Source organism: Danio rerio, chromosome 3 (assembly GCF_052040795.2).
Source record: "Danio rerio strain M-AB ecotype USA chromosome 3, GRCz13ab, whole genome shotgun sequence".
Lineage (NCBI taxonomy): Eukaryota > Metazoa > Chordata > Actinopteri > Cypriniformes > Danionidae > Danio > Danio rerio.
Window position 1 is genome coordinate 25588023 of NC_141023.1, and position 276886 is coordinate 25864908.

The window sequence follows — 276886 nt, forward strand, 5'->3', positions numbered from 1 at the left end:
TGTTTTTATTATTTCTATTTGAAAATTTACAAATATTACAGTCAATTGTGAAATATAAAATTTGACTTCTGAGGAAAATAAAAATCTGAATTGAGAGGAAAAAGTCTGAGCAATTCTGAGCATTTTTAAGTTTAGAAGTTTTACAAATATTATAATTAATTATAATTTTTACATAATTTTATTCATGCACTTATTTTTTTTGCCAATTTTGCACACTAAAACTGTTACAGCAATATAAAATGTAATTTTATATTATAAAGTGAATATTACAATATATTTAATGTTATAATATAGTAATATGTAAATATTATATTTTCCAAGGAAACATTTCTACTTTTTTATTTATATAGTTGAAGTCAGAATTATTAACCCCCTTTTTATTTTATTTTTTATTTTTCATATATTTTCCAAATTATGTTTTTCAGAGCAAGAAAATGTTCAAAGTATGTCTGATAATATTTTTTGTTCTGCAGAATTTCTGCTAGAATTAAAGCAGTTTTTAATTTTTCTTAAAACCATTTAAGGTCAAAATTATTAGCCCCTTTATGCTATGTTTGTATTCTAACCTGCCTAGTTAACTTAATTAACCTAGTTATGCCTTTAAATGTCACTTTAAGCTGTATAGAAGTGTCTTGAAAAACATCTAGTCCAATATTATTTACTGTCATCATAGCCAAGATCAAATAAAGATTATTAGAAATGAGTTATTAAAACTATTATGTTTAGAAATGGGTCAGTTAAAAAAAACTGGGGGAAAATTGGGGGAAAAAATAAACAGGGAGGCTAAAAATTCTGATTTCAACTGTATATGAAAACTTATAACTATTACAGTTTTATATTTAGTTTAAGATAGCCCTTAACTGCATCCTGTAAACAAGCAAACATAACAAAATTAATAAATAAATAAATCTATACTTTCACTTTTCCTTAATCCCTTCCTGCTCTAGATTGTACTATTTGAAACAATCTCTGAATTTTGTATTACTTGCACAACTCATGATTATTTCCCTCTCTATAAAGTATATTTAATGACTCGCTGCATTTCACAGTTGTATGTTGCCTTAAAATAGAAGCATCTGCCATACAAACAACTAAAAATGTCAATTACTTATTGGTTGCCAAATTAGACAAAAACCATGAACGGTGAAAGTAAATGCGGATGGATGAAAACATTATCAGAAAATGTGATCCAGGAATTAAATGTTCCTGCTGTTGGAAACTACAAGCCCAAACGATCCAAAAGGTCAAAGGGCAAAGCAGCAGCTGAAGCCCTTCGTGTAGGCATGAACAGCAGCTTACCCATCTGATGGACTTATAATGTGTTTATATGTGCGCCAAAACCCACGATACACCATTTATTACTAGAATTATTAAAAGCGATCATGTTATGTTAGTCTGAAGGAAGAAGTCATGAAGTCTGAAGTTTATTTGACATAATAATGACATAATCCTCCCTCTAAAGCAAGTTATCAGTCCTCCTCTCACACAATAAGCAACTGAAGATTTGTATTACACACTAAAGAGGAGAAAAACATACATATATCGAATATATACATCCTGTTTTCCTACTTTATCAATTGTTTAATGTTCCTTAACTCAATTTTTTTTCAGCTCAAAGAACTTAATTTGAAATGAACATTGCTAAAAAGTGAACAGGAATTTAATAGACAAAAATCACATGCAGGTTTTTTCCTGTCTCTGATTTGCTTTAGCGAAAAATCTCTGACCAGTCATTCATCTCTGTCGAGTCATCCAAACAATCTGTCAACACTATAAAAGATCTATAAACTTGGGGACATTCAGACTCTAATAATCTCTCCATTTCGATCTTAACAGCCCTTTCTTTGCCTCTTTCTTTCCGCACTCTTGCAATGAATCCCTCCTCAGTCTGTTTTACAGCACATTTGCCATGTCTGAAATACTGTTTTACCCTCACACACTGAGTTTTTTTCCACTGCAGTTCATCCCAGGTGCTAATCCTCTCTAAGGATGGTGACCTGACAGTCTTCGTATACGTTTAAACATGCCTCCACATTAGACATTTTAATCCTGCACCACATAATTATGACAGAGTCCTGTACATGTTTAATCCCCACAAAAAGCCAAGCCCTCGGTCATCCTTTACTGCATATTAACATCCCAAAACCATTTGAGCTGTCACTCATGCTAACACCACAATTCCCCATTCACCGTCTCCATCCTACTGTTGCTGCGTGTTCCAAAAACAGACCCCAATTTCAACCCCACTTTCAAGGCTGCTCACCCCCACTCCAGTTGTCGCCCAATTGCTCCAATCACATCCCTTCATCCCTCTTCCAAAGGCCTTGCCCCTTCCCTACCATATTTGTCTGGTCTCGGCCAATAGGGGGCCTCCGCTGGGTGTGCCCTGGCCGATGGTGAGCCTGGTGTCTTTATAAAACTCTACGGAGATGGGTGGAAGTTCGCACTTTCTGTCAGCCCTGCGCTCCAGAGGGAGGAGAGGAGAAAGAGAAAGAGAGAGGGGAGAGAGTATTAAGGGGCCATCTGTTTTGTCCCTATCCTTCACTTTTAAAAAAGTGTTGGTGCGTACCCTCAAACTTCTCATTTAAAGCAAAATATAACGACTGGATATGTTAGCTTAGTACTTGGATTTGTCTGCATTTCTCTGAGAGGGAAAGTAACTCATCCTTTTTTTGTGTTGTTTTATTGAAGTCTCCCCTTTGAGCAGACAGGATGGAGAACGCACACACCAAGGAGACACCAGAATGCCTGGCCTACTTCGGCGTGAGCGAGTCCACAGGCCTCACACCAGAACAGGTCAAGAAGAACCAAGCCAAGTACGGATTCAACGGTGAGGAAAGCATGGGCAAACTGACGGAGCCATCTGAAAGAATATGAATGGATGGATGGTTGATCACTGTAAAACAATGTTGGGATGAATTTGACAGAACAAGCTATTTTAGAGGTGTCAAGAACTTTAGTATTTTAAATGTTTTTGTAAAACATGTAGATGTTAGTTGTAATTAATTAATTAAACTATAATATTAATAATATCTACTTAAAATTGAGACTGAATAAATCCCCAAAGTGCTTTTTTGGTAGATTTTTAGGTAGCTCTAAAGGTGTGGTTCACCATCAAAATAAAAATGTACTCACTATTTACTTGCCTTCAAGTGCTTCCAAACCTTTAAGAGTTTCTGTTAAACACAAAAGAAGATATTCAATTTTAAAAAGTTGTAAAAAACCCTCTAATCATTGACTTACATACTAGAAAAAACAGTTAGTGGTTAGAGGTTTTCAGCTTTCTTTTTATGTTAAACAGAAGAAACTGAAACTGTTTTTGGAACAAGTGAAGGGTGAGTAAATGATGACAGAATGTTTATTTTTGGGTGAACTATCCCTTTAAAGACAAAATAGGCCAGAAAAGATGCGCTGCCCATGTTGAATAATAACGTTAGGTTGCAAAAGCAAGATTGAAAGGTGTAAGAGGTAAGAGAGATCACTTCTGAAAAAGAAGCAAGAAAGTGACAGCTAAACACAGGGGCCATTTTGAGCCTTGAACAGAAGGTCAAACAGGACGAATGACTAGATTATTAGCAAAGCAGTCTTATGTGTGAGCTCAGCTCATGTCAGAAAGAACAGTATGAATGCCTAATTTAATACACTAGGTTATGTTGGTTGTTGATGTGAAAGGTACCGACTGCGAACTCTAATGGTTCTGTTTCTAATCTCCTCCCCTCCATTCATCTTCTCAATTGGACCAAACCGACCAATCACAGAGCTGCCAGCTGAAGAAGGTAAAACTTTATAGACTTTGAACTATCAGCATGTTGTATTTTATGCATACTGAAAGTGAATTCCTTTTAAAAACATGCCTTTTTATGTATGTTTTAAGTCAACCTGTGTCAAGATTGACTATATAAATAATTCAACCACTACATTCTTCCTTAGGTAAGAGCATCTGGGAGCTGGTGGTGGAGCAGTTTGAAGATCTGTTGGTCAGGATTCTGCTTTTGGCCGCCTGCATCTCTTTTGTAAGTAAACAGAAACCACATAACCACACAATGTAGTCCAAACCATTCAGAAACCTTAGTGGGCTTTTGTGGTTGACTAATTTGATTACTTGGGTTTTGGTTAGCAGCCTCGGAATTGTAAAATTTACTAAATGAACAGGGTTTTATTTAGGAGTGCAGACAATGATTGATAATGCCAATGCGAGGGACAGGGACACATTTTCCACATTCCCATCCGTTCCTGTCAGTCAACTTTAATGGTAACCCTACAGCCCCGAGTATATAATGGGTACGCCATAATCCAGTTGTTTATCTCTGTCGGGTAGTATGGAACCTTTATGGTTACGGGAAACAACACTGTTAATATGAGGGGCTAGGCATCTTTTCTTAGTCCCAGAAATGCATATGCCCTTGCTCCTGAAATCTGAGTACATGCCGCTCTGATAATGAACGAGTGTCGGCATATAAAACTGCAGATCTTTCTTTTTTTTCCAAATCTGTTTTGGAACAAATGAAGCAGTCGGCATTAGTTCTGCTGTTTTGTTCAGGCCCATGACATCACAGCTGTCATTATGGCCTTAGAAGGCCAGGAAAGAAGCTTTGAAGGGAAGCAAGGACAGAGAAAGGAGAGAAAACAAGAAAAGAGAGAGCCTGGGTGATTAAGACAGAGAGAGAGTAAAAAGGGAGTTATTTTAAGGTGGTCTTAAGCCAGTCTAAGAAACTGAATCCACCCACAAAGGTCAAAGATGGTAGGAATGAAAGACAGATCGGCGTAAAGGTGAAAGAGGAAAAGACAGACAGCAGGTGCTAACGTGCCATAAATCGAGTGCCACACGTGAGAATTGCTGAAAGAGGATCAGCTGTACTTTTGAAATGAGCAACATGTACATATGAAAGGAAGAGCGAGTGTACTTTCTTGAGCAACTTTCAGAGGACATGAACACACACATTCACAAGTACGCAAACACCTGCTGGCTCTTTATATAGACTCTAATGTTCTTCATTGTAGATCTTCACACTGTTTCTTTTGTACCTCCCATGTGGATCTTGCATGTCTCAATTATACTCCATCTCTCTCTGTTCATCAGGTACTGGCCTGGTTTGAGGAAGGTGAGGAAACAGTCACTGCCTTCGTCGAGCCCTTCGTTATTCTCCTCATCCTTATCGCCAATGCAGTGGTTGGAGTATGGCAGGTGAATATGCACATCCATTTTACATTCCCATTTTTTTTCCATACTTGTGAAAGTTTAGTCATGACTGGAAATAAGAAATGAGGGAAAATGATCAGGAATAGTCCCCAAGCTGCATTGCCTACAAAGGCTATCAGTTTAAAAAAAAGGGATGAAAAGTTCTTGAATGCTTTGTTAAATGATGATACTTGGGACTTAATATTTCTAAAGTATTGCAGTTCCTTAATTTCAAGAGTAACTTAGGAGTACTGAACTAGTTTGGTGCAACTGTAAAAATACACAATGAATGGCATTATTAGAGCTCAGAATGGTGTAAATAACATCACAGGTTAAAGGTTAGGCACAGACAAATTCACTCTCAGGAACGCATGATGACAAAGGCCCGATGTCAAAAATACTAAAGGCTGATCAGGTTTCATCAAGGGTCCATGGGACGGGGACAACAGTCATTTGGAAAGTATGCACAACCTTGGAAGGAGAGGGCTGTGAAGGTGTAAAATACTAAAGGAGACCAGGATCTGATGTGATCTTTGTTTTTGTAGGAACGCAATGCGGAGAGTGCCATTGAGGCTCTGAAGGAATATGAGCCAGAGATGGGCAAAGTCTACCGCTCTGACAGAAAGAGTGTGCAGAGGATCAAGGCCAGAGAGATTGTCCCTGGAGACATTGTGGAAGTTTCAGGTATACCACTTGAATCATATATCAGAAACACAAAAACCCAACAATAATGTAGCACGTCAGAATAGTGCAATGCACTGAAAATGCAGAGTAAGCAACAACTTTGAGCCAGCTGTTACACCATGTAGTCACAACGATGTCAAGTAATGGGACACGCGTGTGTAGAGGGGACAGGATTATATGGGACTTGTGCCCTTGAGAAATTGTGAGCGTCCTTTTAAGGCAATTACAGGGTGTCTGTGTGTGACAGCGGGAGGAAGAATATAGAGTAGCAGGATCAGAAAAGGCTGAAAGAACCCGCGAGAGCACAGGCAAAGAAAAGGCCTATATATAAATACATCCCAGCACCTGTTCCTCTACTTGCTCTCTCGATCCCTAGCCCCTCTCATCTCTTTCCCTCTTCCACCTGTTCCTTCCTCATCACTCATTTTTCTGCCTAGCCACTTGTTTACACCACACAGAAGGTCAGCTTGTCCTTGCAACTCTTCGGTTTCATGTATTTGCTCTTTCATCCCTTTTGAATTTCCAGGCTTTCACCAAAAGATCAACAAATATTACTGACAGTGGCATCTATAAGCTAGATCTGGGAGCGATCCAGCTCCTGGTGGGCAATTAATCCTGCAAAGAACTTCCAACATGTTTTTAAGACCATGGTTAGAAGTTCAAAGATGTGTTAAGGTAGAGTTGGGAGATTTGTAAGTTGGATTTCCAGGAGCTAGATTGGATAACTCCAGACTAGAATAATGATTAATAACTCTCAAACCATTTACCCGACAGAGATATTAGAGACCCATTCTAAACACATAACTTTAAAATACAACAATAATATATATTATTAGTGGGCTTTAAAGAAAACCATCAAATCAAAGATAGGACTGAGACACCCTTAACGCCAAGCATCACTCAAGACTCGTTCTGTACTTTGTTATTCTGAGTTTAAGTATGTATTCTTCATATATGAATGTTTTCAATCTACCTTTTCCTGTGTAGTTGGTGACAAAGTCCCTGCTGATATCAGAATCACCGCCATCCGCTCCACAACCCTGCGCGTCGACCAGTCCATTCTTACTGGTATGTTTGTGAATTACAAAATCCGTGATTACCTCCTAATACTCCCAAAAAAAGTGCTGAGATGTTTGACCTTCTCTAACTACCTTCATCACTTTATTTTTAGGTGAGTCTGTTAGTGTGATTAAACACACAGAGTCTGTTCCTGACCCCAGGGCTGTCAACCAGGACAAGAAGAACATGCTTTTCTCTGTGAGTGTCCCATGCTTCAGATATTTGTTGCTAATTTTCTCTGTCTCTAGAACTACCACTAAAACTCCCTCTTATTTTACTAGGGCACTAACATCGCTGCTGGCAAGGCTATTGGAGTTGTGGTTGCCACTGGTGTGTCCACTGAAATCGGTAAAATTCGTGACCAGATGGCTGCCACTGAGCAGGAGAAGACCCCTCTGCAGCAGAAGCTGGATGAGTTTGGTGAGCAACTCTCCAAAGTCATCTCTCTCATCTGTGTGGCTGTCTGGCTCATCAACATCGGTCACTTCAACGACCCCGTCCATGGTGGCTCCTGGATCCGTGGTGCCGTCTACTACTTCAAGATCGCTGTGGCTCTTGCCGTAGCTGCCATCCCCGAAGGTGTGAATACAGGACTTATCCTAAATATCAAGCATCAATGGTGAAACTTGATCAAGAGTAAAGTGCTGTTTCAATGCAGACTTTGTAAGTTGTGCAAATCAAACAGAGCATATTTGACACTTTGCTTTTGTGAGCAGGTTTGCCTGCCGTCATCACAACCTGCTTGGCTCTGGGAACCCGCCGCATGGCCAAGAAGAACGCCATTGTCCGCTCTCTTCCCTCTGTAGAGACTCTGGGCTGCACATCTGTCATTTGCTCAGACAAGACTGGCACCCTTACCACCAACCAGATGTGTGTCACAAAGGTATGAACCAATGAAGATATCAACCAATACACTGCCCAATGCTATCACTACAACCACAAATTGTTGATCTCTTTGTATTTAGATGTTTGTCATTGAGAAAGTGGAGGGTGAATCTGTGACTCTTGACCAGTACGACATTTCTGGATCCAAGTACACACCAGAGGGAGAAGTGTAAGTCATTTTAAATTTAATAGGCAGCTCATGAACAAACATGCGCAGACGGACTTATCATTCTTACTTTGTACCTTGCAGTACTAAGAACGGACTTCCTGTCAAGTGCGGCCAATTTGACGGCCTTGTTGAGCTGGCAACCATCTGCGCTCTGTGCAATGACTCCTCTCTGGACTACAATGAGGTAAACAAACCTTTATCCTGCCTCAATCTCATCTAAGCCATTCCATTTGTTGAGCAATAACCAACTTTAACTCTCCGTTACAGTCTAAGGGAATCTATGAGAAAGTTGGCGAGGCTACAGAGACTGCCCTTTGCTGCCTGGTTGAAAAGATGAATGTGTTCAACACTGATGTTCGTGGTCTGTCCAAGGTGGAGAGAGCCAACACATGTTGCGCTGTAAGTACCTCACTTCCTTTTCTCAGCTTTTGACATTCCTTAGGTTTATACTGGTCATCTGATATTTCCATAAACTTAATGTCAGAGTTTTAACCAACATTAGTATTGTGATACATTTTCAATCGAATTAGACTATTGAGTAGAGGGTTTTAATTTAACACTCCTCCTCACCATCTATCACACATAGAAAATGGCTAGAGAGGAGTGGTTAAGCATAATCTGCCCAATCAATATGGTGTCATCAGACAATGTCGCTAAGAAGCAGATGCAAATTTTCAGATTCTGTTAAAGATGGCCAGGATGAACAAACATTTTCTGTGGATTCATTTGTACAGATTATTTGTTCACCTAAAGATGAGCAATGTGCACAAAGTAAATAGTGTAAATTGTGATTTCATGAAGAGTTTAACGCCCTATTCACACGGGGCATCAACGCTGCCCATTCACTTTGAATGGATGACGTCAGGCGTTGCCGAACTGCATTGTGGATTCATCCGCTTCAGAGGCATTGCTCGCTGCAGAATTTGGGACCAGCTCAACTTTTCAAGTGCCGACGGAAGCCAATCAGAACGCTGCATGCTAATACACCAGCTAGACAGTGGCCTATTGCTGACTGAATTTTATTGGCTGACGCTGCTATAAAGATCGCGTCAGCCAACTTCAGACACGCCTTCAGTCAAGCGTTGATGCTGAAGCCCCGTGTGAATGGGGCGTAAGGCTGGATTTGAAATAGTAAAATTGCTTAGAATACCTTAACTCTCTTGGGTCAAGGCCAAAAGGGTATTTTTAGCAACTTCCATTTCGGGAATTCTATTAATGCAGTTTGCTTTTGGTTTCCTAGGTGATCAAGCAGCTTATGAAGAAAGACTTTACTCTGGAGTTCTCCCGTGACAGGAAGTCCATGTCTGTCTACTGCTCCCCTGCAAAGGCCTCCAAGGCTCCTGTTGGAAACAAGATGTTTGTCAAGGTAAGACCAATCATTTAGTTACCTAGTTAAAATTAATATCTTAACACGAACCTGAAACACGAATCCGTTACTGTTCTAGGGTGCTCCTGAGGGCGTTATTGACAGATGTGCCTATGTGCGTGTTGGCACCACTCGTGTGCCCCTGACTGGTCCAGTTAAAGATAAGATCATGGCTGTGATCAAGGAATGGGGAACTGGCCGTGATACTCTGCGTTGCCTGGCCCTGGCAACCCGTGACAACCCTCTGAGACCAGAGGAAATGAACTTGGAAGACTCCACCAAGTTTGCTGAATATGAGGTATTTACATGAAAAGATGGAGAGAACAAGGAAATATTTAGTATTTAAATGTAACTCAACTTGAGAGTTATGCTTAACTGAATTTTGTCAAAGCTAATCCAGTTTCTTGTTGTTCTTAGACCGATCTCACCTTCGTGGGTTGTGTTGGTATGCTGGATCCTCCCCGTAAAGAGGTTGTTGGATCCATTGAGCTGTGCAGGGCTGCTGGCATTCGTGTGATCATGATCACAGGTAAATCACTAAACCTGAACCTTAATCTTCAAAAAGCACTGAAACATCATCACTGTTTGTATCTCTTCATTGGTTTTGTGTTTGCAGCATCACTATTTGTTGTCCTGTGACAAAGTAATTTATCCTAAATGTTTTTTTTTCCAGGTGATAACAAGGGCACTGCTGTGGCTATCTGCCGCCGTATTGGCATCTTCAGTGATGATGAGGATGTAACAGGCCGTGCTTTCACTGGCCGTGAGTTTGATGACCTGCCACTGCCCCAGCAGAGAGAAGCGGTGCGTAAGGCCTGCTGTTACGCTCGTGTTGAGCCCTCCCACAAGAGCAAGATCGTTGAGTTCCTTCAGGGCTTTGATGAGATTACTGCCATGGTAAGGGAACCAAGTGGAGCTAAATGAATATAACAAAAACCAAAGATCTTACACTTAATCTTAAGTCAGTAAATGTCACTCCCTGACTTAAACCTAAAGTAAGAAATTTAAGTGTACTACAAAGTAGTTCAGGATTACCTTTTAATTTGAGTTAATATTAAATTCTAATATACCCTAACCCTTCTACACATCCCACAGACTGGTGATGGTGTGAACGATGCTCCTGCCCTGAAGAAGGCAGAGATTGGCATTGCCATGGGCTCTGGCACTGCTGTTGCCAAGTCAGCCTCTGAGATGGTCCTGGCCGACGACAACTTCTCTAGCATTGTGGCCGCTGTTGAGGAGGGCAGAGCCATTTACAACAACATGAAGCAGTTCATCCGTTACCTCATCTCCTCTAATGTTGGAGAGGTTGTCTGGTGAGTGGTAGTTTCAGTCTCTCTTTTACATAAACAGGCATATCCATTAACCCTATGGAATTGGGGTAAGGTTGGCTTTAAAGCTGATTTATTTCCTCAATCATTTATCTCCTTTACAGTATTTTCCTGACTGCAGCTCTTGGTCTTCCTGAGGCTCTGATCCCAGTTCAGCTGCTGTGGGTGAACCTGGTCACTGATGGTCTCCCTGCCACTGCTCTGGGCTTCAACCCCCCTGATTTGGACATCATGGGCAAGGCTCCCCGCTCCCCCAAAGAGCCTCTTATCTCCGGCTGGCTCTTCTTCAGATACCTGGCCATTGGAGGTATGATACTTTTCATTTTTCTGATTTATTTCTGATCTTTTGAGGTTTAGAAACCTTTTCTGGTAACCTCAGAACATCTTACAGATTCTGTTGAATCCCTTTCTCTCAGGTTATGTTGGTGCTGCAACTGTTGCTGCTGCTGGATGGTGGTTCCTCTACTGTGATGAAGGCCCCATGGTCTCCTTCTACCAGCTGGTGAGAATCTGGCATGATCTCATCTAACACTGTTGGTGATACAGTATGTGCTTACTGATGTCTCTGAATGTGGTACATTTCACAATAAAATAATAATGCTGCTGCACCTATCCTCCTGTCCTTAGTCCCACTTCATGCAGTGCACTGCTGACAATGAGGACTTTGCCGGTATTGAATGTGAGGTGTTCGAGGCCGCTCCACCAATGACAATGGCTCTGTCTGTGTTGGTCACCATTGAGATGTGCAATGCTCTGAACAGGTCAGTACTGACCTTCTCCAAATACAATCGCAAAAGTCATAAAAGTTTATTAGTTTCAGTTGACTATAACATACATCGATGCATGTTTTTGCAGCTTGTCAGAGAATCAGTCTCTTTTGCGTATGCCTCCATGGAGCAACTTGTGGTTGGCGGGAGCCATGACTCTCTCCATGTCTCTGCACTTCATGATCATCTATGTGGACCCTCTGCCTGTAAGTCCTGTGTGCACTGAGCATGCTCAATTCAGTTCAGTTTGTGCATTTAGTACACTCTAAAAATGATTTTCATAATCTAACATTGAGTCAAATTTGGACAAACCTAATCGTTGAATTAAAAAAGTATCATTTATTTTTAATAAAACCCAACGTTGAGTGTCCATATTTGAGAAAATGAGGGTTACAATAAGTGTAATATTGCCATCTAGGTTAGTGTCTGCCACCAGAGGGCAACCAAAGTATGCATTTAGATAATCCCAGTCAATAGACACTTACCTTTGACACTGTCCCAAACATTGCCACATATAATAAACAGATTTTCAAAATAGTAAGCTTATCATATCACAATTTCAATAAGCCATCTGCTAATCTCTGCCTTTTCTCCAACAGATGATCTTCAAACTAACCCATCTCAACTTTGACCAGTGGATCGTTGTACTGAAGCTTTCCTTCCCAGTCATCCTCATTGACGAAGCTCTGAAATTTGTTGCCCGCAACTACCTGGAGGGTGAGTAACCATTTACCACAAGATCACACATTTAAAATATTTCTGTTTTAAGATGTACAACATGACTACTTTATTTATTTTTATAAGTAAATAACAGTTCCTGGCTGTTGATAATTAAAATGAACCATAAACACTTATTCAATGTAACATCTTCAACAGTTTCCTGTATCTAATGGAGATATTAATTACTAACTAAATAATGAACAAATATAATTTACAATGATGACCTATTCATTTCCCTGTACTTTCTTGTAATCTACTTATATATTGACCTTTTTTTTAACTCAATTACTTTGTGGCCGATTTCTTCCAGTGGTGTAAATATTCCTCGCTTTTACCCTCTCCCCTTAATCAAACCCCTTTTATCTTATTCCAGCCTAATCCTGTTCCCCTCCATATTCCTGTAACAAAGCCAGGTATCCCACAATCCTCTCTGTCTGTGCCTGCCTATATCCCTGTGTCTGTTTGTGTGGACCAACTGTGCCATGTTTTTTTGCTTGTTATTTGACATGCATATATATTCAACCATCAGTCATGGAGCTCCTCGGATCACATGACTAATACATTTGTTTTTACACAGTAATGCACTTTATACAGTAGTGATAGATGTTATAGTGGCTGCTGGATATCATCATCAGCAGTAAATGCTTAAAGAATTAGTTACCCACAAAATGAAAATGCTATCATCTTTTACTCAACCTTTACTTTTTCCAGACTTTTATGAGTTTATTTCTCCAGTGGAACACCAAAGAAGAAATTTTGAAGAAACCTGTAACCACTGACTTCCAACATATTTGTTTTTTCCACAAATTTCAAGGGGGAAGGTACATTTTTAATTTGAGAAAATGCTTTTTTTTTTTAAATAACCACCAAGTGCTCTCTCTCAAACACACACACACACATATATATATATCCCTGTGTTTACAGTATCATTAGGATGATGACTAAATATACATTTACAGTGTTTTATATAAATATAAAACACTTTGTTTACCTTATGTGGCCCAACTTCATGAGTTCTTTTCTATAAACTGAAATATATCAGGAAGAATATCTTACAATCAGATTAAATCAACAAATCCCTCTTGACACCACAAAGATGGCAAGTTAGCAAGTAGATAAATTTAGTGTTTATTTAATAACTGACTGTTTAACAAGGCTTAAGAGGTGGCATGAATGCACTATAATTACTAATAAAAATGTCATGAGATTTAAACCTAAAACCGCCAGAAGGTGGAGACAAGTCACCGTCTTTGCCACTGAATGATTGACTTAATGGAGTTGTTCAAACAGCTGATTCATTCACAAATGTCTTTCTGTATGGACAACTCAATCAATTAATCATAGATTTATTTATAAACAAAACATGGTATGGAGATGTATAGCGGCTGAGCTGTTTGGAAGCATTTTGAGAAAATGAAATCACATTATTTGCATTCAGATTTTAGAGATAAGAATGACGGTTCATTTTAGAAACAGGAAACCTAGAATCTGCTGCAACTTAGATATTAACGGCGAAACTTGAGTTGCTAAAGAAAATGTTAGCAAGCCCTGTTAACTGTGTTTTGCAGTGGATACAGAACAACTTAAGTAACACTTGCATCAAGCTGTCTAAACTGATCTGAAATGCAGTTATGCATGGCAGGTACAGCACATATATAATAATAAACAACTAAATATCATTCCTTCTGTTCTCTTCTTTTTTAAAAATACAAAAAGTCGCGTCTGAACTGCTCGGTTAGACATTTTGGAAATCGCGTGAAATAACGCAATGAACTGTATCGCGCTTATGTGTGGCAGCTTGTTGTTTATTAGTCATAAATTACCAAAAATAGAAAATGTTAATATTTAATTTGCATGATAATTTTTACATTACACACACTGTGTTAATCTAAAGGGGTTTGTAAGGGTGGAAGGGGATGATTTTTGTCATTTTTTCTATAAGGAAGGGGGGGGGGGGTGCCATCCCTCCTGCACCCCCCTTCAATTCCAGCATTGGTTACAGGTTTCTTTAAAATATCTACTTTGGTGTCCACAGATGACAGAAACTCAAAGGTTATAAACCACTCTAGGATGAGTACATTTTCATTTTTGGGTGAACTATCCCTTTCATTCTAAATTCTTCCTCAAATATGTGGTCTTGACAAAGATTCTGATGAATTAATATGATACGACTGTACATTTAAAGTTGTGCACTTCATAGCTATGTATGCCTAGAATATTTTGGCTTTACAAGAGTGCTGTTGTGGACTAATCTATAAGGCTTCCTGTCTCACATGACTTATTTTCTTAAACAGAGAAAGATCAGAATCTAGTGTCCAAAAAGTGGGACTGAAAAGGAAGAACTAAAACAGCACTCCACGCAGAAAAATGACATTCACCAGGAGTGATACAGAATCCAACCGGGAACCAGTGAAAAATCACCCATAAAATGTAAAACCTTACAGAACAAAATGAAAAAAAAATATTTAAGTAAAAAAAAAAAGTGTTATGTATATGTATTAAGACTTAATTTAATATATATAATGTTATGAACAGTATATTCTAATGAAAATGCTATTCTTAAAATAAAGATGTGTATAAAACAAGCCTTGTCTGTTACAGTCTTTTAGTTTATTTGTTTTATACATACACAATTCATTCAGAATTGTTTCTAACATGGTGCTGCATTCATAGCACTTCATTAACATGTATTAGCCCCAAATAGATTTAGTGTTTCATCACCAAATTGATCTTCCACTGCTCATTGGCTCAGGCACCAGATACATCAAAATGAAACTAGACCTCTTTCTGATAAAGTGACTTTGGCCATAAACTCGATGCAAATCTCATTACAGTGTTCAGTAGGTAGTATTACACTAAGAGTAAAATTTACACAAAAAATATTCAGTCTAGAGTGATGAAAGCAGTTCAGTTTAGCCTGAGAACAATACGAATATTTCACTTTGAGTGACAGATTCAATAAACTCAAATATTTGTAGATGTGAAATGCACTTATGCTGTGCAAAGTCATAATGAATTTACTCTAAAGCAGTGTTTCTCAACCAAGTTCCTGGAGGACCACCAGCTCTGCACATTTTCCATGTCTCTCTAACCAAACACACCTGATTCAGATCATCAGCTTATTAAAGACTGAAAGAGCTGTATTGGGTGTGACAGACAAAGGAGACATCTAAAACATGCAGTGTTGGTGGTCCTCCAGGAACGTGGTTGAGAAACACTGATCTAACGCATATATTTAATTTCTTGGTTATTGCTCGCTGGTGGCTAGCATTAATAACTAGCTATCATTACAGTTATCCTGACTCAGAAGCTAGGAGCAATTGTAACACTAGTTATGAATAAAAATGGTATGAATTAAAAGATGCACTCTTTAAAACAAATAAATAGGGCACTAGAATAGTCAACAAACGGTCCTTAAAATATTTTTAGAAAAAGTTTGCATCTCATGTAACATGTTAAGATTTTAACTAAAAGAATTAATGCCATATTTTAATAGTAACATAAAAATTTGATTGCTCATCACTGAACAATCTTATTTTGGCACATGTATTTTTTCCTATAACAAAAGATGGCAGATATATCTGCAGTAGTTTGTATATACAGTTAGCACTGCCTTATTCTCAGTTCCTAGTGTGTGTTTTTTGGTTACTTTGCTGGTGACAGGTGCTGATGATTGGCATTTCATCCGTCAGTCTTTCTTTTATGACCAGCAAGACAAATCTAACTTTGCAGTAGCACGAAATCTAGTACAGACAGTGGTCAGTGTATTAGCTTTACACACAATTCAAGTATTAGCAAATCCCAAATTGCCCAGATTGATAAAGAGTCGTGTTTAGCCTGTAATGCTCGAGATGACTGAGAGTGAGTGCAGAAGAGATGAGTGCAGAAGTGGCCGTTTAGTGCTTCAGTTCATTCTGTATGCGTTATTTTGTTGACAATCCACCTTAGTTTGGCCCTTTAGTCTCCTTAGTCTCTTCCCTTTGGTTTGACAAAGTCACCTGTTTGTTTATGGTTTCATGTGGCATCTGAGGGTAAATCTTCTTCAATTTCCTCCCCTAAAATGTGCTTGACTTGGTTCAATGATACTGCTTGGCGGATCTGCTCCAGCTTCACCTGAAAATGCAGAAGAAATGAAAACGTTTTGAAATCGTTCTCTTTTTTTTACTTAACAGATAACAAGTGGAAACAAAACAAACAAACAAAAAATAATAGTAATAATTAACACATATAATACATCAATTCCACACATTTATACATACATACATACATACATACATAAATACATACGTACATACATACATACACAAATATGTTAAATTAACCTCAACAATATAATAAATAAATAAATAAATAGAATAAATATAAAATAAGACAAAAGGTTGCAAACATACTCTCCCAATGGCGCATAACCTCTAGGACAGGGGTCACCAACCTCGGTCCTGGAGGGCCAGTGTCCCTGCAGGATTTAACTCCAACTTGCCTCAACACACCTCCCTGGGTGTTTCAACTATCCCTAGTAAGACCTTGATTAGCTTGTTCAGGTGTGTTTGATTAGGGTTGTAGCTAAAATCTCCAGGACACCGGCCCTCCAGGAAAGTTTGTACACCGTTAGAAATGATTAATAAACTCATTTACCTTATTTAAATAATCCACAGTTTTTATTCTTGTAAATATTATATTTGTTGAGATATTGTCTGTTTTTATTCCTTTATGTCATTTATGTCTGATTTGCTGTATATTTTTACATTTTGATGTTGATATATTACATTTTAAACATATTTTAATCATATCTAACATGCAATACTGTACAAAATGTCAGCGGCAGATTTTCCTGAATAGATTAAAAGAAAAACAGTAGATTTCTTTTTTATTTCAAAAGTCTTTTTTTCAACCAATTGAAAAGAAACAGTGATTAACACTGCCATAATAAATAAACATATTGTGAAAAATCACTTCTTTTGTTGACCGCTTTCATCTAGTTGACCATGTGTCATGGTAAAAGGTGTGTTTTAATCCGTCGACCACAAATATATTTTAAACCTGTGGGAATAACTGGTTATTTTGATCTATTTCATATAGATTTTTATGTTTACCTATAGATTTTATTTAGTTTAGTTTTTGTTTAATTGAAGTTTAAGTTTAAACTGTTTTTATATTGTATTTAAATTCATCTGTTTGCTTTCCTTCAAATAATTACCCTTTTATTTGTTTTAGTTACAATTACCATTAATATCCCCTTATGTTTTACTTCAAAGATGTGCCCAATGTCAACATCAGAAAAGAAATCATATATCCGGTGCAGTGTTTTATTTGTACCATCAACAACTAATGGATTATGCCAACAGAGACTGCAATGTTTACGCAGGACAGATAAAGAGCATGTTCTCCATACTGATCCTAAATCAGTGCAGTACCTGCAGTGACTGAGACAGCTGCACGAAATCCTTCTGCACAGCCTGACTGGTGTCTAGTTGAGAGCGCAGGCTGATGACCTGACTGCGTAACTCTAAACACTGCTGCTGTAACACCGCCTGAAAGACACAGAGAGACGTACACCGCGGTTCAGCCGCATTCACTAATATTCATCTGTGCACACAAAAGACGCAGGTTTACCTTTTCCTGAAGGTGAGCTTTGTTGTCTTTCTGAAGGTGAGAAAGCGCAACACGCAGACCCTGCACCTCCACTCGACACTCCTGCAGTTCAGCCTCCAACTGCAGAGACACATAGGCAAATGGCTACTTTTTTACAGCTAGCACACTGCATTTCATTTGATGAACAGCATGTAAAACAGACATGCATTATCACCAAATCAAATAGACTTGTAACATAAATGTTAAATTTAATGAGTGCATCTAAATCTAAAAAGGCATTAAAGGGATAATTCACCCAAATGTTTAATTTACTCACTATTTAATCAACCTTAAGTAGATTTAAACCTTTATGAGTTTCTTTGTTCAGTTGAACAAAAAGATTCTATTTTGAAGAAAGCTGGAAGCCTTTAACTATGGACTGTAATATTTGTTTCTCCTACTATGATAGTCAATGGTTACAGGTGTCCAGCTTTCTTCAAAATATCTTCTTTAGTGTTTACCAGAAAATAGAAAAGTCAAAGAATAAGTATAGGGTAAGTATAGGGCGAGTGAATTATGACAATATATAGTGGACTGTCCCTTTAAAGAGATTCTTTTGGCATTTTATTATAGTAAGAGGAGTCAGAGACGTTATAAAAATAACTTCAATGCCATTGCTTTCAATAAAGCATGCAAATGAAATTTGATATTCAAAAACATCTTGAGGAGCTAATTTGGTTAGGGCTTCTTCAACATGACACAGTGAGCTTATGTGGACAAATAAAGTTGGCGATATAATTTCTGAACGCAAGAGAGATTTCAATACACATCATGCACAAAACATAGTATAATCCATTTGATAGCCTGCTGAGAGCAGACACAGGCTTAAAAAAACACATGCAAACTATTGTTGGTGTCTTTGTCCAGGGTTCTGTTCTTCGTACGTGGAATTCTCGGTTAACTGGATTTGGTATTGATGATTTGACATGATCCAGGACCTTTTCATTCTTCAAAACTCATCCGAGAGTTGTCATAGCTCAGATTAGGTCTGGTAGCATTATTTAAAAAAATATAAATAAAACTTATGCAATCTTAAATAAAAATACAAAGACTGTCCCGAGGTGGTTCTCCCCAAAGGGTTCAAAGAGAACACTTATTAATATGGACTTTTTAGACACAAACATGTACTATTTTGAGGTACCAGCTTTAGTACAATTTGTATATGATAATAGACGTGCACATGTTTTGACAGCTAATATGCCGGTGATTTGTTGCTTGGCAAAAGTTGCAGACACCTTTACCAATATCAAAATGCTTTTTTGATGCAAAAATAATTTAAACAGCCAGTTATTCCTTATGAAGAATAAAAAAAAAAAACTTAAATAGGTCCAGCCTACTATTCACCTTATTCTCCACCGACGAGCGGGCGCTGCCATTTGAATCTGTTTAGCTCGAGACTTCTGGTCTCATTCATTTACATTCATTTTTAGACATTAACAACTGCTCATTACGCTGTTTGATGTTGCAAACTGATATTTTCTAATTATATTATTCTACTTGGTCTATATACTCATGCAAACATTTGTTTGTAGAGCAAGTAGTTTGACCGTTTTCTGCCGTTTATTATTTCTAGTCATTTCTCCCATAGGCGACTGAATCGGAAGTTCTAAAACAATCGCGAAAACAGGCGCACTTCCGCATTTTAGAATAAGGTCAATAATAAAGAAAATCCGCTCTAGATGTAAAACTAAACAAATTGCTAAATACTCTAGACACAGAAAAGTGGAAAGCCTGTAGCCCACAACAAACGTGAAAAGTGATTGTGCATCATATTTTAATTGAATATTAATGAGATGATGTCATTATGCTGCTGTGCTGTCAGCCAATCATTGCATTGTTGATCATGATTTCGAGGATCAACAGATCTGTCCCTCACAACACACACAGCGATCTCAGATCAGTTCATCCAGACATTTTAATCTGATTCACAAACTTGTTTGAAGAACCAAATTAGCCAGAGATCAGTTATCAAGATAAACAGATCCAAGATCAAGATCCAAATCATGTTATATCATTTAAGCGAGGTGCGAAGAACGGACCGCTGGTGTTTGTGTACTTAATTCCTTTATTACGAATGAAAAAAGTGTTTAATATTTAATATACAACTGCATCTATCTTTAAAACAGCCATTGAGCCAGTAGTTTGCTGCTCTGTCACCGGTTTCTTTTGCTGACTGTGTAACAATGACCCAGTTTGATCATTTTCCTATTAAAGCTTGGCACTTCTGTAGGACTGGGATCAATGGAAAAAGAAAAAGGTTGATAATTTCTAGGGCATAATGAAAGCTCCACTGTTTTCATGTCACACTCGTCTCTCTTCAGCAGTTGCTTCAGTGGTCTCATTTTACGTTGATGGCTTTCAGCCTTATTCTGTTTCATACCACCATGCTAATAGGTTTTGAATACTTTAGCTCATCCATTAACATGACTTCTGCAGACGTGCCATAAAAGTGCCAAATAAGACCACAACTCCCACGATTCCACTCTGTCACTGCATAATCAAAATATGCCTTTTTGTTGTGAATATGCACCTCAACTGGCGAAAATTGCATATTCTGTTTAAAATTACAAACAAAAATCCCTCACATTCTGTGACAAATAAATGGAAAACTCCCTGATTTTCTGGAATAGACAATGAATAAAATAAATTAATACTGAAACTCCATAAGCCAGGGGTCTCAAATTCAGTTCCTGGAGGGCTGCAGCCTTGCAGAGTTCAGTTTCAACCCTCCTTCAACAGATTTATGCTGCGGTCACACTAGAATTTGAGCATATAAAACTCTGTCATATAGTGCTGCGAAATGGGTGGGATAAAACTAGATGATTGGTCCATATTTAAAATTTCGGTACAGAGAGGTCATGTTTTGATCTTCGATTGGTCTCACACAGTCACTTGACGCGATTTCACAGGTCAGAGTACACCAATCTTGAATTTTGCAACGCAGCGACATGCAAAATTTGTCACATGAACTTCCGTTTTCAGTCTGTCAAATTTGTATGCGTATGAATGGAAGTCTATGGGGCCGAAAAGTGCAGTATGACCGCGGCTTTATCAGCAGATTTCAATCAAGCCTGAAGGACTCATTTTATTGAAGGACAAATAGGGTTAAAGCTAAACTGTGCAGAGGTGTGGCCCTCTAGCAACTGAGTTTGAAACCCATAACCCATGGAATCTAATCTACACTGCTGTTGTAGGGTAAACCTATCTGTACTTTAACAGGGAGACAAGTCCACCTACATTCTTCCCACTGACCTAGATCTGATATTATAGAAAATGCTGTATGCTAGCTTCATGTGAACTGTAAACATCTGTGAGCATACAATTTATACAAATTGTGCAAATATTGAAATTATGGTCAAATGCACTATATTTAAGTATACTCAAGACTTAAAAATATAAGGCGTGCATACCTTTTCCTTCCGGATCTGTATGCGGTCTGTCTCTACTTTCAGACTGGCAAGCTTGACTGAGCAGGAAAGAATTCACAAACTCACAAATCATAAACTGACACAGGACACACAGTTTCAATGTGTTACATCTAGTCTTAAATATCAGTTAAGATTTCGACACTAGAGACAGAAAACAAAGTAACTTTGACTTACCTTCTAGAATTTCTGGAGGATCAGATGTGACAAAACAAAAAAGAAAAGAAAAGAAGATCACATTTTTAAAGTACACTAAACCATCAAAATCTTAAACAAACAGAAACAACTTTAAAGAGATACAGCAGTTTATCCAAACACAAAAAACAACAACTTTACTCTCCCACAAAAGAAAATATTTTGAAGAAGGTTGAAAACCAGCAGCTATTGATTCTATATTACCATTTGTCCTACTAAAGGAAGTCAGTGGCTTCCAGTTTCCAACATTCTTTAAAATATCTTCTTTTGTGTTCAGCAGAAAAAAGGAACCTGAAAGGTTTGGAACCACTTGAGGATGAATTAATACTGTGCTTGAGCAATGATGAAAAGCAAAATAAAATAAAAAAGTTTTCTGTGGCTCAAGCACCAGTGGGATTAATTATGTTCCCATGTGTATAGTTTATACGCACTGTAAAACATTTAGTATAAAAATATATGTAAATAAATATGTAACAATATAGACAGACCGCTCTCCTCTGTGCGCGTCTCCAGCTGTTCCTGTAGGTTGACTATTTCAATACGAAGCCTCTCTTCACAGTGAGCTGCCTATAGAGATACACATTAATAGAAAAACACACACCATTCAGTTCCTCCACACCTTTCAACAAATCCACGTACACTCACACACTCGTTTACCTCTAGTGTTGGACTGGGGGGTGGCAGGCTGTTCTCGGTTTTTTCATCCACGTCACCGTCTTCTCCCTTCAGCTTGGAGAGTTCATTACAGACTCTCTTCTGCGAGTAAGACAGCTCTGCCTGAGTGGAGAAAATGCACAAAGAAAAAGTTTCATAAAGAGCGTGTGATCTCATCAGGGTAGTAGCTCGGAAATCCTGCTAATGCTAGCTTCTGATTGGTTCAGTCACATGCTACTCACCAATCTGCACTGAACAGCATTTTGTGACATGCTAAAAGATTTCTGTAGATCTTGAAGGAGGGCTTCAGAAGTTTGCACCTGAGACTGAAGCACTGACAACTGCCATAGACAAGAACACGCAGATATATTAATATACAAGTGTTTATTTAGAAAGAAATCCTCTGCAGACATGCTATGTCAAGGTTCTAGTAAAACTATTATATTTATTTATTAACTTTTATTATCTATTTTTTTTCATAGTTATGCCTTTTGTGTATCATTTTATGTTTTGGGAGAAGCCTGTGTAGTCATTTCCAGTCAAAAAAAAAAACCTTGCTGGTTGAATAAAAGTAAATTTAAGTCTGAATCTGCCAGGGGTATGAATAATTTCGGGCTTGACTGTATATTTAAAAACATTTTAAATTAGTCTTTTGTGTTTCAAAGGGTACCTATGATGAAAATTGACTTTTGTAAGCTGTTTGGACAGAAATGTGTGTACGTATAGTGCATGCACTGTCATATTAGAGTGATGGCAACACAATAAGTCTCATTTTTAAATTTCCTGACGTTAAAATAGGATTTTAAAATAAACTTGCTTGGTATTTTTGACTAATGAGCAGTATTTCAGCTTTATTTAATTCTCTATCACTGACTGCTGTTTATCTGGTGTAAAGCAGGAAAAGCAGACACGCATGTGGTGGAGCAGAGGAGCAGCTCATTTGCATTTAAAGCCACAGGCTACAAAAACAGCAACAATATATTCAGACAGCTTAAACTTTACAGACTCATTGTGGAGACACCAAAGGCTTATCAAACATGTTGTAAAAGGGTAAAATAGGTGTCCTTTAAACCATTTTATTAATGTAAAGCAGTTGTTTCAATTTATTCATTCAAAGTTTGTCAAATTCGGTTGTTTTCCACATTATACAACTAATTCCATTTGTATAAACGGATTCCACAATTTCATGAAATTATTCATAGTTCTTGTATTTAAATTTAAGATTTTTAAATTAAGAATTTCTTAGTATTTTCATTTAATTTTTGAAAGCAGCATGGTACAATTGTTGAAATAACACAATAAACTTTCATTTCAAGCACTTTCAACGACCTATGTTTTTTCTTAAGTACTTTTCAGGCCTTGAATTCATGTATCTGAAATACAAGTGCTTTTAGGAAGTGTGGGAACACTGCAGAAGACATTTTATTCTGTTAAAAACTACCAATGAACTGTTTAGAATGAATAAGTAGACAGAAATTAGAATTAGTTTAGCAAAGAAATAATAAATTATTCAATGACTTTAAAAACAATCGCACCAATACCAATAAATTAATAAATGTTCTTTGGAAAATTCATCTTGTGAAAGACAAGTAGTAAGAGTTTCAGTACCTGTTTTTGTGTCTCTGTGCTTTGCACTTCCAGTTCTCTCTCTAGTTCAGCTTTCTGTTTTTGAAGCTCCGTCACCTCGTCTTGAAGCTCTGCAAGCTACAAATGTGCAGGACGAGATTCAACAAGAGACAGTGACTACGTTTACATGGACATCAGTAATCTCAATATTTGCCTAAATCTGAATAAGGCAATAATATGATTAAGGCGTTACTATGAGTTGCTTTTTGAATGTTCCTTTCATGATCCCGTTTTTCATGTTATAACACATAATTCGATTAACTTCATTGTGTCACCACACTACCCACATTTCCTCTGGAGTTTTATGTAATTTCAGATGTTTCGTTTTTAATTTGTCGACTTTAACTGCAGTTTGGCACTTTCACTTTCATTCAGAAACATTTAATGCATGTCCCTGTGACAAACGAGATATTGGATGCTCGTATGAACTGCTGGAAGAGTTTAGTTGTAATGGAATGTTATATACCGCACGCCGTACGGGAAAAAACATCTGCATTTCTACCATGTAAATTGCTGTTTACATGGTCAACTCTTAATCAGAGTATTGTCTTAATCGTATTAAAATTGGATTACTGGTGTCCATGTAAACGTACTCTTTGACGTCATGCGTTAGTCATTATGTCAATGATTTCTAATGCAATGTTTAGCAAATAAGCTAAAAATCTACCACACCAATTACTTGAGAAAGGCAGCACTTATGAAGAGTTATTTCTATCTGATCAATGATTTTAGATCCAATCCTAATTAGAAAATTAATACATTACTTTTTAGCATTTTGGTAATTTCCATGACTTTGTTGGATTCAACTCCTGGACACCACAATTTTACAGTTCCTGATACAGTTTTCATGGCAGTGGGAAACCTAAACGAAAGACTACTGGTATACTGACTTGTGCTTGCAGTTTGTCCCAGTCAGCATGTGTGACCAGCCTGTGTCCCGGTGGCGGCAGGTAGATCGCTTCTGGCACCAGTGTTCCAGTGGACAGCAGGGAGGCAGTGTCATCCTGAGGGGGTGGATGTCGGGGCAGAGAGGGCGTATCAAGAGAGAAAGATGACAGAGAGGCAGAGTCGCAGTGCTGGGGAAAGTAGTCCATCATGAGGCCAGTGGTCTCTGTGTCTGAAGTCTCTGCCAGCAGCTCCAGAGGATCGGAGTCTGACCCTGAGCCCTCGTGATCCACACCCCGCAGGGGAGAGGAATCTCCCAGTGCTCCATCATTGGGGGGAGATGTTCCTTCCACCTTGCCTTTTTTAAAAATTCCCTAGATGCACAATGAGAAGTAAACAAAGATTAATAAAAACACTAATAGGCAGATTTACTAAATATGGGCAAATTAGCAATTAGACCAAAATCCAATAGATCGTAATCAACAGGTATGGTGTTAAATTATTTCAGTTATTTTAGGAAAAATGCTATTTTAAAAATTAAAAATTAAATTAAATGTATTACAGCAAAACCTGAAATTGCATGATTCATTTAAATACTTTACTACAATAAGTTTAGAGTCTGAAAGGTAAACTCCAATAAATGCATCTGCAATACAACCGGCCTCAAAAAATTCCAGGCCTTTTCAGTGCTAAATTTGTACCATGTGCCTTCTAAAATCTGTAATTCAGACAGAGGGTTTGTGCTTTTATTCTGGGTTCACACCAAACACAGAATTAGGTATTCACTAAAGTAAGTTAAATAGTTAGGATCTGCCTCAAATGAGGGTGGCGCAGTGGCGTAGTGGGTAGGGCTGTTGCCTTGCAGCTGGTTCGAGCATTAGCTGGGTCAGTTGGCATTTCTGTGTGGAACATGCATTTTCTTTCTGTGTTTGTGTGGGTTTCCTACGGCTGCTTTGGTTTCCCCCACAGTCCAAAGACATGCAGTATAGGTGAATTGAATAAAGTAAATTGGCGATAGTGTATGTGTGTGAATGAGTGTTTATGGATGTTTCCCAGCACTAGGTTGCAGCTGGAAGGGCATTTGCTGTGTAAAACACATGCTGGATAAGTTGGTGGATCATTCCGCTGTGGTGACCCCTGACGAATAAAAGGACTGAGCTGAAGGAAAATGAAATGAAAAGACACAAACCTTAGTGTCATGGGGCAGAGCAGCTCTCCTCCACTGCGCTCTCTCTGACTGCAGAGCAGATATTCTGGCTTCATACTGAGCAGCTGTTTCTGAAATGGGCAAAAACAGAGAAACTAAATATAAAGGAATTGAAACTCATATCCTGCTGCATCCAGTTCTTTGGGTAATGTTTAACTTCATGACACTGAAGCTGACTAATGGAAACTGCAACAGATTCAAAACCGCCTTACACTTCTAAATGTAACAGCTTATTAAACAATGCAGAGTCAGATTTTAATTTGCAGGATGCATTCGGCAGATGCTTTCATTAAAAGTGATTTAACTAACATTCAGGGCATACATTTTATCAGTTCATGCACTACCTCTGAATTGAACTCGTGACCTTGGTATTGCTGGCGCCATGCTTCACTGTTTCAGTTACATGACTCCGGTTGTTAAATGGATTGTGAAAAGCAAGTGCTGCGTGCAGAAATGGAGACTTTCAGAATCTGAATGCAGGGAGTTTAAATGAACAGCCTTGAATCTCATACAGAAATGAGTCTTATCACAAGTACTTTCTGATGCCACGTCAAAAAGCTCTGTACTTAAATTAATAATGATGATGACGAAAAAAGCCTTCATTTGCCACATACACTTTTACATGCAGCGAAATAGGACCCCTCCGACCATACACAAACATCACACATTTCTGGGGAAGACAGGTCAGACGAGAGGTGGCATAGGAAATAGTAAATAAGACACATTGGAAAAAAAAAAAAAAACTTCCAGACTGTCCTTAAAGTAGGACAGCGTGAGATCAGGAAAGCCAACAAGTACATAAACACATAGACATGTGGAGATATTCCAATATAGATGACAGCCATCTGGCCCTGCAGCTGAAATGTATGTATTATTTTAAGTGAAAAACATGTGAAACAACTTTCAATGTAGGGCTGCATAATATTGGTAAAAATCTGATATTGTGATATGCGACAATGAACTACAAAAGCAGCCTTATGTCACACAGGAATATCAAGGTAATGGCCAAAAATACATTGTGGGGGTCATAATTACTGTTTTTTTAATGCCAAAAGTCATTAGAATATTAAACAAAGGCTGCGTTAAATTAAGACTTTTTGTAAATTTCCAGCGCTTCACATTAGAAATGATTATCCATGAACATTATCATCATTCCTCCTCTTAAAATGCTGTCTAAAGTGTTTCTGTACTCTCAGATCAACATTTCATAATGACAAGAAATGTGTAAAAAGTTATTAAAAGTTTATCTTCTTACATTACATAGATTATATAACAGAATAATGATTTAGAATCACATGAACCTGTTTTATGTTAGCTTAATTGTTGCTTTAAAATAAGACTGAAATTTCTGACCACTTAACCATGCAACAATCTTCAGATCTTGAATCATTGATATTCCTCTTGATCCCAGCTTGTGTGTGCTGCATATTTGTCATCTGAACTTTAACACTGTGGTTAGTTTTATGTTTGCTGGAAGCTAAATATGTCATTACGTGTTTTTGGAAAAAAGAAGGACAGTCTTGGTGTATCTCAGTGGACAAAGGAGATGACCTCTTGCCTTACCTTAGAAAAGATTACCTTTTTTTTTGAAAATCAAAACTCATATATTTTGGTCTATTTGAAAAGTATTCTAAGACGTCTATGAGTCTAGATGGTGACTGTAAGCTGTGCCTCCCAAATCAGGACAGGGCGTACTGATGTCATCTGCTTCTATGACGTTTCAAGGAGATCAACACCTTTAATTTGCAATGAGCCAAAGTCTTTAAAGGGATCTATTTTCTTGGTCATGGGGGGATTTTGTGTTTGATGGCAGGTACTGCCGAGTCTCTTGCCAAGGCTACCTTGCCGGGACGTGGGCATGATGTTGTTGTGCGTGAGCGAATGACTGGGAGGAATAATTAGTGGTGCTGGGGCTTCCCCGGACCAAAGTTTTGGTGGCCGCTGTTGACTTTCCCAATGCTGTATCGCACGTCTGGAAGCAAGCAAGCGTGCCAGCAGCAGTGTTATATTGTTGCATGGTCTATTCCGTAACAGTATGTATTTTGTTCGCCAGGGGTTTGAGTGTGTTTGGTTTCTCCTGGCACTTGTATTGTGTTTGTGACTGGGGTTTGAGAGCAGAACTATTATCCTGTTTGTACATGAAATATCGAATGACGATGACTTGATATTTAGCTGGGGTGGTATTGACAGTAGCTTATGTTTGGAGTGCTGTGTGGTGTTTATTTATTGGTGTTACTGATGCTTTGATGGGTTTGTTATGTAAAATGTTGTATTGCACAATTATGGTTGATACCCTCTTGTTAAATGCCTTGTGGTTCTCATTTTAGCTACCTTAACCAATTATGCTAATTTAGTGTGCTAATATTCTTCATTTACAATGAATATTGTGAACATTGTATACCCTACCTGTTGCACCCCTTCTGTAGAATTGATATATATATATATATATATATATATATATATATATATATATATATATATATATATATATATATATATATATATATAAAACAACCCTCAGATGTGTGCTTTAGCAGCACATTAGGCAACTCATTACCTCGCAGAGCCTCCTGTAAGGACTGAATCTCCTGGTCACACTGTTTTTGCAGGTCCTGCAGCTCCTCCTGTTTGCTTAGTTCGCAGATCCTCGCCACGCCCTGCCAATGCTCCAGCTGAGCTCTGCACTCGATTAGCTCAGCCTGCAGGTCTGATCCAGCTTCTGTTTGAAGACACATTCCCACAGAGAGAGGACTTTACAAACTCTGCTAAACACCCTCTCCCCTCTTCTGTTTTATTTTTAAAGATTCAAACAAAACAGCTGCATTATGTGTGAATACAGGTGCGTGACAGATAAGAGACACTCATGATGGAGCTCTATTAACGAGATGAATTTGCCAAAAGCAGATAAACCATAAAAGAGCAGGGTTTAATATGTCTAATGCTATTTAAGGTTTAAATTCTACACACACCATGTCAAGTGTCTTATTCTGATTATAGTCGAAAACACCTGTTGACCTCTGCAGAACTGTTTTTCCTCCATTTTTTCATCAATTTATTTAGCTGTTGCTGCTCTTTAATAAAATACAAGAGTGACCCAAAATCAACCCGCGTTCACAACTGTTATTAATGCATATGTGCTATGATGCAGCTCGTGCGCTTTAAGAGCCAGCGTTACGTGGTCAGACATTTGCCCTCAGAGCTCAACTGACCATTCCTAGCTAATATAATCGCAACACATCTCGGAATGATCGCCAAAATGTGTTTACATCGACACTTCACACACAGACAGACTGTAATAATGTAGCGGTTGTTCATACCGTCACGCTCGTCACTGCGCGACGCGGCTGCTGTTGTCGTGTCCGACACTTCCATGGCTTCACGTCATTTGTCTCGATATTTCCCTTTGGTTTCGTTATTCTTCCCTTCGCCCGCATCCGTCTTCCTTTTCCTGTGTGCAGTGCAGCAGGGCCGGCCTTCAGCAAACTGCGCCAAGAGTTCAGGAAACAACTTTCCCCGGTTCAGTCCTGCGGATGTTACCTAACCATCCTCCCTAGAGTCTCTCTCTCACACACAGGCACTCAACGTGTCTCAAACACTAGCGAGGGCACTAGAGTAGAGTGAGCGCGCAGCTCTGAGCTGTTCGTGTAGGCGCTCGTGATGCTGCCTAGAGAGGCAGCTGACATGATTTTGCTACAGTCCCAGAGAGGATGTGGGCGATACATGCGATCCCAAACATTTGTATTTGACAACTAGGCTATATGGTTTTGATGCAGTTGTTCTTCAAAACACTGCGACTAAAATTGTTGGGAATGTTGTTTGGTAATACATGCTTGAGTGAATCAAATGTATTAATGTATTTAAATTACATCTAGTTTATTAATAAAATGGATATGTTTTGGAGGGATATTTATTTAGTGACTACTTTAGAGGTTACTTTGGGTGAAACTATACAAATTATTAATGTTTCTTTTTTTTTAAGCTACATGCAGATATAAACACCTATTTTATTGTGTTTTGTGAACACTTTAAATGTCTATCGGTGCTGTCGAACTGTCAGACTGCTGAATGATTTTTTCTTAATAATGATTGGTGCGATTATGCATTCACAATAGTTTGCACCATTATATTTGTGATCAAATGTATATGTATATTATACTTTTTAAATATTAATATTTAAGAAATAGATAAGAGAAAGCCATTTCATACTATTAAATACACCCCATATTGAAAATGAATATTTGTATCCATTTCTCAGTGAATATACTGTAGGCCTTATATTTTGGTGCATTTGAACAAAACAAATTTATTAAACAAATATATTTAATAAAATAATGTCACAGAACACATTTAGATATGGAAAGATAATACAAAGCAAAATAAAGAAAATTTTTGTTTTACATACTATAAAATGTCAACAATATAAAATTTTTTGTTTCTCTTGATTTTTGCTCTGTTATTTGTTTAAATATTTTTTTCTATAACATGAATTTGGGCTACTAATTGTTGGACTGTTATTGTTAACTATTTTGTTAGATAAACTCCAGATTTGGCTTCAGTACTGACTAATCTAATGTAAATGCACAAATATAATATTGTATAGCTTCATAAAAATATGAATTTAAATAAGAGATTTGTGAGGGGTGTACTCATATACTGAGCACTGCACATACTGTATACTCTTATGCAGAACCATTTTTTGTCTGATTAAGTAAAAATGGCTACCTCTGTATTTGACTATTACATTTACATTTTAACTACATTAGTGATCACTTCTTTATAAATGAAGGAGGACTTGTTCGATTATACAAGATGCAATTCAGTCCAAACATTTCACGTCATACAAGGTGAACCGGTTTGGTCAGTTCATTACAAAAGAACCGACTCTCAAGAATAGTTCCATTTCACAACGCAGTGTGGCTTGCCAGTTCCACACTCTATTTATGCTTAATATAAAAGCATTATGTGATTCAATATTTTTAGAGGAAAAAGATAAACGTTCAGATTTAATCAAATCAATAGTTTACCATATTCTCTTTTTCATGAAAAATGTCATTTTAATATTGGATTTAACCCGAAACACAAACATGTTTACAGAATGAATATGAACACACACACACGCACACACGCACACACGGTACAATTCCCAAATTAATAAGCTATATTATATATAGCTTTCTAAAATGTAAAACTATAGGGAAAACATTATTTGGAACTCTTCAGTTTTAAAAATCAAATTTTAAGCTATCTCCATTTTTCATTTGTTAAGCAAATAGCTTTTAGTTTGAGTAATTCTGCTTCCAAACTGTACTTAAGTGATATATTTCTTCAGTATTTGTCTTGTGCAAAAATGTCTAAAGATTTCAGATGATTTGACATTGTTTTGTTTTCTGTGTAGTTGTTTAAAATAGACTGGTTATTTAAAGAAAAAATTGTTCCAATTGGCCAAGAAAAGTATGGTATATAAAAATGGCATCTATCTGCATTTAAAGGGGTGGTCAACTACAATATCATATTTCAAACTTTATTTAATGTGTAATGTAGATGTGTGAACCTAAACAACATCTCTGAACGTAAGACGCTCTAAGTTCAGTGCAAAGGGAGACATTGGCTTTTACAGAGTTAGTTTAGCAAAGCCTACAGAGAACAAACTTTGAGAACTACAAAAAATGACATTCTGGTGAGTGAGATCACAAATGTTACACGAATTCACCACGCACATACACCCGGCACAGCGAAGGGGCATGGCCAGAGACACTGTAATGTTATAGCAGAGAAAGCTAAAAGGCCGTCCTAAAGCTGCTATTTTCACATAGATTGTTCCGTTTCTGTATTTGGGCTTCCAAAGGACACGACACAAAGAGAGAAGTGCTTACAGTGTAATTTTAATTATGTTCCAGAGAATTATAAAAAAAATAATAATGATTACAGCTAGCATTTGACAAAGGAGAGCTTCCAGAATCTCTATCAGTTGGATTTGGCTAAAAACTCCTACAACCAACAAAGCTGTGAATTGCGAGACACAACCTGTAAGTACTTACATGTGTTAAATTTTTGATCTATTACATGCAGTTTCTAGTGTTAACTGTATGTAGTGGCAAGGAAGTAAACCAGGATGTAAACAACAGGAAATGCTTTTCCGCACCGCTAACAATTTAGCTAAAAATTCATATTTATCCATCAAACAGCTGTAAACATCAACAATCTTCAGCAGCTCTGCAGTGTCTCCCTATGTAGCTTCTTTCTCTACGCTCTACATCTCAAATAATGAAACATATGTGAACGTTTCATATTACTTACACATGCTTATAACCCCAATATATGTAAAAGACACTTCTCAGGTTTTATTTTAGAGAGCAAGCGTGAGCTTAAGCAGTGTCCTCAGTGTCATTTTTAGTCCGATTTAGGCTCAAACTGATATGGCTAACAGCTACTCTGGCTGGCAGTGTTTACACAGCGTAAAATCAAGTGCTTGAAGGTGTGTAACGCTTTTCCTGGTGATGTGGAGCCGATCCGCGAATCACAGCACATTATATTAGCTGACCAATCAGAGCCTCTTAAGGGCAGGCCTTCGGAGGAACTAGGAAATATGACAGTCGTTTTCAAGTTAGCTGAGTAGCTGTATACAAGCAAAATTATATGAAAAAAAAATAACTTGATGTTCTACAAATCAAGCATGAGCGCACATCGCTTTGCATCTTATAAACACAACCTTAAAAATACACTCTGGACCACCTCTTCTAGATATTTCTTGTTATTTTAAATCTTTTAAAAAAACAACTTCATTTGTAAAGCCAAACTGAAATACCAAGGAACTTACTTTAAATTGAAGACCTTTTTATGGCCATAAAAAAAAAAATAGCATCTGGAAAAGTCTGATAGGAATAAAACAAACTAGTATGCTCATACACACGCAACAGATCTCATCTGAAATTCCTCAGAGGATTAGGATGTTAACCTTGACCTAGTCAAGCATCTCATTTTGACAATCTCTAAAAGTCACATGAAACCAAACACATATTTATTAAGTTTTATTATCATATCAGCTACAAGTTGACATAAAAATGTAGGAAACCATGGAATACAAAAGTCAGCTTCAATATTTCTATTAAAATTGACAATAATGTGATTAAACACCAGGAGTCACTACAATCTCATGCCACATACTGTATGAAGAGCTGCTCATTCCTCAGTCATTGTGGTAATTTACCATACAAAACAGGAGCATTATAAAGCAAAGAAAGAGGATTACATTAAAAAACTGTTCATGCTAAACATGATATTTCAGAGCTATTCTCATCATGTGGCTCTTCCATTATAAACCTTTACAGTACTAGCGTAACATTGTGATGAGACTAAAATGAATAAAACACAGTATTGGTCCACAGCTCCATCATTAATTAGTGCTGGAAGACAGAGCTCACACAAGTAACCAAGTGCCCTTAAAGTAGCTTATCTGTGTCCGTTGTGTAACAGGAATGATTAGATGCAGTTTAGTCGTACTTCTGTGTGTTTTATTCTACCTCTTCAAATGCTGGACGCCTATATTCTCCTTCAGTTCATGTCCTGATCTCCCACACTCTGACGCAGGTACTCTTCGTAGAGTTTTTTCTGCAGTAACATGCAGGAGAATCATTAGTCATGAGGCAGTCAACACTCTAGCAGTTTTGTATGTCAATTTAAATGCAAACTATACCTTTTTGGTCTTGACCACCTCTTGGACATACTCCAGTTTTTCCTGAAGTTGTCTCTTTTGTTTCCCAGAGAGAGTCGGTTTAGTTCTAAATATGGTAAGAGGAGAGAAAGAGCTCATGAGTACTGTTTAGCACAATGCTGAAGCTGTTCTTTCCCATAAAATGGCACTATATCATGTTTGCTGCATGACTGATCGATTACTATATACCAATAATTCATAGTAGCTAGGAGTAGAGATGAGCAATTTGGCCTAAAATATCTCTATTAATTGAACATTTTAACTCTATTATGATTATTGAATAATTATTTATTTATTTTTATTTTTTTCCCCCTCTCTACGCCACCTACACTCATCAATGGTACCAAGCTGACCAATCACAGATCTTGCGATATGTGTTGTCGTATCAGCATCAGTAACAGCGATAGGTATGCGAACACATTAATACGCTGCGCTCAACGTAGAAATGTAAACAGAGCGGGGTTACGTGACTCCACGGTAGGAAAAGTAATGGAAAAAAAATTGACCTGGAAAAATTTGATCGATTACAGGTTCTAAATGTTGATTTCAATTAATCGCCCAGCCCAAGCTAGGAGGATGTTTGACTGTTCCAATTCCACTAAAGCCAATAAATGGCTACAGGATTTCAATTCTTCTCAGCAAATATATGAAATACTTAACTAAAAACAACACAAAGGAAATTTAAATATATACACAATACAAAAAACAATAACAAATGAAGAGTATTCCATAGACATGCTAAAATAAAAAAGAAATAGGATGTTTAACGTCTTTGTGAATACTTTGGAAATCTCAACTTGTGCTACACGCATGAACACTTTGAATTGGGTGTGCAAATGTCAAATTTTCCTTTTTGGTGGAATTGACTCTTTAACCTACTGACCCTTTAACCTAATTTTCAGCTGCAGAAAAAAATAATACATAGATAAATAAATAAAATATTTTTGTCTAAATAAGAAATTGCTGAAAATGAGGTGAAAAAAAAAGACTAATAATAACACACACACCCCAGCAGTGTCGAGCTCCCTCCAGCTCTAGTCACTGAACGGTGTAAAGCAGCTTTAACACAAACCAAACCTTGGACATTTGTGTGTGTGCCATGGTCAAAGTTCAGAATTCTGATCTGTTGATATATACAGCTTATGTATTTTCTCCCCTCTGATTTTATGTTAAGGTCAACAAAATGTGGTTATGTTGTTGGCTAGTAGAGCTGTGCAATTAAACAAAATTCATCTGTTTACATCTGTTTGGACATATGGCTCATTGATAATAGTGATAACATTTATGACCAAAATAATCATACGACCAATTTAAATCATAATTATGATTTTTCCCATAACCCAGCAGTCCTATTGGCTACTGTAAAGGAAAAAGAAAACGATACAAAAGCAGTAAAAAAATTTTGATCATGTGCATCCAGAGTTTTTAGTTTCAGCCATAAATTTTAATTTCACATCCATAAATGTCTGCATAATCTCTTGTTCCTCACCTGAAAGAGAAGCGAGCAAGCAGCAGAAGGATGAAGGACAACAGCACCAGTCCAGCACAACTGTACAGCTGCACTTCCACAGACAGCGACTCAAATGCCTTCACTGCCGGAGCCTGATCACATGAACCCACACCAACGTCAGTGTCTACTGAGAATCCCCCACACACGTAAATAAATGCATACTGTATATGTTCACTAACCACATATAGTGAGAGCGCCTCTGTGCCACTGTCACCCAGCATCAGCACCAGTATGTCTTTGGAGAGGCTGCCAAGTACCAGGACAACAAGCAGCAGCAGGGGCACAATAAAACCCATCATGCCCAGCAAACAGCCTTTAAAACGTGCTCGACGGTTCTCTATGCTGCACTGCCTATTGGGAGCAAAACATGGGATGACAATTGTAAAAGAAGACAGAAAATATGTGGTGAAAAAAAAAAATCAAGACCGATCCTTGAATAAATTCAGAGCATTTTTTTTTTACAGCACATGGAGCTTTATGCTTTACAAACAGCCACACGATGCAGGCATCCAATTCCTTATGAATACCACTTAAACCTAAAATAATCAAGAATAAATTTAGGATAGTATTAAATGAACCAACTATAGCCAGACACACAAGCACTCTTTCTTGTAAGCAATAAAGTGCACAGTTAAAAACAAGGCAAATAATCATCTGCTTTTAAAAAACGAAGCTCACAATCGTTTCAAGACAGAAGAGAGATGGACTTTGACAATTTTAGAATCGATTTCTCAAATGATTTTGCACGCCAGCTCTAGTACAGCATTTAACATGTTCCTAAAGGCACACCAACAGTTCACATTTCAACCTCTTCCTAATCAAACACACCTGAATCAACTTATTAGAACATTAGAAGAAACTTGAAAACCCTGAAATGAATGGTTCAGATAGAGGATCCATCCAAAACATATACTGTTGGTGTGCATCCAGGAACATGGTTGGGAAACACTGCTCTAGTAGATGGTGTCAATCAAATAAACATTAGCATCTGAACATTTATATGGATGCAATCTTATAATACAGTACCTGTCATTCTGAAGTGTCTCAGTGACGGCCTCTGTGATGAGGTTACAGTCCTTCTCCAGAGAGTTAAGCGTGTTCTGCACAGTCTGATTAATGGTTTTCTCTATGGTCCGACACACATCATCAATCTGATTAACACACCGGCTGGGCTGATGGTGGAGATGGTGAGGAGAAATATTTGGTTTTTATTTCATTAGAGACAACAGTTAAAGTTCACATTGAATGAAATAGTGTGGAGGAGAAAGGTTTATGATACCTTATTAGGGTTGGGAACGTAGATAGTGGGCATGTCGAAGCCACACTTATTGAGTCCCGGACGTTTACAAAGCTCCTGCACAATCTGCATCATAACTCTCTGAAAGAGCCAATAATAGAGTAATCATAACACTGTTTTAGCACAGAGAAAGATTTTTTATTTTTTAAAAAGGAAAAAAGAATGAGAAACTGGATGGAGGATAATGAGAAACAGCAGGAAAAGCAGCAACAGGAGAAGCAGGTGAAGAAAGAGGAGAAGGCCAAAAACAAGAAGTAGTAAGAAAAGGATGAGCAGAATGAGAAGCAAGAGAAGGAACAGGAGTAGAAGCAACAGGAAAAGAGGCAGTAGAACCCAGACTAGCAGGAAGACAAGAATGAGAAGGAGCTGCAGAAGAAATAGAAGAATCAGAAGAATGTAAAAGAAAAACAATAAGAGGAAAAAGGAGGACAGGGCATCAAAATATCAGATCATATCAGAATGATTTCTGATAAATTGACACTGAAGAATAACAATGCTGAAAATGAACATCCATCACAGGGATAAAATTGTTTGCTTTTGAACCAGTGGTGGGCAAACTCGGTCCTGGAGGGCTGGTGTCCTGCATAGTTTAGCTCCAACACTAATCAAACACACCTAAACATGCTAATCAATGTCTTCAAGATTAAGCTGCGTTCACACTGGGCTTTTCCTCCCATAGACTTCCATTCATACACACGCAAATTCATCAGAATGTGTCAAGTTTTCGTCAGAATGGGTCATGCGTCAAGTTTCGCAGGTTGCTGCAGTGCAAAGTTCAAGCTTGGTGAACTCTGACCTGCGAAATCGCATCACTTGACTGCGTGAGACCAACCGAGGATCAAAACATGACCTCTCTGGACAGAAATTTAAAACGTGGAGCAATCGCTTGCTTCTTTAAATGTCTAATAAGCTTGTTTAATCCCGCCCCTTTTCAAAGCGCCGTACGCCAAAATATCGCATGCTCAAACTCTAATGAGACCGCAGCTTCACTAGAAATCTAGAAGCAGGTTTGTTTGATTAAGTTGGAGCTAAACTGTGCAGGACAACGGCCCTCCAGGACCGAGTTTGCCCACCTGTTTTAAACTATTATAATATTATTTGTACATTGTTACTTGTATTATAATATTGAATTGCAGTCATGGTGAGCACATAGAATTATTAGAACAGCAATGTACATGCAAAACAATAGGAGTGTGTATAGGCGTATTTTACCTGTCGATCAGACTCTCCTCCAGCCTCATCAGCTTTACTGAGATAAAAACGGAGCCGGTCGCCTTGTTTGTCATTCAGCTTCTCAACAATGTTGAGCGTGCGCTTGCATAAAGCCTGTCCCATTGGGTCAAAGAAGACCAGGATCAGGTCACACAGCTCACCTAATGCAGAAAGGCAGAATAGTTCAAATAGAACCACAAAATTACTATTAATATTATAAGCAGCATTGTCAGATGCAACCTTAATCAGTGCGTGTTAAACTACAGTAAACATGTAAAACATGCATGACTACACAAAAAAAACACCAAGTATTGAACACGCATTACAAGACAAACACACACCGAGCCACAGAACAGCCTGGTCAACGTCAAAGGGATACTTCATATCTCCATCCACAAGACCAGGAGTGTCAACAAAAGTCACCAAGCTGAAACGTTTCTGCCGTGAAGTACAAATCTCAGTGCCGAGGTATTCTGACACTCCTAAAATTGAGAAAATAGCATTTTATGCACAGATTCATGGCAACTTGCTAAGCAAAATGGCTTTACATTTATTGCACTTTACAAAACTCAAACCTTTAAATTCTTGCAGGGGTTTGAAGTGCGGATACAGATGGAGTGTTGCATTTCCCTAAAACCCAAGACAAGTGGTTGTAGATAAGGGGTTATAGTCAAAGATGTTTACATTAGAATACAGTAGTCAACATTCAAAGTGGATCGAAAAAGTTTTTCCAAATTGTCCCAAGACAATAATGGGTGTTGTAAAATTGTTTTAGGACAACTTGAATGGTTTTGATCCACTTCAATTGTTGACTACTGTACATTTTCATTTCATATATCTTCATGTCCACATAGCATGAAATAGTGTGGAGTAGTTTGTTTTTTTATTAATATAAAAAAATGGAAATTGCATGAAAGATGCATGAAATCTTAAAATATGCATTTTAAATTGGTAAAAATATTATAGAGAAAAAAATACCAAAGAAACTCAAGTGACTCTGATTAAACAGCTCATTGACCACCATCAAAACATGTCATGTTATCATTATGTTTGGAAGGCTAGCCATGTCCACTTTTTATAAGCAGAAGTTAGCTTAAGCTAATTTTATTCAAGTTAAGCAACTCAAGTTAACATGTTTGTGGCTTATTTAAAAGTATTTAGAAGATTAAGTAAAATCTGGTCAAGCTAATGATTTAGGTAGAGCCCTTTTTGGAAGTTAGTTTGATTGTAAAATGTGGTTCTTTCTTTAGTAAATTAGATTAAGCACCAAAATGTGAACAGAATGTTTCATAGATACTCTATTTACAACTTTTATGGAAAATCAAATAGACAAATTTATGCCTCCAATAAAAATACAATGTATAAATCATATTTACAGTGAGTGACTCCCTCTTTCGCCCACTGGTAACAAAGCTGAAGCCCTGGGTCTCAATAGCAACTCCTGTCCTTTGGATATGCTCCTCCACATACCTGCAAACAATAAATCAACAGTTTAAAATCTAACTGTTCTGCTCTCTCAGTCTCACACAAACACCAATTTGCATATTCTGATTTAATGCACTAATTCCACTGATGCACGTCAGCGTACCAATTGATAAAGCTGCTCTTTCCAGCTGAGTGGTTCCCCATCAACATCACAGTTATCTTCTTCCGGGGAGGCAGCAACGTCACCCCAACAGTTTGAGCGATTTTTATTAGTCCTACAAGAATAAGGAATAAGTGGTTAAGCAAACTGGACTTGAAAGAAAGATTTTTTAAAACAAATAGAATACCTACCCTATAATGCACTCACTTACAAAACATAAACAACAGGCTGGACTCTAGAGCACAATGTTTGTCACTTAATGATGCATGTGTGGAGTTTGTTTACAACACAGAGGAAGGACATGCATGTTCGTATTGTTCATTAAAATAGTACCCACTTATACTGTATGTTGTGACCTATATAAGAAGTACAAATACATTTGTGTGAACAATCTTAATTGGGAAGACTGACTTCTCTCAGACTCCCAACATCGAAAACACCTCATTATATACACATGACTCTGGCCTGGGCCACAATACCATGTCTTAATTGCACAGGTATATTATTGGCAAGATATAAAAATATATTGCACGGGTTAGAATGACATTTTGTTTCAATTTTTTATTATAAAAAGATCAAAACACAATATTTAAATTTCTCTTTTGATTTCTGATTTCACATTTTTTCAAATTGCTGTATCTAGGCCAAATAACATCTACAACAAATATATATCATGACAATCTATACAACTATACACTATTATTCTTTTATAACTTTTATTCAGCTTTCAGATGTAATATAACCAATCCAATAATAATTATAATAATAATAATAATAATAATAATAAATAAAATAAATGTACTCTTATGACTTTTTCGGTAACTTAAGTGACATGAATAAACATACTGTACATAGAGCAGCTTTGCACAGGTTGTGCATTAAAAATTTTATATTTTTGTAGATTATTATTATAAATTTTATTTTACCAGGAAAAGCACCTTGCGATTAAAAAAATCTTTTTTAAAAGAGTGGCCTGGCACACATTCACATGGGTTTAACAGACAAACAAACAAACAAAAAAAAAACAAATAACCGGTAACCTCAATCATTCATTCATTAAAACACACATACAATGACAGTTAAACTAAACTATTCAGAACATCTACAGGCCAACATTTCAAACTCCAAATCATTTAAAATCTTTTTAAAGCATGTAGTGAAACCAATTATTTAAACTGCAACCCATTATTCCATGCAAAATGTGCTGCATATTCAAAAGCCCTTTTTTCCATACAATCTCCAGTGTTTTTCTAGATAATTTCCAGTTCATTTATTTAGAGCAATTAGTTTACATCATAAAACCTCTAAATATAATAAGGAGCAAATGGAATTAATCATGCAGTGCCAATAGTTTTTTGGGCTCAAACTTCCTTTGACTAGCATTTTGTTAATCTCTGATGACTATGGTTTCAGCCAAAACCTTCTTTAAAAGGATAGCTATCCCAACAATCTAAATTTGATTACCATTTACTCTCTCTCCCAAAAAAAACTGAAAATCTGTAAACACTGACTTTCATAGTATTAGTTTCTCGTACTATGAAAAAGTCAATTGCTACAGGTTGCCATCATTTTTCTAAATATCTTATTTTGTGTTGAACAAAAAAAAGAAAATAATGAGGCTTGAAACAAGTGAATAATGAATAAATGATGTCAGAATTAAATGTTTTGGGTGCACTATACATTTAATTTTCGACTAAAGAGGGTCTATATGTCGGATTGAGATCTGAGGGAGAGTAAATTAGAAATCATAAATTAATACAAAAACTTATTTTACTTAGTCAAAAATAAAACAAAAATATTGCATCTATTGAATTACGCAATTATGACTGCAATAAACTCAAACAGCTGAAGTGCCTCTGGCAGTCTGAAGTAAATAGCTGACATACCAAACCGGCATTTTAGCTCATCGGCTACCGTTAGCAACTCTCACCCAGCCCTAAGGAGACTTGCCTTAACTTATCACTGAACAAACCAAATAACTGAATCTGAAAGAAGCAGTTTATAAAAAGAACGGTTTCTTACCGCTATCCGGGTCGATGTACATCTGATGGCAGTCCCTTAAGATGCGCTCGTCACAGGACACACTGCCAGAGATTGAGTCTGCATTGGCAGCACTCCTGCTTTTGATTTTCCCGGACATAGTGATGTAAAATTGCGGGCTCTAAAAAAGCAGCGTAGATTTAATCATATAAATAATAAACCAGGCTGGTAAAATACTACGAAAATAAAGAAATAGGATTAAATACTACTCACAACCGAATGAAGTTCAAATCACCCCGGTCTGCTGGGTAACGCTGGCCACGTCACCGGTGTTCGCAATGTCTAGTGGGAGTTGTAGTCTTTATGATTGCTTTTTTTTTACCTCTCGGTCTGGTTTTGAGATAATTAGAGCAGAAAAGCTGTTTCTTGTTTCCCGTCTTGTTTATTTATAAACCATGTCGTCTACAGACCATTATATAACGAGTAATCATTTGGCAGTTGTGCCCTTTGTACTTTAGAAGCTTGTGAAGTGCGCCATTAATAAAAAAAACTGGGGTATGAAGATAACGTTAATTTTTTATAAATCCAGCCAAGAGAAACTGACGATATGACACAATTTAATCTTGACCCTTATACAATACAATTTCATGTATTTATTGTAACATAAATGAGCATATTTCATGTCTGAATTATTATTTTAAACATATTTTTACAGCCTTATTTATTATTTACTATTATACAGTTACAGCCTTATTCCAACATGGATTAAATTAATTTATTTCCTCAATATTCTACACACAAAACCCCATAATGACAATGTGAAAAGATTTTTTTACATTTGTTGCAAATTTATTACAAATAAAAAAGCTGAAAGATCACATGTACAGAAGTATTTACAGCCTTTGGCATGAAGCTCTAAATTGAGCTCAGGTACATTCTGTTTCCACTGATCATTCTTGAGATGTTTCAGCAGCTGAATTAGAGTTCAAATTTGGGAAATTAATTTGACTGTACATGATTTGTAAAGGCATACACCTGTCTATATAAGGTCCCAGGGTTGACAATGCATGTCAAAGTACAAACCAAGCATGAAGACAAAGGAATTGTCTGTAAACCTCCGAGACAGGATTGTCTCGGGGCACAAGGCTGGGGATGCTTACAGAAAAATTTCTGCTACTCTGAAATTTCCAATGAGCACAGTGGTCTTCATCATCCATCAGTGGAAGATGTTGAAACCACCAGGACTCTTCCTAGAGCTCGCCAGCCATCTAAGCTAAGTCATGCAGGTGATCAATAACCTGATGGTCACTCTGTCTGAGCTCAGCGTTCTGTGGAGAGCGGAGAACCAAAGGACAACCATCTGTGCAGCAATCCACCAATCAGGCCTGTATGGTAGAGTGGCCAGACAGAGGTCACTCTCTGCCTGGAATTTACCAGAAGGCATCTGAAGGACTCTCAGACCATAAGAAACTAAACTCTTTGGTCTGATGAGACTAAAATGTAACTCTCTTTAGAAAACGGCATGCATTACATTTGGAGAAAAAAAGGCACCGCTCATCACCAGGCTAATACCATCCCTACAGTGAAGCATGGTGTCAGCAGCATCATGCCGTGGGGATGTTTTTCAGCAGCAGGAACTGGAAGACTAGTCAGGATAGAGAGGAAGATGAATGCTGTAATGAACGGAGACATCATAAATGAAAACCTGCTTCAGAGTGCTCTTGACCTCAGACTGGGGCGACGGTTCATCTTCCACCAGGACAATGACCCAAAGCACACCACCAAAATATCAATGGAGTGACTCCACAACAACTCAGTGAATGTCCTTGAGTGGCCGCGCCAGAGCCCAGACCTATATCCCATTGAACGGATCTGAAAATGGTTGTAAACCATCGCTTATCATTCAACCTGATAGGGCTTGAGAGATACTGCAAAGAGGAATGGGCAAAAATTCCCAAAGACAGGTGTGCCAAGCTTGTGGCATCATATTTAAAAAGACTCGAGGCTGTAATTGCTGCCAAAGATGCATTAACAAAGTATTGAGCAAAGGCGGTGAAACAAATGTGGAAAAAGTGAAGCATATGTATGTATGTGTGTGTGTGTGTATACATACATACATACACACATACATATATATATATATATATATATATATATATATATATATAGAGAGAGAGAGAAAGAGATACTGATTGTTTTTTATTACTTTTTTATCCTAAAATGTTGATTGTTAAATGTAGTTTTATTCTGATTAATTTTTTATTGTTATAAATGAACGATATATTGAATAATAACGTGATATATTGCATAATAATGATATATTAAATATGATATATTATTTACATTTAATTATGTATATTTATCTTTTTTTACGACTACAACTACTACTGTTTACTATGTCTTTTTTTATGATATATGTATGTTCTAAAACTTTAGAACTGCTTTGGCATTACATTTGTAACATTTGTCATGTCAATAAAGCAATTATTGAATTGAGAGAGAGAGAGAGACACGCACTCACAACTTCCTAACAATTTAAAAGCATATGTAAAATGTAATGTTAAATATGCTGTGCAAACAATATTTATTGAATGTCTGTGCATTGAAAATGTCAAGTAAATGTTCTTATTTATTCATAGAATTGTGTTTAAAGTGTACATTGTCTACAATCAATACTTTAGAAAAGAACCCATTTTAAAAGTTAACATTTTCCCAACCTAACTTCAGTGAAAAAAAAAAGCATGACAAGAGTTTTCCATTTACCCCATACTTTAATGTAAAGAATTCAGGTTAATGTAATACACTTTAATGGTTTAGCATTCAAAGAAATACTCAGCTACACAATCATAACACATCTGCATGGCATGTCTGCTCTAACATGATCAGATCAATGTCTCTGTACATGCTGCTCAACGTTAGATTACAACATTTTTCATACACAAAATGCAGGAAATAAGAAACATAAAAATGAATATCCCAATGACATCATATCAGCTGTAACTAAAGTGTCTTTAAGAACATCAGTCGACTGTGGACAATCTCTTCTATAGCCAATAAGCCTGTTCGCTTACACAAACTTATGAGCAGATGTTCATTAGTCGGGATCCCTCAGCGACTTGGTAAATTAAAAGATGAATTCAACCGAAAGAACTGAATTTGGAGGCATGAATCATCCTTTAAATAAACTCTCACTCACACATATTGCACATAATCCTCTCTAAGCCACATACGCACGCACACACACGCGCACACACATACACAGAAAAATTAAACTTGCACTACCTCGTTCAAAAAAACTCGTTCTCTAAAGTAAAAACGATTCGAATAAAAAAAGGATCTTCAAATTTGATCATATATCGTCCAAACCTCATCAATTGCACTTAATCTGGAGAATTTGAGGGCTAACGTCAAAATCCCAACAAAAATCAAGAAATCTTCAAAACTGGATTTAAGTGGATCATAAGATATTAGCACAGCTTCTCTAAAGCATGCCTCGCACACAAACACACATGTAAAAAAATATACAAACAAAACAACCCAAGACCCCCTCTCTGAAAAACTGGTGCATTGGGATATCAGTGTGGAAAAAGGTGCTCACAATAGTAATGTACATCATAAATGGATATATATATACAAATAAAAAAAAGCATATTTCATGTCGATCTTGAAGAAGCTGCAAGCGGTGACAGCAAGTTAAATACAAAGCTTCAGTCCCAGCCATTATCCTTAATCATGTGAGATAATTCAATTATAAACTTGCCCTCCTTATACTTCTGGCTCAACTCAAAGGCCTGCTCCTGTAGAGAGAAGAAGAAAAAAAAACACCACAAAGTGTGATCAGACTGTATGAGGCAACAAATAAAGCCTTTTGGCATCGGTTCTGTTAAAACAAATCATACTCACGTATTTCCAGCCCAGTGTGGTGTGGCAATTCTCACAATAAATATCAGCCACAGCATGAAGACCAGTAAGCAGCAGCCTTTCTTCAGCTGGACCACAACCTACGTTCACCCTAAAAACACAAAATCACAAGCAAGTTAAAATGTAGCCTAGTCGTGACTTAAAAGAACACTAAGTTACAACTCACGCACAACTAAATAATTTAGTGTTGCACCACTAAATTTAGTTTAAACGTAACGCTACGTCCCAACCATTTACAACAGCCTTCCTCCATGTATAACGGCAGAAAAGAGATGACAGCGAGATTAGTTTACATTGAGGAGCTCACGATATTAATGAAGAATGATTTCCCTCTACTCACAGCCTTATTTTCCTCCTAAATCTTGCATTTCTTTTAGTTTGGAAAAGAGTTTCATTCAATAAGTGTTTTGTATCAAGTATCCAATAATTAAAATGAGAATTTCTTCATGACGGAGTTCTTCTCCCTGTTCTTCTCTCTTCCGTGTGTGTGTGTGTGTGTGTGTGTGTGTGTGTGTGTTTTTAATGTAAATTTACTGGGCAATCGTGGTTTGCGATACAGGAATGCGCATTTGTTATAGTGACTGGCTGTAATGTTCTATAAAAACATAATTTGTCAATTCATTTTCAAAGGGTTATTAGTAGATGCATTAGTTGAATCTTAAAGCAGTTTAACGATTTAAATGATTTTTATTGGATATTACGTTATTCATTGTGGCTACACATGACTTTAGATAGGGCTGGGTGATTTGACCAAAAATCAAAATATCGATTAATTGAAGATTTGAACTCAATTACGGTTAAAGAACAGTTTTTTATTTATTTATTTATTTGATGTCTTGTCTTCATAGTTCACTGACCATTTTTCTACAGTTAATATGCTCACACATTACAAGTGAGAGATTTCTGAATGAAGGGTGCATAAAATAATTGAAGGAAACACACACTGTCTACTATCTATGATTATTTATTGAACATCAACGTTGAACAACTGAAATTAAAACACACATTGCCTAAAACACGACTCTCCGCACCACCCATCCTTGTCACCGCTACCAAAGCGACCGATCACAAAGCTTGTGCCACATGTCTTTGTGATGTAAAATTACATTTTAAAAAGGTGTGTGGGTATGCGAAAGGCTGCACGTGTCCTTGGCAGAGGTATAATATCAGGATAATATTATATTATGATTTATACTTATTATGAATATGAATTAGTCCCGACGAAGCAGGTACATGTGACTCCACAAACAGTAGGGAAAGTAACTGAAAAAAATGTACCAGGAAAAAAATGATCGATTTTAGGTTTTGAATGTAGATTTTTTATTACTTTTCAATGAATCGCCCAGACCTAACTTTACGGATAGCTTATGACCTACTACCTACGGTTTGCCTTAACATGTGGTAAAATCGAAGTAAGAACAAATTTAGTAATAAACTAGCTAATAGTTACTAAGCCACTAGTGTGGACTTTACATTCCAGTTCAATTAAAGGACTATCTGGTAAAGCTGGTGGAACCCTACCCAGTAAACCAACTATTTCATAAATTACAATGGGATCTCATTTTTATAAATGCACCAAGCTAAATATTTGCTTCAAAATGAATCAGGCCACATTTACAACTGGTATTAAGATTAGGCGTGATATTTTTTGTTGTATGATATATTGTACTAAAATATTTTGCAATAACCAGTATTACTGTCATTTTAAGCCACTCATTATATAATGCCTGAATGACAATATAATATCATCACAATGCAAGTACACTCAAAGAACACGTAACATTTTATTTTTAAGAATGTTAAAATTAATTATAGTCAATTTAGTCTTTGGAATCAAAGTGTGAAAACGCAAATCCTACATAAATAATAAATGTTAACATTAAAGTGCAAGGTAAATAGTAATCGAGCCTGCAACATCTGCTACCAGATCTATTTGCAGAATCAGGCACCCACATGAAAACATTAAAAACAGAAATATGACACCTCCATTAGAGATAAAGAGATTGCGCAATCAGCTAAAATGTTGCTAGAATCAGTGATGTATGAGCAATATATATTGCTTCACCAAAAATGACTGAGGTCATGTCCATGTGTTTTGCGACAGGTTGATATATTGATTATTGTGACGAGCCTAAATAGGATATTTTTATTTTGTTATTTCGATTACAAGTGGACAAACTTAAACGGGTAAAAAATGAAACATTTTTAGCTTGTCCACTTTAAATCACTCACACAGACTTACAAAAACACATTCAATAGGATTTCATTCATTATATAATCCTACAATCTCCCTGCCAACATAACATGTTGTTATTATGAGATGTAGTCAAAGCACACCACAACAAGGTATTCATACTATGCGGTGTTTCACAAAAACACACCAATAAAACTAACTAAATTGATGTTGCCATTATAATCCTTTTAAACCGCTTGCCAATTTTCTGACAAAAAAAAAAGTGCATAGGTTTCACTTTGCTTTGTGGAGTTACTAAATTACTCAAATAGAAAAAAGGTTATGCAACAGACATTATACAACTCTGTGCCTTTGTGGAGTTAAGCAAGTACTCGATTAAGTTTGTTATGCCCTTTTGCATGCTATAGACTATGCTTATGATTTAATAATGGTGAAAAATTGGACGATAAATATGAACAGCTTATATATAAGTAATATAAGTAAATATAATAATAAAAAAGACCTTGTGCTTAGTTCCAGTTAGTAATAAAGGAACCCATCAAAAGGCAAAAAGAGAAGTTCATCTTAAAATTTGAAAGAAGTCATACTCACACAGAATTGAACAGGTAGGCTCGTCCTTGACTGCCTTGAAAGGACTGCAAAAAGACAGATACGTGAGCCTTTAATGCATAACACATCTTGCTGTAAACGTGCCACAAGTCACATGAAGAAACTCACCTTAGAAATGAGGTCATCGTGATTGGCCAGGTGTGCCCGGCAGTGGACGCAGCTGTAGCGACGATGACAGGAGTCCAGATAGGCCTGGAAAGTTTTGGCCTTGGTCTGCTTCACCATGTCTTTGAAAAACACACAAGAAAACAGTGTCAGTTTATATCTGCAAACTTTATTCTCATATCCACATTTCACCACGAAGGCAAAGGCAACAAAGCAGCTTTGACTGCCAAAATAGATCATAACTGGATTGCCTAATAGCTGTTCTTAGTTAGAAAGCATGGCATCAAATTCAGCAACGTGTAATGTTGTTAACTTCAAAGTAAACAAAATGCTTTGACACTAATATTATTCGTGTTGGGCAGGACACATAGCAGTCATTTTGTTTTTGCATATGAAAATGACTTTAACATCATCATCAAAAAAACACAAACAAAATCTCGTATCCTGATTCAGAGATAAACCAGGAAAAAGGAAACATCCTCATGACCTACTTTGCTTGGCTGCCCACACTGTAGTTCCCCCATATATGGCCCGCCAGGCACGAGGGTAAACAGGGGTGAGAGGTAATGGATAACTATGGTTTGCTGTAATAAATACAGCTTTAGACAAAATATTATGTTATAAAGTATTCGAAACGTTTCTTAAAAATATGGGCAAGACATGCTAACGAGTTTAGTTTCAGTTCATATGGAATACACAACGTTACAGCACGGCCCTTAATGCAGCTGGAATCTCGACATAAACGAATCGTTCATGCGAGTCAATTGATATCAACGACTCACTAGAACAAAACGAAGACACAAACATTGATATTCAAATAATTTGCAGTAAAAAAAAATCCATATATAGCATTTACAAGCTACTGCACTCAATTTATCATCAAAACAAGATATAGTTTTGCAAAAATGTATATACATGTAAATTAATGCCAGTATTATTTAAAATATGCATTCAAATCATACGTTGGTTTAGACTATCACAGATATGAACAACATATTATGAAAGCCAAATAAAAATACAAATAACGAAAATATGGGATGTCAGGGAACGTGTAATGACGTAACATCACAGAATAAAATAATCGCTGAATCTTTTTAACGAACTGTCCAAAAGAACCGACTCACTGAACTGAGTCGGGCTTTTCAAATCTCGTGGAACAGCAACAACCCACCCGACTAGTTGCATGGTAAATTCATGTATCATAATCCAACTAACGTTAATATGTTATACACGAGCAAGTAAATATAGCCTCTACGCAAAATCAGCATGATATACGGTCATAAATCCATGCGTGGAGCCTTTTCAGGTTAGGACCGTTTTTTCTCCCTCCGTTTGAAATGATTCACAGCAATGACAATGGACTCACCTGGATGTTTGCGATTTCTTCAAGACAAACGCTGCTCGCCGTAGCTAACGTTATTGTCGCCAGAAGAGAAGCGCGCTCAACTCAACGGCATGAAGCCTGCGCGGTCTCTAATCGAGCGCACTCAACCAAACAAACGGCACGCTGCGCTTTTTCTAATGCTCCCTCCTTTGTGTCCCTCCTGTCGACCTGTTCTAGTGTCCTCGCCACGTTTCGTCAACAACAAACTTAGCTATTTCCGAAATTCGAGCAAGTTACTGCGCAGAAGACGCCTCAGCCAAATGTAATCCGTAGGTTTGTTTACTGTATTTTATGAGGAAGTTTCTTATACGTCGTGTGGCGCAAAACAAACCGCCGTCGACCAATCAGAATCCAGAGAGCGACGTCAAGAATATAGGTCAACCAATCAGACGCGCTCTTTCGTGCGTTTGAAGTCACCTAACCTTTACATCTGCGTTAAAAGCGTTTCGACGTGTAAAAACAAACAAAGCCCTCGTGTTTTTGGTCACTTTTATCTTATCGCTTCTTTCAAAAGTGACGAGTTTTAAATCTGTGTTGTTTGCATGTCAATTAAGTCACGTAGGCGGTTTAAAATTAACTTTTTGTTTTATAAAACCCATTCAGGTTTTCTGCAGGGTTATGAAGGTAAATATAAGTCATTTAATGTGCCATTTAAGACCTATTATATAACATTTAATGAGTATTTTAAAGGGAAAAAAACACGAAAATATGTTATGTAAATTTATGGCAAGCACGAATTGTAGTGGATTAGCAAAACTTAAAGGATTAAAAAATACTTGAAATGTACCAAGCACCAATTATTTTTATAGTTAATTTAATGTTCGAATATCTATTTGTAATATAATTAAAATAGCTTAGTTAAATTTATCAAAAAGCAAGACCTAATTCTTCCTCAATTTGCATCTCAAGAAGGTACAATTTGATTTAAAACGATTACATGGAGGGTGCAAAACACAGGGGGGGTTGGGGGAGATCGACCCCCCTAATTAATGCTTGATCCCCCCTGAAGGACGTCAAAACGTATGTGGGTCAGTTCTTTAATACTGAGAAATATTTCGCTCTGGTATGTATTTTAAATAATAATATTAATAATTAAAATAATAGATCATTTAAATATACATTTGACAAACCCTATAATGGTTCAAACTATTGTAAATGCATAATCCCACCAATCATTCTATTCTAAGAAAAAGTCTGAAATTGGAGGCTCTAGAGCTCTGATAGACATTGTGTTCACAACACCGTTTGTTTTCTCATTAAAAAGTTTTTTGTGTCTACATTTATCCTGAAAGTAAAGTCAAATTAGATGCATATTTACGTTTGTAGTCTGACCTACAGTAACATCTGAAATAGCTAATCAGAGAATACTGTAGGACAGAAGAATACACTAAATATCCCTCAAAATGCTGAAAACCTAAATATGTTGTATTAATAAACTAGATGAAAGTAAAAATAAATACATAAATGACTGAAGTATGTATTACACAAACTAGCCAAAAAATGTTGAGCACCCCGCCACTGATCATCAATGTATAATTCACACTGATTACATATATGTTTAAACAGAAACGGTGAAAAAGTTTCCTTTTATTGACGTCTGTACAACATCATGCAATGCCATATTTCTTTATGTTCTGATTTAAGACCTTTTGAAGGCCATAAAAATGTTAAATGATCATTTAAAACTTTTTTTGGTCCCAGATACCTGCTCACTGTCATTCTATATGACTTTAAAAAGCTTTATTAAAGGGTATTTTTTTTATTATTATAAATAAGCAATGCAGAATTCTATGTTTACTAATCCCCTATTGGGTCCAGCTGATGGACTTTGCACGGCCTCTCACAGAAGTTGGATAATGTTTGTTTATAAGCATGGGCAGGGAGGCACTAAAAAGACACTGACTGGCTGAAAACCACAATAAACATGCAGATAATGGTGGGATAATATAGTAAAAAGACACCATTTAAACAGTCCACTTGTGGAATATAGTATACTTTTATTATGTTTGTGTTACTAGTCACATAACTTGTCCCATGAAGAATCCCTTAAACCAAATTTCATCTGACCGCAGTGCTATGATTTATTGCCAGCGTTAATAAAGTGGCATAAAAATAAACTTGGCTGCATGTTTAAAGACAAACAGCGCTAGTACAGAGCATGTATTTAACTGTACAAGGGTTTGTTTGTGTTTGATCACGTGGCTTGTTTGCGCCTTCTAATATAGTTTGATAAGAGGGTGGGATAGTCAGTCATGACTCCTGTTGCTCCAGCGGCAAATGCAGCATCAATGTCTTGTTCCTCATTACAAACAAACAGATGAATCTATAAAAAAAAAAATGAAATCATGTGAGGCAAGGGTTTTCTGAGAAATCTAGTGGCTCAGAGCACTGTTATGAACAGAAGGTGATTTGAAACCTGAATTCCTCGCTCTCTGAGGTGCTTGAACAGCGCTTTTCTCATTGTCAGTCTGCCACAAAACATGTAAAACACAGAAAACTGTCAATTTGAATAATGTTTACATCAACTGGCCACTTTATTAGGTATACATTACTAGTACCAGATTAGACACCCTTTTTCCTTTAGATCTGCCTTAAAGGGAGAATTGAATTCTGTCATCATCATTTACTCACACTTTAATCATTCAAAACCTTTTTGAGATTCTTTTTTTTTATTTTTGGACATAAAGAAAAAAATTTTGGAAAGAATCTGTTAGCACAGAAGATTCTGTGGCCACAGCCATATTACCCTGCAGCCCAAGACCAGTTATTCACTGAAGCGAAGCAAGGCTGAGCCTGGTTAGTATTGGATGGGAGATCACATGGGAAACTTAGGTTGCTGTTGGAAGTGGTGTTAGTGCAGCTAGCAGTAGGCACTCAACCTGTAGTCTGTGTGATTCCTAATGCCCCAGTAAAGTGAAGAGGACATTTTTGAATTGACGTTAAACTGAGGTCCTGACTCTCTGTGGTCATTAAAAATCCCATACAAATTCTTGAAAAGAGTAGGGGTGTAAACCCAGTGTCCTGGCCAAATTCCCTCTATCGGCCCTTGCCCATCATGGCCTCCCAATAATCTACATCCACATCTATCACTGTCTCTCCACTCCACCTATAGCTGGTGTGTGGTGAGCGCACTGGCGCCGCTGTCCTGTGACTGCCGTCGCATCATCCAAGGGGATGGAATATAGAAACTACATGTCTACTCATGTCTTAAACATCTTTTTCAGAGAGTAGATCACAGATATGGCAGAAAGCACACTCGAATAAGAACATACTTTCACAGTATAAAATTATGTGTTGTCTGTATGACCAAAAATGGAGTATTTTAATTTTTTTTCTGCTGTGATGATCAGGATATGCGAGTGAACACATCGGTAATCAACTCCACCAAATATGTCATCTAAATTTACAACTGCTTTAATCTAGAAAGCTCTATTTGTGTTAATCATCAATGAAATTTGGGTATTACCCGTTGATATCCTCAGACTCATTTACTAGGTTATATGGTCAGTAGTTCAGGTTTAGCCTGTAGGCTAGAACCTAGGCTAGAGTTTATTTATTTGGAGTCATTTTAAATCACTTTTATGTACAGAACTAATCAATTTATTCCATCAGGCCTGTCACCATATCTATTTTTTGTTGTAGAATACACGACACCGAAAAAAACTGTGATAAATGATATTATTGTCATTTTAAGACGTTTTTATGCCACTCATTACATAATGCCAGATTGACAATATAATATCATCACAACTTAGGCACACTCTTCCCAAGAACATGTAATATTTTAATCTAAAGAATATTTCATTTAATTATAGTCATATTAACGATTTAGTCATTGGAATCAGAGTGTGAAAACGCATATCCTACATAAAGAATAATAAATGTTAACATTAAAGTGCAAGGTAAAAGTAACCGAGGCTGCAATATCTGCTACCATATTTATTCTCAGTTTTCAGGCACACACATGAAACTATTCCAGAGTAAAGTATAGTGATAATTACTATAGTGTTTTTAACCATACTGACACTGACACCACCATTAGAGATAGAGAGGCTGTGCAATAAGCTGAAGTGTTGCTAGAATTGGTTTTTATGTACAGTATGGGTGATATATAGTGCATGGCCAAAAATTATTGAGGTCATGCCCATGTGTTGTGCGACAAGTCGATATATTGATTTTTGTGACGGGCCTACACTCCATATTGCAGATTCTGACCCTACCATCAGAATTTTGTGGTAAAAATTCTAACGTTCATGAGACTAATGAGATTCATGAGACCAGGGGGTATTCCAGAAAGCAGGATATGTGACGTATCAATATAAAACTAAGGATGTGTAAGCAGAAAACCTCAGTTTTCGTTCCCAAACAGAGGTAACATTTAAAGTATGTGAGAAACCATAGCAACTATCGCTTTGAACATAACTACTTTGTTCACCAACAGTATGTGTTCTTCCTCAAAACAGGTGCGCGTTTACTACAGGCAATGTGATGCTTGCCTGTTGGGCTGCTGACCCTAATCGTTCTGTATGATTAGAGTCTACTGAAGTCACGTGGAAAGTTTTGGAAATGTTTTTGCTTCCTTTTCTGGACTTTATACATCTCAGAACTTTTGCTCTCTGTGTAGGATGAGAGAGAGACCTCTAGGATATTCTAATATACCATAATTTGTGTTCTGGAGATGAATAAGGGTCTCTGAGGATTGAAACACCATGGGGATGAGTAATTATTTATTATTTTTTCTTTAGCTTAGTCCCTTATATGTCAAGGGTCACCACAGGTGAATGAACCACCAACTAGTTTGGCTTATGTCTACCCGTTATGGGAAACACCGATACATTCTCACATCCACAAACCCATTCATAAACTTCGGCCAGTTTTGTTTACCAAGTTCACCTTTAGCTCATGTCTTTGGACTGTGGGGAAACTGGACCACCGTGAGGAAACCCACATGAACACGAGGAGAACATGCAAACTACAAACGGAAATGCTAACTGACCCAGCCTGGACTCGAACCAGCAACCTTCTTGATGTGAGGTGACAGTGCTAACCACTGAGCCACTGTGCCATCCAGGTTGAGTAATTAATAACAGAATTTTCCTAATTGGGTGAAGTAACTCTTTATATCACCTTTCTTTTCCATCAGATTGTCTTGAAAACATCTACATGCCTAACTAGACTGACTTGCTGCTCTCTGGTTAACTGATTAGACAATTGTAGTCATGTGCAGTTAAAGAGGTGTACCTAATTAAGTGGCCAGCGAATGTATTTAGATACAACTACTAAGATACGTTACCTTTCGATTAAAAAGATGACCAGTCTGCTTTTCAGAATCTCTGTGTCAGGTATGTATGCTCTGTAGGAAGGAGTTCATGAATATAGAGCTGCGCGATTGGCATAAACATGTTATAAATGGAAATATTTGATGTATACAGACTTGTTGAAGATTGGTGGGAAATAGAACTGCAGGAAACTCTCTCCAAGAGGAACAAAAGGCAGGAGGCCGGTGTAGTAGAGCAGGAGCAGCTGTAAACCTCGCTTTTGAGAGAACATATAGGGCATGGAGGAGTTCTGCCATAGACACAAAAGGAAACCAAGCTAAACATGTAGGAAACAACAAGTACGTAGGCTATTTATTACTGAAACAAAGCTTGCAGAGAGGGATACAAGTGCACACGCACTATTTTGCGACAGTTTTCCATGATGGTAGAGTCAACAGAGGCCCAAACTGAGATTCCTTCTCTGTTGTATTGCTTCACAAGCTCAGATATCTGAAAGAGACAGAGCATAATAATGTACTAATCTGAACTTTAACTCTGAAATCTGCACTTTTCTAGAACTTCTATGTTAAGCTGCTTTGACACAATCTACATTGTAAAAGTGCTATAGAAAAAAAACATGAACTGAATTAAATTGAACAGAGAGAAAAAAATAGAAGCTTAGTAAATAGTAAAATATGCTTGACAGATTTAGGAAGGTATTGAAGTACATTTCAGGTATTGAAGTACATGTCAAGTCCTTGCCTTTTCAATCAGCACGATGTTATTCTCTTTCACCTCAATGTTTACAGCCGTGTGAGGAAATTTGCGGAAAACATCCTCTAATAGTGCCAATTTCCTATCAGATCCTGTGCTGAAGTGGCCTGTGCAAAGAGAATTATTAAGCGTGTACTCATTGTACAGTTAGAGATAAATAAAGATCGTTATGATGAAAACACACACCTGTTTTAAAGGTGACCTCGAGTGTCTCCTTATAAGGAGGCAAGTCCTGAAAAATGTAAATAATTATTCAGAGCCATTCGCTACAAATCCTGTGGTGGTGTTATAAAAGACTTTGTTTTTTTAATTCAGTAATATTTATTTATTCATTATTTGTATTTGATGTGCTAAACTGTATTTACAGATGAAGTCAGAATTATTAGCCCTCCTTAAATATTAGCCCCTCTGTAGTTTTCCTCAATTTCTGTTTAACAGAAAGAAGAATGCTTTCGACACATTTCTAACAGGCTTGAACCCAAGAGTGGTTTACGTGGTTCGAAAGACCCACGCCTCAATGACAAAAGTTCAGAATATGTCCAATACATGAGCTCATTTGTCCTATTTTACTGCTACATCATAATCAATTGTGAAAATAACCCATTGAAAAAGGCTGAAAGAGCCAACTAATCTGTTAACCGCCACATCGGTGTGCCTTCAGCTTATTAGTTTTGTCCTATGCAAACTATTATTTCCCATGAGTCCAAAATCCAGTGGGGCAAGAAAACATACAATTAGATGTTAGATGTTTTTTTAGTCACCACTAAATGTAATGAGGGATTATCTGTAATAATAGCACATGGAAAGCAGTGCAGAATATCAGAAGAAAGTGTGAACCTTGACCTCTGACCTCCAGGTTTAGGGAGGAAATGGAGACGTCTTGTCCAGTCTGTCGCAGGAGGTTTTCATCATGAGAAACCATCACAAAACCATCTTTAGTCAAGTGACAGTCCAGCTCCAGCATCTCTGTGCCCACTTCAACAGCACTGACACAGAAACAGTCAAAACAGACAGACAGTTGAGGTAGGTAATAAATAGAAATCCATGCTTTTCCTAATGAATAACTTATTTTAGTACAAATAAGTGCTACAAACAATTTTTGTTAAACTTTTCATATCATCATTTTAGCCCATTCTAGTCACAGTAAATGAAAAGAAAGCCCATAAAAAAAGAAATGAAAAGATTTGTGTTTAAAAGATTCAGGACAATCGTGTACCAGATTGGGTTCAGATAAAATTATCAGCCTGCTTTCCTTCTTCATCAGTGTTGCCAGATTGGGCGGTTTTGAATTTATTTTTGCAGGTAAAAAATGACATAGGTTGGTAGTGTAAAATTGGGTGGTTTTGTAATAGCGTGCCCGCCAGCCTACTTATTGATCATTTTGATCCCCCAAAGAGGTGCCATAGCCCCCGATGTCCATATACAAACGCTTACGCAACAGTTGTGATCTCCCAACAAGAACCCCCCCACAATAAATTGTAAATATTTCAGTTGGCAAAGATCTTCAGTTTGTGCCCCAGTAGCCAATAACCACAGATTTTCTCAACCTTTGAATAATCAGGCAGAAATGGCATCTTAACATGTAAACATATCTTTGTTGATGGCTGCTTCTCGTCTTCTACCCAATTAGAATCACAGTTAAAAATTCCCCAAGCCCACTTTTTGCTGATATCTACAGGTGTGTGCCTTCACATACAAGAATTGTCTCTCTTTTCCTGCCCTTCCTGCAAAAAATCCCATTGATCAACTTCTTCCTGATGACCAAGAACAAAGTGGACCCATTACTGGTTTATGTACTAAGCTTTCGTCATTATTATCCACTTAATCTGGGTCACCACAGAGGAATGAACCGCCAACTTATCCAGCTTATGTTTTACACAGCAGATGCCCTTTCAGCTTCAACCCATCACTGTTAAACATTTATACACTCTCATTCACACACACACTAGGGACAATTTAGCCTTCCCAATTTGCCTATAGCGCACGTCTTTGGACTGTGGGGGAAACCAGAGCACACGAACACAGGGAGAACATGTAAACTCCACACAGAAATGCCAACTGAACCAGCCAAGGCTCAAACCAGCAACCTTTTTGCGTGATACCCACTGCGCCACCATGACACCATGAGATAATTCAATAAAATATTTCATTCTTTTTCAGGCAGATTCTTTGCCTATAGAAGTTTTGGTTATAGACAGGTACCAGACAAGACACTTCTTGACAGGATCTGGTGTGTAGACTATGATCTACCAGCACTGACACATGACCCCAGTATAACTGATCACTTACTGTGTGAAGGCCTCTATAGTGTTCTCGATCCTTTCACCAGAACCTGAGGACAGAGAGCAGGAGGTTAGACAAACAAACACATCCATTCCTCAAATCACTCCCTCAGTCACACATTAACCAGGTAGCAAAACATTGAAACATGCTGTCACAGTCACATTAATCAACACTGTTCATTCAGGTTTATGGAATAAACCTTTAGACGTCAAATTCAGACTTGCCTGGATTTCTGAATATATGACTGAATTATGCATTTATAGTAAATCGGAAAGTTAATAGCTTTCAATGTCACATGATTAAAGGGCTAGTTCAGCTGAAAATTAAAATTCTGTCACCATTTTACTCTCCAGTGATAATACAACATAAAATAATAAAGAAAATCAAACAGTTTTGGAGCAAGTAATGGGTCCTTGCTTTTTACTTGCTCCAAAATGGTTTGATTTTCTTTATTATTTAAACACAAAAAGGAAACCTGTAATAACTGACTTTTTAAAAAGGTTTTTTTTATCTTCAAATGATCTTCTTTTGTGTTCAACAGAGAAAAAAATAAACTCATAAAGGTTTAAAATAGTGATTTAATTTTCAATTTGAGTGAACTAGGCCTATCCCTTTAATATTGTCATCCATTGAGCAACAGAAGCAAGGAGGATGATTTATTTTGATGACAAATCAGCTGCAGCGTTTTTATATTTAGTTAAACGTAATATGGGTCATATTTTCAAAGATGTACCTCCTCTGTGAGAGATGTGTGTGCAGCGGAAAGCGGTCTGCTTCATCTTGTGGAGAATCTGCGGGTTCCTCAGGAAGTAGAGTGAAGTGAGCGCGTAGCCCCCTACCGCCGGCAGCAGGTAGTACAGGCAGCTCGCCATATTTCCCAAAACAATTGAGGACGATGAAGACTCTACGCAGAAACTCAACTCTGACCTTTTAAAAAAGATTGCAATTGTGACATTTTAAACATTTTTATTATTAAAAAGTATAATAATAATAATAAAGATATGAAAGATTACTAGAAAACAGCCAAAGGGAAAGAAAAAAATATATATACAGTTACATTTTAAATACAACTGTAAATATGAACATATTAAAGCATAATTATAAATATATTTTGATACTTTCATAACACCCAAAAGTTTACTTCTATAATCATGTTTTCAAGTTAATTTCAGCATATTTAAAACAACATGCATTTATTGAAAGACAGAAAAAAACATGGAAAATGAAAGGGATACATCTAGAATTTACATCACCCAACTCATTAAAGCATCCAAACTGCAATCAGACGGGTAAAGAAGTTTTAGTATTCAAACTCTGAGACAGACACACCAGATACTTTATAAATACAAAAACATAGCATGCACATTTCAGAGAATGAGTGTTATAACATTGCTTAGATCTTTGGTTATTTGTCACAAAACGTTTAAGAACATTCAACATTTTACGGGAGTCTGTTAGTTTTCTGTTTATACTGTAGGTTATTTTTTTTTAATGCAACAAAATGTGGAAGATCTAGAAATTAACCAGTTGAATGCTCAATCATCATAATAACCTGATAATGACAAACCTAAAGGACAGAATTGATTTTAAGATGATTCAGGAAATTAGTGTTGACTTTTTTTGTCAGAATGTTCTAATTATCTTATGCTTCCAGATAAAATGTTCTTAAATAGGTTTTTACAATATATCTGAGGTGTTTTGGAATAAACAGTTTTTTTCCCAGGGAATCATTTTTCTAAATGAGCTGTTGACATGGAATTAAACCAGATTTTGGTAAAAATCCAAATAATGCAAACAAAAAGCAAACAAAACAAACAAAAATCAGAAAAATGAGGTGTGTTATGTAACAAATGACACAAAAAGAAAATACTGAACTCCTGAAACATTTTTAACACTTTGTATACATTTTTTTGGTGATGGCAGCTTAAAGACGCCTCTCATATGGAGAATAAAGTCACATGAATGGCTTAACAGTGTGAGTTTTTCCCAGACTTCAACAGAGTGTAAAAACCTTGATGGTTCTGTAAGTCTCGTCTGACAAATCTGATCTTTAATTTGTATTTTATATTGGATTCAAGTCAGTTGATTTTCTGGGCCATTCTATAGCTTGATTTTCGTTCTCTTAAAGCATTTGAGAGTTTCCTTGGCTGTGTTTTGGTCCATTGTCTTGCTGAAATGTCCACTCTGGTTTCCCGATTATGTAGATGTTGTATGATAGAATCTAATATTCATTTACAACGAGGAAGGGAAGAGGGCGGCTGAATAACTACTGAGAGATTTTAGATGCTGTCTGGGCTTTCACTGCTTTTCTACATCTCCCTGTCTTTATGTGTTATTTTATTTTCCATAACTGAATTTGTAAACTAATGTTTTTTTCTTTGCATATTTGGATTTCTTTAATTTTTACCAATATCTGGTGAAAATTCCAAGTCAACTTTAGAAATCGCACCTTTAAAAATATGTTTTGTAATGGTGGCGTGTTCAATACTTCATACACTGTATATTGACTCAGATATGTTGACTTATTAATGTTTTATGTAAATGTATTAAAAAGCAATAAAACATGAATATGGATCATAAGATACAAATAGGCCGAGGCAGTGGCGCAGTGCTGTCGCCTCACAGCAAGGAGGTCGCTGGTTCTAACCTTGGCTCAGTTGGCGTTTCTGTGTGGAGTTTGCATGTTCTCCCTGCCTTCGCGTGGGTTTCCTCCGGGTGTTCCGGTTTCCCCCACAGTCCAAAGACATGTGGTACAGGTGAATTATGTTGGCTAAATTGTCTAGTGTATGAGTGTGCGTGTGAAGGTGTGTGTGGATGTTTCCCAGAGATGGGTTGCTGCTGGAAGGGCATTCGCTGCGTAAAAACTTGCTGGATAAGTTGGCGGTTCATTCCGCTGTGGCAACCCCGAATAAATAAAGGGACTAAGCCGACAAGAAAATGAATGAAAGATACAAATAAAATTGTAAAGCAGTTTTTAAAAATTCTGAACCTAAATAATGACTATTAAACAATTTTACTATGATTTACAGAAAACACCAAAATATCAGTAAAACAGTTTACCACTTTTATTGTGCATTTTAAAGGCCACAGATCACTTATTCCTTCAATTATAGTTAAATCAAGAACAGGATTCACTAATTTCTTTATGTTTTAAAAAATATTTGTGTGCACTGTCAACAAAATTCTAGCTGCATTAATCTTTGAAAAATATTAACTTTTTTGTCATCTAAAATTACCTCAATTGAACTGACTAAAAATATTAGGTTAAACTTTGTGTAAAATACTAAAAATAGTTGAAACCTGATTAACTAAAGTAACATAAAAAACATTTGAGAAGTTCAGATGCAAAAAAAGAAGTGCCATCTGTAATTCTTCTACAATGAGCATTTTTATTTGTTCTTACATTTATAGGTTATTTTAATACATTAAAATAACTTGATTTTGCCATAAAACTGAAATTGCTGAATCAAGTTGTAGGAGCCTGAGAAAATGGCTAATTTTAGAAGAAAATGTCAGATGGCACTTGCATCTGAACTCTTTATTTGTTCTCATGTTTTTGTGTCATGACATAAAAAAGTCATACCATTTTTTCCATTTTAAAAATTGAATGGTAAGAAAGGCCCAACAGAGCCTGTTTTTTTTCCTCTTCACTTTCGTCAATTGGTGAAGTTTTTTTCCTCGCCATTGCCTTCCTCAGATCGGGACTTGTCGAGCTGAGCTTCGGTGGATCTGCTCTTCAGTGTTTGAACTTTCAGCAAAGAAGTTTAAATCACACTGAACTAAACTAAACTGAACTTCGACTCAGAAAACTGGACTTTACTAGAACTATATATAACTTCTATATTGTGAAAAGCACTATTTAAATAAACATGAATTTAAGATAAAAGTATATACACAACAAATTAGTTATAATGCAAATAATTATCTTATTTTTACTTTATTTTAATTATTAGAATATAAATTTAATGTAAAAATATTGTAATTTAAGATCAGTCTGATGGTTTAAACAGCTTAAAATGTCATGTCCTCTATAAAACCACTGTAAAAAAATATCTGTAATTTAGCAGTTATTTGTAATTTAAGATTCATGTTTTATTTTCTCTGTTTCTTTATGCTTTTGAATTTCATTATTGGAACTTGATCTTTCTCCAACAACTTAAACCTTGAAAAGGTGGTTTTTATTAATATTTTTAATGAATGTCATATTGGTTGGTGTTGTATAATATGCTATAAACCTTGTAATAAGCTGCCAGTACTACTGTTATTTTACAGACTTATTTCTTAAGATGTTATTTCTTATACATTATATCATTTAAAACTACTAAAATGTCAATAAAAGTCACTTTGTAGAACTGTAGAGTTGAATTTTCAGCATAAAAAGTTGACAGAGCAGAGAACATCCCATGTAATTCACAACCGTAAATAAATGGAAAGCACTTGTGAATCACAAAATACAAAAACTGTTAATTAACGGATATTTTTTGACAGTGTACTTATCAGACATAAAGCATCAAGTGCAAACAGGAGCATACAGTTTCATTTTAGTAATAAACTGAATGATTTTTTGCATCATGAACTTACCAAGACTCCCTGCGGTTTGGTTATTCCAGAATATTTGCACCTGTCTTCAGTGCTGATGCCAGTATGTCTTTCCTTATCTTCTCCTTCTCTCTCTCGTGTTTCTCCTGTACAGTTGCTCAGCCACTCCCTTGTCAACCTTCACCTGGCCAATTCCGATCACATTACTAAGAAAGCAATGTTGCCCAATAAGTGCCAACTCAAAACTAGACTGCAATGCAAAGACTCGTCTGTTCCCCTCATTAAAATATCAAAAACACTTGCACTAGAGACTCAGACCTCAACAATGGAATCTTTCTCACTAGTTGTGCGTTTCAGTAACGAGTCAGTCATTGATAGCTGCACTCTTTGTAATTTCACGTTCCCCCCTCCTTTGTGGAGACAGAGGCTGTTTTGGAATGCAGTTTGTTTGACTTTTGAAGTGTGTGTGTGTGTGTTTATGTGCAGGTATGCCTCAGTTTTCACAGGCCTCGCTGGACAAAATGTGCAATACCGGTTGAATAATTTCTGCACTATAATTATTTGTTCTCTTGTTGTCGCTAATCTAGAGGGAAAAATAAAAATGGCAAATAAAGTTGGAGCACATTCTTATAGAGATAGTTCAGCCAAGTGAGAAAATTCTGGCATCATTTACTCACTCTTACTTGTTGCAAACCAGTTTGAGGTTTTTCATTATTTATTCTTCTGCTAAACACAAAATGAGATACATTGAAAAATGTAACCATTGACTTTCATAGACTTTCTTACTATGGGGAGAGTGGTTACAGGTTTCCAACATTATTTAAACTATCTTCAGAAATAAATTAAAGGATAAGTAAATTGTGGTTAAAAGGAATGAGCGATATAGAAAAAAATATTTTGGTAAATCAAAGTAAGCTTTAGTGAGCATTTCTTTGAAAAACAACAACAACAACAACACAGTTTTTCACTTTTGTTATCTGAATAGTTCTAAAGGTTCAGCATAGAACCATCAATACAGAACATTTAGCATACTCTTAAGAATAAAGGTGCCAAGAAAAACCAAAATCCAGTTTAATGGGATAGTTCACCAAAAAATGAACACTTCCTCATCATTTAGTCACATTCAGGTGGTTCTAAACTTTTTAATTTTTTTATGAAGACTTTGAAAGAATTTCAGAAAAAAGAAGTCATTGACATCCATAGTGCATGAATGCATTCAATTTCAGAAATAAAGATACAAAATCTGTCACTGGGGTGGTACCTTTTCAAAAAGGTACATTTTTGTTCCCAACAGGTCTCTTACAGTCAAGCGCTACATTGGGCTTTCCTCCTGGATTTTGCATACCCAAATTCAAAAACTGCTCAAATCCATACACAGATAAAACACTGTTGAAAGTGATTAATATAATTGTACATGTTGTCTGTGTTATAATAAATCCGCCAAAAAAAAGGCTTTTTTGTAAACTCAAATTTGAAAGTGTACCTTTCAGGTTTTGTGTGGTCAAGGTTGCTGTAATTAATTTTGTTGGTTCCGGCACATGTCAGTAATCATGGCAAAAAATGTTTCCATTATAATCTATGCAAAAGTTATTCTATTCCAACTGTTGAGAGAATGGAAGCACTTATGTGGGTAGTTGGGCCAAATTAACCTTTAAAATTTAAATTATGTAGAAAAAAAATGATGTCACGGACCTGGTACGCAGAGTTTAGGAGGTTAAAAAGAACATATTATTACCTAAAAAGAACAAATGTGTGCCTCACAGTAACTTAAAGGTACAAAAGTCAAACTTAAAGATACAAAAGTGTACCCTAATTGTTCTAATGTCCACCAGTATGGTACCGCCCCAGTGACAGATGGGGTACCCTTATTTCTGAGAATGCAGTAATTATAAATTGGTGTTTACCTTTAATAAAATAGTGTTAATTAACTCGTTAGCTCTGTTCCATTTAATATTTATAAATACAATTTATGTTAAGTAACGTAACCTGAGGTGTTGCTAACAAAATTAAACATTTGATGAGAATGTGATTTGTTTTTTAACTCGTAAAAGCCTTCAAAGTAATATATAGAGAATCTTTAGAATATAATCTTAAGAATAGATGCCAGGAGAAAACAAAAATCAGTTTAAAGAGGTATATAAAAATGTTCACTTCACATTCAAGTGGTTCTAAGACTTTCAGATTTCTTTATAAAGAATTTAAAGTATTTTGGTAAAAAGCAGGCATTGACGAGCATCCATACAAATTTCAGAAAGGTACAAAATCTGTCACTGGGGTGGTACTTCTTCAAAAGCTAGATTTTTTGTTCCTAACAGGTCTTTAAAAAGTGATTATTAATTCCTAAAAAGTGCAAATATGTACCTCACTTAAAGGTACTAAAGTCAACCTTAAAGGTACAAAAGTGTACCCTAAAGGTACTAATGTCCACCGGTATGGTACAAAAGTGTATCTTTTAAACAGCCACCACTCTAGTGACAATTTTGTACCTTTATTTCTGAGAGTGCAATATTTATAAATGTGTTAACCTTCATAAACATTGTGTTTATCATCTCATGTTAGCTCTGTTTCATTTAACATTTATAAAGGCAAATTAAATTAATTCTGTTAAGTAACGTAACCTGAAGCGTTGCTAACAAAATTAAACATTTAAGGAGAATGTGACTTGTTTTTTAAAACTCATTTGAAAGCCTTCAAAATAATATAGTGAACCTTTAGAATATAACATTAAGAATATAGATGCCAGGAAGAACCAGAAATCGGTTTAAAGGGATTGTTTACCCAAAATCAACATTTCCTTATCTTTTACACACTCCAAGTGGTTCTAAACTCTGAATTTCTTTCTGAAGAATTGTGGAAAAAACTGCCATTGACATCCACAGTATAGGAACAAAAATCTACCATGGAAGTCAATGGCTGTTTTTTCCAAACACTCTTCAGTACTTTTTGTTTGGGCTCAACAGAAGAAAGAAACAGGTTTGGAGCAAGAGGAAAGTGAGTAAATAATGACACAATCCTGATATATGTGCAAATCAACACATCAGTTTCGCAGCAATTACATAGCAGAACTGGATTGCTCAAAGAACTATTTAGGGAAAAGTTCCTCAAAGAGCTAACATCGTCTATAATGTAAAGACTATTTTCTTAAAGTACCTGTTGTGGAACAAAAATGTTCCTCATGAAACCATCAACGCCAGTAAAGAACCTTTATTTTCAGTGAAAATGAAGGGAAATGACAGCAGGACAGCACATGGGGCTGCTGTTGTCGTTTCTGTATCACTGCAACAGTTGGTCATAAGAGCATGAGGATGCTCAGTATTCATGTTCTCACACATTTCAGTGCTTAGCAAAAGCTTAATGTGGGATAAACGTGAACTCGCAGCAATGCACACACAACAAATGTAAACACGCTGTCGGTGCTGCCCGTCAGCAGAACACTTTGGGTTTCTATTGTTCTGGTTTTGTATAGATTCGCTGAGAGACTGTTACCCAACAAACAAAGGGAAGCAGAGACAGATGGAACGTGGGGCTGAGAGAGATAATAATTTGCATGTTTTTTTGTTGTTGTACAGGAAAAACTGCTTCCATTAAAACCATCGATTCACCTCAGTTTAGTTTCAACAAACTTGCTGTGAATCAGTGTATTAGGTCACAGCTTTTCTCCTGTGTTTGAATCAGGCGTGTTAAAGTGCAAACACACCCAAAAGAGTTTGATATGTCTTCAAGAGTTTTCGAAATGCCTCGCAGCTAAATTCTCAAGCCGTGCTGAAACATGTTGATGAAGCAAAGGAGTGGTACAACTGGACAGACTACTTGGTGGAGAGAAAAGTAAACGTCTTAAAACAAGGAGTGGAACCTGAAGGAAATTATTAAGTGGATTCATTAGCCATAAAATAACTAAACATTAACCTAGAAGAAAGTTTACTTTGGCTCAGGTTAAAACTTGACGTGGACATCCATGGTTATTTTTCCATCGAAAGTTGATTAACTTTTGATTATTAGAGTGCCACTCCTCCTTCACGGGACAGGAAAGCAGAAACAACTTCCATCTTGAAAAACTAATAAAGGCGAATGAGTGTGACGCTCTTAATTCACAATAGGCTACACAGAACATGGAACAAACCCTCAAGCTACTGAAGATCCTAATCTGGTCATGATTGACTACACAAGATTATGATTACATATACAACATATTGTTAATACTATTAAGAAGAGAAAAAATAATTGTGATCTACTGCTAATGCTAAAAATATGGAATAATTGAGCACAAAAATCCTTCTAATTTATCGCATATACACATTTAAATTGAATCCTTTGGTAGATGCTTTAATTCAAAAATGACTTACAAATGAGCAAATCATTAGTATGGAGGTAGTAATCAAAGTTACAAAAGGAAAAAAATATGATAATATGACAAATCCTCCTTAATTTGATGCAAAAAATATAGATTTAATAGACAATAGATGAAAGAATGTTGGTATTCATATAAAAAGACAATAGAAAATGGATTGCGATGATGGCCACAACAAATCAGATAATATAATCAAATCAACAAAAAAGCAAAAAAAAAAAGTATGTGATGTATATGACTGACTTTTTATATGTCTGTTTAGTGTGTTCAAGGAACAGTTGACCTAAAAATGAAAAAATTAAGTCAGAATTATTAGCCGCCTGAATTATTAGCCCCTTCTGTTTATTTTTAATAACTCTTTATTTATAATAATTGATTTATTTTATCTTTGCCATGATAACAGTAAATAATATTTTAGTGTAATGAAGTGTCTATACAGCTTAAAGTTACATTTAAAGGCTTAACTAGGTTAACTAGGCAGGTTAGGGCAATAAGGCACGTTATTGTACAACAATGTTTTTTCTGTAGACTATCTGGAAAAAAATTTGCTAATAATTTTGACCTTCATTTTTTTTTTTTTATTAAACTGCTTTTAGCCGAAATAAAACAAATAAGGCTTTCTCCAGAAGAACAAATGTTATCAGAAATACTGTGAAAATTTCCTTGCTCTGTTAAACATCATTTGGGAAATATAAAAAAAATATATAAAATATAAGCGACCTTCTGCATGGGAGTCAATTGTTCTACCAAGGAGGCTAAAGATCATGGCCTCTAGCATCTGTTGCTAGAGCACCTATAAGAGGAGTGAGGTTTACCTGCACAGCACTTCACTAGCTGGCCTCTGCTACATATAAACATATATATATTAATACAAATTGAGTTTTGAATTTTAGTACCATCAGTCAATGCTATTTAAAAAGGTATTTCTTAATAAAACAAAATAGGTGGGAAAAAAACAACAACAAAACACCTGACCATGGCCTCTAGCATCTGTAGCTAGAGCACATTTAGAGGCCAGAGGAGTGGTTTACCTGCACTTTACTAGCTGTCTTCTGCTACACTAACCCCCCTAAACCTCACTCCCATCCGTGTCACAGCACCAATATAACCCCGTTGGTCCTAAACCACCCAACTTGCTCTAGGCTGGGATCAAACCGACAACTTTCCACATGGAAAATACTGTAGATGCTCCAGCAAGGAGGCTAAAGACCTTGAACTCTGAGGTTTACCTGCACAGCACTTCATTAGCTGGCCTCTGCTACATATATATTAATACAAATTGAGTTTTGAATTTTAGTGCCAGCAGTCAATGCTGATTAAAAACTTATTTCTTGATAACCCCCCCCCCCCCCCCCCCCCCAAAAAAAATAGGTGGAGAATAAAAAAAACACCCAACACAGAGAATTACAGTATCATGAATTTTATTTTATATATGTATATAATTCTGTTTTTGTTAATCGTTTAATTTATTATACCCATAAGCATATACATAGACTATACCCATCCATAGCTCGTTTCTCTCCACAAACTACTCAAATCATTTAATCATCTTTTAAAATAATTCCTCATAAGATTCAGGGAAAAAAATAGACTTCAGAAAGAGTGAACAGCCAATTATTATTATTTTTTCAACACCCAAAGCGAACAAATGAAAGAAATGCAAAACAGACTTTTTTTAAAAGGACAAAAAGTTCTTAAATCCCTTTTCAGATTTTAAAACAATAAAAAAAAGACCTCACCAATAGAACACCAGCAATAATTATAATAACAGCCATTAAAAAGACATGATATCTGCCTCCTTTGCAGGCTTTAGGAAATCATACTGTATGCGTGCAGGTTAACATGTGCGAAATACATCCCAAAATGTGTGTCTGTGTGTGTGTGCGCGTAAGACTGCCGACAGTCCCCATGGTCCCATTAACAATAAGCATATCATTGCCATTGACAATACAGTAATATAAATAAACCTTTTCTTGGTAATGAATTGTTTCCCTCAGATCAGAGAGCGGGGATGATCTCCACTCCTCATGAGGAAGCAGAGAAGAGCAGCTTCTGGTAGGAAAGAACAGACGTACAGACAGACACGGGACGTGAAAGACCGACTGCCATTGCCTGTTACCCTAACATTTGAAGGATTAAGCAAAAAAAAAAAAATTATATATATATGACAACAGCGTAGAAAGCAGAAACGCTTTTTGTGACAGGAATTGCACTAAAAACCGAAACAAAAGCAAAACATTTGGTCATGAGAGACACAAAGTGCAGGTGCACCGATTGAAAAATGTCACGCGGGGTTAATTTCCTCAATTTTGTAAGGGGGTGGTGTTAATTTATGCAAATCACACCCTGTGTTTATGCAAAACAGCTACACGCTGTGCCATTTAAACTGTTCCGACTTAAACATGCTTTTCCTCATCCACGATTGGCCAAAAGCAATGACGGTTTCCTTACAAAAACGGACGTATAATAAAGGCAGGTTGTTACATGTCTAAGATGCAATGCATGCAGGTTAAGTCTGATAAAACACAAGGTGAGCCAATCACAGGCAGGAGAGAGGCATGAGGTCAGCAAGCCCTGTGGAAAAGCCCTTTGAGAAGTTCTGACATCACAGGGAGGGAATGAGAGAAAATGTGCTATGGCTCTGAAAGTGTTAAGCTTGGCTATGATTCCTCAATCACTCCGAGACAAAAGGACGATGAGGAGAAAGGAAAAGAAACGCAGCGAGGGACCGATATCTGCAAGAATATGAGGGACGACGTGTGACTTATCAGAAAGGAATCATGGCAACAGTAGCCATGGACATGGTAACCAATGACAACTATTGTTATTCACAAAGAAATCAGCACATCAACCCCCTTCGGAGAAAAAAAAACAAAACAAAAACACTTGAAAACGCAAGGTCTGCACGCAGAAATGAGCCAGAAGAAAAGCCAGCGCGTTAAAGCAAGAAAACATGATACTGATGGCTTAAATTTCCCAAGAACGTTGGCAAGAACGAGTCTCGACAGTCGAACGAGATCTTTTACAGCAGATGATACAACTCCATCTCGTGCTCCGTTTCCTCCGTTCATCCTGCTCTTACCGTTTACAACATTCCTCCTCACAAATAGAAGAGTCCAAGCTCAATAAATGAATTGTAAAAGGAAAAGAAAACACAAGCAATGACTTTATATTTTCAAAAGATATTCAAATAGAAATTCCCAACATTACAAAACACGATTTGTAACTGATCGAAACGTTCAAATTACAGTATACAAACAGATCGCCGACTTACAATACTCCAATGAAACTCAAAACCACTTATATATACACACACACACACCGGTCAGTGCCCATCCTAGAACTTCTCTCTGTTTCCATCTCTATTGGAATGAAAAAAACAAACAAACTAACACCCGGAACACCACAGAGCAGAAAAGAGAGACAGACCCTCGACAGAAAGAGAGAGATGGATCCGAACAGAGAGAGAGAAACAGGGTATCGACAGAAAAGGTGAAAGATGTGATTGTTGGAGAGAAAGAGAAAAAGAGAGAGAAAGAGAGAAAGAGAAAGAGAGAGAGAGAGCAGGAGCTGTGTGCGGGATGTGATGAGAATAGTGAGTCTGACGGCCCCCATTAATGGCGTTATGATAAGATGTTAGAAGCCCAAACTAGCGCACAGCTTCCCAGCGAGAAAAGAGAGATGGACAGATAAAACAAAGCTGAAGATTTTAAATGTACATTTTTGCTTTTTTTTTATCTTGTTTTTATCTTTTTTTAAATGGATATATGCATGTATGTATATGTTTTTCGCAGGTCGTCTGGAGTTTTCTTTAGATGGGACTCCGCACTGCTCGCTTATTCCCCGTGATGACTGCAAAAATAAATACATTTAAAAAACACGGGATTACGGACCATCAGTGGCAAACAGCTTTAAACATGGGTAATTCAACAAACTAAAGTAAGTTTTGCTCAATTTAAGGATATATTTAAGTGAAGACGATATTAAAGTGGAAGGGATTTTATATTAAATATTGCTTGATGCAATGTGCAAACAAAGTATTAAGAGGAAACTGCGTTGAAACATGATTTGCACATTTACATGCATTTCAAAATTATATAACCTTAAAAAATATGTTCCTGTTTGTACAGCGGTCCCTCGCTATAACGTGGTTCACTTTTCGCAGCTAAGAAGATATTTTTTATGTAATTTGACATGCTTTTTTTCTACAGCGCATTGTATTCTGTATTCGAACTGGCTGTAGACCATTGTCAATAAATCTCCTTCGTGCAGCGTCTCCTGTGCAGTAGGGTTGCACGGTTTACTGGTACTTCGGTAGCACCGTGAAACTATAACTCTAAAATACTGGTGGTGCCACTGCAGTTTGTAAACAGTAGTATCGTCATTAATGGTTCTACTATTTGATGCATGTGGAAAAGGCACTAAAATGCTCAAACATTTGTGACGGCAAATAATCAAAAGGCCACTTTATTATACTTTCATTTTACTGTCTGCATATGGGTCGTAGTTTGCTGCAGTCATGACAGATCATATGGAATAATCAATGATTTATTTATTCATTTATTTTATTATTATTGTTGTAATAACATCAAAAGAGTAACAGTATATACAAAAAAGCAGAGAAAAAAAAAAAGTACAAATAGTATAGTTTTCAATAATAAGGCAATTCTGAATTGAATTTAGGTATTATGACATAAAATATAGTATTTCTGACAATTTACTTCATTTAGTAGATTTGAGTAATGAGTTAATACAGTACTGCGATACTACTTGGTATCATGATACTTTAGCTGGTATAGTATCGTGGCCTGAATTGAGGTATCGTGACAACCCTACTGTACAGTACAGAATGTGTTCAGCTTGCCAGATTTACAGAAATCTTCAATCACCAGCAGTGTGACTCTGAAGTGCTGTACTGTATGTTTGCAAGTTTCCTCCCCACAATGTCGACGAAACGTTCTGTACCGTCAAAGGCACCTGTGGTAGCAACCAAAAGGCAGGGGAAGATGCTAACCATCGCACAAAAAGTTAACCTTCAGGACATTCTAAAAAAAGGTAGAAGTTAAGCGGCTGTAGGGCAACATTACCGAATACATAAATGAAGATTAAATGGTTTTGATCTTTGGGTTCATTTTATGATACTGGACCTATTTTTCAAGGAAGGTTTGAACTTTGAGAGTGTTTAAACAAGAGAGAAAAGTAAAAAAGCTAATGACTGTCTGAGAAAAGTGTATAAAGTGTGTAGTGAGGGGTTTTACACCATTAAAACATCTATATTAATTGTAAAAAAAGCTACTACTTCGCAGATTTCGCCCATAGCGGGTTATTATTTAGAACGTAACTCTGGCAAATAACAAGGGACCACATTATGCGGAACAGATATATAAAAATATGAATATTAAAAAAATAATAATTTTAAAAGAGGGGAAAAAGTCTTTAATTTTAGATTAAGGAATTTCTGAATTTATGTTCAGTCCACTTAAATTTATAAAGTTATACAGTTAACTTAATCATATGGTGTTGAGGCTACATGGATAGTTATTGTTAAAAAAGGGGCTTTATTAAGAACAATGAACATTGCATCAATCAATAACCAAAAATGTGCTAATGCCAGCTCTTTCAGTCTTTTTCCTAGGTTACATATAATAAGTCGTTAAAGTTGTTAGTTTACAATACTGTAGTTGTCTAAATTAGATGAATAAAATTGATCAGCTCAACAAGAGAGTGCTCATGTCAAATTCACAAGATAATTAAAATAAAACACATTTGATCACTTGATAAATTAAGCTGAAATAACATCTTTTAAATGTGCACAACAATTATATGAAGTTGCACCAATAATCATTATTATTTTGAGTGTATTAACATTAGTGAACCCTCAAATAGAATTTGTTTGCACATTTTTGTACCTGTCCCTCTCAGGAGCCCTGGTAATTGGCCTGGAAGCGTGCCGTCTCCTCAAAGATGAGCTCTTTCAGCTTCTCTTTAGGAAGGTCGTCCAGCTCCATGTTGAAAGTGAAGGGTTCCTCAGCTACCGGCTAATTGAGCAAACAATGTGAAATGTAATTAGATTTTCCTAATATGTATGAGAATGTAGAGATTTCAAATTGAAGGCCCTTAACAGTACTAGCTGAAGAGGGAAAAGAGGGATACCTCATCAGATGGGTCATAGTACTGCTCCAGGTAGGGGTGGGCCAGTGCTTGCTCCACATTTATACGTTTAAGAGGGTTAAAGGTTAACATGCGATCCAATAAATCCAAAGCTGAAATGCAATAGTAGAAGTACATAAGAAAAAGGTTCCACACTTCTATATTAATGGGATAGTTCCCCCAAAAACATCTTCTGACCATTTACTTACCCTCCAAAAGTTTCTTTTACTGTTGAACACAAAAGGACATATTTTGAAGAACGTTGGAAACTGGTAGCCATTGAAATCCATAGTAGAAAAACCAAGAAAATACTATGGAAGTCAATGGTTACAGGTTTCCACCATTCTTCGAAATATCTTTTGTGTTCAAAAGTAGAAAGAAATAGCTTGGAAACATATGGAGGGTGTGTAAATGACCATTTTTATTATGGGGTAAACTACACCTTTAAACACGTAATATCTATCATATAGCCTATAAACCATGCACAACAAACAAAACGAACATCGACAGTGCAGAGAATAAGGGATACAAGGATGTAAACATTTTTGCTTGGTAGCGTTTCAGTAAACATGCTTGCACAATGCAGCCAGAGCACAAAAAGACCATTTGTTGACACTCACATTTGTTCAGTACTCCCACACTCTTATGTGCGCACGCACGCATGGACACTCAAGACAACTACTGCCAGACCTTTCTTACATGCTTTATTTGTTGTTTCATCACACACACCTGAACATCCTAATGTGTGAGCCTACCTTTGTTGTCTGCTTTGGGAAACAGCTTGTTCCATGGGATCTTGGGTTTCTGTGGTAAAGACTGGAGGTAGTTCCTGGCCTTCATGTTGATGATGCAGTTCAGATCATCTTGAGAGGGGGAGCCCAAAACACCTGTTTGACAAGGCAAAGAAATTAAGTACTCACGCAGTGGTACAATACTGAAACCAGAAAACATTGTTTGAACAATCAACTTGGGATTTTGGAATAAAAGAAATTGGGCCATGAAAAAAAAAAAAAAAAAGTAACACATACTTAACATTTGTGCAGAATTACAAAACATAAAATAAATAGTTATTAAAACTTTTAAATTTGTTCAAAAAGCAAAAAATTGGGATTATGGGGATTTCATTTACAGGTCAGCTTCAAAAACTCTCCTTCACAAACTGGATGTTTTTTACCATGCATCAATGCATTTTTGTTACTGGTGCGCCATTTAATACTCATCACAGTCAACTGTGTTCTTTATTGAATTGGCCTTCTCTTCAATCATGTCGACAAACTCATCGGTTTCTGTTAATTTACAAAACTTTTATTGGGAAAACTCCACTATATTTACAGTCACTACTAAACATTTAGAAAACATGTCGAAATCTGTGCTCTAGCAGTTTTATTAACCTTTATATTATCACTTCATTTGGTCGCTACTCTTTTCAGTTTTCTGCTGCTGATGCTTAGAATCATCTGCAGCAGATGATTCTAAGATTAAAACTCAACATTTTTACTCCACTATGATCCTTTAACAAAAATTCAATCCAGTTAACAGTACAAGATCACTGTGCTTGTTTTTAGCTTTTACTTGGTTTATATGTTATTATCTGCATTTGTGAAATTGTTATTGTATTGTGCTTTTTATGTTGCCTCTTGGCCAGGTCATCCTTGTAAATGAGAACCGGTTCTCAATTGATTTACCTGGTTAAATAATGGTTATAATTATAAAAAACCTGCCTCCAATCAAACTCTACTAGTGAAATTCTATGTGGATTTTTGTATTTGAATATATTATCAAATGTGATTTATTTCTTTAAATTGGAGACCGACTTTAGTCCAGTCTTCAGTGTCACATGACCCTTTATAATTCTTCTTAAATTAGAATAAGATTTGACAATCAAGAGACATTCCCTGTTATAATCTAAGATAATAACATTTGTGCTGCTTAACTCTTTTTGTGGAAACAGTGGCATATTTTTTCAGGATTCTTAAATAAATTGAAATGAAAGGCCAACAGTCCATACAGTTTGTGTTTTCTCCTCAATACCAGAGCAATACAAATAATATAGAACTATATTGTGGCATGAATTCTCAATTTGTTCAATTATATTCAGGTTGGGAAAGCTTGAGAATGAGCAAATGACAAAACTCCAATGAGCATCATGTTTTTACCCAATATATGGTTGAGCTGGTCCAGATAGTGCTTCCCAGGGAAGATGGGTCTGTTGGACAACATCTCAGCCAGGATGCATCCCACAGACCAAATATCAATGGACTTGGTGTAGCCCTGGAGGATAAAGAGAGAGAGAACACAAATGCATCAGTGATGGGGGCCTTGAAAACATAAAAGACAATATTTTAAAAATGGTTGGAAAATATTAACTTCCATTGCATTTGCTTTTTTTTCTACTATGGATATCAATGATTATTAGTTTCCAACATTCCTTAGTGTAACCTCTTTTGTATTTAACAGAATGAAAAAAAACAACAACTCAGAAACAGGGCGACGTAGTGGCGCAGTAGGTAGTGCTGTCGCCTCACAGCAAGAAGATCGCTGGTTCGAACCTCGACTCAGATGGCGTTTCTGTGAGGAGTTTGCATGTTATCCCTGCGTTCGCGTGGGTTTCCTCTGGGTGCTCCGGTTTCCCCCACAGTCCAAAGACATGCGGTACAGGTGAATTGGGTAGGCTAAATTGTCCATAGTGTATGAGTGTATGTGGATGTTTCCCAGAGATGGGTTGCGGCTGGAAGGGCATCCGCTGCGTAAAAACGTGCTGGATAAGTTGGCGGTTCATTCCGCTGTGGCGACCCCAGATTAATAAAGGGACTAAGCCGGCAAGAAATGAATGAACCTCAGAAACAAGTCAGGGGTAAGACAGCATTTTAAATTTGGGTGAACTATCACACTATGAAACAGGGCTGCATGATATTGGAAAACTGTATATAAATATATTATATTTCTGCAATATATATATATATATATATATATATATATATATATATATATATAATTTTTTTTTTGTGATAGTAAATATAATTTCCCCAGATAAATTGAAAAGCTCTATTTTAAACATATTATTTATTTAAATAGATTTGAATGAAGAACTACCTGTTCAGTGAATTAAAGCTTAACATATTTAGTTATGGGCTGGGCGATAAAATTAATATTGGTATTTTATTGACTGAACACATTTGTCCGTAACGATTAACAAAAATAATAAAAATTTCTGTATGAAATGCTTTAGTTTTATTAAAATGTGGTTGCTGAGTGTGCGCCTAGGAAGCAACGCCAATAAGCTTAGGATGTAAGTTTGTCATTTCCAATGGAGGTGCAGGACTTGCACATGGTGTGCATCTAGATGAAAACATCTGAACTTTTCCGAAAGCCGCAAGGGCACCACGATTCATGCAAGCACAACTAACCAATCTGCTTCACACTTTGTATGGAAAATACACATTTCAGTCATAACGGCAGACTTAATACCTTAGACAAACACAGCGCATCCAAACACTGCGGTGCTTTTTACTTTCCTCCATAAACTTTGCATCAGAGCTACAGCAATGGTATGTCCATTTGTCATACACTGAGAAAAAGCTTGATGTCATCTTAATTACAGAAAGACGCCAGGGGAGCGTGAGCGCAAAGCCTATTGTAAATGGTGAAGGAATCCACGCACTTGCGCTTGTCACTTCAGGTCAGAATAACAACACAAGTGAAAATGGGTGCAGTATAGCAGCAGTGAAGAGTAATTAAAAATAAGGATGTAAGAATTTGTAATTAAAAAAGGATGCAAGAATGTCGTCAGACCGGCTTTTTGGTTTCTTTTATTGTTCATCCCAGCCACTAGCACCCGTTCTGAAAGTTTTTAGCATAGGGATAATTTTGTCATTCAACTTCACCATTTTTAATGTTGCACTATGTATTAAAATAATGATGGTTAGTTCCTTTACTCGAAAGCTCAGATTTCATTATCATAATTTGTTTTGTTGTTGATTTACCTTTACCATTGCACACACTTTGTAACACTTTATCAAGTTTATGAGTCTCCTTACCATTTATGTTTACTTTATTATTAAGAGATCAGATATTTTGCTTAAATATTTTTGACTATAAAAACTATTTGCCTTAGTAATGTTGGTAAATTTAAAATAATTAAGTAGTTAAATTACCCTAAAAAAATGTAATATTGCTAAATGGATTGTTAAAAAATATTTAATAATTATCGATAGCAAATTATATGAAACACGATATCACTATATTTTTTCCAATATTACCCAGCGCTATATTCAATCATGCATTAATTGTTCACATATAGAATAAAAATGTGCGCTAGCAAAATAAAAATGGTCAATTTTGATTTCACACAAATGTTAACATAAAAATGGTTAAAAAATCATTTTGCCAAGCAGCTGGTTTAACTAGGTTGTTAAACCTGTTTGTTTCTACCATCAAAAACGAACCATGCATCTATCTATAAGTGGCCATACCTTGGAGTTAAGCATGATCTCAGGGGCACGGTACCAGCGAGTAGCCACATACTCTGTGAGGAATCCAGTGTGGTCATGTTCAGGGTCAGCTATCCTCGCCAACCCAAAATCACAGATCTGAGGGTGAGAAAATATAATTACGATCCACACAACCTTGCACTTTTGCTTTAAAAAGCCTTTAGTGTCTAAATAAAGCTTATTCAGCATCTCTGTCTTGCGATAAAAGAAAGTACAAGAACCACATTACTAAATTTGGTCCTGTGTTCTTCAAAACAGACACAGAAATAGACCTGCTATGAAATGATTTCCAGATTCACTTTTCAAAGTCTGGTTATTTGCTATGTTATCACTATTCTTTTGCAAATGTCCTCTCAAACTGTCATTCTTGAAAGAAATGCAGCGGTTCTGACCTTGAGGTCACAGGTGGTGTTGATGAGAAGGTTTGAGGGCTTCAGGTCTCTGTGCAGCACATTGGCAGAGTGAATGTACTTCAGCCCTCGCAGGATCTGATACAGAAAGTAGCAGATATGGTCGTTGCTGAGTTGCTGTGTCTTCAGCAGTTTATAAAGGTCGGTCTCCATCAGGTCCTGTACGATATAGCTGAAACGCGGTTAAAGAACTACAACAACACAACATTGTGAAGACAACATGGAAAATACTGTGATCTCTAGCGCACTGTGAGTGTTTAAGGATACACATCCCTCATATAATCAATGTGGCGAGCTCTCAGGATGTCATTGATCCCGATGATGTTCTCATGATGGAACCGCAGGAGGATTTTGATCTCTCTCAGGGTGCGCTGGCAGTAGGTCTGGTGTTCAAATGGACTTATCTTCTTAATGGCCACTCGGATCTTATTCACATTATCAAAAGCTGAGCTGCAGGCAGCAGGGAAAGAAATAGTTGGTTAAGTGGAGGAAGTAGATAAAAAAATACAAGCTTGTGCCCATAATTAATTATAGACCTTGCAGTCATGCATGTGAAAAAAAACAAAAAAAAAACAGCAAGACTTATTAGCAGCAATTAATAAAATGTTGAACTGCAGGTCATGCTAAATTACACACAATTTATTTGTATTTACATGAGACATTTTGTTTATTGTGTAAACACTTTGTGTTTAAACAATAAATAAAAACATTTATAATGATTTTAAATAAGCATACATGTATTGATTATTAGTTTGTTCAATAGCTTTTTATGAAATAGCGAATTTAAATCTAAAATGCAAGTGAGTCTAAAGATTACGGGAGCAAATGTTGTTGTTTCTGATAAAATTAAACTTAAAATTGTTTCCAAAAATTACAATTGTTGTCAAAATGCTGAATTGTGTGACTGACATTTGGCGTCTACATCAACTAAACAACCAAAGACTATTCAGTGGCCAAATATTTTAGGACAATATTTGTAGCAAAAAATGTAAACAATTTGTTCTTTTTAACATGAAAATAAACTAACCAAAAAGAAACATTAATTCAACAAGCACATTAAAAATTCAATTTTAATTAAATTATCTTGGCTTAAAACCTCGTTGTTGGTAAAAATATCAATGTTGTCTAAATAAGGATCTATATTCTTCACACATTTATCCTTTTAATGCAGCTCTAAGATAACCCCAACCAAAGATATCCATAGAAGGCCTTGGTGTTTATCAAAGAGGGTTTGTTTACATCCTACAGCAAAACTTGACAATCATTTTAAGCACAGAGGACAGATTAACGCGATCAGCAATTCATTTCAGCATAAAACCTGTAGTGTTGACTGTTATTTGACGGCATCTACTTTTTGCAAGATGTCTCAAAAATGTTGCGTATGTATCAATACAAACAACGCAAATGTTTGCTGGCCCCTTCATCCACATTTGGCCGCAGCGTAACCACGCCTGTTTCACGAGCTCGGAGTGAGATGTCAGATTGTTAGCCATGGTGCTAACGGTTGTAGCATGCAGTTTCACACTACAAACACGCTCCTAAAATCACGAGTGACACTCAACAAACTGAACGACTGACATCAAGCAAATGACTGATGTCTCAATAACAAGGATTCACGAGCAGTGAGGCAAGTAGCTGTGCAATGAAACATAGTGAAATGCCTTCCCCAAAACAGCGTTTTTCAGCGCTCGAGCGTTTCAAACGCGCATAAGATGCCAAGGAAGATGCTGTTTATGTAGGCAACCTGCTATGTTTTGAAACACAGCCAGTGCTGTAAGAAATGGGATTTAATCCAATGCATTACTCGCAATCTATTGTTAGCCCCGAGATTCTGGGAAGGATATGAACAAACTTGTTGAGCTTACTACATCACTCTGTTGCTTAACGTTACATGAGCTTCTCTGCGTAGAAAATGAAAATACGGAATGGCACAAGCTTTCAGAAGGTCAATACCCTGTTTTCTTTACTACGATTAGGTCAGTACCAGCCCACTAATTCTCGCCCCGACCCAACAATATTTGCACTGAAGTGGGCGACTGCAAAAACGAGCCGTTTCCGCTTACCAGACCATCCCGTAGGCCCCCTCCCCGATGTACTGGAGATCAGTGTATCGGGGGCCAACATCAAAATTTTGTCCCTTCACCGACTCCAGGCCAGGCTTGGATCCTGCCGCTCCGCTTGGTCCCCCAGGTGCGACGGCTCCTCCAGGCCCGGCGGCGCTGCTATTCGAGCCCGCGGCTCCGGCCGCCGCCGCGCTACTGCCCGATTCCGCCATCGTTTCTGTCCGCAAATCGTCGCCTTCGCAAAGTCTTTTGGGGAAGGGGGCCTCGTATTTGCTTTCAGATCAAAGACAGGTTTGTCAGATAGCAAATGCCGTCGTTATACGGTGCGTTTTCTTGACAGTCGAAGAGGAGTCGGTCAAGGCCCCCCTGTGGATGCGAGTGCGGAGCGGAGCGCGTGCATCTAAACGGATAGGCAGCGCGAACGCGCATTTCTCCTGTACAACAATCGGGGGCGCGCGCTGCACAAGACGCATTTCCAGAGCGCTCGAGTGGGTGTGCAGATTCAAGCCTCCCACGGTCGCCGTTAGTAGGCCTTTTGCGTTATTTACAGTTTGTGGCTGGAAAAAAACAAACGAAAGGGAGAAGAGGGCATGTGAAAGTTCAAACAAACTTGTAATATTTTCCCTTAATTTAATACGAAACAATACTTTCATCATCATAATAGTCTCAACTCTGAAGCAAACCAAAAGTGTAAAATATTATGATCCACATCTACCATTCTTAAACAACACATGCATTTCAGATTTTTGAAGACACACTGTGCATTCTAACACACACACACACACACACACACACACACTGAGAAAAGAGATTAGAGATACATTTAAAGTGACAAAATGATTGAACCATACAACATTTTTAAGTAAATATAATTAAAAATAAAAAAAGTAAATGAAACTAAAAAAGTAAATCTAATCTATTTATTGTGGCCTCGTTCATTTTTCAGAAATCATTCAGAATCTCATTATATTATCTCATTATATGATGTCTCACATAGTTAACTCATTATGAGATGTCTCACATAGTTAACTGGTCCACTTCCTTTTACAACAAATGTACAAAATGAACAAATGTAATAGTACAGAGAAGCACAGATGAAAAAGCTTAAGCTATTGATCAACAACCTAATGTTAGAATGTTCTCAATTGACTTGAATTTGCTCTGGTATATTTGTGTATATGTATGTATGTTTAAACTATTAATTTCTCTGATTTCTTTTTCTGGATAATAAAAAGGGCTGAAGTTTTCTCTCTTTTATCTTTCCATGTGATATTGTTGTCTGTTAAATGTTTAAAGATAATTATATGAATGTGTCTGACCTGAAATGAAAATAGATGTGTCAATATACAAGAGATGCATCCAGCAGAGCTCCCTCTAGTGCTCGTGCCCGTGATCATAATAACAGCCAGTCGCATGAATGACGTCACCGCATAGGCAGGGCTGATTTCTCGCTCACTTCCTGGTTACTGCAGTTGTGGGCTTTGTGTCTATTGATTGGGAATGAAATCAGTTTCCCGTAAATGGGTTGCATCGGTACATGTAGCGCTTAGTCTTATTGGGCTCCCCTTCTCTGCTGGCACAAGTGGAAGCTGGTATGTAAATAAATGAATTTAATAATTGCTTAAATCACTGCTATATTTAATAGCAGGTGCTGTGTAGCCATGTTATAAGTTTGACAGGTATATAAGCAATACCATTTTCTGTTTATAATGTGTAAATTAATCGGGTTTTGGCATCATCAAAGTTTAAATTCTTAACATTAGTCAGTTACAAAGTTTACAATACACCTTAAGTGCGTTCATTAATCTTGTTTTATGTTAATTTCGGCTTTATTGAACTCAGATATAGGATAATTTAAACAAAGCAATTGTATTAACTAACATTTAAATGCTTAATAAATAGGGTATTAAAGGCATTTGCTTGATTTACATGACATGATTAACAGACATAATTTCTTTAATAGTTTATTTAACTCATTTCCAGCAGGAGGAACGGCATTAGCTTCATTCCCAGTGTCTTTGCATCATCATCATCATCATCATCAACTCTCCGCATGGCTTCGCCCGCACACATTAAAGCTCGCTGTGCTGTGTATCCTGGCTCAGACACGCACAGATTTCCTGTCCCAGATGACAAAGTTGACTGGGAGACAGACTGGCCCCAGTACAGCCCTGTTAACTATACGGCTCCCGCTGTGCTGAAAAAGCCTGTTTGGGCTGATCTAGAGATTGGGTGAGTAAAACAAATAACAAGCAAAGAGCACCATCTTTAATGCCAATACACAATTAAATAAATATTGTAGCTTATTAGTTTTTGTTTTGTTATTCCAGAATAAATTGCAGTTCATATATCTACTTATTTTTGTCTTAATTATTTAAAATGTAATTATCTAGTAAAAGAAAGTAAAAGTGGCATATATAATGATGATTAAAAATTTATGAGTACACCATTTATTTTTCACCAGTAATGTTAAATGGTAAATTAAAACTATTCAGAAAGTCACAATTTTGTAATACACACTTTAGGGAATCAAATGTATGTATTTGTTTAAGTTACAGCTAATTTATTGATAAAATGCTTTAAAGTTTTCAGTGTTTTGAGGGATATTTTGTGACTTCTGACCTACAGTATCGCATTAGCTACTTCTGGGGTTACTGTTAGTCAAACTATGCATTTAATTAGATTTTTAATTAGATTTTTAATTAGACATATGTAGAAACAAAACAGAAAACAGTCTTGTGAATAGGTTAGTTGTCTATCGGTGCTTTAGATCTGCTGGTTTATATGCAGTTATTCGCCTCATTTTCTATTTAATCACTGAATTTAGGTTACATTTGAAGCATTATTTTTAGCTGAATTAGCTTGTTGGATGGTCATTATAACCACACTTTTTGTTGTACCAAAAATATTTCCTAAATATTTAGAATAAAGAAATATGACAAATATTTGTTTTTAAAATAGTTTTTTTTATTTACATCTTATATCATTAGAAAAAAGTTTTCAATTATAAACTGTAGCCTAGTGTAATTTATTAAGCAAATAACAAACTGGCCAACACAGTCAACTTTCCTCAGTCAGAATTTGGCCATTTAAATTATAAAAAACTGAAACAATAATAATAATAACAATTTAGAACTTCACAATTTTTCTAGCCTTTCTTGTAAAAGTGCTTCACACTTTTTTATTGCTAATAAGGTACAACATTTAGAGAATAAATGTTAATTGTCAAATGTTTTCTTTATTTAAAAACAATACAGTAACGAAAGATGACTTCTCTTATGTCATACGTTTTCTAGAAAAATAAGAGTCTTGAAAAAGGTAAGAGTCTTGAAAAATAATTGTTTGCATTGACCAAAACTGATTACTTGAAGTCACACCAGGATTCTGTTTGGTCTTAAAGTGTTTTTCAATGGGTTATTGTTACTATTTAGGATGGCATAGCAGTCAAAATAGGACAAATGAGCTCGTGTTTGGGACAAATTCTGGACCTTTGTCAGTAATGGGGTCTTCCTATCCAACCAAATCCCCTCGGATACGGGCCTATATGGTCTAAATTTTCATGCAGTAGCCAACATGTAGATGCATTTAAATAATTTCTCAAAATTATTTGATAAATATAAGTGATCAACAACAACACATTGATGAATACCTGCATGAAGTATCTGTATAAATGTTTAATTCTATATACTCTTCCTTCAGTGCATTTTGCCCACAGTTCAATTTATTGGATGGATCTGTAGACAGAAGAAGCCATGAGGGCCAATATCGCATACAGAACGGCAAACCACTGTGAGTAAAACATTACAATACCAACTTACCCAAAATATCAAATATTCCTGCTTATAAATGTTTTTTACTTTCTATAAATCATCCCCAGTAATCCACATGGAAGAACTGGACTGGAGGGTCGAGGATTACTAGGAAGGTGGGGTCCAAACCACGCTGCGGACCCAATAGTTACCAGGTATTACAGTTGTCATAATAAATGGTATACAAACACTTCCAACTGCAATCTTTCTCCCATCTGACCGGTTTAACAATGCATACCAGGTGTGTATTGTGCAGTGTGGTATAGTTCACTGGCTGAAAACAATCAGCTATTCATGTGTCAATTGGCCTCATACAGGTGGAAAATAGACTCGTCAGGGCAACGTTTCCTTCACGCTGATTCTAAATTACCAGTATTGCAGTTTGTGTCCATCAAGAGGCTAGACTGTGGTGAATGGGCCATCCCAGGGGTGAGTATATTCTGCACCTATTATTCATCTATTTTAAGCATATATGATACTCTTGCCCACAAAAACAATATTAATATATCAGTTCAGTTTCCTTTATTTTGTCATTCAGAACAGCAACGCAGAATGAAATTACGTTACATCCAACCCAGCAAGAACATAAAATACATCAGAAGACATTATAAAAACATAACATAATAAATCAGCTTTTGTAATTTCAAAAATATCTAAAGATATAGTTATATATAAAATTTAAACCAATGTAAAAATCACAAAAGCTAATATATAAATACTGATTGCACAGTTTGTTATAATAGTAATAATATTGACAGATAGTGCTAATTTAAAGGTGCAATATGTAAGTTTGACACCCAGTGGTTGAACTAGGTGTTGCACTCCTGGATCAAAACAAACTCAAGCCCAGGTTGCCAGATTGAGAACAGGAGCGAGTGATTTAGGCCGTGTTCTATATTAAAGCAATAGCACCCGATAGAAGGGATATTTTACATATTAAAAGGAGTTTTTGTCCTAACCAACACCTCGAATTGATATATTAGAAACTATTTCTATTTTTCGCAGTTGAACAACATTAAAACTATGAAAATGATGACCTCAGGTACACCTTTATTCAGTGTTAAATGCTAACAATGTGAGTTTAAATGCCATTTTACATGACATTTATTGCCATATACTGAAAGCAGCAGCAGATAGTTCACCTCAGATCTTGAAAATAAAATAAACTGTTTGAAATTGAACTTCAGAACTAAACACATATGAGCGATTCAGCATCTACATTTAATAATGTTAAAAATTTAAGTTCAAGTTAATTTATTCATAGAGCACATTTAAAAACAGTCACAAGACTAACCAAAGGGCTGTACACAAGACAAAGTAAAATAAAAAGACGGAATATAAAAACATAGAAATAAGGCAGGAGAAACGACTGATATAACTCAAGAAACGAGTAATATTAATAAGCCAAGCCAAAAAGGTAAGTTTTTAGGAGTGATTTAAAAGTAGATAGAGATGGAGCAAGTCTAAACTCAAGGGCCATGGTGTTCTATAACCGTGGACCCACCACAGAGAAAGCTCTGTCCCTTCTACGTTTCAGTCAGGACTGAGGAACTATAAAAAGGTGTTGATCACTTCACTTGATCTAAGAGATCCAACAGGCGTGTAAAAATGCAACAGCTCTGAGAGATAGTTTGGGGCTAGATTATAAATGGACTTATATAACAGTAAAAGCGCTTTAAAATCAGTTCTGAATTGGATAGGCAGCCAATGGAGGCCCATTAAAGATGGTTAATATGTATTAAATAGATTATAAACCTTACCATTTCGTGGGTGAGTGCATGTTCTGGGCTTCTGAATGGCTGTATTTAAATTTATGTCATGTTTCATCTGGAGCAAACAGCCAAATTGCTCATCACTGCAAATCTTGTCACACAGCGTGTTAGGACACACTGTTACAATGTAACCTGGTCACCTAATGTTTACATTCCTAATATTTATATTATTTACTTATTAATAACCTCATGTGGAACTGAGTCTCATTTCGGAGTCTGCTACTGTCCACTGAAGGTCGCATTTCAGTCACGGACACATGCTTTGAGATCCTTACTGACTGAATGAATGAAATAAGTGGTTTTCCACCAAGGCAGCCCAGCGTGCTGAAATATAATTGGCTAAGCTGGCATTGGGCGGGTTAAAAGAACCAAAACAAAAACAGACTTTCCAGCACAGAAGCTCATTTTCAGAGCAGAATAACTGACTTCAGCATTGTTTATCAGATAATGTTCACTTGTTTCCTAAATATCTGCAAACATATTATGGTATTTTTATGCTTTAGTCAAAAACGTACCCGCATCACCCTGAACTGTTGAAACATTTATTATTCCATACTAGCTATCAATAATATAAAAAAATGTCTTATTTAAAAGTCTTATGATAACAGGATAAAAATGATCACGAAACCACACTGATCTGTTATTCTGGCTTCGGTATTACCCGCCTGATGGTATGAGCATGAGTAGACTATGGCCAGGGTGGGTTGGATCGCTTAAAATGCTATTTTCCCTAGACAACCATCGTTGTTGATACAGTTCCTTAATGGATGTCATGGATCTTTCAGCTGACTTTATCTTCTTAGTGGTGTTCATGTCTTAACAGTGCTTAGCATATAAAAGTACACCCCTGCACAAATCTCTCTTTTGAATTCATATTTTTAATAGGAAGCTATACAATATTATATTTGTGCATATACACTAGATTAGTCAGTTCTGAAGCCAAATCTCATGCTTATCTAACAAAAAAACTTGCGATAACAGGCCAAAAACTAGTACAGCCAAATTTATATGTTATAGAAAAATATTAAATACAAACTTTAAAAAAGAGAAAAAGTCAAGAGAAGCAAAAACATTGACAAATTATGTTGAAATATTGTAGGTTGTAATTTTTTTTGCAATATTTTGCTTGATTTTAATTGTGTTATCTTTCAGTTTCTAAATATGTTTGGTGACTAAATTATTATTTTAATAAATATGTCTGTTTAATAAATCTGTTATGTTTTAAATGCACTTTAATACATTGCCTGTATTCTCTAAGAAATAAATAAAATATTGATTTTCAAAATGGGGTGTCCTCAATTATGCTGAGCACTGTATATAATTATACATTACATGATAGCTGAATAAATAAGCTTTGCATTAATGTATGGTTTGTCAAGATTGAACAATCTTTGGCTGAATCTGGAACCTGAGGGTGCAAAAAAAAAAATCTAAATCTAAATACTGAGAAAATCTGCATAAAAGGTGTCTAAACGAAGTGCTTAGCCATACATAATACTAATAGGTATTGAGTATTTACAGTAAGACTCTTACAAAATATCTGCATGGAACATGAGCTTTATTTAATATCATAATAGACATTACAAGATTTTCACCCATACAATGAATGTTTCATCAAAAATAAATCCGTGCAACCCAAGACAAGGTTTTGTGATCCAGAGTCATATATTATTCATTCATTCATTTATTTTTATTTTTTTGGCTTAGTTCCTTTAATAATCTGGGTTCGCCACAACGGAACAAACCACCAACTTATGCAGTACATATTTTACACAGAGGATGCCCTTCCATCTGCAACCCATCTCTAAGAAAGTCATATATTATGTTTTTTAATAACAATTTTGAACACAAAGTGTTTTGTGTGTTTATTGTGTTTGAAGTGTTAATTTTAATAAGCAGCATCTGAGGTGATTAAAAAACAAACAAACTTTTAAATAGTCCTATTGTGTTTTTTCAGACAATACTTTTCATGTAGCATGTTTAATGCTGCTGTTTGTTATAGTAAAAGGTCTGCAAAATCTCAAAGATCCAAATGCATTTAAAGTCATTGTACCGCAAGTATGAAGTGATTCTGTCTTAGATAAAATGAGCTTTAAGTAAAATCTAGTGTTTTTTTTAAACAATTCAAGGTCTACTTGACCACCAAATACTGAAGTTGTAGCTGAGGCCTGGAAGAGTTTGGTTTATGTTTTTGGGACGTCAAGATGAATGTGAATGTTCACTTTGCATGCGCTTCCAAAGCATAATAATTCAGATCAAAGTCAAAGTGGCATTTTTTTGGTAATATCTTGTTCACAAATGCTGATGAATCTTTCAGAGTAGCTCAAGTTCAGATATGAGCATTCAGTTAACAACATGAGCTGCTGACCAATTCAATTTATTTTTAGTTTCTTTTAACAATATAGGTTGTGGCAATGCAGCTTAACGTAGACAAAGAAATGAAGTAAAAACCACAGTAATATTTCAGGTAGTGGAACATATCAGGCAGGCAGGAGAGTAGTGATGGTATGCTGGTGTAGTTCCAGCTAAATTAAAACTGACTCTGTTCAGTTTAGTATAAATGTCACAGTTGAAGTTTATTTTGATTCAGTTCAATTAAATACAAATGTCACAATCACAACAGATTGACTCATAGTAGAGTAGCTCCTCGGAAAGAGAGTTTAGAGAGACTGAATGTTTGAACAAATCAGACACTAAGGAAAGAGTGAATGGTATGATTGTGTGACAAAATGAAACTATGGATTGTGTAACCAAATATCTTAACATACTATGTGTTTAGGGAATGGTGGATCCTGGAGAGCGCATTTCTCAAACACTGCAGCGCGAGTTCTCGGAAGAGGCACTGAACTCTCTGAAAGCATCTGACAGCGAGAGAGAAAAGATCCAGAAGCGGATCTCTGAGCTCTTCAGCTCGGCGGGTCTTCAGGTAAAATCATGCACTTATGAGTGGGTGCAGTGACTTTATTGAATATCAGCAAAAAGTTGTGAGAAACAGAAGCTCAAGTATATCCAAGTCAGAAAAATTGATTTATTTGTTGCAAAAAATTGAGTTGTTTCATAATTTTAAATGTGAGACCTTTTTCTATAACCATTTTATATGATCAGCAGTGAAACATTTGTTATTATTTTATTCAACTGTGAAGTCTCTTTACTGCACTGCTTTTAGAGAAGAAAAAAATCATTGTAAAATAAATATGAAGTAAATCAGCATTAAATTAATACTGACATTAATGCTGGGACATTATTACGCTAATTTTATGTTTGAAACAAATAATTTAGAAATTATAACTTCAGTAAATGTTTTGAAAGATTCATTCATTTTCTTTTCAGCTTAGCCCCTTTATTAACCATTAATCATACTTTACACAGCGGATGCCCTTCCAGCTGCAACCCTTCACTGGGAAACATCCATACACACTTATTCACATTTCACACACATACACTACAGACATGTCTTTGGACTGTGGGGGTTAAACCCAAGCACCCGGAGGAACCCCACGCGAACACAAGGAGAATATGCAAACTCCACACAGAAATGCCAACTGAGCCAGCCGAGGCTCGAACCAGCGACCTTCTTGCTGTGAGGCGACGTTTTGAAAGACAGAACTATATATCTAAGCAAAACGTAAAAAATAATTGTGATTTCTTGTTTTTTTCTTTCTATTTTTTTTCCAATTTGGAACAAGCTTGCATTTGACCCATTCCTAAAATACCCATTTCCAAATGTGTGATTACTTTGATTCAGAAAATTTTTATGATCTATGTCATTTTCAATTATGCAGTATATAATACAAAATAATAATAAATTCTCTGGGCGGCACGGTGGCACAGTGAGTAGCACGATCGTCTCACAGCAAGAAGACCGCTGGATCAAGCCCCGGCTGGGTCAGTTGGCATTTCTGTGTGGAGTTTGCATGTTCTCCCCAGAACATTTTCGCTCTTATTAAATTTCTGTAATGCAGAGATTCACCAATAAACACACACAATCACTAAACAATTGTAAAGCTTTCCAGCGTTGTATTAAAGTTTTTTTTTTTTTTACCCTCAATAGGTCTATATAGGTTATGTTGATGATCCGAGAAACACAGATAATGCCTGGATGGAAACAGTTGCAGTCAATTTCCATGATGAATCAGGTTAAAAAAAAACTATATACAGTGCTCAGCATAATTGAGTACAGCCCATTTTGAAAATGAACATTTTTAATCCATTTCTTAGTAAATATAGGCAATGTATTTTGGTGCATTTAAACAAAACAGATTCATTAAACAAAATTATTTATTCAAATAATATTTTAGTCACCAAACATATTTAGAAATTGAAAGATAATACAATTAAATTCAAGCAAACTATTGCAAAAAAAAAAAAAATAAATAAATTACAACCTACCTTATTTTAACCAAATTTGTAAATATTTTTGTTTCTTTAGATTTTTCCTCTTTTAAATTTGTATTCAATATTTGTCTTTAACATAAATTTGGTTGTACCAGTTTTTAGACCATTATTGTAAGTTATTTTGTTCGATAAGCTCCAGATTTGGCTTCAGCACTGACTATCTAATGTATATGCACAAAAATAATATTGTATAGCTTCCTATTAAAAATATAAACTTAAAAGAGGGATTTGTGCTGAGGTGTACTTATATATATGCTGAGCACTGTAGATGAAACATTGATATTTTAGCTGGCATGTTACTATGTAAAGTCATTTTTCCTCCTCTGCGTCTCTTCATCTAGGTGATAGTGTGAGTGAACTTCCACTGCAAGCCGGTGATGATGCCGGTCAAGTGAGCTGGACTGACATAGACTCTTCGCTAGCTCTTTATGCCAATCACTCTCAATTCCTGAAGACAGTTGCTGAGGAACGAAAAGCCCACTGGTAACAGAAAACGGTTTACAAACTGCCTCTCTGACATAACACGAATGAAGGGGAATGTAGTTTGACTGTAGGATAAGAAGATTTACTGTATATCTTGGATGCCTAACTCAAGTAGGATGCTGGAGGTTATTAATATAAAGAGTGCACCATTAACTGCCGAAATCACATTCCAGTTAATCATAGGTTGACCTCATTTATTCATTAACTTTTTCAAAATCCAGTATAAAGCACGGTTTTGGAAAATAAAGGCCCATTGATTATTTATATAATGTATTCTGGTTGCACTGAACTGAAGGCTATAAACTCAGTATGAATTTGGTCAGTGTATGCATGACTGACTCTGTAATAACCAAAGGAATAAACCATCTTATAATACAGTACACTTACACTACGAGTCCTTTTATCCTGTGCTGAACATTTCAAAAATAGTTCTGCTATCATTTCATGTTGCTCGATTTATTTTGATGTTTTATTGATTTATTTTGCCGGTATTTTTTGTCTGCTTGATCTGAAAATCATGAATAATCTGGATGTTCTCAAAGCCTCAAGAATTATTTCTAGGTTTGATATTAGTTAACATATCCCTCATTAAAAAAAGTTTACAGCGAGGCATATAAATGCAGATATTTGCTGTTTACAACTGATTTGATTGTCTTTACAAATGTTTGCAACTGAGCCCCATTTACATAGACAAAAAGATGTTTAAATAAATTCATACCATTTACATAGGATCAGAATTCAGTCACTATTTCAGTTTGTAAGTGGTAAAATGCCATTAATTTTCTCTTCATCTTCTCAAGCGCTTTCACTATATCTAAGAAAAGAGCTCTCAGATTAGAGTATATTTGTGTTAAATGACACAGCAGTATCAAAACTGAGGCTTTAATGGCTTATTTGGGTTTCTGGTTGACTGAGGCACATTGAGTGATGGGATTGGTTTTATCATTGTTGGTTGCAAGTTAACAGTTTTAGAGATAATTGATCCAATCAAGAGAGATGACACATCAGGAGATGACTTCATCAGCACATATTTTACGATACTTGATTCTGTTCCTTTTAGTATTTTTGGCAGCACTGAGGATACTATCTTTAAATGATTTAATTGACAAATAGATTTTAAGAATTGTGTTTAAATATTATTATTTAAATAAAACATCATCCAATTTCTCCTCAATTTATGTTGGTTCTATGAATGGTGAGACATTTGGTTACCAATCATTTCCTTAGTTTGACACTTAAATTTGCAGCAATTATGCTAAACACCTTACCTGGTCTAATTAATATGCATAAATGTAAGCTGCTTAATTCTCTAAATTCAACAAAACTGAAACTAGATTAGGTGACGCGGTGGCACAGTAGGTAGTACTGTCGACTCACAATAAGAAGGTCGCTGGTTCGATCCTCAGCTGGGTCAGTTGGCATTTCTGTGTGGAGTTTGCATGTTCTCCCTGCTTTTATGTGGGTTCGTGGGGTAACTTGTCCGTAGTGTATTTGTGAATGGGAGTGTGTGGATGTTTCCCAGTAATGGGTTGCAGCTGGAAGAGCATCCGCAGTGTAAAACATATGCTGGATAAGCTAGTGTTTTTTTTGCTGTGGAGACCCCAGATTAATAACGTGACTAAGCCGAAAAGAAAATAAATAAAAGGGAGTATTGTCAAATATGGTTACCTATGCTTTTACCCATTCAAGTGTTAACACACAAGTCATGACATTTTGATTCAAAGGTTTCTCCATTTTTTGAACTCAACTTTTTTAGGTTTGATAAGCACCAATTAATCACAGATTCACAACGACTAATAGGTACATACAGTTGAAGTCAAAATTATTAGCCCTCCTGTGAACAAGACATGTTCTAAATGATGTTTAACTAACCACAGAAATCTTCACAGTATTTCCTATACAGTTTTTTCTATTAGGAAAGCTTTATTTTAGTTGGGTGGAATAAAAGCTGTTTTTATTTTTTTAAAGACAATTTTAAAGTCAAAATTTTTTAGCCCCTTTAAGATTTTTTTTCGATTGGATACAGAACCACTGTTATCCAATGAACTGTCTAAATAACTAAACTTTCCTAGTTAAAAAAACCTAAAATAAGTAGTAAATACTGTGCATCTGTAAAGTATTCATAGCGCTTCACTTTTTCCACATTTGTTTATGCATACTTAAATTCTACGCACACTACTCCATAATGACAGTATGGAAAAAAAAAAGATTTTTTGAAATGGTTGCAAATTTATTAAAAATAAAAGACCTGAAAAATCACATGTACATAAGTATTCACATCCTTTGCTCAATATTTTGTTAATGCACCTTTGGCAGCAATTACAGCCTCAAGTCTTTTTGAATATGATGCCACAAGCTTGGCACACCTGTCTTTGGGAATTTTTGCCCTTCCTCTTTGCAGTACCTCGCAAGCTCTATCAAGTTGGGTAGGAAACGAAGGTGTACAGCCAATTTCAGATCTCTCAAGAGATATTCAATAGGATTTAGGTCTGGGCTTTGGCTGGGCCACTCAAGGACATTCACTGAGTTGTCGTGAAGCCACTCCATTGATATTTTGGTGGTGTGGTTTGGGTCATTGTCCTGCTGGAAGATGAACCGTCGCCCCAGTCTGAGGTCAAGAGCACTCTGAAGCAGGTTTTCATTCAGGATGTCTCTGTACATTGCTGCATTCATCTTTCCCTCTATCCTGACTAGTCTTCCAGTTCCTGCTGTTGAAAAACATACCCACAGCATGATGCTGCCACCACCAAGCTTCACAATAGGGATGGTTTTAGCTGGTGATGAGCCGTGCCTGGTTTTCTCCAATTGTAACGCCTGGCATTCACTCCAAAGGGTTCAATTTTAGTCTCATCAGACTAGAGAATTTTGAGTCTAATGGTCTGAGAGTTCTTCAGATGCCTTCTGGCAAATTCCAGGCAAAGAGTTACCTCTGTTTGGCCACTCTACCATACAGGCCTGAATAGTGAATTGTTGCACAGATGGTTGTCCTTCTGTAAGGTTCTCCTCTCTCCACAGAAGATCGCTGGAGCTCAGACAGAGTAATCATCAGGTTATTAATCACCTGCCTGACTAAGGCCCTTCTTCCCCGATCACTCAGCTTAGATGGGCAGCCAGCTCTAGGAAGAACTCTGGTGGTTCCAAACATCTTCCACTGATGGATGATGAAGGCCACTGTGCTCATTGGAACTTTCAGAGCAGCAGAATGTTTTTTTGTAACCTTCCCCAGCCTTGTGCCTCGAGACAATCCTGTCTCAGAGGTCTACAGACAATTCCTTTGTCTTCATTCTTGGTTTGTGCTTTGACATGCATTGTCAACCCTGGGACCTTATGTAGACAGGTGTATGCCTTTACAAATCACGTCCAATCAACCGAATTTACCACAGGTATACTCCAATTAAGCTACTGAAACATCTCAAGAATGATCAGTGGAAACAGAATGTACCTGAGCTCAACCTAGAGCTTTACAGCAAAGGCTGTGAATACTTAATGCAATTTTTTTCAGGTTTTTCAATTTAAATAAATTTGTTAAAAAATATTTTCACAATGTTATTAAGGGTGATTGTGTGTAGAATTGAGAACAAATGAATTTAATCCATTTTGAAATAAGGCTGTAACATAAGAAAATGTGGAAAAAGTGAAGCGCTATCAAAACTTTCCGATGCACTTTATGTACTGTTATCATGGCAAATACATAAGAAGGTTATTTAAAATGTGTTAATGTTTAAAACTAATGTTTAAACTGTAGAAAAAAAAGCTCTGTTCAACAACTATAACAAAAATATTTTAAAGAATGTAAATTGACTTCTACTGCACTTAAGTGTTTTTAAAAACTAGCCACTAGTTGATGGATTTGCTCATTTCTGCACAGATTAAAATATGCAGATATATAAACCAGTTCATTTTATTGTTTTGGTTGGAAAAAGGATCAATTTGATAATACAAAACTACCACATAATTAGGACAGTCAACACTTAATTACATTTTACAAGATGTATCGCAAAAACCTTATAAAGAGGAAGGAATGTAAAAAGCGAACTGGAAATAGGCAGTAAATGCTGTAACAGGTCCATTCACAGATTAATGTTGTGCAGATAAAAGTTGGCTAGGGAAAAAAAGCCTGAGAAAAGAATTGAGTCTATACATGTGCATCAAGATGGTGAACTTGAGTCAAAGGAAATAGTCAGCAACAGGTTTCTTCGAAGGGAGGCCTCTGGTTTCCTGCGGGGCAGCTTCAAATATGATAAACTCCTTCTGGAGATGCTCATCAAGCTCCAAAATGGCTGCCACATTTCCACATCTAAGAAAATACCATAATAGGAGGAAAAAAGTAACAGTTAAAAAACTTTCTTTAAAATGTAAATATGCTGGTTTGCATCACTCACCTCACACCTTTTAAAATATCTCACCATAAAGAAAGTTATGGGAGCAATGTAAGACAGAAAAGACACACCTATAACAGTAGTTTGGAGCAGACCATACTGTCAACACAGTGTCATTGAAATGCCACTTGTAGCCCTCCATGACCAGCTGATGCGCTCTGCAGATCATGCTGATATCATTGGCAGCATTAAATTGTGCCACCACATCACTACCAAACAGATATCCAGCTCCTCTCGGGCTTACACCCCAGCCTGTGGTGTCTAGAGAAAGGAGAAAATTAGCAATCTTAGGTCTTTTAAATCAACATATTAGCTATGTTTCCATCCAAAAATGAGAATTAAATGCATGTGCTTAACTAGAATATCACATAAGCCATGTGAATAAAGCAAAGATTCCAATCAAGTAGTTAAGTAGAACAAAATGGTCACTTCCTGATTAACAGGTGCCAAATATCAAAAGTAAAAGCGGAATTTATTGCAGTAGGAGAACTGTGTCAATCTTTTCTTTATTTATTAAGTGACTTGCACTTCAGAATAAAAAAAGTATGCTGACACGTGATGAATGTATGGTGATGTATGAAGGTGTGACGAAGCACAGATGTTCTTGACACTTCTGGAGATAATTAATAATGTTGTAACACTACAACTGAAATAGTTAAGGCATTTTAGATTGATTAAAACAACATTTCAGATGTTTTACAATGTGCTCAGCCTGCTGGTTTGTCCATTCACACACAATTCACCATCACATGATCTCTTAGAACAAAATCACATGACCTTTTTTAAATACACAAACTTATATTTGTTTGGTAAAAGTGTTTCCATCATAGCTTATGCACATCTGTTCTTATTAAATAATATATTCATAAACATCTTGGCGTATCCATCAATCATTTTTTTTAAATGCGCATATCCAATATGTGCATACAAATAGGTGGGTGGAAACATATAGCTACATATTGATGGCCTTTTTAAATGGTATAATATCATTTTTGTCTCACCTTCTGGATCAGACCACAGTAGGTCACACATGGGTCCATCATGAGGAACTTCCTGTTTTCGGTCAATAGTCCTGATCTGATCTAAGGTCTGAATAGATGGAGAAAGACCACCGTGCACACAAAATATCTGGGGGATCAAAAACAGTGTATATAAATCTGGGGTCAGTAGATGTTCAAAACAGTGGCTGTTTACACCAGTTTTCATCTTAAAATGCGTTTTTGCAATACTCTGTGAAAGTTACAAACACTTGATTGTGAGGGCATGATGTCATGCACATGAGGATTTCATGTTCAGTTGACAAATTCGCAAAAGCATTTGACAACCAAAACAACTATGGCAAACTACAAGACTGTACATACATTAGTGTCATCATGATACTGCAATTCAATACCAGGCGGTACCAGAATTTTAAAACATCCATTTCAGTGTTCTGAAACTGCTAATTTCCCTTCTTGTTCACGTGCTCAACAGAAATGACTGTAACTGGTCATGAAGGTCATCACTGCAGTTTTACTGAGTATAACCACAGATACAGGGTCACTAGAGTGTTTCAAAGTCATGTCGATCAGCTGGTTTGCCTATAGGCTGACATACAAGCGATCTGCTGATGAATCGCAGGTGTAAAACACTCCAGTGTCCTTGTATCTGTGGTTACACTCAGGGCGTATGTACAGTTGCCTTGAACCGGGCCGAAGCACACTTGTGAAACAGTCACTTATAAGTCACATCTCATCTTTTGTTTTGAGCCCAAGTGAACCACGCTCTGGCACATCTCTTCCAACCAGGCCAGGGCCGGCCAAGTGAACCGCACCTGAGCCCAATTTAGGGCGCACTCAATAAACAGCAGGGAGTTCAGTGAACTGATGACCTTCATGTCCAATAACTGTTGAGCACTTGAACACAATTGCAAATCAGCATTGTTTAAGAACATGATCCACAGCGCTCAAATGTTAGCAGGAAATGGACATATTTAAAATTTCAGTACTGACTGGTATCGAATTCCAGTATCGTGACAACCCTAACATACATAAGTGTGTAGTGTTTCTTTATTACTGGCCAAGCATGCATAATGCAGCATTTTTAAATGTTTCTTATAGATCAGTGTGAACAGACAATGCAAACTCTTCAAAACTGCAAATGTAAAACTTTATCTTCAGTACATCATTGTTTTGTAAACAGCCTTATGCTGGGGTCCCAACAAATTCAGAGAATGATGTCACTAGCTTTAGTTTACTCATGGGATGTTTTTCCACTACAAGCTGATTTTCAGCTCAAGTTGAATAATTCGAACTTGCATGGAAGCTGCAATTGAGGCAAACTTTCCTTAACTTTAAGGCTGATTTATACTTCTGCGTCAAACACCGGCGTATGCTACGGCGCTGACGCATAGCCCTTCGCCGTGGCCATCGGCGTCACTGACGTGCACCTCTCAAAAAAATGTAACTACACGTCGCAACGACGCGTAGCGTAAGCTCTGTGATTGGTCGGCTTGGTAGCGCTGACGAGTCTGGGCGGGACCGAGAGCCGCGCGAGCGATTGTTTACAAGTGTGGAGTCCCGTGAAGAAGCTCCGGATGGAAAGTTTTGTTTTGTGTTTACCTAATAGTTAAAGTTGTTGCACGTCCGCCGGTTCCTGCCTCAAAATGAGCGAGTTTGAGCCACTTGTACATCCCGGAAGTGTTCAGGAAAAGCAAAAAAGTAGCGAAGAAACTCAACACAGAGGAACATTTACACCTCACTGCCAACTAGCGTTTCGGAAGTGTTAATGCAGACCGACAGAGACAGCGCGCAGAAGTATAAATGCACAGCTACGCGCGTTGCCTGCGCCGTGGGTTACGCTGGTCACTTGACGCAGAAGTATAAATCAGGCTTTATGTGCAATCTACTTCATGAATACTTAATTTAGATTTTTTGTGTGAAGTAAGAAGACCTACCTTGCCATCAACAATGGCAGAGAGCGACAGGTAGTCAAAGATCTCGGTGCAGTACCTCCACACAGTAGCAGAGCCGTATTTTCGATGACACTCATCAAAAAAGCCATAGACTTGTGTGATCTGCCTAGACTCGTGATTCCCTCTGATCAGTGTAATTCTGTCAGGGTATCGCACCTGAAGGAATAAATAAAGAAAAGACCATTAAGGATACAGTATAGAGTGGCTTTAATACAATTCATCTTTACTCAAAGATTTCTGAATATAATGCAACTATAACAAAAGAAACAAGATTAACTTGCAGGCAGTTACTGCACCTTTAATGCTAGCAGCAACAGAAACGTCTCCACACTATAAAACCCTCGGTCCACAAAGTCTCCCATGAAGAGGTAGTTTGTTTCCGGGACTTCACCCCCGACCTAAAGACAATCATCAGAGATAAACAGCACAATGCATTAGCTTTCAAAAATTGATCTCCTAAGGTCCATACAAATTTAAAAAGGAGAATTTACCCAAAGATATTATGTTGATTATATTATGGCAATTAAAGGTATAAGTGACATTTTTTATTTTAGTAAAGAGTGTTAGTGATTGTCCTAAGTAATTTGTAACACACAACCTAATGTCCCTTTAACAGTTAAAAAACAAAAGAAAAAAAACCCAGAAGAAATTAAAATTATGAATAATGGATAAAATAAATGTCACTATCAATCTAGAACCATTATCTATATTTAGCTGGGATTTACAAATATTATATATTGCAATGCATGTTGAAGTTCATCTAGATTTCAGCAGTCTAACATGGTAAATGTAATTGTATGGCTTGCATGGAACCTCACCCAAGTTGGTAATAAAAAAGTACAAGGTGCAGAACAGAAAAACTCTAAAGGAGATGTACTATGCAGTGAAAAGTGCCAAAGGTGGAAGTAGCATTGAGTTGCATTTTATCAATCACCAAAGACTATGGTTACAGCTAGAACTCATCTTTAATGTTCTGGTGAAAACAAAAGATAAACTTCACTTCAAGAGTTCAAACTTAGCTGATGATTAATCATAAAGCGAGTTTGGCATGATGTTCTAGGAGAGAGCCCTAAGCTCATAAGATCCTTAAGCTTGGGGCTCCCTCCCTTTGCAGGGCGAGAGGGGAGTTTGAGCTCAGGTAGGTTTTGAGAACGCCCCTCTTTGTTTAGAGCTGATGACAGATCATAATTTGCTATGTAAAGATATACTGCTGGTTAAGAGCTTGACTATGGTGTTAATTTAGATTGATCAATTCACTTATGACACATGTTTTTTGGACTGTGGAAGAAAACCGGAGAGCCCGGGGGAAACCCACACGAGCACAGGAGGAACATGTAACCTCTGCACATAAACGTGAGGTTTTTAAAAAAGTGAGGTTCTTGCTGTGAGGCAACAGTGCTAACCACTGGGCCACCATATAAAGGGAAAGGTGGAGGAGTAGGGGTGGAAAAAGAGATTCAAGGCGAAGATAACTGTAATAAGAAACTCTGGTTATTTACAGCGAGTTAGGAATCATGTGATTGGTGAATCATGCACTGGTTAAGGCAGGACCAGCTGTGTCCAATCATAAATAACATGCTCCTCTCGAAACAAGTTCATGAATAAACTTCACTTTGGATGACTTGAGAACGAGTAAATTAACTACACGTTATCTTTGATTGAAATATCCCTCTAAAGCAGGAGTGCCCCGACTTTTTCTTATGAAGGACCACAAACCAAACTAGATTAAGTGTGGTGGGCCAAAGGTAAATATACCAAACTCTATTACGTTAATGTTGTCATTAGTAATTTCCTAAATTATTTAATACATAAAACAAACTAGAGAACATTACTTTATATTAACTAATGCAGTATATACACATATCTTACTTGTATAATAAACTTAATACAGTTAAAAATAATGCCATGAATTACAGAATGGAGTTACACTAGTCAAGCTGCACCTGTTTTTACTTTGATTTGTTGTGTGACTAATTAGATTTGAAAAAATCTGATTCATTTACAAATATGTAATTGGGACATTTAATTTCAGTTTGCTTTTTGTGGCTCAGCAATAAAACAAACAAAACAGGCTACACTAAAGAAATTACGATCTCTGTTCAAGATATTCACTCAAATCCTTCCCATCATTTTCCCCCTCTTCTCATGTGAATAGCTCATGTTGGTCAACATCTGTTGTTTTTAAACAACATCTGTTGTTTTTAAATGTGCTCTATAAATAAAGCAAACAAACAAACAAACAAACAATAGCGGGCCGAGTCAAATGTTACCATGGGCCAACTTTGGCCTGTGGGCCCTAGTTTAGACATGTACTATAAAGTAAACATGTATGCTGCTGAATTATTAATTGCTTACCCTAAAGAGCTCCTTTAAATCATAAAACTGGCCATGTATGTCACCACAGACCTGCAAAAAAAGGTGGATTGATCAATTGCATAGTCCTGTAAAAGGTTATATAGGTCATTGATATAGAAATACTCACTGTGACAGGAGAATCTACACTCTGAACATTACTCTCTTCTACCAGAATCTCCCTATAAAGCAAAACAATGATACAGATAGCATAAATAAGGCAATTCTTGTTCAGTTTATTCAAAACAATCAGCATCAATCATTTAGACATTTATTGGTTGTTTATGGTGGAGTAAAAGGAGTTACCTTGCTTTGGCACACAACGCCTTGACTTCATTTTCCTTGATAAGTTCACAACGTCGGAGTTGCTCAATTTGTCTGTCCAGGTCAGTGAAGTCGCCCATGATGACACACATGCATAGACACACTAGTAGAAACACTCCTCAATGTGAGGCTGATGATAAAAAAAAAAAACTCTGGTTCTCCAGTCCTCAGTTAGTCTCACAGAGACCACAAATACACTCGCCCCCCAGACAAATTAAGAGACTATGAGCTTGTGCATCATAATAACACACACACCAAGATGATCCCGAAAGATGCCGACAGCTGCAAAACAGAGATACAAATGAAAAAACATCAAAATCAAATTAGGCAAATCTCCCAGTGACTCTTTCAATGAGTAATATAATAATAATAATAATAATAATATTAATATTCAATTCATCTTTATTTCTGTAGCGCTTTACAATGTAGATTGTGTCTAAGCAGCTTAACATAGAATTTATAGTAAAATGAACCTGTCAGTCCAGTTTTCAGAGCTAAATTTCAGTTCAGTTCTGTGTGGTTTATTATTATGACAATTAAAAATAAATATATTTTTGTTATTTAATAATACTTATAATTATTATATCAAAATTATACATGGATCAAAATAGTTTTTAATATGATGACAATTTATTCTGAGATTAATTATTTCTGAGCCGCAGCCGTCACATACACACATAGGGGAAAAAGACAGTGACTGTGTTTACATAGACATCAGTAATCAAATTTTTTGACAAATTATTAAATGGTGGACTTTAAACGCATATATATATATATATATATATATATATATGCATATATATATATATATATATGCATATATATATATATATATATGCATATATATATATATATATATATGCATATATATATATATATATATATATGCATATATATATATATATGCATATATATATATATATATATATATATATATGCATATATATATATATATATATATATATATGCATATATATATATATATATATATATATGCATATATATATATATATATATATATATGCATATATATATATATATATATATATATATATATATATATATATATATATATATATATGCATATATATATATATATATGCATATATATATATATATATATGCATATATATATATATATATATATATATATGCATATATATATATATATATATATATATATATGCATATATATATATATATATATATATATATATATATAATGGCATGCAAGTATTTTTATGTTTGATGATTCTTTATATATATATATATATATATATATATATATATATATATATATATATATATATATATATATATATAAAAATAATTTCACAGAAAACTTAATTTTTTCGTAAACCGGTACATTAATACGCTACTTGACTTAAATGCGTGATGATTTCTGGTGTTCATTTATACATAGTAATTGTTAATGCTATATTGCTTTATACTATATGCTATAAATAAAAGACATAATAATAATAATAACAGTTGAATATACAAATAAACAAAATATCAACAAATAAAACCATTTACACTACCAGAATTTGCCCAGTTCCCGAAGAGACTAAGCCACAAGTTCTGACAGACGTTAAATAAATTTTATTGTTATTACAAACATTTGAACTTTTAATCGATTTACAAAACCTGGAGTAACTTAAAACATAACACGGCACGGACAAAGCGGTTAGCGTCAATGCTAGTCACAACTCTGCCCTATTTGCCTACATTTTGAGTTAAAATACAACTAATATAATGATTAAATTTCAAACATTAAAATTAAGGCGAAATGCAAATAAATACCTTGGGCTTTAGGTTAATCTCGTTCAGGCATTCGTTGTTTCTTTTGTAGATGTTGGGAAAGGGAAAAGGCCTTTAAAGCCTGCTGCAAACATTGTTTCGGCTAGTCTTTCAAAATAAAGGTACCGACCTCTTGTTTTATATATTATCACCGTCCTTTAATCGTTGTATTTAATGACCTGTGTGTATATCCTACTATTGAGTAAGATAGTAATATAAGATTTGTTTTAAAATAATCAAATATTTTGTCATGATAAACGAATCGTTTAAATCTTGGGGCACGTGAGTGAGGATATAAGAAATAGTTTTCCCTATGGTCGAACTTAATTGCAGTTAACAGGACAGAATAACTCCTTTAAGAGAAATTACACCGAGAAAGACTTGTTTGCTCTCTAGATATAAATTCATAAGGATGATACTATTTTGAAATTCGACAATGCGCTTTTTCCTGTTTCAGACTGCATGACGACAGTCACTGTGATTGGCCGAACCGGCGCGGCGAAAGACGTCCATGGTGTTTGGCGCCATTTGTCGAAAACAATTCAACTACCCCAAAACCTACATTATAACAGAAAATGGGGTCTTAATATTAGGTTCAAGCGCACTTCAGATTTTTAAAGTAATTTTCCACGCGGAGCGGGTTTGTGGGTTGGTTCTTACAACGCGTTATGCTTGTTTTCGCCGGGAAGTATATCGTTGTTTGGTAAATGTGTCGATAGATAGGCTTTGTGTTTACTCGGAGTCGTTGCTGGATTCATATTTATGCACTCTTCACTGTAATTCATGGATTATGTATCAGCAGATCCCCGAGGGAAATAAAACAACAGGTGAGTGTCTGCAATTTAAATACATTTCTTCAAACACACTTTGACTAACTTACACTTTTACCAGCGTTATGCTAACATATTAAGCAACATTCACCCAAACTGTTACAGTAGCTGTTTATGAATTATAACATTTATAATAACATTTTAAATCTTTCATGACACTTTTGTTTGGCGTGCTCGCGTTTAACCTCTTTTAAAATCCTTCTTAAATGCAGATCTTTAGTTTTAGGGTGAAAGATGGCTGGGGTTGTTGCATTGCCAGCTGTCATGGAGGATTTCGAGGGTCAGGTATGTGTCTTATTAATAATGTGTAACTGTTAATCTGTTATGGCTGTGTTTTAGTTATATAATCAGAAAAGTGTAATATTTATATTAAATTAAAATTGTTGCTTTTCCAGCCGTGCAAAAAAATGAGAAAGGATGGCGATGCACCATCTGTCAGAACTATCACTAACTACTTTGCACCCAAGATAGTGGAGAAACCGTTCTCACCGCCTCGATCCAACAACATCATGGACTTCTTCAAGAAGACCTCGCCTGCACCAGAAATAAAAAACTGCTCTCTGAAAGCTAAAGAAAACTCGCCGCATTCTTCAGAGCAAGTAAGTCAAGAAGTCTCAGGGAAACCTGTTCGAGGACGAGGGCAGAAGCGCACCAGGAAGACTAAAGACAAGAAGAAATCTAAAGAGGAGGATGCACAGGTGGTCACAGATGATGTTGTGCTTATTGAGAGTCCCGGTGATTCAAAGGAAAGTGAAACTGCTGGACTTCCAGATAGAACTTGTCCTGATATGAAAGAATCCAACTTGAGGAAAAATGCCACAGAGGATGATTCAAGTACTCTGACTGTTAATAAGTCTGTGGAAACTTCTGAACAGAAACCGTTGTTAAAAAAAGATGGTGGGAACAAAAAATCTGCCTTGAGGAGAAACCGTAAGGCAAAAGGTGACTGTGAAGAGAGTAAGGAATGTGTTGGTGATGCTCAAGAGCCGGTGTGTGGTGCTAAACCTGAGCAGTGTGCCGAAAAGAAAAGCAACACCGTCACCATCTCATTTTTAGATTTTATGCACAATCAAAGTCATGAGGAGGAGGAGAGCAATGCTGTTTCCAAGACTGACACTGCTGAGACTTCAAGTGAAGTGAACATCTGTAATAATGCAGGTGATTCTGCTGTCGGTCCTCTGCAGGTGTCACCCAGAACTCTCACCATTCAAGCAGAGGTGCATCCCATTTCCCCTGATCACCATGAGTCTCTAAAAGTGTCCAAGGATTACAAAATCGCCTCCATTTTTATTAGAAATAAAAAAAGCCAAGTAAAAGATGAGAAGAGATTGTCTGATCCTATGCCTGAGGTTAAACCTGATGTTTTGCCTGACCTCAAAAGGAAGTCTAATGTTGTTCTTCTTGAGGAAGATCTGGAACTAGATGTGGTGGAGTCCAGCTCCAATCCTAAAAGCACTGAGGCGGAGAGAAAGCAGTTTATGAATGCTTTTAAGCAGCCGAGCCTTGATGGAGTTAAAAACAAACCCAATAAGGGACAAAGCAAGCCGAGCCAGCTTCAAGAGCAAGTCCTGGAGGCAGCAGAGAAGGAACCTGAAGAAAAAACAACTGAGAAGAAACCTGAAGTTACAAGCTTGGAGAAGAATGAAGAAGCAAAGAGTTGTTCTGTTGATAAAAAGATGAAAGTTCGAAAATCTGGAAAAAAGGCTCAAGCTAAGAAAGCTGAAGACAAACAAGATATGAAACCTGAAGAACCTCCAGCAGAGATGGAGGTGGAGAAAGAGAGCAGCCCAGCTGAAAAAGACAACACTGAAGAGCCTGTCAGAGAGCTCAGGAGGTCAACCAGAGATCTGTCACGTAGACAAACAGCTGCTGCGCCACAGAAGAAAGAGAAACAAGAAAACACAGTAAAAGATGACGAAACCCAAAATACACCCTCTCCTTCTCTGGCCTCCACCCCGAAAGTTCAAAGACCCAAAAGGGGAATCTACAGAGCTGAAATACTCTGTCCACCATACACAAAAGGCAGTCCTATCAGGTAAGATCAACACTTCTTTTAAAGACATCTTTTCGTTGTTTCTTTGTTAAGTACATCAATTAAAACATTGTTGTGCTTCATTTGATAGGATGAGAATCAGTCGAATGCCTCCAACTTCTGCCACAAAAGCTGGTGATTTTGAAATATCAAGTCCTCTCTCAGCACAGGTAATTAACATGATTTAATGTTGTAATGTTACCAATACTTTTAAATAATAAATAAAACACTGTTTGTATATTTTTGTGTGTATAGGTGTATGTGGGTCAAACACAAAGTGTTGCATTTTGCAGTCCTCATCAAATGTTTCAATTTTACCTGAAATAATTTGCTACGCTGATTACCACTTGAGGATTATTTCATCTGTATCTTTGTTTTATTTTTGCAAATGTTATTTGATACTACTCTTGGTTTAAATATACTTTCTATGTGCATAAATTCAGTTAGTAAATTTGGTTTTACTAAGAGATCAAAATAGGACACCTTGTCTTAGACCCTATATATTTATTTTAAATAATTCATAATTAGCTCTATGTGAAGTGTCACTTTAACCCATGTATGCTGTTGGGGATGTTTACATCCATTCTGGGGTGATTATGAGTCTTAGGCCCAATCTCAATCCTACCCTGTCTTTCCCCTTACCTCTACCCCTTGTTCTGCTCATTCATGTGAAGGGGTAGAGTTGTCCCAATTATTTTTAGCATGAAGGCGTAGGACTAAGGGGAAGGGGTAGATAGGTCTTGAAACTGAAATTTTTTTAGGACCACACTCGAAACCAAGGAGTACGAAAATTTCTCAGAATACACCACCTACAACGGCAGCTTGGCTGCACACGAAATTAAGGAGATGCACAAATTTGTATTTTTTTTGTCATTATTACAAATTTTTACATCGAGCAAGCATATGATTTAATACATTCATATATACATACATACATCGTGTTCTGCCGTCATGTTTTTAAAAAAAAAAACACACTAAACGTTGCTATATATAATCCCTAATATTTCCTGTATAGCAGTCCCACTGCATACTTTCACATCTGACACTTGAATTAGGGCTGTGCAATTAATCGAAAATCCGATTTCGATTTTGGCTTCAAACGATTATGAAAAAGCATTAATCGACATAAACGATTATTGCATCATATACTGCCCCCTTTCCAGCTGTTGCTCCTAAAAGCGCGAAAGACCGCATGCTTATGTGTGTGCAGCAAGCGCACAGCCAGAAGCATGCGGCCGGTCAGCATTCGGTCTCATTCGCAAACTGACACTGGAATTATACTTGCGCCGCATTGCGCACCTCCGCTGACTGTGCGCGCACCTCGCGAAACGGATGAGGTGCAGACATCTAAAGTCATCTTAATGTGAGCGCTTTAATGGTCAAATAGATGTCAAAACGCAGTGTTTAGTGATTATTCATAATAACCCTCATTTGTGTAATAAACAAACGAGTTACGAGTTGAGGATCAAAAGACACGTGAAAGAGAAACCATTAAAGAGACAGCGCGCAATGTTGCTTTTATCATTAATCAAACAAAACGAGAAAATCCCTCTGCTCTTGACTGAAGGATTTTTGTAGCTAAAGTTTTATTCTTACAGTGAAGATGCTTAAAGCACAGTTTGTTTCATATTTTTATTCTATTTTTTTTTCCTTTGCAGGGAGGAAAATAATTGTATGTATACATTAAAGTCAGAATTATTAGCCCTCCTGAATATTAGCAATCCTTTTCCTCCCCAATTTCTGTTTAATAGAAAGAATTTTTTAAAACTTATTTCTGAACATAATAGTTTCTATATATCATTTCTGATTACTGATTTGTTTTATCTTTGCTATGACAGTAAATAACATTTTTCTAGATATTTTTCTAAATACAAGCATTCAGATTAAAGTGCAATTAAAAGGCTTAATAAGGGTAATTAAGCAGTTCATTGTATAACAGTAGTGTCTTCTGCAGACAATCAAAAAATATATTGCTTAAGGGGGCTAATAATATTGACCTAAAAATGGGTTTTTAAATATTTAAACCTGCTTTTATTCTAGCTAAAATAAAACAAATAAGCCTAGAAGAAAAATATTATATGAAATACTATTAAAATTCCTTGCTCTGTTAAACATCATTTGAGAAATATTTATTTAAAAAAAAACATATTCCCAGGAGCACTAATAATTTTGACCTTAACAGTAATCGTTTTAAATAATCTTGATTACAATTATGACCAAAATAATCGTGATTATGATTTTTCCCAAAATCGAGCAGCCCTGACTTGAATACCCTGTCTAAAAAGTCTAGTGGCTGGAAATGATCTTTTTACAGTGTGTAGTATAATGTTACTGTAGTTTTTATATAGATGAATATGGCCCCAGTGTAAATGCACAGTATAGTTATGAGCTTCTTGCCACATTATATCATTATGATAACATTATATCGTTGCCTTCAGTGATTTCCTGAAGATAAATTCCAAAAAATATGCAGCTGGAATAGCTACAGCAGTCGCCAACGTTGATCTCAAATGAAGCAAGAGATTGAGATTACATATGGTGAGGAGATGTAGTGCTGTCCCATTTCTTAGATAAAATTTTAACCCCTTCCCCTTCACACTCTCCTTCAAGGGCCAAAGGAAAGATGTAGGGGTAAAAATAGAATTGGGATTGGCCTTTATTTGGCCACAAATGTCTCTGTTTCAGTATTGGAATGACTTTTGGTGACGCATCTTATTTTGACAGATATTTTGCAAATACACATGCTCTCTTTATAGTTGTTGTTTTCCTCTTGAGAAGAGGTAAAATTGAAAATGTTTACTGTTGATCCTAAGTTGCAGTGCAATAAAAGCTTAGTTTGTTCCTTCTGTATGGAGTATAGTGTGTGAGTGTAAGAGAGATCTTGAAAATCCAAATAAGCCTCTCAGCTCTCAGAACATTGTAATGTACACACACTATACACCACCACATATCTGCTGTTTTACTCCATAGAACTCCAGCACCAAAATTTTTTTTAGCACAGGCCTATCTAAAGCAATAACAATCCCAACTGATGATCAACAGTAAAAGTTACACATTTTAGCTGTTTCCAACAGGAAAACCACGATGAAAAATGCATGATTGTATGCTGTCATGGATTTGCCATCAACAATGTTTTTATAATGGAAGATTATAATGGTAAAAACAGCTACAGACATAACGAGAGGGTAGTTAAACAGTGCACAAGGGTTATGATTAAAGGTTACTCACAAAAACTTTTTTTTTTTTTAGGAATTAAATGCAGCTAAAAAGAGAAAGCAAGCTAAAAAGCTTGTTCAGAAAGCCAAAGCACTTCAGCAAAATAAAAAGGACACTAAGAAGGAGAAAGAGACTGTAAGACGCTCTACAAGAAGCAAAGAGTCATCAATAAATTACTGTGAAGACGAGGTAAGTCAGTGCAACTGTTGTAAATTTTGTACGTTATTGAAAACTGCCAATATTATGTGATTCTTATTTATATCTTATTTATATCAACATCTTTTTATTTCTTTAGGACTCCATAGTGTTTTTGGAGGCAAGCAAAAGCAATCCAGTCTCCTCACAGGAAAGTGAGAAAATCAATAAAAAACTTCGAAGCTTGAATGAGGTTTTGGGGAAAAATGCATCTCAAAACAAAACATCCAAGACTCCTGCAGGTAAATTATAGACAAGTAATTAAATTAATACCTGGTTTTAATTATATGAATATTAGTTTTTCAGCATTTCATTCAACATGTATTGCAGTCAAGTAATTTACAAAAATGCATGAATTGTAATATCACATATTTTCGATTGTTAAGTGTAACGTTACTCGATGCAGCATTCGGGGGGTTAATCCCTCTATCAAACTTTACGGGGAGGCTAAACAGATGGTATTAATAAATGTTTAAATATTGATATTAAAATATTGATGCTCTGACTGTCTAGAGTAAAAGTGCCCAAACTTTTTGAATAAAGGGCCAAAAACCAAATATCAATCATAGCTGTGGGTCGATGATAAATAAACTAAACTATTTTACATTAAAGTTGCCATGAGTAACTACCTAATTCATTAGAAAAAAATTCTAATAAATGATTATTAACTGATGCAGTACAACATTTAAAAAGATAACTTGTAATAAAAACATGAACAATCACATTTATAACACAGTGGAGTTCAATGCTGAGTACATTAGTCAAGCAAAATCTGCCTTTGACTTGATTTGTCCTCTATCCATCAATGTAGATACATTTAAACTAAACCGCATTCATTCACACCATTTAATTAAAAATTTTAATTTCAGTTAGCTTTAAACAATTAAACGAAAGGTACATTAGTTTTGAAATGACAATCTCTAAATCATCCCCATCATACTTCCTGTCTTCCCAGATGGGATGGTTGGCCAAATCAAAGGTTAAAATGGGCCAACTTTGCTCTGCGGGCCCTAGTTTGGGCATATTTGGTCTAGAGAATGTATGCACAATGTATGATTTTAAAAGAAAATTACTTTAATGTGTAATATATAACTAAAAAGTGGTCATAAACAAATATTAAATCAGTTTAAATAAGTAGCGACTTGGACCATGGAAACAGTATTTTATATATGACGACTTAACAAGCAGATAATAATTTTAATATTAATTTTATATCTTTTTCAGGTTCTAAACTTGCTCCTCTGTTTGTTGAGAAAAAAGCTCAGAGACCTTCAGCTGTCATCTCCATTTTTGACGACAGCAGGTATTGTTTATAAAATCCAAAATTAATTCAATTGACTTCCGTTGAATTCTCTCATTTGCTTGCTAGTGTAAAATCCAATTAAATGAATGTCCAATCCTTTCAGTCGTGAAGCTTCTGAGAACTCGCAAGACGATGAACAGTTTAGAGCAAAGAGAGAGTTTCTGAAGAGTGGCCTTCCAGAGTCTTTTAAAAAGCAGATTGCAAAGACAGCAGCCAATCGAGAGGCTTACAGTCAGGCCTGTGCTTCATTCCAGACAGTGGTGCACGTCCAGCAGAAGACTCCAGGTGATCTTGGAGACCTTCTCCAGTTTATAGTACTGCATGCATTGTGTGTGTTTGTGTTTGAGACTAATGGCCTGATTTCTGATTTGCAGATTGTTCTGTCTGGAGCCTCCAGTGGCCCACAGACCCTTTGCTGAGTTGCTTAAAGGAGTTCTGTAATATACCATCGGTGCCACTGATGTGTTTGGAGAAGTCTTTAGGGTGTACTACGGTCCCGGCTAAGAGAACATTTTGCAAGCAGGTAGGTGGAGTTTTGGTCTCATTTATTAGATTTAAGGTTTTGCATTTTTCTTTAAATAAAGTACTGTTTCAAACTTTTATGAGTTCTTTCTCATACAAAACAAGATATTTTAAAGAAACCTGTAACTATATATAGTATGGAAGTTGATAGTTACAGGTTTTCGGCTTTCTTCAGAATATCTTTTATTGTGTACAACAGAAGAAAGAAACTCATAAAGGGTTGGAACCACCTACGTGAGTAAACAATGTGTAAATTGACTTTTGGCGTGAACCTAACCTTTAAAGTTTACTTATTTGAAGTAAACTGATGCTTTTATTCAGGCAGAATCGATTGGATTATAATGCAAATGTTAATTCTACAAAAATGTCGAATAAACGCTGTTCTTTTAAAATGTCTAAATATTTAAACTTTTATCACAATTTTCACAAAATTTCATTTCTAAAAACAAAGTTTTACTTAAAACAACATTTAGAATGTTTTGTGTAGAATCATGTGACAATGAAGATTGGAGATGAAGACTACTGATGCTGAAAATTCAGCTTTGCCATCATATAATGCCTCGTTTCTACTGAGTGGTACAGTATGGTTCGGTACAGGTCACCACTGTGTCTCCATTGCCAAATGGGACCAATGATACCCTTTTGGTCGGCATGGTGTTTAACAGAAAGTTGCAGTCAATGTCATTCTCACTCAAAGTTCTCTTATTATATGAGAAGCACTTCTTACTAAACAAATGCTGTACACACATCAATACTTATTAGGGATGCTCCGATCAGGATTTCTGCAGCCAATACTGAGTACCAATTCCTTGTCATGGTGATCGACCGATACCAAGTATGGATTCTGATGCTTTAAGCTTTATAATGCATAAAGCACATTTTTCCTCTACGAATGATACTTAAGTGGAGATCTCTCCTTACCTAAGAGAATAAATTAATGATGCTGCATATAACTTCTTAAACGCATCTCTTAAACCAGTGGTTCTCAAACTGTGGTACGCGTACCACTAGTGGTACGCGGGCTTCCTCCTAGTGGTACGCGGAGGAATCGCTGAATAATGAAAGAAACAATTAACACTTTTAATCCTCAAATGTGTAATATAACATCGATGTGATCAGCATTGGCTGTTTTGTGAAGTGTACGATCACAGCGCTGTGCTTAGAGTGTTTATTTTAGTGAATTGTGTCATAAGCTGCTGAAAATCAGTTTCCGAAGTTTAAGAATTGATTCTGAAGCGTGATTTGACTGACATGACATGAAAAGTAGCCAATCACAGTCGACCTTGTCTAGTTGCGTGAAACGTAAGGGCGGGACAAATGCTTTCTGTGTTGCAGAGACAGAAAAAACGAGTTAAAAACAAATGTTTTGTTGGATTAATGCTTCTCGGATGTTTTCACTATAGAGATGTCTAGCAGAGTAATTAAACCGCGGACATATTTCCTGCCTTTTTGATGATCTACAAACACGTTTCGCTCTCCGACAGCCAGTCGACTCGCCTCTGACCTGTCACTCCTCTAATACATTCTGAATGGCGGCGCGGGAATGGAGGTATTGCGCAATTACTCATTTCTGCAAATGTGGCGAGTGCTCTATTTTAACACGAGAGCGCATTCAAATACGCAAATCACTAAAACAGAAATGCGAGCTCTTAAATAGGCTTTTTTCAAATGAACTGCAAGTCCTCTCATGATCGTGTGTGTGTTCAGATTGAATACAATCGCGATCTTTCCACTATTAAAGTAGACATTATTTATCTTTGCTCCTTGACTAAATTTAGTCAAAAGTATTTAAAGTTATCAAGTATTTAGAAATAGATTGATACATGATCGATGACAATGCTAATGGTCTTCTTATTTGGCTGTGTTGTCAAGTGAAACTTACTTTTAGCAAAGGTGGAACTTTTTTATTTCTTTGCGACAAAAATTATGCTGGAAATGTTTCTGGATGAGGTATTTGTGTGATTTATACATTTAGCTGTATTCTGATCTGTCTTAAAGCATTACAGATCAAAGCAATCCATTGTTACTTATTGTTTATTTATCAAAATTTACAATAAGGCTCTTAAAGCACTGCTTTGATAAATGTAGTGTCGTCATATTTCAAATACCTCAAGTAAAATGAAGTCATTTGTTTTATATTTTTACTGACAGTGTACTTGTATTTTTTTTTACGTTTCTATTTTAGATTAAGATCAAGTGTAAAATAAAATCTACATGTGATGTACAGCTATTTAAGAAACAAATTTGACATATTGTAAAGAAAAATAGTGTAAAATATGTAAATAAACGGCTAAATAAAAATCTTTTTACCATTTACTTTAACCTTTCAAAGCTTAAAAATATCTTTTAAAAAAAAATGGGCAAAAAGTGTCTCTATAGCCTTAAAGATTATTTGGTAGTTTTACCAGTGCTATTGAAAAAGATTAATTGTCATGAAAGGAAAAATCGACCATACTTCCTTTGTTAGTGCATATTCCTATACACGTAGATTTGGGATTTAAGCAATCAAACCATTAAATCAGGTTTACACTTAAAAAAGTGATTTCATAATGAAAATCTGATTTTTTTTTATTCAAAAGTAACCAACTAGTACTTTTTAAAAGAGTACGTTGTACTTTTACCAAATATTAGCATTATTTACTAAAAATGTTATTTTAGCAGTGTAATAGTATTTTTACTTGAGTACAAAAAAAATTTCACAAGCATTTAGTGCAGGTTTATTATATTATTAATATATGATTAATAAATATTATTTTTAATGGTTTTTATTTGTATCTATTCCTATGCAATATTTTATGGGTTGCTGAGAATACATTTCAGGTCTTCAATACATAGCATGTCAGTCTTGAAAAAAAAAAAATAGGTGCTGGAATTGATTTTCATTAGGCTGTGCCTGTATGAACCCTGTCATATGTACATTTAACATATATTTCAAGATTTGTCTGAAAGTGTAGGAATGTGACATATAGCCTATATTTATAAGGTCCAAGCAGCATTTCCAGCTTTTGATGAATAGGCTACTATGAATACTTTAGATTTAAGTACAGCAGTTTTCTTTTTACTTTTTAAGAACAGCGAATTTTTAAAAGCACATTTTAACTAAAACTTTTTTTTATCTGCAAGCACAGTTAATGTTCAGACTATTTAAAATGTTTAAAGTGACTGACATTAATACATATTCTTAATAATAGGAAGTAATCTGCATCATTTTAAAACTGTGCACACCTGTAGTTGCTTAATTAGGCCTACGACGCTATTTTTTAATACTGGTTAAAAAAATAGCGTCGTAAGGTGGTACTTGGAGAGACGATTTTTTTCTAAGGTGGTACTTGGTGAAAAAAGTTTGAGAACCACTGTCTTAAACCATTTAATGTGGAAATGTAATGGTCAGAAGCAGCTTTTTTAAATAATTAATAAAACAAACCAAAAATTTGTTAAGAAAAATTACTAACAAAGCAATTTGGAAACATTGCAAATGATGGAAGAATTATTCAACATGTCTAAATGAAGTTTGAAGAGCATATTTTATGCATAAGAAGTTATAATGCACACCTATAACTCTATTACTTCTTTACTAAAAGGAAATAGATTCATAAACTACTGTTTTTGCAATAAATAAATCACAATAAGTTATATTAGTAAATATTAAACTTAAAAATATTTTAGTTTTTTATTTCCGTAATATTTCCAGTATGGTTTTAATAAACTTTCAATATTGTTAAAAACACAGAACTTTAAGTTCTGATATACAAAAAGATTTTAGTTCTTATATGTCCTCAGCTTGTAAACATTGTTATCGGTTCATGAGATCGGCCAGATTAGCGAGTACCTATTGAGTTCTGAAATGTGATTATCAGCCAATGCCGATCGATCGGAGCATCCTTAATACTTATGTATAAATCCTAATTACTAACCTTTCTATGCACAGGATTTGATTATAGCTGCAGATCATGGATAATGTGAAACAGCCTACTGTAACGTCTGTGATTATATAAAATAAATAAAACAAATATGAACTCATACAGAGCCTCACAGTCTCTGAAAAGTTACCAATTACAAAGGAAAAAACCCAAAACATACATTTAGGCCTTATAGGTGTTCACAAACAATACGAAACATAAACAGTCAGTACAAACCTCTCATTTTTATTCTTCACCAGCACATGTAATGTTAACGTCTTGTCATTCCAAGGTCAAAATAGTCCAAAAGGCGATGATAATAGTTTGTTCATGCTTTAGGTTGCTGAAAGAATCATTTGCTCCTTTGTTTTTTAGAGCTTCTCTTTTGTTTTTTCGCACTTCACTTTTGGGTTTGTTTCTGAAAGGATCAAATATCAGAAGCACTTCATCAAATCACACACACATTATTTTCATCAGCTCAAGAAGTTTGTTATTTCATATATAGATGCGCACGCGAGCTCTCTGGAGAAAGTGAAACCACTCTCCCTTTTGGACGACCTCGTAAACAACAACAGGACACAGGGCAGATTCTGTTTTTTTTGGCTTTGTGGTTGTTCATCAATACGACAGCAAGGTTTGTTTGAGCTTGGGTTGATGAATCTACCAAACCGTACAGCACCGTACCACTCAATGGAAATGCGCCATAAATGTATTTTTTTTATGTGTTCTAAAAGTAATTATATTATTATGATCTTTTCACAGTTGTACAATTGAATAAATCTACTGAATGTGAGTATATGATATATGTTTAACATTTCATCTTGTCATTTAGGTTTCTTGTCAGAAGACCGAGTTTTCTGAGCCAATCAGACAGTGTCTTTTGGAGAAGATGAGAATCTCCAATCCATCCTTCCCTCATCAGCGATTCTTTACTCGGTTCATTAAGAGACGTGAAGACTACATCCTCCAGGCTTCTGCAGCAGGTGACACAATAATATTTTATTAGCTTAACTTTGCTTTTATTTTAAGATATGTAACTATGAGTGACTTTCATATGGTTTTGCTCTGTGATTGTTTATAGATCTTGAAGATGAGTCTAAGGAGTCCTGTCATGCTGGATCATCCGATGCTGTCGGGAGAAAACGGAAACGTGTGGATGAAGGAGAGGCAACCGGCAAAATAGGCAAAAAAACTAAATCCAGTCATACAGATGATGATGTCATAGTGATAGAAGTAAGTCCACCATCAAGAGGTGAAGCAGCACAGCCATCTGGGAGAGGTCGAAGAGGTCGATCACTGAGACAAAAGCAGAAAGAAGAGTCCAAACCAGAAGACCAGACCTCACCTGTGAACGATGATGTCATGATTGTGGAACCAGCTGTCTCCAGAAATACAAGCACAGAAGGTGAGCAAAGAATTAACCTAAATTTAATAAAAAATAATCAAAAATGAAGAAAAACTTTAAGATTTTGATTTTGGTTTTTACATAATTTTTCAGTATTCAGTACACAGTCTTCAGTGTCACATGATCATACTGAAATTATTATATTATGTTGTTATTATTATATGCTCATTGGCTCCTAAAAACAGTTACTATTAATGTTGAAAACAGTTAATATTTTGGCAGAAACATACTTTTTCTTTCAAACCCTTAGAGAAAAGCTTAAATGAAGAGCGTTTGTATTAAAAAGAGCTTACATTTTTTAAAACAATGTGATTTGTCACTTTTGATTGAATCTGTTTATACTTAAGTAAAATATATACTTGTTTTATACATTTGTTGGCACTGTGTTGTTGTTGTTGTTTTTACATGGTTTTAAATGCGATTATTTCTAGATGGAATTAAAGAGGATGTGCTTTGGACAGAGAAATATCAGCCACAGCACTCCAGTGAAATAATCGGGAATATGGAGTCTGTCCGGAGACTACACAGGTTGCTATCCTGTCTATCAAAGATGTTGCAAGATCTTGTTCACTAGTTGACATGTCATTAATGAGTTATTTTTGTTTTGTTCTGTTTTATTTTAATTATTTTTTTAGCTGGCTGAAAGAGTGGAAATTGAGAGCTGACCGAGAAGAGAGGAGGAAACAGCAGGAAAAGAAGCACGAGGAGGACAGTAATGGTATATGAAGATGCTAAATGACTCTGTATTTTCTGCTGTGCTTGCTGTATTGAGCAATCATCATCTCAACTTTTTCTATGCAGACTCCTGGCTCATGAGTGAAGACCTGGATGAGACTGAAGATTTTCTGTGTAACACACTGCTTATTACTGGACCCACCGGAGTGGGCAAAACTGCTGCAGTCTATGCCTGTGCACAAGAACTGGGATTCAAGGTCTGACTGACTTTTTCAATGCATTTCTCTGTTTTAAAGGGCATCTATGATAGAAAATCAACTTTTGTTGATTTTGCTGTTTGGACAGAACTGCCTCTAGGTATAGTGTGTCATATTAGAGTGATATAATCCCAACAAGTGTCTTTTTTTTAATTTCCTGACGTTAAAATAGGACCAAAATCCCAGTGATTTTGAGACCCACCGCAATGTGATGTAGGAGTGCGGTTTTCCCCACCCACCAAATTGATTGACAGACACCATGTTTCTGTAATAACATGTATACACATGTCCACAGAACTTTATTTGCAAAGAAACTGGGATTAAAACATGTTACAACTCTCTGTGATTTAATAAAAAAAAAATACATTTTATAAGTTTAAAAAGTTTTTCAAACAGCGCATGTTAGTAATGAGGACAGTAAAATTACTAATTCTTAACCGCTATAGTCACCACGACCCCATGGTGTCAATAAACGCTAATATATATGTGTGTGTGACTTATTTCAGAAAGGCTTGAATAAACTCCACCACAAATACATGAAATAAACTTGGTATTTTTGACAAATGAACTGTATTTCAGCTTCAGCCGAGTCTGTCACTAATGCTGTTTATCTGACGTAACGCATGATGAAAAGCAGACGGTGGGTGGGGAATAGCAGCTCATTTGCATTTAAAGCCATAGGGTACAAAACCAGCTACCATTCAGACACAAAAATGGGCAGATTCTGGAGGCTATAATAAATAATCTGATGGGTGTTTTGAGCTGAAGTTTTACAGACATATTGTGGAGACACCAAATGCTTATCTTACATCTTGTAAAAGGGGTAAAATAGATGCCCTTTATGAAGTCTATTGTCATTGTAAAAGTAATGTTTCTACCTTTGCTGTTGGTTTCCTTCCTTAAGGTATTTGAGGTAAACTCCTCTTCTCAGAGAAGTGGTCGTCAGATCTTATCCCAGTTGAAGGAAGCCACTCAGTCCCACCAGGTGGACATCCAGGGTGTCAATGCTCACAAACCGTCCTACTTCAGCAATTACAGCAGCAACAGCGCCACCGTCAAACCCGGCACTTCTCCTAGTATGATTTTCCGTTTCTTTGATGATTGGTAGAGCTGATTGATTCATTGTTAAAAGATGACAATCTCAGTTCAGACATCAACACGATCTTATTCATAAATGACAATGATTTGGCTGTTTCAAGTAATCTGACAAGTTTGACCACAGCAAACAAATAAACAAGACCATTAAAAAATTATAATAATAATAAGAGTGTGTCATTTTTGTTGCCTTTTCAATCAGTTGCTTTAAAAAAAAAAAAAAACATTTTGAGGTATTTGATAAAATGTACGCTAGGGACACCTGCTGGTTGACACTGTGGAAGTGCAACAAAACCTCAGACCAAACATACAGTAAAGCCAGTTTCTGCAAACACATGGCAAAAGTATTTTTGAAAGTAATCTCTCAAATGTCAGACGTCATCTGATAGCATTATACAGTATGGGCTGGAATTTAAGATGTATGCATTCTGCATATTTTAAGGGTTTGTTGGCTCTTCTAAACAGGCTATTAAGAGTATCAACTACTATTATTCCTTGTACTATAATAATGTTTTCATAAATGATACAAGCTCATAAATCTAATTTTCCATTATATAATATGTACATTTATATTTCTTTATCTATGCTACAAAACATTTACTGCGCATGACACGTTGATTGAATATTTCTGTGTCTTCTCTTATCTTAGGGAAGCTGAACTCCCCCAGAAGGGTTGTATCATCTCCAAGAAAGCCGCCTCAGTCTCCTCGAAGTGCTTCATCCAGAAGAGGAGGACTGGCGCCAACATCTTTAACCAGTTTCTTTAAAGCAGGTGGAAGATCCTCTGGAAAAGAAGTAAACAATCAAGACAAGAAAACACAACCTGGTAAATAGTATTTCAGAATGCAGAAGTCAATGTTACCTAACTCGAATGTTGAATTGATATGGAAATGTCATATTTTGTTTTCAAGCATCATTTTTGAGACTTATTCTTTCTTTTAAAGCATGTCCAAAAAAGTCTGCCAAAGCTAAAGAGGCTGATGATAAAAGTAAAGTGTGCCCAAGTGGAACTTCAGTGGGCAGCAAAATCTCCTCTGAAGACCAGGCCAAAAGGACGGCCACGTCCCTTATCTTATTCGAGGAAGTGGACATTGTTTTTGATGATGACTTGGGATTCCTGGCTGCAATCAAAACCTTCATGACCACCACTAAGAGACCAGTTATTCTGACAACGAGTGGTGAGTCAAGCTGACTGTGAAAATAAATGTATAACGTGTGGTTTATGAATTAGCCATCATGGGATTTTGTTTTGTGCAGATTCAACTTTCGGTGCCATGTTTGATGGGCAATTCGAGGAGATCCATTTCAAATCTCCTTCAGTGGTAATTAAACAGCAATTCTGTTCTTTTCATAACTATTTTTCTTTGTGATCTGTCTGGTTTTGTAATATTTACTGCTTTGGCTTTTCCAGGCGGATGTTTCCAGTTACGTCCGGCTGTTGTGTCTGGCAGAAAACCTGAGAACTGATAGTAAGGATGTGTCCTGTTTGCTGGAGTGGAACGGCTGTGATATTCGGCAGAGTCTTCTGCAGCTGCAGTTTTGGGCCTGCAGTGGTGGAGTACAGCAGATACAGAGGCCTCTGCCCTCATCAGGCAAGGATGTATTTAGTTTAATTGAGAAAACATGCTTCAGAAACTTTTTGGCTGTGTATGATAATATGACACTCATCTGTTTTCGCACTATAGAAAGCAAAGGGAAGCCCAAGAGTGGCACTGATCTTCAGCCTGTGAAAGCTGAGGATGTAAAGGAGGAAAATCTGCCACATTGCCACACTGCGTTTACAGAGAGCTTGCTGGGGGTCTGCAATATGCAAACAGAAAATATTGCAGATTTACTGCTTAAGGTGAGTTTTTTTTTCTCTTCCTAAATATATGTATGCACAGATGAAGTGCAGACATCCAAAAATTAATTAATTATATATATAAAAAAGTTTGCGCTAATGCATACTTTATTTTCAGATCATTAATTTGAATATTAAAATAGATTTGAAAATGAATATTTAACATTATTTTTATGAACATATTTTTTAAATCAATAACCTTTAAGGCTTCAAGTAGAATAATTAAATTATAATTTAAAAAATTTTATATACAATAAATGTGATAAAAGTGCTTTTAATTTGATTAGTGTTTTTTTCATATATATAATAATTTAATGGGTGTTGATGTCAGAGGTAATTTACATGAATGTTGGACGAATGAGCCCACACTGACAAATGGTAACTGATATAGCACTAGTGTGTTATGTTTTCATATATATATAAAATGACATTAGCACTCGCCAATGTGGGTAGGTTTCAGCTGTGGCGGGTTACACAGCTACCCCCACTTGCCATTTTGGCTGGTTGAACCTAAATTTCAGTTCAATTTTAGTTTATGACCGTTTGTCAATATGCATCCAAATGTGTTTGTATAATTGAGAAGCAGCTCGATCGTCAAAAATAACTGCGCAAAGGAAAGCAGGTAATTACTAAATGAGATAATCCCAAGCATGATGAGGCACAGGCTATCCTTACTCACTGACGAGGGCTGATGTGATGCGCGTGAGTGTTTAAAAAGCTTGCATGCTCCCACTTCCTTGTGCAAATCAACCATGAAAATGCAATGTATACAACTATACTTTGCTTGTTTTGACGCGTTTAAAATTTCTGGCAAGAAAATAATTCATTTGGTGTGGCCAGAGAAAAAATTGGTAAATTCTTAGTATTGAGGTCTTTGCAATGGAACACTATGAAACCACAAACCATTTGCTTATGCTCATTGAGTAAGGTCATACACAACACACAAAACTTAAATGAACGAGAAGGCATGTGGACAGACACATAATTTTTTTGTCATTTTAGCATGCCAAAGTCAAATAAATACATATATTTTCCCAACAACAAAATTGTGGCTAGTAATGTTAGAAAACTACTAGATCAGCAACATTAACAAAGTTATTGTCAAGCACTTTTTATGTATATAAGCTTTATACAATTTGTTACTGATCAGACTTCATATTTTACAGCATGAACCCTCTGATCTAGAAAGCATTAAATCCTGGGATCTTCTTTCTGAGGCCCACAGAAGAGGAGTGAATCTTCTCCATTCGAATATGGAGAGTCTGCTTCCACTGCCAACTCGTCTTTTACCCCAGTCCACATTTAAACCACAAGCAGCACCAGCTCCACAGTCCCAGCCTGAGCAACTACCTCAAACTGTGAGATTAGAAAGTTTGGACGAGCCCTCTGATGACGGCAGTCCTCTCAAAGTGTCCGCGAGAATGAAGGGGCGTAAGAAGATGAGCATTAACCACAAAGATGTTTTCCAGTCTGATTCAGAGTCTGAGGAAGACTTCCTCCCACTGCCAAAAAACAGCAGAGATCCTGCTCAAAGCACTAATGTAGAAACAGCCGACGTGCCTGAAGCTGCCCCCAAAAAATCAAGGTGTATTGTGTTAACTGAAGCCGAAAAGAAGAAGAGCAAGCCAGTGATGCAGTGCTTGAGTGGTTTGGCAGAGTTTTTAGACCACATGTCCTTCCTTGACTCCTCACTACACTATCAAGCCTCGCAGTCAGAGGGGTTTTGCCGACCCCAGGATTCTGGCTGGACCAGTGCAGAGATCAAGAGCGGGATGACTGATGATATTCGGTTAGAGTCTGTCAAGCAGGCCAATAGTGTTAGTGTTGAAGAAGTGCATGCTGTTTTGGAGCATTTGAGTTTTAAGAAGTGCAAGGCTGTAGTGTCTGATGCCTGGGACAGAGTGCAGCAGCTGGAGGCCGAGATCAGAGGAAAAGCTGAGGAGGAGCTCACACTCTCCGTGGCTCCACACAGACAGAGCTTCAGCCTCACACAGACTACACCTTGTGAACCAAGGTAGGAATGAGATTTTTTTTTTTGGGTTAATTTCATTTATATATATCTTTTCATCATGGAAAAAATAATGGATTAGCAAAGCAGTGTTCCTCGGAATGAATGAGTTACCCGTTATATGTTGCCCACCCGTTATATGTTGCACAACTAGTGGCTGATTTAGTTAGGATTATTAGGCTATATCATTGAAGAAATAATTTCATATTGAAGCAACTAAAAAAGTCTGTAAACTCTCAAAAAGAGACAAGCAAGAAAAATTTCTTGAAAAATAGGCAATTGTTTCGGTTACCTTGACCATTGTCAATGCCAAGATATCCATGTTAGGACAGGAAGCCATCTTAACTGAAAAAAAATCTGCGCACACTCAAAAATCAGAAAGACACAAGCGAGATGAAGTGACAAGCAATTGTACACACCTATTGGATTGTTTTTAAGGAGCGCTGAGTCTTAAGTTGCCTTTATCAGAATATCCACTGGGTCTTAAAAAGTCTTAAAACATCTTAAATCTCAAAAGCCAAATGTTAGGCCCTAAAAAGTCATAAATCTACTGAAAGGTTGTGTTGTAGATCTTAAATCTTTTTTAATTTTCTTATTTTTCCTTTGCTCATCTATAGCTACCTAATCTGGCCATTAACACCCACACAATCACCAACAATCCATCTCAATAAAACTTTTTATTTAAAACTACTTTTCTTACAGTAACGTTTTCTTAAAAGTTCTACATTTATTTACTGTTGAGGATACTGACCCTATATTTTTTATTCTTAGTATTCTAGACTGAAGTAATTGACAGCTATGTTTTGTTCTGTTCTTGCTAAGGGTTATAGGGTTGTGAAGGGATTTATTTGAAAATTAATACAAATATTAAAACTATTAATATTATTATTATTATTGTATTATTAAATGTATTAAATTGTAATCATTGTTTGATAAGGCAAGTGAAAATCTATTTGAAAATAGCTCTTTGTAATTAAAACATTTCCTTCATAACGGTCTTAAAATGTCTTTAAAAAGTCTTAAATTGAACTTGGTGAAACCTGCAGTAACACTGATAGCTGTATATTTCCAAAATAATATAATAAATAAAAAAATCATTAAAACTTCAAACATGAAACATAAAGATCAAGCTTGTGAATTTATGCATGCATTTTCTTAAGTTAGTAAAACTGAAAAGTTAGTGTTTAATAAATTGTTAAACATTTTGTTAAAAACTTTTTTTAGTATGCATTTTCTCATTAATTGCAAAACAATTTAATAAGAGTTAAAAATTAAATAGAAAAATCATTGCATCTGCTGACTATTACATTACTCTGATCTCTCATTTTCATTTACCGTTCGATTAAAAGGTAATCCTGTTTGTGTTGTTGTGTAAAGAGTGATGGAGAGGAGAAGTGAGGTGCTGAAGTCAGTCCTCTCCACCAGGTCTTCTGGAACACTGGGCAGCCGAGCAGCAGTGGCTCTGGATTACCTGCCCTGTCTGCGCACCATCTGCAGATCAGAAAGACTGAAGGAGCAGGGAAAGATCAAACGCAGGTCACTTAACCACACTTATATTTTTACTTTCATTTTCAGTATTACAAAGGTTTATTTTCTTATTGCTGATGTATTATATCAGGCATATTGTATAATTAATTATAACTGCTTTCACTCAATTTCTATGTGGGGCACAAGAGAGTAGTCTGGAGAATGCTTCTTCCGATATTAAAAGGATCAGACCAGAAATAAATATTCTTTTATTAATTACCCATGGGCTTCTAAACCCATAAGGCTTTTATTCCTCATTAAAACACAAATTAATCTATTTATCATGCATTCTGATAGGTTTGTCCATCCAAGCATTGACCGCTTACGCAACTACTACTTTCAAGGCCATAAATGCATGAAAAACATGACTGGCTTCAGGGATTTATTTATTTTATGAGATCATATGAATGCATTTTGTGAGGAAAACAGCCTCCTAAACTATTATTATTAAACCTCAGTTCAGTTTCTATCACTAGAGAACTATAAATAATACAAAAAGTGCTGTGGGCTTTGTGTTTAAACCGCATTGCACATCAATGTCATTTTAAGCCAACTGGCCAATCACAGTGGAGAAGGGGCGACACAAAGACCACACAAACTAACTGTCAATACTGTACATCAGGATATTTTTAGGAATGTGTAGGCTTATTTGACATCAGAAATTAAGCATTAGCATTATATGTAATCATTAAATGTTATACCAATATTATATGCCAATTCTTAATTGTTTATAGACATAAATGTTTCTAGTTTATGACTGTTGTCTCACATTAATGATATCAGATGATGAATCGATAACTCTGGCAGAGGCAGACCTAAATAATTTAAAACAGGACATTTTTGTCACCGCTGGGGGTCTCTAATGCATGTCACACCCTTGTTTATGCACAGTGGCTCTGTTCTTTGTTTCCCTCCCAAAGTGAGATCACTTCCACTTATTCAGAGGGAAACACCCTTGGGCACATTTCACAAGTAAAGATTGCACTCTAAATTTACAGTGGGCAAACTAAAAAATATAAAAATAACAGCTTTAAAATAAACTAAAAATGACAAATAACAAAAAATAAAGGTTAAGTGCTTTATGCAAATATTTACAACCTATAAATAAATGTGTTAACTGATGCAGTTTTGTTTTTTTTATTTGGCCTGGGTGTATCGAAAACGGCGACACTTCAATTTGGTCAGAGTGCAAAGGTCTGTAAAAATGAAACGGCAAAGGGACAGGATGTGGTTTTAGCAAGCTTATATATGACACGAGAGATCGCAAATTGACAGACGAGGTTTTGTTTCACTTCTTCATATTTATATTTGTGTCAGTGTAAGCCTTTTACATTTTGTCAGCATTTGTTTTGTGGACGTTTCAAATGGTCCCATTCTTCACGTTGCATAAAAAAATTCACTTATTGCATAAAATGATCAATTATTTATGTTCTTTTTTTGCAGGTTCTTGCACTATTTGGATGGTATACACTTCACTCTTCCTAAAAGCACCGTGGAGTTCCTGGCATCCGATTTCCCTTAAATGACATGCATCTTCAGGCAGCCGGTCGAGGGCTGCTGTGAATATGCATTTGTACAGTAATATATACTCAGAAGGAGTGTGCTTTTATGTTGTTGTGTGGATAGCATGGATTTTGTACGGTTTTAAATTTGCCGTTGCTCATTATGAAGATCATTTATGTTTTGTAATTTGTCATGCATTTTTCAAAAGGTTTTATCAAGTAATAAATTTGGATTTGCTATTTGCCAGCAAACATGTTTTCCTCAAAATATGTATGTAAATTGTATAAGATCTTTAAACATGATGGTGCTACTGGAATTTGTGTGCAGGTTGTGTATGATTTATTTTCCTCTAACATATACATTTCAGCACATTCAGTGTGAGTGAAGGCCTTACCTTGCTCATTTTTCAAACTCTCACCTCCACCTCTCCAAAATGGGATGGTTTTATAGTCTACTTGAATTCTAGAAGATAACTATACCTGTTAAAGCAGTACATGCATGTTTTGTATGTGGTTTTAGTATGCAACTATGTACTTAAGATTAGATTATAAGTAATATCACTTAATTATTAATCTAGATGACAATATCATTTTCATTGGCTTTGTCTTGTATACTACCTCTGCTGAAAAAAAAAACTAGCTTAAACCAGCCTAGGCTGGTTGGCTAGTTTAAGCTGGTTTTAGATGGGTTTTGGCAATTTCCAGACTGGTTTCAACCATTTTCAGCCTGGTCTTAGCTGGTCAGGCTGGTGGATAACCAGCTAAAACCAGCTTGATAAGTCAAGCTAGCCATTGAGCCCAGCCTAAACCACCTATGTCCAGCTTAAACCAGGCTTTTCAAGCTGGTTTCAGCTGATAATTTCCCAGCCTGACCAGCTAAGACAAGGCTGAAAATTAGCCCGGAAATGGCTAAAACCCCTCCAAAACCAGGCTGATCAACCAGACTAGGCAACCCAGCAGAATTTTTTTTGTTTTTAAAAGATGTCTAATAGATGTCTAAACATAGTCATTTTGGCTTAAACAAGACTTAACTTGGGCTGTCAGTGAAAATCCAATATACATCTAAAAATAGGCCAAAACAATCATATAAACAGAAATGAATGACTACACATATAAAGTCTGTCTATTTGACTACAAGTCTAGTTTTGGGTTATTTTTAGATGTCTATTAGATTTTCACTGACAGCCCAATTTAGCCTTGTTTTATAGCCAAGCTGTCTACGTTTAGATGTCTGTTTGACATCTATTAAACACTAAAATTGTTTGCTGTGTAGTTAGGAAGTAAACTTAAGTTATACTGTAGTCAGGACACTGTATAAATGGTTTAAACCTTTAATTAGACGTTACTGGTGTTATGAGCGGTCAATCACTGTGTACAATTCGCTATCATTAGCAACCAGTCCTCATTTATAACGTCATATTACCATACGGTGTCAATGCTGTTATTAAAATAGCATGTATTTCAGCAGCAGCTCAGTGTTTGTTGTTTTCTCCAGGAAGTGAACACGAAGGGATTTTTTTGGCCCATTGAATGCTTGCGGAAGACCTCGCTGAAGCCGCTGCACCACAACATTAGAGGCGCATTTGACTGTCGATTCTGACGCGACAGGAGTGTTTTAGCGACCGAGTGACTGAAGTAAACCGCGAAACCGCACCCTCCACACGTCAAAGTCACAGGCAAGAGAGAAGAAACTAATAACGTTACCTTTATGTTTTTAAAAGCAAATCGCCTATGGCAAATCGGGAAAAGAACAAAAAGATACTTCTAGAATTGGTGAAGCTACCAGAGAATAACTGCTGTGCTGACTGTGGAGCTGCAGGTGAGTACAGTTAACGGCTATTGTTTCTCCATTGCTGTAAACTGCATTCACTCACAGTCTATTGGAAGTGTACAGAATTGTCAGAATGTTCTCTGATATTGTTCATTAACATCTCGATTATTAAAGTTGAAATCTAAAATATTGTAGGGGTTAACAGTAGACAGCTTGTCATAGTCATGGTTTCACAAAAGTGCCTCAATGGATGATATTCGTCTAGTGCGCTTTAGTGGCTTCAATAAAAACAAACTCGAACTTGTTTTACATTTGCATTTAGTTAAAATTAGATTTTTAACCCAAAAGCTTTCATTGAAATTTTCATTATTGTAAGTCATTCATTGTTTCACCTTTCAAAAACAACTGAAATCGCACTTAAATATTCTAGCCTATAATATAATAAGAATATACAGTTTTAATTTATTTCTATATGACCTTTCATAAAAAAAATCGCAGTTTTACACTTATTTTGTATTACTTGTTTTTCTTGTACAAAAATAAACTCATCCTACATGATGTTTCTCAATTACAGCTGACTGAATTGGGTCACTTTAGTTTTTAGAGGTATATTTTTAAGCTAATTAGCACATCACTAATACACAATTTTATATTTATATAAATATATATGTATATGGTTATATATATACACTACACGTTAAGATATAGATATGATTGTTTACTTGTTAAGTAATTGTAACAATGAATGGAAGTAAACCTTGAAGCATACGCTACACCTTAAAGGTTTAAGAATGTATCCCCATACTTGGTGAATAGGGGGGATTCAGTGATTTTGGGGCCCGCAATCCCAGTCATGGGGCCAAAGTCCTGAAATACACTCTTTCTACTTTTATTTAGTTTTTATTTATATTGCTGATTTTTTTTCTATCACTCAGCCATCATTTCGACATTTTGAGTGATTCACTTTCTTGAAATGAATTTAGAACTTAATGTAAATATATATATATATATATATATATATATATATATAGCAAAGTATACTTTAAATGGGCTAACTTAATTACCTAAACATGGATACTATTATAGTAAATAACTTTCATAAGTCAGGTATACTTGAAGGGAATTTAATACTTAAATACTTAAAATGAAACGTCTCACCCTTGACTTGCTTTAATCCAGTTTTCTGCACAAAAAAAGAGATATTTTGAAGAATGTTGGAAACTAGTAACCATGAGTGATGTAAAGTAACAAATACCAAAACTCAAATTACTGTAATTGAATAGTTAAAAAAGTGTACCTTTACTTTCCTTTGAGTACATTTTTAGTGCTGTATCAATACTTTTACTCTGTTATTTTACTTCAACCTGCAGTCACTACTTTATTTGTTCCTGTCTATGGCAATAGGCTAGCTAAAGTAGAATAATCATTTCTGTGATTCTTGTCCAATCAAATCACACATAGAATCTAAATTGCATCATTGCATCACTGTTTGAACTGGATGACTAGTGTATGATGTCTGAAAAGGCCTTAAGCAATCACTAAATTCACTACAGAATGTTACATTTTCACACACATGCATGCACATATTGCACGAAAAGGCATTAGACTTCACAGTATAAAACTCACCACTCATAACTCTTGAGTACTTTTTAAAAGCGCTACTTTAACTATAATATTCACAACAGATACTTTTACTCTACTTGCTTTACATTCATGGGCAAGTAATTGTACTTTTACTTGAGTAAGATTTTCCAGTACTCTTTCCACCACTGATAACCATTGGTTTTATTGGAAGAAAGATACCATGGAAGACAATGATTACAAGTTTTCAACATTCTTCAATAAAACCTGTAATCATTGACTTCCACAGTATGTATTTTCCTGCTATGGATTGGGTGAACTATCCCTTTAAATGCAATTGTAAGTATTTTTTTTCTAAGAAGTACATACACAAAGAAGGAAGGAAATATACAGTTAAAGTCAGAATTCAGAATTATTTTTTTCCCCAATTTTTGTTTACGGAGAGAAGATTTTTTTCAACTCATTTCTAAACACAATAGTTTTAATAACTCATTTCTAATAACTGATTTATTTTATTTTTGCCATGATGACAGTAAATAATATTTTATTTGAAGTTTTTCAAGACACTTCCATAAAGCTTAAATTGACATTTAAAGGCTAGGTAGGTTGGGGTAATTAGGCAAGTTACTGTATAATGATGGTTTATTCTGTAGACTATCGAAAACAAATATAGCTTAAAGAGGCTAATAATTTTGTCCTTTAAATGGTTTAAAAAAAAAATTAAAAACTGCTTTTTTTCTAGCTGAAATAAAACAAATAAGACTTTCTCCAGAAGAAAAAATATTATCAGACATGCTGTGAAAATGTCTTTGCTCTGTTAAACATCATTTGGGAAATATTTATAAATGGGGAAAAAAATCAAAGGGGCGAATAATTCTGACTTTCTTCTTAATTCTGAATATATATATATATATATATATATATATATTTTTTTTTTTTCATTAACTCTGATGTATAAATTTGCATGCATTTTTTTTCTTTTGAAGATCCAGATTGGGCTTCATGTAAGTTAGGAATATTTGTGTGTCTAACCTGCTCCGGAACTCATCGCAATCTTCCCACTATAAGTCGTATCAAGTCCATTCGCTTAGACTTCTGGGATGATGAACTTGTGCAGGTAAAAATGACTTTGTGCGCTACGATTTTTAATGATTAGCTCAGATGATGTGTTCATTTTTGTTTGGTTATCATTATTTAACATTTCATAACCTTGTGGTTACATTAAGTCATGAATGTGAACTATAATCACTATTTTGTTTCCTTTCAATGCATCATTGGATGAGAAGTTTATGAAAGCCAATGGAAACTGCTCTGCCAAAAACTTCTATGAGAAATGCGTGCCTGTCTTTTATTACAGGCCACATCCACATGATTGCGAGTAAGTTGTCCAGCTCTTTCCTGACTAAAAGTCCTGCATTATTTTACACCTGACATACTCTGTTAGTTTGTACCACAATAGAACAGATCGATGTGTTTATATTTTTAAAGAGGGATAATTCACCCAAAAATGTAAATACTGGCATCATTTGCTCTTCAATTACTTGTTCCAAACCTTTATGGGTTTCTTTCTTGTTGAACACAAAAGCAAGATAAATAAAACATGTTGAAAACCTGTAACCATTGACTTCCATTCCTACTATGAAAGTTAATGTTTACAGGCTTTCAGTTTCTTCAAAATATCTTCTTTGGTGTTCAACAGAAGAAAGAAACCACTTGAAGGAGAACAAATAGTGAGTACATTTTGATTTTAGGGTGAACTATCTCTTTAAAAAGGCTGATCAAGCAAATATTTTACTGGCAAGGAAAATAAAAGTCTGTGTGCTATTGTTGGTCACAGAAAGAGGAACTACTGATTTAACTAAAGAGGTTTCTGGTTCTTTTAATGCTTACACACACTGCACACTTAGCTGAATATATTGTCTTTTTCAGCAAAACTATGTATAAAGCACATTTATTCTCAAATGTATATGTAATTCACACATGAGTGATCTACAGTATGTAACTCAACACAATGCATTCTATGTACACTCTATAGGGTCCTCAGAGAACAATGGATTCGAGCTAAATATGAAAGAATGGAGTTTACAGAGGAAAAGACTGAAAGACCTTACACAGCAGGTGATCCGTTTCAGTTCCCATATGCTTGCTTTTAGCCATAGTATTTTAAAACATATTATATATGTAGAGTATTGGTTAAAGTTTTTTAAAACATTAAGGTTTCTATGTTTTTAATGAAGCATTTATGCACTCAAACATACATTAAAACACTGTTATTGTGAAATAGTGTTACTTTACACAAATCTAGAGATGTACAGTTTATGGAGAAACATGTGAGTTGCTTGATATGGTTGCTAGGGTATTTTTAAGCAGTTACTAAGTGAATATGCATTGGTACTAAGCTGTTGCTTGTTTTTTGAGGGGTTATTGCTGGGGTGCTGTTAGTAGTTTGCAAATAATATTGGGAAAATTGTAATATATTGTGAAATGTCATTCAAATTTTCAAAAAACATTGTCAGAGCTGAGTATTCAGGGTCACATGTTCCTTTGAAAATTATTCTAATATGCTGATATAAGTCTTTTAAAAATAGACTTAACTGTGTGTTATGCTATATTAATAATTAATAACATTGTTCAATAGAAAGTATTGCTTTTATTAAAAAAATATGCATTAAATGGACAGTAATAGTAAAAATTGTTCAAATGGTTGTGCAAATTTTATCAAAGCGAGTCCACAAATTATGTAATAGCAACAAATTTTAATAACTGAGCAATAATATTAAGCATATCAGTATATTAGAATGATATTTGCTGGCTCATGTACTGAAAACTAGAGAGTAATAGAGTAATGCATCAGCTTCAGCCGATAACAACTTTTAAAATGTATCTTTTTATTGTTTTTAGCATAAGAAAATAAACAATAACCTAAACAGAACAAACAAAAAAAAAGGGTACAAAGGCCATTTCACAATACATAAATAGTCGGACATAACATAATACAATATCATCCAGAAAGCATAAGAGAAAAAAATGTATTAATATAAAAAATAATTTACAAAGAAATGTGTAGGCTTGGGCAGCACAGTGGCTAAGTGGATAGCATAATTGCCTTACAGCAAGAAGGTCGCTGGTTCGAGCCCCAGCTGAGTCAGTTGGCATTTCTGTGTGGAGTTTGCATGTTCTCCCTGTGTTTGCATGGGTTTCATCTGGGTGCTCCGGTTTCCAAAGTCCAAAGACATGCGGTAAAGGTGGTATAGGTAAATTGGGTAAGCTATAATTGTCTGTAGTGTAGTGTGTGAATGAATGTATGGGTGTTTCCTAGTAATGGGTTGCAGCTGGTAGGGCATTCACTGCGCAAAACATATGCTGGATAAGTTGGCGGTTTATTCTGCTGTGGCGACCCCAGATTATAAAAGGAACTAAACCAAAAATAAAATAAATGAATGAATAAATGAATGAATGAATGTAGGCTCCACAACTCGACATATGCCAAACCAATCCCACCTATAATGAGTTACAAGTGAAGTGAGCATTACTAATATAAAACATAATGGGGTTTCAGATTTAAAAACATATGTTTTGTTTGTTTGCCATCCCATATCGCATGTCTTCCATGGGCAACACATAACTTAAGCTGCTAATCCAGGTTTCAAAGACAGGCACGTGATCTGACTTTCAAAATTATTTTCTTTGCTAATATCATACACAAAAATACTGCATGGGATAAATATTTATCTCCTATTTCTGAGGTGCTAATTTTGACTCTGGTGACAGATCAATCTTGTATAATTCAGATAGAAAATCAAAAAGGTTCTGCCAAAATAAACAAATTTTATGGCATGACCAGAATAAGTGAGTCAGTGTACCTTCAAAGTTTTTACATTTATTGCACAATAAGATTACATTTGGGAAAATCTTATGTAATTTTACTTTTAAATAATGAAGTCTGTGCATAACTTTAAATTGAATCAGTCTTTGTCTCGCGTTGATAAAACAATCACGAATCTTGAAAAGAAATTCCATGAATCATCTGATATCTCTTTATTAAGCTGTATTGATGTCAGTGTTTGAATTAACCTCATCTAAATAATAAGTAATAAAAAAGAGACAGTACCTTTTTCTACTGGGTCGTGTTTTTTTTATATGTATAAGTGTCTGGTGTAAGGTTATATTTTCAAAACCAGGTCAATTTTTCATAGTAAAATCTCTTATTTGTAAATATCTAAAAATCTCAGAGGATTGAAGATCATACTTTGATTTTAAATGATCCAAGCCGATAACACATTTATCTTTCCATCAAAAGAACAAATCTATTTTAAACTATATTTAAAGTATTGCAAATACAGTTTAACATTTAGACTATAGTTGTAGCACTTGTCGGAACACATTTTTGATTTCAAATGACTAAATCGGTTATGCTGCTATGACACTTTATTACATAATTCTAATTTTATAACATTATTCTGTTTTCTCTCTGTCAACATGAACTATTAATTAATCTTTTAACAAAATGTTTTTTTCTGACTCTAGATGTTTATGAGGGCATGCTGTGGAAGAAAGGAAGAGATAATGGACAGTTCCTGGAGAGGAAGTTTGTTCTTTCAGTGCACGATTTTACCCTGAAATACTACAAGGAGGATGTGAGAAAAGACTTTTTGTTGAGCAATGATGTTTGCGCACCATTGAGAAACAAACTTTATACTTTATTAAAAGCATGTATTGTACAACGCCGCACAAAATGGAATATGAGTTGATGTTGAAGTTAATCAAACCTGATTTCTGTGCATTGCTAATCTAATATCCCATGCATTCAAGGGATAGTTCACCTCTAATTTTTTATTTACTCACCCTCAAGTGGTTACAAACCTTTATAAGTTTCTTCGTTCTGTTGAAAACTGAAGAATATATTTTAAAAAAAGCTGAATACTTCCATAGTAGGAAAAACAAATACAATGGAGGTCTATGGTTACAGGTTCCCAACATTCTTCAGAATATCTTCTTTTGTGTTGAACAGAATGAAGAAACTCATAAAGGTTTGGAAAAGGTCATACGCGAATAAATGATGACCATAACTAAACTATTTAAAGAAATATTACAATAATAAAATCTAATAATAACTTATATTGATTTTTTTTCAGGAATCGAAAGGGCCAAAGGCTACTATTTATGTAAAGAACCTGAATGCAACCTTCCAGCCTGAGAAAATTGGTCATGCTCACGGCCTCCAGATCACCTACTGTGTGGAAGATCACACCCGAAACCTGTTTGTTTACCATAAAAATGGACAGGTAAACATATTTTGTCATATTGTTTTTGCTTTATTCAAAAAATCCACCTCGTATTCCATCTTTATTTGATTCAAAGGGAGCGTGGTTACTTAACAGCATTTATTCTGTAATTCCTCCATTTTAGGAGATTGTCAACTGGTTTAATGCAATTAGAGCAGTTCGCCATGCCTACTTGAAAACAGCCTTTCCAACTGCTAGTGATGTAGATGTAAGTATTTTTGATTTACTTGGTTTTCACCTAAAGTGGGGCTGCTTACACCTGCTAAATTTGGGTTTTTCTGATTGGAATGCTATCTGATCATGAAATACAGTTAAAATCAGAATTATTAAACCCCCTTTGAATTTTTGTCTTTTTAAAATGTTTCCCAAATTATGTTTACCAGAGCCTGGAAATTTTTACAGTATGTCAGATAATAATTTTTTTCTGGAGAAAGTCTTATTTGTTTTATTTCGGCTAGAATAAAAGCAATTTCTAATTTTATAAAACCCATTTTAAGGTCAAAATTATAAGCTCTATTAAGCTTTATATTTTTCCATAGTCTACAGAACAAACCATCATTATACAATAACTTGCCTAATTACCCTAACCTGCCTAATTAACCTAGTTAAGCCTTTAAATGTCACTTTAAGCTGTATAGAAGTGTCTTAAGAAATATCTAGTCAAATATTATTTACTGTCATCATGGCAAAGAAATAATAAATCAGGTATTAGAAATGAGTTATTAAAACTATTATGCTTACAAATGCGTTAAAAAATCTTCTCTCGGTTAAACAGAAAATGGGGAAAAAATAAACAGAGGGTCTAATAATTTCGACACAGATATTTACATACAAATAATACATCTAACATATTTAATGTCTTTTGTACAGTTTAGGAGGATGTCGTTGTATTTTGCACTGTCTGGAGCCAGCTCCTAAGCTTTTCACTCATCATAGCACATGTGCTGCAGCTGATGTGACTATAAAGTGATTTGATTTAATACATGCAATTGACCTCAGAAGGTGGTCTGGGATGCACTACAGACAAAACCAGACAGGTCTAAGTGGTTTTGGTTGAAACCACGTGTAAATTTTATATCAATAGACTAGTGGTTACACTAGTGGTTAAGTGCTCACAGGGGTCCGAGTTCGATCTCCGGCTCAATGTCCTTTGCTGATTCTTCACCTCTCTATATGCTCCACTATCTTATCTTAATAAAGGCGAAAAGCACCCAAATTAAAATAAAAGGGGACAAATTTTTTTTTCAAAAACATTATAGACCAAACAGCACAAATACAACACACAACTCAATGTAAAATCCAATGCAACACCACACATGACAGTTTGGGATTTTGATTAGTTTAATGATTTCTTCACTGGTCATTGACTATGAAATGAGAGAATTAGAATGATAAGTCACTATAAAAATGGCATTAAGCATTAAGCACACGTAGTAGCCTATGGAGAGGAAAAATAATCAAAAAATCTATTTTGTTTAAAAAATGTAAAAGACACAGTGTTTTGTTTTTGTGAGAGTAAGTTATACACAGTTAAAGTAAACCCTTTACAGCTTTGAATGATGTCTTGTAGACATTTGTATGACCAAAACATGTTTCATTTTGCTTGCAATGAAAGTAAATGGGAGACCGGCCCAATATTTTTTTACATAATTTTTGTGACGAAAAAGTTTCTATCAACAAAAACTAGACGAAAACTAAATTAAAAGTAAGTGATGAGGACGACAACTATAATTTAAATATACTGATATTTTGTTTTCCAAGTGCTGGGTTGCGGCTGGAAGGGCATCTGCTGCATAAAACCTATGCTGGATAAGTTGGCGGTTCATTCCGCTGTGGTGACCCCAGATTAATAAAGGGACTAAGCTGAAAAGAAAATGACTGTATGAATTTTATTTTTGTCGACTAATAAAAACAAGATGAGAATATGATTGAGGGATGTATTATAAATAACACAATATCATTTGCCAGTCAAATGTCATTACTCTTCTTATTTAATCAGTGCTATAGCTGAGCGCCAACTACTGTAACACCAACTACAAGAGTAAAGCTTGGTAGAATGACATTGCAAAGCGGACTTTAACTATTTTAAGCCCTCTGAAAGATTAAATGGCTTGAAACTGTTCAACAAACCGGTTAAAAAGACTAAATAAAAAAAGGGTTTGCTAAATAATTGCACAATCCTGCATTATTAGTAGGCTACTGTTCTTACATGTGGATTGATCGCCAACACATCATTTTACATATTATTTATGATATAAATAAACAATGCCTATCTAATTTTTGGTCTTCAATGGAAAGGCTATATTATAAAGACTGTTTTATTTAATTTTACGTTAGAATATTTTGTATAAATGTATATAAATTACACTTAAGTTAAACCAAATATATATTATAGTCAACTTAACCTATAGTAAATTTAGTCAACTTAAATTTTTGACTGAAACTAAAATGATTCAGAGGACTAAAATATGACAAATTAAAATGGAATTTTAGTTAAAAGTCTAAGACTAAATGAAAATTTGCTGTCAAAATAAACACTGCTTGTAATGATGATATACTGAAACATGAGTGGAGAACTAAGTGAAAATGAAATCATGTATATGCTGAATAAGATGCATAGCTTAAGTCTCTGTAAAAAAAATACTGAATATAATTAAATAAAACACAGTGTATCTGACACTTTAGCAAATGTAACCTTAACCAGTGTTAATTTGCATATAGTATAAGATTTGAAGATCAAAATCACATCAGTTTAGCTAAGACACATTTATGTGGCCAAATGTAAATGAAGCGATAGCTGTCCAATCAGACACCAGGTGTAAACAGGTCCAGTGTGTCACCAATTTGCATTTAAACATGTCAAAAACACAGGTAGATCCTTCTCCTGTTATAGTTGTGCTCACATTGCCACATAAAAGGGAAGTACTGCAAGTTTCCCCTTTTCCAAACGATTGTACTTCCTTAAACCATTAATGTTTTAAAGCCTGTCTTCCCTCATGTTTCACAACATGAATGACCGTCAAACATACACCCCACACCACTACAATGTCAACAGGACACGGCAAAGTAGTTTTGGTTTTGTGTATGCTAAACAAAAAGCCCATATGAAATTGTTTAGCGTATAGAATAATTGATGTATAATTTTAATTCATACTATAGAGACATTTGTAGTATATAAACAGACTTTTTTTTATAATAGTTGTAAGTATCAAAACCAAATGATCGAGAATATGAGTTTACTGAATGACTTTTGTTTGGATTAGGATTGTAGTGTTAGCATTAAACAGTTTGTAGCAGTGTTTGGGAAAGTCACTTTTGAAAGTAATGCATTACAATATTGAGTTACTCCCCCAAAAAATAACTAGTTGTGTTACTTCATTAATTTTTATGTTATATAAAACGATGTTACTTTTTCGTTTTTACTTTTTTTTTTATTTTGACCTGACTGTGGTCAGAAAACTTGAAGGTTTTTTTAAATTCATTCATTCATTCATTTATTTTCTTGTTGGCTTTGTCCCTTTATTAATCCGGGGTCGCCACAGCGGAATGAACCACCAACTTATCCAGTTGGAAAGGTCCACTGGGAAAGGTTTTTTAAATCTTTTTTTTTTTTTTATTAGAGGAGCTCTGCAAATAACAACACACTGTATAACCTTCCATTACCTTTAAAAACAATTATTAAAAATGAATGTAGGATTGGGAATTATTGTTATCTTCGGAGAACTTTCTGACCCAAGAGCTATAGATGCCGTATATATATATATATATATATATATATATATATATATATATATATATATATATGTATATATATATATATGTATATATATATATGTATATATATATATATATATATATATATATATATATATATATATATATATATATATATATATATATATATATATGTATATATATATATGTATATATATATATATATATATATGTATATATATATATATATATATATATATATATATATATATATATATATATATGTATATATATATATATATATATATATATGTATATATATATATATATATATATATATACATATATATATATATATATATACATATACAGATTAACGAAAGTTTAAAGCAATGCATTTGTTACTTTTGTACTTTTTGTCTTAATAAAAAGTAAAATGGGTGTCTATTCAGATAATCTTCTTTTGATTTTCTTCCATGTGTTCAAAATAATGAGAATATTTCTACAGCTGCAATGTAAAGCTCTGCTGTCTTCATTTCTGTCTGTTCCTGTGTTATCTCATTGCGTGCAGGATTCACTGTGACTACATTTATTTTAATTCAGTAATTTATTTTTTTAAAGAATAAACTAAACTAAAAAGTAACTTGGATTCCATTTTTGAAAAGTAACTTAAGTATTTTTACTTAATTTTTAAAAGTAATGTGTTACTTTTCTCGTTACTTGTTACTTAATATTATAACGTAACTTGCGTTACTTGTAATGCATTACCCCCAACGCTGATTTGTAGTTTATTGGAATGATAATTAAAATGGTACAAAATAACATCACACAAATGTGAACACCACAGTTTACTCAAAATATATTGAAAACGAAACAGTAGAATATTTGATAGGCAAGTATTTATAGCTTTGTTTTCTTAGGTTAATAGGTTAATAATATTTTTTTTCGTATTAATCACCTTGATTTTAAATTCCTATACCATTATTTTGTTTCAAGATAATTCCATGGATCAGCAGAAATTACCTCAAAGAAGGTTATATGGAGAAGACTGGTCCACTGGTAAGAGGATTTGTTTTTCCTGCACGTGGTTCTCTTTATTTTTATAATTTTTTTGCATATTTAAAAATCTACATTTTTAATATAGCAAGGTTTTTTTTGTGCGTATATGTGTAAATTGCACAAGCATTTAAAAATGAATCATCCAAATCATGAAAACACTTTATACACACTTTATTTACACACACCAATACACCATTTAACACCATCGTGTGTACAGTACATGGATTAGTTGAGATGTCCCATTTTGGTGTTCTTATGAAATGTATGAAATGTAACTGTCGAAAGTGATGAAAAATACATAGAAAGCATATAATAATATATTAATCACACTTTATAGTGAGGTTCCATTAGTTAATTGTAGTTCATGTATTTAGTAATATGAACTAAAAATGAACAGTCCTTGTACAGCTTTTTATTAATCATAGTTCAATTTACTATATTAAAATGCAAAGATGTGCTTGCCTTAACATGAACTAACAATGAACAACTTTATTCTTATTAACTAAGTTTAACAAAGATACATAGGGTATATGCAGGTCTGGTGTTTCTTCCCTTACTAATGAAACTCCGGTGAACGGTTAATGTGACTTTATTTAATTTTATACGGTTCCTTTTACAGCATCAATATTGTAATGTAATTAAAATATAATCAGTTAAATAGACTTCAGCATTCATTTAGTTGTTGAAGTGTAAAACACGCCCGTCAGGATCAGCAGGCGAGTGCAGAAACTACTGAAAATACTGGAGTAAAATAAATGCTCATATTTTAAAGACATGGCGTGGAAAAAAGTTAATTTAATGCAGTGCTTCTTTGTACATTCTCAGACCCACTTAATATCTCATATATATCAGGCAGTGAAAATCATTAATTTAAAGAAAATAGACCTTAAACGCGCCGATTTTGTAACGGCATACAGTTCACCGGAAGGGTTTGACCCAAGTTATTGAAAATGTAAAGGTCCTTCAGCAAATACCCTATTAATACTGTAATAAATAATTGTTCAAAGTTTGTTAATGTTAGTAAATGCATTACCTAACATTAACTACAAACATTATTGTAAAGTGTTACCCATATATGTATGTCAGAACAAATCACAATCTTTTGTGGTCTAAAAACTAATGTTTAACATTTTTGCTCAGAAAAACCAACAAACAAATATAAATTAGACACAAATGTAAAGCTTTTTTACATAATATGCTAAACATCTGCATGATTCAGCATATTATATCATTTATATTTTTCTGTTTTGATTTGTTTTTCTGTTTTCTAATGAATAGTATTGTTGCTCAAACAACTAAAGACATTCAGTTACTGTATGTTGAGAGTGAATGTTTGTGTGTGTTAAACAGCAGCGAGAGCCATTCAAGAAAAGATGGTTCATCTTGGATTCAATGGACAGAAAACTACTCTATTTTAAAACACAGCTGGTATGACTTTTTCTTCTTTGCTTTTTTGTATTCTCTCTTTCCTAAATAACCAGATTTAGCTCTCGTAATGTTTAGCAAAAGAAAAACATAAGTTTTATGTAACGTTATCATCTGCGTTACTCTTACGTTAATTTTTTTTATCCTAAAGGATGCCATTGAGCTTGGGGTTGTTTTCATTGGCTCAGAGAATCATGGCTATTCAGTGAGGGAGTGTGTTCCTAAAGGCACAAGAGGCAACAAATGGAAGTGCGGGGTAATTGTGGAGACGCCGGACCGGCAGTTTGTCTTCATGTGTGAACAGGAGCGTGATCAAAGAGAGTGGGTGGAGGCCTTGAAAACCGTTATCTCGAAACCCATGATGCCACAAGATTACACCAGTAAGACTGTAATGATCTTTATCAGATGTGTGAATTAAATAATGCAAAACATGACTGAGCTGTGAACTAAAATACTCTGCTTCCTTTCAGCCGAAGCCAATATCCGTAGACGAAAGTGAATATAAGACTGCATGGGACAGTACGCTCAGAGGACACTGCTGGACTGTATATAGGGTCAAGCGTTTGAGTACCAGAGATATTTTATTCAAAGGGAAGTTTGGAGGAATGTGACTGCTTTTCTCTTTTTTGGTGCATTTTGGGATGTGAAACCAAAATTGAAGTAGGTCAAGTGAGGACAGATCCACTGGTTGAGTTTTCCGAAGGTATGAAGGAAGATCTACAAGGAGAGATCCAGACACAAGCTTTGACTGAGGAGTCTTGTCTCTGTCTGGCGAGAGAGAACTGAACTAGACTCATGTGACGTGTGAGTCCTCATGCAGGAGCTAAGACACACAATACAAGCTTAAATAAGGAATTACGTATGTATAGAAATAGAACTGCATGGGACTGAGTGTGACGAAGAGGGTACTTGTAGAACACCTGGGTTTTATTTAACTGACATTTCGGCTGTTTTTTTTACCCTGATTTATAACCACATGAGTGACTGAAACTGATTTTTATAGGATGCTCAAACTTAAAAAAAATTTTTTTATATTAAAATTGCATATTGCATAAATGTTTCCTATTTCAATGACGTAAAATAAGTATTGGTCACAACTTTTCTCAGAAAACATTTGGCAAGGTGAAGTTTTCCCCACATGTCAGTAACCTCAAATGTAATCCATACATGCAAAGAAAACTAGGAGAATAATTTTTTGTTTGTTATGTGGAATACAATGAAATTGCACAGGAATAAAATATTAAACACACGAAGAAAGGGAGGTGTAATAAGTCATGGAAAGGCCAGGCAGCAGCTGAAATCTTTCAGTAGTTAACAATCAGCCCTGCCCCTCATCAGTGTATATCAATATTAGCTGCTTCAGTCCAACATCTATATTACCCTTATGATGAAGAGGAAACCAGCGTTGATATTTCAGCACGACAATGATTCTAAAACACAGCCAATGAAACTCTACAGCTTTCAGAAAAAGAAAATAAAGCAGCTAGAATGGCCCAGCCAATCACAGACTGGAATCTGATATTACTTTATTAAAAATTAATTTGTATCAGTTCATAGACAAGACTCATAGAACAGTCAAGATGTTTAGACTGCTGATGTATGGGGAAAAAACAACATCTGAGCAATGTATGCAATTCATCTTGTAGCTTTCATTACCAAAAAAGCATTTTATACAAATTATTAAATACATTTCAGCAATTTGGTGCTTTCCTGTTATTATTTTATAGTCATTACACATAGCAGAATTTATTATATGTATATATTTAAAATAATAAATAAAACCGTAAAAGACATGTTTGCTCCAGACATATTTTATTGTAATTAATGATCTGCGAGCAGTTGAAATCCATAGACAAATGACTAAAAAATGCAGCTATTCAAGATAATTCAAGACAAAAGAATAAGATACTTGCTTTTTAAACACAATTATCTTTCTTTAAAATGATCAGTCGCCATGAGAAAAAAACCCAAACGTATGAAAAAGCATCATACACGTCAATAAACTAATAATAAATTTGTTTTAAAAGTATTGATTTGATGAACCTGCTATTAAAATAGGCATTGGTGTCATTAAAAATTACTTCTGAATGTTTAAATAATTATTTGTGATTTGCATATTTATAACAACAATTTTTTCATATAATTCATGACATTGTGGTCAAAGTCCCTTTGCTGAAAGCTATTAATAGTCGTTCCACTACTATATAAATCAGAGTCAGATTCACCAGTGTTCCACATTTATTTCTGCATTAGTGTTTCATTAAAGGCAGGCTAGATTTAAAAAAAATCCACATGGCAAAAGTCACTACTAAGTAAAAAAAAAGTTACATCTTTGACCAAAAATCAAATGGGTTTCAAATTGTTTTATTGGCACAAATGTTTGCAAAGCACACAAACATGACAAAATAAAATTTGTGGCACAGGATTCAGACATGTGCTGCACTGGAGCATACAGTGGTAAGACACAATAGCTGCGTCCCAAATGGCACACTATACACTATGCACTCATGCACTATGTACTTATGCACTTACACACTCAACAGGATAGTACATGTATGTAGTCTTGTCCCAAATGGCACACTAATGTTTTTTTACTAAACGGAAATTCAAACCGTTTCCCTGATGACGTTTGACAGTTGCCAAATTAGTGAAATAAACGACCGAATTATCAAATAATACCTATCGTGAGTATTGCCGCATTCACCATCGGGAGGCGATATAATCACTCTCGTAGGAGAATTTTGCTTTCTCCATCCAAAATAAATAAAGTTATCCAACATGTGCGTCCGATAGCTCCGCCCCTTTCGCTACGTAAGCAAACCTGCGGTCGTTGAGTGCGTGAAGTGTCCATCAATACACACTTCATTTTAGCGGCTGAATGAGTGCATCATCCGGGTAATTAAAGTGCACTTATTATTTTAAGAGTTTTCAGTGTGAACACACTACTTACACTATTTATACTACAAAATGGCGTAGAATAGTGCATAAGTATGCGATTTGGGACGCAGCTACTATGTCAACACATTTCTTGTCACACTGCTGTAAATCTTTTTACACCTTTCAGTTTTCTGTGAGCATGTGTGATTACATACTGCAATACTGCATAGCATAGTTTTATCAATGTACATGATACTCGGCAATCCTTTTTTATTTATAGCCCACTCAGACTTAAGATTTACCAAAAAGAAGTCTTTTAAGGGCGACACGGTGGCTCAGTGGTTAGCACTGTCGCCTCACAGCAAGAAGGTCACTAGCATATAAAAAAAATATATGGTGCAATAAGCGTCAACTTAAAATAAAACCCTTATAAAAAGTCCTTGACTAGAAAATTAAAAAATATGGACATATACAGTCGAAATCAAACTTTTTACACCTCCTGTGATGTTATTTTTTTACTTATATATTTACCAAATGATGTTTCACAGTACTTCCTATAATATTTTTTCTACTGGAGAAAGTCTTATTTGTTTTATTTTGGCCAGAATAAAATCAGGTAAAAATTTTTAAAACCATTTTAAGGTCAATAATATTAGCCACCTTAAGCAATATTTCTTTTTCAATTGTCTACAGAACAAACCACTGTTATACAATGACTAGCCTAATTATCCCAACTTCCCTAATTAAACTAGTAAAGCCTTTAAATGTCACTTTAAGCTGAAAACTAGTATCTTGAAAAATATTATGTGCTGTCATCATGGCAGTCATCATGGCAAAGATAAAATAAATCCATTATTGAAAATGAGTTATTAAAACTATTATGTTTATAAATGTGCTAAAAAAATCTTTTCGCTAAACAGAAATTGGGGAAAACAATAAACGAGGGGCTAATAATTCAAGAGGGCTGATAATTCTGACTTCAACTGTACATATATCACAGATCAACAGCCTTCTTTTTATGCTTACCTTGGACAGGTGGCCCTCAGGAACATTCTGGTGCATGGCTGATTTGCCTTAACAGGCGTCTTGGACCATGGTCCATAACCAATATAATAACCTACAGTAAGACTCTCTCCATCATTCTGCAGACGGGGGTCCTCTCAGGTCCCCCATCCCTTCAGAAAAAACACCAATAATATACTAAATACAAAATATATCATATTGGCCTTTATAACTACAAATCTGCTCTTATGAAAGCTGACAGTAGGTGTCAACATTTCATCAAGTACTGAGAAAAAACCTATAACAGTATTGTCATATGGTTATATATATGTATATATATATATATATATATATATATATATATATATATATATATATATATATATATATCCCCAATGATTTTTTTCTTTTTTAAATATTTCCTAAATGATGTTTAAAAGTAAATTTTCACAGTATGTCTGATAATATTCTTTTCTTCTGGATAAAGTCTTATTTGTTTTATTTCTGCTCGAATTATGTTTTGAATTATGTTTAGAAATGTGGTAAAAAATTATCTCCGTTAAATAGAAATGGGGGGGGGATTAACAATTCAGGGGGGCTAATAATTATGACTTCAACTGTATATTCTCTTCCCTAAACATGTCATTTCTTGTATTAGTTGATTTGTTTTGATTCTTTTACAAGCTTTAAGAAAACATTTTGTACAATTAAGGATGTAATTTTCCCTATAATGACCCTTGCTGCTGAAATATGCAACAGAAACAGATAAAAATCAAATAAAGCAAAATGGAATAAAATAAAAAATAAACGTTACAGTGTTGTAGACGTTTACATTAGACAAAATCAATTGTAACACTAATTTAAATAAAACCTAAATTAATAATCTGACATATTTATATTGGTCTTCTACATAAATATGAAACCAAACAATATTGGTGCTCACATTTACCGTGATGATTACCACAGTGACATTTTTTTTTTGTTTATCAATGATATTTTTTGTTCTAATACGCCATAAACAGCTGTTTCAACACTAGGTTTTATTTCTAAATTAAAGACATCATTCGGTGTTTTAAATATTTGTGTCCAATAGTCACTCAAGTTTTGACAAGCCCAGGCCAGAACATATGGAGAAAGTCTGCCTGTCACTTTTACATCGATCACACAATTCATCAATATCAGGATATATTTGTGAGAGTCTTAGTGTAGTAGGTACGAAGTCCATGTTTATCTCGAATATTTATGTAGTATTTCCGTTTCGAAACTACAAGAAGCTTCAGACGTTTCATTCGCGTTATTGTTAACGTTAGCAGAATTAGCCTTTGCCTAATTCTAGCGGTTACGCTGTACTGAAACCCCTGGAAAAAAGTGCCTGCCTTCCCCAAAGACACACTTCTGTTGTTCTCGTGTTGTACTTTCTTTTCTCTGATTTTTGTCACAGACACAAAACAGTCTAGTAAGTATTTATATAATAATCTTTTCTTGAAAAGAATAAGAGCTTCAAGCTTTCAAAATATACCACCAGCAGCGTGCGCTATTATAGTTGTCAGAGCACATCCATTCACCTGTTGCTAGGGCGCCATCTTGGACGCAGCTTTCTTCAGCGCTCGTCATGACTTCATTGTCAGGCAGTGACGTCTCGTTCTAAACATTCCATCATCATTCTTATAAAGCTCTCGTGCTTTCTCTCAGTGTTGTCAGTTGTCAAGGTGTTGCTGTTTGTACTTGACCTAGGTGAGTTCAATACCGACGGTACGAGTGGAGCCACGCCAATCTCACTAAGTCCGCTTCGTGAAGCTTCACTCGGGCCGTCTGTGCTGTAGTTCCTCGCGGTTTGCGTACATAAACGCAACATCGCGAGGAATATTAAGTGTTTGTTGCTCGAAATGAGCCGCCGAGCAACATTCCGGGCATCCGGCACGGACTGGTGCCCGGTCAGCTCGTGCACTCCCTTGGGTGAGGCAGCTCGAGCTCGAGCTCGTGTACCCAAGGTAGGGCGCAAAACGGGCTGTGAGGACCCTCAAGGAAACAAGGGAGGCCGGTAGTGGGACCTGCTGCTAGGGTAATGGTGGGTGGGAGCAGCATGGCCCACTTTAGCTTCTATTTTAAACTATAGTTTTAAACTTTAGTTTACTATAGTCTAAAATAGACAATAGGGCCTTTGTGTGAACTGTTTAATGTTTTGTTTTGTTTTTCAGAAAGCCAGGGCTGTTGAGCAAAAAAGCCCTCAGAACAACACGCTCAAGACAACTGCGATATGTGCATGCATGTATTGATAATGGTTTCTCCATTCTTCTTTTTCCGGTTTGTTGTTTTCAGATGATTTTGCAAATCAAACAGAATAAAGTTCTCTTTCACAATACCTGAATTGTGTTTTTATTTGTCCTAGAGCCCACTGTAGTAACCTACAATGTCATAGAGTACCATTGAATTCATTTGGTTGACATTAGAAGTGGTCCAACAAATAAGTTGTTACAAATATACCTTAATTTCTCTCCAGAGGATTGAAAATGTCTTAATAAAATAAATAAGGTTTATGAAAAATGCTGATTTCATGCTGAACATTCAAGTTCATTCAACGGCAGACCTTTACTGGATTAACATTGATTCAACAATGGAAAGGTTGAATCTTCAACACTATCTGAATCAGGTTTGACCATCAAATAATGTTTGAAGTTTGAAGAAAAACTCATGAAAAAGCCTTTCACCCACATTAAATCAGAACTCTGAAAAATGTGTGTGAGAGAGAAATTATTGCACATGAAATCTGATGAATTATATTATTTTGTTAAAGTTCCATATACTCTCATAAGTATGAACGTATAATGTTGTGGTTGCTGTTTACTGAAACTAGAAACATAGCTGTTGTCTAATCTATTCACACAATCCATGTTCATGTTTTGTTGAATTTTAATAAAAGGAATCCTGCAACATTTTGCACCATTTAAAAATAAATTAATTCTGGGTTTGATTAAGTAACATATCCACATCTTACAATGTTTTGAATAATGTAATAACAATTACATACTCATGCTTACGTCAAGACAATGATCCTAATTAATTTATTAATTATAAAGCAAGCAATTTGACAATCTGCTATATGTTTCTGATTAACATGTGCATTTTACAGTAATATAATATGAAAGAATATAATAATGCTTAAGCCTATATCACTAAACTGCTGTTTGGGTAAACTTTGCATTTTACTTTAAAAAAAGACATGTTATAAATAATAAATAAGGTTATTTTTGTTTTTTAATTAACTTCAATAAATGCAAAGTAGTTGAAAGTACAGTAATACTTGTAAATACATAGTCAGAAAAAAATGAAAAATTTTAGTTTGAATCACAAGTTACACTTGATATACACTCACCGGCCACTTTATTAGGTACACCTTACTAGTAGACCCACTGGGTTAGACCTCCTTTTGCCATCAGAACTGCCTTAATCCTTCATGTCATAGATTCAACAAGGTACTAAAAATGTTCCTCAGAGATTTTGGTTTCTGCAGATTTGTCAGCTGCACATCCATGATGTGAATTTCCCAGTTCCACCACATCCCAAAGGTGTTTTATTGGATTGAGATCTGGTGACTGTGGATGACATTTTAGTACAGTGAACTCATTGCCATGTTCAAGAAACCAGTCTGAGATGATTCACACTTTATGACACGGTGCATTATCCTGCTAGCAATCAGAAGATGGGTGCACTGGTCATAAAGAGACGGACAAGGGTGAATAGAATGAACTACTGTAAATTGGCTGTATTTGTGAATCTGAGATGTATAGGTGTTTCCCAGTACTGAGTTGCTGCTAGAAAGGCAACCGCTATGTAAAATATATGCTGGATAAGTCGGCGGTTCATTCCACTGTGATGGCCCTGATGAATAAAGGAACTAACCAGAAGGAAAATGAATGTATGAACAAATTAATTAATAGTCTCTTTAGTAAACATTGTGTCTTCTGCAGACCTCAGATGTAAGTTCACTGCTCAAATAGCATGGTCAACGTTCAAAACATCTTATTTTGTGTTCAAAAGAAAAACAATTTATAATGGTTTGTAAACACATGAGGGCGAGTAAAGTGAGTATTTTTTCATCCAATCTACTCAATTTGAACCTAAGCTGGTCGTCTTGAACAGTTAAGCCTCAATACAACTGATGAATAAAGGAACTAAGCCGAAGGAAAATAAAATAGTCCTGTACTATTACAGTTATCTCGTGTTTTTCCCCAGTCCTACAGGAGGCGGTGTAAAATCATTACTGCAAGCGGGAAGCAAGAAAATGTCAGCGAAAGGAGATCCGCGTTTTGTCGGTAGCCGCTTTCCGTACTTACCGGTTATTGGAGGTCAGCCTCCTGTGGCGTGAGCTTGAAATGTGAACCCAGAAATGTCATGAAGTGAATCTGAAGAAAGCAATCAGTGCCTTCATTTACGCGGAATCGCTTTGTCTTCATGGCGTGAATCTCCTTTGTGTGGTAAACTGTTGCGAGCGGAAGTCTTATTGTGACAGAAACGGGCAATAGTTGATCCGTCCGTTTTGCCCTACAGAGGCCTGCGCTGTTACATGTAGCAGCAGGATCAATGATCCTCGACAAAGGACTCGTCCGTTTTTTATTTTGATCACATTAAAGTTGCAACAATGAGAAAGGACGTGAGGATATTACTGGTCGGAGAACGTAAGTGCATTCATTTAGTGTTTTCATCTTGTTTGTTATATAAGTGTCAAATGAATGCAATTGCTGGATTGATTTTTCCTACCATAAATTAGTTAATCGCACAGATATTTACTATTTCTTGCTTGATTATTATCTTCAATTCTGTAGATTAACATTTTAGACATGCTCCTAGTCAGTTATGTAACGTCAATGCATCATATTGACAAGTGACAGAATGAAGGCTGTTGACTCGGAATAAGCAGATACAAGTTATCCCTCTCTGTGCTTCTTTTAAATGTTGTCCAGAGTCATCAGATACATTATATTAATGCTTGTTCAGTGGGTGTTAAATGGCTGAAAGGACTAGTTTTTCATCACCATAACTGACCAAATCAGCAGTCCCTGGCATTAATGCTGGGAGTGTCATCCTTCATCTTTCAGTTAATTTCACTCGTGTTTATCAGGGTTATTTATAGCAGTTTTAGGGGCAGCTCTCACGGGCCTCCAGACTGTAATAGCTGCCAAACTTTAGATGGGTCATCCAAAACAGTACGTGTCTATGCAAACGTACTGCTCTCCAATGCCAAACAGACTGCTGTAGTATTTCTCTTAATTTATAATTGAACAGAAAATATTGATTATGATTAAATGTTTTTATATAGTTATTAATATTACAAACAAGCGTTATTATAGTTACGCTATGATGTAACATGCTAAAATCTTAATAAAGTGTATATAAGATAACAAATAAAGTGATTTAACATAATAACTTACAAAATATTTAAGCATCATCTAATATCTAAATTGGCTGAAAAAAATAACTTGTATAATATATGTAAACATCGTCTAACATCCAAAATGTTAGAAGTAAAATTATGCAAAATATACATATTTTTCTTCTTAGCATGACTAAAACAGTCAGCCAAAAGGCTTATGCTTTAACTATATTTATACTGAAAATGGGAAATGTTACCCAATAAAACAAAATACACTCAATATAATGTCTTTAACAAAACCATTTACTTTTTTTTGAATATTTTTTTATCATATTTTTTGCAGACAGAAAAACAAAGAACAGACAGACCCATCATGAAATGAGAAAATGGTGACATACAAGACAAATGACCTACACAAAAATAAAAAACACACCAATGGATTTTATAAGGGAGAAAAAAAAACTTATAAATCTTACAAAATTAGACGACACTATTAGTCTTTATGCTGTTTTAGAAAAAAAAAAAGACTGGATCCCATGTTTTATCAAATTTTTCAGAGTTCCCAGAGGGCGTATATCTAATTCTTTCCGAATGTAAAGTGAAGTTGAGTCCAAGAAGTCAGTCAGAAAAAAGAGGCCTAACATTTTTCTTCCAAAAACCAAGGATAACTTTTTTAGCCATGATCATGCCATACTGAACAGGTAACCGTAAATTTCGGTTTAGACTAGAGTATCAAGAAAATCTGACTAGCCAAAAATTGCTATCATTGGGTCAGGGAGTAAAACACATTCATGAACTTTAGCAAATACCTGAAATATTTCTAACCAAAAATTCTGAATTTGAACACAGGACCAAAAAATATGTGCTGAGGTAAAACTATCTACTTTTTAATTAATATTTCCATATATAATTTATATTTTATGTTATTAGTTTTCATCAGTCTAACAGAAAAAACGGACATCACTTAACATACCCGGATCGCCTAAAATAAGCTAAGTAATAAAATGGAAAATAGACATATTTGTCATAAAAACATGACAAAAAGTTTAAGCCATTTAGCTGATTGTCTAAATTTTAACCGTAAAAACTCAGCTAATTTGACAAGACACTCAACATGACTGCTTTAACATTAAAATGAATCTGAAAATAGAAAAATATCAGTTATATTATATAAAAGTGAATTGAAAGTAAAAGCTAATTCTATTAACTAATATTTCTGTATTCATCATTAACTTTTCAACTTTCTAAATGCTGTTTGCTAATTCATTTTGCTAGTATGAAGTTATTAAGGCATGATGTTTGAAAATGAAAGGCTTTAATTACATCCAAATGTCGTTACAAATCTTTTAGAAAATATAAATGGTTAACATGAGCTTAATTTTGGAAATAACTAATCTTTATTATTGTTATAGAAGCCATAGAAATATTACATTTACAGTAGAAATTCAGTGTCCTATCAGTAGGCCCACCCGGAATCTGCGCGCACAGAATTCCACAGATCTTTAGCCCATCATTATTTTATTTATTTTCTTGAGTAAATGTGTTTAAATCTGTATTTATTCAGTTTTTTTTAATTAATTTCAGTTATATTATTGACGAATGTGGAAATGTTTATCTGATTTATGTACAATGCAGTTTGTACAATGTTATTTTCTGTCTTTTACTAGATATATTATATGACAAACCAGCTTTATATACCAAATAAAGTGAATCTAATAGGATTTGGATTTTAAACATTTAATAAAATAAAAAAATATTATTTTTATTTCATATATTAAGGTTTTAATTATGATGCTCTCAAAATAATTCAGCAAAAATCCGCAGATTTTTACCAAAATTCTCAGCAGAATTAGAAAAAAAAAGTCTGCAGATTCCGTCTGGCCCTACCTATCAGCTGCTACCCCTTTGTAAAGGGATTTAAATCTCAGAGCTATGAATACAGGCAGAACATAGCGCTCATTTTGAATTTTTTTCTTCGCAGCCAAAGTGGGGAAGACCTCTCTTATCATGTCACTCGTCAGCGAGGAATTTCCTGATGAGGTACAGCCATTCATTAAATCCATTAAGGGACTTGAAGGACAAATTAATTTGTGAGTGTTTCTCAAACTTGTATTGTGTGTCCACTGAAGGTTCCTCCAAGAGCCGAAGAGATTACTATTCCTGCAGACGTCACACCTGAGCGAGTGCCCACTCATATAGTAGATTACTCCGGTATGCACATCTCCATATAATAATACTTGCCTTCAGCCAGTCTTTATTCATTTCCCGAAGGCAGTTTGGTTGCAGCATGTCACACATAATACACAAAAACACATCACACAATACAAATCTATAATAAATTTATAAACTGTTCTTTTTCATTGCTGTTCTTATGTAAATACTGATGTTTAGCTCTGATTATACTGCTGTATTCTCTCCTTTTATTATTGGTTTTATTCATCCAACAGAAGCAGAACAGTCAGATGAGCAGCTTTACCAAGAAATAACAAAGGTGGGGATTGTTTAATATTTTTAAAGGCTGTTTTATTTTTAATCTTATTGTTTAACTCCATTGTTTTTCTTTCTTGGTACAGGCTAATGTTATATGCATCGTCTATTCAGTGAACAATAAGAAATCAATCGAAAAAGTATGTTTTGTTCACTTTTGTCATTTATTATTATTTTATTATTCACTTTTATTCGTATAAAAGTGAATAATAAAAAGCATTTGATGGCTTTTTGCTCAATGGTTCTGTTGGGTCTCATTATTTTGGCGTTTCTTGTAGGTGACGAGTCATTGGATTCCACTCATCAATGAAAGAACAGATAAGGACAGCAGGTGTGTGGCTTTCTGACAGGTTCTTGGAGAACCTGGTCTCTGTAAATCTTATTTGCTCATGCTTTTAAAGTCAAGTCACCTTTATATACAGTGGAGATCAAAAGTAAGCAACAATTTATATACTGTATCTTTGATATATTAATTCTTTTAGTAAGTGTCACGTTAGTGCCTCACATACACACTAAGCACTTCAACAAAAAACTAGAACATCAACGATTGTAGTATAAATAAATATTTCAACTCAAATTTCAGTAGTTAGTAGAATGTTTAGAGGACTGGCTATAGATTATTGCAAATATTATTACAATAATTATATTTATATTAATATTTAGCCAGAGTTGCCTTTTGACTTGATTATACCAGGCTAAATAATTTTTTGATTTGATTATTCATGATTTACATAATGTAATGTAATGTAATGACATTTCCTGTATGGCATAAATGACATGCACTTTATTTTTTTTGCATAATTTAGATTTTAATTGTATTTGAATAAATATGATTATGTAAATATCAGATCTGCTAAATATTGAATCTGCAAATATATCTGCGTAAGTGTCTGCTAAATATATATATATATATATATATATATATATATATATATATATATATATATATATATATATATATAAGCAAAAATAATTAAACCATTATTATGGTTGTGTACGCTCTTTTGTAGTTTTATAATAATTTTATCAATTTTATTTACTCAATGTTAAATATAGTTTTGTGTATAATAAATAATAATCCATGTGATCATTATATAACTCTTATTTAATCTGTTTAATTGCTTTTAAAAGAGTATTTCACCGCAATTGTTTCCCTAAATAAGGAAATTTAGGAAAATTCTTTCCTAAATAAGATATTTTGAAAAATGTTAATAACTGGTCGTATCAGTAGTAATAAAGCTAAATAGTGTGGAGTTCAATGGGTACCAGTTTTCTGCATTCTTTAGTTTATCATCTTTTGTGTTCATCAGAAGAAAGAAACTTGGACTTTTGGGTAAACTTTCATTTTATGTGTTCGATTTACTCATTTATTTATCAATTCAGGGGTAAAAGTAAGTTTCAAATATCTGCTTTAGATTTTATAGATAGAAAAGAATGTATAAATATGTGCAGCGTCTTTTCTTCTTAATACAAAATAAACATTCAACTAAACTTACAGCCTTGAAAAACTGAATGTAAGAAAGTACTTTATAATATCGTTGTAAATGTTTGAAATCTTGCTTGTTATTTTGTGCTTTTGCTCCACGGTGGTCTGTACGATGATTTAGGCAGCATAGATTTTATGCCATGCTTTAAGCCGAACAGTGTTTTAAATCTCTTTGTCTTTGCATAGAGTGCCGCTAATCCTGGTGGGCAATAAATCTGACCTGGTGGAGCACAGCAGCATGGAGACCATCCTGCCCATCATGAACCAGTACTCAGAGATTGAGACCTGTGTGGAGGTAAGCGCTGTGATCTAGAAGATTTCTCTCATAGCTAGTGAACCACTGATCTATCAAAACTGAAATTGATAAAAAAATTATTTACATGCATAGCCTTTTATTTATTCAAATAACTTTATTAATTCTTATTTATACCTGACAAACAAAGGGATGCATTGAAAAATGTGCATCTACTAACATGTTTTGATTAAAAATAAAATCTTGATTCAGTAAAAATGTAATAAGTAAATAAATAAAACCATCTGTACATTAACTAAATGTTTCTCAACCATGTTCCTAGAAGACAACCAGTTCTGCACATTTTCCATATCTCTTATTCGAACACACCTGACTCAGATCTTTAGCTCATTAGCAGAGATTAAAAGATGGGTGATGACAAAGAAGACATCCAAAACATGCAGTGCTGGTGGTCCTCCAGGAATGTGGTTGAGAAACACTGCTTAACCCTATAAATATATTTTATTCTTTAACTAATGCTATTTAATTGAACTTTTTTGGATGATGTCTTTTACCACCCAGTTATTTTAAAGATATTGCAATGTAGGCATTATAAAATTTGTGAAATTATTTTCCTTTTTTTTTAACGTTCTTTAAAAAAAAAAATAGATTGTTGAAAATAGAAATCAAGAAACCACATCATATTTTGATTATGACACTAAATGACAATTTCTCTCTCTTAGTGTTCTGCCAAAAACCTGAAGAATATCTCTGAGCTGTTTTATTATGCCCAGAAGGCTGTTCTTCACCCCACAGGACCTCTGTACTCGCCAGAAGAGAAAGAGGCAAGATATTTAGCACTTCTGTTAATCTCACTGCTTTATATTCCAAAGAACATCCAAATATTCAAACATTCAGTAATGAGTTTGCTTTAATAAGTTTCTTGCTGTTTTTTTTTTGCTCTTCAGATGAAGCCGTCTTGCATCAAAGCACTCACTCGCATTTTCAAAATATCAGACCTGGATAATGATGGCATTCTGAATGATAACGAGCTTAATTTCTTCCAGGTGAGCGCAGTTTTCCTCAACACTTAGTGCTCAATTAGCTGTGGCATTTTGACAGGGGGAGCTTGTTTATGTACATAGATGTACACAGACTGCATCTTAATGAGAGTGAAAGATGGTTGTCAGATGATGTTGATGTTCTGTGGTTCTGCCTCACAGAGAACATGTTTTAACATACCACTGGCACCTCAAGCCCTGGAGGACGTCAAGAATGTCGTGCGGAAAAATATGACCGATGGAGTCAAAGACAACGGCCTTACACTGAAGGGTGAGCAGAAAACAAAGACAGAAGCCATCAACCTTTCATATAAAAAAATACTGTGACATTTCCATTTATATAAATTTAAATTTGTATAATAACATTTTATATATATATATATATATATATATATATATATATATATATATATATATATATATATATATATATATTATTCAGAAGGTCATGATTCACACTTATTAAATAATTACTTTGCATAGTTTTTATGTTACATTCTTCAGGTGATACAAAACACCGACATTTCAGCACAATGCCTTCCTCAGTGTGACACAATTCTCTCACTCCACCCTTCTATCCCAGTCAATCGCATTACCTCATTAGTTAGATGGCCACTCAATAGTTAAAAACAATCTAATTTTCATTTTAATATACTATAATTATGTAATGTGAAGTGTATTTATATAGCGCTTTTATCTTGTATGGCCATACACCCAAAGCGCTTCACAATCATGAGGGGGGTATCTACACACCACCACCGCTGTGCAGCATCCACTTGGATGATGCGATGGCAGCCACAGAACAGCAGCGCCAGTGCGCTCACCACACATCAGCTATTGGTGGAGCGAGGAGACAGTGATAGAGCCAATTCGGTGGATGGGTATGATTGGGAGGCCATGATGAGTAAGGGCCGATTGAGGGACTTTGGCCAGGATTAATTTACCACACAAGGTCAATACTTACCTTGACCATTAAAATTTTTTTTCACCGGAAAATAATATAATAATTATCATCATTCACTTATTCATGTCTACATCAATGCATTAAAAAATAAATTTTCATTACATCATTTGTATCATTACATGCTCAAAATCCATGATTCACTATGTTATAGCTAAACAACAAACCATTAAAAAAACACAACAAGGTCTAATTCCTTATTGATGTAATGAGATGCAATGAATTTATTGATAAATTTTTAACATGTAATGATAGAAATAATGATATGAAAATGTATTTATTAATGTTTTGGACTGTCAAAATTGTACTGCATTTGATGTAGACATGAATAAGTGAATGATGATTATTGATATGTTATTTTCCTGTGAAATAATGTTTTTAATGGTGAAGGTAAATATTTCTTGTGTGGTTAATTATAGTATATTAAAATGAGAATGGGATTTTTTTTAACTATTGAAAGGCCATCTAACTAATGACGTAATGTGATTGACTGGGATAAAAGGTGGAGTGAGAGGATTGTGTCACACTGAGGAAGGCATTGTGCCGAAACGTCTGTGTTTTAGATCACCTGAAGAATGTGAAATAAAAACTATCCAAAGTAATTATTTAATGAGTTGGAATCTTGACCATTTGAATAATATTATTGACAAGATTAACACACCAAAACAAAACTTTATTACTCATAAATGTATTATTTCTCAGTAGTTGTCGCTGATAGGGCATCCGCTATGTAAAATGTGCTGAAATGTGGCGACCACTGGTAAAAAAGTGACTAAACTAAAGGAAAATGAAAGAATAATTAAATGTATTATGTAATTACAATAATATTTATATATTTATTTGAAACCATATAATGGTAATAAGAAGCCAATACTATTTTAAAGAATGTGAAATAGATGATATCATTGTATTATTATGTAACATTAATATATATATATATATATATATATATATATATATATATATATATATATATATATATATATATATATATATATATATATATATATATATATATATATATATATATATATAGCTATTTATAATCAGAATGATTGTTTTATTTGAATAATGAATGAATGTATTTTTTGATAAGTTTGATTGTGATGGGACTCCACACATAAGAAATTGTTATTTGCTATAATAATTATAATCATTTTTATGATGGGCAAATTAGGTTTTTTTAGATGGGGGAAGCTAAACTGTTGCCATTATTTACTCCTTTAATAAATATGATCTATTTTTGGAATCTATAAGTATATTAAGATGTATAATGAATTCTATAAGTTAGATTAATGTACAAAATTGTATTAAATGTATAATGTTGTATTATGCACATTGTATCTTATACATTGTGTAAGAAAACTGTATATAGTTAATAATAATAATAGTAAGCAGCAATCTTTCTATTTATAATATGCATTTAAAATCTGTTTATTTCTGTTACTCTGTTAATCCTTTATGCTCTGTTTGTTCTGTGTTTTCTAGGTTTCCTGTTTCTTCACACACTCTTCATTCAGAGGGGGAGGCATGAGACCACATGGACCGTGCTTAGGAGGTTTGGTTATGATGATGATCTGGAGCTTACACAAGAATACCTGTTTCCACTGTGAGTGCCGCCCAAATCTAGCTCTTCATGATCATGTCCCGATTGCACAATCATTATTAAGGACTCCTATTATTTTACAGAAATGTGAAAATTTATAGTGTGATTTTTCTAATCGACTGATTTAATCTGATTTAGTCTTGTATTTTTTTCCAGGTTTAAAATACCTCCAGACTGCACAACAGAGCTGAATCACAATGCCTACCTCTTCCTCCAGAGTGTGTTTGACAAACATGACAAAGTAAGCTCAGCAAAAATGCCCATCTGCGTTTGTTAAAGAGCGTTATGTAACATATGTCAGAGTTTAAATGAAAACGATTGAGCATGCTGTATTATAAACTGCGTGAACTGTTCCACAAAGACTGCAGTTGTGGATTTTATTGACATAGCGCATCTTAATTTTCAGTAATCACTCTGATCATTCATACACTAAGGCAAATGGAATATTCTAGAATCAAACATTTTTAAAGCGGTGTTTACCCCAGAATGTAAATGCTGTCATTATTTACTCGCTCTTATGCCAATCCAAATCAACGCGTTTCTTTTTTTTCAATCTTCAGAAGACAAAATGAAAAGATTTGAATGAAATGGGAGGGATTTCCGCTTTTCTGTTGTACAATCTTGATTCATCTTTGACTCTCTTACACTTCAGGATGTTTGTAAAGAGATCAAATGTATGTGAGATAAATGCTCAAGCTCAATTTTAAAGGGTTAGTTCAGACAAGCATGAAGCAATGTCATTCTGAACCTATGAGTCCTTTATTTATTCCTTGAGGATGACAAAATATTATTCGATTTTAATCGAAAATCGATCGAAATTTATGCTCGATTTCGATTATCGAATCAAAAAATAGAATCGTCGATGCTGCCACGCCCCCATGTCACGTCAGCTTGGCTTGCCAAGCGGGGAAAAATACGCTTGTTGAAGTGCTTGTTAAACTGCAGAAGCAGGAGACCCGTCGACAGAGCTTAAACCTTCAGGGCTTGACAATGAGGACTGCCCGATAGCCCGGGGCCAGTGTGCAAGACGCTCGGGCCAGTGTACATTGCTGCCTTGTTGACTGACAGATTGAGCCAGAGCTGCGTGCTGCGACTGTCTGTCAATTGTGTGCAAATACAGTCTCTGCCCTACTGAGCGGATCGATTGTAGTGAGAAAACAAAACAATGCAACGAACTAACGACCCAGGCTATATCACAGTGTATTATGATTGTGTAATAGCCATATATACGGCTAAATGAAGACAGAATGATGAGAAGGGTGAGATGTCATTCTTACCGGTAAATGCGAAAGTGAAAGCATGCTGAAATATTACCGAGAGCTGTTTATCCAGCCTGATCTCAGTTTATCCGTCAGGAAAATTGACCGAAATTACTATCTGTTAATTTTTCAATATTTTAATCGTATAATATGTTGAATTAGGCAAGTTGTTTTGTTCATTTCTGCACTGACAGCTCGAAAGAAAGATTTACATTGATCTGATGCAGTCTCGGTTCATCTGCTATGTCTCTCTATAATTTAAGCCTATAATGCAGAATTCTAGCCAACGTTTCTTTAATAGATTGAATAATTCAATAGATCGATTTTTATAAAAACTTAAAAATTGAAATGAGGCTTTGTATATATGAGAAAGTCTGACCTCTGCTTTATATTCGGTGACGATGTCTGTGGGTTGTTAAAATTAAAGTGCACATTTTCACTTATAAAATATTCTACAGTATACACAAGTGCTCTAAAGTTTGGGGTCAGTATGATTGTTAAATATGTTAAACTAAGCTTCTTCTGCTCACCAAGGCTGCAATTACTTCATCATAAATACAAATTATGAAATGTTGCACGTTAAAATAACTGTTCAAAAGTAGTTTATCATTAAATTTATTCATTTATTCCAGTGATTTTAAAGATGAAATTTCAGCTTCATTACTCCAGTCACATGATCCTTCAGAAATCACTAATATTAATTATTATTATATTTATTAATGGTAATAGTAATAAAAGCAATAATGTCTGGAGTAATAATTTTTTTTGAAACTACACAGAATAACAAAGCAGTTATTTAAAATTTTGATAAATATTTAACAATTTAACATTTTTTACATTTAATAAATGTAGCCTTGATGAACTGAATAAGTTTTCTTAAAAACATTTAAAAATTTACTGTAAATATATATACAGTGGAAGTCAGAATTATTAGCCCCCCTTTGTTGTTTTTTTCTTTTTGTTTTATTTTGGCTAGAATAAAAGCAGTTCTTAATTTTTTATGAACCATTTTAAGGTCAAATTTATTAGCCCCTTAAGCTAATTGTTTTTCAGACTGTCTCCAGAACAAACCATCGTTATACAATAACTTGCCTAATTACCCTAGCCTGCCTGGTTAACCTAATTAACCTAGTTACGACTGCTTCAATCTTTTACTTTCACACTAGTACTTAGTCATTTTAGCAAACACCTCAGATACTGTTGGCTGGTTCCTGTTGGTTGTGCACCTTTTTTTACCGACGCCATAATAACGACAGAGATCACTGCCTATTCACAAGAAGAAAAGTGATTGACAGGTGGTAATTATGTGTGTAACTTGCCTTTATTCATTTACTGTATGATTTGTTTATGGGTAAAACAAAGACCATACAGGTCAGGTAGTTTAAACTGTAGGCTACAAATAGTTAATTTGTTATTAATTAATTAATTATTCATAATCGAAAATCGAATGGAATCGAATCGTGACTTAAGAATCGAAAATGTAATCGAATCTAGAATTTGGAGAATCGTGACACCCCTACAAAATATTCTATTAAAATCACAGGGATTTCTTCCGCAGTGATGTGATCACTTTGTGTGAGGAACAAATACAATTCACTAGTGAAAATAGACAGAAGTTTAAATTCTGCGAGGGATTATTATTTATTAGTCGGCAAACAATGTTCAAGTAATTATTAACAAAGTTAAAATAGCCTGGTGCACAACAAAGCGACAGTCGGCTTTTGGGCAGCGTTACGCTGTCTGTGTTTGTCTGTTGGGCTAGTTTGTTTGGTGTGTTCCACACATTGCCCTTTTTTGGGCAATTTCCAATTCAATTTGTATAAACTGCATTGGCCATCAGTTGGAATGATAATTATTCTTAAAAGCACTTTACTAATAAACTTGAGTTAAATAGAGCACTCTTGATTGGCAAGATGTCAGAGAATATTCACAGGAAGTCTTTAATTATGCACTATAATCATTTTTTGTATCTCTCACAATTTACCCCAATGTATAATTAATCTATATTTTTCTTTTCCTATTCTGAACGTTTGTGTCAGGATCGAGACTGTGCCCTGTCTCCAGATGAGCTGAAGGATTTGTTCAAGGTGTTTCCCTACATGCCCTGGGGTCCCGATGTCAACAACACAGTCTGCACCAATGAGCAAGGCTGGATCACTTACCAAGGCTACCTTTCCCAGTGGACGTGAGTGTGGCCTTCGTCCAACTCTACTTGGAAAAACATACTAAAAATACCTACTTATAAGTTGGTCAGTCATTCATTAAATGCTTTATCTCCATCGCAGACTTACAACATACCTAGATGTGCAGCGGTGTTTGGAGTACCTGGGATATCTCGGCTACTCTATTATTCAAGAGCAGGAGTCACAAGCAGCTGCCATCACAGGTAAAAGTGTTTTCAAAGATGTCTTGATTCATTCATTTGTCTAGGAAGCTAATTTATTTACCTTTTTCCACATGTGACTGGCATTTTTACTGCGTTTAGGAAAAAAAAATCTCCATCCTCACTATACTGCATACAATACACCAGGATGTCCACAAGGTCTTAAAGTATTAAAAGTTCATTAATTTACAGAAATTAAAGGCCCTTAAAGTATTAAGAAGTGTTAAATGCTATTTTACAAGGTATTAATATTTATATCAGTATGCTAAATTAAAGCCTGAATTTAATCGAGGGCTGCACAATATATCGTTTCAGCATCGATATCACAATGTGCGCGTCCGCAATAGTCACAACGCAAAGATATGCAATGTTGAGTCAGTTGCTATAGAGAGTTTGTCCTAGTTGACCAGGAGCTACAGAATTGTATTTAATTACTTGATATATATGGAATTTATATGATTTATGCACAAAAATTGTCTTCTAGTCCACATATCTACATCTACAAGACTATTTCACTTACCCACGGGCAGATAATGTAGAAAAATTTCTTAATTTGGGCTAATTTCTTCTGATGGTGAAAACTAAACAATTTTTTTCTTGCTGTAAGATTTTTTTTGATATTTGTGCTAGAAATTAAACAAAACAATGTATGAAAAGCATTTTTTTGCATTGTGATTATTCAACTTCTGTACCTGAATACTGTTAACTGGATGTGCCGCTTAGCTTCGCGACATGACATGGCCGCGACATAGCTCCGCGCGCAAGACAGTTGAAAGTATCACACACACCAGACGTGCACATTCACATGCTATTTTAAATTAAACTATTCTAATGGCACTCTGTGGTGTGGCAGAAATATGAACAGTGTCCTGAGTCGTAGCTGGGCGCTGCTGACAGCAGGTTTGCGTACTCTGATAGAAGTCTATGTTTAGAATTCTAAAATGCATGGTGCTGCATGGCGCAATGCAGCGTGTCGCCGAACGGCGCATCCGCTGTGCGACTCCCTTTAGACTCCCCAGAAAACCATCAAATAGTGCTATTCAAACTATTTTGTGAAACTGTATTCATATCGCAATATTAACTGCAGAAAAATTAAGTATTGCAATATCAAATTTTTCCAATATTGTGCCACCCTAATTTAAAATACTAATTGCAAATACTGGGATGTTGTATAGTTTATAAAATCTTTAAAATCCTGCTAGATTTGATGTCAAGCTGCTTTGTTTACTGCAGTAACCAAGGCAAAACTTTTATTCCTGCTTTCATAGGTGGCTTCTGCTAGATTAGCTTTTTTATTCAGTTTAGTTTAGGATTAGTTTCTTACAGTCAGTATTTATTAAATATATTATAAGTTAATGTAACCAGTTGAAACCTAAAGTGCCGATGAGGTCTTAAAATTTTTTTGAAAAGGTGTTGAATTTGGATTCCTGTATATACCCTTTACATGATACATAACCATTTACACTCACTGGTAATGTGCATATTTGCCATTGGCCATACTTGCCATTTATCGGTTGTGTTATGGTGAAATGAGATGGGCTTCTTAAATCAGGAAAGAATATGCGGTAGTTCACAAGACCAGTCTCTTCTAAACTAAAACTGGGTCTTCAGTGTTTTCAAAACAGTTTATTTTCATTGGTCGCGATGCTGTAGTTTACGCATGTCATAACCATTGCAAAACTTGCCTGTGGAAGCAATGCCTCATGCACATAATTTAGAATCAGGTTATGCAATAAATAAACCATATACATAGTGAAAACTGAGTGTGAGGTATGTTTGGCATTTTGTTTATGTTGTATCCATCATGAAGTTAATGTTACACTTGGTATTTTGTGACTATTATTATCACAAGCATATCTGTGGTCTGAGATATTTTTGAGATTAGTTGCTCCAGATTATTTCTCTTTGTACTCCTGCTGTAAGTTATTATTCAATATAACCCCATAATACTGCTGTGAAAAGCTTGCTGCTGAAAGCTATTTGCTAATTCAGATAGTTGTCTTTTAATATTTGATAGATGAACTGAATATTTTTATAAATATATTTATAAATAAATATAGTTTAACCCTAGTTACTCCCAAAATTCATGCAACTCTTCATGGGTCATAAGAAAAAGGAGTATAATCCATTAATACGTCCTTGTTTGTGCAGTCACCAGGAACAAGCGTATTGACCTGCAGAAGAAGCAGACCCAGCGCAGTGTTTTCCGATGTAATGTCCTCGGGGCTCGAGGCTGTGGTAAAAGTGGCTTTCTGCAGGCTTTCCTGGGCAGGAACCTTGTGGTGAGTACAAATCCCTCACAGGAGCATCCAGCGTTTTCATTTCAGATAGATTTGACGTTCTCTTTCTTTATATTGCAGCGCCAGAAGAGGATAAGAGAAGACCACAAGTCTTATTATGCCATTAGCACTACTTATGTTTATGGACAGGAGAAATATCTGCTCGTAAGTTTGAGCTCTGTAATTTTGTACGCTCAAAGTAACGCCATCTTCATATCTGGCTTGTGATGAGTACCTTTTTTTCTTTTTTTTTTCTTTTTTTTAAATCTTTTAGCTTCACGAGGTGCTTCCAGACGTGGAGTTTCTTTCTGAAGCTGATCTGGCTTGTGATGTTGTTTGTCTGGTTTATGACATCAGCAACCCACGCTCATTTGAATACTGCGCTAAAGTCTACAAGGTCAGTTCATTTATACAATGTATTTACAGGCGAGACTATCTATAAAAGTACTGAGTATTATCATTATAGCTAGATGTAGTTATGCATAATTTATTATTATTTTAGTAGGTATATGGAACTTGTGTGACTAGGACACTGTAAAATAAAGTTTCAACTGACTATTGTTTAAACGTTGTCAAAAATAGGTTTAAAAAGTTATAATTTGCTCATCAAGATGTTTATTTCATTAATGGTGCAGTAAATCTTTAATACTGTAAAATTTTTTACAGTAAAATTAAAATCTATTTAATATTGTAATTAATTCGTGTGAAGATAAAGTTAAATTCAGTTATATTAATCATATCTAACATCTTCATTCATTCATTTATTTTCTTGTCTGCTTAGTCCCTTTATTAATCGGGGTTGCCACAGCGGAATGAACCGCCAGCTTATCCAGCACGTGTATTACGCAGCGGATGCCCTTCCAGCTGCAACCCATCTCAGGAAAACATTCTCACACACACACTCATACACTACGGACAATTTAGCCTACCCAATTCACCTGTACCACATGTCTTTGGACTGTGGGGGAAACCGGAGCACCTGGAGGAAACCCACGCAAACGCAGGGAGAACATGCAAACTCCACACAGAAACGCCAATTGAGCCGAGGTTCGAACCAACGACCTTGTTGCTATGAGGCGACAGCACTACCTACTGCGCCACTGCTTCCCCATACAACATCTTTTATATAGATATCTAAACCTTTTAAAACCTTTACATTTAGCTTATTACATTTTTCATATTGATTTCATGACATTTACTGACATGCTTGTTTATGTGGATCCTTCCACAAGTGTTGCTGTAACAGCTGAGAGAGGACAGGAAACGCTACCTTATAGCTCAGCAGGGCTGTGCCTGGTCAGTACTTGGATGGGAGACCACATGGGAAAGCTAGGTTGCTGCCGGATATGGTGTCAGTGAGGCCAGCAGGGGGCACTCGGCCTGTGGTCTGTGTGGGTCCTAACGCCCTAGTATAGTGAAGGGGACTCTATACTTCTCAGTGAACACGGTCTTTCGGATGAGCCGTAAAACAGTGGTCCTGACTCTCTGGTTGTAAAAAAAATCCCAGGAAACAGGAGAAATTTGTCCACTGGCCTTTGTTCATCATGACCTCCTGACCATCCCCCTATTGTAATTGGCTTCATCACTCTGTCTCCTTTTCATTAAGCTAGTGTGTGGTGTGCAGTCTGGTGCAAAATGGCTGCCGTCGCATCATCACACAATGGTGGTGGATGAAGAGATTCCCTCAATGTGTAAAGCGATTCTAGTGTCTAATAAAGCGCTATGTAAATGTAAGGAATTATTATTATTGTTATTATTATGCAAGCATGTCAAAGGCTAAACAGAGAGAGATTGTTTACAGCTTTCATTTTCTCCATAGCTGTGACATTGGGGGCTCATTGGTTCTGCTGTAACAGTTGTCTGCTTTTTAAGTAGTTGCAGCATTTTAATTAGGCTACTTGTGCTCTCCTCCCTCACCGTAGTAAGTATCGCAGCTTTCGGATTCGTTTTAAAAAACGATTAATCGTGCAGGCCAAATTTATATTGTCTCTTACATATGATAACTTTATGACTTGATTGATTCTCCATTGCAAAAACTCCATTATTAGGTATTTGTATGATTATTTGGGTGGTTGTTGTTGTTACTATTATTATCATCCTTATTATTATCAACATTATTTTTATTATTATTAGTAGTAGTATTATCATCATTCTAACAATATAGTTTGTGTTGTCGTCAATTTACTGTTTAAGCTCAGTGTTGCTATTAAATGCAAATATGTTTATGCATCAACATTTGACCTTTTTAGGATGAGATTTGGGAAAAATACAATGGAAATAAATGTATTTATTAGCCCAATAAAACACACAAAACTACAGTTAAAATGTATTTCTATTTAACACTGTAATGTCATCCACAGAAACACTTCATGGACAGCAAGACCCCATGTGTGATCATTGCTGCCAAGTCTGACCTGCATGAAGCCCGTCAGTACTACAGTCTCTCGCCGTTGGACTTCTGCCGAAAACACAAGCTTCACCCGCCGCAGCTGTTCACCTGCAACACCACCGAAGCTCCGAGCAAGGACCTCTACACCAAACTCACCACTATGGCCATGTACCCGTGAGTATACAGACCCTTCTAACCCTGACCTTTGTTCTGTCCCATTGACTGCTTCTTTTGGTAGATGGTGATTGGCCTCTCCAGCTCTCCCTGCTCATCTCTTTTGTGTTTGTCTAGTTATTGTCCCCTTGTTATTGTCTAGTTATTGTCCCCTTTTAGCGGCAAGATTGTAGTAGCAGCTACATTTTTTTTTTATTTCTACATTTTAGGAGTTTCAGAGAGTATCAAGTATTATTTGTTTCTTTGACTTGAACCTTAGTGTGTGCATTACAGTTTCTAGTAAATGTGATTTTGTAGTGGCTGTTGATGATCTTCGATATGCAACGGTTCTTTCCTAAGTTTGTTTGTATGAGATCTTTAAATTAAATGGTAATTATGACATTAGAAATTACTGTTATTTATTTATTTATTTGTAAGAAAAAGCTTTTTGTGTGTGAAAGTGCCTACTAATGGTCTGGAACAGTTTGTATAATACAGGATAGTAGTCAGCTTTGTTTTTGGTGATTAAATCTTAGGAAAGAACGGTTTTCATTTAACAAATTTAATTTTCTTTCCGCCAAGTTTTAGTAAAAGCTTCAGGTTTTCTCTGCTTGTTTTGCAGGGCTGCACAATTTGGCTCAAAATTGTGAAAAAAGGATTATCTCAGGAATAGAAAAAGGAAGGAAAAAGGAAAAAAGAATATCTCAGTATCACAATCTTAATAAAATGTAATAGTTTTAAGTAGTTTTACAAATAAAAATATTGAATGGAATATAGAATATGAATATAGAAAAGGTATTTTAAGAAATGCTACATTTTTTTTGCAGTGCAACTAGAGCTGTGGCATATCTTTTAAGAAATTGATTTTCCATCAGGGCGACATGGTGGCACAGTGGGCCCTAGCTGGGTCAGTTGGCAGTTTGCATGTTCTCCCCATGTTAGTGTGGGTTTCCTCCAGGTGCTCTGGTTTCCCCCACAGTCCAAAGGTTGAATAAGCTAAATTGGCCGTAGTGTATGTGGGTAAATGCAAGGGTGTATGGGTGTTTCCCAGTGTTGGGTTGCGGCTGGAAGGGTATCCGCTGTGTAAAACATATGCTGGATAAGTTGGTGGTTCATTCCGCTGTGGTGACTGCTGATTAATAAAGGGACTAAGCTAAAAAGTAAATGAATGATTCTCGATCGATTCTCCAATTTTTTAAGTGCATCCTTATTTTCTCTTGATTTGATTCAGAGTTGTTAATTGATGATAAGTGGATAAGATCGCTTGTGCATTTGGGTGTTTATGTAAGCTGACTTTTATGTGATGATATTAACGTTAACACAGCTAACCATGAGCAGTCTTGTAATTCGCTAACTTTATTAATTCATTTAGGTTCAAGTGGTATTTGTAAGGAATTGGATGCAAGCAGAGTGCGACTGTTCGTAAAGCCTAGATCACCAATTTCTGTTATAAACTAAGCTCAAAACCGTCTCAAGAGAGAATGACGATGCATTTTAGAAATCGCAGATTTGATTTTTCTGACGATTTTTTTCACCAAAGCTCTAAATATAACTCTAAAGTTCCCATACTGTTTTTAGCTGACTTAATTTCTTCTCCCCAAACCTTTAAATACTTTTTTTTTCTTTTAAGCTACTAGAACATTTGTTTTGTTGTTGACGGCAGCCAGTGGGGAAAGTGTTTGATTATTTTTGTTACATGTTTAAGATAATAATTTGTTCCCAAAATGCACATTTTAATTAAACAATAAGCAAGATGAGGTTTGTGAAGAGCAGCATTTACTGGGAACCCTGCAGTTTAAAGACACTTAGGGTGCCTTTACTCCTAGACTTTTGTTTCGGAACCTGGTGCATTTCCCCAGTTAGCGCGGTTCGTTTGGCATATGTGAATCCCACAATCGCGCTCTGATCCATGTCAAAACAATCGGTTGAAGATCGCCTGAATGAGGTGGTCTCTGCTTGAGTGAAATGAACTCTGGAGCAGATTGATTGTAGCAAGAAAGCAGTACAATCTAACCAGCCAATGAACCAGGCTCTAACACAGTGTATTATGGATAATAGGCATATTTGATTGTATGAAGATAAAATGATGATTAGGGTGGGATATCATAATTTTTTCCAGTAAATATGCATTTCATGTCAAATACGAAAGTGAAAGCATGCTGAAATATTGACAAGAGCTTTTTGTCTTTTGGGAAAATTGAGTACACTGCAGTTTTGGTTTATCTGTTATTTCTCTCTATAACGTAAAGCCGATAATGCATAATTCTAGCCAAGGCTATGTATGAGAAAGTCTTGCCTCTATATTTGGTGACGAACTGATGATGAAAGCGCAGATTTTCGCTTAAGTCTTGTTGCTCACCGTCATAAATTTAAATAAGGATGCATGACAGCTGAGCTGGGGTGCGTTTCCAAAAAACCATTGTTAGCCAACTAAGGTCGCAAGTTCCGTCATTACAAACATAGTTCATTTATTTGACTTTCCCAAATCGGTCGTTCCAACAAACATTCGCAAACTGTGTCGCAAACTTCTATGCTTGCAACTACACCTCTGGAGCTGTAGTTAGAAACATACTGTAGTTCCTGGTTGTGTTCTATTCCCAGTTATCCCCCCTATGCCCTATTCATTTAAAACATTCTGACATTTAAACTTGACTTTAATGCTTTAAAAAAAATAATTTCATCGCTCTTTATTTGTAATTTGCTTTTAAAGTATTTTTACAGTTCAGTTTTAGCTATCTTTGTTTATTTTGCCCTCCTAGTGCACTTTGAAAACATTGATGTCATTTTGAACACAGCCGAGCAGAATTTGTTAGTATTAGTTAGTATATATTTTTAAAGTCATTGCTCCAAAGCTTGTGAAAACAAAAAACATAGCATACGTTAATGCTTTTATTCTATAGTAGACTATTTATTAAGATATGTAGCCTCCTGTATATAACATGGGCCTGTTAGTTAGAACATTTCTGCAGTGGTTTGCATGTGTCAAATTGTAAAAGTAGACTTAAAAAAAACAAAAAAACAAAAAACAATATCCTACTTAATAATCATCATTAATATTATTATTATTAAAGTATGATTTTTTTTAAATTTCCTAATAAATGCTGGATTTCAATTCTTAATAAATAGCCTCTATGTATTTATTTATATGATTTATATATGATATTAGAATACGTGTTAGATTTTGTAAGTGATTTTATGTTTTAGAATAGAATGTGGCATATTCCTAATATTTGTAAAGGTAATATAGGCCCTGTATGTGCCGTTTACATGCATTTCAATCAATATGGAAAACAAGTGCATATTTTTACCAAAACTAGTATTGAATTTTTTTTTAAATGCGTGTGCGTGTAAAACAACATAATTTGCACAGAAATTATGGTTTTTTTTTTTCCAAAGAAGTTGTTACTCCGCCCCGTTTAAAGCCTCATTATGGCCGTTTTACGTTATAACTAATGTGGTTCAAACAATAGATATGTGACAGAGAAACTACAGGTTTTGGGAAACACTCGTCATTACATCGTACTTTTCCCAAACGATAAATCGTACTATGATAGTTCAGCCGCGAGTTACATTGTTGTTTGGGAAACACACCCCAGAATTGAAAAAAAAAACCCTGTGGAAGAGTTTACACGAATGTGACTTGTTTTAGCCGTTTTGGAATTTGAAATTTAGCCTCATAAGAATCTTTACTGTGTGAAAACTAACCGCATCAAGAACAAGTGCAACATTTTAATCCCTGTTTCAGGACAAAACAATCGATCTACAGGTGTAAAAGCACCCTTAAACCATCAGTTTAGTTGCTTATGTATTAAAGAACAAAAGGTTACGATTAACTCTGAAACATGCAGCACAAGTTTGTATGCAGTTACATTATTTCCTTTTGGATTTAAAAGCCATATGAGATATCTGGTTCATTTAGATCAATCGTGCAGCCCTATTGCTTGAGTCTCTTTTGCTGGATTGTAGCAAACCTTTTATTATTTTCATCGCAAGGCTTACCATTGTGCTTTTCTATTCCAGTTCTTTCATCCAGCTAATTTTCCACATCCAGCTACCGAGTCGTCTTTTACTTGTAACTTTGCTTGCCTCCTGCACTCCATCTCCAGTCCCAAGTCGGAGGTGTGAGCCTGGGATGGAGCCCTCTTTAAACTGCATCACATGACAATGACTCTTCCTGTCTATGTGTGTTTCTGCAGCCACGCCAAGTTACGCTGCATGTGCGGCTGCAACAGGTGCACCTATTGCATCTGTCACAACCTCCTGAACTCTGAGCTGGTGCGCTCGGTAAAGGCCAAATTCTCCAGCGCTGTTCTCAACAGGTCTCTGAGTATAGCCTACACATCCCCCCATCCTCTTCTCCCTGCGCTGGGCCATATCTAACCTCGGCTTCTTAACACATCTTTCCCTCTTTGTTACTTGATGTTGGCCTGGCAGGTTTACGTTGCATATCCACAGAGGGATGTTGGGACATTTTCTGGCTGTGTGTGGTAGTCATTGGTAGAAATTTATCATCTATATATTTTAAAGCAATAGTCATTTCATCCATGCAAAGCACAAACATGAGGCCTTTTAAAAGCTTCTGTTTATTGATGCAGTGTTCAGCATTTGCTCATTTAAAAGGGTAGTTCACCTGAGAATGAACACTTTATATCAGTGGTCACCTAACTTGTTCCTGGAGGGCCGGTGTCCTGCAGATTTTAGCTCCAACCCTAATCAAACACACCTGAACAAGCTAATCAAGGTCTTACTAGGTATACTAGAAACACAGACAGGTGTGTTGAGGCAAGTTGGAGCTAAACCCTGCAGGGACACCGGCCCTGCAGGACCGAGATTGGTGACCCCTGCTTGATATCCTCACACTGGTATTGTTTTCGAGCTGCTTGGCCTTCTGTCTTGAGTTGGATTTGGTGAAAAACAAACCAAAAATGATTGCCTTATTAATCAAAAATCTTGCCGTTATCTGTTTCATTAGATATCAAAGTTTAAATCCATCTGACATCTTGTAAAAAAATTTAATTATTGGTTAAAAAGGGCCAATGGCGTTGGTAAACACCAGGGTGAATCTGAAGTTTGATTTATAGGTGAACTGATCTTCAAAGCATCAGTAATGCATATTGAGCATGGCATTGCATTTTTTGTTTTTGCTTGAGCCTGTGATGGATCTTAACAGTTTGTTCAACCCAGTCTGCAAAATGCCAACTAAATTCTGCTTGCAGTTGTTTTTACAAAAAACCTGGAATCAAATTTGATTGTCTGATTTAATCTGTTTGTTCTCATAGCACACCAAACAAACATTAAAAAATATTTATTTGCAAAAGGATTGTAAATACAATAAGTAAGGCTTAACAATAAAGTCTCATTAGTAAACACTAGTTAATGCATTAAAATCAGGGCTTAATGGACCCATCGCTAAGCCCCGCCCTCCTTAGTTACTGTTGCTACGCCTGTCAAGCTTTCGTGCCTGGCACGGCTTTTTCAGTGTGTGTGCGCCGGTTTTAGAAATTGGCAGGGATATAATGTCATTTTTGGTGAACAGGTGAGATATCCGAGAAAGCCAGACAAAAAAGGACTGCAGTATGCATTACAGGGGTATATTCACCACATAATAGGCAATCGATTAGAGAATAAATCAATCAAAACTGAAGCTAGCTTAGCCTAGCTGCCTCATACGCTGACCATTCAACAGCTTAGCTCATGCTCAGTAGGAGAGGTGAAATTTAAACATAATCTAATAATAATAAATGAAACCGTGATTTATCTATTTTTACCAAAAAACCTAATAGATTGGGTTTTAGGTTTTAGGGAGAAAAATTCCACCATCCCGTCCAAACTTTAAGGAGACCGGGTATCAGATTTGCACAATCCATATACACTTGCTCGAAAGCTTGTCAGAGCCCCTGCGCGTAACTACAGTTGCTAAGCCATGATTGGTGGATGGTGGTTTTTGGGCGTGGCTTAGCAAAGGGTCAATTTGTGCCGGAACACGCCGGATCCGGATCTGGCACCTCATTTTACCGATCCCCCTCCTCAACTGCCCCCCCTCCCCCATCTGAGTTTGAGCCACTTGTACATTAAGGTAGTGTTCAGGAAAAAAAAGAAAAAGAAAAAAAACACCAGCGAAGAAACAAAAAACAGAGGAACATAAAAACTTTGGAAGTGTTATTGCAGAGCAACACAAACAGCATGCAGAAGTTTAGAGTACAAAAGCCCTGTAAATAGCTACAGAATTTTCAATTTCAGCCTGTAGTAGGCCAGATTAAAATGTGAAATGTTTATATGTAGACTATTAAGCTAATGAACAATATAAGTCTGCACGCATTTAGTGCTGTTATGAATAGCACTGCAAACTAAAACATTCTTTAAAAACCTTTAAAACAAAGTTTAGGTAATTAATTATTCACAGTAATTTAAAATATCCAACAAATCAATTTTGTTCGTGTTCATTATCACAATATATGATATTATTGAATAGCAGCATGTCTACTTAAAAGGAGTAAGCAGTTTTGACCTTCTGGGCAGTTCTTATTTTTAAAAAGAATTGTAGTAGTACAGGGAATGATGTTAACGGCATGGTTCAGGTTTGTTCAGCTCCGTTTGCATTTCCACTGCAGTTTAAGATCGCTTACAGTGGGTAGATTATCATTACAGTTGCATCCTCTCTACTGCCGTTGCTTCCTTAAGCTTTTTAACTCTGGGTCGTCTGATCTAGCTCTCGCTGGATTTGCTCCTTTACACTACTGACCAAAATGCTATTTATGCTATTTTTTATTTATTTATTCTTATTTATGCACAAATAAGAATCGAGAAGCACCCCAAATATATCACTTTGGGTGTCTAGTGTCACAGAATCAGTGTCGCTGGTATTGTCAATTCTCTCGAACCATTCAGTGATCAGCAGTGTTTATTACTCACTTTTTGCAAACAGTGCAGCTGATTTGGAGCCTTAACTGAGATGTTACTGAAAAAGTACTAAAGTACCAAAGCCCCCAAAAGAGACGTATCGAACCAAACGCTACAGTGCAGATTTGATCATTTTTTCTATTTTTATTAAACTTATTTTGAAGTTTTTGTTTCTATCAAAAAACCCAAAAGGCATATCATCGCTTTCACAAAAAAGAAGCCACAATTTTATTTAGCATTGATGATAAGAAATGCTTCTGTGTGGATTGTGTCATGTTATAACTAAGAATATCTATTTGAAAACATTTAACATGTCTTTAACTTTGAATATGATGCTTCCTTTAGGACAGATCTGCTTTTGTCCTCATGTTGTGATTGTTCTTAACCATTTTCTTTGGTCAGTTGAGGTGGATATGCAAGTAGTAAATCTGCACTAATTCACTCATCATTGCTTCAGGGACAAATGTGGCCACAAGGTTCATATGAGCTCTTCCTTTTTGGTTGCATTTCTTCCTGGATCTTTCTTCACACTGAGCTGTTGATTTGGTAGATCTTCTAATGTTTGTTACTGCCTTTAAAATGTAGTGCCAGAAGAATGCATGGGTGTGAATTGAACGATCTCCTTAATTCTTTTGTCACGATTCTCCTTTTTTATGACTGAAGCTAGTCCAAGACCAAGTTAATGCAAGACCAAAACAAAACATCTATTTCTATCTTTTGGTTGATCTCTTGATGCACAAATAATTTATTTGTAAACCTAATTTATTTGAATTGTTTTGTTCTGTCCCTCCATAGGTGTTCCTTTTCATTTGTTTGGCTGGCCCTTTTCCTCTTTGCTTTGCATCTTTTCACATGCTATTAACAGGACATTTGTCCCACTCTCTCTAACCATGTGCCAGCGTTAGTTCAGAAAGCTTTATCAGGGCTTCACAATCAGTGTTTTGACAACTAATGGGCTTAGTTTGTGTTTGTTTTTGAATGGCTAACATGTCTAACCTGTTGCTACTAATATAATGTTTCATCCAAAACACAAGCTTCTCTTGCCCTTATTGTTTGGTGCTTTGATGGATAGTGTTTCACATCTGTTGTGTGGACGTCAATGTCATTTAGCCAACCGTTAACAGACCGTCAGATGTTTAAATTGAGTGTAGTAGTCTCTGTAATCAGGTTCGACCTGCAGCACTTTAACAGCTTTTTTTATATTAAAACATTATTATTATTTTTAATTTCTCTTAAGAAATATTACAATAAAAATTAAAAATGTAATGTAAAATCTAGGTATTTTAATGTTTTTAAAGGTGCTATACTATTATATTATACATTAAATTGCAATATATTATATTATGCGATATTACATTACATTATATATTATATTGCATTATTATATTATGTTATATTACATTACATTTCAATATATTATATTACATTACATTATATATTATATTATATTTAGGCATGGGACGATAATCGTGTTCAAGGTATAGCAGGTTTTGGAAAAGTCAAGGTTTTAAAACCCTCAAAATTTTCTACTATACCATTCGTAAGGTACGAGTAAGATTTTATTTATTTAATTTTTTTCATTTGTTTTTTAGTACAGTAGTATCTCCAGTAGAAAAGATATACAAAGTGGCCATTTTAAAATATAAAAAAACAATCTGTGTTTTTGAAAATAAAGACAGCAGAAGTCAATGATTCATTTGAATTACTTAGCCTGACATGTTTACTGCTCCAAAATATTTAAAATGTTTCTTAAACTAAAATATATTGTGTACAAAGGGGAAAAAGGATTATCCAGACATTTAAAAAGAATATACTTTAGAGCAGTAATCTTATTACCGTGAAACGGTGATATTTATATCCAAAGTTATCATACCGTCAGAATCTTATACTGGCCCATGCCATTATTTTATGAGATATTGTATTATATTACATTATATATTATATTGCATTATTATATTATGTTATATTACATTACATTTCAATATATTATATTACATTACATTATATGCATATACACATATTTGATTTATTTAAGTCTAAGGAAATATTGTAAAGACACTACCGTGAGTACATCTGTGTTTAAATCATATTACACAGAACATAAATGTATAAGCATATCAACTTATCCAGCACAAAATCAAAAAGAAAATAAAAAATATATATATAAACATACTGCAAAACAAAATAAGGGGGTTTTGGAATTAAATTATCTTGATAATATAATAAAAACTATCTATGGGTCAGTGCAGTCTCAAAATGCTAATCGACTGTCATTTAAATCTTTATACTTTTTCCATTTGTCATCGAAGTATTTTAGTTTACAATATAAATCAATTGAATCTTATAAATGGATCATTTTCATATCTTAATAATTGCATGTCAAAAGGCTATTAGTCATTTAAAATAATTAATAATTAAAAAAAAAAGAAAACAAACAAACAAATAAGGCACTTAAAAATGTGCCTTATGTTTGTCATTTAAAATGGAATTACAAAATCTAAAGACCGCATCCATAAAAGCTATTGTGGCCTAAAAGTAAAAGAAGATCTTAGATGAGATATATAAACTATATTTAAATGCTATATATAATAAATAACTATACTAAATGTGAAAATATTAAATAATGTTTTATGCTAATCAATGTTTTTTTTTTTTTTTTAAACCATTTAGTTATAAACCTTCAAAAGCATTCAACGTTTGTCTAATTTCAGGAACAGAGTTGTAGTAGTGTGTGTGTGAGAGAGAAAGTGTGCGTGTGTCCAGCATGTGGTGAGCAGTGGGTGTTTTAGGGTGGTTCTGTCGGGTGTGTGGTTGTTGAATTGCCATGCTGTGTGCATGTGTGCATAAGGTTGAGACCTTTTATACAAGATCTGGGCACATTTCTGTTGGCTGATGAGGAGTCCAGCCTCACCCATCAGGTTCATGCAGTCAGCTTTGTTGAGGACTCGGTCTTCATGGAGTCGTCTGTCGACCCGTTTGTGCCCGCTTGTAACAGGTAAAGAAAGAGCTGGGGTTGGCACACTTTAAGGCCAGACACTGCAGGTCAATTGGCTCAAAAATGTATTGATTACATGAGGATATTTTTCTAAAATATTGTGTTTATATATAATAATTATGTGCTTGTTTATATTCTTTTCATTACTAATATTTGAACATTAGATGAAGTACAGTTCAAAATTGTATAATATAATGTATAGTGTTTTGTATGATAAAATGAGATATCTAGTCAGGTAAATTATGTATGATTATACCCTTCTGTAAAAAAAATATGCATAGCATAGTTAAATGCTTGGTGTTTGTAACTGTTGCTAAAGTTAAGATTTATGCTTCAGTTCAGTTAAAAAACTCATTTTGATGATTGTAATTGAAATTTACTGGTAAAATATGATAGTTAATATGATAGTTAATATGATAGTTAAATGTGTATCTTTTTTTACATTACACTTTATTCAAAGACAAAAAGCCCCAAATCTCAAAAATAACAATTGCATAAACCTTTTGGCTGCAGTGTCTCACCTTAAATGAGATTATAGGATCAAAAAAGGAATTGTTTTCAGTCAGGTGCTTAGACCACATTCTTTACTCTTTCACTTTTATCCTATTATTCTCACCACATTCAAGATATTTTCAGATGTTGTCTGGACTTTATTAATGTAGACTGCTCAGTATGTGCTCAAATGAATCATTTGTTAATATATGTATTCCATATCACCTTTGTTGCTTCAATTTGCATTGTTTCCCCAGCTACCTTACATTTTTTGTATATCTTTTACACAATACAAACTCTTGCTCTCATACCTTAAAACGCTGAATTTAGAATTTGATTTGACCTTTCCTTTCTCTTTCATCTCTTATATCACCTGAGCAGTGTGTTTAGCTTTTGGCCTCTGAAAACATAAGCTGGCTCTCTCATGCTTTCCCATGCTGCTGCTTTCTCAATTTCAGCAGTTCCCATGCCATTGCGTGTCCAAACTTTGAAACAAAATGCAATGTTGTGTGACGGTTACTACATGCACAAACAATTATATATATATATATATATATATATATATATATATATATATATATATATATATATATATATATATATATATATATATATATATATATGAATATGAATATGAATATGAATATAATATTTTTGCATAAATAAAATATTTCATATATAATGTATGAGGACATTTTCATGGCAAATAATAACATAAGGAAACAAAAAAAAAACATTTATATAGATTTATGCATTTTAGGTGTTTACTGTTTAAATGAAGCTTATTGCTACAGTAGATTGTATTTTTCAATTAAGTAATCGGACTTTAATAAAAATGGCAATTATAATTGTTTTACACATTGCTCAACCCCTACAATTATTATAATATACTGTACATGAATCTTTTCAACCCATGCGTAAATAGCTATGGAAATATATTCAAAGACCCCTTAAATGGGTAATCATCTTTATGGTAATATTTTGAGACAAAATGTCCCTTATTACACATACAGACATTGTTTTTGCAGATAAGTTAATCTAATTTGTGTTCAAAACTGTTTCAAGTTTTTTGTTTTGAGACGCAAAATGTTTCAGCCATTCTAAAATCACTATTTGTTTTATTCTCAGAACCACTGACAAGATTTTTTTCTGATTTTATACACTGCCCATATTATCCAAGTTTATTTTCCTAAAAAGTAACTTTTTTTCTGAGAGCAGAATAACATTTCTATATCGCAGTAAATGGAAAAATTTTGATCAATGACCATTTTCTTATATCTTTATTGCAGAGACAGGTAACATATAAGAAACAACACATTGTCTGCATTTTTCCTTTTTTTTTTTTTTAACCAAGTTCAAACTAGAGCTATCCAACATTACGTATCCACACCCACCCACAATGGGCTATATGCACACAGACTTTTATTTTCAGCCAGGGTGCCCAAGGGCTTCCGGTGAACTGTCTTTCCATTAGAAAATAGTCACTTTTAAGATCTGATTTCTTTAAAAATCAGCGATCTTCACTGCCTGTTGGATATATGACATAAGGTGGGTCTCAGATCTGACAAGAAGCACAGCATTAAATTCCATTTCCCTCCACCTTGTCTAAATCAATATGAACATTTATTTTACCTCAGTAATTTCAATGAAATTTCTGCACTAGCCTGTTGCTACTGACGGCGTTCTTTCATATCGTTTTACGCTTGAACAACTAAATGAATGCTTAATTCTATTTACCAGAAGATATTGTAATTGCATTACAACATTGATGCTGTAAAAACAACCTTGTGAAATTGAAAATAGCCACATTAAGCTTTCACCGGAAGTTAAGACTCTAGCTGTGAATAGAGCCCATTCCTCTTGGGAGGAACGAGAATTAAATGCAAAATCTATACAGACTCTTTTCAATGAACACAAAATAAACAATGAAACTATATATTCAAGTATATGGTCCATAAATGTAATAAAAAGAGGGGAGGAAATAACACAAATACAATTCAGGAAGAATAATAAACATTTTCTTTAAAAAAATGTAATAAAAATTCCATGTACTAGCTCGTCATTTACTCTCTTAATGATCCATCCAATTGTATCAGTTTAACAAACACCCTGTTGTTTCTACACTTGTGCTCTTTTACAGACACATGACCCAAGCTGACCTGAAAAACTCTACATTTTGGCTGAGGGCGAGCGTCGGTGCCACTGTCTTTGCTGTTCTGGGCTTTGCCATGTACAAAGCTCTCCTCAAGCAGCGGTGATCAGTGCAAATACAAAAAAAAAACTAAACAGCATGTTACTGCAAACCCAGACCCACGATGATCCCTCATTCCATCCTCGTTTCATTTAGGAGAAAAGATTCCTAGTAAATAGCATAGTACATTTTGTAGAGTAAAAACTGCCTTTCCCAAACCAAGTGTTACAGGAACTCTATTTGTTGGAACGGGACGGGATTTTACGAAGAGGCTTCTGCTCTTTTTCTGATGGGACGGTTTTTAATTTATGCACACGGATGTTTTCCTCAGGTCAGTATTAATTGGTGTGACCTATGTTGGAGAGGGACGGCAGAGAAGCCTGATAGGTGACTGAACACTGTTTATATGTATGTAAATATATATATCTATCTTACTGGACATTCTACGATTGTCTCTAGCTAGCGAACAAACCATATTTTATCCCATAGTGCTCGAGGGAGAAGCACTGAAACCAAGCCATTTCTCACGTCGAGGTCATTTTGCTCATTAAACATCACCATTGTGTTCGTTTATCAGCCTTATTTCTCTCTTTTTGGGCATGTAAGAACAAGGAATTCTTTTTTTATGAAATATTTAGTTTTATTTTGATAAGTTATGCATTTATTTCTTAATTTCCTTACTACCCATGGCCTTCATGAAGAATATGCACACAAATAAAACCTTTTTATGTTCAGTGATGAGATGCCGTAACCGGTTTGTGTTCAACCAGACTAAATAGGACCTGCTTATTACATTACAAAAAGGCGGTATGAATTATTCCCAACTAACAATCACGTAGAGACGCATCATTTTTTTTGTTCTGATGTTTATGCATATGTAACTTTTGAGTGCAGTTTTTCCCTCTTTAAGACCACGGGATTGTTGCGCTTGTGGGTTTTCAGTCATTTACAATAAATAATGGTGTGAATAAACGTGGTGTTTCATTTGCTCTACTTGAAGCTCGCTTCATGGATATGTTGTTTGTTTCTTGCCATAATAGGAAATGGATTTACATATCGAATAAAACTGAGAAGTGCTGTGCGGAGGATCATGAGCCTCCCCCATGTTTTGGCCTTTTTGAGCACAGCATCTCTTTATTATACATTATCAGAAGTGAGGATGTGACAGTTTCAGGGGGAAGTCATGATGTTGTTTAAGGTGTATTATGAAGTATGAACCCTTTCAGCACACAGAAGTGAGCATGAGCATGTCGTCGACTGGAAGAGGAGTGCCGGCTCCGCTCTGCCAGGGCTTCCTGAAGAAACGCAAAGACAAAATGGTATGAATATCTTCTTTGTATTTATTCGCAGGAATCATTTGTGATCCTTGAGCACAAAACCAGGGTCAGTTGTTGGAAATTGAGATTTTTACATCCTCGGAAAGCTGAATAAATAGGCTTGCCATTCAAGCATGCTTTGTGAGGACAATGTTAGCCATGATACAACCTGAGGGTTTTAAAATATTAAATAAAAAATCTAATTTTTGATATAAATTACCTTTAAAGTTGTACACCTTAAGTTTTTAGCAATGTATATAACTAATCAAAAAGTTTTAATGTATTTGTAGTAGGAAAATTTGCTTTAACCTTCACTTTAAGCAAAAAACAGTGGTTGTTTTATGATGTAGTGGTTTGAAAAACACTTACTCGCCACTTTATTAGGCACACCATTGCAACTGATTCAAATTTCTAATCAGCCAATCACATAGCAGCAACTCAGTGCATTTAGGCATGTAGACATGGTCAAGACAATCTGCTGCAGTTCAAACCGAGCATCAGAATGGGGAAGAAAGGTGATTTAAGTGACTTTGAACGTGGGATGGTTGTTGGTACCACACAGGGGTAGTCTGAGTATTTCAGAAGCTGTTGATCTACTGGGGTTTTCACGCACAACAATATCTTGGGTTTACAGAGAATGTTCTAAAAAAGTAAATCTCCAGTCAGTGGTAGTTCTGTGGGTGCAAATGCCTTGTTGATGCCAGAGGTCAGAGGAGAATGGCCAGACTGGTTCCAGCTGATAGAAAGGCAACAGTAACTCTAACCATTTATAACCACAGAGGTATGGAGAAGAGCTTTTCTGAACACGCAACACGTCCAACCTTGAGGCGGAAGACCACACCGGGTGTCACTCCTGTCACCTAAGAACAGGAAACTGAGGCTATGATTCATACAGGCAGGATTGGACAATAGAAGATTGGAAGCACGTTGCCTGGTCTGTCTCGATTTCTGCTGTGACATTCGGATGGTAGGGTCAGAATTTGCCGTCAACAACATGAAAGCTTGGATCCATCCTGCCTTGTATTAACCATTCAGTTTGTTGTTGGTGGTGTAATGGTGGATGGGGGATATTTTCTTGGCACACTTTGGGCCCATTAGTACCCATTGAGCATCGTGTCAACACGACTACTTGAGTATTATTTCTGACCATGTCCATCCCGTTATGATCATACTGTACCCATCCTCTGATGGCTACTTCTAGTAGAATAACGCACCATGTCATGAAGCGTGAATCATCTCAGACTGGTTTCTTGAACATGACAATGAGTTCACTGTACTCAAATGGCCTCCACAGTCACCATATCTCAACACGATAGAGCACTTTTGGGATGTGGTGGAACAGGAGATTCACTCCATGGATGTGCAGCTGACAAATCTGCAGCAACTGTGTGATGCTCTCATGCTAATATGAACCAAAATCTGAGGAATATTTCCAGTACCTTGTTGAATCTATGCTATGAAAGATAGTTTTGAAGGTAAAAGGGGGTCTAACCCGATACTAGTAAGGTGTACCTAATAAAGTGGCTGGTGAGTGTACACATCCATGTTTATCAACAAAAACAAGTATGTGTATGGCATATGAGGGAAAGGCTAAATGTACAAAGTTTTTTTAGACAAGTATAATTTCATAGATGTCAATTTTTGGCTCCAAATGGTACTCCATTCCAAGCCATTTATTGCAGCTTATTTTGTTTTTATAATCCCTCGTTTTAAATGAAGAATTTTTAATGGAAATTACTCTATATGTACACACAAAAAATGTCAAGCCAAATTTGGATAAAATGTGGACAAAACCCAACAGTTGGGTTAATAATTTAAATTAATAAAATAAAATAAAAAAGATTGTTGGGTTTGTCCATATATTTCCCTTTTTGGGGGGGAAAGTTAAAACAATCCAGCATTTTTTGGTACATTTTTTCCCTCATTAATTGGTTATATTTTTCTCAGAAACTTCGGTGGGTGACTTACTGGTTCAGACTTTACAATACCACATTGTTTTTCTACACTAAAAAGCATGGGAGTGCTGTAAGTATTTAACCATTCATGGTACATTTTTAACAAACCTCTGATGTTAGACTTTGGTTGAATAAAGTGAATTATTTTACATTTTGAAGAATATTCTCGTTTATATAGTTGTTAATCCATTGTGTCTCAAACTCCAACAGTTAGATCTCAGAGGCCAATACTACATATATGAGGTAAAGTCAGTATGTAATATTATCTGAGTGTCATTGTTTGGTTGTCAGTAAAAGACCAATTGAGTACTTCTCTTGTCTTAACAGGTTCAGTCTGTGCGGGAGGTCAACAAATCTGACAACAATCGCTATATGTTTGAGATCACAATGAAAAACGGGAAGAAAAAAATGCTTGTGAGTTTCCATTTGAATCAAAGGAGTGTCTATAAGCTGTGTTTGAGGATGTGGTTTACCATCTGCCACCTGTGAATCATGTTATTTAGTTAGCAAGACTGTCAAAACTGAAAGAATGAATATTCTCTTTATGCTTGAATTTTTTGTGAACAGGCAGCAGAGTCAGCTCCCATCCGGCAGGAATGGATGGACCAGCTGTGGAAAGCCATGCTGATCAGCGGTCCTGACAGATCTGGATCAATCTCCAATGGGTACCACTGCTCTTTAAGAAGCTTCATGTCAGCTCTTGTTTCTGCGTGATGTTTATAATGCTCTGAATGTGCTTTGTGTGTTCTTGAGATTAGGGAGCTGCTGCCAGAGTCCAGCAGATATTCAATGGACAGTAGATGCTTCTCCATTGGTCAAGAGTCATTTCAGTCCTTTTCTGGTAATGTCCTGCATCCGGGACGTGAACTATGCAATTTTTACTGTTTTCTAGAATGTCTTTCACAATGATGCTTTCACTACAGTCCTAAAGGGATAATTAGCTAACATTTGACAACAGTAATCGATTTACAAACATTACATGACAAAGTGTACATAGTTTATTAATTGAACATTATATTTGTCCATCAAACATTGAATCTATGAACCTTCATAAAAGCAAATAAACGGCCCTAAATAATCATAATCAATATATGATTTATAAAGATAAATCATAAAAAAGCATAACTTATGGCTACTGACAATATATTGAGGTCTTGTAAAGTGAACCCAATCCACAGCTTTGACAAATGTGTGTGTTCATGACAGTCTGGATTAAGAAAAGAAAAACAGGCACCTGTTGGGTTTAGAACTGAGCAGACCAAAATTGCTCTATTATTATAATGGTACTATAACGGGTACAGCCAGGTAACTGCATTAGACTCAAGTTATTGCCGGTTGACAAGCAGGGGGGAAATGGCACTGAAAAATAGCCAGGCACAGCAAATAAAGCAACTCCTTAACAACACGGTACACACAGGGTCACATTTTGATAAATGAAAAGTAAAATAGTAAAATACGACAAACAAAATCGCAGATATTCCTTGACTTTAGATGAAAAAAGAAAGTAAAATTTGTCTGGAATAGACCTTTTAAAACTCCATGATATTCCAGAATTCATGACTTATAGGAACCCTGTATATATAGTTAGGTCCATAAATAATGTGGACATCCAAATTTTAGACACAATTCTAACATTTTTGGCTCTATACACCAACACAATGAGTTTAAAATGAAACAAAGAAGATGTGCCTTAACTGCAGACAGTCAGCTTTAATTTGAGGGTATTTACATTTGAATCAGGTGAAGGCTGTAGGAATTACAACAGTGTTTGCATATGTGCTTTCCACTTGTTAAGGGACCAAAAGTAATTGGACAGAATAATAATCATAAATCAAACTTTCACTTTTTAATACTTGGTTGCAAATCCTTTGCAGTCAATTACAGCCTGACGTCTGGAACGCATAGACATCACCAGATGCTGGGTTTCATTGCTGGTGGTGCAATAATTTAACCTTAAAATGGTTATAAAATAATTAAAAGCTTATTTTATTCTAGCTGAAATAAAACAAATAAGACTTTCTCCAGAACAAAAAATATTATCAGACATACTGTGAAAATTTCCGTGCTTTGTGAAACATCAGTTGGGAAAGAAAAACAAAATCAAAGGGGGGCTGATATTTCTACTTCAACTGTATATCAGTTAGTGACAGAATAAAATTGTTTTTGAACAATTTTTTTCAGCTGTTTGGAGGATTATTTTATAAGGTCAAACTCTTTCTACTTTGCCTACACTGAAAGGTTGAATACGTTAAAGCCTACCTAATCACTGTAGCCTGACGAATGAACAAATACAAATAAAACCTTATAGATAAATAGGATATCTTGTAAGATACTGCATGATATAGATTTGTTTGATAAATTTTTTTTAAGCTTTCATTACATTTTGGGCATGAAATCCACGCTGAATCCACCCTTCTGATGGGATCAGATTAATCCAGATTTTTTGGATCAAAAATCCTACAAAAAAACCCAAACTAAAGGTTTGATCCGGATCAAAACTAAAATCAGATTACGTGATCTAATCCGATTATGTAATTTGTTTTTTCTTTTGAAAAACCCATTTTCAAGATTTGATCCAATCCGTTATCCAAAATCTTAGTGGATTACTTTTGAAAAACCGGGCCCTGGGTTTTTTTTAGTACTGTTGAGCTCACTGGTCGGTTCTTTCTTTTTAAAAATGTTCCAAACTGTTTTTTTGGCTGATAATTTTTACCTTAAAATGGTGTTTAAAAAATTAAAAACTGCTTTTATTCTTGCCAAAATGAAACAAATAAGACTTGACTCTAGAATAAAAATATTATCAGACATACTGTAAACATTTCCTTGCTCTGTTAAACTTCATTTAGGAAATATAAAAAAAAATAAATAAAAATCAAAGGGGGGCTAATAATTCTGACTTCAACTGTATATATTCTGAAGAATGTTGGAAACCAATAGCCATTGAGTTTCATAGTAACCCCCCTTATTAGGGATCCGTTACCAACATTTCTCAAAATATATTATATTGTGTTCAATAAATGGTGATTAAGTTTTCCTTTTAGGATGTAATATACACTCAAAAACGTTATTATTGCTGCTTGTTCAAATGAATTTAAAACTTGAAACTACAATTTTTGCGATTTGTTTTTTGACAACTTAACAGTTTTATGTTTAATCCACTTAAATTTGTTAAGTTAACTTAATCGATTTATATTGGAACAATATAAATGAATTGTGTGAACCCTGTGTTTTTTTACAGAGTACATCAGAAATAATTTTCATTATTAAATCAATATCTTTGTCAAACTTGTGTGTAGGAAACTGCACAGATAGAGAGAGAAAAAATTGAAATTCAATCTACTTGTGGATGTCAAAAACAAAAACTTGTTTTTTTTTTTCTTCAGATGCTGATGACACACAAGATGGTTTGCCCACAGACAATGAAATGGAACAAAACACTGAAGAGTTTTTGCTGACGGACTATGAATATGACGTTCTACCACCTAGAAAACGTGTGCATAATGATCTTATTTTGCATAAAATTGCTATTTTAACATGCAGTGTTCACATGACTGCAGAGATGTTTGCCCTGTTTGCTGTATAATTCCTATTCACTGTTAAAATAAGTGTCTATTTAATAATCTATGACTTGTTAAATTATTAATTTATTGCAGTTAAAGAGGCCATTTATGACACTCCCACATCCAAGAGGTCAACTAATGAGAGAGAGCATGGTAAATCCAGTCCCTTTACTAGTTTACAGTATTGTATGATTATTAATTGTACATTATTTTTGAATTACAGTATTATTAAATGTTTATATATTCAGCATTGTATTGTTCTTGTTCTCTATTCACAGATGTGACTGATAGCATCTATGATATCCCAAACAGCTTGATTAGGAAATTCAATGAACAAACAGTTGGTAATAAAAAAAAAATAATACTAACTATTCGATGATGATTGTTTGTGTGGTGTTTGATCTGATTAGTGTAAATGCTTCTGTTAAATTGCATAGAGAGAATATTAATATTGCTTTTAAGACCTTGATTTTTACCCCTTTTAGTCAAGCCTGAAATGATTCATTTTCCCCAGGCAAATTTTGACTAAGTTTTTGTTTATATATAAATAAAAGCTGAGAACTTTTTTGCTCTCTTTTTATGCCTCTTGTACATCGTTATATTATCTTTTCAGAGATACCCGTGTCATTTGCTGTCTAACTTGCTAATTAAATAAAGGTAGCTTTAATTTAAAATTTGTCAGGGGTATGAATAATTTTGGGCTTGACTGTACATTGTTATATTATGTAATATAATGATATTATTAATAATAATAACAACAACAACAATGATTATTATTGTTTTAGTTGTTATTTTAATGTCTTTTCTTGATGTCTTGCTAAAGAATCTCACAGCGGCAGAGCGAGGCCTGAGAGCGGTGGTCTTCTGAATGACATGATAGCCTGTCTGGACAGTGAATCTGCTGCCTGGGTCAAAACGGCTCCTCTGTGAATGTCTGGTGAATGTCTATGAGAAAACCTATTTGTAAATGTGTGTTGTTGCATTAAAATCAGATAGTTCACTCAAAAGTGAGAAGATTCTACAATCATTTAATCTTTATGTTGTTCCAATATCTATAAAACCCCAACATGTTCTTATTATAGCCTGAAGAAGTAATGCCAGAATATTTAATAAACGTCTTATCTTGTGTCAATAATGGACAAGTGTTTTTGAGTTTGGGTCAAGGAGAGGGCGAATAAATGTCACAATGTTGGAGTGTGCTTTTCTACTAAATTGTTTTAAGACTTTCCTCTGGGGAAATTATTAGGAATAACAAAAGACAAGAGTGTTTATGACTATACAAAATACAATAATATGAAAATACTGGTTTATAACATCAGTCAGCATAACAAGCTGTTTTTACAACCTTAAAATCAATTGATATGTTTAAGACCAGAAGTCTTGAGCCAGTAAGCTTTCAATGGCTGCTCCTCCTGAACACGGTCAATCACTTTTTCTTAATGTCTTCTTTCACGGTTAGAAAAGAAGAATGTAGTAAAAGTGATGCTTTTGTCATCTTGTAACCCTGGTAAAGAGGTAAGCAAGCTCATTTTAGTGATGTTGCAGATGTTGATAATGTTCATTTTGAAATGTAGTGACGTGACTGAGAAAGGGGTTTGGAAAAGATTTCAGCCTAAGCTATGAATTATCCTGTAATTCTGTGGAATAAAATGGGTTTGTTTGGTTTCTTTCCTTACATGCTGTCTTTTATAAAGTCTTATGTTTACTTGTTCAGACAAATAAAAAAAATATTTATGTCCTTTATAAATGATTTAAGAAAAGCTAAATAAAAAAAATATATATTAACATTAAATCCTTTGAGCATTTGCACTTAATGCATTTTATTTCTTTTTTTTTTTTGTCTTTTCTGGTAAGCTTTCAGGCTAGCTTTGGAATCTATCTACAGTTCCCAGCATATACAAGTACGCCCCTGACAAATCTCTCTTTTAAAATCATATGTTTATATAAAGTTATACAATATTATATTTGTGCATAAACATTAGATTAGTCAGTACTGAAGCCAAATCTGGAGCTTATCTAACAACTTACGATAACGGTCCAAAAACTAGTACACCTAAATCTATATGATATAGAAAAAGATTAAATACAATTTTTTTTTAAAAAGAGGAAAAATCAAGAGAAGCCAAAAAAATGTAGTTGAAATTTTGTAGGTTGTAATTTTTTTTTTTTAAATATTTTGCTTGAATTTAATTGTATTATCTTTCAATTTCTAAATATGTTTGGTGAATAATTATTATTTTAATAAATATAACTTTAATAAATCTGTTTTGTTTAAATACACCAAAATATATGTCCTATATTCACTGAAAAATTGATAAAAATATTTATTTTCAAAATGGGGTGTACTCAATTATGCTATGCAGTGTTTGTATAGTAACATATTGATGATGTTTTTTTTAGTTTTAGACTGAGTTGTGTGGAAAAAAAACTCAACTCAGGGCTTTCATGGCTCTGAAAATGACTCTAGGCAGTTTTGAAATCCATGTTTCAAAATCATCCAAGAAAAAATGTTTGGAAGGACACTATACTATAACTGCAGATTAACTATGTTTATACAGAATATAACGTTTACCCTTATACACAACTTATTCACTTTTCTGATTTCGACTAATGTAATATGCACCTTTTGTAAAGCTGTCCTGGAACGATAGTTATTCTGAAAAGCTATACAAATAAACTTGAACTGAAACTAATTTCATAATAAACCTATGATTTAAGGTTGGATTAGATATTTTTTCAATAAAGCTTGAAGTTGAGAATAGATTTTTATGGTTAAATCACAGGAACAAATATTTTATTCTTTCAAACTGTTTTGCAGCACAATAGAATATAACATTAAGCTTAACAAAACACTGTTAATATGGACAAACCAGTTGAAACCAGCAAAAATATATAACAATTTAAGTATCAGCTGAGACTTAATTGAATCCCAACTTTATGTTCTCATAGGATGCATTGTTGTTGAGTGACATTTCCTTCTAATAGTGTCAACATGCAAATGGTTAGCAGACCAGTGCATTTCATTATTCATGTGGTGTCTTTCAGTTAGGGTTGTCACGATACCATTAATTCATGTTATGATATTACACCAGCTGAAGTATCATGATACCAAGTGGTATTGCGATACTGTAATTCATGAATCAAATCCATGAAATAAAGAAAATTGTCAGAAATACTACATTTTATATGTTATAATAGGCCTACTTGAATTGAATTGAATAATTCCCTTATTATATGTTTCAGTTTACTATGATCTTTTATGTGAAGCTGCTATGACACAATCTACATTGTAAAAGCAAAGGTGAATTAAATTAAATAAATTTTTTGAAAAAGATTGCTGCAGTTGTTGTAGCTACTAAATCATATTGACAGGAGCAGAAATGGTCTGATTCAGATTCTGAAGCTTCAGAAAACGTGCAATAGGCTACCATAAAATGGTGAATTCTATACAGCAACCTAAAAGGGCTCCACAGACTACTCAAATAAAATGGTCTATTGTTGTACAAACGTGTGAGCATTTTAGTGACTTTTCCACGTGCAACATTATCTATTGTAGATAAACCATTAATGACGATACTACCATTTACAAACTACAGTGGCACCACCAGTATTTTGAAGCCATAGTACCGCGATACTACCATAGTACTGGTAGACTGTGCAACCCTACTTTCAGTAAAATTCAGTTTACATATAAATATGATACAGACTTAGGAAATAGTTGTAAAGTTATTCCCAATATTGAAAAGGTTGAAACATTACTAATAGGTTGAAAACATTATTTATTCCTTCATCCAAACTTCCCACTGTCATTTTCAAAATGGTTTTGATATAACAGCCTGCTGCTATCTACAGTTGAAGTCAGAATTATTTTTTTGTTTTTTTTTTATTATTTCCTAAATGATGTTTGAGAGCAAGGAAATTTTCACAATATGTCAGATAATATTTTTTTCATTTGGGAAAAAGTCTTTATTTTTTTATTTCGGCTACAATAAAAGCAGTTTTTAATTTTTAAAAAAACATTTTAGGGACAAAATTATTAGCCGCTTTAAGCTAATTTTTTTTCCAGACTGTCTTCAGAACAAACCATTATTATACAATAACTTGCCTAATTACCCTAACCTGCCTAGTTAACCTAATTAACCTAGTTAAGCCTTGAAATGTCACTTTAAGCTGTATAGAAGTGTCTTGAAAAAGATCTAGTCAAATATTTACTGTCATCATGGCAAAGATAAAATAAATCAGTTTTTAGAAATTAGTTATTAAAACTATTATGTTTAGAAATGTGATGAAAAAAATCTCTCTGTTAAACAGAAATTTGGGAAAAAATTAAACGAGGGGCTAATAATTCTGACTTCAAGTGTATAAATGGCTTGACTAATATTACAACTATTTGATAAACTGTGATTATTTCCTTTGTTTGTAATATGTTTCAGTTTTTGATGCATAACTTCAAGAATCAAGAATAATTGTATGAATAACTCAATTTTCAGTGAACTTTTACATTTTTATTTTTACGTTCACATAACTGAAATGTTTCAGGAACAAATTATTGACTGTACAATCTTGTCTAATCTGTCCAAGAAAGCAAACCACACATTATGATAAATATACACATTATTGCCATTATACAGCTGGATCAATATACACACACACACACACACACACACACACAAACACACACAAACACACTTAAAGTATGTTAGTTTTTACAACTTTATAGTTTCATTATATTCACATCTGATATTTGAATTTATGATTATTCCGTCTGTCTTTGGTACGAAAAAAAAGTTAAACAGCAAACAAGGACAAAGCTATCATAAAATCAGAACAATGCAGTATTTCAAATTAACCAGTTTATCACACAAAAAATACAACAGCAAATGCAGGTCATTGTCTCATTCCTGCTAAAATCTACTCACATTTGCAGCATGGTGACAACCGATTAATTGGCATAAAGTTTGTGATGATGTGATTTTAGCTTGCGTTCAATAATCTACTTCATATTTAAAAAATCTTCAAACAATGACAGCAACACAGATCTACACACTATATCCTAGAACACGCTGTCATATATCAACAGTGCTGTCTTAGTATGTACACAGAGAAAAACAAATATTTAAATTAAATCTAATTTCATTTTCATTGGTCCTTTTAACTGGATTTATTTAGTATTTAGTTTTTAATCCCCCAAATCAACATCATCATCAGCAGCAGTAGACTTCATTAGTTGCAAGTTTGTTTTTTCTCTGTTTAACTTCAAAACATAAACTATGTTAATTGACTATGATTAGTGTTTTCTACTCAAGATGGTTGAAGTTGCACAAAATGCTAACTACACTGCATTAATTATAGGGAGTCGAAGTCAGGATCACATTGAAGCTGTGAGGGAGAAACATACAGCTGCTTTAGAGCTGCTTTACTGGATAGAGTATCTAGATCACATAATTTTCATAACTCAGAAAAATTCTAAAGTACTTCATGGAATTTTTATCTCTTCATTGTTATTTATTATTACTATATATTACTTGTGTGTGTGTATATATATATATATATATATATATATATATATATATATATATATATATATATATATATATATATATATATATATATATTTTTTTTTTTTATTTTTTTAAGGAAAGCTTTGTTATCAGCTGACCAACATTTATAAAGTAAACAACAGTGCAATCTACTGAATGCAGGTCAATATAGCAGTTTAGGATCAGCAATGTCCAAGGTGTCACAGATACAGTAGTTGAGTGAGTTTGTGTGAGAGGGATTAGATGTCAGTGCTTTTAGGCCTGTGTCTGCTCACTCAAGAACTCCTCCAGGACGGTTATGATCCCGCAGGCCTCAGGAAGGCTGCTGTGTTCAGCTCGGGCGTTTTGCAGCAGCACGTCGCCGTTTCCACAGCTCTGCAGGAACAGACAGCAGCGAAACAGAGCGTAGTGGCTCATCTCTGCCTGACGTATGAAGCGCTTCAGGTTGTTCATGTCTTGGATGGCCTGTGTGGAAGAACAAAGTGTGCAAAAAGTTGAAGATTGAAAAATCGATAAGCTGAACATGAGATAATCAAAATATATCATTTGAAAATTCTGCTTTTCTCTTGAATAGCTACAAATTGATTAGGTAAGAGTTTTAATGAAATGTTTATATTATTTATTCTATAACAGTCTATAACATTTTCAAACAAAAATAAGGACTGCAGATTTTGAGTCAATTCCGATTTTGTGACTATCTAATTTTTTTGATGACCAGCTTACATCGTCTTTTAAAAGTGTCTCATACTCCCTATCCGATTGTCTGTATTTACACAGCACACTGCAAAGTAAGGTAACGAAGTAAGCAAAGGAAGTAACAAAGTGCAAATACAGGATTGTACTGGTATCAGTACTTTACTCCACTACTTATTTTTCTGACAACTTTTGACTTTTACACTTTATGTTTTTACAGAAATATCTGTACTTTTTACTCCTTTCATTTCTTAAACCACGGTCATTACTTTCGTTTTCATGCGTTTGGTGGCGCGATCCATATTATCTCGTCAATGCGCAATTAGAACGCCTTTTGTATTTAGTCAATCTGTCATTGTGCGCTGGCGTGCTGCAGTGCGTGGGTTTTTCAACCTCTGATCATGTGCCATAGTCTTGTTTATTTAAGCTTACCATGGAAATGGCTAACGTGAATGAGACAGAGAGAGTACACGATGTAAACATGACTGATATAATGTTTCTTGACCTGTTTATGCCGGGTAATAAGTTGAGTTATGTTTGATCGGATCACAGGTAAAACAAGAGATGCATTCCTGTTCAAATCTGACATTTAAATATGAAGGTAAATCGGTAGCAAAAAGTGCTCACATTTAGATTTGCAAGCTCTCGAGTATTGCTACTGATTTACCTTCATATTTATATGGGGTCAAAGTCTTTTGTCCACTTTCGACCATGTTGTATTGTGGTAAAAAAAACACTCTCAGTCATGTACTTTTTTTGTCAACAGTACTAAAGCAATTAAATATCTATGAACACCTTATGCAATAAGGTTTATTTCCTTGTTAAATTCAACACATTTATTAGTTATTAATACAGTATAAAAGCAGGAGAAGTATGTTTTAGAACAGGGGTTCTCAACTGGTTTGGCCAATGGACCCACATTTTTACATGGTCATCAAGCTGCGACCCAAATTTTTAGGAACTATAATACAATTTTAGGAATTATAATTAATTTGTATTTATTTGTTAACATAAACAGGTATTGACAGATAAATCATAAGAAAATCACCAAGACTTACAAATAAACAATATTTTATTGCTGTCATTTAACAAAATGTATCGAATTATACAAATATTACAAAGTAAAAACGACAAATACTGTAAACAGAGTTGGGTAAGGAAAGGTTCTGTTACCATGAACTAAACTGAACTGTTAATAAAACATGTTGTCTGGTTTCTAAATGTAGTTTTAATTTAGAGGGTTTCATGCTCTCTTAGGAGAGCACCTCACTACATATGACACTGAGGCTTTTTTGTCGTTAATATATGTAAATCCATACTTTACATATTTGTGGTCGTAATTTCGCTTTGACATATTTGTTGCTATAATTAAATGAAATTTCACATGTCAAATGGTAGGGTTGTCGCGCACGCTTTTCAAAATAAAAGTCCGGTATAAGCAAAATAAGTAAAAAAAAAAAAAACTTTTGTTGTTATTTTGACCACACACTCCACGACCCACCCACCAGTTGAGAAATACTGTTTTAGAATATACAGATGAGTATGGCAGCTGTTAAACAGCCATAAAGTTATGTTTTGTGTCCAGGTGATGATACACAGGGCAACTTTTTGGGCAGTGTTGTTGGACAATATTGTAGAACGATGTTGCTCAACTGCTGAAAATTGGAAATAGAATTTTTACAAAAAAAAAATTTAAATGTAAGTTATTTTGTGTGCATGTATACATTATGTGTGGGTAGTTAGCCATGTGAAACTAAATTAGTAATTTAGTAGTAATGAATACTTTTTACTTTAGTACATATTTCAGGCTGTAATTCTTTACTTTTACTTGAGTACAAAAGTGTAGTCAGTACTTCAACTTTTACCACAGTCGTTTTAAACATGAGTATCTTTACCTCTACTTGAGTAAAGGGTGTGTGTACTTTGGCTATCTCTGACCATGAAAAAAAGAACAGGCGCTGACTGACAGCTGATAGTAAAAGAGCACCCTTTACTCCATTCCTGTATTTAATCTGTCTTTCTTTAAACTCTTTTTGACAAGTTGTTTTACTATAGTTTGACAGGAAAGTTCTCCTTTTGCCTTCTTTTAATCTAGGCCTTTTAAAACCAGATTTATGCAGGTGATGTTTTTATTAGTTTATATCATTTAGGTGGCTGATGTTGCACTCTCTCTTGTTAACCTGAGGTTTGGGACTCTGCTGAAGTCTGTTCGGAAATGAAAGCGTCAGAGTTGAAGTCATTCGCTATGGTTTTAAATGACGTGTGACTAGCATTGACAGGTGAAAATTTGATCTACCTGCTTACACTGCACACACAAGGGCATGGGTAAATTTCCACATATGAACCTAGCCTGAATCTGATTTGAGTAAATCGGAATCCATGTGATTTTTTACTCATACGTGGGCCATATATCATCTGTGCCACATGGGACAACAAAATCGGAATTGAGTTATTTGAAGCATGCAGTGTAAATGCATCCTTAAAAAGCCATTTAGAGCATTCTTATTTTTTCAGAAGTTTACATTTATATATTTTTGGTCATGTTTTTATTCCTTTTAATGGTTTAAATTCCTTGGAAAAAAAACTGCAAATAAACATATAGAATTTAAAGGGACAGTTCAAGCATAATTAAAATTCTGCCATTATTTACTCACTCTCATGCTGTTACAAACCTTAAAAGAAAGAAAAACTGTCAAAACTTTGATGAGTAAATGATGACAGGATTGTTAGGTGAACTGTCCCTTTCACTATTGGCTATTTTTGACTATATTGGCTATATAAAAAGAATCTTTTTAACTAATATCATGTTAACCTGCTTAACGTACGTTTTTTCAGTGTTTATTCTGACAAATTAAGTAGATAATGTAAATATATCTTTTATAATTTAGTTATTAAATATTTAATCTTTAATAAATCAATGTTAAATGAACAAACAACTGAAAATATGGATCAACTTTCACATGTATTATCTGAGCATGAGGCTACTATTACACACAATCAGAAGCAGGCGAACCTTAAGTTTGAAGTTCTCCAGGATCTGCCGGAGGAGGAAAGGGTTAAATCGCTCTGCAGCATTGAGGAAAGCCTGGATCCAGTCATCGCAGAATTTGTTACTGACTGCATAGGTGAAAACACCAACACAACATTATCAAAATATTGACACATTTACGAAAACAGAGTGACTAGATTTAATGACGATGATGATGATGACGACACTGACCTTCATTGGTTAGTGTTGGAGGACTGGTTGAGCAGTTGATGATCAGGTTAGTGTGAGAGTCTTCTGAAATGGCCTTGCAGAGAGAGGCTGTAGTGGTGTCTTCCTGGACTAAACCCTGCAAGCTTGCTGCTTTGATGAATCTAATCAAGACAATGGATCAAGTTGCAAAAATACCAGTGCATATCAGAGAGAGTACCACTTTTAATGTTTTAAAACGGTCCTTAAAGTTTGGTTTAAAGAAAATCTAATATGTAACCACTGATTTAATTTAATTTGATTGACTAGGATGTATTGTATGTATTGTACTGCAAGTGTATATTGTACTATTTGCTATGTTTTTTTAATATTGTTAAACTTGTTACAACTTCCTGCCCAGGGACTACAGATGTAAATTGGCTTTATAGCCAACTCTGGCACAACATTTTATGTTGTACATTGTCCCTGTATAAATAACTTTAGGGATTTAACACTAAAACACGAGTAAAAAGGGTATTTTAGTTCACTTACCTCACTGTATCTGCCTTTGTCCTCTCATCTCCTCCTATAACCTCTACAAGCTTGTGGCTCAAAGCCTGAAAAGAAATTACAGGTGTGTTACACTCTTTTAATTCATAGCAAATGTCCTGTATTTTCTGCAATATAAAGCCGCTTTTTGAGTGCATGGTACAACTTAACTTCATAGTGGGTGGTAAAAATCACTATAGTTTTGCCACCTCTACATGCCGTGACATCATTCTGGGTCATTTTTTTAAACCCTTAGATTCCAGATTTTCAAATAGTTGTCCAATTGTCTAATCATAACAATCTATTTATTTAGCTTTCAGAATATGTCTCAATTTTAAATACTGGACCCATATGACTAGTTTTGTGGTCCAAGGTCACATTTAAAAGGATCGTACAGTGACCGTAGCTGACTAATTATTTAAATCTGTCTCTTGTCGCAAGTTTACTAACGCAAGTAGTGACAATTCTCTCTGTCCAAACAGTCATCAGCAGGGTTATTAGCATAATTTAATAATAACATACTGTGTACTGTACACAGTGGAAAAAATCCCCCGAAGTAGGGCTGTAGCGACTCGTGTCATGCAGTCAAAAAGCGGGATAAGTCGTTTTTTATCATTTGAAACATGGTGCGACATTTGACGTTTATTAATATCAAGCATTGATGTCAAGCAGGCAAACTACGGACAAACTATGCAAATATGTGGACTGGTGTCATATGAGAGAGACATGTGATATTCTATATAGTGCATTTCTTGGTTTCAGTTACAGTTCGATTCAGTAAATTTGTTTAGACTTTACTTTGTTGTTTATAGTGATGAAACTAGAATTTCTGTTTGTTTGATCATTTATTTGTATGGTTTGTTTTATTATGCAAATTGTTTGGTGTATTGAATGTAAAAGTTAAATACTTTCAAGACTACTAGTGATGTTCACATGACTTCTAAATGAAATATGAAAAAATATTGAAATTTATTTTCTCTCTAAAAATGCTAATTTGTTTTAATGTAACATACATCTGTGAATTATTTTCCTGAAAACATGGTCATTCTTATCAGAAGTGACTTTATAAAATGTATATCATTTACACAACCTGACAGAAGTCTTGTAGCCGGTTTTAGGAACAACAAATAATAACTTGACTTCTAGTTGATCATTTGCTATCAGAATTGGCTTATATAAAAGGCAAAGGCCTCTAGATTACACTTGTTTTTTACCAGAATAAAACATGATCATGCCTTGATTTTTAATTTAATGAGGACAGTAAAGTCTGACTTTGATGAGACAAAAGTCTTGTCACTTAACAGAAATAATGTACAGTAAAGAATGTAAAGTCATGGTTCAGTGGAAAAAGAATTTATATTGTGAATGACTCCCATGAGCTTGGACGACTGCATCCATACATCTCTGCAATGACTCAAATAACGTATTAAGAAAGTCATCTGGAATGGCAAAGAAAGCGTTCTTGCAGGACTCCAGAGGTCATCAATTTTCTTTGAATTCATCTTCAATGCCTCCTCTTTTATCTTACCCCAGACATGCTCAATAATGTTCATGTCTGGTAATTGGAATGGCCAAACCTGGAGCACCTTGACCTTTTTTGCTTTTAGAAACTTTGATGTGGAGGCTGAAGTATGAGACGGACCACTATCCTGCTGAAGAATTTGCCCTTTCCTGTTGTTCCTAATGTAATGGGCAGCACAAGTGTCTTGATATGCAGGCTGTCGATGTTGCCATCCACTCAGCAGATCTCTCTCAGGCCCCCATCCTGAATGTAACCCCAAACCATGATTTTACCTTTATCAAACTTGACTGATTTCTATGAGAATCTTGGGTCTACGTGGGTTCCAATAGGTCTTCTGCAGTATTCGTGATGATTGGAATGCAGTTCAACACATGATTCATCTGAAAAATCTACCTTCTGCCACTTTTCCAGATAATCAACTAGAAGTCAAGGTATTATTTGTTGCTCGTACAACTGGGATTGACAAAAACTTTTGTCAGGTAGTGTAGACAGCAGTGTTTTCTTACAGCATGCAGAAGATATCCAATGTTGGCCTGCAGTAGCTGAACCACTCTGTGGATGTGCATAACTGACTCCTCATACCAGCGGTTCAGGTAGGGCCTGACCTCCGTCTCCAAATTCAACATCTGTAACCACACATTAACAGTAAACAGACATCAAAAGAAGTGTGCTTCCAAAAATCATGTCTGATTACTAAAAAACTGCCCTCACCTCTAGAGTCAAACAACCTCGCAAACCCTGAACATACTTGTCCAGCTCGATTCTGAAGGTGTGCGGGGTTAGGGATAACAACATATGTTATTTAGAGAGCAAAGCTTTTGAATGCAGCAAAAAAACCTTGATGTGGCTTCACTTTAAGTGGCTAAGCTTTTCATTCATCATAGTACACGTGCTGCTGCTGATGTGACAATAAAAGTGATTTGATTCTTTAATCCACGGAGCTGAATTTCTTGCAGTCTAATGCTCAGTTCTTTGTAATATAAGGATATAGATTCAGGCCTTTCTCTGATCCTCCGAGAAGACACACCACCCAGCCGTTGCCATCAGCCTCAGGCTGTTCTGGAGATTTCTCCTGCTCCAGCAGACAGCAGTAACAGCCCACCGCTTGCTCAGGGATGCTGGAACACAGTTAAATCATTCAGTCAGTTACAAAAAACAAGAATGACACGCAATGTAATAATTTCATTTTCTAAACATTGTTGTTAATATTAATAAATATGATGATATTGCAGTAAAACACGTTAACAAGCAATGAGTAATGGAAATATATTAATATTTTGTTAGTTCACTAGATTTACATTACTTAAAGTGGCTATATATGATTCAGTTTTACTTTGGTATTATTTATATATTATTATAATGTGTGTCAGTATAGTACTTGGTGTTATTATGAATGATATAGTTCACCCAAAAATGAAAAATTGATTTGTCATTCAACTTGTTCTAAATCTAAGAAACTCTTCTTTCTTCTGTTAAACACAAAAGTAGATACTTTGAAAAATGTGGAAGTTAATGGGTCCCAGCAACCAACATTCTTCAAAATATCTTCTATTCAACAGAAGAATGAAACTCATCATAAAGGTTTAAAACCACAAAAGAGAGAAAAAATATATATATTCATTCTTTATTTTGGGCTGAACTCTCCTTTTAAATTTTTATTTACAGTTTTAATTAATTAATTATGTGCTTCTGCCATTTTTTTATTATTTTAACTGTTTATTAGTATATTTTATGTATGTTTATATTTTTATTTTTATTTCAGCTTTTTTAAACTAGATGTATATAAGTTTATTTTAAATGAATTAACACTTTGTTTATAAAAGAGTCAATCTTTAAATACCCCATTTTGATGATCAAAAATTGTTCTTAAGTGTGAATATGATTGACGTTAACATCAACAACACTGATATATAACACACCTTAGCTCCACGGTGGCAATGTTACCCATACCCCCCAGCAGAGCACCCTTGCTCAGCCTGCGGGAGATGTAGCTTCGCAGTTCAGGCTCTGCCTCCGATGGCAAACTGGCATCCAGTAGTGTGAGACTTTAAGAGTGGGAAAATATATGTTACTTACAAACCATCGCACCAACAAGGAAAGACTAAAAGAGCAAGCAGACAGAAAATCAGTTCATGAAGCAATGCAGTTAACAGAATCAGCAGCAGCCCCTAGCAGAGACACATACTGACAGAAAGACAAGAGTATGGATGTTAGACAGGTTATTTCGGATGGTTTTTGATGACGTGTGCAAGCCAACATGATGAAATGCCAGACGCAGAATCCTGAGTGAAGTTTCTGACCGAAGCCATGATTTCTTTTTTCATAACAACACTGAAAGTCACGGGACTGTAATGACTGATGACGGAGGGACCCTCTTTACCTAAAGTCTTCCTGACTTGTGGTTGAGTCCGATCTCCTCTGGCTCCACGCCACACTCTCTCCAGAAGCCTCAGATCTGGGTAGTTGATAATGTGTTATACGTGTATATATATGTTATGATCTCCCGGTATCCTCATTGGCCTACATGGTCATCTTTTCTTTTTTCTTATATCCATAACAATAGTGTCTTTAGCAGGGGTGACCAACCCTGTACCTCGAAATCAACTTTCCTGCAGATTTCAATTGCAACCCATATCAATGACACCTGCCTGTAGTTATCAAGTGCGGTTCAGGTCCTAATTACTTGGTTTAGGTGTGTTTGATCAGGGTTGGAGCTAAAATCTGCAGGAAGGTAGATCTCCAGGAAACGGGGTTTAGCACCCCTGATATACATCTATCAGGGTTTCTGCAGGTATCTTCAAGTCAAATGTAAGACTTTTTAAGACTCTTTTAAGACCAGTATGAATAAAATTTTAGATGTATACAGGGCTAAACATCAAGGATTTTTATTCTAATGAGCCAGCTAGTTTTTTTGTATTAATTGAAGCTCATGTAAAGGGATGTGTTGCTTTAGTTTTCTTTCCCTGATTGGGGAATTTAATTTGGAGAATTTGCTGTAAAAATGTCTAAAAGCTGTTGTGAATTGTTTCTCTTTGCAATAAAAAAACTTAAATATTAAACTAAAAGTTTTGAGATGGATTACTGGTGATTGGGTGTTTGCTTGATAGGGTAGCTTTACTTGGACATAGGGAAATTAAGACCTGTTTAAAATGATTTAAGACCTACAACCCAATAGTTCAGTGAACCTTTTGAGGCCTAAAATGTAGTTTTTGAAATGTAGGACATTGTAAGAGCTCGCAGATACCCTGGGGTATATACAGGAAAATAATAATGAGTTTACTTCCAGTTTCTCTGGATTTATGATTTACATTTCATTTTTTAACTAGTAAACTACAAATGACTTTTTTTAAATTTAAAATGACAATGCAATTCAAAGCATTTTACCCCGAAATAACAAAATGGTGAAGTTTACAGATTTTATATATAATTTTAGCCAATGTTTTAACTTCAGAGTAGTTTAGAAAGCAAGATTTGAGAAATAACCTTGGTTTTTAATTACAACAAAAGACTACACTTATTATTCTGACCAAGTGTCCTTTAATAGGGAATAAAATGCTCTTAATAACATTGTTTTTAATTTAAGATTTAGAAGAAATTATCCCATATTTAATAAATCCAGAGAAACTGAAATTGTTTAGTTGGTTTAGTTGAATTATTTCTTTAGCCGTGTGGTAAATTCATTCAGTGTACATTCATGGTTTCTTCTGGCTAACCCATTATTGTGAACTATGCTAATTAAAGATATTGTAAGATAAAAATGTCATAAAAGAGTATGTTTAATTTTTATCATATCAGCATATCATATCATGTTAGCAATTCAAATATACATAGAAAAAATGCATAAGGTTAGCTAGACATAACCAGGGTGCAAATTATACATAGACGATCAGGAGGGGGTCAACTTTTTCGGTAATGTTAGTTTGTGTAATACATGCTTCAATGATTCAAATGTATGTATTTGTTTAAATTACACCTCATTTATAGATAAAATGTATTTAGGTTTTCAGTGTTTTGTGCAATATTTTGTGTATTCTGACCTACAGTATTCTGACATACAGTAGCTAATTTAGAGGTCACTGTAAGTCAAACTGCATCTAATTTTACTTTAGTTTTATGCTATATGTAGAAACAAACTGCTATTTTACAAGAAAACACTTTTCTTGTGAAAAGTTAAGTTTACAAGGTTCACATAAGTGAATCACTATTATGCATTCACAGTGGTATGAACCATTATATGGGTGATCAAATGTATATTTATATTATGATTTTGATTTTTTATATTAATTTAAATTATTAACATTATTATTTATACACACAGCATAGCAAATTGTTTCTCTTTCTCCCCTATAATGTATTTATGTCCTTCAGGGGTATCAAGCATTACCCCTCATAACTGTCCTTGCATAAATCTCATTCGCTACAAATAAGCACAAAATTTAACAAGTATTTTAGAAACTAGCATTTTGAAAACTTGCAGTGCACCCTGCATTAGGAAAAGCCTTCTTAGCACAACGTTAGCTTACGATCCCATGCCAATTTACATGGGTAACGTTAAACCACTGTACCTTGTGCTCTGGTAGTAGTATATGGCATAGTAGCTGTTAATCTGTTGTATTTTCTGGCTGTATCCGGCGATCTCTTCGCTGTCGAAGTCTGCATCTCTTTCATCCACGTCTATGGACTCCTGAAAGGAAGAGGTCTGGGATGTAAACATGTCTCTGGAAAGCCAAAGGGACACGAATTACACTGATATCCGCTGTGAACGCTGTGCTATTCCGATATCTGATATATATTTTTGCTTTCCTGAAGATGTCAATACACTGAATTAGTGTTAATATTTCATTTGTAATGCATTTAAATGCCACGTAACATTTGACTTATTCCATGATAGTGACAGAAATAGGTGTGAAATGCGCATGCGCTGGAGTGGTGGTTTGTTCGAATCGTGTGCATGAATGAATTTAAACGAATCGTTCATGTTCATCCATAAGATTGAATCTTTTTAAATACATTGAAATCAGTTTGTTAACTGCAAAAATATGAAGGACTGTGCTTTAGCAACACCATAGTGAATTGGTTTGTCGTTTTGTTTTGGCTGTTATTATGATTGTCATTTTATTGTTATCCCAAGCTGTAAACCAAATAAATAAATAAATAAATAAATAATAATGTTGTTATATTTGTGAGGAAAACATTTAGAAAATTTAAACCGTAATAATAATAATAATAATAATAATAATAATAATAATAATATAACAATAATTAAATAATAATTGACTTCCAAAACTTTTATCATGCAAAGGATGTATCACTCGTCAAGTGTTATTTTAATTTCATTGTTTTACTACCTTAGTCTATATTAATAATTGATATCATCTACATAATCTTCTGTCTGATCTGATTATTTTTTTCTTTAAAACTGAGTAAAGTGTAGATAAAACATTTTTAAATATCCATTTCCATAATAGTAATTAATTAATTTTGTAGGCTTCTGATTGCTAAATTCGTGAATATTATGTCGGTATAAAATTCATTCCAAATAATTTTGAAAATTCATTATAAACTCAACCACTACAAGACATTTTACTGCAAAATGACTCGTTTTATTCCTTTTTGAGATTTTTTTTCTAAAGATTCGAATCACTTGGATGAATCAAAAGCGTCTCTAGTACGCATGCGCTGTACATCTTTGTGCGTAAGCGCGCCAAAACAACACGAGAGCACTTGCATTGCACTGCGTCTTCATACCGTAGACTTATTTTGTAAAGATGCCGTCAAATGTGGAAATAAAAGCCGTTTTGCGTGATATGCGTTACCTCACGCAGCGTGCAAAGGAGCTGAGCGGTTCCGACGGGACGGTGATCCGTCAGCAGGACACGTTTTTCAGAGTCCCCGCGGGACGCCTGAAGCTCAGAGACTTCCAGGACGGGGCAGGACAGCTGATCTTTTATGAGAGGCCAGATACCGAAGGACCCAAGTTGTCAAACTACTCCATAACCCCCACAAACGACCCACAGGGGCTGGTCAAAGTTCTGACGGACGCGCTGGGGCAGGTCGGCCAGGTGAAGAAAGAGAGGAGGCTGTATATGGTGGGACAGACCAGGGTCCATGTGGACTCTGTGGAGGGTCTGGGGGACTTCATGGAGCTGGAGGTGGTGATGAAAGAAGACCAGAGCAGAGAAGAAGGAGTGAGCATCGCCAATCAGCTGATGCTGGACCTGGGGGTGAAGGAGGAGGATCTGATAGATGGAGCCTACATGGACCTCCTGCTGAAGAACCAGCAAAATGGACATTAACCATAGTAGACCATCACCTCATGCTGTTTACTGTGTTGCACTTAGAGCTGATTGTCAATCCTGCACTTGTTAGCTCGCTATAGGACCAGATAAAATCCTGACTTAAGTACAATACATGTTTCTGAATTGTTTTTACCTTAATCATAGCTGCTCCTTTTGTACTACAAGACAAAACTAATCAGTCTGTTGAGATCATAAAGAGTGAAACAATCAACAGAATAAACAATGTCGCATACATGGTGTTTGGTCTGATTTATTGTAAGTTTACTTTTACATGTTTGTAAAAATACACTTTTAGGAGAATGCTGTGAGCTCCTACACTTTATGACCTCAAGGCCCCTTGTAATACTTAAATACTTTTATTAAAGATATTAAACAGTTTTACTAATAATTTTGTACTGAAAGTATATACAGTTAGACATAATATAAACACATGTTAATTATTTAAATAATATATGTGAGCAGTTCCAGCGTTATGGATGTGACATTTTCAGTAAAAAATTAAAAGGTAAAATCACAGAGAGTACATGTTAACGTTATATTAAAACATCTGTTTATACTTTCCAAAACAACTGAGCAAGGGATCAGAAAAATATCAATCTGTAAAAATGTTTTGTACTTTAAATGAGGAAAATAAACGTGACATGGACGTGATCAAAAAAGTATGCGAGTTTAAAGTATACAACATACTTTGTAGTAACTCTGTGAATTAAACTGCAAAACCCAAAAGAAAAACAATAATAATCAAAAGGAGAAGAGTTGTCTCTATAAAACAAAAATGATTGACTTTATTTTATTTGACATTTTTGCATTTGTGAACTTCGTTATGGATGTGACAGATGTGAACTTTCCACTTGTGTGACTTTGGTAAATCAAATATAATTGTTTGAAAACATTTACAGAGACATTTTTGAGTAATTTTAAAGTACTGTAAAATACAAGCCTACACAAAAAACGTAGAAACGGTTTTCGTATTTTGGTGAAAACCTTTTTTTTTTCATGACAAGGTTGACATTTGCATGGAATTGCTCACTTGCTTGTAGTATGATTCTAACTGTTAATTGACTTTGTTTTTACAGATATTAAATTCAAATAACATTACAATTTTAATTGATGTTGTGGCTCTCATGAAATAGTCTTGAGGCCCGCAACACTAGTCAAAGACAGGAAAATAGAAACATTCGTAAAACTTTTAAAATATTGGTGCAATAATAAAAAAAACACATTTCCTCTGATATTTGTATGTATTTTGACCATGGCAATTTCTTTAAAATTATTTTCGACTCTAGAAATAAATGGATAAATTATAACATACATTATATATTAATATGTTAAGCACCATACATTTTAAATGCATTTAATAGATTAATTGTAGCAACAAAAATTATATAATATTTGTAAAAATGCTAAAACAATCAAATAAGAAATAAACATTAAAAAGAAATGTTATACGTTTAAATAAATACATGTACAAATGAAACTAAAACTTTTGATTAAAATATGTAAATATATGTTTAAATAAACACTATCAATGAAGCAAAAATGTAACTTAATAGAAAGTACATTTTCAAAATAATAATTTACCCATAGGGTGGCACGGTGGCTCAGTGGTCAGCCTTACAACCAAAAAGGATGCTGGTTTGAGTCCTGGCTGGACCAGTAGGTGTTTCTGTGTGGAGTTTGCATGTTCTCCCCGTGTTGGCGTGGGTTTCCTTCGGGTCTTCCGGTTTCCTCCACAGTCCAAAGACATGTGCTATAGGTAAATTGAATAAGCTAAATTGGCCGTGGTGTATGTGTGTTTCCCAGTACTGGGTTGCAGCTGGAAGGGCATCCGCTTTGTAAAACATATGCTGGATAAGTTGGCAGTTCATTCCACTGTGGCGACCCATGATGATTAATAGGACTAAGCTGAAGGACAATGAATGAATGAGGAATAGGAATATTTCACTAAATAAAGTCCCTTACACAATGTTAATGGTGTCCAATTATTTACAGAACCAACATGTATTGCAGAACATGACACCTTTGTAAAGAATAAATATAAGTATATATTATATATTTACAACGGCAATTAAAAATAAAGTTGAGTAAATACTGGTGCACTTGAGAATTTGTCAAATGCAGTTGTATAGTAGGGCTCAGTTGATTTATTCTGAGACTAGAGGCGTAGCATTGCAATGAAAGACTCTAATGGAGTCAAAAATGGCCATAAAGAAAAAACAAACAAATAAAATCTTTAAAGTATGCGACGTAAATTATATTTTGTAAACAGGTAAATGCATAAGGGTGTTTCTGTACGGCGCTCCAAACAAATAGAGGGCAGTCGCACAGACGCGTCAGCACGCAGCGTCCTTTTACATTCTCGCGAGAGTACATTTTTCCCTAATCGCACCGCGCGCCCCGCTTCCTTCCTCTTTCCGCCATATTGCAGAACTGGTAAGGCTCAGGATTCTTCATTGCATGTGTAATCTGTTTAAAATCACGCACATCGTCACTCATCATCCACAGAGAGAGCGACATGTAGCTTCACGAACACCACAAGTGCAAGATTTTTAAGTCATTTGGCCAATCGTGTATGTATGAAGGGATAAATTACCCAGAGTTTCATGAGCGTTCAACCTCTCCATCGCCCAGTAATGCCTTTCCATGATACCGAGAGGCAAACACGAGTCAAACTGAAGTTATTATTAACGCCGGTGCCTTATTTAACATCACTAATGTGTGTTATTGTGAAGTACACTAGTCAAGGGTGAAGACAAGCTCACATAGCGGTTATCTGCTAACAAATTCACGCACCGCTTAAACGTGAAGCGCTCTCGATGTCGGAGAAAGTTTGAGCCGGGTTTTGTTTGAAACTAACATTACGTTTCCCTCTAAACACAGTTGGACTCTGTCTTACGTCTACCCCGTTGATGTACATCTGCTGCTAAATTGGCCATATGAGGCTGTGTGACTGATGTAATGACTGAATATTGTATAAATCCTGTCCTGTTCCTCCTCCTCAGGCATCATGGTGCGCATGAACGTTCTCGCTGATGCGCTGAAAAGCATCAATAATGCTGAGAAACGTGGAAAACGCCAGGTTCTCCTCAGGCCCTGCTCTAAAGTCATAGTACGCTTTCTGACTGTGATGATGAAGCATGGTGAGTTACACATTTAGTTTTGTATATTTGAAGAATTCTGTTATTTTGAAGCGTTATTGTCAAACAAGTTGCTCGTTGATTGATCTCCGCAGGTTACATTGGTGAATTTGAGATCATTGATGATCACAGAGCCGGGAAAATTGTTGTCAATCTCACAGGGAGGCTGAACAAGGTGAGTGTGACTTGCAACACTATGAAAGAACTGTTAGTGCTGTGCTTTAGTGACTGGCTAAACCAGGGCTGTCCAAACTCGGTCCTGGAGGGCTGGTGTTCTGCATAGTTTAGCTCCGACTTCCTACAACACACCTGTTTGCAAGACTCTAGTATACCCAAGAAGAACTTCATAATTAGCCGGTTCAGGTGTTTAATTTGAATTGGAGCTAAAACATGCAGGATGCCGACCCTCCAGGACAGAGTTTGGGCACCCCTTTGCTAAATTGTTCACAATCAGCTGCACTTTCTATATATAATGTCCAGCACTATTGTCATAATGGCAAAATTAGGACTTGCATGTGACACTGCTAAAATATCACAATGCTGATAACTTGCTATGAAAAAAAAGACCAACACAAAATACTTAAACTGCTGTACAGATCCAAATGAATGACTGTGGCTGCGTCCGAAACCGCATACTTCCATACTATAGTGTACGCTAAAATCAGTATGTGAGCCGAGTAGTATGTCCGATTCAGAGAATTCGAAAAACAGTATGTGAGAAGTACCTGGATAACTTACTACTGCCGGCGAGATTCTGGAGTGCGCATCCCATGCATGCTGCGCTATCCCATGAAGCGACGCAAATTACGCAGGCACGTCACGTGACTGTCAAAATGGCGGATGTAGTATGTTCGAATTCCATTCATACTTTTCACATTCATACTGTATAGAATGTACTTTTCTAACGGCCGAGTAGTACGTTTAAATTCAAATGCAGTACCTACTAAGTAGTAGGCGGTTTCGGACGCAACCCATGACATCAGGAGGTGTGCATACACCGAAAAATGGCCTTTTGTACATAGTTTCTCATGTATTTAACCATTTGCATGGAATATGCTCAGTAGAGGCACTTTCTGTTCAGGCGTGTCAGGTGTCAGTCAGCACAAGTACACCATCAAGCTCTTAAATGGTTATGCTCAATTCATTTTAATACATCAGGGTTATTCAATTGTTGGCCCACCAAACCTGCCCCCAGAGGCAATTTGTTCGAGCCCTCCAAATATTGTGACCAAGACATCAAAATAAATTGTCAAAAAATGGCCGCTATAGTTGTGAAGTGGCGTGCGTCTGTTCACAAGCTGCAGTTAAAGGCTACGCAGAGAGCGAGTCAACTGACATTAAGCAAGTGGTGCGAGCAGCCGAAAACATTTGGATATGTTTGTAGAAAAGTCCTTTTGTACAATGCACAGATATAGTTAATAGGGATGTAATGATTAGCAGATTTCACTATTAACCCCACTTTATTCAAAAAAGGCTTGTCAATGCCGCATTTCTATTGCATGAAAAAAAAAGCTGCCGCAACAAAGTTATGACAATACGCACGCACATTGGATTTACTATAGCAGCAAGCCGTTGACATTGCGTCTTTTCCGCACGCATTATTTTTAATGAAGACGTGTGCAGTAGTGCAATGTAAACAAAAGATATGTCAGATGAATTATTGCAAAATATTTAAATGATTATGCATGTATAAATGCAGATGATAACTACAGTTCATTTAACTTTTGCTAATATATAGCTTAAATTAACATTAGACAAATACGATTTTTTAAAATTCTTTTTATTCATTCATTGTTCTGTCATTTATTTTCATTGTAAAATTATCACTTGTGTAAATCGAAAGCTTTTTTATTTATGTTTAAGTCCAAAGAGAAAAATGGACTATTGTTTGTCTTTTATTAATTTAATGTGCTGTATTTGGTTTTTGTTTTTTCCAAACTAGTAGTGTTTTGAATTTAATAAATGCATAATAATGGTAAAACCATGATTATTCTTCAGGTTATAATTGTACAACCAAAATCTATTATCGTTGCATATCTAATTGTTACGCAGTTTAAAACAACATGAATGTGTCAATGTAAAAGAAGCCTACTTAAGCAATACACTGATTTTGTGCCTCGAAATACAACATTTAGATATGCTAGTAAAAAACCCACATTATACAAAGTAGTGATGTTATGAAGTTTAAAAATACAACAAATTAACGTTTTAATGTAGTTGACGTGGGTGTCTCTAAGCACAAAAACAGCATATGGGCTCTTTTTTTGATGTTGTGTCATCACATATATTGCAAGTCTTTTCTCTCCAGCCCCTCGTTTGGAATGCTTTTCATGAACTGGCCCCCATGACAAACTAATTGAATAGCCCTGATGTACGTCTAAAGTCTGCATGTTACTAGGAGGGATAATATGCGATAAGCAATGTTTAGGTCTAGCACCTACTTGGAATGTGGTTATAGAGATAGTAAAGCCCTATTGATAGGTCAAATTTAGTAAAATTTGTATATACAACGGATTCTTGCAACACTAATGCTTGACATATGAATTCTAATTATTGCACATCAGTGATACGGATTATTCATTTACTATTATCATAAGTTTGATTTTATTTTATTTTTTTTCTGAAGCTATTTCTCCTGTGCTGTTTCTCGTTTATGTATGTTTTCTGATACCTCTAGAATGTGCAGGGTCTTCTGTAGTGTCGCACAAACTCTTCAAATGCCACCTTTATAAAAGTTCTGTAATTTATAAAGTAGCAGTGCTTTCGTTTATTTAATAAAATGATTAAGCCACGATTATTGCTCTTTTTGTCCCAATAACTTTCATTGATGCACATGCGTCAGACTTGAAAAGCAAGCTCTTACGATACGTTTCGAAGGTGGCCGTGTTGATGCTTGGTGAAACTTTTTTGCAGTACTTTTCTAGTACTGGTATGTCATGCAACAATTCACATTTAATCAATTTACGATTTATATTTCTTGCAAACATTAATTAAAGTCATTTACTGTTACTGGTTAATGGTTGGCTTCTCCCTGGCTTCTGCCCTGTAAAATGGTAGTGTGATGAATATCGCTGTTGCTTAAAAGACAGTAAGTTATGCTATTGTAAATATTCTTTTTTACAAGCACCAGACAGTCACACTTTAGATAAACAGCTCAGTATGGTGTGGAGATTAGGTCAAAATACAGATTTCGCACACTGGACCTATTTATTTGAAGGCAGTACTTCAAAACAGATAAATGTAATGTTTATACATACAAAAGTGTATATAATTATTCTTTTATTTAAAACAAACAAAAACAAACCTTTTGCTAAAAGATACTCAATACACTTTCCAGCTCAGGGTAAAGTCACAGTTTGAGAGAGTTTATGGAATTTAGCAGACTCCTATACAAGGGCACTTGTTCAGTTTTTGAAATGGTTGCTGGATTCTGGATATTTTCTGCATGATGCTAATGGTGTGCAAGTATTCACTGAAAAAAGCTTGTTCAAATTTCACTCAGGTCTTGTTTGGTTTTCGATCTTTCAGGCAATGCGCATTGCTGGGAATACATTTTTAAAATAGTTCAAATGGTCGTTGACAAACTTTTCAGAAGTTGTTGTAAGGTTCTTTGTAATATAAATATTAAATGTGGACTCTACCATTTGATTGCTGATGTATGTACAGAAATAGTGGGTTTTAGCACTCATAAGTTTCTTAAACAATTTATCTGTAATGCAGTGTGGCGTCATCAGCCCACGGTTCGATGTGCAGTTGAAGGATCTGGAGAAGTGGCAGAACAACCTTCTCCCGTCCAGACAGTTTGGGTGAGTAATTGACACTTTATGATTTTTGAGTATTTTTACTAGTAATATTAGCTGTGACTGGTTGCATTTCAGAAAGGCTGTCTATGGCATTGAATAAATTTTCTGCACAACAGTAACTAAACTCCTGACAGCTACACTATTTGCTGCTTACAAATCTGGAAGATTTTAGAATTCTTGCTTGTCAAAATGGCAGATTTATCCATTTAAATATGGTTCGCATTCTCTATTATATAGTGATTATATAGCTATTGCATATAACTATTTGCAGAGATTAATGATAGAGCATTTGGCTTTGCTCTTCTTCCTAAATGCTGTCATTTGCATTGTTATTAAAAATTTCCTTTTTTGAATTAAGTTTTGCCTTAAACTGGAAACTAAATGCTGGCTACAGTTACCTAGTCTCAGAAACTGACTTGTGTTCTAACTTCACAATACAATCAGACTTCAGATTTGTCTACATGTTACACACTGTGTTCTCTTTGTAGATGAATAAACAACTTTTTCGTTTATGTAAACAGGAATTGTGCTTTATCGTTATTCATTATCATTAGTCATGTCATTGCATTTCTGAAAGCTCTTAACGTTTTTAGGCAAGGAATAAATAGTGTACAGCTTACTTGCAGTTTACCTTCATTGAGTTTATATTGCACTGGTTATTTTTCACTCTGAAGTCAGACACTTAAAAATAGCCCACATTGATGAACTTTTAGTCTTGTTTAACAGTTGTCGGCTATAAGATGAGAATTCATTTCAGTAATAAGTACTAACTATGTGCAATATACAGATTGTTACCGGTCAGTCATTGCATTTCCCATAACACATAAAGCTGCTATATTGTGATGAGGGATCCTTTTATTGTTTTGTTTGTATTATAAAATCTTGCAGATGCGTGTTCAGTGTTAAATCATTTCTGCAGCACCAGCTATATAAATATAAACATGAGCCATCTTGGACCGCCTGGTCATGCTTTTCGTCTCTTCTTTTTTTCCCCTCTGCAGATTCATTGTTTTGACAACCTCAGCTGGCATCATGGACCACGAAGAGGCCAGACGAAAACACACAGGAGGAAAAATCCTTGGGTTCTTTTTCTAAACATGTAAAGTCGCCAACAAATAAACACAGTGGAAGTAAAGTCATGTGTTCTGTTTGCTCTCTTAATGAAAAACATGTTGTTACTCATTCATCTCACACTACTTACAGCAGAACATTTACATTTTAGGAAACATGAAACCCAAAGAAACAAAGAAAATAACTTTTGTCCTGCCAGTTTTACTGTTATTGAACTCTTGTTTGGTTGGATTAAGTATAAAATATAATGGTCACTTCCGGTGCTGTTATAAAGCAAATACACCTAGTAGAAAAGGTTTCAGTCACTTTGTTTATAGCTGGAGCTTGTTAATGTCTAATTCCTGAGATTGACACATTTGTGTGAAACTGTTTGTAACACAGAGGATGCAGTGACTTCATTGACTGGCTCTCATTTAACTGAAGTGGCAGTATTTCATGTCTGGCACCTGCAAGAGGAATGATATGAGTGTGTGCTAATGGGGTTCACATTTAAATGCACATTCCTTAATGGGGTGCTCATAGCACATCTAGACCAGACTGTGGTTTGCAGAAAGGATGCACTGTGAGCCTGTCCAAAAGAAGAAAATGTGCTCTTGTACTTAATCCACATAATAACTAATGATGTTGCTCTTTGTAGTTTTGCTTTTTCCCAAATCAAGGGCTTTAACTTTATCAATATTTTTATTTCACCTTCAAATGTAAATATCTAATGAATTTCCATTTACCTGAAATGTGAGTAAGGTAATTTTTAAGAATTGCTGTATTCCTAAATGCTTTAAATCAGTGGGTTAAGAAATTATTTATATGATTGTTTTAATGAGAACACATAGCTTGCATATTTACATATTCTACATTTACTATCCTGATTGAGTGATTTTAATTTAAAATCTAAAGACACTAAACGTTTTCAAAGATCAGTGAAGTCATTGCCTTGTAATTTAATGATCTTTTTGGAGGGGGGAAACTACATGAGTTTAAGTTTCAAGTACAATATAAAAAAACTAATGAATGAGCAGACAAAAGCTTAAGGATCTTATGCATTATATAGTATTTCCAAAATTCTATAAACTGCATAAGATTGAGCTTTTGTCTGCGCATTCATTAGTTTGTTGAATCATGGTGTACTATGCTTAGCCGTCAGCAGAGGGCACTGTGCCACTTTATTTACAGTAACCAGCTTATCAAACGTTTTTTGTTGTTGTTGTATTATGTACATGTAATTGCACAGCCTTGGAATATATACATACATGCATATTTTGCCTGTAGTGCCTCACATTAATGTGAACCAAAGATTATTTTTTTATCAGAAACTAGGGTCATTTTAGTTATTCATTTAAAAGGTAGGCCCTAAGGGTTAAGTGATCAATGCTTTAAGAATCATAAACAAGCAAAACAAAAGCTACAATATCACCTTTAATCCACAGCAAATGATCCACAACAAGGGTTCTGTCACATTCGTTTTTGGGTAATTTATGCCTTTAAATGGCTGGAGACGGCGATCTGTCAATTTGTTCTATCTTGTCATTCGCTTCATTTTCTATTATGAGGTTTAAATACAGCAGCTTAATGACATTTTAAGCAACTTTTTGTTTAAATGGCTTGTTGGATGGTCATCAGAACAAACTTTTTGATGTAGCCCACCAAAACATTTGCTTAAAAATGTAGAAAGAAAAAAAAAACACTTGAAAATGCTAATTTATTACAATTTATCATAAAGAAAAAAAAGGAATTAGTTTTTTTATATTGGGCAAATAAAAATCTGGCCAGCACGTTCAACTCTTCTCAGAATTTGGCCATTTGAATAAACAAATAAACAATAATAATGTAAAGTTTTGGCAACGTGGTGGCACAGTAGGTAGCGCTGTCGCCTCACAGCAAGAAGGTCACTGGTTCGAGCCTCGGCGGAGTCAGTTGGCATGTCTGTGGAGTTCGCGTGTGTTTCCTCCTGGTGCTCTGTTTTCCCCCACAAGTCCAAAGACGTATATAGGTGAATTGGGTGAGCCAAAATTGTCCGTAGTATGTGTGTGAGTGTGAATGGATGTTTCCCAGTGATAAGTTGCAGCTGAAAGGGCATCCACTGTGTAAAACATATGCTGGATAAGTTGGCGGTTCATTCCCCTGTGGCGACCCCAGATTAATAAAGGGACTAAGCTGAAAAAAAATGAATGAATGAGCTTTACAATTTTTAAAGATTTTCTCTCTTAGTTCAATTGAAAATTCGTGCATAACAATAGCCAGATTAGTATTAAAATGAACTTTAATAAGGGTTTGGTGCTTCACACCTTTTATTGATACGTTTTTGTGTCAACCAAAACCCCCCAACCCCTCCCTCCTGGCTATGGGCCAGATTTTTTTTAGGGAAAAGTTCTGAAATCCAATATTATGAAGAGGTTTCATCTGTTCATGGCTGAGATAGCACCATTTCAAAGCTGCTGACGTACAATGCAACAAAACAGCCAGTTTGTATTAAATCCAGCCACCCTTTCTTCCTTCTGGGCATCTATAATAACTTTTCTTTCAAGTATGGAAGCTGTAATATCAGACGTGTGCGTTCGCCGCTGAAGACAGTAATCAGGTCCAGGCCATTGCCCCTGCTGGCGAAGGGCTTATTTGATGACTAGATGTTGGGTGTTCAGGCCCATTTGGTGGTGCGTCTCTGTGTGACGGGACCCTCTCTGTGGGCTGATGGGGTATTGCTTTGAATCTCACAGATGCCATTGCTGTAATGAGCACCAGCTGATATGGTTGTTCATTCATCTGGGCTCCTCTGTTAGGTTTAATGGTTCTCCTACAATGCCCTGCTGGTGTAGAGGTGAACAGTCTGCCCAAAAGACGTCAGTCACCATTTAACAGTCGTAATTACATCGTTAATCAAACTTAATGCTCTGTGATTAAAGTGACGTTTCCCTGATTCATATCCTCTGTGCCGATGTTAATGCTTGTAGCATTCGAAAAAATAATAATTCAGCAAGAGTACCTGTAGCATGACTGTCGTGTTAAAGGGATATTTCACCCCAACTGAAAATTTTGTCATCATTTACTCCTATTTTACATTGTTTCAAACTGTTTGAGTTTCGTTTCTGTTGAACACAAAAGAAGAATGGAACCATTGACTTGCATAGTTGTTTTTTCCTGCATATAGTTGTACTTTCCGCCGGTGACCTACTCTCTTCTGCAGCTTCTCCACGATGGACATCAAGCGTTCTCCAGCCTCTGACGCCTAGACTGCAGCTCTGCACAAGAAGTTTGGCCAGAGGAGTGATGGTCGTGCCCAATTCAGCCTGGTTTCTCTTGAGTTTTTTTTTTTCACTTTCGTCAATTGGGGAAGTTTGTTCCTAGCCACTGGCTTGCTTGGTTTGGGACTTGTGGAGCTGCACATCGATAGATTTGCCCTTCAGCGTTTTGACTTTCAGCAGTAAAATTTAAACCACATTGAACTGAACTAAACTGAACTTTTAACTCTGAAATCTGGACTGAGACAGTTTCAATTTACCAGGACTTCTATGTTAAGCTGCTTTGACACAATCTACAATGTAAAAGCTCTTTAGAAATAAACATGAATTAAATTGAATTATTGGTTGCAGGTTTCCAACAGTAATCAAAATATATTCTTTATTGTTCAACAGCATATTGAAACTCATTAAGGTTTGGAATCACTTGAGTGTCTGAGTAAATGAGTATTCTTTGAGGTAAACTGTCCCCGCTGCTTCCCTTGAAGAAAGTTAATCTTCATTTTGCCTCTAAGCAAATTCCATAATGTCAGTCAGTTTGCTTAAACATTCATCTTAAGTCTTTCACAAATTGATACATAAAAAAAAAATGCCTGAATGGCCCATTCACATTAAGAGAGGTGAAGATATTTACTTCTTAAACTTTAATAGCATTTTTTGTGATTGTAGTTCTATATAAAAATAAAAAAATGCAAAAATATAAAATTGTGAAGTGCATTTATAAACTAATTTCGAGAGGATCATGTGCTTATGATTGACCACGGCTGGTCCCACATTAGCTAACGCATGATTCACCAATCGGATGATTCCTTACTCACTATAAATAACCAGAGTTTCTTACCTCAGTCATCTTTGTCTTGTAAAATCCCCCTTTCTACCCCTACTCCTCCACCTTTTCATTGATAGGGCGGCACAGCAGCCCAGTGGTTAGCATTGTTGCCTCACAGCAAGAATGTCAGTGGTTCAAGTATTTACCAGGCCAATTGACGTTTCTGTGTGGAGTTTACATGTTCTCCCCATGCTCTTGTGGGTTTCTCTGGCTTCTCCCCACAGTCCAAAGACATGTGTCATAGGTGAGTTGACCAAGTCAAATTGGCACCATAGATGAGCTCTTAATCAGCTTTAAATCTCTCAGTAGCAATCCATAATTTGTCATTAGCCATAAATAAGCAGGGGAGTTCTCGAGACCTACCTGAGCTCAAACTCCCCTCTCGCCTTGCAGGAGAGCTCAGAGCTCTCTCCCGGGACAGCATGCCAAACACGCTTTATAATCAATCATCAGCTTAGAATGAACTCTTGAAAATGCACTAAAAATGTCTACTTTCATGTTTTAAATAACTTTTGTGATACTAAATATATGGGTAGAACCCTTTTCCGTTATTTTTCAGCACAACAGATATATTTATGTACAAATGTATTATTTATTTCTGCCCTGTTTAACAGTCACACTAAAATTTATTAGATTTAATTAAATTATTAGAATCTCTTACTGACAATGTTCGTAAAATGTAGTGATTTAAAATGAAAAAAAAAAAAGGTATTTTTGGGCTTTGTTTTATTACTTTATTTTTATTTTTATTTTATGATGTTTAACAGAGCAAGGACATTTTCACAGGATGTCTGATAATATTTTTTTCTTCTGGATAATAATCTTATTTGTTTTATTTCAGCTAGTATAAAAGCAGATTTTATTTTTTAAACATAATTTTAAGGTCAAAATTGTTAGCCACTTTAAGTTAATTTTTTTCGCTAGTCTACAGAACAATGGTCTCCATTAAACATAAATTAGGGAAAACACACACACAAAGAGACAACAGCAAAAAACCATGTCACAAAACAAGAGAGGGTATATAACTTAAACCTCAGAGGGGTTGCTGTATCATTCTTCAGATAGGGGCTGTGATTTTTTAAACAAAATTTTTACATATATTTAGAACGATGCAACATTGTTCCTGTTCTAAACTATAACATACAATATATAAGCTTTTGTTTTATTGTAAAACTGGATGACATTTTAGTTGGTGTCTTCTGTAAATTTTTATTGAAAATGTTAGGTTTAAAATTTAGGTTTAAAAAGTATTTTACAATTTTTTATGATTTAAGATATGGGTCTTTGATGCATGAATAACCGATATATTCAACTTTTTTATATAAACAGATTTTTAATGAATATTTCAGAACAAAGTATCCTACAAATAATGAAAAAGCATAAAAAAATAAACTACATAAAGCGTAAAAGATGATTTATAATAGAGGATTTATTGTCAAACAGTACTAAGTCAGCACATATATTACATGTTGAACAGTACAGTGCTATTCTAGACATTTAAATTGCAATAATTTGCCATGGTACAATAATACCAAACACTTTTTAAAGCTTAAATTATTATAATCATTATAATTCTATTAGTAGAGGCTGTTTCTGTGCCTTCTGTGGTTTTCCCCTCTATAATCACCGGCCAAGCATCACATAACTATAGGGTGGATTTAGATGTCAAGTACACAGATCTAAAATAACTCATTTATGCAACTCTTCCTTAAACCTTTCAGTCTTTCAAATAACCGTCAGCAACATGCAATCTTGGCCTATCTATACAGTATTTTTGTTTGTCCTGTATTGCAAAATACATGTCTGTTGCTTTCGGCCCTATAGAATGGAAGTAATAGCAGTTAATCACACTCATTGCGGCAGATTTTCAAGAAAAAGACAGTAGCAGACAGAAGAAGCCTGCTGACTGAGACAACATAACTAGTAATTAGCTACTAAACAAAGAGAGAGCGAGAAACAGAAAGTGTTGTGCTGCCTGGGGCTTCAGCACAAACATGCAGTGTAAATAGATGGATCCACCATAGCCCTCGCTCCTTCTCAGACTTCCTAATAGGTGCTTTTCAGTATAGCAGCGCAGAACGGATTAAAACTCTGGAATCTGGCTTGAAATAATCATGTGCTGTCATCAAAACACAAATTTGGAGTAGTTTCCTTGCGTGACACCTTGTAAACCATCACCAGGTTCTACAGTTCATCATTTTTTGATTGCGTTTGGGATTCAAATACTTTTCAATCAAATTCTTTTGTTTATATGGAGTAAAACACCCGCAAATTAAATTGATCATCCACTTATTCCAAATCTGTTTGATTTTCTTTCTTCTGTTGAACATAAAAGAAGTTATTTTGAGGAATGTTTTCCCAACCTGGGTTTCATCAAAGATTTATAAGTGGTCACTCTAGTTTGATGAATAAACTTACGTAATTACTCCCAGGGCCGTTTACATCGAAGTTGATATTTAGCTTCACCATGTTGGTCTTTCATAACATCTAATTTTTTATGAGATGGGTAATTAGCCCAATGCTCAGACCCTAACCTGGAGTACCAGGACGAACACACACTCATACACTACAGACAATTTAGCTTACCCAGTTCATATAGTGCATGTCTTTGGACATGTGGGGGCAACCGAAGCACCCAGAGGAAACCCATGCAAACACGGGAATTACATGCAAACTCCAGATGATTAAACTACACTGACCTAATTTGACCATTTTAGTAATCATTACATTACAATGTATTATAGTGACTTGATTAAAAACCGAGGTAATTAATTACCTTGTAGCATTAAGGAAATTTACTCTGGCATTTCTGTCTTTCTATAAGCACCACATCAGGCAGATTTTGTTCAGACCACAGCCTGGATTAAACAAAGGGGCAAAGTTATATCGAGCTTTTATGCATGTTAAAAATATTAAATAAAAAAAACAAAAACAAACTTTACAAAGATGTCAAAAATTGTTTGAACATGTTATGTGTTACTAGATGTTTAAGCCAACCCACCGGCATCAAATTTGTGAGTCAACCCACCAGCATTTTTGTTCATTTAAGTATAAGTAACATTAATTTAACATAAGTAACTATAAGTTAAAAAATTAAACTACTATTTTCAATAGCTGCCATATTCAACAATCTTTAAAATATTCAAGAGAGAAAATGAATTCATAATGGTTTGGAACCATTTAAGGAAAGAGCAAAATAAAATGGATGTAGCACAGATCTTTTTTCTGTATAACCTTAACAATAACCAAGTTTAACATTCATTCATTCAATTTTTTTTTCTTTTTGCTCAGTCCTCAGTATTCATCAAGGGTTGCCACAGCAGAATGAACCACCCTTTAACACTCACAAAATAATCATGGATGATTATGTGAAAGTGTTCAATCAACTGAATCAATTTATGAGTGAGCTCTTTATTCAATGGTCTGAAAAGGAGTGACAAGGTGGCGCAGTAGGTAGTGCTGTCGCCTCACAGCAAGAAGGTCACTGGTTTGAGTCTCTGCTGGGTCAGTTAGCGTTTCTGTGTGGAGTTTGCATGTTCTCCAAAGTAAGTTTTATCATTAAACTGCTATCTAATTTATTTGAAACCCTCAAACTAGAGTGACCACTCATAAATCTTTGATGAAACCCAGGTTGGGAAAACATTCTTAGTATGACATTCAGTATTGAATGAGTCAGTTCTAACCTTCTTTTTTAAACTATGTTTGCTAGTTATTTTATTTTCAAGATCTGAGGTAAACTATCTGCTGCTGCTTTAAATATGGCAATAATTGTCAAGTAAAATGGTAGTCAAATTCTTATCGGTAACATCCAGCACTGAATAAAGCACATAATCAGCACCTGAGGTGATCGTTGACTACATCTACTGTAATCAAATTGTTTGCCTTAATTTGAATAAGATAATACATTTTAGTTGTTTACATGAGTTGATTTTTGAATGTTTTTTTTTATGATCCCATAATAAAAATTAAAACCTCAGCGTTTTGCGATGCAGGTGTCTGCGGTCCTGACTCAGTAGTTGCAGAGAATAGTGTCAAACAGCCACGAAAATCCTACATGACGCCAATAGATTGTGGTGTTTACATGTCTGGACTGCATTTCAATAATGCGACTAGAATCTGCATACTCTTGTCTTAATCTGATTTCTGTTTAGTTTGAATATGACCTTAATGAGATTAAATTAATAAAAAATCATTAATCTTAATCAGAGTGTTGTCTTAATCGTATTAAAATCAGATGATTGGTGTCCATGTAAATGTACTCAGTGTCATGGTAGTTTATGCTGTTGTGCAGCTAGGATGTTGCAGAAATCAAAACGGCTTCCACCTTCGAAACTTTGTACCTAATTACGGATGTTAAAACACGGTGAAAGAAAGTGTTTCTAAAATAGGAACTCCGCTACAGATGCTTATGACAAAAACCTGTTTTAAGACAGAAAGATAGGTTGCTGTTAGGACACATAGATACTATAGCAGTAAAGCTTTTGTTTAGATACAATATGTAGGCAATAAAGTAGTATTTAGTTGCTTGTATTTTATTGTAACTCACTTAGATTTAATTGAATATAATAATCATTTCCTCATTAGTGAAAAATGTATATTGTATAAATAAATAGTGCACCTATTAATAGGGTATATGCAGAAGTATGAGGAACCTGGGTCAAATGTTTCAGGTGAACTGTACGCAGTTACAAAATCGGCTCGTTTAAGGTCTGTTTTCTGTATCATTCAACAACCTTCACTGGCTGAGTGATATACAATATAAAGTAGGTCTCAGAATGTCCAAAAAAACACTGCATTAAATTAAAAATTTTTCCGCGCAATGTCTTTAAAAAATGGACAATCATTTTACCCCAGCATATTCAATGAAGCTTTATCGTTAACATAGCATGCTAATCTTGACGGGTACCTGTGTAAATGACTTATCATCATCTCGTTTCATGCTTGAACAACTTAATGAACGCTGAAGTCTATTTAACTGATTGTATTTTAAAAACATTAAAACATCTATGCTGTAAGACGAAGGGAAGTAACACTAGCTGTGCATATGCAGGGGTCACCAATCTCGTTCCTGGAGTTTAGCTCCAACTTGCCTTGACACACCTGCCTGGGTGTTTCAAGTATACCTAGTTAGACCTTGATTAGCTTGTTTAGGTGTGTTTGATTGAGGTTGGAGCTAATATCTGCAGGACACCGGCCCTCCAAGAACAAGTTTGTTGATCCCTGCCCTGTTGTATATTTTTTTAAATAGATGACTAGTGTTACAACTGCCTCATTTCCACATATACAAACGTTCTTTTATGGTGTTCCACAGAAGAACAGAAGTCATACAATATAATAATACGTGCATGTTCATTGTCAGGTGAACTAATCTACCAAAGGTCAGTCATCAATCAACTGTTTTTTTTTCTTTATCCAGTCTAGCGTAGCAGTACCGGACTCTCTCAGCTCGGGACGAGACAGCAGGCGCCCTGTAGAGACCCAGCAGAGGACAGAAGGCCAGCCCTCCTGCCTGTCAGAGAACCATATTGTCGGCATTAGCTGAAATGGCCGGTTTGGCCGGGCCGAGCGCCGAGCTGATGAGTCAATTAGCACAATGGCAGTGGAAGGGCAGCCGGCCCTCCTGTTCATCTCGGAGAGGTTGAAACCAAACCAGGAGCTAATCATCATCATTTATGAATGAAGGTAGGTGAGGTGGCATTTCATATGATGCTGGAGGTGAGAGTGAGGGAGCTGAGCGGTGAGGAGAGCTGTTTACAGAGGCAGAGGGCCCGTCTGGACCTGAGGTGATGTTCAGGACGTGGGCAGACTGCGAGGGCTGAACAGAGCAGCTCTGTGGACCTCACGAAACACTGGTGAGAGCTTGTTTTTCTGTGAGAGGCGTGTGAGTAAACAGCCTCTCACCATCCAAGACTCAGACAGTTTGACAGTTTGTTTCAAATGGATTCTTGTCTTGAAGAAGGTATTTGCGCTCCATACTTGTGAAAAACAGGCATCGTGGGATCGAGTGGATGCTGTTTTATGAGCAGGTCCTTGCATTACAAAGGCTTTCTTTCATCCATTTGTCACTGATTGTAGTCTTCTGAAATAGACTACTAAGTAAACTGGCTGAATTGTTGTTTAAAGGAAAGTTCATTGCACACATTATTTTTAAACGTTGATTTCAGACTTTCATTGCAATCTGAACATTCTGAATTCAATTATAAGAAGATTTGAATTTTTATTTTAATTGTCCCCCTTTTTATTTATTTAAATAGTCAAAAAGCATACATTATTTAATCAACATAACTAACAGCACAACATAAATATCAACACAGTGCTTTAACATTGTGCACATATAAACAAAGACAAAAAAACAAAGACGACATCAGTACAATACAAGCAAAACCTGACAGCGTCAGCATCATTTTGTCCACTTAGTTACATTTGGCTTTGGAAATAATTTATGAAAGTACACCACATGGCAGTGAACTTGACCCGGAACCATTTAAATTAAGTCTTATTTTTTTCCAAACTAAAGAAATGCATCATTGGTCTACTGTTCAAAAGAAATGATTGCTTCCTTTTGATTAAAATCAAGTGTCTTGCCAAAAGAGAAGTAAAGACAATGTAGTCCAATTCACTTTTTGACAAATTGTTATTTTCATATACAATACCAAGGACAGCAGTAAGGGATTTGCCCAAACATCTTTACAACATATTCTGGAGTAAGAAAAAAAATATTTGACCAAAAACATAATCTGGACCACAACCAAAACAATTGAGCTAATGTAGCTGGAGACTGCTTGCATCTTGTACAGATGGGGTCAACTGAGGAACACATCCTTGGCAGCTTGACCTTGGAAAGAGGAAGTCTATGTACCACCTTAAATTGAATCAGTCTATGTCTAGCACAAATAGAGGATCTATAGATTCTATATATAGCTTCATTCCAGGCCTCGTCTGTCAAACTAATATTAAGGTCTAGTTGCCGGGAGTCTCGACATTTGTGTTTTTTTTTATATTAATTTATTGTATGCAAAAATGCACACAAAAGAATATACAGGTTTGTTATGAAAGTACAAGCGGTTAGATGATAACAATGTCTAGTGGCTGGGAGAGAACAAATGTGCTGCAAGTTAAGAAAATACATGCAAATAGACAAATATCATGAAATTGAGAAAATCTTTCATTTTGAATCCATCAATTTGACAACACGCACACAAATTCTCACAACACATCAAATACAGAAATGTGCTTGTGATATTTGACCTTGTGATATTTTGGGTTTCCTTGACACGTTTAAATTGTAGCCTGCACTGTAAAATGTAATAAGTTGACCTAACCTAAAATTGAGGAAACTGATTGCCTCAAAATTTCTAAATAAGCAGTGTAGTTTAAGCATAACTTTAAAACGGTTTGTATTTACAATTTCTTTATAAAAACTTCAGTGCTGTTGACTCAAAAAATTAGTTGTGTTAACTTCTTATTAATGTTTACATTGCTTGAAAAATATTAGGAAAGCGATTGCCTTAAAATGATCATGTAAGCTGAACTAAAACATTTAAGTAAAGGCAAAACCAAATACCTTACTCTCAGGGCTGCTAATATAAAAGGTGATATTTAGCTGCACCATGTTGGTGTTTTGTAACCTATAATTTTTACAAGCTTGGTCGTAAGACCAACCCCCAACCTGGCAGACCAGAACATACACACACTACAGACAATTTAGCTTACCCAATTCATCATAATGCCACACAGAAATGCCAACTGACCCAGCCGGGGCTCGAACCAGCGACCTTCTTGCTGTGAAGCGAAAGCGTTAGCCACTTGAATCTATTTAGTTTAACAATTTATTGTGCTAAAAAGTTGGGATTACTTGTTTTAGTATTGTAAGGTGAACAAGGTTATTCATAATAAGTTAACTGCACTTAATTGAATTAGTGAAAACAGTTATTGCTGTTGCTATTGCTTTTTACAGTGTGTGCTATTTGGGGTGTGTTTCTGTATTTGCATTGTTGTTAGTATTGCATGCGTGTGAGGTCAAATTGATGAATATTTTTTCTCAATTTGTTAATGTTTATTTGAGCTCTCTTGGCCACTCTATGATGCTAATAAAAGAAAACTAGTCAGTGGTTAGAGATCTCCTATGGAATAATGCTGATATTGAGTTTGGATTTTTAGATCCCTAAATTAAAAATGACCACATAAAATGTTCAAGAAATTGTGAGTTGTCATGACCCCATTTGGGTAAAAAATAGACAAAACCATTGTTGGGTAAAATTATTATTTTTTTTCTTTCTAAACACAAAGGTTAGATTTGCCAATATTTGACCCAACATTGGGTTAATAATACAACCTGGTATTCTTTAGAATGCATAGTATAGTCACAAATCACAACTCTTACAGCAAAAGTAATTAAAGTTTAGATTGTATTTGGTCCCTCTCAAAAATTGAGTTAAAGTTACTCAAGTGAATGAGGCAATTAAGGGTTAATTAGGTGATAATTGAGCATTGATGATGAACACCTGCTGTTAAACCTGTGAGTCAATCTAGGGCCATATGTACTTGCAAAATAAAAGAACGTTTTACAAACAAAAAATAAAGCATTGAGCAAAATAAATAAATAAATAAATAAATGCATATCTCTAAAAATCGTAGAGCTAAAATTAATTTGAGAAATAAAAAATAATTTTGCTAACAAATTTAAAGAACTACAAGGGGAATATTAAGTTTCTAGAAATAAAAATGAAATTTGCAAAACTGCAAAAAAAAGCAGTGCAAAAAATTTTTTTACACACACACACACACACACACACACACACACACACACACACACACACACACACACACACACACACACACACACACACACACACACATATGCACACACACACACACATATGCACACACACACACATATGCACACACACACACACACACACACACACACACACACACACACACACACACATTTACAATAACAAAAAAAAAACTATAAATATTTGAAAAACATTTTTATAGCATTGCCTTTACAAAACCGTCCAGTCAAATGCAATACTCATTTATTTTAATTTGCTTTTTAGTCAACCGTGAGTTTGTGATGCTGTTTTCACTTTGCACTTCACATTTCTGCACGTTTCACTTTGTGGCCCTGATTTGACAAGGGGGTGGAGTCAAGGGAACTAGGGAACTCTATGGCAGACCCGGACCTCCTGGCCCATAAGATCACCTCGGTGATACTGTCTCCATGTGATGAAGTCACTTAAATGAAGGCAGGTCTGGGCACTGCTTAATTTTCCTTTGTTGGTGTGCCTCCAGGAACAGGGCTGGGAAACGCAGACCTACAAGATGCTTACTTGCTGAATGTAGACCCTTTGGAGATGTAAAGAGTAGATGAAAACCATGCAGGAACAGTTCATGTATTACAGCAAAAATGGCACTATTATAAGCAATCAACTAGTTACACCACTTTAATATAAAAAGTCTTAAAGCCCAAAGATGCACTAGTCTTCAACACCCATGAGAGACGCCAGTTAAAAAGAGCTGATTTGTGAGGAAAGCAATTACATGTGTATTTTCTTCAGTCAAAATAATGAACACCTTAATTGACACAGCGGCCTCCACAGACACTTAAGCCTCAGTTAAGCTCAAGTGCTCAAAAAGGGCACGAGTAACCCGACCCACAAGGTCTCTTCGTTATAATGGATAAAATTATGTTAACTATAATTAAAGGCCAAAGCCTACATGCACCGGACTTGATGGTTTTGGCCTCATTACTGGCTGCATTCATGTCCTCATATCAAACATAAAACACCTTTGAATCAGCAACTACCTGCTATTGCTCTTACAAACTTGACGGGTTAGGGGGTGTAATTGCAAAATACAAAATAGTAGCCTGTAAGTCTTCTGTAGCAGAAAAGAACTGAAGCAGAAAAATGACACCGCTCAGCACAAATGTATTGGAGCAAGGAGCAAATGTGACCCTGGAACAAAAAACAAGTCATCATAGGTGTTTTTAAATTTGAGACTAATAAATCATAAGATTGAATGAATAAATTTTCATTGATGTATGGTTTGTTGAGGACAATATTTGGCTGAGATGCAACTATTTGAAAATCTAAGGGTTTAAAAAATTAAAATATTAAGATTCTGTTTAAATGTACACAACCTGAAAAAAGTATAGTCATCTATCTAAGTTTTAGGAGCAAAAAATAATAACCTCTAGGTGATCGTTTGGTATCAGAAGTGGCTTATATGAAAGACAAAGACATCTAGTTTACGCTTACTTTACCAAAATAAAATATGATCAAATCTTGATTTTTAATTATTTATTAGGACAGTAACGTCTGACTTTGCATAGTCAAAAGTCTTGTCACTTAACAGAAATAATGTACAGTATAGAATATAAAGTCATGGTGCAGTGGTAAAAAAATAATATTGTGTATGACTCCCCTAAGCTTGGAGGACTGCATCCATACATCTCTGCAATGACTCAAATAACCTATTAATAAAGTCATCTGGAATGGCAAAGAAAGTGTTCTTGCAGGACTCCCGGAGTTCATCATGATTAATTGAATTAATCTTCAATGTCTCCTTTATCTTACCCCAGACATGCTCAATGTTCATGTCTGGTCACTGGGCTGGCCAATCCTGGAGCACCTTGACCTTCTTTGCTTTAGGAACCATGATGTGGAGGCTGAAGTATGAGACGGAGCACTATCCTGTTGAAGAATTTGCCCTTTCCTGGGGTTTGTAATGTAATGGGCAGCACAAATGTCTTGATATGCAGGTTGCTGATGTTGCCATCCACTCTGCAGATCTCTCGCACGCCCACATACTGAATGTAACCCCAAACTAAAATTTTCCTTCACCAAACTTGACTGATTTCTGTGAGAATCTTGGGTCCATGTGGGTTCCAATAGATCTTCTGCAGTATTTGTTATGTTTGGGATGCAGTTCAACAGATGAGCCATCTGAAAAATTTACCTTCTGCCAATTTTCCAACTAGAAGTGTTTGTTGCTCGTACAACTGGAATTGATGACATTTGTCAGGTAGTGTAGTGCTTAGAAATGAAATTTACAAAATGTCTTCATTAGACATGCTCTTTGCTTAGTATTGTAGTGATTTTGGCATCAAAATAATCTACAATTTTTACTTTTTTTTGGTAAGATTTTGTATTTGAGGTTCACATATATGTTTTTCAAACATCTTTTATACTTGGCAAAAGTACAAAGAAAACAGAAAGATACACAAGTACAGCTAGTACATTCATTCAAACACTCTGCAAACACCCGTTTTCTGTTTATCCAAAGAGTGCAGTTCTTTAGCTGAGAACTTGGGGGCAGTAGCGGCCTTCCTATTAATATCTACAGTGTAATAGGCCAACTCATGTATCATTGCTCTCTTGCTATGTTTGAAAGGCTTAAAACCCCAATTAAGATTGGTCCGGCTGATAACAGAATTAGCTTTGTAACGTCGGAAATGGTCCAAAGTGAGTCTTGAAAGTGTTGATCAAATGTTTGCCTTATCAAACCATCTGCTGCTCTTAGATTCGGATGAATAAATACATAGTGATTAATAAAATGTCAATCAGGTGACCCCAGGTATCTGTACTAATCGCTGTGTCGCTAGGAAACTGCATCCTGCCCTATGTGTCGCTGAGGGTGGAACAGATCTAAGGGTTGTGCAAGTGTGTAACTTATATATAAGCATATTTCAGGAATGGATGACCATAAGCAGACAATAAGCTGGTCATTATTGCAGAATTACACCCTGAAGAGGTCTTGTATTACCCTGCAGGAGTTTATTTTGAGACAATTACTGTACATAATCTCTTATCGCTAGAGTTCTGGTGATGGAGTTTGAGGTTTAATGTCTCATTTATGTGGAGCTCTGCGCATTCTTGCTGATGGAATGTGGTAAAATATTCTCACAAGTTATCAAGTGGAGTCTATTCAGCTGAGCTACAATGCCACTACCGATCTTACAGCGCAAAACACAGATTTCTGAATGACTCACTAGTATGAGCTGGTTGTTTTGAAGTGAGTCAGGGAAAAAAAAGATGCATAGATGAATGTTTTTGTCAGTGAGTGCTCATCTTCCAATTCCCCCAACACTCTTTTTCTTATATTATTGAGGGGGTGGGGGTGTGGTATATGCTACTAATAAATGGCCATTTTACATGTATATTGCTCAAGTACATTTTTTGCTAGTGTGGCAAAAAGAAATTAATGTCTTTCGTTTTTTTTTTTCATATTGAAATGTATATAACTCTTTCAAATTAATGTGGAATATTTTTACAAGGGTGCTTGGTTATTCCATGGGTGCTTGGGCACTGAAAAGCCAGAGCTCTCCTTTGGGAATTACTGTATACCCTATTACCAGTAGTGTAGTGATGTACAGAAAGCAAAAATAAATAAATAAAAATAAAAAGTTTATTGTGCAGCCCTAATGTGAACTTAATTCATTTGTGGAATAACAGTAGACCTAAATGTGATTTTGATGCTAATATGATTGGATTTTGCACTAAAAATGTGGGCTGGTTAAAAAGGTTGATCATGTAAAAGCAAACGAAAGCAGTTTGTTTATGTTAAGGGTTGAACTTCATACAAATCAACAGCATTAAAGTCAGTGGACTTAATGCTGGACTTTGGACTTAAATAGCTTTTTGGCCATAATTTTATTTATTTTTTTATTGGAATGATGACCACAGTTTCGCTAAGTTTGCATGGTCATTTGTGACACAATGCTTTTCTGCCGTTGACAAAAAATCTTGGCTTTTCATTTTTATGGTTGCATAGAAATTCAGAGGATAGCATCATCTGATCAAATGATCTGCTATTTTCATGATGCTCTAATATACTAAAGTTATCCTCAAACTTTCAACAACACTTTAATATAAAACTGCCTCACGATGCCAATTCAAATGTCAAACCTACGAAAAGGTACATGACCATGATGCAAGTATTGGGGAGTGTTGTTTGACTTTATCTGCTTGATCTATTTATTTAAATCATTAACTTGATCTAAGGAAGCTCTGAGTCTTCTTGTGATATATTGACTGTTTACATAATCATACATATTTGGTACTTTGGGACTTGTGGAGCTGCGCATCGATGGATTTGCTCTTCAGTGTTTGGAATTTCAGCAGTGAAATTTAAAGCACACTGAACTGAACTAAACTAAAGTTCAACCCTGAAAACTGAACTGACACATTTTTAATTTACTAGAACTTCTATGTTAAACTGCTTTGACACAATCTACATTGTAAAAGCACTATAGAAATAAAGATGAATAGAATTGTATATTAATATAAAATACATCATTTTTTTAGGGTCATGAGAGCTAAAAGTGTTGGCATTTGCTGACAAATTTATTTTAAGAATGGTGGTGAAGAAAAAGTTAAAAGAACAGTGCAAACAGTGTTGTCCTATTCAGGAACAAATGACTTATAGAAGCCTGTTCGTTTCACTGAATCTAAAAGATGCTGTGTCATCCAACTGCTAAACACAAGACTCATATGTTGTTAATATAATATAATATAATATAATATAATATAATATAATATAATATAATATAATATAATATAATATAATATAATATAATATAATATAATATTTCCCCCACAGTCCAAAGACATGCGGTACAGGTGAATTGGGTAAGCTAAATTGTCCGTTGTGTATGTGTGTGATTGAGTGTGTATGAGTGTTTCCAAGTGTTGGGTTCCGGCTGTTAGGGCATCTGCTGCGTAAAACATATGCTGGATAAGTTGGTGGGTTCACTCTGCTGTGGCGACCCCGTATTAATAAAGGGACTAAGCCAAAAAGAAAATCAATGAATAATATAATGTCACTATTCAATATGCAATTTATAATATTTATTATGGAAATGAAACTGCCTAAGTCCATGTGAAATCAAAATTTACAATGTTTATTTTGCTAGCACACATTGTTAATAGGTGAACAATTAATCCAGGCAAGTTAATCCACTGGAAGAAATAGTTTGTTTTGCCAATCTTTAATTAAAGTGTGACCATATATTTGGAGTGGCAGTCTTTCTCTGTTAATGTCAGATTGACGGTTTCAGGCAAAATCGTCTTACCCATGCCTGTCTTGCCATTATATTAGGAAATAATGCTAAAACAAAAGCCCCAACCCCAATATTCAGTTTGAAAAGCACATTGACAATTTTGAAAATTTTTGCTCGTTTTTTAATTAATCAACAAATATTTATTTATTTATTTTTTTGCTCTCATAGTTCACTGAGTTTTGTACAGTAAATGTGCTCACATATTACAAGTGAGAGATTTTTGAATGAAGAGTAAGATACTTGATTTTAAAATATTTGAAGGACACACACATTATCTATTTATGATTATTGAACATCAATGTTGAACAGCTGAAATTAAAACACATTGCCTAAACCAAGTCACCTTTTTTCCTATACAATAGTGAAAATAGTGAACTTACACTCACTCAAAAAATATATATTTTTTACTTTTTCAACTACTTACTTAAAAGAAGCCAATACAACACAATTCTTGAGATTTTATTGGGACAACCTATTTTTTATGTTCAATTCACATAAATTTGCTAAAAGTGTTAACTTAATCAATTTGTGGTGGGACAACATGAAAGAATTGTGTTAAACCCTGCATTTTTTACAGTGGTCTTAGAAACAAAATAAAAGTTTATTTTTATTTTTGTATTAAATTATTTTCATGTTGAAAGTAAAAAATCAGCAGGTTCTTTTGTAAATAAAGTAACTTGTGTATATCCTAAATAATATTGTAAACAGTGCATTTCTTGCGTCTTCTGTAAACAAATATTTTAATGTAAATAATTATTTGAATGAAATGGAAAATATGCCATCTAAAGGCATCTCTAGCACCGCTTCCAATCATCCATGTAGTGCAAAGTAAGGGCCAACAATGGGTCCATCATCCTACTTGACCAGAGATCAGGTGTGGCTGCAAAGTGGCCACAGATGTATTAATCTGCCTCAGCCTTTAACAGAGTGGGGTCACATGACTCCACATGCTGTAGGAAAATTCCTTTTAAAAATCGTCCTGGGAAAATTAGATCGATTCTGAATGTTGATTTTGTTTACATTTCAATTAATCACTCAGCCTTACATCGACATACTGAAAAAGAAGTCTCTGCGACTTTCAGTTTACACAGAGTTTAAAGAATCAGAATCACAACAAAAATAACAGTCTAAGCGTTCCCCTTCCTTGATTTTTGCAAAATGACATGCCACAAGTTTTTGGTCCAAATTTCAGATCCCGAAAAGGAAAGAACAAATGGTGCTAAAATAGACTCTCAATGTGCTATAGTACTACAGAAGTATCATGATCCATGCTTTTATCTCCATTCTGATACCTCAGTAGGCCAGACAGTGATTCATCTTTTCTGAATCGTTAAAATATTGGTGTCTGGGACGCCTTGAACCCAGAGGCTGTCAAGTAGACAGAGTTTTTTTTTAAAAGCTTAGCTTAAAATGTGCTATAAATGAACCATCATTTTGAGACAGCATGCTAACAAGCAGCCGTAAGAAAAAGTGTTCTTTTTCAGAGGTTGTTATACCAAATGAAATGTGATTGACCAATCAGAGAGCGTGCAATTCTTCATTTCTTCAAAAGGTCATTCTCAAAATAAAGAACCCCTCATTGTCCGTAATTTTCCATTCCTGCTTCGCAAGAGCGAACGCTGAATGATTGAAGGCTAGATAGTGTTCACACAGTGTCAGATGTATCTCCCGGGGGCTGTTTGTGTATTTGTGTTTACTCTCTCCAGCAGCTGCTCTGACTGACTTCACTGCCCCTGCCTTCAGACAGCAGAGCGACTCTAAGCCCTTTTAGCGTCCTATGGTTTTCTATTTACAAGCCAACGGTTCTGTACAGACCAATACACAGGAGATCACGTTTCACTAATGCCGTCTAAGGCCCAAGTAATTAACGTAATCTAAACCCACGCTGCCAAAGGAGATGAGTCTGTAAATATTATCGCTGGGAAAGGAGGACACAGGAACTAAAGGCAGGTTTGTGTGTGTAGGCCAGTCGGCTTCTCATTGGTAAGCGCCGTATTGACTTGATTAGTTACTAATTAAAAAGCTGACTGGCTGGCTGGGCCGAGGGAGATGACTTCATTAGCAGGGTCTCGGAGAGTGTAATTTTTCTCCGTTCGTTCACACATCTCCTCGGCAGCAAGGCAAACAGGAGAGAGATGGATCTCTCTGGCTGGATCAAGCAAGGTCGCGATGGAAAATCAGCCTAAATGATCAGTCAGGGATGATATATTGGGCTTACCGATTTATAAGCTGCTAGACGTTTATTCTTAGTTTCTTTTAGAAAATGTAATTGGTCTTGCTTGTGCAAAAGCTAGGGTGTTTTAAATATTTTTAGCAGATGTTGTATAATTATAAGATGTTTTGCATTGGGTGTTTAATTACATTCACTACTTTTATACTGTATATGATCAAAGTTTTTAATTTCACAAAGTTGGTGCAGGCGGCACGGTGGCTCAGCGGTTAGCACTGCCACCTCGCAGCAAGAAGGTTGCTGGTTCAACTCCCATCTGGGCCTGTTGGCATTTCTGTGTGTAGTTTGCAGTTTTTATCGTGTTTGCATGGGCTACCTCTGGGTGCTCTGGTTTTCCCCACAGTCCAAAGACATGCAGTAAGGCAAGGCAAGTTTATTTATGTAGCACATTTTATAAACAGTGGCAATTCAAAATGCTTTACATAAACAGGAATAAAAGAGACAAGTATATTACAATAAAACAAATAATAAAAGTGATTGAAACAGATTAAAATGTGTTAAAACAGGTTATAAAGTGCTTTTTTCTAGACTCTCAAAGCAATTTACACATGGGGGAATCTCCGCAACCACCATGAAAGAATGAAAAAGAAAAGAAAGACATAATAGTGTGATCGCTCGGGCACAGCACAGTGTTCATTCAGTAAAGGCACAGCTAAACAGATGTTTTCAGTCTCGACATGATTTTGAGATCTAATGTTTTTGAGATGATAGTATGCTGATTTACTAACTGCTTTGACATGACTGTTGAAACTCAGATCTAACTCCAGAGTCACACCAAGATTCTTGACCTTATTATAGGTATAGGTGAATGGTGTAAGATAAATTGTCTGTAGTGTATGAGTATGAATAGGTGTTTCCCAATACTGAGTTGTGGCTGGAAGGGCATCTGCTGGGTAAATCATATGCTTAATAGTTGCCGGTTTATTCCACTGTGGCAACCTCTAAAATAGAGTCTAAGCTGAAGGAAAATGAACGAATGAATGAAGTTGGTGCACTTGTCCTACTCTGTGGAGTAGGTCCTGCCTTATAATTAAAGAGTCAACTGCTAATTGGTAATCTCATTGCATCACTGTGGCTATTAGCTCTAACCAGACTGGTCCAGCCTGAAAAATAAGCTTTACTTTTTTGGGCTGTTTGATCGAACAAAAATGGATTAAATTCTTCCATCACACTGATGCGTTTTCTTTCACAATTTAAAATATTTCTCTTCAAGTGCTAATGTTACTGTTTATATTGTGCTTTTGTGACTGTTCAAAGTAAATGCATGATCATGTGATTGGTTGTTGGTTGCTAAGCAACTAGCTATAACATTCTAATATCGCATCGTTTGAAACTGCATATGTTTGGCACCACAACCACTGTGTCCAAAAGCTTTATAAAATCCTGCTTTCTGTGGCAGAATTCCAAGGCGGGAAGGCATCAAGGCATGTCTGAATCAAAATTCTGCTTCACTTCCTCTCTCATGAGGTTCCTTCTTCTGACCGAAGTTTAAAGCATAGATGTATACTTCACTGCCTTTGATTTTCCACAACTCAAGTGTGTTGAGCTAAAGAAAATAAACATGGCATCTTGAAGGGCCGCAAAGGTGTCTTTTTTTGTGTAAATGCACATATTGACCATTGTTTTTCACCTTTTATGGCTTCCTAGTGGAAATTAGTATGGACCCTTTTTTACAAGACTGTTATGACTCGTTTAGCGGTCATCAGTATCTTTAATCCTTGAAAGGATGTTTAATATTTAGACTTTTGAAAAACATTTATATTATGTATGTTGTATCATCTTTGCTTCACATTACACACACACACACACACACACACACACACACACACACACACACACACACACACACACACACACACACACACACAAAAACAAATCATTGCTAATTCAAGGCTTTTGAAATGCAGTGTCTATGTGTAGGAGAGTAAATTTGACAATGTTTTTTCTTCCTGCTGTTATCAGTCTCACAGTATTTTTTTTCTTTTATGAAAGTCTAGATAAGACCATTGTGGAGTTTTTCTTTTATTATTTTAGCAAATACTATAGTAAAAAAAGTGGTCGGACAGAGTGGGACATAGAGCTCCTCCTTAAAAAAAAAAACAGCCAATAGCATTTTGTTTTAATCACAGCTCTGCCTGCGAGAGTGCTTGAGCTCAAGGGCATTAAATGAAAAGCAAACTAAGCATTTTGAAGGGTGCGGGACATTTGGTCAGAGGATTTGATGCGAACTGATTTAGGCTGAAGTGATAAACTATAAGATTTGGATGTGTAAATTTTCTAAAATGGACTATTTTGAATTAGATTATAGAAATCCATAAGACATACTGATTCTAATATCTAAAAAAAAACTTTATTTTGATTTCACAGGAACTTTAAGTATACTTTAAGTGTACTGTAACTTCAAGTGAACTAGCTAACGAAGGGCTTACTAGTTGTACTGTAAACATGTCCCTCCAGTCTGATTAGTTGATTGGATTGTTTTTCCCAGGATCAACCAAGATGTTAATCCAGCAACGTGTTGCACTTGACTAAACTAAAGTCTATCAGCCTAATGTAAGTAGTTTATGGTTTACAATTGAACCTGCTGTTATTAAAACACAATGGCTATTCTTGTGCCAGAAACCTCAATTTGTGTGTAAGGGATTTAGTACTTCAAAAAATACGTGTTAAACTGGTAATCTTGTTAGTTGTTTTCTTTTTGTCTTCTGTTGTCCAGTCAGCTAATGATGTTTGCCGTAATCGGGCAGCAATCTTGACCTCAGTGAATGCCTGAACAGGCGAGGAGGTCAGTTTCCATAAAACAAAAGAAGACAGAAACTGTGAATATTCAAACATGATTACATGGAGAACTATGCATTGATTTTGCTCCAGTACAGCGCAATATTTTCCAGTTTGATTTGTATTTAGATAGTTGGAGTGAAAATGTCAAATGCTACGATGAAACAAAAGTTAATGCAGCTGATAGAATACATAAAATGTTATTTCTCAGACTGCTCTACATTTTGGGCCATGTTAATATTGACCTACACTGTTAACAATTTCCTTCAGAATCTACAGTAACTAACTGGGACCAATTCACCAGTAACTTATTGTAAATCAATTACAGCAAATAGGGCTAGGCGATATTACAAAAAATTATCTGCATATCTTGTTTCATATAATTCAATATTAATAATTATTGAATCGTTTTTAACAATCTATTTAGGTGTATTAGGATTTTTATTTATTTAACCCCTTTATTTTAAATAACCAACATTACTAAGGCAAATAGTTTTAATGGTCAAAACAAAAATATTTAAAGAAAATATCTGATCTCTTTATAATAAAATAAACATAAGTGTCAAAGAGACTCTTAAAGTTGATAAATAAAATGTTACAAAGTGTGTGCAATGGTAAAGGTAGATCAACATCTGCAAAGTGTCAACAATAATGATAAAGTAAACCTTAAACTCTGTAAACAAAACAAATTATGATAATTAAATCTGAGCTTTCAAGTAAAGGAACTAACCATCATTATTCAAATACATACTGCAACATTACAAATAGTGAAGTTGGATTACCACTATGCTAAACAATCTTTCAGAGGAAGAGCTAGTGGCTGGAATGCATGAGAAAAGAAACCAAAAAGACACTTTGTTGACATCCTTGCTTCCTTTATTTACAATCCTACATTTTTGTGTGTGTTGTTATTCTGACCTGAGGTGACAATCGCTTTGTGCTTGCGTTCCCCTGGCGTCTTTCGTAACAATGTGACCATTTTCTCAGAGGATGACAAATAGACAAACCATTGCTGCAGCTCTGATACAAATGTATGGAGAAAATTGAAAAGCGCTGCAGTGTTTGGGTGCGCTGTGTTTGTTTGAGGTAATTAGTCTGCCGTTATTATTGAAATGTGTATATTCCATACAAAGTGTGAAGCAGATTGGTTAGTTCTACTTACATGAATCGCTGTGCGCATGAGGCAAAGTTCAGATTTTTTCAACTCGGTGTACCTGGAAAATGTGCACACATCACATGTGCGCAACTTGCACACCATGTGTGCGTCATGCAAGTTGCACTCCTCCATTGGAAACTTACACCCTAAGCTTACTGGCATTGCTTCCAATGCGTGCACCCAGCAGTCACATTTTAATAAAACTATAGCTTTTGTACTGAAACTTCATATCAAACTTAATTTTTTTTTTTTATCGTAATTGACAATGGTGTTCAGTCATTAAATATTGATATCAATTTTTTTGCTCAGGCCTAACAACAAATATTCTGTATTTACATTTACAACACCATTTATCTTTGTGTATGCATTTACAGTTGCATATCTTTACTGTGAAATATAGTTATTTTCACAATGCAATTTACATAAACACACTGCAACTTACTGCATAACATGCAGTAACATACTGCATAACTGCCCTACAGTATAAAACACTTCACATTACAGTTAAATACTGTGTAATTCACAAAAAAATGTTGCAGTATACTTCTGGTTGTTTTTTCTTTAAAAAGATTGCTGTGCCACTTGTTTTGCCACATTTGCACTTGTTACTAATGTATTTTAAGTCATTTAAATGGTTGATTGACGTATATCAATGTTTAAAAATAATGTTTAATTATAACCATAATACATTTTCCCAGATTTTTGATACTGATCAAATTTTGAGAGAGGTTTGAATGCAGACCTGGTGCAGTTGAATCTGAGGTGCATCCAATGCTTTTTAATGCGCTCACATAATCCCATCCCTAACCCTACCCCTCACAGTGACGTCACTAGCTCCATTGAGTGCATTGTGTCTGACATTGCATCACTGAGATATGCAGTCTCAGCTTGTATCATCAAGGCTGCATCCACATACTATTGTAAATTTCAATTGAGACTTGGAGAAAACCCTACTGCTTTTTAGCAGTTAGTATGAGTTTGCTAGTTGTCCACTTGTCTGATAAATCGCCACAATTTTAACTAATATTATCGCCACAGAGGTTTTCGATGAGCTCTCTTGGCGGCTTTTTAAAAGTCTTTGAAGCGCTCTTGCTAAAATACTTTGCTAAAACATATTTTAAAGTCACAGCATACTATATTGACCAGGCACAGTTTGCCAACATCTGTCCGCAGCACACTGAGTCCTTAAGCCTTGAGTGCGCAGATCCGGGAGAGCGATGCGTCCTGCGCAGGATGTGTGTTTGGGCAGCTGGTATAGTGTTATCTGTGTGCCGCTCTCTCCCTCAGTGCCGCCCTTGGCATCTCTACATCTCTGCAGATGACACTGCTGGGAATTGCTATCAAACCTCCCAGATGCCAGCGTGTTTATCATTAGCTGGAGCTGGGCGAGCGAGACCATTGTCGTGGAACTGTTTCACATGAGGAGCTATAAGAGCAGCTGCTGAAGGCATAGCCAGACGTGCAGCGGCCAGGCACACTCCCCTCCAGCACATCATCTCCGTCTTCTCCACAGCCTGCGTTTGCAGCTGTAGCCAGTGATTTTTAAAGTGTGTGTGTGTTCCAGGCAAATATAGGCCTCCCTCAACAAACATGTAGAAGTGCTATTATGCTTGGATGAGCGTCTTCACATATTTGACTTCCATATTGAATTTCATTTAACCTGATGAAAAGAAAAAACAAGGCGCAAGCAAACAATAGCACTCAAACAGCTGCAGGGGAAACACCGAGGCCTCGCGGGGGTCCCATATGAGCGCAGTGTAGCAGGAGGACAGACGTTAAATTAGTTTAGCATTGCTGGGTGATTAAATTTCCACGCCAAATTTCAAAAGCTTAGAGACTGTGATTAAGATGAAGTAAATAACTTGCTCTTTTATTGCTGTTATGAATGGATTTAGAGGTACAAAAGGAATGACGATGCAGCAGAATTTCTGCAGTTTTGTGGCATGACATAAATGTGTCTAGTATAATTGCATGGGTGTGTAACAGGTATTTACTGCACAGGTATTACTAGAAGATGGGGAATTATGAAGACATTGCTGATGTCCACATTCTTCAAAAGGCTTATAAATCATACAGAATGAGTTTTGATCATACAGAATTGAATTTGAATTTATTAAATGGGATAGCCCCCTTGAGATGAAGCATTTCATTTTCGAGGGGTCCCTAAGAAGTACATAAATCAACACATTATAACAAACATACAGCTAAACATAACAAACAAACAAGCAGCACAATTTACTTGAAACACTTCCCACAGTCTGAATCCTAAGCAAACAAAAATATATAATCAAAAGTACAAACAGTTTGATATACAAATAAATAATAAGCTTTTAAATTGGAAAAAATATAATAACATATAGTACAGCGTACAGTGAGTACAGCGGTAAAAAATGTTTAGGGACAGGGTTAGGGGTGAGGCAATAGAAAATGCAGTTTGTACAGTATAAAAACAATGGAATGTCGCTACAAATGTAAAAAAAATCTAACATTGTGTGTGTGTGTAAAATTATAAAAGCAAAGTTAATTTAGATTTAGGGAGAATAATGTCTAAGTTAAATTATAATATTTAAGCATATTTTATAAAAATGACCTAAAAAAGCACATTATTTGTATAACTATATCTTGAGACAAAACAATGACATATTTTGATTTGATGTGTCTATTCAAATAATTTTTTGTTAAGACAAAACAAAAATGCCATGTAGTCTGTAGCTGACCCTAAGCCTTGTCTGTAGAATTGGGGATAATCTGTTAATTTATTTTTGTTTTCTATATTTTAAAACACTAAATGAGAAAAATCCTTTCCAATTTGCTGAAATTTCTTTTAAATTAATTAATTAATTTATAGCATTGTGTATACTAATACATCCAATACAATAAATAATAATGTTAAAATGAAAATAAAATGAGATCATAATAAATAAACAAACAACTAAATATAACTTTTTATTTGATTGGAGAAAAAATAAACAATTATAATAATAAATAAAAATAATAGTAATAAAGTAATACATTTTATTACATAAAAATAAAATAAGGTTCAACTACATAATAATTCCAAAATGTGATTTAAGAAATAGATTGATAACAAACAAACAAACAAACAAACAAACAAACAAACAAACAAACAAACAAAATAGATCACAATGAATAAATTGTATATTGTATATACATTTATATATTATATTATAGTATAATATAATATATAATATAATATTATATTATATATATATAAAATATATTATAGTATAAATAAGTAATATTTTGGACCCCTTTATAAAATTATTTTATATATATATATATATATATATATATATATATATATATATATATATATATATATATATATATATATATATATATATATATATATAATTTTTTTTTTAAAATAAGATTTGTTAAACATGAAACTACTATGATGCTTTTAATACTTTAAGATGGGGATTTTCTAAAAAACATTATCAATTTCTTACTGAAAAATTTAATGCATACCTGTTGATTAAAATATGACCTTCTTTAAACAGAATTATCTTAATTTTGCATAATTAATTGATTATACGTGCCTCTACTTATTTTATCTATCCATTCAGCAGTACTGACTCTGGTTTTAACATTTTAACCTTTTTCAAATGATTGTCTTACTGATAGAATCATTATCTATTTCTTACAATTATTGCGCAATTTGTCTCAAGAAATATGACCGAGATATGTTATTTCATATCTAAGGTAGAGATTTTTACCAGCCGTGCTGCTTATCACTTATGGTGCAGGTCATACTGAGGTCAGCAATAAGTTATCCATTCCGCTGCCACCTTCCTAGTCAATATTTGAGTGGTCTGGCTTTAATCAGAGACGGAAATACTGTGCTATATTTTAAAGTAGACATGTAATGAAAGTCATGTCTCTGGTGCATCTACCAACTCAAAAATATGACATATAAAACTTGCAAGCATGTGAAAAACAAGCTGTTAAGATATTACTCCCTTAGTGATTAGGGAAGGGGGTCTTCTTATCTACACGTTTCAAAATAATAATGAAAATTTTGGCCCTGAGCCAAATAATCTGGACGCATGTGTACAAAAATGTTTCGTAATAATTTATTATTTTAATAAATATTATAAAGTAATCTATGAAAAGTTAAATCACTCAGATTCAAAAAACAAAAATGCAATTTTATGGCAATTCATAACTTGATTTAGTGGCTAATTGTTATCAATTTGAATAATCTCATTTGTTTACTTAAGTACAATTTGTTTGAGTTTTGGAGTGGGGTTAATGATAACGGTCCAAAGATTAGTACACCCAAATTTATATGTTATAGAAAAATACTAAATACAAATTTAAAAAAAGAGTAGAAATCAAGAGAAGCTAGTTTTTTTTTTTTTTTTTTTTACAATTGTTTGTTGTAATTTATTTTTATAATATTTTGTTGAATTTAATTGTTTTATCTTTTAATTTCTAAATATGTTTAGTGATTAAAATATTATTTGAATAAATGTATCTGTTTAATACATTTAAAAAAAATCTACTTTGCTTAAATGCACCAAAATACATTGCCTATTCTCACTGAGAAATGGATTAAAATATTCATTATCAAATGGGGTGTTCTCAATTATGCTGAGCACTGTATGTAGACAAGCCATTGAAATGAATGGGTTTCATAGTGCAGTTCTTTCTACATCTGCTCTGAAAGGTGTTTCCCACTCATATTTTCTGCCTTTTATTCTTTTTCAGCTGAAAACCAAATCAATTTTCATCAGCAGAAAATTTGGTGCGTTTCTAGTTTCCATAGAGGCAAGAACTGTGTCATTTAGATTTATCCCAAAATTGGTTTTGGCTGCATGAGATTTGCTTGTTTTGTTGTTTCTGGAGTGTCAAAATAGTGTAAAGGGGGTGACACGGTGGCTCAGTGGTTCTTCTCACAGCAGAAGGTTGCTGGTTTGAGTCCTGGCTGGACATTGGCATTTCTGTGTGGAGCTTGTTCTCCCTATGTTTGTGTGGGTTTCCTCCGGGTACTCTGGTTTTCCCCACAGTCCAAAGCCGTGGTATATGTGTGTGAATGAGTGTGTATGGGTGTTTCCCAGTATTAGGATGCAGCTGAAAGGGCATCTGGATAAGTTGGCGGTTCAGTCCGCTGTGGTGACACCTAATAAATAAAGGTACTAAGCTGAAGGAAAAAAAGAAAAGTGTAAAGGCTCCGCCCCTTTTCTGGAAACCAGCAGCTCATTTGCATTTAAAGAAACACACATAAAAGCGTGATTTTGCTCACCCAAACATTAACAAGTTTGACAATTTATGATAAATGATCTGTGATTTAGTTTGAGTTGAAACTTCACAGACACAGTCTGGAGACTCTACTCCAAAGATCTATTTTACATCTTGTTAAAAGGAGGAATGGTATATCCACTTTAAGCAGAGCTTTCTGACCCCAACAGTGAGATCCCTATCAGCAGAGCTTGTTTTTGCTGTAGCATACTGCTAAAGTGGTGTCTTTCCTGGGCCGCTGCTCCAGCATTTAATGGCGGTGTGAGATTGAGTCAGTCAGAGAGATGGAGGACTCATGGTTATCTCGGGCAGCTGCCTCTGAACGACACTGAGGGGAGCCTCATATGAAGCCCTGGCACAGCAGCAAGTCATTATGCTGCCATAACAGGTGACTTGTAGCAGATTGAGGCAGTGATGTGTCTGTGTGTGTGTGTGTGTGTGTGTGTGTGTGTGTGTGTGTGTGTGTGTGTGTGTGTGTGTGTGTGTGTGTGTGTGTGTGTGTGTGTGTGAGTGAGTGCATACATGTGCAAATCTGTGTGTTTTTTTCAGTACACTGCGGGGCAGGTGTTACAGTGATCCTGGCTGTGCTGTGCAAGCATTTTCCTCACAGACAGAAGTCTGAAATAACTGGATGTGAGTAGCAGGACTTTTCTTTAGCACACCTCAGGCTATTTATTTATTTTAACATATAACATAATATGGTCACAGTTGAATCATCGTTTTTTATTTTTTAAAATTTTTTTAAGGAACACTTTTTCCATCTACTTCTGATCAATGTGATGTAAAGCCTTTTTTTATATTCGTCCATATTTATTTTACATTTAAACATATTTAAACATTTAATTTATGAGGTGTTAAATAGTTAAAATAACTTATTAGCACAAATAATTACAAAAATATAATAATTAAAAATGACAAAGATTACAAAATATGTAATAGTATATTGTAAAATATAGAATAACATTGAAAAATAACAATAAAATTACATAATAGTTACAAAATATAATAACAATACAATAATAATATAATACAATAAAAGTATAATAATAACAAAATATAATAATAATAATAATAATAATAATAAAATAACATATTTAATACTAATATAATAATAACAATACACTTATGATGTAATAATAACAACAAAAAATAATACAATAATATACAATAAAATAACATAACATTTAAAATCAATGCAATAATAATATAATACAATAATAATAACAAGAAATATAACAATGAGTTCTGTTCATATAGAATTAAATTTTAGTTTATCAAATGGGATAGCCCCTTAAGATGAAACATTTCATTTTCGAGGGGGTCCCTAAGTACATAAATCAAACAGAGTACAGCATATCATAACATACATACAGCTAAACAAAGCAAACAAACAAGCACCACACCTCACCTGAAACATTTCTCACGACTATAATACAGTAATAATAAAAAGATATGTAATTATGAAATAACAATATTTAAAAATGATATAATAATAACAATAATAATAATAATAATAATAATAATAATAATAATAATAATAATAATAATAATAATATACAGTAATAGCATAATAACACAACAATAATAATATAATACAATAATAATACAATAATAAAATAATACAGTAAAAACATAATAATAGCAGTACAATATTAATATAATACAATAATAAAATAATAACAATACAATAACGATACAATAATATTATAATACAATAATAATATAATAATACCAATAAATAATAAATAAGGTCTACTGAAATAAAGGATTTTACAATAAAATTATTTGTAAAAAAATAATTAAGTGCAGCAACAATTATTGTTAAAATTTAATTTGAAATGTTAAATGAAAGTATTGTTATTAAAATGGCTATTTAAAATACATTTTAAATAAAACAATTATTCAAATAAATAAGCATTAATCAGTAATTGCATAGTTACCAAATAATAGACCAAAATAATAGATATTAATGTAAACTAAATAAAGCAAGATAACTTAAAATAGTGATCAATAAAAATAATAATAATAACATATAAGATACTATAGTAAAAATAAATACTTGTTACACTACATCAAAAATTTAAAATAATACATGTTTTAATTTTTTTTAAATAACTAAATAAAAACACAAGTAATCATATCAAAAGCATATCAAAATCAAATCATAAGTCAAAATAATGGTGTGATCGGATCTCATTGGCATTGGCTGCTGTCAGACTCTTTTGCAAACAAAATATTTTAATTTTACATAATATATTAATAATTGTATTATACATTTATATAAAATTAAAATCATTTATTTATTATTTAAAAGCTCTACAGATATCATTTATATAGATGCATTTCTCTTATAGTTTCCAGCGACATTGCTCTACAGCTTTGTTTAAATGCTGCTTACAGAGGGGGTGTAAAACAGGCCTGAGAGCCAACGGGACATAAATACGAAATCCCTTTAAGCACATTCACGATGATTAATTTTGTAGAAATGCTATTCTTGGGTGATTTTGCCTTCTGACACGCAATGTCTAAAAGCAGAGACAGATGGAAGATGATCCTAAACGTCTCAGGGCTCCTGCTGTCGGCCACTGAGGGACTACAGGCAAGCGCAGGCCATGATAGATCCAGCCACGGGCTCCGCGGCTGCAGTCTGTGCGCTGTATTGATCATGGATTTAATGCTTCTCCATCTGCCAGGTGGTGATGGAGGTCCAGTGTAAGAGCCGCCCCTATACACTGTTATTTCTTCTGGATCAAAGCCTGTCAAAACACAGCAGCCCCGTCCCTTTTAGAATCAGTGTGTTTGCAGCACAAGACAGACCACGATTGCTCTTATTAAGAGACATTAAGAGCTCATTTTTGTAAGATGTAAAATAAATCCCCACAATACGTCTGTGAAACCTCAGCTCAAAATATTCCACAGATCATTTATTATAGCTTGACACACTTCCCCTGTTTGGGTATGAGCAGAAATGGGTTTCTGTGTGTGTCTCTTTAAATGTTAATGAGCTGCCGGCTCAAGAAGAGGATGGAGCCTTTACACTATTCTGACTCTCCAGAAACAACAAAACAAGCAAATCTCAATTGCTGAAAACTTTAGTATTAGTAATTTAGTAACTAATTCTAATTTAGAATTAGTAATAACATAATTACCCTTATACAACAGATCTAGATCAACAGGTAGAACAGAAAGTAAAACACTGGCCAGGATGTATTTTATTCTATATATATTTTATTTAAAATTGATTATATTCATCATAAAAACATGAGCATTAAGCCAAACATACAGTGTGTGAATTTGAGCTGAATTCGAAATCATGCGACTCTTCGTTTTGAATCAAGTTGAATTTCAGCTTTGTCATGCTGTTCGTGCAGTGTACAGGGGGAGCAGTGAGGCGATTAAACTCTCTCGGTCAGCAACTGGATGGTTGTCTAACATGTCAGAAATTTTGCTCGTGAGGCAATCACACAGTTGTATCAGTCCTACGGAAACAGACACTTAAGGGTTCACAGTGTATAATACTAATGAATATATTCCAGATAACACAGAAACAATTAAAAGTTTATGGTATGCTGTTGTTGCAGCTGCATCCGCTGCATAAAACGTATGCTGGTATAGTTGCTAGTTCATTCAGTTGTGACGACCTCTAAAATAGAGACTAAGCCCAAGAAAAATGAATGAATGAATGATAATTCTGCTCATAAATTTGTAAGATGCAGATCTGACTAGGAGATAATAATCTATTGGTGTGGTTTTTAATTACTACCGTTCAATCCGAGCTTCAAAATTCTTCCCATTGGGTGACCTAAATAAAATATGTACTGGTTTGCCTACCATCATTAAACAAAGAGGAAGAAGAAGTGAGAGTTGAGGCTGATTTCATCTGTACAGTGTGAACAGTCAAGCTGCTGCTGTGCAATTGGACTGTGTAGTGTGAACACATTGTGCTTTGTGTGTACGGTGTATGCCCGACCTAAGTTGTCATTAATTTTGCATTCACCAAATCTTATTAATGAAATGTTACACGCAAAGATGTTATTATATTGCTGCATAAAACAAACCCTATACATATATTTTATTTGTAGGCATTAATATAGCACAATTTTAACAACCTCTAACCATAACCCTAACCCATGCAATTTTATTATGCTTCACAAGCCCAAGTCAGATGGAAAAGGCAAATAAAAAAAATTAAGTGGTGATTTAAAAATGTACTTTTGACTTGTATTTAATTGCAGACAATACAACAAACATTACTTAACATGTTCCTCGAGATTATATATATATATATATATATATATATGTATATATATATATATATATATGTATGTATGTATGTATGGATGTATGTATGTATGTATGTATGTATGTATGTATGTATGTATGTATGTATGTATATATATATATATATATATATATATATATATATATATATATATATATATATATATATATATATATATATATATATATATATATATATATAATTATATATATTTTGGCTCTTGCAACATATTTGAAAAAACGTTGCAATAGTAAAACATTTACCACTTTGTAACGTTGCCATTCCTTTTTACAACAATTAAAAGATGTTTAGGGACAGAAGACACCAGATGATGAAGTGTTTCAGGTGTAATTTTGTCTAGTTCTTCCTGTAAGAAAGTCTTAGGGTGGGCAACAGTACAGGGTCTTACTTGACGCATTTTGCACTTCAAGATACGCTACACATTCTCTATTGGAGACAAGTCTGGGCTGCAGGCAGGCCAGTCAAGGACCTGCATCCTCTTCCTCTGTAGCTAGGACTTTGTAATGAGTGCAGAGTGTGGTTTTGCATTGTCTTGTTGAAATATGTGTGGGCATGAATGAAATGGGCAATTAATCAAATAAAGTTGACCAGACAAAACATAAAATATTTTGTTTATAGTGTCTGCAATGAATTACAAGTCAAAGTAAATTTGGAAATCACTTCTTTCATTTTTATCTGTGTTTTTCATACTGTCCCAACTTTTTTTTGTATTATATGAAAAATATTTATGGGGTACTAATAAAATTATGACTACCTACCTCCAAAAATCCCCAAAATAATTATCTAGATCAGGGGTGCTCAACCCTGTTCCTGGAGATCTACCTTCCTGGAGAGTTCAGTTCCAGCCCTAATCAAACACACCTGAAACAACTAATTAGGATCTGAACAGCACTTGATAATTACAGGCAGGTGCTTTTGTTATCGGTTGCAACTGAAATCTGCAGGAAGGTAGATCTCCAGGAACAGGGTTGGTCACCCCTGATCTAGATCAACCCCTGGTGAAGTGGTCTGGTGTAAAATATATTTTGCCAAAAAAAATATTCTAAAATAATCCCAGTGGCACATTTTGAGAGTCTTTAGAGACTTTTATGTTTATATGTTGATACAACAACAAAATATTTGTAGTGTTTTTCTAGGGCAGTCATTGTAAATCTTTGCTGCTACATTAAGTAAACTGAAATGGTCAATGATTCAGTGGTGCTGTCGATGGAAACGTGCAGGTTCAATGGCTGTAATAGATATTAAATTCCCTTTCCTACATCACAGAGGTAACAAAAAAAAAAAAAAAAAAAAATGCAAAGGAATGTATTTTCACATGCTTGTAGAAAAAGGCCTATTAGGATTTTTCATGTTTTCTGTCTTGGAAGATACATCAGATTTACCATAGGAAAAAGTGAGATTTTCCTGATGCGTCCCCTTTAAGACAGTGGCTGTGTTTTGTGTGTGTGTGTGTGTTAGACTGCTGAGTCAATAGGATCTGTGGTTAGCCTGCACTGCTTGATCCCGCTGTCGGCTCTGGAGAAGTGAAGTGTCATGTATCCATGCAGCGGTCGGAAAACTGGCTGCACTGTTGCACAGCACTACCCGAACTGCAGCTTTATTAACCATCAAGGACGAGTTTAAGAAAGGGGCGAAAAGGTGTTCCGAGCTATCTTTTCCCCATTATTGTTTACATTTAAATAATATAGCGACTGTCAAGGTGACTGTCTTTTCTCTGAGGAGCCTATTAAATTTTCTGATGGACCGGCAAGATTGCAGACTGTTCAATATGCACATTCCTGCGTGTGGAATAAAGGAGAACTGCTGGATTTAAAAGAAACGGCCTGGAATCGTTCCCCTGGGGCCCTGTGAATCGGTGTCTTGTCCTTTCTTTAGTGATTAATAGTTGATTAATTTAAAAGAGTGTCATACCCGCCCTTTGCTGAGGTGCCACAATATGGAAACCCCCGACTGTATATTATGCAGTACATACTAATCAGGCATGTGACTCAGCTGGAACAAAACTACCAGATGTTTATTCATTCATTCATTTTCTTGTCGGCTTAGTTACTTTATTAATCCGGGGTCGCCACAGTAGAATGAACCGCCAACTTATCCAGCAAGTTTTTATGCAGCGGATGCCCTTCCAGCCGGATGCAGCGCCATCTCTGTGAAACATCCACACACACATTCACACACACACTCATACACGGACAATTTAGCCTACCCAATTCACCTGTAACGCATGTCTTTGGACCGTTGGGGAAACCGGAGCACCCGGAGGAAACCCACGCGAAGGCAGGCAGAACATGCAATCTCCACACAGAAACGCCAACTGAGCCGAAGTTCGAACCAGCGAGCCAGCAACCTTCTTGCTGTGAGGCGACAGCACTACCTACTGCACCACTGCCTCGCCCTCAGATGTTTATTATTATTATTATTTTTTTTCTACAACATTTTTAATAACAGTAGAATTTATTTTAAAAAATGCCTTTTTTAAAACACCCATTGCTAGCATTTTATATTGGCTAATGGCTAATGATATTAATTTCATATACATTTTGTTTGAGTTGAATATAAGCTATTAAAACTGCATAATTTTGATTTTGGACATTATTACCTCCAGACAAGTATATTTAAATAATGTTTTATAATGCTAATAATGGTATAAGAATGTACCTTTTTTTTTGGTCATGTCAACTTAAATCAGCAAAACTGACAGTAAAACTATTACATAAAACCGTGTAGCTAAAATATTTAGTTGAAAACTGATTAACTTATTTAATTAAAAGGTACCTATTTTACCCCTTTTTACTAGATGCAAGATAAGCCTTTGGTGTTTCCAGAATGTATTTGTAGTTTCAGCTCAAACACTTAGTCAATTTATTATTTATTACAGCCTCCAGAATCTGCCCATTTTGGTGTCTGAATACAGTGTGGCTGTTTTTGTAGCCTGTGGCTTTAAATGCAAATAAGCTGCTTTTTCCTGTCCACCATTCCCATGTGCATGTCTGCTTCTCCTGCTTTACATCAGATAAACAGCAGTCAGTGATAGAGACAGACTCAGATGAAGCTGAAATACAGCTCATTAGTCAAAAATACCAAGTTTATTTCATGTATATGCGGTGGAGTTTATTTAAGCCTTTCTCAAATGATGAGTCTCACACAAATGGCATTTACACACACACACACACACACCCGTGCATTTACTGATACCATGCAGCTGTGGTGATAATAGCGTTTAAGAATTACATATCGATTACAAACATGCTCTGTTTATGAACGTTGTAAACTTTAAACACATAAAAAGAGAGTTGTAACAAGTATTTGAATCCCAGTTTATTTGCAATAAAAAATATTCTGTAGACGTGTGTAAATGTTGTTGTAGAAACATGGGGTTTGTCAATTAATTTGGTGGGTGGGGAATCCACACTCCTACATCACCGTGGGCCTCAAAATCCCTGAGATTTGGATCCTATTTTAATGTCAGGAAGTTTTTAAATATACACTTGTTGTGTTTCTATCAGTCCAAATATGACTGCTGACCCACTATACATGCATAGCTCTGTCCAAACAGCTTACAAAAATTTATTTCCATCATAGGTGCTCTTTAAGCTAAAGTAACAAAAGCATTTGTGAGCATCACTTTTTGTCATATTTTCTAGACTGTGTATACAGTTGAAGGCTAAATTATTAGCCCTCCGGCGAAATTTTTGTTTTGTTGAAATTTCCTAAGTGCTGTTTAACAGAGTTTAACATTTTCACTGTATTTCTTTTAGTTTGGCTGGACTTTCACATTTAGACTTTTATTTTGGAACCTGTCTCGTTTGCCCAAATCAATCGGTCCAAGATCGCCTGAATGAGGTGGTCTCAGCTCAACTGAAACAAACTCTGGAGAGGATCGATTGTAGTAAGAAAGCAAAACGATACGATCCCGGCTATGTCATTTGTGTATTATGGATATGTAATAGGCATAAATGGCTATATGAAGAGAGATTTATGAGTAGGGCGGGATGTCATTCCTATGGGTAAATGTGCGTTTCATGTTAAATATGAAAGTGAAAGCATGCTGAAATATTACAGAGAGCTGTTTATCCGTTAGGAACATTGACCGAACTGCAGTCTAGCCAAGGGCACTGTATGAGAGAGTCTTACCTCTGATTTATATCTGGTGACGATGTCTGTGGGTGTCACCATTCAAAATTAAAGCGCAGCTTTCCGCTTATAATGCCTTATTGCTCATCGCCATAAATTAAAATAAGGACGCATGACAACTTTGCGGGACTCTGCAAAATAAACCATGAAACTCTGACCAATGTAAGGAGAGTTAACTCGCACGTGACTTTTTTTAGCTCCTTTGGTACATTTAGAAACTTTGCTGTGTGAAAGCGTACCTCACCAAGAACAAAGAGCAACATTGTAACAATTTAAATCCTTATTTTGGAACAAATGAATTAATTAACAGGTGTTAAAACACCCCCCGCCCCCCCCCCCCAAAAAATACTGTTAGCACCCTTAAGAAAGTTTTTTTTGACTGTATATACAGAACTGACCACTTTTGCCCAATGACTTGCCTAATTAAATTAATTACTTTCAATTAAATTAAATGAAATCATAACTTATACTTCCCATAATCACGGTACTATTTAATATTTGCACATTTACAATGTGCACATCTTTGCACTGATTCATTAAATTCATTTTAAACTGTACATACCCACTGTACATATATATTTGTAATTATTTTCATATCTATCTGCACACTTCTGATTATTAATATCAACCTGTAATTATATTCATCTCTGTTCATAGCTAATGTAACCTGTATATAATGTTTATAGTACATCCATCTGTATCACCTATAGTTTAGTATACAGTATAGTTGTAGTAATGTTGCCGTTAACTTAAATGATGTTGGCTAACACAGTTGAGTGATGCACAGACTCTCTCACACAATCTTTGGTTTTGGGTTAATTTGCATTTTATCAGGGTTTCTGCAAGTTTTAACAAGTCAAGTTCTAGACATTTTAAGAGCTTTCTAAGATGACTAGGAATTAAATTTAACAATCTTCATCTCATTTTGTAAAACAGCGAATTATACTGGACCAAAAAAGACAGCCCATCAAAACTACATTCTAAAGTGCTTCAGGAGCATTTCAGGGAGAATCAGAGGTAGTACTACATAGGAAAAATTAACACCACTGCAGTTTTGAAGTCGTTTTTATTTTAATACTATTTTAAAATGTGAAATAAGTTTCAGTTATAGTTAGTTTCATTAAAGGTTATGTTTGTTTTACTTATAGTTTTTATTTCAAGAACACATTTTTTTTCAGTTTTTATAAATTTAATCTCACAATTATTTTTAGTAATTAATTAAAATTAATTTACTGAGTTAACAGAATGCTTCTAGTGTAGACCAAAATAATGTTTGATTGCATATTAACTCTTGTGTAAACCTCTAATAAAATATTTGTTTGAACACATTGTAAAAAAGGTTGGGTTTCACACAATTCCTTTAGGTTGTCCCAACACAAAGTGATTAAGTTAATTTAATTGTTTTAACAAATTTAGGTGGATTGAACTTAAAACAATTAGTAGGGATGTCCAGATCCGATCATGTGATTAGAAATCGGGCCCAATCACATGGTTTCAGACTTGATCAGAATTGAAAGTTTCCTCCCAATCAGCACTTGAATATATTCTTATAAAGTATTAAGTATTGGACCCCCTCCCCCAAATCCCCCCCCCCCCCCAAACCAAATAAAGATTTAGGAAAAAATGTGATCGTACTGTACATAAACTTGTGTATAAACTGTTGTCAGTTTCATTTAGTTGTCAGTTTCATTTAGTTATTTTTTTATTGTACAAATGTTATCGCTAACATGTATTTAGACCAATAGTTTGTCTTAGTTTCTCCTCACCAACCACCAGCGTGCAGCATTCACCTTGATGATGCAACTGCAGCCATTTTGCACTAGCTGAAAAGAGAAATGAAAAGAGTGATGAAGCCAATTATTATATGGAGATGGTTAGGAGGCCATGATTGACAGCGGCCCATGAGCAAATTGGTCAGGGTGCCAACGTTAAACCTGTACTATTTTTCAAAAAACAAGGGATTTTAAATGACCAGAGTCCAGACCTCGGTGTAACATCTCATCTAAACTTTTTAAGGCCTCAAAAATTTTTTTTTACATTTAAAACTTTTTAATTTAAGACTTTTAAAGACAGAAACTTTGTTTATGCCATCCTTAAGTCCCTCTCCCTTGTGCTCATCTGAGCCCAACAAAACAAGAATACGGAATAGTCTGATGTCTGACCTGCACCACTGTGCTCCCTGTCTGAGTTTAGCAGCTTCACAGGCTTCACAGTAAGACTTCTCTCAATATTGACTGCGGTTTGGAGCGTCTCAGGAGCTGGCAGATGTCTGAACGCATTCTCCATGTCCCTCAGTCTCTCACAGGCTGATGATGGAGTGGATCCAGGTTGAGCATGGGCCCTGGGGACACCAGACTAATTCTGCGAGTCCCTCTGAATAATGACTGCGGGCACCCAGGGTTGACTGAGAGGAATTGGAACATTTGCCAGTACTAGTTATATAGTACTGGGGCTGCACACCGCTACAAGGAGGGTTAATTACAAGCGCAGAGATAAAAGCTAATAAATCCAGCAACATAATGTAAGGAGCAAGGGGACCAATCGCAGCCCTCATTCATCTCCTGCCATTTAAAGAGACTCTGGGAGAGTGAGAGACCGTATAGCGGCTTTATGAGTTCAAAAGCGGGTTTGAAATAATCGTGACGGCGCGTGCAACTTCAAGGGCATTTTTCTGTCAATCAGCTGTGGCTTGCAACATAATAAACCACCGACTGTGATGTCTTTCAAGCTGCGGACCAAAACTTGCATCAGCTCGAGTCGATAAATCAGCTGTTGTCCAGTAAATCCTTCAGCGGCTGAATTAAGGGCTGTAAGTTATGAACGCTTCATGCTGACCCACCTGATGGATCTGTGCGCAGCAGATGAGTGCTGCAAATGTTGAGGTGTTACTGCTGTTTTAGACTGCTGCAGGCTGCATGAGATGCTGCAGTCATTTAGGCAGACATTGAGACATACACACGTTTATTATAAAAATGCCACTGCTGATCAGAGAAATCACACTATTCACTATGTTACACATTTAGACATTTGTACACTAATAATATAAGGAAAGGCAACTTAAACCATTTGATGTAACTGATTGCAACAAACCTTTTAAGTTCAAAAACCATTCCTAATAAGTACTTAACTTAATCCTTAGAGTAACCGAAGCAATTTGAGTACAGTTAACCCAATAAATGAAGAGAACTCAAGTCATCTGAGTACTATAAAACCCAATGAGTTAAGGCAGCTCAAACCGTTTGAGGAAACCGATTGCTACAAACCATTAGAATTTAGTGCCAAATTATTTGTTTAAGTTGACTGGAAAGACTGGTTTAAGTCAAACATACTTTACGGAATAAGCCAATTCAACTCAATTAAAAAACATAACTTGGCACAACTTCAACAACTGAAGTTTGAAAACTTAATATTTCTTTGCAGCCGGTTGCTGTTAAGTGAACTTTTTATGTTTGACAGTACAGAAAGTAAACACTTAAATGAGGAAATCTGGATCATTTTGAGCTTTTGTCCGCTAATTTCATCTTCCGGGTTCATCTCCATGAATATGTTAGTGGAGTGATGCGTCTGTTTCTCAATATTATTCATAGCGGAGTTTTCTTATCCTTTGAAAAGACCCTGCTTAATAATTATTGATGAGACCATGTGCTTTCCGAAGGTAAAGCAGACCTGTCAAGCTGTGAGACCCAGTGACTGGGTGAGATCTTATCTGTGCACATCATAGGGACATATGTGTTTGTTTCCATAATCCATACAGGGTTTGTAGCATGTTTTTTCCTTCAATGCTGTCAGGGCCGATACAGCAAAGCTGTTGGTTTGCTGCAAGCATTTGTGTCGGGAGTGCTGTATGAGAATTGGAGAATGCTGGACTTGTATTAGTTTAGTTTGTTACCATTCAGACACATCGCCTACATCTGTGCTGCTGTCTTCACCTACAGTTTATTTAAAATCCATTGGAAACATTAGCCCTGCTGGATTACCGGCGGTGCTAATGGCTGAAATACACAGGGCAAGAAACTTGCTGCACTGCTATCAATGTGTCTGCATTGACCCCGGGACTGAGTAGGAGCCTACTCGTTTATAGTGTTTATATAAACAAATTGTGGTTATGTGTTTATGAAATTACGAATAACATATGTAGCAGGACACTAAATTACTTATACTGTTTATTTCTTTGCATTTTAACTTTGTAAACTATAAAATCATGCATCTCCTCACAGTTTGTCTTATTTTGTGAGCCAACTGACAGCAGTTGTTTGCTCCCCTCTTTTTTTCTTTGCTCTGCCGGCCACGCCCACTCCTTCCTCTGCCTGCAGAGCTCCTAACCCATCTCGGAGCATTTTTTGAAAAGTGTCTGATGTAGGTTTCATGGCCCTTTAAATAGTTTTAAACTCAACACTGAGCTCAAAAATATGTCCGCCTAACATAGAATTTTTTACTGAGTTAACAGTTTGTAAGTTGGATTTTTTAAAGTGTAGTGCTATCTGAAATGGCATTATCCTCCTGTTTATGTTCAGTTTTCCATAAAAGGGAAATAACTGAATCTACATACAGCAGGCTGAACACTAATTTTAGAAGAAAACTTCAGATGGCTCTTCATAAAGATGTATTTTCTAAGATTAGGTTTGTTAGTTTTTAATGCTTTGACATTGCAATAATTTGAAAATATTTGTAATTTAAACCAACTCTGTGCACGGTGGCGCAGTAGGTAGCACGTTCGCCTCACAGCAGGTAGATCGCTGGTTTGAGCCTCGGCTGGGTCACTTTGCATGTTCTCCCCGTGTTTGTGTGGGTTTTCTTCCGGGTGCTCTGGTTTCCCCCAAACATCCAAAACATGTGGTACAGGTAAATTGGGTATAGAGGACAAAGAGTTTGTTTTTCTTTAGTGAAACTTCACAGATGTGTCAACAGATCTAGATATGTTTCGCAGTACAAATATCTAGATATTTGATTAGCATGAATGCTTATGAATGTCAGGGGAGCCCAGCAACAGTACATATGGATATGCATATGGCAAACACTGTGCATTTACACTTACAAAAGCCGCAGCAAACAGCTCAACAGTAAGGTAATAGACTATAGGCCTACATCTAAACCTACCCCTTCCCCTATACCTCACATGATGTCACTAGCTCCATTAAATGCATTGTGTCTGTTGTTACATCTCTGAGATATGCAATCTCAGCTTGCATCATATAGGCTGCATCCAGATACTATTGAAAAATCAAGACTTTCACTTTCATGTGAACTAAAAGAAATGGGAAATCATCACTTTTTCTAATAAAATGTTTTTCTTTTTACATTATAAACTAACAGTAAGTACTTCAAAATGTCCTTAAGTGCATCGTTTACAGTTCTCAAATGTATATCCACACTATTGCTTTATTTTTGCAGATGCCCTAGTAGTCTTTTGCGGCCCCTCATGGGTTGGAAGATTTTATTATGACCCCCTTCATCACAGGACATAATGCCAAAAGACATATTTATATCTCACATCATAAAATGGGATGCTTTGCATTTTACAAGGAGTTACAAAAGAAATGTATATGTGGAAAATGCATTATACAGCCATTATGCCACACGGAGACATCTGGCTGCAGGCTTTGCGACTCCATGGGGAGCTGCTGTGAGGCCTCAAGTGAGAAACAGCACAGCTTTTCCTGTTTTCCAACAGTAATGAGCATTTCCACATTTTCACATTGAAAGTAGCAGTTTGGTTTCCGAAAGCAGACACCTATAAAAAAAGTGTCATTTTTAAACTGGTGCCACTATTTCAAAATGTAGAACTTACGACATACATTGTAAAGTTTCAGAACTGACAAACTTAGTTAAATACTAGAGTTAAACCCAGGACAAAACTATTTCATTCATTTGACCTCGGTATAGGCCCTAATTTATCAGGGGTCACAACAGCAGAATAAACCGTCATACACGACAACTGTGTGTATTTGAGTTACAAATGACAAATGTAGCAGGGTATTAAATTATTGTTTATTTCTTTGCGTTTTAACTTTGTAAACTATTAAATCATGGGTCTTCTCATGGTTTGTGTCTCATTTCGTGAGCTGACTGACAACAGTTGCTCGCTCCCCTAATTCCCCCCTGCTCTGCTGGTCATACCCACTCCTGCCTCTGATCGCGGAGCTCCACTCCAATTATGATGCTTTTTAAAAAAAAAAAAATTCTGAGGTAGAGTCATGGCCCTTTAAACATAGAGATTTCAAGCTTTATGTGGATATATTTCTCATGTCTGTGAAGCAAGTATTGGCTGAGATTCCATTGTGTTTGTTGACCACCAAACTGTTGTAAAAGCACACAACTTGTCGGAGCTTCTGCCCGGAGAAACATCAGTGTAAAGCGCTCGATGATTGGTTCCTGGACTGGTAAGCAGGGCTTCATTTGCCATATTGATCGTTACACTTTTCCCCATTCAAAGCTATTCTAGTGACATGTCCTGTACATTCTAGAGTCTTTGTTAACATGTACTTACACTGAAATTAATCATTTGTTACAATGTACTTATTTTGTAAACATGTTTGTTGCATATCATTCCAATTTAGAGAAAATGAATGGAAAATATTTGAAATGTACCTGCGATTCTGGAATGAGTCCCATACTGGCAGACTTTGCTAGCTCTACCCTTGTCCTAATGTACCATATGATAAACATGGATCAGTTCTCAGAGCTGCTTCTCAGTTCTGGTGGAACGAGGCATCATGGCTAATACCTTGTTTAATATGCCAGCATGCCAGTGTGTGCCCTGATATCAGCCTAATTGATGCTGCCATGCGATGCCACATTTGCTCTGTTGATAAATTGTTAAATAAGCAGGGCTCTGGGCTGCCCTCGCCTCCTCATCCCAGCCTTTGTTTGTGTGCCAAGCGAGTGCTTCGCTCTGACAGGCGTTGGTTCTGCTGGGGGATTTGAGTTTGTGCATGGCTGGTCAACCTTATTTGTATTGTTTGTCACGAAGACACTGTTGTTCTAAGGCTCTGTGGGGAGTTTGCTCGGCCTCTATCTGCTCTCCGTCTTTTATCTCTCTATTCGCACACTTCCAGAGAGCCCAGATCCACTGTCTGTTGGCTCTCTGATGATATTGTTAGGGATCGTGGAATCGCATCCCGGAGCTGCGACTTTCATCCAAAGCCTGAGAAAAGGAGCAGGTCGTGGAGTGCCCGCGACATATCCATCCAGTTTTCGTTGCTCTTGGATTTTTTGGTCAAGGTGGAAAGAGGCCTTGAGTGTTGGCTCGGTGAGAAGGATTATGGGGTTGCGCAGACTTCCTGTTGGCCTCTGAATGAAATGAGAGGATTTGGGTTCCAGCTCTCTCAGTAGTCTGGTTTCAATTACGAATTTGTGACCCTGGACCACAAAACTAGTCACAACTGTTTTTTTTCCTTCTCAAAATTATGCTTATACATGAAAGCTGTATAAATAGGTTTTCCGTCAATGTATAGCTCGTATAATAGGATTATTTTTGCTACTTGTTCAAACTACTTATTTAAAATGAGCTGAATGAATGTTTTTGGGGACAACTTAATTGTCTTATGTTTAATTCACCTAAATTTGTAAAAACTAAGTTAACTTAATCGATTTGTGTTTGGACAATAAGAAGCAATTGTGTGTAACCCAGCATATTTTACAGTGGACATATTAGATATATCTCTATGAAAGTCTGGATCTGAGGGTGCAAAACATTTAAATCAAGAAAAATCAAGAAAAACAAGAAAATCACCTTTACATTTTTCCAAATTAAGTTCTTAATATTGCAACTTGAGCAAAAATGTTTTGTTATATTTATACATTATATAGATGTTAGGAAAATATCTTTATTTAACTTTATCTTTACTTAAAATTTCATCTAGCATATATAAAAAACCTGTAATCTTGGCAATGTCAAATCAATGTATTTTTGAGCTGTAGCCAAAACATACACATGTGCAACATAAGATTTTATTTGTCTTCCAGAGTCACATTTGTGCAATACTTATGCAATATTTTCTAATAATTCAACAAACTCAGAGTCAGTAGAACTCCTGGTAACACTCACTGTAAAAATGCTGGGTTCCACACAATCCCTTCATGCTGCCTCAAATCAAATTGATTAAGTTAATGTTTTTAGCAATTTTAATTTGTTTGAACATAAAACATCTAAGCTGCCATAAAAAAAAAACACTCAATTATTCAGTTGTTTCAGCTGATTTCAAATAAGTAGTTTGAAGAACCAGCAAAAATATTCTCTTGAGTGCACCAACAGACAATTTTTTGGTGTTTCAAGTCATTTGTCAGTTTTTCTTCAAAACATTTATGTGGAGGATTAATTTTGGTACCACTTTATTTTGATGGTCCATTTGAGTATTAGTAGACTGTCTGCTTAATATCTGCTGATACAGCTCCTTTAACAAACATTTAACTGACTATAGGAAACTTTGCAAGTACATGTCAGCTTACTCTAACCCTAACCCCAACCTAACAGTCTACTTATAATCTAATAAGATTTAGTTGGCATGTAGATGCAATGCAACTCAAATTCAACAAATGGAGCATCAAAATTAAGCATGACCTTAATTTCTTACAGATATTTTCCTAAATACTATTTTACCTCAGTCAATTGTAAGTTTGACTGTTTCAAGAACAGCACTGTTACTACATGAGAAATTTTATGCATATTTCTGTAGCAAAACTATTTTTGTTGGCAGCATTGTCGCCTCACAGCAAGAAGATAACTAGTTCTGGCAGAATAGTGGCCAGGTTACTACTTGATTGGGGTGAAGAAAAACATTTCCTGACTCTCTCCTCCAAAATATTTTCAAGTTGCTCAATAATATTTACATCTGGTGATTGTGTAGGCCATGGGAAATTTGAACTTATTTTTCAAATATTTAATTTTCGTCAACACGGTGGTCAGCACTGTCACCTCACAGCAAGAAGGTCGCTGGTTCGAGTCCCAACCCCGGATTAATAAAGGGACTAAGTCGAAAAGAAAATTGATGAATGAGTTGATAGTTCATCGCTGTGGAAACCCCTGCTAAATAATGGACTAAGCCGAAGGAAGATGAATGAATGAATGAATGAATGAAACAACTATTTTGTTTGTAAAAGTAATAACTAGGACTATAGCATGTTGGATATGTCAGCCTGATCTCACAAGGAAACGTAAGTATTTTCCGTTTTGTCAGTTTAGTGGCTAATTAGTACGAGTTCATATATATATATATATATATATATATATATATATATATATATATATATATATATATATATATATATATATATATATATATATATATATATATATATATATATATATAAAGGCAGCAACACCAAAGCTCCACAAATATCACATTTATTTACTTAAAATGTAAACTATACATTACAAAAATACTGGATTGTTTCTACCCAAATTAAAGTAAATTGTGTTGTGATAAAGTTTTACCCAAAAATAGGTTGACAATTCAGCACTTTTTAGGGATCAATTTTTTAAAGTTTAAAGCAAAGATTTTTATGTGCAAAATATTTTTTATGAACAGAATGCTGTAAGGATGCATGGAAGTGAAATCATCCAGCTGAACATCCTTTTAGACTTTCAGTATCATTTAGCATTTTGTAGAGACAGATTGTAGGTCACAGACAGAAACCTTCACTAATCTACTTCCCTTAGTCAGCAAGTGTTTGTATGCTCTTTTGCTAACCGGGCCTCCAGAGCCACAACAACTTTTAGACCTCCGTTGAGTACAGACACCAAACACGCTCAAACTTGTTCAAAAAGAGATTAAAACTAAAGCCTGTTCCCCTTAAAAGTCTCTCATTTAGAAGCGGCCGCTGTACCTTGATTGTGCATTTGGCTGTGGCCGAGCCTCTGAACTTCACTTCAAAGTCAACAGACTGATCTGTGATCAGAGATCTCAGCACTTCAAAGCTCACCATAACATCTATGTAATAACGGCACTTTTATTAAAACATATTCTCCTAAATTTGAAACACAGCATGACAGAAAAGCTACTATTACCACAGGAGATTATTAGGGTAAGACACTGCAGGTGAATAGGGTAAAAAACAAGTAGTTATAACCATACGTTCACAGTTGTGGGATTATTTAAGAGCTAAAGGAACTAAAATTAAAATAATTTTTAAAAGTTAAAAAGGCTTTTATTCCATTTTTTTTCTAAAGAAAATAAGTAACACTTCTTCCAGAAAAAAACATGATACTGTAATACAATAATACTGGGAATACTGAAAAAAAAAAGATTCCTTCCTCTGTTAAACATCATTTATTGATGTATATTTGAAAAAGATAGAAGATTTTATGTAAGGGCTGATCATTTTTGCCTGCTATTACTATACAGGAGATTATCAAGGTACAACACTGGAGATGAATAAGGTAAAAAAAAAACATATTTATCATTATATCATTATACTTCCACAGTTCCAAAGATGTTTTACTGAGGATAATTGGGGTATATTAAATCTCTCTTTAATTACCTAAGTTTAATGTATATTTAGTTGAAACTGTGATTCATGGCTCAGTGCATTAAATACTTTCAGATTTGCATTGTAACTGAAAGTGTAACAAAATAAACAATTTAAAATCTGTATTTTGGATATTTTCTTCACATAAGACAAAAAACAACATTTGAAAAAAAAAACAAAAAAACAATTTTGCCTATTAAAGCTGTCACGAACACCAAATAGCTTAGAATGACCAAGAGGCGACACTCAACAGAACGTTCCATTGCAACAGCTGTGCCCAGGAACAGCCCCGGATTCCGCCATTTTGGAATGAAAGCAATCAGCTGTTTATTGCATCGTAATGCTGTTGGGATGACAAGCAGCTGCTTTGTTTTGTTTAGTTATTTAAAAAGTGCATTAAAGCTGAGATACAACCTGAAAAACAACAATACAACACTTACTAACACAATCATCAGCACTTTTAATAGTTTATTTTACAAACTTAAAATATGCTGTTGTTCTATCGGAATTTTCATTCCATTGGCTGTTTCCCAAATCGCACTAGAGTGTTGTCTCTTGGTGATTCTATGCTCTTTGCGATCACCAGGATGATCTGCTAGGATAAGATCACTGGTAAACATACAGATCGCTAAAGGACTACACATGGACTACAAGTTCTAGTTATGCACCGCTCAGACGCACCTGTTTTAGATTCTGGTGACTGCACACACTCACAGCTGGAAGATCATTATGGACTGATCACATGGACTATATACACAGCACACACGCACACTTCACCTGTGCTGAGTCTTGTTAAACTGTAAACAGTTTGTGAGCATTACAACGCGGTTTTCTTGCCTTGCTTTACCCTGTGTTTGACCCTCGTCTTGTTTGTTTGTTTGTTTATGTTGACTGCTGCCTGCCTGTACTGACCAGTGGCCTGTGTATTTGACTACATCATACTTCATACATCTCTTTTCTTCTGATTGTGACCATTGCTTGCCTGACCATTTTTTGCATAATAAAATCTGCATTTGGATTTGCACTTCCTTATCAGCGTCCCACTTCACATTAAAATAGACATGTTTCCATACAAAGATACTAATTAAATGTATGCACAAAACTGCAATATCCCATTCAACATTCATGAATGAAGCACTGTTTCCATCCAATGAGTAAAAGAGAACAAAATTCCACAATATTTCTTAATGTTGTCCCAACTAATGGATTAATTGAACTTAATTGTTTTTTCAAAATTAAGTAGATGAAACAAAACAATTAAATTGTCATAAAAACTCAAGAATTGTTGATTTAGCTCATTCATAATACTATAAGTAGTTTGAGCAAGCAGCAAAAATCATTTAAGAGTTACCAGCACTCTCTTCCACCCCAATATCAGGGCTAAAGTGATTCCCTTGAGCAAGACACCAAACCCCCAACTGCTCCCAATCAGCCTGCTTCAGCCTGCTGCTCCGGATATGTGTTCACAGCTGTAAGCTGCTTTGTATAAAATGTCTGCTAAATGTTTAAATGTAAAGAAAAAATGTAAACACATGGAGGCTTTTTGAGGCATAAGACCACTCTTTGGGAGCGCAGTCACTTGAAAAACTTTGGCTGAGGAATTTTATAACGACCAAAATAACATTTAAAATATTGTCAAATGTGGTCAATCTGCTAGTTTGTTCATTAATGCAATTTCATCTGGCCCATTTTTGTTATCACATGTATTTTTTTTTTTATGTGAAATGATGCTGAACTTTGTTCAGTTAATGTGTTTTCATCGTAGTCCATGCACATTTTTTTTCTTATTGGTTATATTCAGTTGTACTCAGTACTCATCTGATACTCAATTCTTTATGTGCGTTTTTAAAATGTATGCAAATCTTGCAATTTCCATTAAAGGTGCAGTAAGTGATCTGCCAGAATGCTAACGTTAGCATAATTTTGAAAATTTACATTTCTCCCTTGCTGTCCATAGCCACACCTCCTTAAGTCATGATCGCGCACCCATTAGATGACAACCTAATGACAATATAATTAATATTATATAACACTAGAGCATGTCATTCACAAGTTATGGAGACACACACTTTGTCCAGCGTAGTTGTTGACAGGCCAGCAGCTGCAGGAATTATTATTATTTCCCCAAAACTGGCATTGGGGTAAAGTTGGTTTTATATCAACACATTCAGACTGTCTGCTGAATAATATGATTTCAGAAAAGTATTGCAAATTCTAAATAATGAAAACATATAATCAGCCAATGACTATAAACATTGTTCACAGTCAATGAAATAATGCTAATGTTGTTTTGAAGTCATTCCTACACACTATTTCAGACCCAATATTCATAGGAACATTAGAGCGAGAGCGTGTCACAGGTTGTCACTGTTCAAAAATGAACGAATGTGTCAATACAAATCAAACTTCACCTCAGGAAAGCTGGTTAGTTGAAAGATCGCTATTTACTCATCTTTTTTTATTCAACTAAATAGAAATAAAAGCAGAAAAAGGAGTGCTAAAATAGAAATATCCTGCTATCGTTTTATATTGCACTGACGTCAAGACAATGAGTGACTTTTCATTTTCAATAGTGCACACTGATCCTCGTACATCGCTTGTTTTCATCTCTTATTACACTTGAACAACTATTTGTCAGGTAGTGTCTGCAGATCTGTATGATGGACCTGTCTGCGTAAAGAGGCTGCGCAGAAATACAAATTTCATGTGTTGACAGACAGTTTGGGTTACCTGTTGTAACTTGGTCATTTGTCGCCACAACAATTTTTAATTGGGAAACATTTTTTTAGTCTTATGCCTTACCTAGAGCATAAAAATACACAGAAATACATTTAGATCATTTACTTTAATCATTACTATTGGAATGTAAAGATATTTTGGTCCCACTTTATATTAAGTGTCCTTAACTACTATGTACCTACATAAAAAAATAAATACAATGTACTTACTGTGTTTATAATGTATTTGAGAACACTTGTGGTGCTTTTGAGTTGGGATAGAGGTTGGGTTATGGACAGGTTTGGTGGCATGGGTAGGTTTAAGGGTGGGTTAAGGTGTAAGGGATGGTCAACAGTGTATTTACAAATGTAATTACAAAAGTTAACTACAGATGTAACTACATACATGTATTTAATCAAGCGTAAGTACACAGTAAATACATGTATTTACACAATATGTACATTGTAACAAACTATTTATACCTATGTAAGTACATATTAGTTAAGGCCACTTAATATAAAGTGGGACCGATATTTTTAACAAGCACAACAAAAAAATGTTTTTGAAGACAATCACCTACTGCACCTTTAAGCATTTTTTCTAAATGCAATATTCCTATATGCTCATAAAAACATGTATGAGAGCATAGTGTCGCACCTTCCTGGCTGAACAAACAGAGCTGCTCCAGATGCACCTAAAAACAAGCCGTGTGCCTCGTGTAGCAGGTCAAGTAAATTTAGCCAGTGGTCGTGGCACACAGGGAGTGTGTGTGGTGTAAAGTGGTGTCTGAAAGCAGCGGTGTGTGCTGAAACAGACCCCTGAGAGGCCGTGCATTAGTCTGCTTGTGTTGCTGTTGCACTCAGATGACCAAGACCTAATGGAGGCTTGGGCTCACTACGGCAGAGTGTCAGGAGACGCGTCCAGCTTAGCACACATCAGCCCAGAGAGAGAAGAGAGCTCGGAAAAGGACACGCTGACTATCTGTAGTGCTAAGTGCTGCTGTCCTCCGTTTCACTAAGAGTAACAGCAGCTCAGAGGAACAAGTGCAGATGCTGCAGTGCTTCTTGAGGAGAATCAGTTAATCTAGTTTAGTTTAGGCTGTAAGTCAAAGCAACTTTGCAACATTTAATGTGCTCCTTTTGTGCTTGTTTGGATCAGTATTTTTTTTCTATTTACTTAAAAAAAATCCTATTCTGCTTACAGAAATACACTAAGATTGTGTAATAACATTATGATTTAAAATAGCTGTTTTTCTACTGAAACTATTTTAAATTTGTACCTCATGATCTTATTATTTTTTAGGGGTCTTTGATGAAAGAAAGTTTGCAGTTTTAAAATTGCATATATATTCACAGGGTTTAAACAATGAAACTGAAAAGCCTGGTTTTACACCACAGCAATTAATTAGTTTGGTGTATGGCCTTCTTTTGCTGCCAATACAGCATCCATTCATCTTGGGAATGATAGATATAAGTTCTGCACAGTGGCCAGATGGATCTTGAGCCATTGTTCCTGCAGAATAGTGGCCAGGTCACTACGTGATGTGGTGGAGGAAAACATTCCCTGACTCGTTCCTCCAAAACACACCAAATTGGTTCAATAATATTTAGGTCTGGGGACTTTGCAGGCCATGGGAGATTTGAAATTATTTTTCAAATATTTTGTTTCCATACATACACATATCCTTGATCACAATACAACCAAATATAGAGACTTTTGATGGTTCTTTTGAATACTTTTGTGTCAGCTTCTACAAGAATATGAAGCAGCAATACTGTTTTGAACACTGATAATAATTAGGTGGCTTGGTGGCTCAATGGTTTGAACTGTCGCCTCACAGCAAGAAGTTCGAGTCCTGGCTGGGCCAGTTGGCATATCTGTGTGGAGTTTGCATGTTCTCCCTATGTTGGCGTGGTTTTCCTTCAGTTGCTCCGGCTTCCTCCAGTCCAAAGACATGCACTATAGGTGAATTGAATAAACTAAATTGTCCGTTGTGTATGAGTGTAAATGCTAGAGTGTATGGGTGTTTCCCAATACTAGGTTGCGGCTGGAAGGACATCCCCTGTGTAAAACATATGCTGGAATAGTTGACGGTTCATTCCGCTGTGGCTTTCTCTGAGGTAGAGACTAAGCCGAAGGATAATGAATAATGAATGTTTCTGGCTGGAGATGATCATATAAGAATGATTTCTGAAGAATCGTGACACTGAACTGACTGGAGAAAAACACATAAGCATGCAGTAAATTTAATATGACATTACTTTTACAGTTTTAAAATATTACAGTTTTATTTATTTATTTTTTAGTTTTTTAGTTGTGATTTTGAACAAACACATAGTCTTGGTGAGCAGGAAATGTATTTTTTTTTAATCCTGTGCTTCCCTGTAAAATCTATGCAAAGATCAAATCGTATAATAAAAGCAGCTATCGTCTCTAAAAAGAGAGAAATGACTCAGAAGTGCCAAAACTTTTTTTTTCAGTAATAACAGTTTCACTTCCTGCATAAATCTATGTTTGGTTTATCACAGATGTAAACAACGACCACCTATGATTTTCATTGGCTGCTCCATGAACAGTGTTTACTTTGAAGCTCATATGTTGTAGTGTAGGTTTAGTTTGGTTCCTATTTTGACAACACAATCCAAACTTCAGCTTGAATGGATTCAGTAAAAGCAACACCATCATAGCTGTTGTTTATATCACTGTGTTCACAAGTGCAGAGGAAACTGATGGATGATCTCATCACAGCTAAAGCATCATAGCAGTTCTTCTTTCATATCGTTGACAGGTGCGCATATATATATATATATATATATATATATATATATATATATATATATATATATATATATATATATATATATATATATACAGTTGAAGTCAGAATTATTAGCCCCCCTTTGATTTTTTTTCCCTTCTTTTTTGAAATATTTCCCAAATGATGTTTAACAGAGCAAGGACATTTTCACAGTATGTCTGATAATATTTTTCCTTCTGGAAAAAAAATCTTATTTGTTTTATTTTGGCTAGAATAAAAGCAGTTTTTACATTTTTATGAACCATTTTAAGGTCAATATTATTAGCCGCTTTAAGCTATATATATTTTTTGACTGTCTACAGAAAAACTATTATATTTAAAAATGTGTTGATTTTTTTTTTTCTTTAACAAAAATTGGGGGAAAAATAAACAAGGGGGCCAATACTTCTGGCTTCAATATGTCTAACAAGGTAATATGTCTAACTAGGCTGCTTTCCCACACTAATGCAAGAGTTCGCAACCTTTCAGCCCGTGATCCCCAAAATAACAATGCCAGTGACTCGCGACCCCCACATTCCTCAGAGGTGATTATACATTTACAATCTGCTTGTTAAGTGTGACGTCACGCGAAGTGGCTTCCGGGTCCAAGCGCTCTATTCAACTGAATGGGGAGACCCATTAAATGGTAATAATAAACGTTTACAAAGCGATTTAATACTTTCGAAAATCACGATCGCAATATATATGTCCATGCCTAATATCCAATGGCTAGAAACCGATTCATTTTTTTATAAATTGTAAAAATGTTGGTATTTGTTATGCAGCAAGCCCAGAGATTGTTGTGTGCACTATGACTTTATGTAAAATTACCTTTAATGTGTGATATGAATAAAAAGTGATCATAAACGAATGATTTCTCAAATCAAATGTATGTCGGCTTGGACCCGGAAACAGTATTACATACGTCACCACTTAACAAGCTGATAGGCCTATTTAAACACAAGCATATTGACAACACAAAAAAGTGCACCAGTCTAACAACTATAGGCTATGATATAAATATTTATTCATTTGTTTCATTTAATATTAAACTCACCTAATGAGACTGGTAGGCACAATGTTTTCAGCAAAAATCTTTTCTTGGTTTCATTTTAGAGACCGCCACTCAGAGATCAATGTATTTGATGTATGTACCCCCAGGGGGTCCCGACCCCCATTTTGGGAATCACTGCTCTAATGGACATATCTTTTTTTATTTAGTCATGTTTTTGTTGGTGAAAGATAATCTACAGTTTGTATAATTTATGTATCAAAATATTACATAAACTCCAAAACATGAGTTTGCTGTTTGTTCTAACTACTTATTTTAAATGAGCTGAAACAACACAATTCTTTAGACTTTTTTGAGAACAACATAATTGTTTTATTTTCAATCTACTTAAATTTCTAAAAAAAATTATAAAAAATATTAATAATAGTAATAAGTCAACTTAATTCCTTCATGTTGTCCCAACACAAATTGTGTGGAACTCAAAAGTTTCTACAGTGTATTTTGTGAAGGATTATATTATGAAGTAGCAATAATTTTAAATACTTATTAAAAATAATAATTAATACTATTTTTAAGTCCATTTGATTTTATTCGGTACATAAAAAGTGAGTAAACCCATTGTTACTTAAAACTATTAAGTAAATGAACTACGTGCATAATAATAAAAATTAAGTCAAATGAACAGTTCCAAGTTATAACAGGTTTACTCACATTTTAAGTAGCCAATTAGTTGCTATTAAGACAAAGGTTTGCTCACTTTAAGTAAAATAAATAATTACGTTTCACTGTATAGATAGTAATATAATAACAAGAGATAATATTGAGTCCTTTCCAGTGTTGGGCTGCAGCTGAAAGGGCATCCACTGTGTAAAACATATGCTGGATAAGTTGGTGGTTCATTCCGCTGTGGCGACCCCTGATTAATAAAGGGACTAAGCCAAAAAAAAAAAAAAAGAAAAGAATTAATTAATATTGAGTCAAGTTTATTACTGCAAAATAAACTCCTTTAAAATTATACTGTACTTTCCCACTGCTGCTAACCTAGTTGTTGGTTATTTTGTGATCATTTCAGCTGGTTGTATATCATTCTTTACCCACCACATGGTCTATGAGACTTCTGTTCTGCAAGTATATAACATCAATGCAAGTGATATAGTCATATATACTACACTGAACCATCTCCATGTCAGGATTAAAATATCATCGACTGGTTAAGAAAGGAAACGTGCGAGTGCCAGCCAGCAGATGTATGGTGGGGGTGGCAACAATGGAGTGCCCATATGAGCGTATATTAACCCTGCAGGATTGCATCAGTGCAGCAGTGACAGACACGCTAAAAGGAGGACAGCTGTGTTTGTGTGCTGCAGGTGAGACAGGTGTGCGCTGTGTACATGATAATTAAAGCGCCTTTCCTATTCAGTAAGTCTGTGGAAGCAGCACAAGATCGATGGGCTAAAAGTACCTCTTTGATCCGGTATAGAGGGATGCGGGAGAGCTCAAATCAGCCTCATGGGACCACACACACACACACACACACAAAAGAGAAGTTTCAATCTCCACATTCATGTCTCGTAACAGAGTTAAAGTGCACAGACCTGCAAACTTTTGAAGAGGTGAAAAGGGAGATGTGTTTGCAAATGAAATCTTTTCAGATTTAAATACCATGATGTTCTACATATAGAAACATTGTCTGCAATAAATTTAGTAATATATATATATATAAAAAAAAACATGTTGGTGGTGACAAGTTACTGCCTTTGTCACTGAATCATCCGTTCAACTGATTCGTTCAAAATAGCTGATTCATTCATTAGTTTATGCACATTTTTTCTTATTTGAGAAAAAGTTTATCCAATATTCAATTTTTGTTATGCGCATTTAAAAAATGCATGCAAATCTTGCAATTTCCATTAAAGGTGCTGTATGTACGTTTTTGACTCTTCTTAAAGGTGCAGTAGGTGATTGTCTTCAGAAGCATTTTTTGTTGTGCTGGTTGAAAGTCTCTTCACAGTCTAATAGTAATGATTACAGTAAATGATCTAAATGTATTTATATGTATTTTTATGTTTTGGGTAAGGCATAAAACAAAAAAATGTTCATCCAATTAAATAGAGTCGGACCGTCATCTCTCATAATTCCGATTAGCAGGTCAGACTGTCAGCAAATGCAGATTTGAACAACTGCGCAGCCGTTTGTACGCAGCTCCGCCGACCGCTGTTGGTGCTGCTCGTTTACAAGAGAGGGCGCGCACACCCGCGAGATCGGTAAAAACCTGCTGAATCAAAACTTTTTAAAAACCTGAATCAATATTGGAGTTACATTTGCACGCTGGGGAAAGGATGAAACAATGGCTGAAGGATTTCTCTTAGAAAGGTAATGTTTTGTTTTAAAACTATTTTAGTTTCATGCAACTGATGTGATGTTGTTGTTACAAATGGGTTATATCTTCACTGAAGTGTTGTTCAGCCACTAAAATCTTCCGATGAAAGATTGATAAGACTATTTTCAGTTTCATAGGGACCTTTTACAGCATCTATAGTGTAGATTTTAATTAGTTTAACAACAAAACACAAGTAAATAGCTCTATTCCGCCTAGTCTCTCCCTATATTGTTTACCATGCAACTCTAAATATTCACTCTGAAATAACATGTCAGTTTAGCTTGCACCCCCCCGGACAAGCACTAGTCGCTTTTAACACATGAGAGAGGGTTCTTTTGCTGTTCTGGGAGGCGTGGCTCTAGACGGCAGGGGAGGGACTGTGATTCAGAGATGTATGAGAAGCTGTTAGCATTGTGAAAGATCACCTACTGCACCTTTAAGCATAAAAATACCATAATATGTTTGCAGATATTTAGGAAACATGCCAAGTGAACAATCTTGTTTACCTGATAAACAATACTGAAGTCAGTTATTCTGCATTGAAAATGTGTTTTCCGTGCCGGAATGGCTGTCTTTGTTTTGGTTCTTTTAACCCGCCCAATGCCAGTTTAGCCAATTATATTTCAGCACGCTGGATTGCCTTGGTGGAAAACAGAGTATTTCATTCATTCAGTCAGTAAGGATCTCAAAGCATGCGTCTGTGACCAAAATGCAACCTTCAGTGGACCATAGAAGAGTCCGAAATGAGATTTAGTTCCACATGAGGTTATTAATTAGAAAATGATACAAATTTTAGGAACGTAAACATTAGGTGAGCAATTTACTTTGTAACCACTTGTCCTGACAACACACTTCGTGACGAGATACGCAGTGATAAGCCCTTTGGCTGTTTGCACCAGATGAAACACCACAGAAATGTAAATACAGCCATTTAGAAGCACAGAATATGCACTCACTCACAAAATGGTAAGGTTTATATTCTAATTAATAAATTTTAAACCTTAACATTAAACCTTTAACATTATTAAAAGAACATGCTGAATCGGTCATATGTGTTTAGTTCTGAAGTTCAATTTCAAATGGTTTATTTTATTTTCTAGATTTGAGGTGAATTATCTGCTGCTGCTTTTAAAATATGGCACTAAATGTCATGTAAAATGGCATTCAAACTCACATTGTTAGCATTTAACACTGATTAAATGAGGTTTACCTGAGGTGATCAATTTCAGTTTTTTTGTTGTTTACCTGTGATAAATAGAAGCCCTTTCTAATATATCGATTCGAGGTGTTAGTTAGGAAATAATCTCCTTTTAATATGGAATATATTCCTTCTATTGTGTGCCATTGCTTTTATTTACATCACAGTTTAAATCACTCACTCCTGTTCTCAATCTGGCGTTTGTTTTCATCCAGAAGGGCAATACCTAGTTGAACCACTGGGTGTCAAACTTACATACTGCACCTTTAAACATTTTTTAAAAATGCGATATTCCAAAATGTGGATGGAAGCACTGTTTCTCAATATGCACTCTTGTCTGTACTTTATATATTGTCTGTACTCTCTCTCTATATATATATAGGGCTTTACATTAACTTTTTTAATTACCGGCCACTGTGGCTAGTAGTTTTCCAATGTTGCTAGCCTCTCTGCATTTTCACTAGCCACAATTTTGTTGTTGGGAAAATATATTTCATATGCATAAATTTGACGTTGACATGCTAATATTACTTGATTTAAATTTTGGGTTATCTCCACATGCGTCCTCATTCATTTCACTTTTTGTGTGTCGAGTATGAGGTTGCTCAATGAGCATGATCAAATGGGTCATTATAAATAGGTTTTATATTGCAATTAGTTTTTATTTCACATGACTTTTTTTAGAGCTCAAAATTAACGATTTACCAAATTTATCTCTATAACCACACTAAACAATAATTATTTCTTAGCCACAAATTTTTTGTGTGTCAAAACAAGCTAAATATAAATGTATCCTATACTTTTTATTTATCAAAACATTTCTTTAAAAAAAGAAAAGAAAAGCAATTGACTTTTAAAAAATATCTATTGTCATGCATCAAATTATGCACAGTAATCTGTCGTGGCTAAAGATCTCTCGGATCACCGTTAAGCAGTCGCGCGCACGCGTTTGAAAAAGTCGCGCGCATCAAATCAGCTGTTAGCGCGAGTGATCATCATCCTCTCATTCGGTATTCACTTGCTTTCTTCTGCTCGCGTGAACACAATTATTGTACTTCTCGATTTTAAGATCACACTTGCACACATACTGGGTCATCCTTATATGGTCGAACCCTGCTTTTAGGAAAACTACAATTTAAAAATTATTTTCAACCAGCCAAATTGGCTAGTGGAGGTGTCTGTCTAACCAGCCAAAGCTGAAATCTACCCGCATTTGGCGGGTTGGTGGGTGTTAATGTAAAGCCCTGTATATATATATATATATATATATATATATATATATATATATATTACACAACTACAATTATTATACTAAATAGCTTTTTTACATCATTGACATCAATCATCTATTTATTAAATCATAAAAACAGCTGATTCGTTTAGGAACACAATGACCATCTTTACCAATGGGCCATTGACTTGAATTGTTCATAAACGCTGATCCATGCATTAATGAAACACTGTGACTAATCCCTCCATACTGCCCCACATGATACTGTAGTCATGACAAAAACGCATCATACCTGCTGAGATGATAAAGGAGATTTTTTTTTATTGAAAAATTCAGTATGAAGAAAAGAACAGCAAAACTGAAAGAACATTGATACAGAAGGCATTTACAACAGCAGTTTTTTTTTGGTTTTCGTGGAGAAATGAAAGATACGACAGAGACGACATGTTGGATGCTTACAGACACAAAGGTTGGGAACAACAGCTAAGGCACAGAGGTCCCCTCCGACCCAAGAGTTCAAAGAAATTGTGCAACAGTTGCTCAACAAAACATTCCAGCACAGAGAACAGCAATCTGGCATGAGATTCTCCGAAAGGCAAAAAAATATTCATTAAGAGCTGAACCACACACTCAGACGAGCACAGCCCTTCACAAACCCCTTCACATCAAAACACACCATAAACCTCCTCCACTTTGACACTTCTTGTTAAAAACGAGGTTATTTACAATACTTTATGAACATCAGTCCAATACAAAATACTTTACATTGTCATTCCTACCAAAATAGCTATAGTACAGAAGAGATGTCTGACTGATGTGGTAATAAATAGCATTTCCGTGTGAACGTTACAATAGACATTTCAGTTGTGTGAAAGAAAGAGGTATGTTCTTGTGTCCGTGAGCTCTGATTCAACCACTGCAGTTATCTTAAGGGGATAAAAATGAAAAGTCTGTCATCATTTGTGATGATATTTTCTTTCATACATTTTATTTTTGCTCATAAAATGTGGGCTTTAAACAGGACTTGACATTAACACCTGCCAAATGCTGGTAGATTTCAGCAGTGGTTAGACAGAGGCTCCCACTTGCCCCTTTGGCTGGTTATAAATAATTTTTAACTACTATTTAGTTTTAGTTACATGAGAATAACTTTTTTTAATGGCATTGTTGAATAAAAAGTTTTTGTATATTACTTATGGTCTGATTGATTGGCTGAAGATCGGTATCGGCTGATAATCATATTTCACGACTTGATCAGTCCTCGCTGATCTCGCCGATCTCATGAACTGACCGCAAGTGTTTGATTACGAGTTTACAACCCGGGTTATACATCCACAGTGCTACAACATGTGAGCAATGTTTCCAAATTGCATTGTCAATAATGTTTCTTACCAAATTTTTCTCTTTCTTTAATCTATTATTTTTTTGTAAAGCTGCTTATGACCATTACATGCATGCAACATCCTTCATTTATTCGCTTAGACAAGAAGATATCTCATAAATAGAGGGACAATAATGCTTACGCAATGGGAAAGTTATATAAAGCTTGAAGCATCAGAATTGGGACTTGGTTTTGGCTGATCACAATGACAAGGAATTGGTACTCCGTATCGGCTGCAAAAATCCTGAACAGAGCATCCCTATTGTATACAGTATTGTATAAAAAGTGTGTATATATTTTGCTTGTTTTGACACATTATTTTAAATTTGTGGCAAGGAAATAATTAGTTTGGTGTTGCTAGAGAGAAATTAGGTTAATCCATAGTGCTGAGCCCTAAAAAGTCCTGTGAAAGCAATGAAATTGCTTTGAAAAGCTATGAAAGGCCAACATATTTGCTCATCCTCATTGAGAACGGTCACAACGCACAATAAAGAAATGATTGAGGAGGCATGTGGACATAACACATAATCTAAATTAAGGCATTTTAGGATACCAAAATCGAATTTATGCATGTTAAAATATATTTTCCCAACAGCAAAATTGTGGCTAGTGAAATTGCCAAGTGGCTAGTAATGTTGGACAACTACTAGCCACAGTGGCTGGTGATCAAAAAGGTTAATGTCAAGCCCTGGGTTTAAAACCTCATGGGCTGTCATTGCATGGACAAAAATACTATTCCAAAAACAATGTTCTGTGCTCCAAAGCAGTTTGGAACAACATGAGAGAGTAAATGATGACAGATTTCATTTCCAGCTTAACTATCCCCTTAAAGGTGAAGTGTGTCATTTATAACTGTAAAAAATGTGATAATATTAATAAAAAGTGTGTTAGACTTCATGAGATTGATTTTGTAGACCAATTTGCATCTGACATTCTAAACATTTGGTTTTAAGTTGGCATAAGAGTGATTTGAGGGAAGTCATCAATCCCGAAATATCTTAAATTTTTTTCTTAATGGAGCTAATAATATTGTTAATATTGTTTTTTAAATATTATTTCAGACAAACAAACAAACAAACAAACAAACAAAAAAGACATTCTCCAAAAGAAAAAATATTATGGGAAATACTGTGAAAATAGCCCCTTTCACACAGTGATACCAGTAAATATCCAGAAAATTTCCAGAACGAATTCAAAAAAGCGCTGTTCACAGGCAAGGGCATTACGTAATTTTGCTGGAAAAGACCATTCACACATCTATTCCAAAATACCAGTAAATTCTGACATCATTAGCCAGAAATGAATAAATGGCTGCACTTGTATTTGTAAACATAGAAGTGGTCAGGCTTACACATTTGACTACATTATAAATTCTGTGAATGGATTAGTATTGTGAACAACTTCGATGAAAACATATGGAACACTTTCGCATGTCGAGATGTACAAAATGTGTGTGTGTGCTGGCGCTCACTGAAGCACTTTTTAACGTGCACACACGTCAGCAGAGCTTGAAGGTAAACAAACAGCGATAATTTTTTCCACAGAAGACATTAAGAAGTAACGTAGAAACATTATTTGACTAACATCTAGCAGCTAAAGGTGTCCGGAAAAATATGCAAAGTCTTTTATTTTCATAAACAGCGCAGATTTAAATGCATCTGAGTGTTCTGATTGGCTGGAGTAGTCATGTCAGCGAGTTCTAAATGTGAACATGCTTTTTCTTCTGTGTTCACACTGCGCAGCATTCCGGCAAATTACCGGTTATGTAACAACTCTTACCTTACAATTTGTCAGAACAAATTTACCGGTGCTTTCAAAAAGGCCCTGTTCACACATGATCCCATTCCGGGTAATTTTCCGGAAAGATCTGTATGTGTGAAAGGGGCTAATGTCCTTACTTCAGTAAATATTGTTAGGAAAATACTTGAAAAATTATACAAATTTCACAGGAAAACAAATAATTTGCCTTCAATTGTATATGCTATTGATTAGAAACAAGAAGCTTCACCCCCAAATAACATCACAGCTTGTCACACTGCTCAAACAAACAGAGCAGCTTTAGAAAAGCCAGTGTTAGCACTCATTTGTAAGCATTTGTACTCTAAAATAAAGTATTTAACATTGAGGAGAAAAATAAACACTTCACCATATAAATGGTTCACGTTAACGTTCAACTACACAGTGGCTGAATCCTCACCTTTTCATCAGGTCAAGATTATAAGTCAGAAGTGGATGATGTGAATAGATAGCATTATATCAATTTTCTTTTTTAGAATATCAAATAATTTGCACTTTCACACATACAGTACAGATGTAACACCACTTAGACAAGCATTAGACGCTCTATTAAAAAATTTAAATAATGCATCCCATTTCGCACCCTGCTGGGAACCTGTGAATGACAAGAGTGCTTTATTGAAAAGTTAAGGTCGCATCCGCCTTTAGATTGCATGACAGCAATGACAACTGACTGTTTGCGCACTCCGGATAGGACGCCACATCTCTGAGGGCCAGATGACAATCGGATTGCATACAAAGAGATGGCTAGGCCAGGGTCACAGAGTCCCAGAGGAGAAGCGCTCCTCAAATGAGAGACTGCAACAAGCCACACAAGCCCAGTTTAAATACAGAGTCCCACATTTGCCATGTAGAAACATATAAGCTTTGTAAAAATGGAGAAGATGTTGGTCCAATGCAAACGGTAGAGTCCAGCAAGCTTGCAATCTTCCTCACTATAAATACATTTCAGTCAGATCCAAGAGGCCAACCTATCATTATTATGGATGGGCCGATCTGGAAAATGTGACGTCCAAAATGTGGCGTACGTGCAGGAGAAAGCCTAGAACTTCAGGAACCATGGCGAAATTTAGCGGATGCAACTTACCAGTCCAGCCAACGTTCGCTTTTGTTCATTATGGCCAAAGTACCAAACACTGGCTCATATAAAAAGACTAAAATAAAGAAAGTGACGAGCAGCATGACTAGAATCTCAGTTCTTGAGGTCATTTAAGATCATTCATCCAGTTGGTTTATGAGATGAACAGATGGACCTCAGGAGTAGGAATGCACAGGTCTTTACCAGAGCCCGTACTCGTACCGCATCTTGTGTTTATAGGTGTAATATGGGTGGGATGAGAGCCTTTGTAAATAAAGGCAGCTTGTTTACAAAAGGTATTGAATGAGCTGCAAAAACAGCATATAGACATTAGTCATTGACTAAAAAATATCTATTTCATTTATATAAACACATGAATAAATAGCCAACTCGCAACTCTCAGTTACCCAGTACCTCTGTTCAGGGGAAAGAAATAAAAAAAGGAAAATAATAAAATGGTGAAGAAATTATACATATTTCATGGTTGCCAGCACAGCTGGCACCTTTCATTTCAAGTTTGGACAGCCTGTAGGGTAACAGCATTCAGACAGAGCCACACTTCAGACAGTCTCTCTCTTGCTTTAAGAAATGTGGACCACTATCATGCAAGTTTCTGTCCTTCACAGAATCCCATCACAAACATTTGTACTTTCTGAAAGAAGACCAAAAACTCAACTTAATGCCTGATCAGAAATGTTACGGTGTTAAAACAAACACACAAAACAGGTGGTTTACAGTGTAACGGAAGTTGTATCGGCCAAACAACAGCTACAGTACTGCTTTTTAAATCTTTTAATTTACACTCTCATTAAAAAGACTGGGGTCAGTAAGATCTTTAAGAAATGAACACCTTTAATCTAATAAAACTGATATAAGTGATAGTAAAGGCATTCATAATGTTAGAAGTGATTTCCATTGCATATAAATTGTGTTGTTCTGAGCTTTCAATTCATCATTAAATAATCCAGAAAAACGTGTAGCACAAATATTTGGCAGTTTTAGAAAATAATTATATTTAGTGTCATAACATGTTTCTGGAGAACCAAATCTGCATATTATAATGATTTCTGAAGAATTGTGTGACACTGAAGACTTGAATTATCACACAAGTTGCACTTCAAAATACAGAGATTAAAAGTTCTTTAAAATAGTAAGACTGCTGCACTACTGTATGCTTGATCAAATAAATGCAACTTAGTATATATATATATATATATATATATATATATATATATATATATATATATATATATATATATATATATATATATATATATATATTTATATATATATATATATATATTTATATATATATATATATTTATATATATATTTATATATATATATATATATATATATATATTTATATATATATATATATATATATATATATATATATATATATATATATATATATATATATATATATATATATATGTATATATATATATATGTATGTGTATATATATATATATGTATGTATGTGTGTGTATATATATATATATGTGTGTTTGGGGTCAATTTTTTTTCAATTATTCTGTTCCTCAAGGCAGCATTTATAAAAATGTAAAAAATATTTACAATTTTAATTAAAATAAAATTAAATGCTTTTTATATTTTAAATAACGGCTTTCATATTGTATGTACTTTCAAATTAAATTAGTACCCCAGTCATTATTGCTTTTATTACTATTAACATTAATAATAATATTAATAATAATAATATTAATTAATTAAGACTTGAGTAATGAAGCAGAATATTCATCTTTAAATCACTGGAATAAATGATGAAATTAAATTATAAAGTACTTTTGAACAGTTTTTTTATAGTGCAATACTATTATTTAATAAAAGAATAGTTATTTTATGCTGTACAACATGTCTACCTCAATAACAAATGTTTACCTGTACAGTATTTATATTTGCTCAACATCCGCAGTGTACTGACCAGTGTTACTGTTACCATGTCTTGTCTTGTCCTGTCTTGCCTGTCCTGTCTTATTTGCACTAAATGTTGCACAAACCACACTCTGCGCTCTAGTTATGTTGTCAACTTATGTTGTTTGATGTAGAACTTTGCTCCTGGAGGAACATTGTTTCGTTTCACTGTGTACGACACTGTATTATGTTGAAATGACAACCACAATTGTACAATTTGCACTGTATTTTTGATTAAATAAATACAGCCTTGGTAAGCAGGATGAGCTTATTTGAAAACATTTAAAAATCATACTGACCCTTAAATTTGTTGACCTGTAGTCTGTGTGTGTGTGCGTGTGTGTGTGTGTGTGTGTGTGTGTGTGTGTGTGCGCGTGTGTGTGTGTGTGTGTGTGTGTGTGTATATATATATATTAGATTACTGATGACGAGCCAAATCATTACAATCACTGATTAGCCTTATTTTAGTATACTGCTAACTGTTCACTCTGCTAGCTTAAAACACATGCACTCACTGGTCATTTTTAAATATACTTTATAGCTACATATTCTTTAAAAGTAGCCAAAAAGCCATTTTATCTGTACATCAGGACAAAGTGATCTATTTCTGAACAGGCATTACTGCTCTCCAAAAGCAATAGGATTGTGTGGAGGTTGGCATCTTGCACAACACTGGATCTCCACGACTTGTCAAAAACTCAATATCTATTAAAAACAGATGCTTTTCAACCAATAACTTATTAAAACCCAAACATTAGACTTCATTTGGGGAGACTGAAGGCTTTAAATGTCTGTTTCACTGTATTTGATCAAGTAAAAGGCTTGTAAAAAGGAGGGAAGTGTGAGTGTTTTTGGGTAAACTAAAAAAAAACTGCAATATTGTGCTGAACACTTAAATATGAACCAAAACACTGGATTTTAATAAGCTACCGGCTGAAAAACACTCATTCCATCATTTACTGTAGGTGCACGTGTGTTTTTAAATAGAGGCTTACTATACAAACATCACTTTTGGTCTTATAACCAGTGTTAAGGTCCGTTCTGTGCTTAATATCCCAAATCCCAGCATTCAGCGGGAACACCTACACATAGGCATCACCCGCTGCGTCCAGTTGACAAAAGATTCAATCACAGTAAT

At 35.3% G+C, this 276886-nt stretch overlaps 14 protein-coding genes, 3 long non-coding RNA genes and 1 other non-coding gene across 37 annotated transcripts; 10 read left to right on the plus strand and 8 right to left on the minus strand.

Moving 5' to 3' along the window:
• The first annotated feature begins 2443 nt into the window (after positions 1-2443).
• atp2a1 (ATPase sarcoplasmic/endoplasmic reticulum Ca2+ transporting 1) lies at positions 2444-14745 on the plus strand. 5 transcript variants are annotated; one of them, NM_001007029.2, is made up of 25 exons: positions 2444-2561; positions 2692-2830; positions 3759-3776; positions 3931-4013; positions 5081-5185; positions 5725-5863; positions 6851-6931; positions 7035-7120; positions 7204-7501; positions 7639-7805; positions 7888-7976; positions 8058-8160; positions 8244-8375; positions 9217-9342; positions 9422-9640; positions 9760-9871; positions 10016-10239; positions 10438-10658; positions 10778-10980; positions 11090-11175; positions 11301-11434; positions 11529-11646; positions 12040-12157; positions 12534-12573; positions 14455-14738. In NM_001007029.2, the coding sequence occupies exons 2-24, from the start codon at positions 2713-2715 to the stop codon at positions 12536-12538; spliced, it is 2985 nt and encodes a 994-aa protein (NP_001007030.1). In that variant the 5' UTR covers positions 2444-2561; positions 2692-2712; the 3' UTR covers positions 12539-12573; positions 14455-14738. The 5 variants fall into 5 exon arrangements, with proteins under 5 accessions (NP_001007030.1, NP_001428355.1, XP_087098194.1 ...); NM_001441426.1 differs by having other exon boundaries at positions 2708-2830; XM_087242068.1 differs by lacking the exon at positions 3759-3776 and having other exon boundaries at positions 2692-2839; positions 14455-14745.
• Positions 14746-14748: 3 nt separating this feature from the next.
• On the minus strand, positions 14749-29234 carry rabep2 (rabaptin, RAB GTPase binding effector protein 2). Of its 5 annotated transcripts, none has more exons than XR_015480074.1 (13): positions 29101-29173; positions 28341-28502; positions 25766-25854; positions 24582-24950; positions 23674-23769; positions 22308-22406; positions 22069-22188; positions 21887-21978; positions 21202-21257; positions 17774-17872; positions 17575-17691; positions 15379-16273; positions 14749-15226 (listed from the first exon to the last, which is right to left on the minus strand). XR_015480074.1 is itself a non-coding variant. In NM_001080625.2 (13 exons), the coding sequence occupies exons 1-13, from the start codon at positions 29153-29155 to the stop codon at positions 16175-16177; spliced, it is 1452 nt and encodes a 483-aa protein (NP_001074094.2). In that variant the 5' UTR covers positions 29156-29234; the 3' UTR covers positions 15401-16174. The 5 variants fall into 5 exon arrangements, 1 of the variants encoding a protein (NP_001074094.2); XR_015480073.1 differs by having other exon boundaries at positions 14749-15209; positions 15364-16273; XR_015480075.1 differs by having other exon boundaries at positions 15364-16273.
• Positions 29235-32796: 3562 nt separating this feature from the next.
• si:ch211-11k18.4 lies at positions 32797-41415 on the minus strand. Its single transcript, XM_087244530.1, has 13 exons — positions 41352-41415; positions 41121-41259; positions 39102-39213; positions 38890-38983; positions 38089-38143; positions 37855-37995; positions 37514-37674; positions 36284-36382; positions 36031-36176; positions 35184-35355; positions 34984-35096; positions 33477-33561; positions 32797-33391 (listed from the first exon to the last, which is right to left on the minus strand). Exons 2-13 carry the CDS (start codon positions 41236-41238, stop codon positions 33335-33337), a joined length of 1353 nt encoding a protein of 450 aa, XP_087100656.1. The 5' UTR covers positions 41239-41259; positions 41352-41415; the 3' UTR covers positions 32797-33334.
• Positions 41416-43829: 2414 nt separating this feature from the next.
• On the minus strand, positions 43830-49572 carry ypel3 (yippee-like 3). 2 transcript variants are annotated; one of them, XM_087242289.1, is made up of 5 exons: positions 48399-49572; positions 47911-48029; positions 47785-47828; positions 44982-45090; positions 43830-44875 (listed from the first exon to the last, which is right to left on the minus strand). In XM_087242289.1, exons 2-5 carry the CDS (start codon positions 48025-48027, stop codon positions 44786-44788), a joined length of 360 nt encoding a protein of 119 aa, XP_087098415.1. In that variant the 5' UTR covers positions 48028-48029; positions 48399-49572; the 3' UTR covers positions 43830-44785.
• Positions 49573-51268: 1696 nt separating this feature from the next.
• gdpd3a (glycerophosphodiester phosphodiesterase domain containing 3a) lies at positions 51269-62249 on the minus strand. Its single transcript, NM_213201.1, has 11 exons — positions 62188-62249; positions 58340-58533; positions 57613-57655; positions 56174-56309; positions 55510-55555; positions 55312-55430; positions 54970-55059; positions 54726-54859; positions 54585-54644; positions 51708-51759; positions 51269-51614 (listed from the first exon to the last, which is right to left on the minus strand). Exons 2-11 carry the CDS (start codon positions 58476-58478, stop codon positions 51486-51488), a joined length of 948 nt encoding a protein of 315 aa, NP_998366.1. The 5' UTR covers positions 58479-58533; positions 62188-62249; the 3' UTR covers positions 51269-51485.
• Positions 62250-67897: 5648 nt separating this feature from the next.
• mapk3 (mitogen-activated protein kinase 3) lies at positions 67898-80008 on the minus strand. Of its 2 annotated transcripts, none has more exons than XM_087242378.1 (9): positions 79607-80008; positions 77811-77993; positions 77526-77715; positions 77116-77232; positions 74800-74914; positions 73399-73530; positions 72647-72756; positions 72403-72531; positions 67898-68545 (listed from the first exon to the last, which is right to left on the minus strand). In XM_087242378.1, the coding sequence occupies exons 1-8, from the start codon at positions 79816-79818 to the stop codon at positions 72412-72414; spliced, it is 1179 nt and encodes a 392-aa protein (XP_087098504.1). In that variant the 5' UTR covers positions 79819-80008; the 3' UTR covers positions 67898-68545; positions 72403-72411.
• A 1037-nt stretch (positions 80009-81045) lies between these two features.
• Positions 81046-90445, plus strand: nudt9 (nudix (nucleoside diphosphate linked moiety X)-type motif 9). The gene is made up of 8 exons (NM_213352.2): positions 81046-81198; positions 81590-81838; positions 83306-83395; positions 83484-83570; positions 83733-83844; positions 87967-88113; positions 89239-89323; positions 89924-90445. The coding sequence occupies exons 1-8, from the start codon at positions 81107-81109 to the stop codon at positions 90067-90069; spliced, it is 1008 nt and encodes a 335-aa protein (NP_998517.2). The 5' UTR covers positions 81046-81106; the 3' UTR covers positions 90070-90445.
• Positions 90446-93950: 3505 nt separating this feature from the next.
• On the minus strand, positions 93951-101973 carry ppp4ca (protein phosphatase 4, catalytic subunit a). Its single transcript, NM_001110414.1, has 9 exons — positions 101877-101973; positions 100056-100355; positions 99880-99931; positions 99753-99803; positions 97694-97795; positions 97380-97553; positions 95446-95572; positions 94516-94705; positions 93951-94362 (listed from the first exon to the last, which is right to left on the minus strand). The coding sequence occupies exons 2-9, from the start codon at positions 100163-100165 to the stop codon at positions 94233-94235; spliced, it is 936 nt and encodes a 311-aa protein (NP_001103884.1). The 5' UTR covers positions 100166-100355; positions 101877-101973; the 3' UTR covers positions 93951-94232.
• A 370-nt stretch (positions 101974-102343) lies between these two features.
• On the plus strand, positions 102344-124496 carry atad5a (ATPase family AAA domain containing 5a). The gene is made up of 23 exons (XM_087244526.1): positions 102344-102700; positions 102916-102988; positions 103099-104738; positions 104827-104905; positions 107985-108140; positions 108247-108388; positions 109371-109449; positions 109553-109734; positions 109824-109972; positions 114703-114853; positions 114952-115275; positions 115707-115803; positions 115911-115993; positions 116077-116207; positions 117112-117283; positions 117952-118128; positions 118247-118480; positions 118560-118624; positions 118714-118894; positions 118988-119145; positions 120309-121156; positions 122528-122686; positions 124121-124496. The coding sequence occupies exons 2-23, from the start codon at positions 102938-102940 to the stop codon at positions 124197-124199; spliced, it is 5337 nt and encodes a 1778-aa protein (XP_087100652.1). The 5' UTR covers positions 102344-102700; positions 102916-102937; the 3' UTR covers positions 124200-124496.
• Positions 124497-125755: 1259 nt separating this feature from the next.
• Positions 125756-140712, plus strand: adap2 (ArfGAP with dual PH domains 2). The gene is made up of 12 exons (XM_087244531.1): positions 125756-125814; positions 125901-125998; positions 128518-128648; positions 128818-128909; positions 129567-129649; positions 132059-132168; positions 132667-132816; positions 132941-133024; positions 137527-137589; positions 138940-139017; positions 139166-139394; positions 139485-140712. The coding sequence occupies exons 2-12, from the start codon at positions 125911-125913 to the stop codon at positions 139511-139513; spliced, it is 1137 nt and encodes a 378-aa protein (XP_087100657.1). The 5' UTR covers positions 125756-125814; positions 125901-125910; the 3' UTR covers positions 139514-140712.
• A 650-nt stretch (positions 140713-141362) lies between these two features.
• On the minus strand, positions 141363-143143 carry LOC147845632 (uncharacterized). Its single transcript, XR_015480843.1, has 3 exons — positions 142252-143143; positions 142027-142146; positions 141363-141485 (listed from the first exon to the last, which is right to left on the minus strand). It is a non-coding gene; the product is annotated as an uncharacterized LOC147845632 (long non-coding RNA).
• A 1446-nt stretch (positions 143144-144589) lies between these two features.
• Positions 144590-145255, plus strand: LOC147845633 (uncharacterized). The gene is made up of 2 exons (XR_015480838.1): positions 144590-144955; positions 145092-145255. It is a non-coding gene; the product is annotated as an uncharacterized LOC147845633 (long non-coding RNA).
• Positions 145256-147227: 1972 nt separating this feature from the next.
• Positions 147228-178110, plus strand: rhot1a (ras homolog family member T1a). Of its 7 annotated transcripts, XM_087242212.1 has the most exons (21): positions 147233-147569; positions 150246-150304; positions 150394-150475; positions 150712-150755; positions 150838-150891; positions 151030-151082; positions 152424-152532; positions 153213-153314; positions 153438-153536; positions 153693-153801; positions 155980-156100; positions 156254-156338; positions 159396-159541; positions 159642-159742; positions 161891-162021; positions 162100-162183; positions 162293-162415; positions 164379-164581; positions 168757-168879; positions 174309-174455; positions 177088-178110. In XM_087242212.1, the coding sequence occupies exons 1-21, from the start codon at positions 147533-147535 to the stop codon at positions 177203-177205; spliced, it is 2130 nt and encodes a 709-aa protein (XP_087098338.1). In that variant the 5' UTR covers positions 147233-147532; the 3' UTR covers positions 177206-178110. The 7 variants fall into 7 exon arrangements, 4 of the variants coding, with proteins under 4 accessions (NP_997869.1, XP_087098338.1, XP_087098339.1 ...); XR_015479538.1 differs by lacking the exons at positions 174309-174455; positions 177088-178110 and adding an exon at positions 169367-170173 and having other exon boundaries at positions 168757-169213; XM_087242213.1 differs by lacking the exon at positions 174309-174455.
• A 208-nt stretch (positions 178111-178318) lies between these two features.
• Positions 178319-185634, plus strand: LOC100331676 (uncharacterized). Of its 2 annotated transcripts, none has more exons than XR_015480810.1 (10): positions 178319-178457; positions 180402-180479; positions 180620-180652; positions 180737-180823; positions 180977-181074; positions 181163-181250; positions 183793-183900; positions 184063-184122; positions 184248-184313; positions 184793-185634. XR_015480810.1 is itself a non-coding variant. In XM_087244532.1 (10 exons), exons 1-10 carry the CDS (start codon positions 178344-178346, stop codon positions 184897-184899), a joined length of 834 nt encoding a protein of 277 aa, XP_087100658.1. In that variant the 5' UTR covers positions 178319-178343; the 3' UTR covers positions 184900-185634. The 2 variants fall into 2 exon arrangements, 1 of the variants encoding a protein (XP_087100658.1); XM_087244532.1 differs by having other exon boundaries at positions 181168-181250.
• Positions 185635-188452: 2818 nt separating this feature from the next.
• Positions 188453-200355, minus strand: zgc:153240. Of its 2 annotated transcripts, XM_087243330.1 has the most exons (10): positions 200014-200355; positions 197829-197903; positions 197368-197493; positions 196438-196566; positions 196160-196217; positions 195955-196074; positions 193930-193994; positions 193423-193562; positions 193216-193319; positions 188453-189974 (listed from the first exon to the last, which is right to left on the minus strand). In XM_087243330.1, exons 1-10 carry the CDS (start codon positions 200160-200162, stop codon positions 189765-189767), a joined length of 1176 nt encoding a protein of 391 aa, XP_087099456.1. In that variant the 5' UTR covers positions 200163-200355; the 3' UTR covers positions 188453-189764.
• Positions 200356-201139: 784 nt separating this feature from the next.
• si:ch211-156b7.4 lies at positions 201140-201979 on the plus strand. Its single transcript, XR_015480811.1, has one exon. It is a non-coding gene; the product is annotated as a si:ch211-156b7.4 (transcript).
• Positions 201980-204155: 2176 nt separating this feature from the next.
• rps15a (ribosomal protein S15a) lies at positions 204156-209822 on the plus strand. Of its 2 annotated transcripts, none has more exons than XM_087242270.1 (5): positions 204156-204317; positions 204750-204887; positions 204980-205059; positions 208605-208690; positions 209689-209822. In XM_087242270.1, the coding sequence occupies exons 2-5, from the start codon at positions 204755-204757 to the stop codon at positions 209780-209782; spliced, it is 393 nt and encodes a 130-aa protein (XP_087098396.1). In that variant the 5' UTR covers positions 204156-204317; positions 204750-204754; the 3' UTR covers positions 209783-209822.
• Positions 209823-213836: 4014 nt separating this feature from the next.
• On the plus strand, positions 213837-220043 carry LOC147845634 (uncharacterized). Its single transcript, XR_015480841.1, has 2 exons — positions 213837-214061; positions 219234-220043. It is a non-coding gene; the product is annotated as an uncharacterized LOC147845634 (long non-coding RNA).
• Positions 220044-276886: the final 56843 nt, after the last annotated feature.

Bases quoted from the DNA above. Each gene is read 5' to 3' on its own strand.
- atp2a1 (NM_001441427.1), top strand. From the start codon at position 2,713: ATGGAGAACGCACACACCAAGGAGACACCAGAATGCCTGGCCTACTTC. The intron at 7,977-8,057 runs GTAAGTCATTTT...TGTACCTTGCAG, and splicing joins TACACACCAGAGGGAGAAGT to TACTAAGAACGGACTTCCTG. The intron at 11,435-11,528 runs GTCAGTACTGAC...ATGTTTTTGCAG, and splicing joins ATGTGCAATGCTCTGAACAG to CTTGTCAGAGAATCAGTCTC.
- rabep2 (NM_001080625.2), bottom strand. From the start codon at position 29,155: ATGGAAGTGTCGGACACGACAACAGCAGCCGCGTCGCGCAGTGACGAG. The intron at 23,770-24,581 runs GTCAGTATACCA...GCACATTTGTAG, and splicing joins GGGACAAACTGCAAGCACAA to CTTGCAGAGCTTCAAGACGA. The intron at 17,692-17,773 runs GTAAACCTGCGT...TGTGTCTTTCAG, and splicing joins AAGCTCACCTTCAGGAAAAG to GCGGTGTTACAGCAGCAGTG.
- si:ch211-11k18.4 (XM_087244530.1), bottom strand. From the start codon at position 41,238: ATGTCCGGGAAAATCAAAAGCAGGAGTGCTGCCAATGCAGACTCAATC. The intron at 37,675-37,854 runs GTGTGTGTTTGT...TTTCTGCATTAG, and splicing joins CCAGGCTGTTCTGTGGCTCG to GTGAGCTGTGTGACCTGATC. The intron at 36,383-37,513 runs GTAAAATACGCC...TGGCTCTTTCAG, and splicing joins GAGGAGAGTCTGATCGACAG to AGAGTTATGATGCAGATTGT.
- ypel3 (XM_087242289.1), bottom strand. From the start codon at position 48,027: ATGGTGAAGCAGACCAAGGCCAAAACTTTCCAGGCCTATCTGGACTCC. The intron at 47,829-47,910 runs GTGAGTTTCTTC...GTCTTTTTGCAG, and splicing joins ACGATGACCTCATTTCTAAG to TCCTTTCAAGGCAGTCAAGG. The intron at 44,876-44,981 runs GTGAGTATGATT...TTCTCTCTACAG, and splicing joins CCACACTGGGCTGGAAATAC to GAGCAGGCCTTTGAGTTGAG.
- gdpd3a (NM_213201.1), bottom strand. From the start codon at position 58,478: ATGGCGAGCTGCCTGTACTACCTGCTGCCGGCGGTAGGGGGCTACGCG. The intron at 55,556-56,173 runs GTCAGAGGTCAA...TACATTTTTCAG, and splicing joins TTTCCTCCCTAAACCTGGAG to GACTTGCCTCCTTATAAGGA. The intron at 51,760-54,584 runs GTAACGTATCTT...GTTTTGTGGCAG, and splicing joins GTCATCTTTTTAATCGAAAG to ACTGACAATGAGAAAAGCGC.
- mapk3 (XM_087242378.1), bottom strand. From the start codon at position 79,818: ATGGCGGAATCGGGCAGTAGCGCGGCGGCGGCCGGAGCCGCGGGCTCG. The intron at 77,233-77,525 runs GTCAGAACCGCT...TCTCACCCTCAG, and splicing joins ACACCACCTGTGACCTCAAG to ATCTGTGATTTTGGGTTGGC. The intron at 73,531-74,799 runs GTAAAAACATGA...CTTGTCAAACAG, and splicing joins CCAGCTCAACCATATATTGG to GTGTTTTGGGCTCCCCCTCT.
- nudt9 (NM_213352.2), top strand. From the start codon at position 81,107: ATGAAATCAGTTTCCCGTAAATGGGTTGCATCGGTACATGTAGCGCTT. The intron at 81,199-81,589 runs GTATGTAAATAA...ACTCATTTCCAG, and splicing joins GCTGGCACAAGTGGAAGCTG to CAGGAGGAACGGCATTAGCT. The intron at 88,114-89,238 runs GTAAAATCATGC...TACCCTCAATAG, and splicing joins TCAGCTCGGCGGGTCTTCAG to GTCTATATAGGTTATGTTGA.
- ppp4ca (NM_001110414.1), bottom strand. From the start codon at position 100,165: ATGTGTGTCATCATGGGCGACTTCACTGACCTGGACAGACAAATTGAG. The intron at 97,796-99,752 runs GTAAGCAATTAA...GATTGTCTTTAG, and splicing joins ATTTAAAGGAGCTCTTTAGG to GTCGGGGGTGAAGTCCCGGA. The intron at 97,554-97,693 runs GTGCAGTAACTG...TTATTCCTTCAG, and splicing joins TGTTGCTGCTAGCATTAAAG to GTGCGATACCCTGACAGAAT.
- atad5a (XM_087244526.1), top strand. From the start codon at position 102,938: ATGGCTGGGGTTGTTGCATTGCCAGCTGTCATGGAGGATTTCGAGGGT. The intron at 114,854-114,951 runs GTGACACAATAA...GATTGTTTATAG, and splicing joins CCTCCAGGCTTCTGCAGCAG to ATCTTGAAGATGAGTCTAAG. The intron at 118,481-118,559 runs GTGAGTCAAGCT...TGTTTTGTGCAG, and splicing joins AGTTATTCTGACAACGAGTG to ATTCAACTTTCGGTGCCATG.
- adap2 (XM_087244531.1), top strand. From the start codon at position 125,911: ATGGCAAATCGGGAAAAGAACAAAAAGATACTTCTAGAATTGGTGAAG. The intron at 128,910-129,566 runs GTAAGTTGTCCA...TACACTCTATAG, and splicing joins CCACATCCACATGATTGCGA to GGTCCTCAGAGAACAATGGA. The intron at 139,018-139,165 runs GTATGACTTTTT...TTTATCCTAAAG, and splicing joins TCTATTTTAAAACACAGCTG to GATGCCATTGAGCTTGGGGT.
- rhot1a (XM_087242212.1), top strand. From the start codon at position 147,533: ATGAGAAAGGACGTGAGGATATTACTGGTCGGAGAAC. The intron at 150,756-150,837 runs GTGGGGATTGTT...TTCTTGGTACAG, and splicing joins TTTACCAAGAAATAACAAAG to GCTAATGTTATATGCATCGT. The intron at 162,416-164,378 runs GTCAGTTCATTT...TGTCATCCACAG, and splicing joins ACTGCGCTAAAGTCTACAAG to AAACACTTCATGGACAGCAA.
- LOC100331676 (XM_087244532.1), top strand. From the start codon at position 178,344: ATGAAGTATGAACCCTTTCAGCACACAGAAGTGAGCATGAGCATGTCG. The intron at 181,251-183,792 runs GTAATGTCCTGC...TTTTTTCTTCAG, and splicing joins GTCATTTCAGTCCTTTTCTG to ATGCTGATGACACACAAGAT. The intron at 184,314-184,792 runs GTAATAAAAAAA...GTCTTGCTAAAG, and splicing joins ATTCAATGAACAAACAGTTG to AATCTCACAGCGGCAGAGCG.
- zgc:153240 (XM_087243330.1), bottom strand. From the start codon at position 200,162: ATGTTTACATCCCAGACCTCTTCCTTTCAGGAGTCCATAGACGTGGAT. The intron at 196,075-196,159 runs GTGAGGGCAGTT...GTGTGGTTACAG, and splicing joins GAGGTTGTTTGACTCTAGAG to ATGTTGAATTTGGAGACGGA. The intron at 193,995-195,954 runs GTAAGAAAACAC...ATTTCTTTTCAG, and splicing joins TTGGATATCTTCTGCATGCT to GCTTTGAGCCACAAGCTTGT.
- rps15a (XM_087242270.1), top strand. From the start codon at position 204,755: ATGGTGCGCATGAACGTTCTCGCTGATGCGCTGAAAAGCATCAATAAT. The intron at 205,060-208,604 runs GTGAGTGTGACT...TCTGTAATGCAG, and splicing joins TCACAGGGAGGCTGAACAAG to TGTGGCGTCATCAGCCCACG. The intron at 208,691-209,688 runs GTGAGTAATTGA...TCCCCTCTGCAG, and splicing joins CTCCCGTCCAGACAGTTTGG to ATTCATTGTTTTGACAACCT.